This window comes from Oenanthe melanoleuca, chromosome 4A (assembly GCF_029582105.1).
Source record: "Oenanthe melanoleuca isolate GR-GAL-2019-014 chromosome 4A, OMel1.0, whole genome shotgun sequence".
NCBI classification, from domain to species: Eukaryota; Metazoa; Chordata; class Aves; order Passeriformes; family Muscicapidae; genus Oenanthe; species Oenanthe melanoleuca.
This window is the reverse complement of record NC_079338.1, coordinates 10,788,758-11,032,550: the sequence shown is the minus strand read 5'-3', so window position 1 is coordinate 11,032,550 and position 243,793 is coordinate 10,788,758. Positions and strand designations below refer to the sequence as shown.

At 43.8% G+C, this 243,793-nt stretch overlaps 15 protein-coding genes and 1 non-coding gene across 33 annotated transcripts; 6 read left to right on the top strand and 10 right to left on the bottom strand.

Moving 5' to 3' along the window:
• Positions 1-250: 250 nt before the first annotated feature.
• On the bottom strand, positions 251-9,077 carry NKRF (NFKB repressing factor). The gene is made up of 3 exons (XM_056491737.1): positions 8,638-9,077; positions 4,387-4,508; positions 251-2,343 (listed from the first exon to the last, which is right to left on the bottom strand). The coding sequence occupies exons 1-3, from the start codon at positions 8,838-8,840 to the stop codon at positions 359-361; spliced, it is 2,310 nt and encodes a 769-aa protein (XP_056347712.1). The 5' UTR covers positions 8,841-9,077; the 3' UTR covers positions 251-358.
• A 380-nt stretch (positions 9,078-9,457) lies between these two features.
• On the bottom strand, positions 9,458-36,470 carry SEPTIN6 (septin 6). Of its 8 annotated transcripts, none has more exons than XM_056491126.1 (11): positions 36,364-36,470; positions 30,100-30,214; positions 22,974-23,169; positions 21,635-21,821; positions 21,244-21,405; positions 18,808-18,904; positions 18,365-18,533; positions 17,339-17,471; positions 16,496-16,686; positions 14,535-14,578; positions 9,458-10,329 (listed from the first exon to the last, which is right to left on the bottom strand). In XM_056491126.1, the coding sequence occupies exons 1-10, from the start codon at positions 36,388-36,390 to the stop codon at positions 14,575-14,577; spliced, it is 1,281 nt and encodes a 426-aa protein (XP_056347101.1). In that variant the 5' UTR covers positions 36,391-36,470; the 3' UTR covers positions 9,458-10,329; positions 14,535-14,574. The 8 variants fall into 8 exon arrangements, with proteins under 8 accessions (XP_056347101.1, XP_056347095.1, XP_056347096.1 ...); XM_056491124.1 differs by lacking the exon at positions 9,458-10,329 and adding an exon at positions 11,820-12,840; XM_056491120.1 differs by lacking the exon at positions 14,535-14,578 and having other exon boundaries at positions 9,458-12,255.
• A 2,187-nt stretch (positions 36,471-38,657) lies between these two features.
• Positions 38,658-41,320, top strand: SOWAHD (sosondowah ankyrin repeat domain family member D). The gene has a single exon (XM_056491119.1). The coding sequence runs from the start codon at positions 39,428-39,430 to the stop codon at positions 40,436-40,438; it is 1,011 nt and encodes a 336-aa protein (XP_056347094.1). The 5' UTR covers positions 38,658-39,427; the 3' UTR covers positions 40,439-41,320.
• A 3,236-nt stretch (positions 41,321-44,556) lies between these two features.
• RPL39 (ribosomal protein L39) lies at positions 44,557-47,501 on the bottom strand. The gene is made up of 3 exons (XM_056491469.1): positions 46,447-47,501; positions 46,138-46,241; positions 44,557-44,861 (listed from the first exon to the last, which is right to left on the bottom strand). The coding sequence occupies exons 1-3, from the start codon at positions 46,447-46,449 to the stop codon at positions 44,813-44,815; spliced, it is 156 nt and encodes a 51-aa protein (XP_056347444.1). The 5' UTR covers positions 46,450-47,501; the 3' UTR covers positions 44,557-44,812.
• On the bottom strand, positions 44,978-45,109 carry LOC130253347 (small nucleolar RNA SNORA69). The gene has a single exon (XR_008840547.1). It is a non-coding gene; the product is annotated as a small nucleolar RNA SNORA69 (small nucleolar RNA).
• On the bottom strand, positions 46,590-53,963 carry UPF3B (UPF3B regulator of nonsense mediated mRNA decay). Its single transcript, XM_056491463.1, has 10 exons — positions 53,502-53,963; positions 53,180-53,286; positions 52,962-53,068; positions 52,136-52,234; positions 51,677-51,787; positions 50,951-50,994; positions 50,168-50,356; positions 49,523-49,674; positions 48,502-48,814; positions 46,590-47,679 (listed from the first exon to the last, which is right to left on the bottom strand). Exons 1-10 carry the CDS (start codon positions 53,679-53,681, stop codon positions 47,533-47,535), a joined length of 1,449 nt encoding a protein of 482 aa, XP_056347438.1. The 5' UTR covers positions 53,682-53,963; the 3' UTR covers positions 46,590-47,532.
• On the top strand, positions 53,214-54,820 carry NDUFA1 (NADH:ubiquinone oxidoreductase subunit A1). Its single transcript, XM_056491468.1, has 3 exons — positions 53,214-54,166; positions 54,347-54,436; positions 54,722-54,820. Exons 1-3 carry the CDS (start codon positions 54,065-54,067, stop codon positions 54,740-54,742), a joined length of 213 nt encoding a protein of 70 aa, XP_056347443.1. The 5' UTR covers positions 53,214-54,064; the 3' UTR covers positions 54,743-54,820.
• Positions 54,821-54,884: 64 nt separating this feature from the next.
• AKAP14 (A-kinase anchoring protein 14) lies at positions 54,885-58,618 on the top strand. The gene is made up of 6 exons (XM_056491467.1): positions 54,885-56,161; positions 56,272-56,392; positions 56,465-56,556; positions 56,713-56,892; positions 57,844-57,896; positions 58,244-58,618. Exons 2-6 carry the CDS (start codon positions 56,281-56,283, stop codon positions 58,329-58,331), a joined length of 525 nt encoding a protein of 174 aa, XP_056347442.1. The 5' UTR covers positions 54,885-56,161; positions 56,272-56,280; the 3' UTR covers positions 58,332-58,618.
• A 302-nt stretch (positions 58,619-58,920) lies between these two features.
• Positions 58,921-65,173, bottom strand: NKAP (NFKB activating protein). The gene is made up of 9 exons (XM_056491464.1): positions 64,894-65,173; positions 64,067-64,147; positions 63,618-63,691; positions 63,279-63,398; positions 62,547-62,592; positions 62,045-62,160; positions 61,820-61,895; positions 61,207-61,356; positions 58,921-59,947 (listed from the first exon to the last, which is right to left on the bottom strand). The coding sequence occupies exons 1-9, from the start codon at positions 65,127-65,129 to the stop codon at positions 59,773-59,775; spliced, it is 1,074 nt and encodes a 357-aa protein (XP_056347439.1). The 5' UTR covers positions 65,130-65,173; the 3' UTR covers positions 58,921-59,772.
• Positions 65,174-65,221: 48 nt separating this feature from the next.
• ZBTB33 (zinc finger and BTB domain containing 33) lies at positions 65,222-75,123 on the top strand. Of its 2 annotated transcripts, none has more exons than XM_056491460.1 (2): positions 65,222-65,374; positions 70,140-75,123. In XM_056491460.1, exons 1-2 carry the CDS (start codon positions 65,347-65,349, stop codon positions 72,179-72,181), a joined length of 2,070 nt encoding a protein of 689 aa, XP_056347435.1. In that variant the 5' UTR covers positions 65,222-65,346; the 3' UTR covers positions 72,182-75,123. The 2 variants fall into 2 exon arrangements, with proteins under 2 accessions (XP_056347435.1, XP_056347436.1); XM_056491461.1 differs by lacking the exon at positions 65,222-65,374 and adding an exon at positions 69,063-69,448.
• A 1,001-nt stretch (positions 75,124-76,124) lies between these two features.
• TMEM255A (transmembrane protein 255A) lies at positions 76,125-103,312 on the bottom strand. 2 transcript variants are annotated; one of them, XM_056491466.1, is made up of 9 exons: positions 103,156-103,312; positions 98,998-99,140; positions 94,504-94,566; positions 89,032-89,121; positions 87,196-87,258; positions 86,108-86,196; positions 82,198-82,357; positions 80,836-80,979; positions 76,125-78,816 (listed from the first exon to the last, which is right to left on the bottom strand). In XM_056491466.1, exons 1-9 carry the CDS (start codon positions 103,211-103,213, stop codon positions 78,658-78,660), a joined length of 969 nt encoding a protein of 322 aa, XP_056347441.1. In that variant the 5' UTR covers positions 103,214-103,312; the 3' UTR covers positions 76,125-78,657. The 2 variants fall into 2 exon arrangements, with proteins under 2 accessions (XP_056347441.1, XP_056347440.1); XM_056491465.1 differs by having other exon boundaries at positions 82,198-82,360; positions 103,156-103,311.
• Positions 103,313-105,404: 2,092 nt separating this feature from the next.
• Positions 105,405-116,759, top strand: ATP1B4 (ATPase Na+/K+ transporting family member beta 4). Of its 2 annotated transcripts, XM_056491459.1 has the most exons (9): positions 105,405-105,509; positions 105,646-105,709; positions 108,576-108,738; positions 111,370-111,498; positions 112,284-112,388; positions 112,632-112,828; positions 113,440-113,496; positions 114,150-114,245; positions 115,401-116,759. In XM_056491459.1, exons 2-9 carry the CDS (start codon positions 105,647-105,649, stop codon positions 115,560-115,562), a joined length of 972 nt encoding a protein of 323 aa, XP_056347434.1. In that variant the 5' UTR covers positions 105,405-105,509; position 105,646; the 3' UTR covers positions 115,563-116,759. The 2 variants fall into 2 exon arrangements, with proteins under 2 accessions (XP_056347434.1, XP_056347433.1); XM_056491458.1 differs by having other exon boundaries at positions 105,446-105,709.
• Positions 115,640-131,413, bottom strand: LAMP2 (lysosomal associated membrane protein 2). 2 transcript variants are annotated; one of them, XM_056491456.1, is made up of 9 exons: positions 131,172-131,413; positions 130,016-130,134; positions 129,294-129,507; positions 128,501-128,662; positions 127,641-127,855; positions 126,996-127,115; positions 126,644-126,722; positions 125,698-125,865; positions 115,640-119,916 (listed from the first exon to the last, which is right to left on the bottom strand). In XM_056491456.1, exons 1-9 carry the CDS (start codon positions 131,338-131,340, stop codon positions 119,774-119,776), a joined length of 1,389 nt encoding a protein of 462 aa, XP_056347431.1. In that variant the 5' UTR covers positions 131,341-131,413; the 3' UTR covers positions 115,640-119,773. The 2 variants fall into 2 exon arrangements, with proteins under 2 accessions (XP_056347431.1, XP_056347432.1); XM_056491457.1 differs by lacking the exon at positions 115,640-119,916 and adding an exon at positions 121,726-124,530 and having other exon boundaries at positions 131,172-131,397.
• An 8,212-nt stretch (positions 131,414-139,625) lies between these two features.
• CUL4B (cullin 4B) lies at positions 139,626-164,959 on the bottom strand. 2 transcript variants are annotated; one of them, XM_056491130.1, is made up of 20 exons: positions 163,791-164,958; positions 160,999-161,114; positions 156,420-156,523; positions 155,466-155,535; positions 154,889-154,962; positions 153,706-153,868; positions 153,516-153,605; positions 153,159-153,241; positions 152,056-152,123; positions 150,850-150,968; positions 149,822-150,014; positions 148,644-148,748; positions 148,236-148,346; positions 147,431-147,516; positions 146,758-146,865; positions 146,398-146,511; positions 145,372-145,477; positions 145,126-145,298; positions 144,474-144,626; positions 139,626-143,336 (listed from the first exon to the last, which is right to left on the bottom strand). In XM_056491130.1, the coding sequence occupies exons 1-20, from the start codon at positions 164,323-164,325 to the stop codon at positions 143,241-143,243; spliced, it is 2,667 nt and encodes an 888-aa protein (XP_056347105.1). In that variant the 5' UTR covers positions 164,326-164,958; the 3' UTR covers positions 139,626-143,240. The 2 variants fall into 2 exon arrangements, 1 of the variants encoding a protein (XP_056347105.1); XR_008840481.1 differs by lacking the exons at positions 139,626-143,336; positions 144,474-144,626 and having other exon boundaries at positions 145,212-145,298; positions 145,372-145,467; positions 146,387-146,511; positions 163,791-164,959.
• Positions 164,960-167,139: 2,180 nt separating this feature from the next.
• On the top strand, positions 167,140-173,414 carry MCTS1 (MCTS1 re-initiation and release factor). Its single transcript, XM_056491129.1, has 6 exons — positions 167,140-167,300; positions 167,888-168,040; positions 168,758-168,855; positions 169,897-170,030; positions 171,046-171,113; positions 173,182-173,414. The coding sequence occupies exons 1-6, from the start codon at positions 167,290-167,292 to the stop codon at positions 173,261-173,263; spliced, it is 546 nt and encodes a 181-aa protein (XP_056347104.1). The 5' UTR covers positions 167,140-167,289; the 3' UTR covers positions 173,264-173,414.
• Positions 173,415-176,117: 2,703 nt separating this feature from the next.
• Positions 176,118-178,154, bottom strand: C1GALT1C1 (C1GALT1 specific chaperone 1). 6 transcript variants are annotated; one of them, XM_056491694.1, is made up of 2 exons: positions 178,028-178,154; positions 176,118-177,498 (listed from the first exon to the last, which is right to left on the bottom strand). In XM_056491694.1, exon 2 carries the CDS (start codon positions 177,491-177,493, stop codon positions 176,537-176,539), a length of 957 nt encoding a protein of 318 aa, XP_056347669.1. In that variant the 5' UTR covers positions 177,494-177,498; positions 178,028-178,154; the 3' UTR covers positions 176,118-176,536. The 6 variants fall into 6 exon arrangements, with proteins under 6 accessions (XP_056347669.1, XP_056347673.1, XP_056347671.1 ...); XM_056491698.1 differs by having other exon boundaries at positions 178,115-178,153; XM_056491696.1 differs by having other exon boundaries at positions 177,984-178,142.
• Positions 178,155-243,793: the final 65,639 nt, after the last annotated feature.

The window sequence follows — 243,793 nt, the reverse complement described above, 5'->3', positions numbered from 1 at the left end:
ATTTCTTTTTTTAAGTTTTTTTTTCCCTTCTTTGTTCAAGAAGAATAAGGGACCTTAATTTTAAATTATGTCAAATTCCTTCTTGTTGGACATGTGTGTTTGCTATTACAAAACTATTAAAATGTGAAGGAACAAGTAATATCAAAGACACATACAGTAACAGCACTACTGCTTTTGGGTTGTGCTAATGCGCTCGAACAGAATTCAGTCGGTCCTAAACACCTAACAACATTTTAGAAATTATATTGCCAAAGAAAAATACTTTAATGTCATTATTACCCACAAGAAAAATGCAGCATCTCTTTCTTTACTTGAGTGTCCAGGAAACTCAGTCTCTGGTCAAAGGGGACACCTCACCTCAGTTTGCTTGGGGCATGATAAGTTCATAATGCCCAACCTGGCCTTCCTGCTTCAGCTGGTCTAACAGATCTTCCTTGCGCCGCTTCCTGCTCACCACCAAGTATCTGTTGTGTCCCTGCCCATGGGATTTACTTTTAAGACCATATTTTTGGGCAATTTGATGTATCTGCTTCCGCTCATCCATGGTCAGTTCTCTAGAGAAAGTCAAGTCAATGTGACTGTCTGAGCGTGCATAGTTTCGAATGATCTCTTCAATATCCCTCTTGGCGATTCTGTTCACCCTTTCTACATCAAGCCCAAGTCCTTCCCTTTTGAACTGCTCCTTTACTGAAATAGGCTCCCTAATTCCTTCACCATCCTTCCCTAGGCCACCACCTGTCCAGCCCATCTTTCTTAAAATTTGGTTCCCAATGTTGTCTTCTTTGATCTTCTGTTTGAAAGCCTCTTCTGCTGATCGCCCTCGAATCTCATTTCTGGAGATGACGTCTTCGACAGTGCCTTTCTTCAGGTTATTAACAACAGTTGGCTGAGTCTTTTTGAGGATTTTCACGGCTTCCTCTGCTGCCTCATGTTTGACAGATTTCTTCACTCCAACTGCTTCTGCGATGAATTCATCTTCAAGCATCACCTTGCATTTCCATCGCATGCCTGCCATCCTCTCAAAGACGTACTCCACCGTCATCTTGTTGAACTGGGCGGTGTCGTTCAGGGTACACACCGGGTTACTGGAGTTCTCGTAGATCACCAGGTCCTTCAGGTCCTTCTTCTTCCCAGAGCCCCGCGATGAGCAGCCCACTTTCTGCACCTGGGTCACTTTGAGGGATGCTATATTTGACTGCATCTTCTGCAGGATTTTCAGTGCCTCCTCAGCTGCTGCGTGCTTGCTGGTCTTTTTTGTGCCAAATCCCTCAGCCAGGCAGTGATCTTGGAGATAAACCTGACAACGCCACGAGCGGTTGGGCATTAATTCGTATTTATATTCAACAGACATTTTGTTATATGAGGCAGAATTGTTAAGTATTCCTATTGCATCACTGGCATTCTCTGTGAGGACAAAACTAGTCCAGTGTTTGTTGGGATTTGTGGCACCTTTCGCGGATTCAGTACCAGGCTGCACTGGGACACAGTCCCTGTTGGCAGCTACGAACTCCTCGTGAGGTTTGAGCGCAGGAGGGAAATCTGGGCGACACACACCTGCCTCACACACTACCAGGTCCTCGTGGTAAGTGTGCTTGAACTTCCGCTGCACAATTCGAACTTCCACGGATTTCTTCAGCAGCTTCACCGCCTGCTCCGCGGCTCGGTCCCGGGACCCGTTCTTGCTGCCGGCGTAGCCGGTGGCCAGGTACACGTTCTGACAGCGCACCTCGCAAGCGAAGCCGTCGGTCAGCAGCTTCTTGCTCTTGGGAAGGTCAGCAGGGGCAATCTCTTTCAGAGGAACATAAATATATTCAGGGTTTGTCTTGCATGCCTGAATTGAACGTGTCAAAAGATACGTGAAGTTAATTTTATCCGTCCCAGTGTTTGCATCTGGATTAGTAAGATTTTTCCAGACAGCTGCTGACAGTTTCTCCATAAAGCTCTGCTTCAGCATTATTGCTGACTGAGGGAAAGTCTCTGATGCAGACGGGGCAGTTGAAGGGGAAACAGAAACCTGCAAGGCGCTGCTTGTGGTAGAGTCCACACTATTCACAGCCTTCTTGGCTGCTGCTGCTGGGCTTGGCTTTGCAGGCCCTGAGCTGGAGAGCTGGGGATCCACCTCTCGTGCATTCACAAAAGAGTTTGTACAGTTTTCAGCTGGCTGAGCCATGCTGTTCGTATTTGCCTCCTGGTTCACCTCCTGCGTTTGGTTATCCAGAGAATTGTCCTTCTTGCCATCCTTCTCAGCGCTGGCGACAAAATGTATGGGCTCAAAGCGTGGTCGCACTCGGAACCTGGGGACCACCTTTTTGGGTGGCTCAGCAATCTCTTCTGGCTCTGGACCTATGAGATAGAAGAAAATTACGCAATTATCAATATGTGCTGTGACAGGGAGACAGTGTTTTCAGAAAGTGATCTTCAAGAGGAGCCTGCAGGCTCTGAACTCAGGATTTGCATTCCTTAGCCAAAATCCAAAAGGTTTCCTTCCAAAAGACATTCACAATTCATCATTCAGCCAGGCATTCTTGTGCAGGTCACTACAGTGGTATTTCCACCTTCACAGCTACCACACAAAAATCATACTTAGCCACATGATGCTGCCTCCCAGCATTGCACACTGACCCATTTGGTCATTTCTGAAGTTAACCCCTTCAAATCTACTAAAATAAGTAAAACTATGGCAAACAAGACGGAACACCAGAGCTGGACTAGAGCCTCAGCTCTGACTCTGCTGCAGGGTTGCAGGATGATGCTAGATAAACTACTTTATCATCAGGTCTTCTCATCTGAGGTGGAACAGTGGTACCAAACCCCCCTTTCCAAAACACACGGGACTGCTACTGATTTAATAGAAAGCCATTTTCTCTCAGTGTAGTTGCTTTGGGCTAAAGGGCAGCAAACACGAAGAAATCTGCCCTAGCCTCAAGGCCCATCAGCGGTGACTGAGGGCCCCATTACTGACAGACCTCTTGTTTCTTCACCAGAAGAAATGCAAATGAGACAGACTATCCTGGTGTGCACAGCTACTGCAGAAAGGGAGAATCAAATAGCTGACAAGCAAATATGTTACATCTAAGAGATGGTTACACAAGACTTCTCCTGTGGAAGATTCAGCACCCACATTCTGACGTGGTACATGTGTGTAATTTCATCGGAGGAGCAAAAGGCCAGCTCAGTGCCAGGAAATGCTGCCTAATCCAGTGCCAATGTGTGCAGCCCTGCTGTAGGTCAGGCTGTCTAGACATCAACAACCACAGCACAGGTATCACCACCCAGCTCGCTGCAGGTGAAAACAACACCTGCACATAGCATCAACAGCCCTTCCTTTGTACTGAAACCAGGTGACAATGCTCTTACACAATAAATCCTTTGCCCATCGGTTCTGATGAATTATGGCACAGTTTGCATTTCTTCCTCATCTGTTTTTGATGGTTGCACTGCAGCAGCACCTAAAGGCTCTTGCCAGCAGAGCAGCTCATTATGCCGTCTGTGCAACAAGCTCTGGAGAGCCCTCAGGGCTGCTGCCTGTGACAGACAAAACACAGGAGAAGTATCTCCTCAGTTTTGCAGCTGACCCACGGAAGCACAGAAAGATTGCTGGCTGTCAAAGTAAGGGAAGCAACTTTATCAGAGCTAGAAATTATATCCAAGCCCAGAGGAGTCCTGTGCTGTCTGACCATTTGTGCCTTACACAGCCACACTGCTGACTGACACGGGGGCCTGCTTGCACCCAGGCACAATTCCTGCCCCTCTCCAGAGGAAGGACAGGCAGCTCTGAAGGTGCCATGGAGAAGCCAGCAGACGGAGCCAACAAACTGCCAGCCCTCTCTGCCTGCTGCATTTCCTCCACTGGAAAAGCTACAGCTGGAACACTGATCCCTAAGACCATAGGACTGGACTGACATACACAGAACTCTTCTGGGTCCAGCAGGGAGTAAAAAAAAAAACAAACCTAAAACTACACATCATGTCTGCTTCCCATCCACTCAAAACTCCAAGCAGGCTGTAACTCAAAATCAATGAGCTGAACATCTCTATGTACATGTGCAATCCTTCCTCAGCTCAGAACATCACCCCCCACCACAGCAGACGAAGCCAGACAGGTATTCTATTCCAGACACCATCCCTAGGGGAAATCAATTACCTGATAATTGAAATGAAAAATGGCATTTTCTTAAGCAAAGACAGAACTCTGTGAATCATGAACATGGCAGGGGAGGGGGAACTGCTCTGCAGTCCAGCAGAGCACACCACTGGCACCTCCCTGCAGTTGGCTGTGCTGGCTGTCCCAGAGGTGACCCATGGCACACTGGAGTCCCCACGCTTGCAGGGATGGCCACCAAACAGGGACAGGGAAGGGGTCATTAGCAGGGCAGAGGTACTCACTGTCCGATGGAGAGCGGTATCTCTTCAGCTTCCTGTTGGGCACCAACTCGTACGACCGCATTTCCCCAATGTCGATGCCTTCAGCCATCTTGAGAACCTTCTCCATCACCTGCACCCCGTACCTGTGTGGGTGCAACAGCAGAACCTCAGAGCCGGCCCCAGGGGCAGCACACATGCACACACAAGCCTTTATTATGTAAAACAAGAACTAAAGCTGCCTGAGACACAGCAGCAGGTGCAAGGGAGATGCTCCTCTGATCCTGCTGGAGCAGAGCACAGCGCTGGCCACTGTCCCCCTGCCACAGCTGGTCTGGCACGGGCACACAGGCACACACCTGACACACCAGCTGACCTGGCTCTGCATGAACCCACTTCTGAGTAAACCATGCAGCCACCACACTGACAGTGTTTTAAACTGAAATTTAAATACTTTAGCTGGCAAAGTACAGTATTTGGCAGAGCTGCCAGGAGCACTAATAATGAACACTGGGGTGTGAAGGAGGAGCAGCAGCTTCAGTGAATCAAACACAGAGCTTAGACTGGCAAAGGAGTCCTGTGTAGGGGAGAGTCAGAGCCTGCATGTCACCAAAAGCCAAACTAAATTCTAGCTGGGTGCTGTAAGCAAAATGTTTCAGTTTCCTGTACCACGAGAGAGGTGAGGTGGCTGTGACAAGCTCTGAGTAAATCCTGATCCTGCTGCAGCACCCACAGTTTCACTCAGGCAGGACGTGGATGGCACAGCCCTGTCCCATCCCTCTAGGCCTTACATCCCCCACCAGCTCAGTTTTCCATTGCACTGGGGATCTGTCACATGATTTCGAGCCATTTGCACACTGAGGCTGAACAGGAACTCAAACCTTTCTATCCAAGGAGAGTCTCTGACAGCTCCACGCCATGGTTCAGAAAGGAGGAAGAGCAATGCTATGCTCACCTTCCAAAGTCAGAAAGCATCAGGGCACTGCCCACAGACAGGAGCCCCAACAGCCAGGGCTGCAGTGATTTGCACCAGCTTCTAAATACTGCTGTTTTCCACGAGCTCTGGAAATCTACTCAAGCTCCACTCAAGAAAGGTTTTTCCTGCTCCTGATTTAGAGGGCCAGGCAGAAATTAGATCCATATAAATTCCTGTGTGAGAACTGAGCACAGACTACTGCAGTGCCTCCTTCACCAGCACAGCTCAGCCCTCAGTGGAGGCAGTAGAACCGGGAATGGGAAGAAAATTCCAGGAGACATCAAAGGGACATGAGATAGTGGTGATACCCACCACCAAGTCGGGGGTTAGGATTTTTCCTTTTATTTCTTTCTCTCATGAGACTTTGTCCCATCTGTTGCTAAGAGACAACAACGACCACTACTTAAGAGAGACTAAAGAAATGGCCAAGGTGAGGGAAGTGTGCAGCTTGCTACTGTCTTACCTGGGGGGTTTTCTCTTTGGAAGGGCAAAAATAACATGAGATTTTGGCTGGGGGACGAGGGGCTGGGCTCAGCTCTTCTCCCTCTCTCGCTGTTGGCATCAGAGAAGGACAGTCGAGCTGTTGATTACTGCGGAGAGAATTTGCTGCCACTGCCAGAGCCCAGCCCTGTACTGCTTCTCCTGCTGTGAATGAGCCTTTGCTTGAAGAGCAGCCACTGAACTGGGACCTTATTAACACCTGATCACACTGGAAAGGACCCTCACCATCTATTTATCGCCTCCTACCTCTGCCGCTGCCTCAAGCCTTTTAACCCTGCACTTTAACCCTGCCAAGGCCCCGCAGCTCCCGTTACATTTTGTTCACACCCCCCCCGGGAATCACGGCCCCTGCCCGGCCGGGAGCCCCCAGCGCCCCTGCTGGCCGTGCCCGGAACTGCAGCGCAGGGAAGGTGCCGCAGCCAGAGAGGCTGTGCCTGGCTTTGTGTTCTGTTCCTGCTGCTGCTGCTGCTTGCCTTGCTCTGCACACACACACCAGCAAAGAACTGATGTTCTTCTTCCCATAGCTTTGCCTGAAAACCCTGTAATTTCAAAGTTATAATAATTCGGAGGGAAGGGGATCATATTTTCCATTCCAAGGGAGGTTCCAAGCTATCCTGGCAGACGCCTGTCTTTCAAACCAAGACAAATCCTCACCCTCTCGCAACCAAAAGGGAGGGGAGTGGGAATCTGTTTCTCACTCTGGCTTACAGGGACAAGACGACATTACCTGTGAAGGACAATGTCCCTTTTCAGCAGAGTGTAAGAAAAAGATTTGACACCTGTCGTTCTTCACAAAGGATGAAGATCTTTGGGGCCCATACTTCTGCTGGAGGTAGGGAGGAGATCAATCAGTCTCAACATGTGTTTGTCTAATCTGGCCAGGGGAACGCAGTGCCTCCAGCACCTAACTGAAATCTCCCTGCTGTGACTTTAATAGGTTATCCCTTATCCTGATCCCTGCAGCTCTGGAGCATAATGCCTTCCTGCACCACTGCCCCCATTCTCAGCCACCTTTAACATATCTGGGAATAGGAGCACCTTCTCTCATCCACACTTAAAATAAATGGAGCATTTCACTTAACCCCTTCCTCACAGACCATGTTTTCTAAGCATTCTGGACACTCACTCAGATTTCATTACAAAGACTCTGATCTGATCTTCACAAAACCACTGAATAGTCTGAGTTGCAAGAGACCCACAAAGTCCAAGTTTTGAGTGAATGGCCAATACGTGGACTGAACCCACAACACTGTCATTTATCAGCACCCTGCTCTAACTAGCTGAGCTACTCTGACAAACAGGTTATCTTCAGCTGACAAGAAATCAGCATTAGGAAAACAAAACCCCAAACCAAACTCCAGACAACAAACCTAAGAGAAAACAACAAAAATCCCTCATCTTTGAAGCTATTTACCTGATAAATCAACAACTGCTTTTCCCAAACAGCAAAAGGCAGTTCTAGTGAATGCTGTGGGTCCCTTTTTTCCCTAGGCAATTGTAAGTGAAGCTAGAATTGTTTTAACACTATGTTTAACACAATGTTTAACACTATGCAGTGCTCCCAGCTAGACACACCAGCTCTGGGGAAACATCTTCATTGATAATGGCTCTAGACTGCATCCTGCCCAAACCTCATCTCCCCTGAGAGCTGCAGGTGAAGGAGTCCATCACAGGAAGTATGTGCATGGACAGGCTTAAACTGCATCAGTTTTTGGGATTTGGAACCTTCCCACACAGCTGTTCACTTCTATTGCCAGCACCCTGTAACTGCCTACTGCACCATTCCCAAAAGCAGAGGCACAGAGAAGGTCCCTCACTAAGACAGCATACAAACACATTAAGATGGACCACAAAGACTCTATACGAAGAAGACATTCTCAATTTTAACATATTCCTCAAGCTTTGGAATTTGAAACTATTTTAAACCTATGTTTAATTTTGGTGTTTGCAGAGCAGAACAGTTTAGGACCTGACCTAGAGGGAAAAAAAGGAAGCAGGCAGATCTGTATTTAAAGATACTGATTTTGCTCTGTAGAGATGACACAAAGTATTCCCCAACAAGGCCTACGGGATGGAACGTTATTAAAAGTCCATCTATGTGCCACCAATGCTCACAAGCTATTCTGTCACTGCACAGTTTGCAGATCGTTAAGCAACTGCTTCGGTCCTTCCGTCCAATTAAAAACAATCACACCATCAAAGGTGTCAGTGGAACGTGGGTGACGTTTCTGGAGATCTCCACAAGCTAGCTACGGACAGTACGGCTAGATGAAAGGATACCCCTTCCATTCTCCGCGTCTATTTCTTCCAGAAAAGCTGAGCGTTCAGGGAACTGTACAGGCTGCTTTGTGCTTAGAGGGAAACTCTTTCCGCACTTAAAATGACACAGCACAGCACAACAAACTTAACGAGTCCTGGGGGCGGGACATCAAGAACTACTTGCAAAACACATATAAACTTTTCCAGTAGTTTGCTCCCCTCCACACACAAACACCGACATATTCGAGCAAACAAAACTGGCCAGGGACAGAAGCTCTCTTGCATCAGCCCCTTTCATCCCACCTCTTCCGCGGCTACTTTCAAAAACGCATCTGGGGCCGAGATTTAGCCAGGACGGGAGCCTGTGCCCCTTCTCCCCGCGAGGGTTCCGTCCCGGCTTCAAGCTCCCACCCGGACCTGCCCGCAGCACGTGTCCGGCTGAGCCGCCGAGCCCCGCCGTGCTGCGGGCACCCCCGGCTGGCAGCGAGCTCCGGGCCCGGGGAGCCCGCAGAGCGCCCGGTGCGTCCCGCGGGGCTCACCTGCAGCCCATGAAGACGTGGTTGGTCCAGAGCACGGAGAGCGCCAGCAGTTTGTCGATGGCGGCGCCGGGGTACGCGGGCAGGTGGCGGAGGATGAAGCGGCGGCGCAGCGCCCATTGCCGGTCGGTCTCGTTGTACTGCCGCCACTGCTCCAGCGTCGGCTCGGGCACCGCCTCCGGCTGCGGCTCCGGCGGCGGCGGCATGGCGGACAAAGGCCGCGGGGCCGAACCCCGCTGGGGGCGCGGACCCACCGGGCCCGGGCGCGTACGGCGGGACCAGGCCCCACGTGTGGACCAGGCCGCGGCTGGCTGCGCGCCACCGGGAAGCGCCGGCCCGGCCCGGCCTCAGCTCCCCGCCACCTTCCCCCCCCCGGCCCCGCTCCCTGGCGGTCCCGCCCCGCAGGTGCCGCCGCGGTACCGGTTCCGCTCCCCTCGCTCGCGCGGGGCCGAACGGCGCGGCCCGGCCGGCGCCGCGTCACGTGGCCGCGCGTCAGGATCGCGCGAGACGCCGCGAGAAACAGCGGCCATGGCGGGGCCGGCGCCGCGCACCTCAGCGCCCCCTGGCGGCTCTGCCCCGCGCGGGAGCGGCGCCGAGGGGGAGCGGCGCCCGAGGCACCCGCGGCATCCACGGCCCCGCTCCGCTCCGTGCCCGCCCTCCCCGGGCCCGGGGACCTGCCCCAGGCCTTGCCGAACAGCCGCATTGCCCCAAGGGCAGCGCTGCCCGGGGCCGGGAACCGCCATCCTCACCGGGCTTCGCCTCCCCGTGCCCGTCCGGAGTCCCGGCCCGCGAGCAGCAAACACACACACCACAGCAGCCGCGCTGGCTTTCGTATTTTTTATTTAAAATTTACATGAAAATTAGAAAGGTAACAGGCGGAACAGTGCTGGTTCCTCAGTGTTTGCCGTGTAAATACAGAACGCGGTGCCGTTTTCACGCACTTCATTGTAAAAAGGACGGTGTCTCGGGGAGCATGCGGGGCGCGCAGGGCAGCGCGGGGCGAGCGGGGACACGGAACCGATCCCGACACCCGCCCCGGCACCGCCTCTCCCCGGCACGGCCGGATTCTCCTAACTTTAAACAACAGGAGGAAGTGGAGTTAGGAAAGAGAAAGTACCACTTGACTCACGTCCACCAGCCAATGGGGCTTTTTAACAGGATGGTGAGACACAGGACACCAGTGAGAACACACAGTTCTTACTTTATTTCTTTGATAAAATTAAATATTTCGTGGCTGCCAACAGAGCAAGTTGCACCATGTTTATATTTCCTTTGACTCTAAATGCATGGTTTCCAAAACCAATCAAACAACAGCATATTGAAAATATTCCTTAGGCTTCACACCTCAGGGAAGCCCATGACATTTATATTATTAAAGACAACATTAGAAAAAACATATGCCCATAACAACGTTTGAAAATGTATTCGCTACATCATTAGTCCCAACATCACATTTCTGCAGCTCTTCAAAATTCCAGGTCATCAGTTCCCCCCTCATCACCCTGTCTTGTCACACAAATTACAAGACACTTCAATTTTAAGTATCATGCAAGTCATTAAAAGAGCTTCTTTCCAAGACACTAACACTGAAGATTTGTTTCCCCCCTCCCCAGACATAAGACCCTTAAACTCTTCTAGAAGTGGCAGTCTTCTCCCTCAGACACAGTGCAGCTGGCGGAGACAGATTAAAAAAAGCTAGAGAGAGAGAAAAGGGGAAAAAAGAGAAAAAACAGAAGATTAGTAAAAAAGAGAAAGACATTCAAAAAGCAAGAAAAAGACATGCAACATGGAAACAGCTGACAGAGGAGAGATGGAACCTCCCTGTGGTACCTCAAGTACTTCAGGGAAATCACACGAGTAAAAACCTTTCTTTCTTTAAAGTCTAAAATATTTCACATAATTTTAAATAACATTCTAATAAGGCAAATGGTCAGGAAGAACAGTGACCTGCAGTAAAGTAAAATAAGTCACATTCAATTGTCCTTTTAGCAGATAATCTAGAAATCATTAACAGATTAATGTTAACTGGTTTTGCGAGCAGGGAAACATTCAAAAGTAGAGGAAGAAGAAAATATTCAAATCATTTCAACTTGCTAAAAAAATCCCAAACAAACCACAAAGCAATCAAAGAGCTCTATGGGAAATGAAACTCTATTTATGGTGAAACAGAATACCTGAGAAAATACATTGCACTCAAGAGTTTGGACTGCCCTGACTGCTGGGAACAGAGGCCAGGCCATGGTTGGACCTGGTGCTGCTGCTGTGAGCAGGAGCCAGGCTGACCCTGTACTGAAACTGCTCCTGAGCCTGTGGCATCACCCAGAGCATTGCTCAGCTAAAACCTCAGCAGCAGCTAGCACTAAACAGCATCACCTATCAGAGCTAGGCCTCATGTCTGCTTATCTTCTAAAAGCCCAGAATCTGGAGGGGGTTTGTGGAGGCTGTCTGGCAGCACACATCTGATTTTTCAGCAGGGGCAGGACTGTGGATTCACCACATCCAGAGCACTGAGCCCGCCCACAGCACCACTGGAGGATCGGGGCCACAACAAGCAAGTCTGAAATGGAAATGAGGTTTTACATGCTAGACAGCATGAATTAGCAAAAGAAAAAAATAAAAGCAAATGAAAAAAGACAGACGATGTCATGAAAATGACACCAAATATAATGAGAAAAGAGTGTTTTATCTCTGAGCTATGTGATAATTAAACTAAGATGGTGTTGTCATTTTAATGTAATCAATAAATATATTTAAACTGCACTGTTATTTCGCCAGCAAAAATAACTCACAGAACTTATTTCCATATATCTTATTTAGCTGGGTGGAATGAGACCAGGAAAAAGGGGAATCCATTAATTGCAGGGAAAAAGATATGGCAGGATTTAAAGCTGTAGCATCCAGAACCTTGTTATGAGTAATTTTACATCATTTAATAAAAGCAATAACCACCAGTACATAGTAAAGACAGAATCACAACGAGGACATAGGAAAGAGCAAGGATAACACCCTGGAAAGGTCACAGCTGAAATGCTGTCATGTTTTATTAGACCCTCCGATTTAACAAGTAAATGAAGGTCCATTCCAGGCCATTGTATTCAGGGGTAATTACTCAGTACAGAGCCATGGGTTACTGTAAAAGAAGGGCAAAGAAAACAAAAAACAAAAGAAGTAAATGTTAACCAGAATTCACTGTCCGATGAACTCTTTATTTAAAAACAAAACTCAGCCAGAAATACAGAGATAAGGCACTTGCAGGTAAACCACAGTTTCACTTGGCCAGAGTGAAATCCTGGCCCAGTGAGCAAAACACCCTCCTTTTTAGTGCAAATCTTGCAATAAAAACAAGGCTTTTGCTGAATAGAAAATATAAGAAAAAACCTGTCAACATCTGTACAATTCTAAAGAAATGCCAGATTAAAAACAAATAAAGGTAGTATTTTTTTTGTTAAAACCAGAAAATGTTGGAATCACTGAGAAGAAAGTCAATGAAACAGCATCATCTTTCTTCAGAAACACTGATTTGTACAGCAAGGTGACCAGCTTTCCCTGAGATTGGATCCAGGATGTGCATCCAGGTCAGCACACTGAGAGGGAGACCAGGCAAGAGATCCTTCATGACCCCTGCAGCATTCAGAGAACACTTAGTTGCAAACCATGGATCCAAATTTGAGATTTCCTCAAGCCTGGGAACTAGAGGTTTGGACTCAGGCCCATGTCTGTGAGGATGTCAAGTTTTGCAAAAAGTCCTTGGAAGTTATTTGAGTCACACATGGCAGCACAGGGGGCAATGGGGGCTTAGGAACAGCAAATTAACATGGGGAGAGGGCAGCCAGTCCCTGGAGACAGCACATCCCACCCCATGGCAGCACCAGGCTGCACCCAGAGCAGGAGCTAAATGCACCCCCCAAGCAGCTCTGACAGCACGGAGTGGGGAAAAGCTGAGCAGGGGAGAGCAGTGGGAGTCTCACTCAGGAGCAGTGGGAGTCCTGCTGCTGCCCAAGGGGCAGGAGGAACCTGGCACAAGCCCCTCTGGCCAGCAGGGTCCCTCACAAGAACAACCCCAGCAGCCAGGAGCTCTGGTTTAACCCCAAGTGGTGAGCACGGGAGAGGAGCAATGGGAAAGGTGAGCAAACAGGCACAATGGCACAGCCGAGGGTGGGGCATTCGCCTCTGGGGCCAAGGGAAAGGTTCTACAGGAAACCCGAACTGAAAATGAAAGAAAAAGGCAGGTTAATGGTTTTATGGATTAATGACAAAAAACAAAATAAAACCACAAATTTTCCTAATGCGCACGCACACACAAAAAAAAAATGTTGATAAGTGTTAATAAGGTTTAATCTGACTACAAAACATGCTTTATGCAGACACACACACTCAGCAGTGGGATGAACCAAATTTATTTTCTAAAACAATCCTTTCACAGTTTTGCAAGCTATAGGGCTCATCAACTGTGACTTGTTTGTATCCTTGCAAAACAGTGAAGCCCTGCAACACTTTATGGATCAATATGGAGAGTGTTTTTCTAAATCCTGGAAAAGTACCATATATACATATTTAATTTAGCAATGACAAATGCCCATTGAAAAAGGCACTGTCTGCATTTGTGTAGTGGGAACAAAGAACTTCATTTGATTCAAAGCCCAGCACACAACAGTGTACAGTTATGAGGACTGCCAAAAGCAATCCAAAATCAACAAAAATCAGTAATGTTCACTCTAACTGCACTTTAGCTGTGCCTTCGTACTCAGCACCAGAATGAACACTATTATTCTTTAGCCTATTTTTCTACATCCACAGCCTGATAAGCAGAGAATTGTTCTTTTCATTGTTCTACAGTTACCATTGGCAGCAGAGACATTCATTCAACTGGACAGCTCAAGACAACTGCAAGCACCAGTTCGAGTCAGTGCAAGACCCTTCTGAAGCTCTTCTGTTAAGTGGAAGGTCCCATTTAAATTACATTCAAATGCCTCTCATTGACAGTATAATGTTTACTTGCTTTTCTGTTTCCCTTGGTGGAGGTAAGAGGGAAGGAATCCTGGAATCAGCTTCTACTAGTTTAAAGGGTAGACCAGGATTATCCAGGAGAGAATGTAAATCTTAGCTTTGTCTGCAGGGAAGGGTGGACTCAGATGAGTTTTTAGGGTGTTTTATAGTTTATTTCCAACAGGGTCCCTTCTCTGAGAGGCCTGTGCACCTCAGCCTGAGGCACTGTCACACTTGCCATGGATAATGAGTATTGTTGCTGTGTCAAGAACCAAGCCATTTCTGTATGATGTTTTCTTCTTCCTCTCACCAGATAATCACCAGCAAATTAAAAAAACTCAATTAAACCCACTCAACCTAGCTGTAAGTAGACCACTGTCATTAGCAGTTTAATAACCCTAATAAGGATTATAGAAACTAGTTTTGCATCTACCTTCACTGTAACCACAAGTTAACATTACAGATTGGAGGAGTGGGAGGGAAGGAGGAGAAAGAAAAGAGAGACATTTTAATGGCTAGCTGGGCTGTATCATCAGCACCACATCTCCATAGCAATTGTTGCCATAGTATCAACGTGGCCTGTGTGATTAAAGAATATAATTTATTTTTAAGAGAGATGGAATAAAGAGCCAATGAAGTGCTGGGAAGATTTAAAAGGAAGAGGATGTGATCCTTATTTTGCAATGTTCCATATCCTGAGTCTCTGAATTTAACTTTGCAGAATCTTTAAAGATAATTATATATTTTTTCTACAACTGTACATGTAGAGAGTGACTGGTAGAGCATATATAGTGGGGGTGAAAGCAGAGGAAGACACAGATAATACTTATAAGCTTCAGGACTTGCACATAGTCTGCTTTTCTCAGAAAAGTAACTGATCCCACTGTGAGGTTCTATTAGTAAATGACGCTTACCAGGACAATGTGCCTCATGCACCATGCAGCCAAACAGCAGCTAACTGTAAAACAGCACACATGTAAGACCTAATAATGATGATAATTATGTAACAACAACAACAAAAAAAAAAATAAACCAAGTCATGATTAGTGCAAATTACAGAGCTTGGGTTTAAACAAGTCACCTGTGAAAGAAACAGGCTATTGTACTGCCAGCCAGTAGTAAACAAGTTATAATTAAGCTACAATTAAGCTCCAGCTTGCAAAATTCATGGATTGTTAAGAAAAAATGATGATCAAAATACTGAAATCCATTATTAAGGATAATCAGAGAAGTTACAGGGCAAAGAAAGCAGCACCATTTCTAGCACAGAAATTTTCCTGGAGGCAAGAGAGGCTTCCCATTATCTTTCCAAGCCTTACTGAAGCACTGACCTATCTCTGTGTCATGGAGTTTTCTGTGCCCTTAACTGACAAGGACAGTACCAAAGCTTTTCCCTATCAATATGCTTCGTGTCAAGGAGATGTTCTGAGATGAGAACCACTTCAAGGACCAAGAGCTTGACCTGGGCCACAGCAACTAATTGCTGATACTACAGGGCTGTTGCTTCCCTTCTCTACATTTCTGATCCTGACTGATCTCAAGGCTGAAGTCTGCAGTCCTGAGTGAGCAGATGTCTAAGGGCTCTAAGCATGAAAGAACTCAGCTGGGTATTCCTCACATAGTCCAGGCTGGAGAGAGGTCTTTTCCCAGTCAGTCTCAGACTCCTCAGTATGAAAAGATATTAAAACCCCCTGAATGTGATTCAAATTAACAAATCAAAATAGGCAGTAGAAAAAAGTAATGGGTGAGTGAGAAAAGAGCAGCACTAATTGCTAATTGCAAAAGAATGTTCATGTTGAAGCAGCTTCACCTCTAAACTAGAAAACTAAACCAGGATCTCATTCCTGTAATTGAGTCTTTCCTCCACTGTCTCATTTGATCTTAAGCTTAACGGCCACCGGCTTCTTCCTTGACAAATAGTGCTGTCAGCACTTTGGGCATGCCCCATACTGTCCAATTTAACAGCACTTCTTCATGTACTTTAGACTACATAGTGCAGGCAAGGATTGCCCCAGGGCTGTGCAGAGGGGGAATCATGCAGTGGTACAAAACCCGTTTGTCTGCACACCTGCACAGGTGGCACAGCGCTCCTTTGGGAAATGTACCACAGTGAGAAGGAAGGGAACTGCTCAGTGCTGGGAGAACTGGGAGATCTGTTTCACTGTACAGCTGGTTGCTCTTGAGCAACTGCAGAGCTTCAGGAGCCTGGCACAGACACTGCAGACAGTCCAGATGCCAGACCCTGACGAGGGGCTGGATCTTGTCACACCAGTCCCTGGCATGGGGAACCCCTGCTACAGCCATGCAGTATCTCCCACTGTTTCTGTGGAGGGCAAAAAGCTGATTTAGGATGGCAGAAGAGTACTAATGCTAACAAGCTGCTATGACCTGCCTCCTCATTTTGCAGTCTTATATTCTGTAGATTCTGGAATTCAAGACTGTTAGTCTCTGTGAATAATTTCCATAATCTTTTCAACCTAAACAAGTAAGAACCTGAGCAAGACCATGCTCCTCTCTGAGGGTAATGAGACATCCCTGCTACCCACATCCTATCCTTGGCAATTAATATGGTTCCAGTTCTTTATAAGCACTGAGAGACCAAGGGAGGAGCTGGGAATCTTGGGGAATAAAAACAAATTCATGCCCTCCCATGTTGTCAGAAGGCAAAGAGGAGATTAGTACTGCTCCCTGCTCTTCAGGATGACAGCAAATGTTACATGCTTCCAGATACTGCTCAGCTTTGCTAGGGATTAAACCTGGCTGCAAACCTTCCCCTGATATGGACTGGCTATGTTGGGAGGAGATACAAACATGCAGAAAAACAGTGAAGGAGAACCATTACCAAAAAGCAAATACCTCTGGGTTAGCAACTTACTTTTTCCTTTCCTTATCCCTTTTAAGAGTTTGTGATCCTCCAGCCTGCTGAGCCTGTGACTGAAGCAATTCAGCTGCTGTCTTCCTTTGTTTAAATGCATTTACTTCATCATCCAGAGACTTCTTCTTATCCTCTAGCTTCTTCTTTTCATCCTGATGCAATTTCTTCAGGCGATCAAACTTTTCATGCAGCTAAAGGGAAAGGAGAGGTGAGCAGGACACGGCACTACCAGATATTCTGTTCACAGGAAAAGAGGCAGATGGAAGGATCCCTTGAGATCTGAACCTGTGAGTCTCCATTGGTCTCCCCATCATTTCTCCTGAGCTGCTACTGCCCAAAGGGTAGGGAACAGCCTCCTTCCACAACTAATAGGCAGTGTTCTGATAATGCATCATTGTGCAGACTAAGAACAGAGGACTGGGAGAGCATAAGTGTAAAAGAAAACCCTCATCCATCTCCAGGGCTCTCTGCCTTATTCGTCTTTAAAGATCAGTAAATTAATGGATCTTTTGCAATCCTAAGAAAGTTGTACGGGTGTATTTTTTGTAAAAAACATTCATCTCATGGACTTCTTCTCTCCTTGACTTTCACCACACTGCAACTTTCCATCAGAATCAAGATTCTGGCCCTTTCCTGGTGCAGTAAGTTGAACACAACAAGCACTGTGATTCAGTTTTTTCCTACAGACTGAACACCTTAACATCCCCATCCAAGTTAAACTTCAGACTTCTTGGTAAGAAAGTCCTAAACCACACTCTGCAGAAAGTGCTTTGGCAACAACTACCTACTTGGGAGTGAATCTATCACTCACAGCCATGAAGACACAAGTACTTCAGTCTTTACCTCTTTTTCAGCCTCTTTCAACTCTGCTTCTTTTTCTTTGACCCTCTGGACAAACATCTGTCTCATTGCCTCTTCCTTTTTCTGCAGTTCTCCCAGGAACTCATTTCTTTTGGCTTCGTAAGTTTCTTGTAAGCTGAAAAGGAAGGAAAGTCCAGTGATAAGACTTGGGACAACTGCTTTCCCTGACCCTCTGAAATCAGGCCCTCACCATGACTATTACTTTGCACACAATACATTTGCTACTCACTCACCCACATATGCCCAAGGTCTTTTTTATCCAATGATTTTTGTCACTTCTCTGTATGTTCAATGTTGGGCAATTCAAAGAGATCAGCTGGCAACAAACACTAGTTCAGAGGAACACTGGTGTTGATGCCTTAAGATTTTAGCCTTTATATTTTTCAAACCCTGTACTGCATTAATGCATAATTCTAAACTCCATATAAAGTGTTAGTTAACTGTCTTCACATTTTGGTCACACAAAATAATCCCTCTGGGCCTGAGGTCCAACGACACCATACAGTATCAGGCCCCAAAAAGTATAAACAAAAGTAAATTGGGGAAGAGCAAACTGGGGGTATATGACTTGATTACCTGAAGCCATAATTGAGGATTAACACCTGATATGTAAATAGATAAAATTTTTTTCTGTCTGAAAAACTTGTGACCATCATCAATTTTGTGTAGCCCCTTAGGGAGGCCCCTTAATGTACCTGAAGGCCCTTCATTAAATATATCTGCTTTCATCCTTTTAACTTTGTCTGGCCTCTGTTTCTAGGTAAGCCCAAAATAGGCCTCACCATCTCTCTGCAGCACAGACATTTCTACTCCCATACTTGCAGATTCACAGTCAGTCCTGCACATCCTCCCTATATTTTCACCTTCTCCTTTGCTGAAGTCTGGATTTATCTGACCTGGCAGTTTTTCTTGCTGCATTGGTTTTTTCCATGCTCCCCCAATGACACACACACAGAGCTCATGCAACAATGCCTCTTTTAAGCTCTCCTGCCTCTCCTGGGATCTCACCTGAAGGGTTTGCTGTCTGGATCAGTGTCCTTGAACCCCATCTCTTCCAGTTTACATCGCCTGTAGAGCTCATAGTGGCGAGTGTGTGTCTGCTCACGCAGGTCTTCCATGTTCACGCGGATCAGCATCTCCCGCAGCTTCACAAAGTCACAGTGAGCTTCATTCTCCACTGTAAGAAGACATGGTAAGGAGAAAAATGGGGACAGAAACTAAGATCTCTTCCCACATTCCCCTATTGTCTACTCCTCCAACAGGTTTAACAGCCCTTCCAAGCAGAGAAAACTGGCACTATAGGCCTGACACAAGGATTTAACAAAAGATAATTCCCCATGGATAATCAAGTCCAGCAGGCCCTTGCTCCTTTTATGAAAGCCCACTGCCTCTTTGCACAAGTGTCACCATTCATGCCATTCATGCCATGAAAATCCCAGGGCTCAACTCACCCTGCACTGTGCCCCAAGGGTACTGACGAGCTTTCATCATTTTGTTTCCTATTTTCAGCTCCTCCGTACTCCCAATCACTGCAAATGGCAAGTGGGCCTGGAACACATTTCATGACATCCACGTTAGTCCCTCTCAGACTTGGCTGACCCACCAGCACACAGAGATGAGCACAGCCACTGAGCAAGACAGTCATTATGCACACACTAATCTCAGGGAGTCTAGTCACCGGCCACTAGTCCAAGACAAGGGGTAGCAGGGTGGGTCCTTTTTTGGAAACCTTGTTAGTGCTACCACTCTATATCTTCTACCTGGCTGATCCTCCCAGCCACAGAGTCTCAGGTGAGATGAGCCAGTGCAAGACTGGCATCAGAGTGAGAGCTGGAACAGAGTGCTGCTGATCGGCCTGCGGTGCTGTCCCAGGGCTTGCCGTGCCTGAGGAGAACATCTGCACAAGCACAGAAGCAGTAAGAGGTCTTGGAGCCTTCTTGATTTTATCCCCCCACCACTCATTTAGCTGGAGCACAAGACACCCAGCTCCATCAGATCATGAGATGGAAGTCCATCCTTCACCCCCAGAGTAATAGCTCCTTCCTCACTGCTTGCTTCTGCTCTGGTGAGGAAGGGCTGACCATGTCCCCAGCCACTGTGTCTGGTGTGACACAAGGTCACACTCTTCAAGCTGAGATATAAACTCCACATTATACAAAAGCTGACTAAGAACAAGAGGGATTTGCTTTTCAGAAACTCAGAAATCAGAAACAGTCACTTCTTAGTAAAGATGATCTCTCTGCAGAAGGCAAAAGTGACTTGCCCAGGGCAAGCTCAGCATAATTGGAACTGAAACCCTCCCAACACCCATCTAGGCTCTGAAGATCTCATCTTAAAGTCTTCTCATTTCCAAAACTCAGGCAGCCAAGCAAACCCCCAGACACTGCCATCATACTTTACTGCATTTTTCTGTGAGATTTCTCCCCACCTCCCTTGCTCCTGTGAACTATACTGCATTCTGCCAAGCTGCAAGGAAGTCAAGTGCAAAGTTTCAGCACTCTGAGTTCCCAGTGCCTTGCACCAATCCTTTCTGCTGAATTTTGTGAAGTGACATCTGTTAGGCAAAGCTTTTGAAGTGCATCAAATTCTGGACAATTGAAAGAGCCTCAGGAAGCCAACTACATGGAAGATCAGTGACCCTGGATTGCTCTCAAGAGCAGGCAGTGAATTCCACAGGTTATCCAGAAACTTGAACAAGTTCATGACAGCTGGTACAAGCAAAAGATTTCAGAGATGATGTTTTTGCTTTCAGAGTGTTTCTAATACAGTTAAACTGCAAACAAAGCAAAACTACCAGCAAGCACTCACAGAGATGGGCTCTTCCCCCATATCCCTCAGCCCCCTGCTCTTACATGGGACACACATAAAATAAGAGTAATATTTGTCTTATGTTTCTAATAATATCATTATTTGAACACCAGTTTTCCAGACCTGCAAAATTATGGCCTGCTTAATCCTATAAACCTGGTAATTCTGACTGTAATAGAGGATTAAGGAGTTGATTTATCTGTGCAGCAACTGATACAACCCAGAACATCTGCAACCCAAGACAGCAATTCCCTCCCAGGAGACAAGTAAATGGCTGAAAGGAAAGACAAGCAGAGGTTCACTTCCACCCTCAGAAAGGCTAACACTGAACTGCTCTGACCAGGAAACCATCACTGACAGCTCTTATATCAGGACAAACTTCATGTTTCTTTCAGGCCTCTCCAGAACACTCTACAAGTATTAATACTAAATCAAGAGGTGGCACAAATGCATATCAGCTAGACTTCTACTACATCCACAGCAGTAGAACAATCAATGTCCCCTACCTGATTTCCTGTGAAAGCCTTCTGGAAAATGGGACCAAGGTTAAGGATGTGCTGCCAGAAGGGCCAAGGGACAGCTTGCATCATCCTCAAGGAGCCAAGGTGCTGGGAAGGCCAGAGCCAGAACGGGCACCTGCAGGCACCTCGAGGCATGTCTGGCCCAAGTTGTGTACTGTTTTTCACACCTTGCTGGTTAAGCTGTGTAATTCCTTGCCACAGGATCCTGGAAGTTTACTGGTGGGAGGCCATCAGGTGATCCATAGGACAGGAATAATGATAAACACTTGAGCTGAAAAGGGTTTAAATACTGATTTCTTATATGGCCCTCAACAGACATGCACGAGGGTATTAAAAGTCTCTTTTCTGACTAGAAAAGCCCACAAGAGAGGCAGTAGCCTACCACAAAGCTCTCCTAGCCTAGGATGACACTACAAGGATGAGATTCTTGTGAAATCCTCTGTTTTTCAGACACAAAACAAAAGGGAGAGCAGATTTAAGAAACATCCTGATATGGGTCACCAACCTCTACACTGACAGTGCTTGCTCTGGGAGAGGAGGAAGAACTGAGTTACTTACATTCATCGTCCCATTTATCTCTGCCACCGATTCATCATCTGTTGGGAACTGGTAGATCTGCACCCCATTACTGACCAGTTCACTTGTGATTTTAATTTTAAACTTGGTCAGCTCACTCTTGGAAATGGCATCAGATTTGGCAATGATGGGAATGATGTTCACCTAGAAAAAAACAGAATATGAAGTAATCAACTTTGCTCCTGGGAGTTTCTCTAAGTCTGCAATACAACCTTCAAAAACTTGTAAGGGCTCAATAAATCTACAGAATTATCTGCCAACTCAGTCATTTCCACCAGAAGGGCTATTCAAGGTGGGGAAATCCTCTGGAAAAGCAGCAGCCTTTCCACTATGCAAACAGTAAATCTACCCAATAAGAGTTACTTGTGCCAACCTTGCTGTCCAGCTTCTTCATCGTTACCAAGTCCAGGGATTTCAGGGAATGGCCTGTGGGAGCAATGAAGTACAAGCAAGCGTGGATCCGGGTGTCATGGTAGTTGTGCAAGACCCTTTTTATCTTCAGTTCTTCTTGCAAGTAGGCTTCAAACTGAGCATCAATGAACTCAACGATGGGCTTATAGCTGTGGTGAAAAGAAAAAAAAAAAAGCTATACATCTCACAGTCAGAGCTAAACAAATAAGACAATGTCACTTGGCTTGTTTTTAAGAAACAAGCTATTGATAGATTTTACTTTCCATTTTCCACTTTCTGAGACCAATTCTCTCCACCTCCCTTGCTCCCCACCTGCAAGAAATGTTAAAGTTGCACTACTGACAAGAAGACATGGTCCTACATCAGACTCTAGCAGCCTGTTTGCCAAAACACAGTACTGGGATTCAGCAGAGGACAGCAGATACACCATCCTCTCCAGGAGAAGCAGACTCTCATATCTGGAAATATGAAGGTGAGAGACTTTCTAACACAAGGCTAATATAGACTCATTTGCAGCAGTGGGTAACCCTTGCTTGCACTCAGGGCTTGCTGCTCTCACAGCCCCAGGTGCTGCTGGTGGAAGACATAGCTTCATTCAGTACTACCTTTGCACAGTGCTCTGAGGCAGGAAATTCCTGCAACTCCCTTGCAAGGCCTTCTGAAATACAGAGCTTGCCAGCTTGCTTGTAATATAAAGGACATCAGTGCATTTTAAACAAACTTTTAGAAGTATCTAACAGACCCACAGAAAAGCAAATCCCATCAGCAATGTCTCTGTTGAGATGCACCCTGGAGACTGTCTGGTGTAACTGCACATCCCTTAGCCAACACACTCCAGCCACTCTGGGATGTGAGCTGCCACAGACACTCCCCAGGGTATCTCCCTGCACATTTATTGTGCTCCTTTGGCTCTTCCCATGGAAGAGCCCTGCCAAAAGTGGATATTAAGCCAAGCAGACACTAAACCAAATTAGTGGTTTGGTCAGCAGCTTGAGGTCAGCACAAACCAAAACAAGGCCAGATACCCTGGAGCATTGCAGTCTCCCCACCAGATGAATTTGGGCAGGCGGTTACCAGCAGTGCAGAAATTGCTCTGACAGCATGAGAAAAGCTGCTTTATAGCTGAAGCAGTGCTGACACTCCAGAGCCTCTGTCCTCTCTTCTACCTGTCCCATCCCAAAGAGGTGACAAGGACAACTCCTAAAAAGCAAGCAGGAAAACTCCAGTGCAGTCAGGCCTAACTAGGACGCAGGGAGAATGAAAAGCCAGGTCACAATACAGCTTCTCTCCCCCACACTCACCTGTCCTCTTTGTTGATCTGATCCCCAAAGCCCACTGTGCTCACAATAGTCAGCTTGAGGTTGACATTGCTCTCCTGCAGGTCATAGGTACTGGATTTCAGCTGGACCCCAGGCTGTGAGTGAGATGCTGGGTCACCTTCAAACTTGGTGTTGAAAAGGGTGTCCATGAGGGTGGACTTACCAAGGCCAGTTTCCCCTATTGGAGAGAAAGAGACTTGAAACATTCTGTTGAATATTAATATGGGATGGCCTTTCAGCTTCCAAACATTAACAGGGGTGAAATTGTAGCAGATGAAAGCAGATCTCATGCTCCCAAGGGAGCGTCTGGTAAACAGAAAGCCATGAACAATGGGAGGTCTGTACTCTGGGCAAATTACATTTCACAGTCTAATAGCCCTTAATGTCATTAGAAAATAGAGATGAAAAGAAAGAGGTGAAAAGGCAAAGGGGAAAGCATCGTTCAGATCTTGCTTAAACCCACAACCACACTACAGAAGATGCTGTTTTCATTAAAAAGTGGAAGAGGAAATAGGGCTCACTGCCATTTCCAAAAAAAAGCTGCTCCAGGATCAATGTCTCTAATAAGCAACCACAGAAATAGCTTCCTTCCATGCAAAAACCCTGAGAGCCGATTCAAGTCCCACAGCAAGTTGTGCAGTTGGTTTCTCATAACGAGCTGGAGAATCAACCTTCTACACTGAGAGAGGGCATTTTCTGTAATATCTGGTTTCCTACCTTACAGGCTACACAACTGTACAATATTGCAAAATCTGCTTCCAAAAGTTCTGCTAGTACTGTCAGTATTCTGCTAGTATTCTATCAGCACTTAGCTGCTACTTGTTTTAACGGGCAACTATCTCCTTGTCTGGAAGGAAGGGACAAATCCCAGAGACCAGTCTTGAATTTGCTTTAGATACATCCCAGGAAGACTAAAACAAATCCCTCTGTGCACACATTCCAAAGGGCAGCCTCCCTTACCAGGCTCTGACAAGAGTCAGCTCTCCAAGCTCTCAGGCTCTGACTTCCTACGCAGTCTGCTCTGTTGCCTTGTGAAGGCTGCTGTGTTTTGGGGAAACAGCAATTTCTGAGCTGCCCAGCCAGCCTTTGGAGAAACTTCAGGAGCAGCTGAACCCCACCCCCTGTGAAAGCTGCTCCTGCAGCCTGCTGTGAGACCACAGGGAGACTGTGTCTGGCTGCAAGAGCATTCCCCTTCTTCCCCCACCCTCTGCTCCCAACCAAAACAACTTCACCATTTTCCCACTTTGCTCAGAATAAAAGAGCTTCTTATTTTTATAGGTTTAGAGCTCTGTAGCAGATCCAAACTTGCATGAAATGCCCAATTCAAGAGGAAACTCCTCCCCATCCTCCCCTGTCCAAATGTCCAAATCTCCAAGCCTCACCCCTGCAAGCAGGCAAATTCCTCTTCTGGCCTCAGAAAGGATTTTCCTCACTCAGGGCTGAAATACATGGCAGAGCAAGGCAAACACAGAACTATAAAATCATAGAATGGTTTGGATTGGAAGGAAGACTGTCTAGTTCCAAGCCCCAAATGCCCTGTTCTGGGAACTGAGCAGTCCCTGATTGCCAGGAGGACATATCCAGTATCTTTCCAGAGGCAGCAATATCCATTAACATGTCAATATACACCTAGAGCTGCAGAACTGCCTGGGAGCCAGCTGAGAGCTTGTGCTCCATCACCAACCAACACCAACTACAGCCAGAACAGTCACCAGTGCAGTTTCTCTTTGCATCAATCTGGGTTTCAGTCTGAAGGGGAGAAGGAGTCAGCACCAGAAGCCAGTGTGGCTGCAGCCCCTTGTGCTACCTCAAAGCATCAGCTGTACCCACAACAGCACTGACCAGAGCAAGGGAGGGGGACCCAGCAAAGCACAAGGTTTCCTCTGTCACTGGAAAAATAAGCTTGTCCAACAAGCCCTTCATTGATCTGCAATCTCATTGTCTGGACTTGTCAGGGACCATTTGACCCCAAAGTGGAGCAGGTGGACAAATCAGACCAGAGCACAGCCATGATTTGGACAGGGATTTTGAGAGTTAACAGCCAAAAGCCTGTATGACCTCCCAGGCCATTCTCAGGGATTCCAGGAAAACAGCAGTGTAAAAAAAGGCAAAAATCTAAACAGCCTGAGAAGGCTGCAGCATTTCCAAAGCCCCTGCCAAGGGATGGGTGGGACAGAGCAGTGAGCTGGCTGCTTGCCTGTGAATACCAGGAACCCTATGGAACATCTCAGGATAGGGGAGTCCCTCAGCCTGCAGTGCAGGAGCATCACCCACACACAGTCCTGCAAAGCCTCCTCCTGTGCCACTGCCCCACAGCCTGGCAGGCCCTGGAGCAGCTCCAAGGCTACACGACAGGGTGACAGAGGCACAGCAGTGGTGACCAGGGCAGGGAGCTGCTCTCTGCAGTGGATACACAAGGTCATCTGTAAACCACACTGGCTTCGGGCTGACAGCACCCTGTAAGTCACCTCTTGTTTCTGCCTCCCTCCTTCTTTTGGGTGAAAGATGTTCATATGAGGCCAAGACTATTGTTTAAGCACATCCTGAACCTGTTAATCATTGCCTACTTTAAATCAATCTGAAGTGGTTTTCCCAGCAGGAGTGACTTAAACTGTCAGAGGGGCTGGGAGAAGTGTTTAAGAGATGCAGAACATGCTTTTACACTTCACCTCATGCCAGCTACACAGGGCCAGCAAAGGCACCTTTGAACTCAAACACTGAGTTTTTCCTTCTGTAAGGGGAAGATGGGAACTGTGGCATTTTTCCACAGGTGGGAGTTGCCCATCCAAACACCTTCATGATTAAAACACCCAGGCACTAACACGGCATTTCATATGGAGTCTACACTCCCAAATTTACATTGAGGCAGTAATACCCTTGTCCTTGCACTGTGTAACCCCACTGACTTGATACAGAATTAAAGCCTGCCAGGGAAGACAGAGAAGAGAGGAAAGACTGTCTCAGCTGAAAGAATGACACCGAAAGGTAAAAGACTAAAGACTCTAACAAAGTATTCTGCTGTGTTAAATATGAGCAGAGAGAGGGAGCAGTGCTATTTTGAAGGCAAAAACAACAGAAGGAAGAATTTCTGAATCTTCTGGGAGTTTCTGCCTCACACAGAGGCAACTTTTTGCTGGCTGAAAGATGTGAATGGTGTCAACTGCTTCTTGTAAGGACAGGAGTCCAGATGGAACAGTCTGATAAAAAGGACAAGTGGTCTGTGTTGTTCCAGCTGATGGCACTGGAATCTTCCTCAAAAAACAGAAATTATGAACAGGGATTAAAAGAGGCAGAATTACTTTGAAAAAGCAGCAGTGTACATAAACCGAGTGAGAGGCATCCCTGGCAGGGAGATTATTTCCTGATATCAGGCTTATGGACACATGTGATTTCATCTCCAAAACTGTACTTAGGGGATTATGCAACTCAACAGTGGTCTGCTGTTCTGAAACAGGGCTGACAAAGCTCTGTGGGGAGGACAGGACAGAGAGAGTGACCTTTACTGGTAGAATTCTGCACCAGGAAGATGTGACAGCAATGGAAAAGCTTGAGTGCTGTACCTTTCATCATGGGATGGAATTTTGCTGTTAAGTCTGGCAATTTTCAAGGACATTAAAAGAAAATGGCCAGAGCCACCACTGCAGATTCTGGATATGCAGCAGCCCTACATCAGTGCTCAGAAGGCACCATCTACTCTTAATGCCCAACAGCCTGGCTGTGCTGGGCTCCCCACACGTCCTCTCCTTCTACTGAGACATGTTCCCTGCTCCTTCTGCACGTGGTACCTTCACTGCTCTATGGAAGCACCTCATCAAATCTCACATTGATGAAACAGTGGTGGCACCACTTGAAAAACTACAGCTGAGACAAGCTACTAACTTCCCACACCAAGACAGGCATCTTTGTGCTGGATGACCTTTCATGGCTTCTTTTCACAGAACCTTTAGCATCCTAAGCACCTGCAGCAGTGAGCTGAATTATACACCACAAAAGCTGAACCTCCTCTTTTTGTGCCTGGAAATTTAATTTGCTTTTTCCTAGCATGTGCTGAGTGAAACAAGCAACTGCTCACTGCCCCCCTTTCCCACAACACTTGGGATTTAAGAGGCCCCAATCATATCCTCATCAATTGACTCTATGGGAGGACAGAGGAGTCCTTGGAGTATTTCCCTGTTCAAAGGCAGGGAGCAGCTTTCACAAGAGCTTCCTTTCATAAGCAAGCAGCACCTGTCCTTCACAAGATTAACAACCATGGCTCCAGATATCAAATAATTCAATTTTAAAGAAAATGTATATGCATGCACAACCTTTTCATGTGTAGAAATGGGAGCTAATCCAACGTAGCAGGTTTGTTGAGACAAGCCCCAAGGCAACTCAGACTGATAAGGCCACCTCTCAAGGAGAGAGGGAAAAATAGTTTGTTTCATCTGACAGGGATGTAGAGACATCACACAATTCCCCACTGCCAGGCAAAGGCTGGGCTGCAGGGGCAAGGAGGACAACAAGGGCTCACAAAATATACTGAAACATCACCTCAGAGGAGCACCCAGCTCCCAGCATCCACCCCAGGGCACCAGCAGCACTGGGCAGGAGAAGGCTGAGGAGACAGATGGCTTTTTGATTAGAGAAACTGTCTCTCCTCAGCTGGTTGCACCAGTGACCACAGAAACAAGCCCTGGACAACTTCCAGGCTGTCCAGCTCATCACCCCAGAGAGCTGCCTGCTGGAGAGCACCAGGAATCCTTTGTACATCCCACCCTCCTCCAAGGTGAGAGCTCCTGCACATCACAGGCTCACTCCTTTGGAGTGAGAGACCCTCTAACAGCCTTGGTACAGTCCTGGGGACAGTGAAGTATTTCTGCCACAAAACAGCCTTTCTCATTGCATTGAATAGGCCAGTTAGAACAAATTCCCTGCAAATCCTGGGAGAGAGGAAGGGGCAAAATCCTGCTTAAGTTGGAATACTAGTTTAATGCAACTACAATTTACCCTGGCAAAAATTGAGAAAGTTTACATCAAAAATCAGCAGCCTGTTCCTCCTCTTCTTCCCCTATCTCACTGAGAAATAGTCAGCACAGAAAGTCTCAGCCATTAAACACTTCTTTAGCCTTTGCACTGAACTAAGAGGCAACTAAAAATTTATCACATAAGGTTAGGAAGAAAATGGTTGTGCTGAGAAATAAAAGATCAGAGAAACCATCTGCAACCTCTAACATCTGATGAGAGGTTTTCTCATTTATTCTAGCTTTGGCTCTAGTCTCACAGGGGAGACAGCTTTCAGCATGAGAAGAGCTAAAAACTGCTCCACTCTGGACAGGATGCTGAGAGTAATTTCTGAAGCTTTCCTTGGCTTCTGCAGCAAGAGCTGGAGGAATTGGTGGCTCAGATCCAGTATGACACAGAGTAGAATTATCACTGGATTTTTCCTCCATCAGATGCCACACACAGCTGAAAAATGGGGAGCAATGACGTGCCTTTCATGCTTAGTGGGCTGTCTATGGGATCCTCATCCAATCTTCATTTGCTTCCTTGTTCTTTCAATTTTTCATCCCAAACTCTGCTGTACAAGTGAAGTCCACTGGAATGGAATAAATGACAGATGAACACTGGGAATTTTTGGTTTCTTTTTCCAGGATGTTTAAGTGTGAGAGCAAAGATTTGCAAATCTTTTTCTAATGAAGTTTATTGTATTTTTATATAAAGTTTCTTTATTTCAAGATTGTGTTATTACTATTAATAAGAAACTGACATTAGTAACTAAGGTACATTGATCTTGGTGAGTCCTTGTTATTCACCTCAACAAGTGATTAATGTATTCAATTTCTGCTCTGCAAAGAGGAAAGCACAAGCATTCAGCTCCTCTTCACACATCAAAATGAAGATATAACTACAGGAGGCACCCACTGCTACACCCAGAACTTGTAAAAAAAGCACTGCAGCCCAGTAAGTGGAAAAGGAAACACTTTAGACTTCAGTCATGGGGACAGGAGTTTCTTTAGGTCATATCACATTCATGTACTGTGGAAATCACCTAGAGGCTCAGCCTGACAGTGACCTCCACTTGTCAGCAAAGCTTACCATCTCACAGGAATGAGGCTGTAAGGAAAATTGTCTTCTCAGCTCCATTTAACAGGGCTCAGCTCTCCTCTCCTTGCTCTACTACTCTCGTTTCAGACTTAACCCTGCTCTAGGCAAACACCAGGTCCATACCATGAGCTGCATCTCTCGTGGGAGGGGACAGAAAACCTCTGTGTGCATGCAGAGCTGACCACCAGCTGAGTCCCCATGAGGCATCCACAGCTGCTGCTCTCCCTCTGCCACACCAGGCATTGCTGGCATCATCTACAGACAGGGCTTAGTCCAGCCACGGCCATGCAATAACCTCCTGTTGCCAGAGGCAGGGCACTGGCAGCAGCAAACCCATCTGACAATTATTGTCAATTTTCAATTTCCTAATTCACCTTCCCAAATGATGGTACCAAAGCCATACAGGGTTTTACTTCTGTTACCTAAGAGAAGGGTTTATTTGGGATCCTAACCCTGGGGAAGACCTGTGAGATAGGCTGCAGGGACAGACACCAAGTCCTGCTACTGTGCCAGGCCCCAGCTGTGATCCACACCACATGGCAGCTTGGACAATTGTCAGAAGAGTTAAGACTTGGCCAGACACTATCTTAATTCAAGTATGCACAGAAGGGAGGAGAAAAAAATAGCTTTTAGTGATTTAAGAGGTGCATGACTAGTATTTTGTTAAAATAATTATAATAATCATAATAATAATTCAATACTTAACCAAACAAGACCTCATAACAAAGTACTCTGGCATGAGTACCTATTTCTTTTAAAAATGTGAAATTCAAACATATGAGGGAAAGAAAGATCCTAATAAGAGCTTGTGATTTTAGGCATTTTATTTCACTGCTTGGGAAAAAGCCATACTGCAGAACCCCAGCGGGGATTTCCCAGAGCATCAGTAAATCTTGTTACTGAAAATAGAACAGTTGAGGAAATTTAAATCAAAGCTACCTTGTTAGTGCTGTAAGCTACAAGCTACATCCAGCTGCAAAAAAACTTCAGCAAGAGAACTTCCCAAAATGGAAATACTCACCCACACACAGGATGTTGAAACAAAACCCATGATTAACCGACTTATTAACCAGCTGGTCAGGCAAACTGTCAAATCCTACATGTCCAGAAAGCGGGACTGTACGACAGCCTTCACCCTGAAATACAGTGAAATAGTTGTGTCATTTTCAAGCAAAATACACTTCTTTGTATAAAGCCCTAAGACCTCCCAAGTGGAATCAACTGCACAGTCCAAGCAGAGATTTGCACAGATCTGTCAATCATGTCAGCATGCTTCACCCTTCTCTAAAGCAGTTCCAGAAGGCACAAACAGAATATTTCATTTGCCAAACATCTGAAGGGAGCCCTGTCAGAATAACACTAAAATGTGCAAAACAGTACCCAAACACAGCAGCTGAAATTAAGAGGTGGAAGATACCTGTTTCTTCAAAAAATATGTGGAAACTCAAGTCTCACCTTACACTGAAAACAAAAAGAATTCTCTGTGCAAAGCAATGTATTTATGACACCACCTCCTACAAGCCTATTACCATTCACTTTACGTGAACAAGAACTCACGTGTAATTCCCATTCACAGCTGCAATTATAGGAATTAGATAGAACCAGTAAAACTGTATCTACAGGAAAACAAAGCAGAGAAAAAGTGTCCAGAACCGAGCTGCTCATAACCCCACAGGCCTGAAGGAGTCTGCAACAAGGGTTTGGGAGTGGAGGCACACAAACCTCCGGCTGGGGGGCAAGGGCTGCTCCTTTCCAGCCACCCAAAGGACTTCCAGAGAAGCTGCTTCTGCACCCTGCTCTCTCCTGAGCTCAGCACCACCAATCTGGTCTCCTCAGCCAAGCAGAACATGTGGTGCTCCACGTCCGGAACATCCGTGAGCTTTGGGAGAGGGGTCAGAAATTTTCACTTGCCCAGTCTGTGCCAAGGCACAAGGGTCCCAACCCTGCCCAGCCAACAGTAAAATACAACACATGGAGGTTTAGCCTCAGAAATGGCACAAGGCATAATGAAGAAAGAGTCAGTGCTGCACCCCTGTATTGGTGTGTATTGGAAAGTCATCCTCCTGCAGCATCAAAAAGGCATTTCCCTCTCTGAAGCAAAGGCTTTTCTTAAAAATGTATTTTAGTTTGAAAATCAGAAAGTTCCCCTCTAGCTTTCCATCAGTTTGCAAAAAATACTACAGCCAAAAGGCAGTAGTTTTTAGGGTGTGATTTTTGAATTTATTCTTTCATGATCATGCTTTCACATATCTTGAAAGCCTGTTTATGGGGACAGGCATACTGGTTTTCCCTCTTCTGCTAATGGCACTGGTATTTTAGGCTGGGAAAACATCCCCAAGGAGTACATTTACTACAGTAGCCTGTCAGTATGATTTCTTGTCTTGTTACTGTTTTGCTGTTGTAGGCTTGGGTTTTTTTTTCAGATATGAGGCTCCAAATACACTTCAATCATTAACCATATTTACCAGTCTGTGATGTGTAAATATGTTTCCCCTTAGCCATATTTTGTGTATTAGTCTGACTCTTCCTGACAAGATGTTCACCAAATATGGCGCTTCATTAATTCCTGAGCACCTTCCCTCTTAAAGGCATTTCATGAGGAAGGCACTCAGGCTCCCCAGCAGATTCTGGTTTTGCCTACTGATAATGAAGTCTGGTAATGCAGAATCAGCTAAAGCAGAAGAAAGCAAGACCACCAGACACAGGTTTTGTGACAACACACTCGAAATCCCCTAAACTGCATTCACCAAAACAAAACCCCAGCACTGGGCAATCTCATGGCAGTGCTGAATCTGCAGCAACAGCCCCACGAACAGAGGAGGGGACAGAGCCTGCCAAGGCACGAGAGAAAACCACCAGCAGATAGCTCCTGGGGAAGGAGAAATTTCAAGTGTATTTTTAATACTCAGCCTTAAAACCACACCACTGGAAGAGTGCTTGAACACTACTCTCCCCAGGAAGTGTGGGCAGGAGTGTGGGCTCTCATTAAGAACAAATCATCCCCTCATCCCTAAATATAAGTGTGATCCAGATGGAACAAAATAAATGGTAGAAGTTAAGCCACTTTCAGTTAAGAGGAGGTATTTATCATCACACAGAATTCAGCCTGCAAGTCATTTCCTGTAGGCTCTTTTTCCAGTCACCTGTGGTTTTACAATGCAGTTCAACCACACTTCACATCTGGTACAGGCCAGGAAACAACTACTGCAAAATGTGTTTTCCAGTCACAGCAGCTAAACCTCCATGTTAAGTATGCAGCCATAACGTATATTGTGCTACTCTGCCTAAAAATCTGCAGCCTCCTTGACCAAGGGATCAAGAGATTGGATGCAGCAGGAAAAAAAAAAAAAAAAGAAATAATGTTTTAAGATCAGTCTGGTTTTGACACACATCACAAAGTTGACAATTAGCAAACCAGTGGAGAGAAAAGAAACATTTTCTGTCTGATGCACCAAGAAACAGTGCAAGTCACCAGTCTTCAAGCACCAAGTGGTGTCTCTGTACCACAGCACTGCTATATATAAACAGCATCATCATAAACAACATATGAACACACTGATTAGTCATCCTGGGTGTATATTAAATGTAGGTTTGGATCTCCTTGTTCAACACTGAAGGAGAATATGTTAAGCTTATAAGCTTTTTGCTGATAAGGTGTTCAAGACTGTCTTCTATCATTCATCTTCCCAGCCAGATCAAATTTAAAACATAAAGAGGCATCAAAAAGGTAAGCTAAGTTTAGCTACTGTATCTATGTAAATATTGTATGTATGAAGGCTTTTTCCAGGAGCATCAGGGAGCACTGGATGGCTGAGAGTCCTTTGTACTCTGTATTTTAAGGTTACATCTTCTTGGAATGAAGACAAAGATGGAATCTCTGGAAAGCCAGTGTGAACACTGGCGCCATACCAAGATACCAGATGCCTTTTTTTCCCCATACACACAGAGTGACCCTCTGCCTAGACAGAATGGGCTGTTGTTGGGAGAAAGGGAAGCATGTTTGTCATAAACAAGATTAAAAGAACAAAAAGAGCAACACACTCTCTTGCTGTATTATCAGGCAGGGCTATTGCAGAGTGAAAGTAAGGACAGTAAGGAGCAGCCACTTGGAGAAGCTATTTTACTTCTTCCTTTCTTAGAAGGATTTATTCAGCCTTTTGTAAGGGCTTCTCCATGCCACAGAAGCTGCCACTACCTATTCTAATTCTTACTATCCAAACTATCCAAATCATATGGAAAATACAAAGATGTTATAATGAATGAGTCCAAGCCTGAAAGCACCATACATTAACTATTAGTTTACATTTAAAGGGGCAAGATTTAGTTTTCAGGTGTTTGAATGACTCCAAGGTCCCTGGGATGAAAAAACGATTAGAGGAAAATCTTGCTGAATGCACATCTGTGCCCTGATCTGCTTAGCACGACAAGCAGGTACAGCACTGTCACCTCCCATCCTCTGACCCTGAGAGGTTGTTGTTGCCTCTTTGGAGACAAAGCAGAACACATGCACGGTGCTGCCCACTGCAAATGTCAACACTGCATATTTGGGGACTATGTCTGTGGCCAGGTGGAAAGGAATGATGAGAAAGGATACCATGGCAAAGGCAAAGGCAAAGCCTCCACTGGGTGATACTCAGGTAGAGCAGAGCAAAGAAAACAAAGAACGTTCCAACTCTAAACCCAAGGGACCCAGAGTCCAGATGAGGCCCACACAGCATAAAACTGCTCTCAGGCTGCAGTACAATACTTGATCTAGTTGAGTGTTTCTGTTCAGGACACTGACAGCTGACACTTAGTACTTCTCACACAATTTCTCACCTCTTCCCAAATGAGAATCACTTCAAACCCTGAGGCCTTGGAGACTCCCTTAGAAGGATTTCAAAACAGCCACAACAAACATAGCAGCACCATCCTGCAACAAAACCAAATCAAGCAACACTCACAGAGCTTCACCAGCACTGCCAGTGTACAACAGCAGCCACCTCCTGCCCCTCTGCTACCCTTAATGCTGAGACCTGGGGGTTTAACCCCCAAACCTGAAACAGCTCTTGCGCAGGAAGTCAAACGGCAAACGTCAAAGCAAGGCAGAACCTGAACTCCGGTTTCCACAGCACAGTTTTACACATCGTCTTTAAGCCAGAACAACATCAGATCCCTTCTCATGACCTTGGCATTATGGCATTCACTTCCCCAGCCTGCATTTTCTTCTGATTAAATAGTAAATTAGAACAACACTTGTACCAATTATTTCTCACTTGTACAAGTATGTAATTCTCCTATGTAATGAACGAATTATCCAGCAGACAGTATAAACATCCTCCACGAGATAAATGTAATCAGGAATGTAAAGTCTAGACAAAGACTTTATATTATTTTTCCTTGCTCAGCTGATAAAAGATCATTAAGAATATCAAAGAAAAACACCAGAAAAGTGGGAGGGAAAGAGTTTTGAATCAGGCCCCATGGAAAGCAAGAAGTGTCTCACCAAAGGTCCTGACCACCAACCACCCTCTCCAGACGCACTGCATCACTCAGCCATTCAACATTCACAAACAGTCAAGTGCTTCCGAAATCTCCAATTCTGACAGCTCGTAAGATTACACTTCTTTATGCCCTGACAAAAGGCTGCAGAAATGCCACGCAGTTTGGATACATTCCCAGAAGTGTCCTCCAGCAGTTAAAAGATACATATCACTATCAGCAGTTGCAACAATTTTTCTGACCTCTGCTGGAGACTGAGCGTTGGACAGTGCCTGGCAAGCCGGTGCTCTGCACCCATCCTTCCTGCTGGCAGAGGACAGAAGGGGCTCAGCTCGGTGGTGATGAGGCCACCCTGCCCACCTGGAGAGAAGCGGGTTTCACCAATCATCCCTTGCAGTAAGTGTGGGCTCGATCAAGGGTTCTCTGGGAAAATGGCAGAGTGGTAACTCCAGCTCTTCCACAAACCCAGCCCCAGCTCTTTAACCCTGTTGGCAGACACAGAGCCCTCTGCACCACCAGGACATTACAGCTGACTGCTCCACGAACCAGACATGACCAGATGCCCAAGACAACTGACAACTTATCTGTCTGTAAAAGGACATTCTCAATTTGCAGCACACTAATTTCAGGTTTGTCTCACAGCCAGCTTTCCCTTTTGCCTCAAAAGTGAGGCTGTGCAGTATCATAAATTCATTCCAGGCCACAAGCAGATGTCTCGAACTCCTGTACATTATCTTAGGAAAGAATAAGGCCCAATTTCTTTAAGAGACAGGGGAGCAACTGAGTCACTTGACATATTTTGGCAGTCACATACAAGGCAATGGGAGGAAATAACATCACAAACTGGCAAGGAATGTCTACATCTACCCATCCAGCAAGACTGGGTCCATGCTAAAACACACTGCATTGAAGACGAAATTGGAAAGCATTCACCTCAAGTATTACTTCTGTATTAACACATGGACATGAAAGTTGGAAGCCCATCAAACCGCAGACAAAACCCTTCCACATGCAAACGCGTTACAGATGTCTCCTTAGCGCTTCTCTGACAAACGCAGAGGTGGCTCGACTCCCTCAGCTCCTCTTCTGGATAATTCCCCGCAGACACACAGGGATCTTGTGCCGCACTAGGCGGCCGGCGGCACCCGGGGACACCACCGGCAACCCTCGGGGACAAAGCGCAGCGGGGACACGGTGCTGGCGTTTGGCTCCCGCAGCTCCTCTGGCACCAGACCCGAGACCTTCCTTTCCCGCATGATGCACTACCGAACACGGGCTGATGGTTTCTCTGGGAGGAGAGCAGCATCCCCGCAGAGACAGGGATGCCGTTGCCGTGCCCCGGCCCGGCGAGGGGCCCCCAGTCCTGGGTAAGGGATGCAAGGCCAGGCCTCCCCGGCGCTGCAGCGCGGCCGGTCCGGGGCACCGGCGGGGCAGACCCCCGGCGGGGCAGGAGCCTCCGCCGCCGCGGTGCGGGCAGCCCAAGGTCGCCGGGCCGGGCTGCAGCGGGGGGGACCCCAACATCCTCTACCCCAGGTAACCTCAGCTCCCCCCGGGTCGGCCCCCAAATCCCGGCCTCCCCTCCAGGAGCCGCGCCGCTCCGAACCGAGTCTCGGAACCCGCGGGAGGCCCCAGGCCGGTGACCTCGCAGCCCGCCCGGCGCGCTCCCTGATCTGCCCCGCCGCCCCGGCCGTGCCCGGCTCTCCCGCCCGCCGCCCCGGCGCTGCCCGCTCCTGGTCCCGGTGCCGGCCCCTCGCCCCGGTGCCGCCCAGCCCCCGCGATGCGGCGGCCCCGCGCCCGCCCGCACCTGCCGCGCCACCTCGGCCGCCGCCATCGCTGCCCGCCCGCCGCACGTTCCGCCCCGGCCTGCGGGCGGCTCCGGGCGCGCCCACCGCGGCACCGCGCGGGGGGGCCCCGCTCGGCCCCGAGCCCGCCCTGCCCGCGCTGCCGCCCCGCCCCGCTCCGCCGCTCCCCGCCCCGCTCGGCCCCGCCGCTGCCGTCGTTTCCGCCGCTCCCGCCGCCGCGTCCTGTGAGCTGCGGGGCCACCGCTCCCTCCCCGCGGCAGCCCGCGATGGTGCAGCCCAGGCTGCGGGCGGGGCGGGCGGAGGTTCGGGGCGGCGGCGAGAGGGGCCAGGCGAGCGCGGAGCTCCGGCCGGCGGGTCCCGAATCCTGAGCCTCGGCCCGGTGGGTCCCGAATCCTGAGCCTCGGCCCGGCGGGTCCCAGCCCCGGCCGGCGAGTCCCTAATCCTGAGCCTCGGCCCGGTGGGTCCCGAATCCTGAGCCTCGGCCCGGCGGGTCCGAGCTCCGGCCGGCGGGTCCCGAATCCTGAGCCCCGGGCCGGCGGGTTCCAGCTCCGGCCGGCGTGTCCCCAGCCCCGCGGGCTGGCCCCTTGCCCCCGGCCTGTGCCCGCTCCCAGAGCGAGGAAGGACTCTCCGCGCCTCTTCTCGGGAAGGCCCAGGGGGATCCGTCTCCATGGTGCCCTGAGGCCCTGCGGTAACCCGGGCCGGGCCGGGTCGGAGCCGTGCAGCCCCGAGGCCGGGCTTGGGTTCGCGGTGTGGGCCCGTTCAGGTCCCCCAGCCTCAGCAGACGCTGTTTCAAGCGGAATGTCCGTGCGGGTCGCGCACTTGCCGGTCCCAGGTCCGGGCACCCAGCTGAGTGCGGCTGTGCCGAATTCCCTCGTCTAGGCACCACGGCTCCTTTTCGGCCCCGCTCGTCCCGGCGGTGCAGCCTCAGCTCCCGGCCTGTCATGGGCACAGCTGCCACTTCGAGGGTGTAGCTGGTGCCACTTGAGTTCCCCTTCATTTGATGGCAGCACAAGCACCAAACAAAGCTGAGAAAAAGGAAACTCGGTCTTTCCCCAAAGTAACTTTCCCAGCCCCTGGGCTCCTGAGTAAAGTCCCCAAGGTTGCCACCCTGGTTTTATCATGGTCAGAGCTCACCAGAGTGTCCAGTCCCTAATGCAGGCATGACCACGGTGCCTTCATTCCCCAGAAGCAGCTCCTTATTTCCCTCCTTGTTTTCCCCAGATGCCACCCAAGTGTTTTCAATTGTTCACCAGCATCTCATGGCTGTGTGGATCAAGTTCTCTGCCTTTCTGAGCCCAAAGAAGCCACCAAAACCCAGTGACAAAACCAGGCGGCTCCAGAAAGGGACCAAGGGGACAATTATGCTTTCACCACCAGTTGTTTGGGGTTTGAGATTATGCCAGTTCCCCACACATCCCAGAAAAACTGGTCCAGGTGGTTGGAAAAAGGCAAAGGCCCTCAAGGGCTAACGACCAGCTCAGGGCAAGTCAGAGCAGGGCTAAAGCTTAGGGAAGACAGAGAAAAAAGGTTCAAGGGTCTGATGTGGTTTTCAGCTGCCTGAGCAGCTGCAAAAACACCTGGTGGCAGTTTAGCCAAGGGTGTCAGAGCAGTCATGGATAAGACATTTCTTGAGACAAAGAGGACTGTGAGCTTTTGGGGCAGGAGAAATAGTCCTGATTTCTGACAAAATTAGGGAACAGACTACTGGTAGCTGCAGCTGCCAGCAACGCCAGGCATGGACTATGCTACAAGGAGAATCACGGCAAGAGAGGAAGGTCTAATTCCCCGCGGGATAAAACATTGGGTGGCAAGGACCCAAACAGTGCCCCAGGCTGAGTCTCCCTTACATCAGAGACCCACCAGCCACTGGGAACACGGCCTCTTGGAGCAGTAACCTGGGCCTTCCTGAGCACAGCATCAAGGAGAAGCATTGCATTCATGGGGGACTATTTCAGGGGGGCTGTAAGGCAATTACTTCAGTAAGACAACCTTGGGGTGCTGCTGGGGTCAGAGGAAGTGTTCTGGGATTTACACATGCCAGACAATGTAACAGGGTTTGACCCTGGGACCCTGCTAAGAATGGTGGGTTCAAGTGAATGTTTCCAATGAATCTTTTGTTAGTTCTTTGGTTACAGCTCAAGCTGATGCTTCCAGAGAGAAGCCCCTACTCCAGTTCACACCTCTCAGTTACACCACTGACACATATCACCCAATCCAAGTCAAACACTAAATTCTGGTTGGCAGTATCTTGATTTCTTGCTGGGTTTCACTGGAGCTGGGCTGTCTGCCTCCTGATGTTACTTTATTCTCTGGGATTGTCTCCTTGGTCCTTATCATCTCCATTCTGCTCATAGCTGCTGAATTCCAAGAGTGCTTTGTCAGTAGCATCATTTTATCAAAACTTTATGTTTGGTCAGCTCTTATGGCCTAAGGCTTTGGCTACTTCAGGTGCTAATGCTGAACCAGCAGTGCTAAACAAGAGGCAGAAGAATACAGTTCATCAGTTTCTGCTGTAATGTCAGCAGTGAGCTGCCCAGGACCCCCGTGCCTCCATCAGGTCCCTCCCACGGTTCTGCACGCTCCCTGTATTCCCAAACCTTCCTGTATTCCTCCACCGTCCTGTATTCCCATACATTTCCTGTATTCCCATTCTTTGCCTGTATTCCCACTCTTTTCCTGTTTTCTCTCACGTTCCCTGTATTCTCACAAATTCCCTGCATTCCCGCACCCTCCCGTATTCCCATTCTTTCCCTGTATTCCCACACTTTCCCTGCATTCCCGCGCCCTCCCATATTCCCGCACGCCCGGCCGCGCTCCTGCCGCCGCAGCCGAGTGTGCCCGGGGGCAGAGCAGAGCCAGCCCGTGTTTGCGGCCGTGCCCGGCACCGGCGGCAGCCATGGACACGGCGTGGCCAAAGGTCACCTGCACCGCCCCGGAGCGCCGCCATACCCTCCCGCCGTGCGGAATCGGTTCTTCTTTCGCCTGGCGCCGGGAGGGGAAGCGCGGGGTGAGTGCTGCGGAGCGTGAGCTGGGCCCTGCTGGGGACAGCCCTGCGAGAGCGCTGCCATGGCCCGGCAGGAGCGGGAGAAGAGCCTGGCAGAGCAGAAGGTAGCCGGCATCTCCCGGAGGTTCTCCTTCCTGGATGCCGACCAGCCCCGAGCTGGCGGCCAGGCCCGCAGCTCCCATCTCTGGGCAGCCACCCTGGGGAGGAGGGAGCGTTTCCATACGCTGCAGAGGATGGACACCAACAAAAACATCGACTGGGGCAGGCACAGTCTGGGGAGCTGGGGTAGGGCTTCAAGCAGGTTCTCCGTTAGCCCCAGCAGTACCCGGAGGAAGGAGCTGAAGGAAATCCTCCTGCAGACCAACAGCCCTGGCAGCACCATGCGGTTTGCCACTGCAAAGAAGACATCCAGCAGCAGCAGTGTTCCTGCAGGGCTGCACCAAGAGCAGAAGCCTGAGCAGAGCCCTGATCTGCTGCCCCTTGTCCTTGATCCCCTGGAGCACGCGTGGCTGCTGACGGTGGCCGAGGGTGATGCAGACAGCATCATCAAGCTGCTGGACCTGGATCCCAGCCTGCTGACCAGGAGAGACTTTGTGACAGGCTTCACTGCTCTCCACTGGCTTGCGAAGCATGGCCACCATGAGAGCTTCATCCAGGTCATCTCCTATGCCCAGAAGAAAGGCTACCCTGTCAACATGAACATCCCCACAGCCAGTGGTGGGCTCACCCCTTTGCACCTGGCTGCCTTGCAGGGACACGAGGTGCTCATCAAGGTGCTGGTGGGAGCTTATGGGGCAGACACCAGCTGCAGGGACCACAACGGGCGCAAGGCTTGGCAGTACCTGCCAGCAGACACCTCCAGGGACCTGAAGGAGCTGGCAGGGGCCTTGGAGGAGGACTTGGTCCAGCTGCAGTCTCACAACACCAACAACAACTGTAAGTCATCCAGAGAGGCTGGGGCTGGGCAAGACTCTGTGGACTCCGGGGCTGAGGGAAAAGCCCAGCACTCCTGGAGGCTGTCGACCCTCCGAGGCTTTGTTAGACAGGCATTTGCTTTCTTCCATGAGCGCTGAAGCTCTCCTGGCTCCATTCACCGGTAAACCCATGCTGGATAGCAGCCAGAAAAGCCTGTGAGGAGCTGGGAACTTGGGTGCTCAAAATCCTGGCCAAGTGAGGGTTAAGCCATGGCATCATGGCCACCCTGGGTCTTGTGGTCTTTTGGGGCTGTTCTGGTGTGTGTGTGTGGAGTATCCCAATGGCCACTGGGAGCAGTACCTTGGGACAGCCCTTCCCAAAATCTGCTGTCTGCAGAGGGGGTTTTGGCCTTGTGGATGGAGACTCCTTGTTGCATCCCAGCAGATCCCCATGGTTGGGGCTCACATGTCAGCTGTGCTGTGGGGAGCTGCTCCAACACCCCATATGCCCACAGGAGGATGCTGACCCACCATGTGTCGATCCCATGCTGCAAATGCTTTCCAGCTCCCTGTGAGATCCCCTGATCTCTGCCATATGCACCTTCTCTGGGTTGATGTTTGTTTATGACAGTTGATTATAAAGCTGATTCTCAGTAGAGTAAGAGCTAAGGGTCCTGTTTGTGAGAAGAGTCCAAGCCAAGAGAAGCCTTTCAAAGTGCAAAACAACTCACACTGGCAGCCCTTCCCTTGAGATCCCCATCCTAGGAAGCCTGAAATGATCAACCTCATTAGAAATGGGAGCCAGAGCAAAGGAGGCAGGAGGGACACCAGGGCAGCATGTGGTGGCTCCTGTGGGGATTAGAGTTCAGGAACAGTTCCAGATGATTCATTCTCAGAAACTGTGGAAAAGGTATGTGAAGGCTGTGAGATTGAGATTATTTTTATTGCTACTGAGATCATGCTCAAAAGTTAAACCGATGAACATTTCTGCAGCAGCATAACAGTGTGTGTATGTCTTACATTAAAAGGGCAAAGCCTCTGCTCGCCTGTTTGTGTTTTGTTCACTAAGTGGAGCTCTACCCTGATGATTTCCACTTGCTTTTTACATTCTCAAAGGAACTGCTTCAAAATATCTTCAGAAAAACAACAGCCCCTTCCTCTTTCTCATCAGCACGAGACTATATCTACGCCCTTAAATAACAGTCCTGTTTGAGAAGTGCTTCTCAGACAGGAACTGGGGAGTTTCTGTTCCCCAGGGCAGCTGTGCAGGGGCAACTCCTTTAGGAGGGCAGTTGTGGTTTCTTTCCAGCTGCCTCTCAGAGGGCCTGTAGGGGTGACCAAGGGACTCAAGGTGATCTGGCCTGGCTACACAGGTGCATTTGCATCTTGATGCAGAAAGGTACACAAAGACACATAGGTAACTTCCTCTGACCTGGGGGGTTCACAGATCCTGAGCAAACTCCAGTTATATTCAGACTGTGTTTTGAAATTATATTGGACACCAAAATAACCCAGTCTGCAGTAATGACATGTGGAAGAGCAGCCTCCACATGAGTGAACAGGGATCCAGTGACTGGATAATGCCCAGTCCCGGTGCCTGGGTGGACATAGAGATGTGTTTCAACATCTTTTTAATCCCTGAGGTTAGCAGCAAATACATACAAAACACACTAGAATTAGATTGAATGCCTGATCTACAAGAGTCTTGAAATGCTTTAGCTCTAATAGATTGAAGATGTTGGCAACACAGCTCCTTCTGGAACTGCTGTGGTCACATCCATGCCATGGGAGAGCAGGGTAGCTTCTCACAAGTCTGCTCACGCCAGCACAAACTCCATGAACAGCACTGGTGTCATGTTCTGGTAACCAAAGTGCTGTTGAGAAGACAAAATATTTTTTTACCTATTAGTCTTCTGTCACCCTTTTGCAGCTGTCAGGGAAGGGGCACAGGATGGCTCTTACATCCTCTTCTGAGTAAGGCACAGAGTAAACAGTGGAATTAATAAGAATTTCCTTGAAGGAGCCATTTCCTTGGCAATAGTACCTGTGGCTTAGTCATGCTCCACCCAGAAACATGGACTTAAATGTGCCATTTGAAAGTAAAATTTCGCTGACAAATGCTGCACCTAAATACAACAAAATGATTTCCAGTAATTGCCTCCCCTTGAGAGATAACCAAAACCCTCTAAAGATGGGTTTCCCCCCCCCCCCCCACCATCTTTTGTTCATAGGTTTGACCCTGTATTCTGTGCTGAGACAAATTAGGCAGGGACTTCAGAAAGAGCAGGACCAGAACTCTACTTTGTTAGATGTGTTACAACATCCTCACCCTGCCAGCCCCTGCCCTGGCTGGGTCCTCTTCCACTAAGCTAAAAAAAAAAAAAAAAAAAAAAAAAAAGACTTTCTTCTAGTGACCCACCCCTTTGTCTTGCTCAGTTCAGTTTCATTTAAAAAAAATATTGCTCAAGTATACAATCAGCTTTACAAACAAAACATGTCCACCAAAATCAATGGACTAGAATATCCAAATGGTTTTTCTTTTTCTTTAAAGCTTCTGTTGATGTCTCAGTTATCATGTGTTAGCCCAGTTCTGCAGATTCCTCATCCCCCCTCACAGGGAGGAGAGGGCAAAGAGAGCTGCCACAGACAACAGAAAACAATCAAACCCAGAGATATTTGTTTGGTTAAGGTTCTGCTGAAGATTGAGTTTAACCCAAGTTTAATTTGTACTAAATTTACTTTGTGTTATCCCCTAATGTCCAGTTGGAAAAGCGGATTCAATCAGAGAAAATAGTACACAGGGTTATTTTCCAAAACAGTTTCTTAGTAGAAGCTACTTCCATCTAATAAAAATATTAGTTGTGATAGTAATAGGGAGACTTTCTAATAAATAGTAATAAATTCTTCAATCTATTGCTCAGGAAAGTTTACCCACAAATGCCATGAAAAAAACTCTCTTTCCATAAAATTACTGTTTTCCTCCTTGTCCAGATCCCTATAGACACAATTACAGGGAAACTCTATGAGCAGCTTTGCTCGCCAGCAGTGATGTGGAGAGGCTGGAGAAGGTTTGCTGAACTCCAGTCCTCAGCAGTGTTGTTATTTCCTGAACACTCCCTTCAAAGAGAGTGCAGAAGAGATTTAAAAAATTATTGAGGTCAAAGTGGCTGCAGCATGTGAGCCTCTGTTGAAACATCTCTGGCAATGCTGTTTACTGCTTTCCTGTTGCAGAGACTTACTGCTTCCCCCGATGATGAACTAGAGCCCAGACTTTTACCAAACAGGATAAGCAGCTAGAGGATACCTCTGAAGTATCCTGAAGTTGGTAAAAATTCCAGCCTTGCTCGCCCGGACTGACAGAGCCCTGCAGCACATCTTAGGAAGAAGAGGCCTCATGACCTCTGAGATGCAAATTTCTTATATTCACCTGTTTGGCACATACTGTGCCCAGTGTTATTTGCTCTGAGTTGCAATATGAAGGAGATAAATCTGTTTACCTTCAGTGTGAAAAGCAGCAACACAGAAGGTATGGCAGCCTGAAGCTTCCTCAGGAAGCTGCCTCTCAGGAACAGACCCGCGACCTGAGGCTGAACCCAGGAATGAACCAGCACCTTGGCAGCCCTCTGGGTCAGGATGGGCTTTGCTGCAGCCGAGAACAGGCTCACACCAACAGGAATTCACAGCAACAGAGATTTCCTGCTGACCAGAGCAGCTACCCCAGCTCAGCGCTGCGAACGGATTGAGTGCAGAGCCACAGCCTCCTCCACTTCCCCATAGTAAATTGGTTTCACAGGCCCCAGCAGAGAATACCAGCACCGGGGGAGCTGGAGTGCTAATTACCCAGAGACCTCTAATCCATTTTTCCTCTCCCTTTTTTCAAATAGCTGCAAATTCTCCCTTTGAGCCCCATCTTAAATTTGTACCTGTCTGCTGAGAATGTTTTATACTAAGCTGCCCCTTTGGTTGTGTTGACTTATCAAACTAACACAGACTCCTGAACAAAACTCACATAATTATTCTAGGGAGTACACAGACATTATGTGCTACTCTACAGTACTGCATTTTGTAAGAGATTTCCTTCAGATCTGATTTTGACTTTTTAAAAAAATTGGTACTTTGCTCCTGAAGGTTTGCAGTCAGTGAAAAAGAAGACAGAGCCTGCTCTACCAAAGAGCTGCCAAAGTTCTTCACGTGAAGCGAGAATATAACTTAACATTACCGTGAATTTTACTGTTACAATCCCACCACATATATATGAAATAATTTTCAAAACGAAAGTCATTCAGGTCCATATTTATTAGTAAGCCTGTGCACTGTCAATGCTCATGGTGATGCCTGAAAGAACACTAATAGAACACAGTCTCCATGTTTCAGATACAAAGCTTTTCCCAGTTAACATCAACATCCCAGACCAGCTTATAAAAACCCCACACTGGGGACTGCAGTCCAGCACCAGAGCAGGAATGACTTGAGGGTGTTATCGATCTGACACAGAAAGAGCAGTGTTCATTAGAGCTCCCGGGACAGTCTCTCTTACAAGCCCAGTTTGGTCCTCCTCCAGTGTCTCCTTTTGGAGTTGTACCTAAGACAAAAGCAGAGCGAATTAGCAAAGTGCACACAGACATTTGTTAAACATGAAAGCAGAACATCACAAGGAAGAAGTCTCTTCCATGAAAGCACGCTAATTAGTGAGTGCATACCTGTCCCTGTTAAAAACAAATGCTTTCACCACGGTGTGGGTGAAACCACAGACAGTGTTAACAGAGTTGATCTCAGCAGGAAAATGGCAGCACTCCCACAGCAGGAAGCGCTGCAATTGCAGCCTGCTTTAACACAAAGCTTGGACAGAACCCATGGCCCAGCTACTCAAGTGCCAGGAGACAAAAGTACGTGACCTTCCCTAAGGTCAAGTACTATGAAGTACTGCAATTTAGCTGAAACAGAACCCAGTTCTGTTTCAACTTCTCCTTAGTAACCTGGCATGTGGAAGCCAACGATCCAGCTGAGTGCATGCACCACTGATCCTGCCCAGAAACTAGTTGGGAGCAGCAACAAGAACAGAACCTAGCAATGTTGTGCCGGGCCACTGCCTGAGCCAGTCAGTGCTGCTGTTGTTCTCCTCACTGCATAGGACAAAGACAGGAAGAGGGAGTTCTGTTGCCTTAAAAAGCCCAGATGATGGAGTGTATGAGATAAAAAAACTATGCTGCAGTTTTCAACCAGAGGGCTTGGACAGGCACCACCCTGTGCATGCTCCATGTGCACCCAGTGTGTCACAGCACTGAGCATTTCCCTAAGCACAATGTTCGAGAAGAAGCACATCAGGAAAGCAAGAAACTATGATAAATTATTTCTACGGTCAGGTGCCAAGCATCTCATGCTATCAATCTGATTTCCCATACATCCAACAAGTCCTTTGCTCCCTTACACACCATCCCCTGAATCTGAGAGCATCCATGCTCAGGAACTGTTCCTTGAACATGCAGGAGCCCAAAGGTGCAGCTATGAAACATTAGGAAGGGGAACGTCAGGAACAAAGAAACTACCAGTGAACAAAATCTGGAATAAATAACCCACACGCACAGTTCAGGATTTTACTTTACATGTACCATCACTGAATGTCTGTGGACACTTGCAGAGTACTGGTGCAAAACCACTACAAAAGAAAACTGCATGGAAGCCCCACACCGCTTCAAGAGGCCTCACCTGCCCTACCATCCCTGCATGGCCCTCGCGGCCACAAAAATTCGCTTTTGCTGCGTACACGCCAGCGGCTCCCGCCTTCGGCCCGTACCGCCCAGGCCTGACTAAGCCTGCGCGGCGGCAGCTCCTCAGAAAGCACCAGCCGAGCTCGTTACCTGATCTTATTGCCGGTTTTCATGCGGATCCACTGCGGGATGGGCCGGTTCTGCTTCTGCTTCTTGGCGAGGAAGCGCTTGATCTTGAACGTCTTGTGCGACGACTGCAAGAGAGCGCAGCGGTCAGTCCCTCACGCAGCCCCGGCCCCGCCAGGCCTCGGGGAGCCGACAATGCCGCACCCGGGCCCCTCCCGCTCCCCCGCAGCCGCTCCGCCTCGCTGCCCACCCGCCAGGACTCCCGAGCGCGGCGGCCTCGAGGAGAGGGCTCGGGGCGCGGCGGGAGAGCGCGGATGGCTGCGGATGGCTCACCATGGCGCGGAGCGGCGCGGCGTCCCGGCGATGGCGGCGTCCGAGGAGGCGGAAAGGGGGCGGAGCGGCGGGGGCGGAGCAGGCGCGAGCGCCCCCTGCCGGCCCGGCGGTCCCGCACGCAGTGAGCGACGGCGGCGCCGAGCGAGTTTGTGCGAGTTTATTTGGGTTTAGTACAAAAAACAGATATGGCTAAAATTCGCTAGCTTGGGAGGAGCTGCTACTGGCGAAGTCTCGTTCTGGGCTGTAAAACAATACTTCAAGTTATGAGGGAAGACAAAGCAGTTCCGAGAGGGGAGGAGTTCAGAAGCATTTCAGACTTGAGAGAAGGGAAGATGCTGGAAAAGAACAGGATGCCCAAACCAGCTACATTTGATCAAAAATAAGCATTTCAGTGTACGGAGACTTTACACGAGAATTTATCAAGACATATTCAACTATTAAGCCAGCTTATTCATACACTCCAACTTAAGTTACTTTATCCAGAGAACAACTGAAGAGGATGGTCCCTCCCTTCCTAACATGGTTACTGCACTGCCAGATGTTCTGCTCCTTATGTGCCAAAAGGCTGCTATCCACTGGTACCTCAACAGCCCCAGCCATGTATGTGTCTCAGTGCTAGACTGACACACTTTAGCTTTCATTGCCTCATGTAGGAGCACCACACAACACAGCAACACCTGTGTTAACTCCTGGCAACTCCAAGCTTGCTCTGCTTAAGTGCATCCAACACTGGCTCTGATTGCCTTAGAATAGGGGTCTGGCTTTTGATCCAGGTGTCATCCCCTCCTGACCACAACTCATTTATTATCAAACTTAAGGCCATAAAGTCTTTCTATTTTGCAAAGATTCTCTTCTCTGTTGTAGCTAGATGCTGGGAAAATAAGTTCAAATAACTGAAAATATTACAATGAGAACACATTTCAAATTCCAAATCTACAACTGAGATTCTTTAACCAGAAACATCCAACAGCACAACGCCCCCTTTTCTTCCTTTGTTCCTTTTTCGCTCCGAAGGCACTTCTGGATTGCGTAGTACATGCTCTTTGGCTGCACAGACAGTCAGAACACATAAGGCTGGCACATCAGTCACTCCTCTTCCTTCGTGTGACTGGTCTCACCCTCTTGTTTCTTATCCACTCCCTGATCTGGGGGTTTTGCAGCACTGTCTTCATACTGACACAATCTGCTCCGGCTTCGGGCTCCGGGCTGGTACAGCTGCATTGCTGGGCGATCCTGAAATAAATTAAAACTATTTAGACTCTTTCACAGCTCCCTGCTCTCAGGGTTATTATGGCATCATTTCTATGGTATTAGAAATGGCTCAAATTAAAACTTTCCAGGCTAATTTTAATTATTCCACAGTGGTGGCCAAGTAACTTCAGTTGTCCCAAATCGAGGTTCTCTCTGTTGTAAAACAACATCCCTGTTCAAACTACAAAGAAAACTGCTCATAGCTGACATTATTTGTAACGAGTTTCCTGTTGATTTCAGCTCACACTCTCTGAGAGGCCAACACCAAAGTTTCAAAACCCTGAGTTTCATTTGTACCTGACAATGTCTTAAGTGATTCAGAAAACAAGCACAGTGATGCTGCAAAAACAGATTTTGTAGACTACATAAAACTACACTCAAGACATTGTTTCTTGAGCCTAGGGAACATGTCATACTCTGCAAGTTGCAGTTTCCTATTTTAAGGAACCTGTTCAATCACATTCCCACTTTGAGACGCATTTTCAGGCACTTATAAGATCAGCAGACACAGATTACTGATACTCTACCAACACCTTAAAGAGAGAGCCTACGGCACAATTCAGCAAATAAAAAGGCATCAGTGTCTTACAATTTAACCCATGCTTTCTTGGATTAGTTCTTACACAGTGACAAAAAATACCACTGTTAAGCAAATTTTAGTGGACGTTTCTAGCAATAGCAGTTTGTTGTAGAACAGGGAGAAGTTTCAACAGAGAAACCACATGGTTCTTTCCTTGAAGTGTTTTTATCCTAAAAATGACAGATCCCTATGAATCAAGACATGAATTTAAAAAAATCCAGCACCTTGTTTCTGATACGATCTCTCTTAACTGTATCCTCTTTCTTATCATCTTTGGTTACTTTCTCAGATTTGTCCATGCCGCTGGTAAAGTCCATAAGATCACTTTTCTTTCCCTTTTCTCTGAGTAAGTCTCTCTCCTTTTTCACCTCCTCTTCTTTTCTTCTAAAAACCTTCTCTTTCTCATAGCGCTCTTTCTGCCTCCGACGTTCCTCTTCTTGGCGCCTCAGTTTCTCTCTCTGTGCTCTCTCATATTCTCTGTCTCTGTCAAAATCTCTATCTCGGTCCCTGTAGTCCTTTACACACTCATCTTCTGATCTGTATGAAAACAAAACTGAAAATTAAGCTCAAAAGATTCATCAAACAGAGCTGGGAGATCAATGCAATAGTGGTGTAAATGTGCAATAGGAAGATGACACACTGGCAAGTACTAGGGAGGTCTTGGGAGGCTGTGATAGCCCAAGTCATGCATGACAGCCAGAGAGGACACTGACCACTAGAGTTTCCCAGCCTCCTACTTGCATAGCTGGCTTAGTCTATTCTGGCTTTGAAAAAATATCTGAATTTATCTGCCTTATCTGTATTTCTCACATGGCAGAACTGAACCTCAAATTGATCACGGAGCGGTTGAGAATTACATTTTCCACTCTGACTTTTTACAAGACTTAGAGGGACTGGTAATTGGAGAACATCTCCTCCTGCCATGGTTATAATAATTATCTCATTGCAAGGACAGTGCTCACAGCCTGCTGCAGTCACCTAAATATGGGCTTCCTTAGTGGAATTTCTATAATGAGTTGTAAAAATATTAAAATCTGTCCACTAATGAAGAATTTCCAGGAAATTAATGAGCTTTCTGTAATCATGGGGATGTGCACTGGCACAGAGAATACTGCCCATGCCTTTTATGAGAAAAAGCATTTGAAAGGAATTTCAAAATATGGTCATGGCAGAGCAGCCTAAGCCTCAGTACAATCAGGAAACAAGTTATAGATACATATATATTTATAGCAAGTACTAGAATACTTTTTTGCCTTCTCTTCTTTTGTCTCCCCATCAGATCGTTTGGCAGATGCACTACTCGCATTTTTTTCCTCCCTCAGAGTGTCTTTTTCCAGTTTCTTGGATTTTTCTTTTCTCTCCAAGTCTTTTTCATCTTTTTCAGGCTTCTTAAGTAGCTACAAAGAAAACAGAAGTCTCAACTAAAAAGCTCACTCTAATACATATTGTCTGGCACAACACCGAAATTGCATCATAGGAACCACAGTCCAGTAAGAAGTAAACATTAAAGAAATACTACTGCAATTCACAGTATTTCTAAAAGCTGGAGTGTATGAGTAAGCATTATTCACATAGCAAACTAGATTTTTTTCTCCTAAACCAGGCTGTTTTAGAAAGCTTAAAGAGTCTCCATTCCATAGTGAATTCACAATCCTGTTTACCACAGCATGTACAACAATCACGTGACAAAATCTTTAAATATTACTATGAAACATTACAGCATGTAAACCTTTACAATGCCTACTACTGAATATTACAAAAAAATTGGTCATTTACTAACACCAAACTCATGTGATTCTTCAAACAATACCCAAGGTACATTTTGAGACTGATATACAAATAATAAGGGAAAGGGAGTGTAACAGTTTATAATAAAGAACTGTTCTAGACCTTAATCTTTGGTTCTTCTTTTGATCTGTCTCTTTCTTTTTCTGGGCATCTGTCTACTTTCTTCAATTTTTCTGCTTCTTTTCTCTTCCTTCTCTCCTCTTCTTTCCATTTTCTTCTTTCTTCTTCTCTTTGTCTTTTTCTTTCTAATTCTCTCCTCCTTCTCTCCTCTCTTTTTTCTTCTCTCAGTCTCTGTGTATGCAAAAGCAAAGAGAAATAAGTGTCTCTCCACACCAGAAAACATCTTTTGAAGCCATCAAACAACTCACCGCAAAGCTGCTTCTATTAAAAAAAAAAAAAAAAGAAAAAAAAGGTCCTGTCATCTCTGTTGTTGTGAACCTGAACATGTTGCAGCAGTATTTTTTTTTTTACTCATAAGCCTTAACTTGTACTGTCTTAAGAAACTCAAACACAATGCTGGCCTCAGCCTTTAGCATTCAAATTTTAATTAAATCTGCCCCAGCTCTGATTTTCTCCATTGCTAGAAGTTAAAATAACATGTGCTAGGAGAAAGATCATCTACAAGGACCTCAGCCATACTGCACTAAAAATGGAAGCACTAGAATGGAGTCTGTTTTGTCAGTGCAAAAAGAGGCAATTTGCTGTGACCAGAATGTACACAAAGCAACACCATTCCAATACTCTAAACTATAACACTTTAAAGTATATGATCCAGAAGTTGACAAGTTGGGTGAAAAGCTTCTTCTTCAAAAGGCAGGGCAGAAATGCATCAATATACAATGAGCAAACTGTACTTGCAAACGACAAGAAAATTCTGGAGGTTACCTGTTTATTTTTCAAGAAGTTCAATAAAGGAGTAGTCTTTTTAGCTGGAGAATAGATAAAATAAATGTAAATATTTTGCCTTATCCAATACTGCAATACCTACAACAAAGCTCTAGATGAAGTGAAGCAGCCTTACACATTCCCCTGTCTCCTCTCACAAACAGCAATACAGCAGTGAAACAAGTACTCCAAACCTATCTCCAAACAGTGAAAACTATTAGGATTCTATAAACTTCTTTAGGCTACTAATAGGATATCCATTACACCCATCTCTACATTCAGTCCGCATTAGGCTTTTCCCAGACACTGTCATTTTTAAAGAGATCCCTGTAAGATACTTAAAAAGAGCAACCTGATCATTTTTTGGTGGTATTTTACCCAACCACACTATCTCTTAACTTGTGCCTGCATGGAACATACTGATCATAGCACTGTGCATTGAACACCACTGCATCTCACTGAAATGCAGCCACTCCACAGCCTGGTCTGGCTAACAAACATCTGCAACAGGAAGGAACTTTGTCATCTAAAACTTATACCTACAGAAGAATTTAGAGCACAGGAACAGAACAAAACACACTGAATAATATTAGCCTAAATGTTTAACAAATACTAAGCAGGCACACAAAAGAATTCAGTCTCCTCCAGGTTGAGCTTCAAATTATAAAATATATTTGTTTCATTGTGATCTAGGAAAATATAACTATAATACACAGATTTCCATACCTATTAGCTCTTTGTTTCTTGCCTCTATTTCCTCCAACAAAGTTTCAGGAGTGGAGGTTAATTTTTCATCATCTGCACTGTAACTTTCCAAAAACTTCTTGTATTCTGGATCTACACAGAAGAGAAGGGGGAAAAAAGGGGGGAGGGGAAAGAAGAGATACTGTAGTATGAAAAGTGTTTGCATCATGCATTGCTCAGTTACATTTACTTAAGTTGGGTTGTTCATATGCTACCTTTTGGTAAGTTAGCAGCTCTCAAATGAGCTGCTGTATTATGTTTGTCTGGGACAATCATATTTAACAGATTTCTAGCTGACAAAGCAGTGCTCATAAACTTCACATATAATTAAGCAAACATCCTATTGGTGGAACTATAGTGTCACAGTAAAAACACTACATTCAAATTACTGCTAAGAGTTTCAAGTCTACACATGCAAAACAAACTAGCTCGCTGTTATACCATCTTCAATTGTTCCAGTTTTGGCATCCTTTTTCTTACTCTTCTTTTTTGCAGCTTTTTGGAAAGGTGCAAACTCAACTATGGCAGCATATTCCTGACCTGTTGAGAGAAAAAAAAAATACATTAAAACAAAGATGAAATGGATATAAAATAGATTATATCGTCTAAGTCTAAAGCAAGAAGGTCAGTCTCTCAAGAAATATGCAGTACTAGAAGGGACTGCCTACTCAGCATAAAAAAAAAAGTATTTGGAAACCCATTTAATAAAAAAAACCCCACTGTACAGACAGAAGAATTCATGACCTTAACACTCTCGCTATGTGAGAGTGACCTTAACACTAACAAACCAGCAAATTCACAGACTGACAAGAAGAACATACTAGATTTAAGACTGCCCACGACTGTTCAGCCACCTCAGCAGCACCACACCACAAAATGGCCTCATCCTACAGACTCTGTATTCATTGTGCAAGAAAGAATATTTTTAGTTAATGCAACTGAGGCAAATCTAAATTTTTGACAAAATATAGTAGAATGCAACACATTACAAGTAGGCTTTAAAGCTTTATCTTCTGACAAGAACACTACATTTATGGCTGCACAAATCCAGCTGGGTAAGGCAAACACAGTGTGCTGTTACACTGCAAACCAGCTCCTTTAAAGAACGTAGATATTATTAGAACTATATATGTATGCATTTCCAGATGTATTGGAACTGTTATCTGAGGCACTAAACCCAAACAAGTCAGACGTGGCTGCTCACACCCACCCCTCCAAAACTCAACCAGCAGACAGCATAGACAGCAAGGAAGCAGCCTTCACTTGCCTTTGTGATCGACAAAAACGTAGCCGTCGAAACGATCCCTGAAGAGGACTATGTCTTCCTGGTTCTTGAAGTTGATGTAGGCTCTCGAGAACATGTGCGGGTACAAGCTGCAGAGACACAAACCGAGAGCGCTGGGCTGACGAGGCGGCGGCGCCACTGGGGCCGGCTGGCGGTAGCGGCGGCTCCCGGGAGCGCCCGGACAGTGGAGGCGGCCGTACCTGGAGTCGTTCGCGAAGAATTCGAAGTAGTCGTGCTCGGGCAGAGGCTGCAAATGCTCCTCCAGCTGCTCCTTCGTCAGGCTGGGCGGCAGCCGGCGGATCACCACCTGCGGCACGGCAGGAGCGGCGCTCAGGGCGGCGAGTCATTACCGCGCCTCCCCCGACACGTCCCGTCCCAGAGGGACCCCGCAAGCGGCCCGTTAGCGGGGAAAGGTTCCGTTACAGAGGGGGGACCCCATTACCGGAGGGAGGAGGGGCCCATTACAGACGGTGAGCCCCGTTACCGGGGAGGGCGCCGTTCCCGGCGGCGCGCAGGCCCCACCTTGCTCAGCGTCTCCTTCTTGTCCTTGGGCCGCTCCAGGCGATCGAGCTCGGCGGCGCCGGCTCTAACGTCCGTGCCGGCGGCGGGGCCCGTGCCCGGCCCCGCAGCCAGCAGAACCCCCAGCCCAGAGGAGGCTCCGCGCCGCTCCTTGGGCCTGGCGTTCTCCTTATCCTCCTTCATCCTGATCCCGATCCTGACTCCGGGCCCGGACAGCACCGCGCGCACCCAATGACCGCCGCCTCTCGCGAGACTGTCCCTTAAAGGTGCCGCAGCCTCTGCCGGACTACCACTCCCAGCGTACACTGCGCCCTCCACTGCTGATCCCGGTGGGGTCAGCGCCGGGACCGGGACCGAGAGCGATATTGGGCCAAGTGGGCCGCGGGCTCGGCCTCATTTCTTGGCACGGGACTGTTCCCCGGCTGCGCTGTCGGTCCCGCTGCCCTCTCGGGCCCGCTGGGTTGTGAGGGGCGCGGGGCAGGCCGGGAAGGGCGCGGGGCAGGCCGGGAGTGCCCCGGCACTCGGCTCAGGGCAGCGGCACCGACACCAGCACCGGCACCGGCGGGATGTGGTACGAGATCCTGCCCGGCATGGCCATCATGGGCGCCTGCCTCAGCGTCCCCGGCATCGCCACCGTCTTCATGCACCGCTTGTGCCACGGCGGCAAGGTCAGCGCGGGGCGGGGCGGCAGTCCCGGGATCCGGGACCCCGAGACTCCGCTTCCCCACCGGAGCCGCCCTTATCCCGCAGTCCCCTCTGCGATCCCTTCCCTCCCGGGACTTCCCTTACCCCGCCTTGACCTCGGGAACCCCTGCCCGAGGCCTTGACAGGCAGTTCTGTGCTTGCAGGAGAAGAGGATCGCCCGCTATCCCTACGAGTGGACCCTGATGGAAAGGGACCGGCGGCTGTCGGGTGTCAACAAGCACTACGTGTCCAAGGCAGGTTTTGGGGGCTCTGGGCAGGTACCGCCGGGGGGAAGCGGGACCCAGGCGCTGCTCCCCCATCCCCGAGCTCTGGGACGGTGGGCATTGGTCGCTCTTGGGGCTGTCAGATCTCACTCGGTGCCTGCAGCTGGCCTGCCTCTAGGGATGTGCATTTTAATTTTGTTCTAATTAAGACCTGGGTAATTAAATATAGTTTGAAAATCTGCATTTTCAGATACGCCCTGTTGCACATTAGTGGCAAAAATTACACAAATATAGCTGTTATTCTTTCTTTTTCAGGGTCTGGAGAACATACGCTAAGGTGTCGTCAACGTTTTGAAAAATTCATGTGTCTACAGAAAATTATTTCACTCTTAAATAAAGCTATACATATGTTCAGCCCTTGTATTTCTGTTGCTGTGCTGGGGTGACCCTTGCTGGACACCAGGTGCCCACCAAAAACATTCTTCATTCCTGTCTTCAGCTGGACAGGAGAGGAAATACATTGAAATGCTGGTGAGTTGAGAAAAGGAGAGGGGGAGACCATTCATCAATTTCTGTAACAGGTACATGAGACTTGACTAGGAGAAATTAATTTAATGTATTGACAGGTAAGAGAAGTTAAAACAAATCATAAAATACTTTCCGCCTACTCCTCCCTTCTTCCTAGGTTCATCTTCACTCACATTATGTTATTTTCTGCCTCCTCCCTTCTGAGCTGCACAGGGTGATGGGGAATGGGAGTTGTGGTAAATGTCATCCCGTGTCTATTGCTCCTTCCTTCTAAAGGGAGAACTTCTCACACTCTTCCCCTGCTCCAGCATGGGGTCCCTCCCATGGGAAATTTCTTCACTAACTTCTCCAGTGTAAGTGCTTCCCGTGGGCTGCAGTTCTACATTAACTGCTCCAGCATGGGTCCCATGCATAAGATGCAGTTCTTCAGGAACCAGCTGCTCCAGCAGGGTCACAATTCCTGCCAGCAAACCTGCTCTAGTTGGGCTCCTCTCTCTTTGGGCACAAAGATCCTGCCAGAGCCTGCTCCAGCATGAGTTTCCCACGGGGTCACAGCCTGGGTACATCCACCTGCTCCAGCATGGGGCCATTCCTGGGGTGCAGGTGGATCTCTGCTTTGTCATGGACCTGCAGGGGCACAGCTGCCTCACCATAGTCTTGCAACACGGGCTGCAGGAGAATCTCTGCTCAATCTCTGCTCTCTCTGGAGCAATTCCTACCCCTGCCCCAAGGCCTCTTGTCATCCTGGAAATTCAGTACCCTGATCTGCTAAAACATTTTCGGCTTCTCTGGTACACTACCCGTGATCTTCCCTCTGAAGTTCTGTGTGTTGCAGGGGCTGCTGCTCAGCACCTCAGTGTACCGGGCTGGACAGTCTCTCTGCCTGGCAGAGCACAGGCTGGAGGCTGCTTTAGCTCCCGAATGGCAATCTGACAAGCAGGGAACCTGCCTGGATGCCACAGCTGTGCTCTTGCTCGCAGCGCCTTCCCTCCCCAGGAGGCGGCGGCTGCCGGAGGCGTTTCCGCGGGCAGGGAATGCCGAGGGGCTGCCGGGAGCGGCTCGGGCTCGCCATGGTGACGGCGCGGGGACGGGGCCGGGCCCGGGCAGCTCCCCGGGCTCGGACACCGCCAGCGGGGCGCCCCGGGAGCCGCCGCCGCGCCTGGGCACCGCCGGCCTGGCCGGGACAGCGGCGGAGCGGCAGCCGCCGGCCCGGGAGCGCCAAGCGGGGTAAGAACCGGGGGCAGGGAGGGACTGCCCGCTGCTCCCCGTGTTCCTCAGGCGGGCCTGCGGCTCTCAGACCAGGCTCTCTCAGTGTTTGTGCGTTTATCTCTCTAAAGGTGAAGTCAATGGACAAGGAAGAGGAAAAAGCTGCCAGTGAGGAAAAAGATCACATCCCCCCAGAAAATGAGAGAAGCAGTACAGAGGAATGTCTTCCAGGGGCCAAGGAAACAGAGAAAGGTATTATGTTTGCTCTACTAGAATGAGCTGAGGTCTTTTCAGGAGAATTTGTAAACATTTTATCTGTTTTAGAAACCAAGCATGTCATCAAAAATATCCCGTGGACCACATCCAAGAACTTCACAGTGGAGATAGGACGGCAGCAAATTGAAGAACTAATTTCTGTGAGTCACAATTCCATCCACTCAGGAAGGCCACACCTTCTCACTGTTAAGAAGTATGAAAAATTAAAGGAGAGCACCTCTGTTCCTTTTTAGTATCACCCTCAAGTCAGCTCTGCTAGGCAGAGGGAGCCTTAGTGTGATGCTTTTATTCAACAGACATGGGACATTCATGAAAGCTGGCTTCACCACTCAGAATTTCTCGAGGAAGAGGAACTGAAGGATAGCAAGAGATACTATTACAGAACTTGCTGGGGCCTCCCAACACGCAGAAAACCCCTCCCACGAGCAACAGCGGATGTCTACTTTGTTATAGTGATCTCCAAATTCAAACCTGATGTAAGTATTCAGAAATGGTGTGGATGGACTAGTCATTTAAGGGACAAGAGCACAGTGGTATTCTTGAGGCAGGGAAATGCCAGGACAGTGGAGAGACTGGAGAGGAGACAGCAGCTCTCATGAAGATGCTGATAAGGCCTGGACATTGCCAGAACAATGGCAGGAGATTTAGATGTGGCCTCTGAAACACGCCATGGTGCAAAGGGAGCAAGGCACAGAGCAGGAGGCTGGGTTAGTTCCCAAATCATCAACTGACAGAACTTGACAAACAGAATTGGGCAGGATTCTACATCTGCCTTCCTGCTCTTACAATCTTCCCTGTCCAAGCAACAATTGCTCTGGGCAGCTGTAAGAAGGGCTGAGTAGAGGTGAGTTACAGAATGAGGGATCAGTAGAGACAGAGTGACACTTGTTCTTCAAGCTGTCTCAGAATCCCTTTCCTGATCAGCCTGAAGTTTGCACCTGTACGATGAATGCTTTCAACTCAAAAGAAAAAAATGAAATAAATCACACTCAGTTCACTTCTCATCTCCAGGCTTAAGTCATACTGAACCTCAGTGTGTCTACTTAACGGCTATGGATGGTTTAACCCCAGCTGGCAGCTAAGCAGAGCTTCTTGCTCACTCCTTCCCCATCATCATGGGATGGGGGAGAGAATTAAAAGTGTAAAATAAAGTGTAATAACATTAAAAATAAATAGAATAATATTAACAAATTGAGGAAAAAAAATAACTGAGGAAAAAAATCCTATGAAAGACAAGTGATGCAAATGAAAACAATTACTTACCACTCGCCAACCAATGCCCAGCCAGTCCCTGAACAGCATCTTCCCTTCTGCCCCAATCAAATATCAAGGTTATTTTTAAAGTAAACAGCAGCTCTCACTTAATTACAATGTCTTCTTTTTGAGGGGCTGTACATAGCCTCTGCCCTGTCTCTGCTCTCTTACAGACTGCACCTGTGGAAGTCTTCTACAGACTGGAGTCCAGCAGGCTGATTCGGAGGTAAATGTTACTACTTTTCTGTTTTAGCAAACTTTTCCATTCCAAAATCAAATAGGGAGCTTGATGTAAATAAGTTTGCAATAATAGAAAAGTGGAAGTTGTCAGAATTAATAATAGCAGAAAAGTGAAATGACCCTGCTTATCACTAGTTTCACCTTCAGAGGCATGAACAGCCACCGTGTGGGCGTCTGCAATCTCCAGAAATTTGTCCTGCTTTACCTGGGTCTAGGTGGGGTCTTTATTGCAGCAGATAGCCTTAAGTGGTGAATAAAGGGCAGCTCTCAGCTGGCCAAACTTGGATTCAGGATTATGTTTACAATCTACCTTATTTTTATTCCATTTTCCAGGCCAGAACAGTATCAGTTTAGAGAAAAGTGGCTTCAGGACATAATTGAAAATAAAATAGTGTGCACAGAAAGACTTGCTTCCCGATGAACAGCTCCAATTGACCATTACCAATACTCTGTTGTGGAAAACCAAATAAATACAATGAAGAAAGAAAAGGTCTTCCTTAGCTGCATTTCTACTTTGTGGATAGATAAAAAGCATTGAACCTGTGCAAAATCAGCTATGCCCTGACATGGCAGGTGGCTATGTGTGACAGTCCCTGGCAGGTGTGGGTGGGGACAACAGGATGGAACCAGGTTCCAGAGTGTAAATGGGAAGAGGAAGCTGGGCAGGATTTGCTGTTTGCGAATGCCACCACAGTGGAACTCCAGGGAAAACATTATAGGACTTTAGGACTTTTATTTTCCTGATGCAAATATACAAGACATTTCTGCTGCTAGACTTAAAGGAACTAAAAAAAAAAAAAAATTTAGGAGAACAAAAGAGAAACAACCCACCTCTCAAAACCATTTTGTTTTCCAAAACATTTGAAAAAAAGAAGTTTGAGGAGATACATGTGGAAATCAGTTGAATCAAAGATAACCACCTCATAAGCACTGCCTGATGAGCAAAGCCTCCAAGCACAGAGTTTAAAGCAAGCCATGTAATACTGCTAAAACAGACCAAAGTAAAATACTACAGGAGTTAAAACAAGGGTTTAATCTAGAACACTTCCATAAACAAAAAACATTTCAAATAAATTGAAAGATACATCCTTGTTACCACCTGTGTACATCCAGGGGTTCCAATCACTGCACCCAACTGCACTGATGCCTATGTATAACATAGGAGAAAAAGAAGCAAGCAACTTAGTTCTTAACCATGTGTTTCAGTGGACTGAAGATCAGACCCTCCTATGACTGTTACTTTACACCTCGGCTGTGATCTGCTTGCTCTAAAGTAACTGAGGCCTATCAGTATTAAATTACAAACTTATTTACAAAATATGTACACGTCTAGTTTGAATAACAAACCAAACTCAGGAAAAGCCTAAATCTAAAAGTCTTGTGAAAAAATATTGAAGTGGACAGTTCTGGATCTTAAAACAGGAACTCAGGAGTTCCTTCATTTTTGCTACTGGTGCTAGTAGCTTGTTAAAGGTCTTTCCCAAGCTATATGATCCTATGATTAATAAAAATAAATGGAATAAAAAAATCACACTTATTGTCATTAGGTAACAAAGCCTTCCCATGGGATCCTTTGGCTTGTCTGATTCAAAGCAAGTGCAAAACATTGACACCTCTAATCTCCCCTGGCTCTTCCTGCCTTGTAGCCTTTCTCTTTTCAGGGATTCCTTGCAGATGGCAAACAAACCATCCAAGAAAATCTAGTGAAAATCACTCTGTTTCTGTGACACAAGTAATCCACTCCTGAGGCTTGGCCCTGTTCGGTGAATGGTGCTGCAGCACCTGCAGCTTTTTTCAAATCACAGCTGGACTGGATTAGCTGCCACGTGGTGCAAGCTATGGTGTACAGCTCAAATGAAGCATTATTTTTCCTCTTTGCCTTTAGTCTTTCTGTAGACCATCTCTCGAAAGCTTGCAAGGATCTTATTCTCTCGTTTCCTCCTCTCCTCCTGGTTGAAGGATGCCAGGGCTCTCTTCTCATCTGCGCTGTAGATCTGGTTCTCTTTGCGCAGACGCACAGCTTCCATGCGCCGGTGTCTGTGGGGGACAACAGGGGCTACGTCAGCATGGGCAGAGGGTGTCAGTGCCTGTCACAGCTCCCAGCCATCAACTGCCCTGAATGTGCTCAGGGGCTTTCAAGATACTGAAGGACTAAGGCCCTGAGCCAAAGTTGACCTCTAGATGAACCTTCCAACAAAATGTTGTATTTGTACCCACTCATTAAGGTAATATGCATGATCATTAGTAAAATACGTAGTGTGACAAGAATATATTTATCTTTCTGCATTTAGAAGCCAGACAAAGGTATGAAATCAGACATCTGGCCTTGTCTGAAGGTATATGATCAAAGCCAGCTCCCTTGGTTCCTCCTTGAGCCCTGGCCAGGCTTTGGGTGGAATCCAAGAGAGAATGAAACCATATGTTCCTGCACTAGAAGCTGTGTAAGCTTGTTTGTTCTACAGTCTAGAAGCTGGGTCCTCTCACAGTGAAGATGGAGGCCTCGCCTACAGGTGGATACACACATAGGAATTCACAGGAATGGCTCTCCAATCCTTTGCTGAGACCAGGGCTCCCCAGCTGATGGGCAGATCTGGATGATAGTAAAGTATTAGGGTAACTGGTGATGTACCTTTCTTAATCACTCTAGGCAATCTTTTGCACTAATGATTAGGTGCATAACTTAGCTTATCCTTTTTAATTCTTTGCAGTTTTGCACTGTAGCAAATTATACTTACTCCTTAAAGTTGGTAGCTGCATCTTTTGTGTTGACCCTGCCAACTGGCAAAACAGATACCTAAACTAGATAATCCAAACTGCACACTAACCTTCCCAGGAAAGAGAGTGGCAGAGCAAGGAACTGATTTCTAGGGGTGCTGTTCTCAGGCTGTTAGCCAGAAGCCTTCCCTACACCCAGGGTGTTAGCTGCTGGCTTACCAAAATTTAAGTGAGATTCCTGTTGGCCATAGAAAAGAAAGTGCAGCCAACCTCTCACACACTGCTTTGTCTCCTGCTGAAGGGCCAGCACATACCCAGGCTGTCCAAACAGACCTTCAAGCCACCTGACACAAGCACCTCCTCATTTGAAATAATTAGAAGAGTATTGCCTGTGAAGAACTTTTGCTCTTGAGAAAGTGTACTCCATCTTTAGCAATGGGGAGTTTAGTGCAGATTATTGAAAGCAGAGCATCTTCTCCTCTGTGCATGCAAGTAGAGCTTGGAAGCAGTATTTTGTTCAGCCAGAAGAGAAAGCTGCTCTTGAAAATTCCACTGAACCACTGCCATCATCAAACCCATACCTGCTGCCACTCATGACATAACCAGAGCTCTCAAACGACGCGATCTCTTCACTCGTCAAGCCGATTTCACCTCTGCGCGGAATGCGTTTCCCTGCTTTGACGTACTCTGCCATGGCCGCACCTTCACCGGGCAGGAGGGCATGTCCATAGCTAAAAAACAAAAGTGGTGATTTCAATAGCTTCTGATAGAGAGAGCCTGAGCTAAACATCCAACTTCCCTGTTCACTAATATATATAGCTACATTGTTAAACACTTTCTTATTCTTTTCCATGTATTGGCCTGTTTCTTCCTTATGGCAACACTAGCAACATCTTAAATTATCAGCTGAGTTCATTCTGATGACACTATGAAGTCACAATATGGCAGATCTTCAGAATAAAGGTGCTTACAATTGATTTTTCTAGGAATCAAGGCTAAAAAGCATAAATCAGAACTTTCTGCCCAAATTCAGGTCAGGGGAAAGCCCAGCACCACTAGAACTTCTGTCTGTGAATTTCTGGCACAGCATTTCTCCCTCTGCATGCCTTATTGTTGCAACAGCCCTTTTGAACAGTAACTTTCACACTTAATTTACTTGATTTGATCAAAGTACCATTACAGCTGGCTACTCACTTCAAAGGCCTATCATCCTGAGATGCGTGAGTTTTGGGCGCCTCTGGTCCAATCAAACTGTCAGCTTCAGTATTTTCTGCAACAGTCAAATAATGAGGAAGATTAATCTTGTGCCTATTGTTATTTGTCATCAGAAGTGTTACACAGGTCACCAACACTTAGTGATGACTTCACAAAAAGGACATCAAGAAGTTTCCACTGACGTTTAAAGTCAGGTGAACCTACTTGACCTCTCAATCCAGAGATCATCCCCTTGAAGCATTTCATCATCGGAATCTTCGCTACTTGAATCACTGGATTCCTTCCTGCTCTTCTTAGCTTTCTTTTTCTTATACTTCTTCCTGTGATAAAGACAGACAGACAGACATGCTATTTATCAAAAAAGATGAAAGAAGATGCTTGGAATCATACTCAAAGAATTAAGTTTCTCAAGGCAATTTCCACCTATAGGAAGACTGGCTGTCTACTGTTTCATACAAAACACTTTACAGCAAAACCAAGACAATATATATGTTCTGTTTTGACTTTCATAGAGAAAGTGGCTCTACAGAGGGCTGTTTGCGCTGCACAATTGTGTAGATTTAAATAAAATCCATCAAATTAACACTATTTGCCAGCTCTTGCAAATTATCCAAGGTCCTCAGGCTCCCTCAGGGCCTGCAAGGAAAACTGATCTGCCCTCCAGCCAACAGCAACAAGCATGACACACAGCAATCACGACACTTACTTTTTGCTCTTCTTTTTCCTCTTCTTGCTTTTCTTTTTATCTTCATCTGAAAAAAAAAAGTGTATCTATTATAAAAAAGAAATTATTAGTTATAACTAAGTAGTTTACTGCCCTGTGAATAGTATGGCATGCCTTTTACATCCCTAGTGTTCATGGAGCTGTGGGCTCTTTGACTCAACCCTAACCCAAAGGCTAACCACTCCCATAATAGTAAGAATTACACTAACCACTACCCCTACCAATTAACATAATCCTAGCCCTAGCCCAAACCCAAACTCAATACTATGGGTTTTCCAGGTCAGAATGATTTAGGAACAGCTTTGCTGGGATTGCCTTGGCATGCCTTTTCCAGCCCCAGTTTTCCTGGAGCCATAGGCTCTTTTACTCTCTCAACCCTAACCCTAAGCCTAACCACTCCCGTAATGCTACTGCTAAGAATTACACTAACCACTACCCCTACCAATTAACCTAATCCTAGCCCAAACCACTACCATAACCATTACCCTAACTCTGAGCCTATTCCCACCACTAACTGCCTCCACCAGAATGCCCTAGTGCACATACAGATGAGACTTGTTTATACTGGGAAAGCATTAGTAGAAAGCTCCCTGCAGGACTGGTCAATATGAGAACATATCAAACAGATCTCTGGCATGAGAGGCCCAGTGGATGCTAAATTCAGCAGTCCCATTTCCTGAGGCCAGGCTACAAGCTGAAACCCTCTTGTCTTACCACTGGAGTTCTGCTCAGACTCTGAGTCACTGTCACTGTCCTCAGAATGTTTTCTGCGCTTTCTTTTGGATGCTTTACGTTTTTTCTTTTGTCTTTTCTTCTTCTTTTTCTTCTTTTCCTCTAGAATGTTTTTAAAGATAACGTTAGAGAACAAAGAACATCTAGTACCATATGAATTCCCTGATCTTCCCAATGCAACTCTCTTCTTTAAGCTGGAGCCCACCCCACTCACTTCCACCCATCCAAGCCAGGGAAACCCCTGCAAGCAGCAGCAGCAGCACATTCTAAGCCACAGTAACTTCCCATTTTCAAAAAAGCTGTGCAAGTCAAACAAAATACCTTCTGAGCTGGAATCCGAAGAACTACTCTTAGATTTTGCCTCTTCATCTTCTACTGGTGTGTGCTCATCAGAACTGAATAAAATAAGAGTTTGCTACTTAAAATCTGTTTTGTTGTACTCAAGATCAAAGGTACACATATGACCAAAGACGATTGAGTCAATCCTTGCAAGGGAGTAAAATATTAAAGAGCTAATTTAGCCTGCGAACTGCTGTCAGAACTACAACACAACAGTCACTTGATCTACAATAAATCACATATTGCCTAACTGGTATGTTGAAATTATTTGGCGGGAAAAAAGTAGTAATCTCATTATGTTACTTCAGAAAGGAATGGATACAATAAGTATTGTGGCACCATGACTAGCGCAGGGATAAAACATTTTTATAAACGGAACTGATATGATGTAATTAGTATTATAAAAAGCATGAAGAAAGAATATCCCTTACTCTGGGTCAGGAACTTTTGGTGACAGCCCCCAGACTTCAGGTGCCCCAAGTTCCCCAATTCTCTCTCTCTCATTGAGTCTCCTGTAAAGGAAAACACTGTCACTGAGACCTAGTTTGTAACATCCACCACAAAACATTTAAATTTCTACACGTTAGTGTTTCTATTCGCCTAAAACAACTACAATAAGGATAAGAAACAGCTCGGAGCAAGGGGCAAGTTCATAGGCAGGCAGTCTGGCAGCAGAGCTCCGCACACTGCAGAGGATCGGGGTAGCAGGTATTAAACCCCTTCCAGCCGAGCTCCGTCCGGTCCCCCCCGGGCGGCCCTGCCCGCGGGGAACGCACGGAGAGCCCGTGCGGGGCTGAGTGTTCGTGCCGGGCCGCACAGAACCAGGCCCGGCCGTGCCCGTGCGGGGCTGAGTGTTCGTGCCGGGCCGCACAGAACCAGGCCCGGCCGTGCCCGTGGGGGGCTGAGTGTTCGTGCCGGGCCGCACAGAACCAGGCCCGGCCGTGCCCGTGCGGGGCTGAGTGTTCGTGCCGGGCCGCACAGAACCAGGCCCGGCCGTGCCCGTGGGGGGCTGAGTGTTCGTGCCGGGCCGCACAGAACCAGGCCCGGCCGTGCCCGTGCGGGGCTGAGTGTTCGTGCCGGGCCGCACAGAACCAGGCCCGGCCGTGCCCGTGCGGGGCTGAGTGTTCGTGCCGGGCCGCACAGAACCAGGCCCGGCCGTGCCCGCAGCACACGCAGGCCCCCGCCCCTCCCGGAGCACCCTCCCCTCCGCGCGGAGCGGGGCCCGGCAGGGCAGGCCCGACCCCGCGCCGGCGCTCACCTCTGCCGCAGGATCTCCTCCTTCTCCTTCTCATAGTACTCGGGCCATTTACCGTGGTGGTGGTGCCCGTGGTGCGCGGAGGAGCGCGGCGCGCCGGGGCTCCGGGACCGGCTGCGGCTCCGCCGGTGGCTCAGGCGCCTCGGGCCATTGCGCTCGCGGGAGCGGGACCGGGAGCGGCGGCCGCGGCGGTCGGAGCCGGCGGCGGGCGGGGAGCGGGAACGGGACGCGGGCGCCATGGCGGCGATTGAGCCGCTTCCGGTGGCTTCCGGCGCCTCCCGGCCGGGCGGGAGCGGGGCGGGAGCGGGGCGGGAGCGGGGCGGGAGCGGGGCGGGAGCCGGCCAGCCCCGCCCGCGGGGTCACCGCCCCACCCGCCCGGCCGGCAGCGCGGCGGTGGTGGCGGTGGCGGTAGCGGCGGCGGCTCCTTTTGTGCCCCGCGGCGGCCGCCCGGCAGCGATGGACGCGAGCGCGGCGGCGGCGGAAGGTGAGGCGGCGACGGGGGGCGAGCCGCGGGCGGGGGCCGGTGGCGGCGCGGGCCCGGCTCCGCCCCGCTCCGCAGGCACCGGCGCGGGGTCGCGGCCCCGGGAGCTGTCCAGGGCGGCCCGGGAGCAGCACTGCCCCACGGACAGCTCTCCGTGCCCCGGCGGGGTTCCGCGTTCTTGCCCGGACACGGCCCGGCCCGGGCAAGGCCCGGTGTCGGGTGTTCCGCCGCTCGGCGCGGCCTGACACGGCACTGCCGCTCTGGTGCCGCGTCTCAGGGCTAAACTGACAGGAAGGGAGGAAATGGCCCCAGGCTGCGTCAGGGGGTTTAGGTTGGGTACAAGCACAGGAATAGGCTGCCCGGTGAAGTGGTGGAGTCACCATCCCCGGAAATGTTAAAAAAAGTGTGGAGACGGCACTTAAGGACGTGGTTTAATGGTGAACATGGTGCTGGGTTAACGGCAGGAGTTGATGATCTTGAGTTTTTTGCAACCTTTACCTTTATCTATGAAGATGACACAAATTGTCTATTCAGATAAGACACCCGCTCTTCTGTGAGCGCCCTTCCCCTGAGATTTGACCACGTTGCCACGGAGCTTTCTCAAAAACAACCCGAGTTTCTGCTCAGCTCTGGAAATTGCAGTGTAATATCGCTGGTCTGGCCAGCTCTGTGTAAAAGGGCATTTTGGACAGCTGCTCCACCCTGGGAAGCCCATGCTAGTTTATGTTGTCTAGAAATTATGTCAGCGTATGTCAGATTCTTTTTCACAAATGAAACAGTATTTTAGAGCCCAAACCTACCATAAGCATCATAAAAAAATCTGTTAGATGGAGGAAGCCTGTTTAAATTGTGTATTTTTTTGTGTGTGTGCAAGTAACCATGTGCAGAACAGGAAGGGAAAAGATTTATCAGAGATTGCCCATGTGTGTGGTGTTACTGTTGCCTGTGTTTGTGTGAGGACAGCCGCATTTCTCCCTTGCTTTAATTATTTTGGCAAACAGATCTGACTAAATGGTGAGTAAAACATCTCCCTCAGGACTACTCTGCACCTGTGTCACCTAATATAAGGTGACTTGAAGTGCTTTTCTACACTAGTAATAATGTTCATGAAGTACATAACAGCATCTACAATAACTACTAATGTCAATAAAAAGGATCGCTGGACTCTTAATTCAGTTATATGAGGCTTTATATAATGTGATTGGCAGGAGAAATACTCTCAGAGATTTCTTCAAAGCACAAACAGTGGAAATGTGTATTTTAGACTCTTTCAGAAGCAGTGATGGTTTATTTGAGATTCCCCCAGTGGAAGAATATTTCTGTCCTTAAAGGCAGTCTTAGGTAGGATAACTATTGAATATTGAATTTCAACTTTATGAAAAACCCTCAACTGTTCTGTTTATAAAATTTAATTTACTTTAACATAAAATACATGTTTTCATGATGGAGAATGTTACTTTGTCTCTCAAATTTGTCAGCTCTTTGAAAGAATTTTCTCACAAACTGGATTTTTTAAAAACAAAAGAGCTCCTCAAATTGCTTAATTGAAAACTTAAATTACTGAATTGCATACTTTTTTGTCTTCTTGCAAAAACCTGCACATAAATTTATTTAAATTTGAACTTCATATTTTCAGAACCTCCATCCCAGAGTTTTTTGATTCCTTCTATACCTGAAGATAAAAGTTGCTATTGGGTCTCTTACCTAGTTTTTGAGTTCCAAGAATACCATATGTAGTTCTATATCCTAGATGTTTCTTGTCAATATCTTAGATAAAATAGTTCTTTTATAGTCTTATTTATATTGTAAGGTTTTGTGTGACTTGAATCATCAAACACTTTCTAGGCTTGTCTAAAAATAAAAGTGGAAAAAACAACCCCTAACCTAGGAGATGCATGCTGACAAAAGGAAATTAAGAAGCACATTGAAATACAGCTTTCAGGTGCAGCAAGATGATGGCAGCTTCAGTCAAATTGGCTCAGCTGGGGAGAGCATCAGCTCTGTCCTGACTGTGGCAATGTGACACTGGAGTTCAGATTTTATATCTGACAGGAGGAACTGCCATAGAGAAAAGCTGCTGTGAGAAAGGTAAAAGTCAAGGAGATGGTGCAGCTCTCCCAGCAGATTTTAAATCAGGCAGCATTTCTGTGCCTAAGAACAAGTGGTTCAAACCTGATTTTTGAGGTCTAGTGATGCCTCAGGAGCAGGGATCCTTCCAAGTCAGTGCTCACCTGTAGCTGTAAATTTTCCTGTTAGTCATTTAGTATTGGAAGAGGCAGTGAGAAGTCCTTAAAGCTGGGGGATGAAAGGCTAAGAAATTATTTAATTTGGTCCACCACACATTTTTAGAGGAGAATAAAAGCACTGGATTAAGTGTTAAAACAATTATAATATTATTTTCATTTAATATAGCTACCTGTGTAAAAAATACTAAGAATCAAAGGAGAAAAGAATTGAAGAAGAGCCTATGTTTTCCCTGATGAATGTTTTCTATTATTTATTCTCCTTCAATTGACTCTCTGGTAAAATTTATAAATAAACAGAAACTGATTTTGTAACATTTAAAATCTGAAGGCTCACTTCAAAAAGGCACTTCTCTTACTAACTATATAAATACAGGAAGCCTGGCAGGTGATTTTCTTGCTAGAAGAGCTCATAAACCTGGGCAGGAGCATTTAATTGCTGATTTATGTAATGAAGGATTGCAGTAATTTCTGCCCGTGACTGTGGCCTGTTATGTTTTTTATCGAACTTGACAGGACATTTGTTCTTGTCAAAGTTTTTGAATGTTAAAAAAAAATCAGGAACCCTGTGGTTCAAGTCCACAGAATGCATAGGAAAAAAAAAAAAAAAAAAAAAAAAAAAAAAAAAAAAAAGGACCAGATCAGTAACAGAACATGAAAAATATCTTTTATGATTTATGATCTTGGTGTGTTCTTTGAACATTCCTGAACAGCAACAGTTTCCAAGAGGTCGCACTGTGGGTGTAACTTTCGTGGCCGCATGTCGAATGTGCCCAGAGTCATGTGCCCAGTCGCATTTTGTCAGAGGTACTTTGTGTCAAAGCCGTACACGTCGGTAGAGCTGCCGGCAGATTCTAACACGTGTCCCTGAGGTGCAGAGAATTCCGAATAAATGCTCCCGCAAGGAGCAAGGGCGCTCAGGTGCGGGTTCCAGCTGCCCTCGGTGCTGGGTGAGGTGCCGGCTGCGTCAGCGCTGGCAGAGCAGCGCCGATGCCCCCGGGAAGGAAATGAGACTCAGCGGGAAGTAGCGTCTGCACGGCCGTACCCACACGGTCACCGTGGGGCGGCTGTGGGGGTTTGCTGCCCGGGACACGGAGCGCGGGGAGCCGGGAGCCGGGCGGGAATTGCCAAGGCCGCAGCGAGGCCCGTGGGCGGGAGCCGGGCCGTCCCAAGGCCTGCGCTGGAGCAGGGTCGGGGCCGCACGCTCGGCATCTCAGGCGGGGGGCGCTGAGGCGGGCGGAGCGTCCCAGGCGGTGCGCGGAGCCCCTGGCGCGCCGAGCCGAGCGGGCTCGGAGCTGCCGGCGGCGGGAGAGCGCGGGGCGGGCCCGGCCCGGGGCGGGAGCGGCGGCAGCGCGGCTCGGCCCCGCCCCGGCCCGAAGGTTCCCGAGGCCGATCGGGTCAGAGCCGAGGGCAGCGCCTGCAGCGCCCCCCGGCGGCGGGCGCGGCGGTGCGGGAGGCGGCGGGGCCGCGGCCGGAGCGCGGCGCAGGTAACGCGGGGAGCGCGGGCTCGGGGGGCTCGGCTGAGCCTCTCGCCCCGCTGGGGGCTCAGCACGGCTCAGCGAGCCGGGAGCGGCGGAGGGGCCGCCCGTCAACCGGGCCCGGTGCTGCCAGGCCGCTCCCCGAGCCCGCCTCAGTCAGCGCCGCGCTCCCGCTCGGGCTCCGGCCGCTGCCGCCCCGCGGCCCCGCTCGGAGCGCGCGTTCTCCCGGTCAAGCCCCCGGGTCGCGGGGGAGCAGCGTGGGACGCGCTCCCCGTGCCGGCGTGCGGAGCCCCGGCCTTGGCGTCTCATCCGGCCCGGCCCGGCCCGGCCCGGCCTGCGGAAATAAAGTTTTGCAGGTAAAATTAGAGCTCGTGACTCGCTGTTCTATATTTTGATGTTTTTTTGCGGCTTATTGGGGGACTTTGAATGGGCAATGCTGACAGATGGGTTACTTTGAGTTAGCAGATCTATTTTGTTACGGTGCTGCTTTGGTGTCTCGGTTTGAAATACAAAGCCTTGCAAATATATATGACATGGGGTTTAAAAAAGTTTATTTTTCTGGGAAGTGCACTGTCCATAGCATTCTCATTAATTCAGTTGGCTGGTAATATACAATCACAGATTCTGGTGTCTGGCCATAAATAACTTCATGTTATTTGGCTTTCTCATAACAATTTATATTTCACAATTAAAAAGAAATTACTAATAATATTTAAAGCTCCTTGAAGGACCCAAACCTTCCATCTTCTTGGTTTTATAATTAACCTTATTTGCTGTTGCTTAAGATGAGATGTTGTTTCTGTTTCCCATCTTGTAAGAACAGAGGATATATTCAGAATTCCACGTACCTTGTGTAGAAGGGAAAAGGACTAACAACAGTAAGAAACAAATTTACGGAGTGCAGTAGCACATCATCTTCTGAACAGTACCTCAGATTTGATTTTTCCTAATGAAGGAATAGACAGTAAATATATGAATGTTGTCATGCAGTTAAAACTGTAAATCTGCATTTTTACTAATTTGATGTCTTTTGCTTTCCCTTTACAGGAATGGAGGGGAAAAAACTTATTTCCGCAACAGACACACAATATTCTAGTGTGCTCCTTCAGTCTTTGAATGAACAACGTGACCATGGACTTTTTTGTGATGTTACAGTCATTGTGGAGGACCGGAAATTTCGAGCTCACCGAAACATCCTTTCAGCCTCAAGCACTTATTTTCACCAGCTTTTCTCAGTGGCTGGTCAAGTGGTTGAACTGAGCTTTGTAAGAGCAGAAATTTTTGCAGAAATTCTTAATTATATTTATAGTTCCAAAATAATCAGTGTTCGATCTGATTTACTTGATGAACTGATTAAATCAGGGCAGGAGCTGGGTGTTAAATTCATAGCAGATCTGGGCATACCTCCTGCCGAAGGCAAAAATGTGCCAAGTGAGGTCAAAGACAGTGCTTCAGAAACTTCAGCTTCTAGTCCAAATCAAAAAGATGCTGAAACACAGGTAACTGTAATCAGGCCAGAGGGTCAAGAGGCAACAGATGGGATGCCAGTTATAACACAGTCATTCTCCTTACATGGCATAGAATATGAGACTACAAAAATTACAGTGAGCGATTCGGATGATGAGGATGATGATGTAATTTTTTGTTCTGAGATTGTTCCTCCAAAAGAATGTACTAAAGACAAAAATGCTGCAAGCCAGAACCAGACTTGCTCAAGTCCAGCTGGAGCTTCTGACCAAAAATCCTGTGGCAATGGTGGCTCTCCCCATTTGACAAACACCACAGCAGCTCAGAACCTCAGTTTGTCTGCCAGTCAGCTAAGCCCAAACCAAACACAACCAGGTGCTGAATCACTCATCCCAGCAACACCGCAGCATTTTACTCCTAATATCATTGTGCTAAACAAGCCTCTGCTTAATTCATCACTTGGTGCCAGCTCCTTGCATCAAACACATGTGACTCCTACAATTAATTTACTTGAGGAGAACCAGCAGCCATCAAATAATGGCTACGTAACTGAAGTGGAAGCAACTGCTGTTGATGATGACGAGGTTATTGAAGATGATGTCGATATCGTTAGCTCCTCTAGTCCTGGTTCGGTCAGCAGCAGCTCTTTGGTTCAGCAACCTTCTGTTCCTAAGGCAGCGAGCACTGAAGGATCAGGTGTCCAGAAAAAACAGGTTGTTACATTTCCACAAGAGCCATCTGCTAAACCTGGAGAATTTAAAATAAAAATCTCAGATGTCCTTTCTGGAAACAACAAGGAATTAAGTTCGGGTCTAGCATCAAAGAATGTGGCAGATGGGCAGAAAATCATAACATTAGATACAGCAACTGAAATAGAAGGCTTATCCACAGGCTGTAAGGTGTATGCAAATATCGGTGAGGATACCTATGACATTGTCATCCCTGTGAAGGGTGATTCTGAGGAAGGGGAAGCCAAGCCTGATGACACACCCAAAACGTCCGGTGATGAATCTCCAAAGGGGAAACGTATGAAAGTAAAGCACGATGACCACTACGAGCTCATTGTGGATGGCAGGGTCTACTACATCTGTATTGTGTGCAAGAGGTCGTACGCGTGTCTGACGAGCTTGCGGAGACATTTCAACGTCCACTCCTGGGAGAAGAAGTACCCGTGTCGCTACTGTGACAAGGTTTTTGCTCTTGCAGAATATCGTACCAAGCATGAACTTCACCACACTGGGGAGCGAAGGTACCAGTGCTTGACATGTGGCAAATCTTTCATCAACTACCAAATTACAGTGTCCCACATCAGATCAGTTCACAGCCAAGACCCTTCTGGCGACACGAAGCTGTACCGGCTGCACCCCTGCAGGTCCCTGCAGATCCGGCGGTATGCCTACATCAGTGACCGCCCCAGCAGCGTCCCGGGGGTGAACGAGGGGGGAATTGTCTATCGTGTTGGCTCAGGGAAGGATGGCACTGAAGGAACATCATCCAACCCTCCAGCCAAACAAATTACCTGGGATGACATTTTCGTTCCGCAGGGAAATGAAACAATTTTTAAACAAAACCCGTCAGAGGGAAGTACTGAATTTGAATTTGTGATACCAGAATCTTACTGAAATGTTTGAAATGCTGGAAAAAGGATTCAGTGCCAGGAGCATTGCAGCTGTTTTAACTGAACTGTTCAAATTGCTGTAAAATCAAAGGTTAAAGTCAAAAGAAATGAACTTGTTCTATCACATAATCAAATGGTAGTGCTTAGATGGACCATGTTAAATGCAGTGATTTGTGGAAGCAATTAATCAGAAATTTTACTTTAATAGAGAGTAAGACATTTCTAAGGCACTACCAGTTATATTAAATTTGATCAAAACATGAGAATTTGTGGCTTGAAAATGTACAATTCCTTCTAAAGAGCTGGAAATATTTCTAAAATAACTGAGGTATTTCCTGTACCCATACTTACCATGTAAACCCTTTCTTTCATGTTAGCACTTTAATGCTGAATTCTGTTTAGATGTTAACAAAGAAAACAGTATGATTTTTTCATCATAGTCTCTTGGTCATGGAACCATTAAAAAAAAAAAAAAAATCCCACAACTCACATTTGTGAACAAGGGGTCAAAATACATGATCCCCTTCTACACTGGAATAGTCTGGTTTTGAGCTAGCATCTTAATTCTGCTTTTATAAATATTATAAAATATCTGTCTTCATGCAAAAAGTCTTGTCAACAAGCAATACTCAATTAGGGCTAACTTGAATGAACTTTACTTACACTTGGCAGTATGGCGAGCAAAGTATTCAGTGTCCTGGACCATGATATTTTACTCTTTTTGCAAGGGAAAAAAACAAACCCCATGAAGCTCAATAGTGAAGAAGCTTAGAAAACTTAGGGAGGAGATAATGTTACCTTCTTCATTGAGAAATATTGTTGCATTTTCTTACTGCTGGAAAAAATGCCGGTAATTAGTTTGATATAAAGTGTTGCTCCTTTTTTTTTTTTTTTTCCTACTTCAAGAAGAAAGGCTGCAGTCACGAATTTTGATATTTATTATAAAAATATTAATTTTTTTTAGGTGAAGGCTTCTCAAAGCTATTAATTTATGTAAGTGCTGTATTGGTTTAGCACTGAGACTGCTGAAGATCTTATATGTCTGTTTGGCTAGATCTTCAAGTGTAACAGGAATTTGGATTTTGCCCCACACTTGCCCCCATTTATACATTTTGGAAGATGAGGACTAAACTAACAACCAGAAAATACCCTTTATTCACCATGACCCAAAGTATAATTTCTCTGCAGTTTTCTAGTTGTCAGCTGTTTTCAGGTTTGAGTTTATTATGTTACCGTTTTATTCTCCTTGCAATTGGTGCCTGTTTAAACAGTTAAAAGATGAATTAGATGTCCAACTTGATCAGGAAATGGTAGAGGAAAACAGCTATTTACAGGAGTCTTAATTCAGCATTTCAGAGTTAGTGACTTGTTGAATTTTTGTAAACGGTAATATGAAAACTCCTCAAGTTCTAAAGGTGACTGAGAAAGGCTGTTGTGCATAGTACTAGTTATGGAAGCCTTTCATTGCTTAAATTGCAGTTACAGATTTCTCTTTTCTTTTTCACGTTTTAACTTAGCATCTTGATTTTATGACTTTGAAAGTTAAAGGTTTTAGACATACAGTACTCTTCACAGAAAGGCACTTAAATGGTAAATGGTTCAAATATAAGTTGAGCAATGATGGGAGGAGGATTTATTTATGTGGTGCATGTAATGCTCAGCACTTCTCTTTTGTCAGCCAAGAACATGATATACCTGATTATTTCCAGATCATATTGCAGACCCCTTTGAATACAATGGGTCATGCTTTGAATGTGGGGTGTAACTGAGGTGGCATTTCTGCTGTCAGACATTATCCTCATGTGACATGAGTGTGGATTGCCTGTGTTGGAGCTGGCTGGTGCTGTGGTGGCACTTCCTGAACTTTGTGATGAAAGCAATGCAATGTTATTTTTGTTATTTACATGACACATGTTTAATTGCAGAGTAGTCTTGAGTTGGAAGGGACCCACAAGGATCATTGAGCCCAACTCTCAAGTAAATGGCCTGTTTTGGGATCTGGAATTAAGCATACATTACAAAGTGCAGAATTAAACATAATGGCTATCACTATTTGCTGCTGATATATTTAAAACCTTAAATTAAACTGTGCCTAGTAAAGGTCTCTTTTTGGAGGAAAACTGGAAAATTAGGGCTTTGTAACTATTTTTGCTAGAAGACTCGTGCTTGCATGTGTCTCAGGGTCTTCAGTTTTCCTTGGAAGTGATTTTTGATATCCAAAGTCCAGAGGTATGTAAAGCATATTTTTAATTTCACTTCCGGTATTTATTGGTTTGGAAACATGTTAAATCCATGCTTTGAAAACTTTATGGGGCCATGAGTAAGCTTTTATATTTAGATTTCTGGCTATTGCACTTATATTTTGTGGTTTTGTTTGTTTTTGTAAGCATTTAACTTCCAGTTTAACTTAATGAAAAAACTTCTCTAAATATTAAGAAATTGGCTTTGGGATAATGGAAGAAAAACATTGAATCTGACAAAGCATTTGTATAGAAATGAAAAATTTCAACAGACTAAGGTAGTAAACCTCACAGGCATTTATTATGCATATGAAACCATTAACAAATCTGCTGCAGAATATGGTAATAGCAACTGCATCCTCACTGTCTGGTTTCTTTGGGGATTCATACCATAACATTCCACTATGTGAACTAAATAAATATTGAATAACATCTGCTGCTTATTTATTTTGTTCTGTTAAGGCATGCAGCTTATAAAAAGATGCAGAAGCTGACAACTATATACACTGAATTCTGAGTTCTACAGCTATTGCCTAGGAAATGTTCCATGTGAAAGATTCCTTGATTTTCCCCAGCTGTGATGTATATAGTTGTACAGTCTTTCCTTAACATACTTTTTAAAGTTGTGTTCTACTTTTCATTAATCAGTAAGTGATATTAGTTCTTAGAGCTTTCTATGGCAAAAATAAAAACTTTTGATTCTCAAGGTTGGTGTAATATGTTTCTCTTTGCTGGCTACTTAGTTTCTGTAGTCTAACATGTTTGTAGCTTCCTTTTCCAGGTCTTTGGAAGTGGGAGGGAACCCACTGTGGGGGGAAACAGGGTGAGGTGTTTTTATTTGGGCCTTAATTTTGTTTGTTTGTTTTAATGCTGTTTAATTTGTTTTGTTGAACACTTTCCAAGAAAGCAAATTAACAACTCCAGTGTGTTGAGAGCTGAATGCTGCAATAGATGGGGTAAAGGGGAACCTCTCAGGACAAGCAGAGCTCCTGTAGAACAATCTGACCAACTGCTGGCATTGCAAATGAGCTCAAAATAAAAAAAACAAAACATACCTAGTGACCAGTAAAATGTACCTAGTGACTAGTGCAGTGCTTTCAGCTCACTCATGGTTTGGGCTCTTCTTCCAGCTGCTGGCTGGTTATGATTTGTAAGAGTTCCATTGGTGGTGACCCGGGGCCAACAGGAAATAATCTCTTACTTTGTGTAGACTTCTTATTACATGTAAGGAATGCAATTTAATAAGTAACATATCAAATTATGCTCTAGATGCCTTTACCTCCTTGGCACAGGGCTTCTACCTCGCTCTGCTGACATCAAGGAGCAGCTGACATCATCAGGACAGAATTAGGCCCAAAGTAAGCAAAGGAGACACTGAGACTCCACTGGTTGGATTGTTCAGATATGTGTTAAGTGAAAAATCAGCAATAATAACTTTACAGAGCTTGAGGTCAGGGCACCATGTTATGTGGGTAAAACTGCACAATTATCAAGTGCGGGAGCATGAGCGCCTTCAAAAACAGAATTTAAGGAGTTTTGGGCTAATTCTGGTATAAGTACGTCTCCAATATATTGAATAGAGATGGGGAGTTTTTTGTTTGTTGGGGGTTTTTTGCTTTAATTTTTTAATGCAAATTTTGCTCACTTTTTTCGAATAACCTTAAAGATGCTTGCAAAACAGGTTGCTAAAATGTAAAATAGAATTGGTAGATGTTTACAAAAAGTCACACAATTTTATTTAACTTTGGCAAAGTAATAAAAGGGTACATATGAGTCACAAACTTGACATTCTCATAAGAAATGACAAATACAGTGCAGAATGTTGCAGTTACATTAAATGCTTAGTTTTACTCAAGCAGAACAAAACAGGTAATTCAACAGAAAATATCACCAGTAAGTTTTTAAATGTGAAATGTACTTGTCCTTTGATAGTGAATTTAAAGCAGCAATGTAATTTTTGCTAAAATATTCTTTAGGAAAAAAAAGGATAATTTCGATAATTTTCTAAGGTTAGTATTTTTCAACTCAAAACCAATGACACATTTCATCTCCTAATTGTTTCTCTCTCACTAAGTTATTTTCTCTTCAGGAAATTCAGTCCTGTCCTGTGGTGTCCCCTAGTCCTTCTAGCCCTATTTAGTTGACAGGCACAAATGGTACAGTGTTTGTCAGAAGTAGGACAGGACTGTAAGCTTTTATTTCAAAGATAAAGCAATAAAATCTGATACTAAATTAATGTGCCCTTCTGATTCTAGTTTTGTGGGGAGTTTTATCAAGAGAAGTACTGTTTGTTTTGAAATTGCCCATGGTCCCTTTATCAAGATTTAATTCAATAAAATGTAATATAAAATGAAGGATGGCCCAGTATATAAATTTATTTCCAGTACACAAATTTATAGGAGCTGCACTTCAACATTCTATAGTAAAACAAAATGCCATCAGGGTATGTTCTACATACACTACTGCTTTAAATCCTGTGAGCTGCATTCCTTTCTTCAGCTGTTTATTTTCCCTTCTTACTGGAGAAAAGTCACGCTCACTTCTGGATAAAGTGTCATCCTTTAATGAACTAATATACTGATTAGTATTTGACAGTAGAAATGATAAAGTTAATACATAGTCTAGCCTAAAGGCTTTGCAAATGCATAGATTAAAACAGCAGGATTAAGAACAGCATTATAAAGTGTGGGTGTACTTTGAAAAGTGAGATCAGAGACTTCAGTGTTTGTTTTCCATGTTGACAGCATTTTAATTTTTTTTATAGATTAAACATAGGTGCCACTGTTTAAAATCACACTGGATTTCCCCCCAACTCACCAGCATGTATTCCATTTTGATGCTAAAAGCCAGATTTAACTTTTACGTACCTTTTTGTCTGCATCAGTTGCAAGTAAAGGAAGGCAACTGAGGATTAGGGTCAACAAACCAATGCCAAGGAAATTATATCTTTAGGAAATAATGAGTAAGATGTCAATGTTGTTTTTATCCCTGAAGTAAGCAGTTGAGAATGGTCAGGTTGATCAGCTCAGATGTGAACACTGTCATCTGAAATCACTTCCTGGAGTAGAACCACACTTTAGAGGTCAGTGTGTCACATATCAAAGCTGACCTTTTGTTATGCAGGATGCATGCAAAATCTGCTGGAATTGAGATCAATCAGCACAGTTATCAGCTGAAGATTAAATGAAAGTCACAACAGTAATTGCAAATTCCTCAGTTTTCTCCTATATTACAGGGTGTTGAATTTCATCCATGTGAGACTTATATCTTGGAGAACTAGTAGTGGATATTCCTTACGTGCAGCCCATAATACAGCTACTAAACCAGTGCTTATTCAGGGTGCTGATTCAGTCAATTAAAAAATTTAAAAGTACAAGCTTAAAAAAGAAATTCCCGACCACAGAAAAGGTAAACAAACAAATAAATAAATAACATTTTCACTGCACTGTTTCAGTGACTTGTAGACAGTTTCTGATGTTTTTAATAGGAATACAAGGACAATTTAGGCAGTGCAACCACCCAAAATGTTTGACTTCAGCATTACTTACACAGAATTCAGAGACAACTCCATCTTTTATCTCAAGAAGCAACCTGAAATAAAAACATCTTGCCCCCGCCCCCCGAAAGCAATATTCTGATTATTTTCCTACACATACTGAAGCTATCCTATGATGTTATACTTTTCAATAGGGTGACATTTTGAGGCACTGTCACAATTCCCCCGAAGATTTTTCCAGTATGTTGGGCCAATAAGGGATGTGAGCTAGGTCCTGTGTTACCCCACCCAAAATCCCAGCAACTGGACCCCAAAGGCCAAACAAAACCAGTGTTGAGTCGTGCTGTCTGCAAGCACCCTCACCTCAAACAGACTGATAATCTCTAGCAACTATTGATCTTGGCTACCCTTACTTCAGCTTGGCAAAGATGGAGTAAGGCAGACCAGAATCTGTCATCTGTGTTGGATGACTTGATTAAAAATCAAGGACTACATGAACCAAAGAGGCTGAAATTTAGGTCACCTGCTACTACTGCCTCATTAAAACATCAGAAGTCTGTCCCCTTTGTCAAAGGCCATTGTTAAACTTCTGAAACAAGCCTTGCAAAAAAGGACAGTCCAATCTAATATTTTTATTTGCAATTATCTTCTGTATTCTCCTGCTCCCTCTCACAGTAAAATATAAATACAAAATGTTCACACTTATTTCAATGGCAAATATTTTTTTCTTCTTTCCCACATTCTTTATGGTGTGTAAGGTGGTGGCTTTTCAAAAGGTGGGAAATAGGGTGGTGAGTAACGAGGTGGTGCATTAGAGGCCCACATATAGCTGGGAGATGGTGACAGGGACTGGGGGTCCTCGGAGAGGCCAGAAGGAGTGGAGGCTGGAAACACGCTGGAATGCTGCAGGGAGACAGCAAAGGCTGTAATGTAACCATTTCCTAATGGAAATTACTTTATCAAAACAATATTTCAGTACCAAACATATCAAAATTAACATTTCAAGGTTCACCTCAGCAAATCACATACATATAAATAACACTTCAGATAACTTGTTGCATTCAAGGTAAGAACAGCCTGTAAATAATGGTTTTGAAAAATGAGGCTCCTTAGATCCAAAACTGAAGACATTTAAAAAAAATTCTCATCACTCTTGTGTGCCTGCTGCATTTCACAAAGACTGGACAACTGAAAACTGATGAGTTCCTCTCAAATCTTGGGTGTCACACCAGCCAGTATCAACAATGAACAGGCTGCTTCAAAAACCACAGAACTGGGTCTGCCATTTTAGAGCTGTGTATAAAAGCCAGGTTTTGCAATGGCCCAGGCTTCCTTAGGAATTCTGGTGTGTTGTTTTTCTCCTGTGAAAAATGTGTGGAATGAGTGGGAAGCATTCTTGCACCAGAGGGAGTGCATCCTTTGGAAGGGATTTGAGAGGCACAGCTGGGCTTGGTCCATGTGCTATAGGATGGCAGGGTGAGAGGAGCCAGGGTGGTACAGTCACTGCTTGGAGTAGAGTAGGGCTCAAGGCAAGAGAGTCTCCACAGCCAGAGGCTCAGCTAATGCTCCCATACAGGCCCCAAGTTCCCTGGAAGATATGCAAGGCTCAGACTTGGAATTTCATGTTAAAGAGAGATTTGGCTATATTAAATTTAGATGACTTGAATTTATGCCCAGCTTTTGTGCTGCCTTGTAAGCCAACACCTGTGCTCACAGCAGTGAGACCCAGACACTTTGATCTGCTTGGCTGAGCTGTAAATGTTAGCAGAGCCCAGCAGTACTTCCAGTTACAAAGCAGGGAAACCACCCATGCTGAGCTCTCTGCAAGTACTGGGGCTGCCACACTGGCAAACTCTGGGTCAGAGAGTGCTTAGAGCTGCTGAGAAATGGAGAAAAGGACTTTGTAGCAGAGCTTGGTTTGGTGTGCACTGAAGCTGGCATTTTTGTAACTGCAGGAAGTTATATAGCACCAGTGACTGTCCCAGGTTTCATTAATTTCAAAAATGAGTCACAATCACATCCTATAAGTTCTGACATAAGTGTTCAATTATATCTAGGAGCCCTGATAACAGCATTGTCTAGTGGCACAAGCAGCAGACCCAGGAAGGCTTAGATTCATGTTACCTCTAATGTATGGCTCAGATGAGAGGCACGGTGGCTATCACAGAGCACACCTCTTTGTTGACGACCAAGATGTTAAACTCTTGTTAATAAAAAAAAGAAAAAAAAAATCTCCAGTCCTAGTGGTTATGTGATGTGTTAATTAACATCACCCCTGTGGTAACATCTGAAGACCTGAGAAGGAAATATCCTCATCTGCTTCAACAAGTGAAAGATGATGCTGACAGCAAGGTTCATGTGAAATTGCCATTTCCAATAGCACAGCTCCATAGCTCAAAGGGGAAGGGATACATTACAACAGAGGTGATGCTTGCAGGGACCCCTTTTAGGCCAGCTGAAGTGTGTGGAAAATAACCACAACAAAATGGCTTTTCAGGCATCACGTGTTTTCAGGAGCTCAAATAGCTTGTTTCCAAAAGCTCATCTATTTCTCTCAGACACAGTAGTTAGTCTAATAAAATCTAGCACCTGAACACCTGGCTTTGCTTCTTCTCAGAACACTGCAGTGCCAGAGGCAGTGCATATTTTTAATGTGATCTCTCCTAGTAAGTGATGGGGAGGCAGGCAAGCAGCAGGCCCTCCCTCTTGCCTTCAGTTCAAGCACACCTTTCAGGAAAACACTCCCTTAGTAAGAGAGAGAACTGCCAAGGACCAATGCATAGTAGGAAAAACTTGGTATTTTCTGCAGGAACAAGAAAATTAAACTGTGCAAATGACAAGACGACAGGCTCCCAGAGTCCTGCAGACTGGCTGGATTTAACCTTGCTGCTAAACAAGGAAACATCCTGTAATGTTACCCACCTGAAAGTCATAAGCAGAGTAGGGAGGCAGGTGAGGAGTGCTGTGGTAGTAGGAGTTGTAAGACGTCACTTGTGGCCTGGAGTAGTAGGTCACTGAAGGGTGTGCATTTTCAACAGTGCAGTTCAGTGTAGGGAGGGAAGGAGTCTATCAAAACAAAAAGAAGAGAGTATGAGGCTGCAAACCCAGTCACAGAAAGCTGACAGCTGAATGAAAGCAGAAACAATTTAAAGGAGCACTGTGTGTCTTTAGACCTCAACTCTGTTGAATTAGCAACTGGCAATCCGGTTCCCTCTCAGGCAACAGCTAAGTTCCAAGGTCATTTCATTGCACAGCCACTTATTTCAGATCACTTGTTTCAGATTCCATAGAACAAGCTGGCAGTAGCCCAGTGCACACCAGTACTCACACAAAACAGATTTACATCTTCACAAATAGGAGAAATTATTCATATACTTCCAAATTACTCCGTTATTTGGTGCATTCTGTGAATTGCTGTTCATTTCTATACATCTTTGTTTGCAGAGGTTTACAGGCTCTCTGTTGTGGATCAAATCTCAAAGGACTATGATGCACAGGTGGGAATGTGTCTCCTGGTTTATTTGGTAAGATATTGGTGAGTCTGAAAGAGTTCAGAATTCTGAAATAAAGTATCCTTAGTGCAGGGCTCAAGATTTCTTTGTAAGAAAAATACATAGCCAGGACAACAAATCTCTTTTCTGTGTGACTGTTTTTGTATTATTCCAAATGAGTCACAACCAACTGAAAAAACTCCAAATGTATCTGTTGAACATTCAGTTCTACCCATTCATTTGTGCCCTTTAGAACAAAAGCTGTATGGAAGGTAACAGGCAGCCTGGTTATTTCAAAGCTCACATTGTTAGAACAATATTTTTTTCATTATCTGAAGTTCGGTTTTGATCCCCAGTACACCCTCTCAGGTTCTGCACCATGAAGAAATTAGATGGAGAGTTTGGGCCTAACACAGCTGTTTAAAAAGTCTGTAAAGCTCAGACTGCTACTATAAAATCAACAATTAATGAGCAACCACCACACTTTTCATTGTAGAATGTAGGAGCTTATTTTTAATCATCCTGGTATTGCCAATGCCTCTCTGATGGTTCCTTTTGAAAATACAGTCTCCCAAATCTGTTAATATTTTCTAACTGTGCTCAGGTGGTGACAAGATCAGAAAAGTGAATAACTTCCACCTTTTCATTAATTCTTGCCCTTCTTTCCACTCTGATTGAAGTAATGCTTAGAACATTTGCATTGAAATACCAATAGTGTCCATGATTATTTTTAAAGGCAATTTGCCTGATTTGTTTTTTTTTTTAATGCACAGAGAAATTGATATCCTCTTACCATGTCTTTAAAGCCTCCAAGTATTGCGGCTGTAATGATCCCTAGGAACAGCCCAACTATGTTCAGAATTGTTGCTGACCAGAGCAAGTGGTAAAGATGGATGATGTCCTGGCAGCTGCTGACATCAATGTATTCATAGTAGCCTCCAGAAATCTCTACTCTGCTAGATTAGGAAAAAAACAACAGTGATGATAAAAAAATGCACCACATATATAAAACCTAAGCAGTACTGCTGGACAGTAAAATGCATTCTGCAACTCAATGATAACCTGGATCTTACTACCAGGGAGGGGGATAAAGCCACCTAGATCCCATGCTTGTGGCACCCATGATCTCCCTGCACAAAGTGCTTGCTCTGTTTGGAAACAAATGACTTGGTGTCTGAACGTGACAGTTGTTACTTTCATCCGAAATCTCCACAGAGGTCCTGGAAGATTACCAAGGATAAAGATTGGAATAACCCATGGAAATGAGAGTGTGCCCCCAGGAACAGAGCAGCTGGGTGGGAGGGGCAGAGGCCAGCACAGCTCCCACCTGTCTCGCAGGGCTCGGCCAGAGAGCAAATCCAGCTCTGAGCCCTCACAGCTCCTGCCTGGCTCAGCCACAGAGCAGATCCAGCTCTGTGCCACTCACAGCTCCTGCCTGGCCCAGCCACAGAGCAGATCCAGCTCTGAGCCCTCACAGCTCCTGCCTGGCCCAGCCACAGAGCAGATCCAGCTCTGAGCCCTCACAGCTCCTGCCTGGCCCAGCCACAGAGCAGATCCAGCTCTGTGCCCCTCACAGCTCCTGCCTGGCTCAGCCACAGAGCAGATCCAGCTCTGTGCCCCTCACAGCTCCTGCCTGGCTCAGCCACAGAGCAGATCCAGCTCTGAGCCCTCACAGCTCCTGCCTGGCTCAGCCACAGAGCAGATCCAGCTCTGAGCCCTCACAGCTCCTGCCTGGCTCAGCCACAGAGCAGATCCAGCTCTGTGCCCTCACAGCTCCTGCCTGGCTCAGCCACAGAGCAGATCCAGCTCTGTGCCCCTCACACTTCTGGCCTGGCTCAGCCACAGAGCAGATCCAGCTCTGAGCCCTCACAGCTCCAGCCTGGCTCAGCCACAGAGCAGATCCAGCTCTGTGCCCTCACAGTTCTGACCTGGCCCAGCCACAGAGCAAATCCAGCTCTGAGCCCTCACAGCTCCTGCCTGGCTCAGCCACAGAGCAGATCCAGCTCCTTGCCCCTCACAGCTCCTGCCTGGCTCAGCCACAGAGCAGATCCAGCTCTGAGCCCTCACAGCTCCAGCCTGGCTCAGCCACAGAGCAGATCCAGCTCTGTGCCCCTCACAGCTCCAGCCTGGCTCAGCCACAGAGCAGATCCAGCTCTGTGCCCCTCACACTTCTGGCCTGGCTCAGCCACAGAGCAGATCCAGCTCCTTGCCCCTCACAGCTCCTGCCTGGCTCAGCCACAGAGCAGATCCAGCTCCTTGCCCCTCACAGCTCCTGCCTGGCTCAGCCACAGAGCAGATCCAGCTCCTTGCCCCTCACAGCTCCTGCCTGGCTCAGCCACAGAGCAGATCCAGCTCTGAGCCCTCACAGCTCCTGCCTGGCTCAGCCACAGAGCAGATCCAGCTCTGAGCCCTCACAGTTCTGGCCTGGCCCAGCCACAGAGCAGATCCAGCTCTGAGCCCTCACAGCTCCTGCCTGGCTCAGCCACAGAGCAGATCCAGCTCCTTGCCCCTCACAGCTCCTGCCTGGCTCAGCCACAGAGCAGATCCAGCTCTGAGCCCTCACAGCTCCTGCCTGGCCCAGCCACAGAGCAGATCCAGCTCTGTGCCCTCACAGCTCCCTCCTGGGCTGGCTGGAACCCTGGCACCTCATCTTCCTGCTCGCACTCTGAACCTTTTCCACATGCAGAAAAGAGAGAGAAAAAACCCAGTCAAATCTGGTGAGGTCACTGTTTTGAAAAAGGAATAGCAACTCTTGCAATGTGGGGGCTGAAATCTTTTAATGGAATTCTTCAGGAATGATTTATCTCTTGACTGCCGGGTGGGGAACAGGCTGGCCCTCAGCACAGCTTACCAGATGTACAGTCCTACAGCAAATACCCCTGCAGGAAACATATTTATCAGAGACAAACAGAACCAAGAGCTTATGAGTGACTTATCTCCGAGCTCACACAGAGGGTTAGGCTCTAAGGACATGGGTGCTTTGAGAAATGGGGGAAGAACTGGCTCATATTTAAGCTAAAGAAGCAGGAGATCCAGGCTCAGCTCCTCAGCAGACTCCACAATGCCTGCAGGAAACTGCCCCCTCTCACAAGAGTCACCCTCCTTGCTGATTACTCAACTTCGACCTCTACCCTTTTTACTCTCACATTTCACTTTAGCAGGCCACTGCAAGGGGAGATGGGGATTTTGAGCAGAATCGAGGCAGAGCTTAACCACAGGTTACAATAACCTGTGTGCTGGCACGACCTGTGTGTAACCTGAGCTCTCACCGTGACCCTGGAACAATAAAACCAGTATGTGCTGTTTGCAAGTGCTCCTTCCTATGGAGATGTGTGAGCACAGATCTCTCAGTGAGGACATCTCGCGTTTTTCAGCATGTCCTTATCAGCGGGAAGGGACTTGCCCCATGCTGTCAAAGCCAGGGTTTCCAGTATCAGGAAGAATACAAGACTGCTGTCACATTTTCCATTATTTCCATCCTTTACATGTGCACTAATCAGTCTTGAGTGTCCATGCCTCTCATACTGAGATACCATCCAGCACCTCCCCAGTGCAGGATGCTTTTGTGGTACTAAGCAAGATTAAAATAGCAACAACTGATATATTTTATCAGAGAGGAGAAAATGGGTCAGGGGCAGGTCCCAGAACCACGACTGTGGAAAAAAAACCAAAATACCAACAAAAACAAAAGAAATACAGAAAAGTTTCAAGCTTTTCTATTCCAATCAGTTCTCTGTGTATCGCTCTCTTCAGCTAGTAAAAAGAGATTGTGTTCTGTAAACTGCTCAAGGAAAGCATGAGCTTCACTCCCCTCTCACACACACAAAGTCCTACAGGGACCTGGGATCACACTTCCCAGCACAGGGAACCACCCACCCTCTCCCAACAGCAGCTTTTGATCTTCCTCCACCAGTCAATGATTTAAGTGGAGGCCAGCCCAACTAAGTACTGTGAGAAATGCTAAGCCTGAAACAGCCCTAGGCAAGAGCCAGCAGTAAAAAAATCAATTTATAAATTCCTTGTTGACACACATTGGGCACTCCACAAGGTATAAGCAGTGCATGCTGTAAATTAAGCTGGTTTAGGCACAGTAGCCAGATCTCAGTGGTGTGATCACTCTGCTGTGGCTCTTGACTGGTACCACCTTCTGACTTATTGCACAGTGCTGGTTCACCTTCCAACCATGTGTGACCATGAAAGACTGGGCAGGGGGGACACTGGTTTAGGAAAGCACAGATGCACCAGCCTGTTAACTCTCCTCCCTGTTAGCAGGGTGGGGAATGGAATGGTGGCAAGATGAAGAAAACAGCGTCCCAGTTTTTCTAGATCTTCAATATTCTCAAAGGAAAAAAAACAAACCAGTGCCAACAGAGAAGGAAGGTGTTAAGCAACACTCAATAGGCGGAAAACCTGAAGAGGACACCAAGCACTAAAGTCATGGAAACTCCTGTGGTCTTCATTTTTCCAGCTGGGCTGGCCCAGAGCATGCTCACCCATAGCTGAGAGGGCCTTGGTGTATTTTACACCCACCTTTACTTGGTTAGCTTTTGTCTGGGACTCCTCCTTGCTAACAAACTCAGCTTAAGGTCCCTTCTCACAACCATCATTAACTGATACTATCCTGCAAATGAGCTGCAAGCTATTGCAATCGAGCATGACGACTGCTGCCCTTCCCATGGCCAGGAGTGGCAGTTTTGGCTTACTTCCCACAGTTGTACAGGTCACAGCAGAAGCAGGTGTTGGTTTTTATTTTCGGTGTGCAGGGGGCACGGCGCTGTGGGTGACAGACCGCCTGTGTGAATACAGAAAAAAATACATAAAGCACAGTGACACATTCCCCAAACACAGTTTCTGCTGCTGTTTGGCCTGCTCTACATGTAGATTTCTCAGTGATCTCCACATTAGCCTCGGGCAGATTTTTCTTTCCTTATCTTGCTCCCACAAAGTTCTCCGTTACTGGAGCCGAGATGCACCAGACTAGAGCAGAGAGATTTCCTTTTGCTGTAGGAAACTCTCAGACAAGCACGTGCCTGCAGAGGAAGGAGGTTTTGCAATTCTTACAAGCAGCCAGGGCATTGCTAACTAAGGCACCTCACCACAGGGCAAGGCAGAGCAGAGAGCTGTCAATAGCATGGCCCAAATAGAGAGCAAGATTCCCACAGTGGTGCAGAACTGACCAACGTGGCTAATTGTCTGTGCCTGTGGGTCATAACACCCGAATTCACATGGACAATCTTCAGCCTAGCATGTAACTTTGCACCCTCAAGCAGGCCTTCTAATTTGGTATACAGTAGTTATTCAAAATTACCTGTGGACTTGTGAGGAAAGCTCTGAGAGACAATCAGTGCTCAGCAAAGGCAAACAAAGACGTCCATACACAGTATCAGTACGTGGCAGGATCCACATACTGAAGCCAACAGGCTTCTCTTTGGAGAAGACAACAGGAGAGGTGCAGAGGCTGGTACTTGTTGCTCATATCCACAGAAATTACTGCTGTCTGAAATCTCAACTCATCACCCAGCTCTTACAATGAATGCACAGCTGAAGATCTAGAGAAACTGGTGAATTTTCCTATCCTACATCCCCTTCTCTACATTTGCTCCTTCACTATTGAGGCAGAACATGGAGGAACCCACCTCTGAGTGCTCCCAGCATCCTGCTCCCACTCCAGGCCCAGCCTCCCACCCCCTCCCCACTTTGCAGACCTCCAGAGACACTGGCTGGCAGCAGGTTCCTCCACCTGCACCAAGAAGCTGGTCCCTTAACAGGACACAGCAGAACCTGCTCTCACCTCTGGTGGGGTTGCACTCTTGGAGTAGTACTGACATCGCCCTGCGTACAGCGGCCTCAGATCCTGCCAGAGAAAAAGCACCAGGCTTAGTCCTGCAGCAAAACCAAAATCACACAAAGGCTCTGGGGAAAGGGACCAGGCTTTAGAGAGACCCTGATCTCACCCCAGCACCTCAGGACAGCAATGGCTCTGCAGCCCCCACCCCAGCACCCTGAACCCTGGTCCTTGAGGGCATGAAATTGTTACAGTCAGCATGGGAGGTGCTGTCTCTTAATCTGGGCTCTTTGGGCGATCGTGGCCATCCTGAACTGAAAGACTGATTCCTCATCCTGCAAAACACATCCCAGGCCTGCCTGACCTATTTCTGAGGGCTCTTCTTGCTGAATCATAGCAATTTTTCATTAATTGTTGGCAAATTTGTCCTTCCTGTGCTCTTCGGTGTCTTGTGGGAAAGCTCTGGAGGTTAATCAACACTGCAGCCTGCAAATATGCATTAATGCCTTCCCCCGGGGCAGCTTGACCTCCAAGGTAAAACCTCAGTGAAAGCACGGCCAGATGTGTATCCACATCAGCAAGCCCTTCCCAAGAGCAGCCAGACTGGCTCTCCAGGTGCCTGATCCAAAGCTCAGGGTGGCAGGGCAGTGGCAGCAGCTGGCAACAGGAAGAATGCTTTGTGCTGGCGTGGCAGGAGCATGTCTCCAGCAAGGTGGTAACATTTTTGAACTGTCAGGTGGTAAAGTGAGACCAAAAGCCCATCTGTTCATCAAGAGGCAGAAACCAAAGCCTTTGTCATCACAACTGCTCAGCTCTGGTTACCTCAGACACGAAGCCACCCCCAGAGCCAGCTGGGAGAAATTGCCAGCTCATACCACAACCCAACCCATGAGGTCACACCCTTGCAAAGGGGGTCAGAGATGGCCCAGACCTGCTGGTTCCATCCAGACAGATGGACACTCACCACACAATTGAGTGGAGCTGCCATATGCTCTGGCAGCAAATCCTGACATCCAGCCACCTTTCCACCACTGGAATACTCAGGGGCAGGAAAGAGGAGCCAGCTTCACAAGGAGCATAACTAGCCAGCTGACACAGGCAGTTTCCATTTCATGAATAATTCTGGTCCGAAATTCCTTTCCTTTCTGATACAAATAAACTCCAAATCTGTCTTTTCAATCCCTTTTTGCCAAAAATTTCAAAAACAGTCATCAAACTGCAGAGCTGAAGGACAAAAAACTGTTTGCAGTTATAAATTCCAATCAAAAAGCTGAAATGGAATTGTGTCTTTATTTCTATACTAATAATTAAAGCTCCTGTGCATCCCACTGTACTAGTGATTGGTCATGACAGCAGTAACTCATAATTTTTTTAAGTCACCAAATGGAAACTGAGAACATACTGCAAATGTTTCCTGTTTATACTGTAATGCTTCAGTGAGCTTCCTATCAAATTGCTTCATTCTACTATAGCATCCAGTGATTCACCCTGCATTAAGAACTAGCTCTGCCTACATTTAAAACAAAATAGATGCAATTGCTCACATTTTGTCCCTTGGCCATAGTTGTAATTCACATTACGTCTCAAGTGTTCTAATACTCAGTAAAAACATAATCCAAAGAACCCCAAAGCAAAACTCTAAGATCTTAGTGCTTTCAGCTAATTTAAAAATATTTTTAAAAAAAGATAAAATTTTTCTAAAGCTTGTGATTTAAAGCAGCATTCAGCACATGATATATATTTACAGGGTTTGATGCAACCTGATACAGGATTGCAGACACCATCACTTGTTTTCTTAGAGTAAAAGCATTGCAGGACCTGTGTTTTCCTGGAAGCACTTACTATGTGTCTGGCAGCAAAGACACCGTCTACTATGGCACAGCAGAATGCAGCGATGACACCAAAGCTGATGAAGACGATCGATGCAACCAGCTGAGGGAGGAAAACAAAACAAACTATCATCTGCCTCTCCACAACCAAGTGATTAGTGCCCTCTCCACGAAGATTTGTAAAGCACAGCCAATTAGCCCCCAAGCAAATCAATGACCCAGATGTTTGCCCGGACTGCACAGACAGGTCTGGCTGGAGGCAGTGCGATGTGCCTCTGCTCTGGCAGAGTGGCAGGAGCAGGAGAATGGTGCCAGACTGGCTCTCTGGGGACTTGATAGAGTAATGCAGGTTTTTCCATGACTCCAATAGGCCAAACTTGGGCTGAGAATACACCTCCTCTTCTGGCTTCTGCTGTCTTTAACTCTCCCCTGGAGAGACAGGAGAGAATTTCTTCTCTCCTCACCCCAGAGCGCAGCAGGGAGCTGCTCCTGTGAACACTTACTGAGCTGTGAGGATGCAGGATACTGCAGTGTGTGAGCCTTTCTGCTGGAACTGCACCTTCAGGGAACAACACCTGGATGCAGGCACGAGCACAAAGCCATGAGAGCAGAAGGCAGGTGACCAGCCAATGCCATTGGTGCTGCACACCCTCACAGCAGCCTGGTGGGCTCCTCGGTGCCAGGCTGTGGCAAGCACAGTCCATCCAGCCTCCCACTGGAGAGCTGCAAGGAGAGAGACTTTACCTGCAGCTTGAGAAGGCCAGTCAGGCACTAATTCTTTTCCACTGGCCCCATCCTGCCCATTCTTAAAATTAGGGTGAAAGCATTCAGCAGGTAAACCAGAAATAATCTCCAATCCAGGGATGAGAAACAGTATCTATTCCTACTATGCCACTTCAAACACTATCCCTGCCAAAGAGCCAGTGCTCAGCTGGGGGAGCCGTGCACCAGTGCTGACACAGCCCCTCTCACACCTGAACTCAGCTCAGCTGCTGCCAGTGGGCTCCTGACCAGTTGCTCACACAGAGCTCCCAACACTGATCCCAGGCCCCTCTGCCAGAGCACACTGGGGACATCAGCAGGGCTGCAGAGGGAGGGCAAGCACAGCATTCACAGAGACAATGAGGCTCAGAAAACAGCTTTCAATATTACTTCATATATTTTGAAATGCATTATTTCAATATATTTACAGTATTTCAGTGGGAATGGGAATGGGAAGAATGAGAAGCTCCCTGGTGATTTTCCAACTCTAATGACCACAACCTTCAAGTGTCAGTTGCTGATAGCTGCTAAAAACTGTTTCTCCACAAGGTGACTCTGGTCGTGGGGGAGCTGTAAACAATAGTAAAAATCTCTACAGCCCAAATACAAAGCTAACAATTAGCCTGGCCAGCACTGACAGATCAAGTCCTCTGACTTGGGGATGTTTGTTTTGAAGATCCAGGTACTAAGTTTGCTTGAAAACCTTGGCTCCTGCCAACTGCATGCACAAGGCTCCAGTTCTCAGAAAGACAAGCCAATCCCCTGGACAAATACAATCCAGAAATGTCTGGGTCAGTGAGTCAGAGGTCTCTGAATTCTTCAGAGAGAAATCAGAGTGCAGGGATTGAATTAAAGCCTGTGGATGGAATGAAGTATATTAAGCCACTCATACATAAGGTAGAGGTGTAAGTTTAAGTTTTAGGATAAGTAAGTAAGTAAGTCAGTAAGTTTTAGCATGAGCTCTAATGTTTTTAATAAGTAAAAGGTTTAGATACCAAAGTAGAAGTGTGATTCTAGTGAAGATTGAAAAACATACTAATGTTTTCAGTGGAGGCTCCAGGACCATAGTCATAGACAGTGCTTAGACATAATACAGCTACAGTAAGAATATTGCTTACATTTTTCAGATAGAACAAGGCAGGTTGTATGCATAGTCTATATGTAACCTAGCATGTTAAGAAACTAGAATTCTACTAGGTTAAGGAGTGGCGGTCCAAGTTGGTGTCTTACCTCGTTGAGAAGACTCTATATAAGAGTACATACTGGGGAGGGTTGGTGCTTTTTGCCATCACCTTTTCTGCTTTTCCTGCCATTGCTTTTCTTTTTGCTTTTGCTCGCCGTCATCAGTCAACACATAAGAAGAAGATAGGAGCTGCCACAGCAACATCAGCTTGACAAGGGCAGCTTCTACTTCTGCTTGGGACTTTATACCAAAACATAGCATGGACTTTGATGTCTGTGACTGTGCCTTTTGAGACTGATGTGCTTCTGCAATAAATAACCTTTTAGCAACTATTACCTGCTTTGCTCATTTAAGATAACCCAATGAAGCTGGTGCCCAGAGCACCGGAGGCCTTAACCTCATAGAAGGATCCTATGTGTGTTTTTAAAGTACCTGAGGATTTTCAGGTTAACCACACTGCTGTTATCTACATCTCCATAACTGAAAACAGACCTTGTTCCAGTAACTTCCATGTAGCAACCAGACCATCTTGAACAATGACTGGAGATACCAGAGGGCTCATCTGGGTTGGTGGAGATGGCCCCCATACAATTCCATACTTAAAAATGAGAGAAAACAAAATGGTTTCCTAGATGAGGCAAGTATTCAAGGCATAGACATTAGACCTGCAGCAGCAGAGAGAGCAGGCTGTGAAAGATCCCAGTGACCATGTCATGACCACAACAAGCTGTTACTGAAATATTAGATGCTGTGCCACAAAGTACTTGCAGATGGCAGCAGGTGACAAATTTTCCAGGACCAGATCCTACACTGACCCTGTTTCTGTCAGCTGTAAACTGCATTTCGCCCCAGTCAGCCCCACCCTTTGCATGCCCGGATCCCAACTCACATTATCCATTACAAAGTCACACTGTGTCACTACCAAACTGGTGAAACCACACAAGGGGAGAAAGTCCAGTCTTGGTGGAAGACATAAGGTTTATGGCTTAGGTTATTTTGTAGCAAGTTTAGTTTTTCTCAGTACTTTACTCAGTACACACATGAAAGAGGATATTCGCCCTGAATAGCAAGAGCCTTAGAGATGGGAAGTGAGCCAAACACTAAATATATACAATTAGGGAATTTGTTGGTCATCTCTGCTCGTAGATAGGAGCTGCTCATATGGTGGTTTAAAAGAAATACAAAGTTAATGACACTTTCATAACAGACCTACCAAGAAATAAGTATCTGACACTCACTTTATTTACATAGTTTTCTCCCTCTCAGATGTAGAAAGAAAAGTCTGAAAACCAAATACTGAAGATTTATTATAGTGAAAAAGATCAAACAGCAAATAGAAACATGCAAATTTAAAGGAATGAAAAGGAGGTGTCTTTACAAACAAACTGTGGGCCTGATGGTAAATAAGGCCAGATAAGGAGAGGTGAAAGAAGCAACAGGGGAAACCATAAATTTCATAGGAATTCCACTAATTGACACAGACTGTTACTCACTCGAGACTGTGCTAAATCTCTGGATTTAGAGAAAAACACCAGAGACACAAGGAAAAAGAAAAACAGGGAGGGTATATATTAGAAAGGGGTATTAGGTGTTTTGGGAAGTCTGTACCTCTCAAGTACGTCAGCCAATGAGGAAAGAGAGGAAAATATGGCCAGGAAATTAGGATGAAAAAGATGCTGTGTCCCCTAAAAATTTTGAAAGACCCCAGAGGAAATGCCCCATGACTTCTTCCTTTATTCAAGTAAAGTTCCAGGACTCCTCTGTCTCCTTTTTGGATATAAACCTCTAGTGTTTGCGGATTAATTTTCAAAACCACAGTTTTCAACTTGCCAACAAGATTTTTGACTTGGGGTTGATAATACCATTACTGCAGCAAGCAGAAGTCCCTCTCTAGAGCTATGTGATATTATTGATTGATCTTCACTCAAGCAGCTCCAGATGAAGTCAGCTACACCAATAAGCATTCAGTCAACAAAAGACAAACTGGGTTTGGTTAGTGCAGGAGTGTCCTGGGCTGTGGTTCCCTTTAGGTGATGGTACAGCCCCACATGGCCTGTGAATGTGGTGGTTCTTATTTTCCATAAAGGCGTGTAAACTGCTGACTCCTCACTTGGAAGGTGCTGAGTGGGCAGTGGGGTGTGTGCCAGAGCTGCCTGTGGTGCAGCTGGCCCTCCCTGTGGCCACAAACACTCTCCCTTCCTTTCTACAGGCATGGCATGGAAGTCAGCAGGCTTGGGTGGGAACAGAGAGGTCTGTTCCTGTCAGCAGTCTGGGGGAAGTGAGAAGGGCTCCTTCCACAAGTGCAGGTTAGCTCTCCCCATCAGCCACACTGGCTCACTCCACTCCTCACACTTGCCAGTCACCTTGTGGACAGAACCATGCACAAGAACACAGCTGCACAAGTTACTTTTGGCTTTTTCTGCCTTCAGGTGCACAACAAGCTAGACCAAGGCTGCCTTTTAGCAGATTAGGACACAGGGGAAGTTCAGAGAAGTTGAAAAAAATAAATCCTCCATGGCCAGTGGTATCATAGAAACATGCAATGGACAAAGCTGCCACTATAAGTGCTCCTGGGTAAGGAGGACATGTGACTAAAGCACAGGGACCATAAGTGACAGCTCCTGCCTGTCCTCTCTGCAATCAGTGGAGACATGCTCGCTGCCAGCAGTGATGCAATCCCTGCAAAGCTGGGTCATGAATGCTTTTTAGGACACAAAATGATAGAGAGGCGAAACGAATAAGCACAGGCTACCCAGGGCTCTTCAGAATAATCAAATCAGAGCCACACTGTCACTTGTGAGCACTCCTGTGAGGAGTCCAGGACTGGCACAACACCATCATTGCTCAACCAGACACTGACATGCTGCTAATACATGACAAGCAAGAGGCTGAAACCCTGCTAGGACAGAAAGAACAGGGATATGTTGCTCTTGCAGAGCCAGGGTGAAAACAACGAAAAATATCCACTGGGAAACTCACCTCCCCTGCACCCTGTTTGACTGTGGGAAAGGCAAATGTCATCTGCAGGGTCTGCCTCACCCTCTCCTCCTGCTCTGGAGGGAGCATGCTACTTGAAAAGCAAAGGCAGCACAAAGGCAGACTTTGGATTTGGACAGGCAGGAATTTCTCCCATCTGCCTTTGCAGAACCTGCCTTAGCCTTGGTCAGCAGCACTCACTGCTAATCTGATTACTGAGCCCTTCCATCCCTGCCAAAGCAGGCAGCAGCCCAGCAGGACAGGCTGCAGGGCCAGCACAACCTCCCTTGGCCCTCTGCAGCCTCACAGGAGCAAGGCTGGAGGGATTTCACTGCCAGAGCTTGGGGCAACCACAGGGGAGGGGGATTGCAGCTGCTCTCCTGATTGAGGCAGGAGGCAGAATGCCCACAGGGTGCTGCTCCTAGGCTGCCAGAAACCATCTCCAGTTCTCAAGAGGTATGCAACACTGTCCTGGAAGAGTTAGGAAAACCTAAAATACTACTCTTTACATGCAGTATTTGAATTACTATCATTTTTTTAGATAAGTTTTTATAAATAACTTACCATTTGTCTTTTGTTTTCTATCAAGTTTGATCCGATTATTCCAAGAAACGACCCAAAACCAAGCTGAAAAACAATGCATTGTTAGCATTTAGATCAGGATTATACCCAACATATTTTACAAGCAGACAGAACACAATTAATCCAGAAGCAGCAAAAGAACATTCTGCTGATGTGTGAGCACTCTTCCTTCAGCAAGAAATCAGTGGAGTCTCTCACTAGCAGGAACTATCAGGTGTATTCCACATGACACTAAAAGCGTGCATAGAAACCAAAAGGATGAGTTCTGAATTCCATCCCCCCCAGTAATGCTGAGAAATGGCTGGTGGATGAGGATATGCACTGCTGTCTTGGAACAACCCTACAAACACTCAGGAGCCTCCAGATGCAAACCTAGCAGGACCAATGCACTACAACCTCCAGGACTAGGTGACCTTCCTCAGCATGTGAGCAATCACCTCAGTTTTCAACTCAGAGAGTTCCTCAATGTGAAGCATGAAATAAGGCAGATTTATACTTTGGAAGATTTAGCAGTTTTCTGGCTTCTCTTACTCCTCCCTCATTTCCAGGGGTGAGAATGCATTAACCAGGATGTTCTATTGGAAGAGCTCACACTGGCCCAAAAGAATAAGATACTGCAGCAAAAGCATCTTTTCTTGCTGCTGTAACTGACAACACTTATTTCAGCTCAGTGAAGTCAGCCAGGAGAGAAATTCCCCACCTTCTTTCTCCATAGCCTTAAGCTACACTAAGAAGTTTCTAAGACAGAGCACACCTCAGCCAGGACAGATACAGAGACTTCAAGCAGGAACCATGGTCTAAGAAGGGAGATGCAAAAATAGTATTGTGTCACACTGAGAAAGGTCTTTGGTTGGTGGAGAGCATATTCAATCCCACTTCCATGGGTTGGCAAAACGAGAAATGCTGGAAAAGCCCTACAGCTGGATCTGTCATATTAAGGAAGTGCAAATCCAGACAGCAGACCAGGGGCCAGTGAAGATCCATGTGAGAATGTCCAATAATTGGCCAACTCTCCAGCAAGAAAAACAAGGCAGGAGACCAGCTGTAGTGATTCAAAAATGAGTCAACTATCCTGGAATCAATACTTTTAGATCCAGGAATAGAAAACAAAGGTTTAATGAATCCAATACTAACAGGTAGAGGCATGTGCAGAGATTAGCAGACACAAATGTGATGTAAACTTGGTCTTCAATCTTCCCTTGCTTTGCTGAAACCCAGCAACCTTTGGTGCAGTGCTGCAGTCAGGGAGGGCAGCAGGGATTAAAGTGGAGCAGCTGATCAGGCTGCTGCTTCTCCACTGCCTGGCTTGCACTCCGAGCTTGTGCAGACCACTGGCCCCACATCAGGCACACAGTGCCGTGGTGGGAAGCACAGCAACAAAGCCAGGGTCTGCTCACCACTGGGGTGGCAAAAAAGCAGGGCAGAGACCTAGGGCACTGCTGAACTGCCCCACACTGACCTGCCAGTGCTTCTGGGCTTAGTATTCAGCTTAGGAAATCAACACCCCCACCTTCCTAAAGTAACAGGAATTTCTAGTTCAAGTCCAAGCAAAAAAATCTGGGAGATCCAAGCACTAACAGTGATGTGGATCCAGGCATAATTTTCCGTCTGAGGACATTTAGCAGAAGGAATTTGTGTGGCAGCACACACCTAAGGCAAATGCTCAAGAACAATGCTTTTTGTCCTTTGAGCTTTAAGAGAAATATTCACATGGTGTTTCAGAGCAGCCACAACCCAAAAGGTGAACTGCTTTAGATAATTTAAGATAATTCAAAAAGAAGAAATTAGAGCAAGTCTGTACATCCAGCAGGTGAAGACCAAATAAATTGGTGGATTCTCATTAACAGGAATTCTCATTGCACTAATAGAAAAACTACTCATTCTTCTATGGATGGGACAAAGATCTTAGTAATGCTCCTCAGTTACATCATTTATTTGCTGGTGGATGATTCCCTGTCTGAAAGGAGGACAGGACACAAAGTGAATGTGCTTTTCCAGAGTAAAGCCTCAAGCCAACATCCTTGGCAAGGAACTGTTACAGAAGAGGTTTGCCAGTGAAAATTTAAGAAAGGTCAGTCATTTACACAGATTCTGGCAGCTGTTATAACTTGTTATAACAAGTATCTCACAGTCTCACTTCCATAGGACTCCTTGTCTTCTGCACCTGAGCATTACTCTTGTCTGCAGAACATCACTGCTGTACTCTGGGCTTCCCTGTCCCAGGTCCTCCAGTCATAGGTGGGGGAGGACATTTCCCACACAGACACAGCTAAGCTATTCACTGATGTAGTTGTGAAGGTGTGGGTGGTCATGGAGGAGGGTAAAGGCACCCTGGATACAGGATGTCACTGAACCCTCTGCTTCAGCTTCTCCAGTTTTATCAATGAGGAACTGAGCTGCTAGGAACAAAAAAAAAACAAACTTCAAACCCTCAAAAAACCCAACCAAACAAAATCCTACTGATGTGTGGAAGGTCTCCAGTGCCCGGTTCTAGAAGTCCTTCCTTGGAAGCAGAGGCCTGGGAAGATAATCCCCTGCATTGACGCAAACATCTTTACTTGCTTCCTCCTTGCACAAGAGGTGCTTGCCCAAGAAACACAAGTTGAAGGAGGAAAGAAGGGTGATTTAGGCATGGCAGCAATGAGACATCTGATGTCTGAGTTCAAGAAGAATTTGAACAATGCCCTCAAGCACATGGTGTGATTCTTTGGGTTGTCTTGGTGCTGGACTTGATGATTCTGATGGGTGTCTTCCAACTCAGAATATCCATGACTTTGTGATTCTGTGTTCCATAGGGTGATTCCAGCTATGGACCTGGTCCACACACAGAGAAATCACACAGCATACAAAGAGACTTCTGGCTCTATCTGCTTGAGGACAACTCACTAAATAGTCCTTGACAGAGCCAGCCCTTTTTCCCCAGTAAAGAGAGAAATCCCAGCCTGTTATGAAACATCAGCTATTTTAAGCACTTTCTGAAGCATCCAGCAGCACAATGAAATGTTTTGGTGTGCAGTGAGACAGGTGAGGTCATCACACATTTCCACAGAGCAGATTAATGAATCTAGATGGGGAATTTGATGACAAACACAAATTGCCAGGGTGCCTCTGAATACAGTAACTAACGCCCTTCCCAAGTCCAGGAATTCATTAATTCCTTGAGTAGACTAAGCCTTAAAAAAGCATAAGTGATGCTGACGTTGCAGACCATAAATAGCTCGGGAGATGTCAAGGGGATGTGAGCAGCAGACTCTGCCCATTTGCATCAGCCTGCAGGACCTGCTCTGAAGCACCAGGCTCAACTCAGGCACAGTGCAGAGTAAGTGTGCAGAGTCTGGTAGCCAGTGTGTCACCTTTCTCAACACCTTCCCTCTATACTTCTCTTTAAAAAAGATCAGGCCTAAATGCAGGAGATACTGGGACAAGCCAGAAAACCTAAACCAAAGGTAATCTGTAACAACTTTCCACACTGTAAAGGGGCTGTAAAGGGGCTTGCTTCAGTCGTAGAACTTGGGCACAGAAAACTATAAAGCTCCCTGAGATTAGCAATGCATGGCAAATAAATCAAACAGCAATAAGACAAGAACAAGTCTCTACCTGGTTATCTGGAATGGTTTCAAGCCTCCATATTCAAGGCTCCAAATCAAATGTGCAGCATCCACAGCTATTACACCAGGAGCCTCTAGCTGGGGCTACTGGCTGCATTCAATCTACTGAGACACATAATTTGATTGCAGCTCAGTGCTTTTTTTTCAGCATGTCTTAGACATGCACAGGAACAGAGCAGGACTTGCTTTCCAGCTCGTGTTAGACCTCTGCTCATGCCAGGAGGGTTGTGACATACTTGCCCCTCATGCTTCTGTAAGAAAGTACACATCTAATGGCAGGAAGGCTGGACACCAGTGGTCTTCTCTAAATTAAGCCATTTGAAGCTACAAGATTGTTCTTTCCCATTTTCAGCTGCTGATAACAAAAAAGAAGAAATGGATGCGCTCATGGCTTTGAGGTACAGGCTCCCCTGGCAAGCTGCCACAGCTCCTCATCCAGGGACTCCAATTTGTTAAACACTTCTGAAAGTATGACCACAAGTTCATGTTACCAGTATTTCAAGACCTGGTCTCTCAACTGCTCTTGGCAGTAAGGTCCTTCTTTGCCTTACTTCTGCCTGGGCTTAGTGTGATCTACGTAAACAAAGTTCTAAAGTTGCTTCGACTGACATAAAATCTATTTTTCTGTCTCACCACTAACTCAAAAACAGATTATTACCTAAGCTCAGAGGAAGCTGCCACTTGGATGGGATTTTTGCATGGGAATGTGCAGCAGGTGCAAAATAATAATAAAACAAATAAATTAAATGGTAATGAAGTAGCTGAGCAAAATATTCAAGACAAGATCACCCTTTATAACATTTTCAGCATTTCAAGGGACTTTGTAGGCAATAAGTTTTCTAGACCTACCTAGGAGTTCTATACTTACAATAACCCCTGGGTAATAACCTCCAACAGTCACATTTTGGGTTCTTGTTGTAGCAGCTAGGCCCACCGTTAGAATTAATACTGACACAATGAGGAGAGTCACAGTTACGTAGAGGGAATTTCTTTTTCTTCTATTGAACGACCCTAAAAACACACACACACAACAGAATTTGCTGATTCCATCTGGGGAGAGTCACAGCACCACAAGTTTCTCATCCCACTGCCAACCACACCATGGTGAATTTCCCTTCTTCTGACTTGAGAATATTTTTGGGTTTGGCTGTCACTTTTCACCTTCACTAACATTGCTCTGACACAGATGAAGAGAGCCTTAAGAACTGCAACTCTGCAAAGCTCATTTAGATACACTGGAGTCTCCCAGCCCCTCTGGCCTGGTGCAATTGAGCTAATGAGAAGCATTCACATTAGAATATTTATATATTTTCTGATCTTTCACATTTATATACTTTATGATCTGTCTACTTACATCAAGCTAAATAACCCTACTGCATGCTTCTTGTTTTGAGAGGGGAAATTTGACTGTAATCATAAGGCATCCACAGTTTTCCATGCAAATGAGACATCACCAGTAACAGCCACTTCTCCTCTGCTTTCAGCAAGGACCAGGTATTTTTAGATGCTTGAATAATGAATTTGTGGATTAGTAAAACTCATCTACAGCTGGCTGATGATGAGGGTTTTTTTTTCTCTTCTACATTTATAGATCTCCCAAAAAAGCATAAACATAAAAGAGTGATTCCACCAGCCAAGAGGAAAGCTGGCTGTGACACTACACTCAGCAACATCTTTAGGGGTGTGTTTGGTCTGCATGTGCTTTGCCATCTTTGCATCACTTTGAGAAACAATTCTTTTGAACATATTTCATACATTATGTAGATACAACCCAGACACCTGCAAGAATGGCTGGAAGGGTGATGGACTGTAGGGGTCCCTGCCTCACTCCCTGTGGGCTGCTGGAGCCCCCCTGAATCCCATTCCCGCAGCCTGGGGCTCTCCAACAGGCCCTGGGAGCAGGTGAGGGTATTCCCACCTCAAAGACTCCCAGCACTTCTCTGGGTGTTTCAGAGAAGATCAGGAATGTGTCCCAAGGGCCCGGAGCAGCTTTTACCATTTCTGAGTGCATTCCCTAAAGCCAAACACCTTGGGAATCCCCACTTGTTCAGGAGCTCCCTGGCAGCCTGTGCACAGCGAGACAAAACACCTGCAGAAAGTCCCTGATGGAAGACTTGGTCAAGCCAAGCACAACCTTCTCGTCCAAATTCTCCAGGAACAGGAGCACATCAGGCTGCTGGGCAGCTTTTTGTCTCAAAGATGCACACCCCAGGTGCCCACAGCCCTTCTGCAGGGTCTGTGTATTTATGCCCAGCAGATAAAGAGATCCTTTCACCCCAAATTACACTGATGCAGCCATACCAACCCACATACGGCTGCTACAAGTGATCTCCCTTCCTCCACATGGACAGCTCTCCACAGGGAAAAGCACAGCAGCTCCCCACCTGCTCCAGCCTGACCCAGAGCTGTGCTGCAGGGCTGCATCATTTCACCCACAGCAACCAGATGAGCTTGAAATCACACACCAGGGCTAAACTTGGGGCTTAAAAGCCCAACAGATGGAGAGCACAAAATCACAGAAGGGTAAGGTTGGAAAAGACCACTGGAGGTCACCTAATCCAACCTCCCTGCCCTGCATGAAAGGCAAGAGAGGTTTATTAAAAAAAAGTACCATTCTTTCTGACTGATCTGGGAGGAAAGCTCTCCACCCACAAACCTTCTGCTCATGTTCCAGAGCAGAGGTCTGACTGCACCACTGGGATGTCACTGGTCTTAAGAGCAAGGAGCCTGATAACTGGTTAGTCCTTAGCTGGAACAAACAGATAGCTGCTAATTTCAAACAAACAAAAAAAAAAAAAATTGCTAGAGAACCCCAAGATATAGGCTGGACTTTTAATCAATGATCCTTAGTCTTTCAAGCCATGTTTTACAGGCTGGAGACAAAGGTACGTGACTGTTTGCTGCAGGTCACATTTGGGGTTATTCTCCTAAATCTGCCAAATAAGTTAATCATATAAAATCTAGGCTTCTAATTAATTAAAAAATCATTAAGAGATGAATCCATTCTGTATTTACTGCCTCACAAATACTATCACTGCCACACTTCAGTTTCAGTGTAACCAATTAAATGCAAGTACCCCATAAATTTCTTTAAAAATCTGTAACAATGGGACCAGAACTGGAGAAAATTTGCTATTATATAGATTAGTTATGAAAGGCAAGAAAGGATGAATCCATCTTGCTTCTGTAGAATTATCAAACTTCTGATTACTGCTATGGTTTGGCTGGCAAATGAGCAGAGGGTAAATTAGCCCAGCCAGGTGTTCCTTACACAGCTCCCAGTGAGCACAGCTGGGCTCTGGGCGTGCAGATGTTTGCAGGGCATGGCTGGGTGGGTGCTGTGGGCACACGAGCACTGCATTTACACACCCAAAACAGTGCTCCTGCACTGCCATCACAGATGCTGCAAAAAAGTTACCATGAAAATCACTCTAAAAGAAATACCTTGAAACACCATTTATAGATGCTGTATTTGTTTCAGCACCATCATGCTTTTCACTCTTAATTTCTATGTGGTTTCCCAGCTTAGGACTGGCATACACCAACACTCAGCAGAGAACAGAAACATAAGGTTTGAACTGGAAAATTCCTCAAAGCTTTTCAATATTCCTCATAAGATTAAAAAAAAAAAAAAAAAAAGTATTTTAAAAGCTTTTATTTCAAGTTCTGAAAAAACCAGCCATAATCATCTGACCTGATACTGAAGAGACATGTGAAACTGAGAAGATAATGTGACTACTCCACTTTAGCTCTGTATTGGAATGCTAATTACATTTTTCCTTCTCTGATGATACCTTGCTATGCATGTAGAGGGAAAGTGGTTTTTTATTTCTGTAAGGATGCCTGCAGCCTGCAGCTGCTTCAGCATACATGGACTCATACTCAGTATCTCTCTAATAGCTGCTGAAGGGCTGCTCTGACAAAATCCTCTTCCTTAACATTAATTTCTGCTGAAAGTGTTCCCCATCAGATCATTTTCCTCTGTGCTCCTTGAGCTTCTACGCACAGAAGCTGAGCTATGGCAGCTTTTCTATCTCTGCTTTTAAGAGATAGCAATAGCCTTATCTCTGTGATTTATCCCAAAGAGATACCCCAAAACTTGCAGGGCTTACCCCAACATAAGTAGACAAGGTGATTCAAAACATTGTGCTTAACTCTGCTAGGGAGCTGTAAACAAATTAATGCTGTCCATAGCCTGGCTACTGCTTTTGCTAAAATGGCACTCCAAACGGACCCTGGTTTTAGAATGATCATTTTTAAGCATCAGTAAAATCCTCTTGTTATATTTGCCCTATAAGCCACTCTAAAGACGAGGCTGTAGAAGGTTTTCCCAGATTACTTCAAAAGTTTGCAATAATGCATATCTTTGAACTGCCCTTGATTCATTTTTATTTTTTTCCACGATTATTAGAAGAAAATGGACAAGATGGCACAGAAACACAACCGACTTCTCCATCTTGTTCTTTGGGGGAAAAGCCAGAAGCGAACAATAAGCACAGAGCAGCTCAAGGAAGAAGCCAGCTCTAACTTTTGCCCCGGGAGAACCGGGGGCAAACGGCACCGAGCCTCCCTCTTCCCAGCCCCTCTCCTTTCGTCCCATTTTTCCGCTAGAAACGCGTCACGGCGGGAGCGGTGACCGGCGGCTCGGAGCGCGGGCCCGGCAGCGCAGGGACGGGGCTCGGGGCTGCCGCCCGGCCGGGCCGGGGAAGGGACGGGACACCGCGACAGCCCCGGGGGTGGCGGCCCCACGGGGGCTGCGGAGGGCAGCGGAGGGCAGCGGAGGGCAGCGGCCGCTCCGCCCCGCCCCGCTCCGAGCGATGCTGCGGGGCCGCACCGCCTCCGCCGGGATGGCCCAGCGCGGGGTCCCGGGGGCGGCGGGGACACACGGCCGAACCGGGGCGGGCGGGGGAACGGCGGGGGCGGCCCGGCCAGCGCAGCCCCGGCGGAGTCCCCGGGGACCCAGCGCCCCGCACGGCCCCGCGGCCAACCCCCGGTCCGGCGGGATCCCCCCCGGTCCGGCACTCACCCACGGAGTCGGGCAGGGCCACGCCGGCCGGGCGCTGCTGAGTCAGGGCCTGCCGCATGCTGCCGGCGCTCCGCAGCCGCCGGGCCACGGGCGGCTCAGCCCCGGACCGGCACCGGCACCGGAACCGGCCCCGCCGCGCCTGCGCCGCGCTCCGCCCCGCCCGCCCCGGCTCCGGGAGCGGCACCTGCCCGGGGCACCGCTGCAAACAGCGCTCAGCCTTTCGCAAGGGGCTTGGGGAGGGAGGGACGGAGCTCCTGCCCCGCCTCTGGGAGATGTCGGCGCACTCACCGGCAGCTCGGCCGGAGGGGTTCCCCACCGCTCTCCCCACCTTTCTCCATCCCTTTGCCTTCAGCAGCTCCCTCCCTCCTCCAGTCCAGCTGCTCCAGGACATTCTGTCCTTCTCCGAAATCTCCCTGGCACCCCTCTGTTGCCCCGTTCTCCCATCTCGCTCCTCCCTGAGGGACAGTCCCGGGCAGCCGCCCCGACACGGCCACTAGCCCAGTGTTTCATTTCTCTGAGATCTCCGCTCCGGTGGCAATGCCTGTTGCTGCCTGTGCCCCATTCCATGGAGACAACAATCATCTGCAATCTCCGTGTCCACGGCCAAGGAGCAAGGACAGGCCCTCAGCCTCTGTTTTCCACATCCTATCTTCAAAATGGGGATAAAAGCATCTTCCCAGCAGGCTTCGTAATTGCTGGTAAATCACTCTAATGCCCTGGGCTGAGAGGTGCTAAGTACAAATATCTAATTATTTCAAGCATATTTCATCAAGTTAAAAGTAACTAATACAATCTTTGCTTTAAAACCCCCACACTTTTACTGGATAAGAGCCTAATGACCAGCTTCTCCCAGGAGAAAAGGGAAAGTGTACACTGATAGCGATGCAAGAGGCAAGGTACAAATGCTCTGATCAATTAATCTTCTCCAGAGAAAACAGCGGTTATTTACCTCGGATGAACTAGAGGAGCCCCGAGCTCACTGACAGAGAGGCTGACACTGGTCCCCTCTTGCTCAGATGTCCTCACCCTGTGCTAGTGATGGAGGACACGGGTCTCATCTCTCTCCTCCGTTCCGTTCCGTGCCGGGGTCGGCCTGTGCCGCAGCACAGGGCGTGCGCTCCCGGAGAGCTATTGGTGCCCTACCACTGCCCGTGCCGTGAATCCCTGCACCCCATTCCACCTCCCGAGCTTCGGGAACACAACCCCCGCCCCACGCACCAGCCTGGCCAGGAGATCCAGCTGTGGGCACAGCTGTGGGCGCAGCTGCCGGCGCGCTCTCCTGCCGGCGGGTCGGCTGCGGGCAGGCACCGGCACCGGCACCGGTACCGAGCGGCGGGAGAGCGGCAGCCCCGGCCAGCTCTGAGCAGCCCGGGGCAGCTGCCAGACCTCTTTGTGTCCCGCTGCGCCCATTTATTAGCGCAGCCGGCGAGCGGCTTTCAGCCATGCTCAGGAAAGGAAATGGAGAAGTGGTGCTGTGCCGGCTGGGGCGGCACCGTGCAGCCCGCGGGAGCCCGGGACGGAGATCCCCGCGCCTTCGGGCAAGGTCCCAGCCCGGGGCAAGGCAGCCTTTCCCACCCTTGAACAGGGCCCGGCTCTCTGGCGAAAGGAAGGGTCACCGGTCCCGTTGGACTCGGGCCCAGAGAACGAGCAGGTGGATCGTGCCGAGCTCAGGCGGGGACAGCCGTGTAAAACGAGCCCGTCTGCTCCTCGAGAGCTGCGCGGACACAGCGGGGCAGCCCGCACGCTGCCAGCACAGCGCTGGGGCTGCTCCAGTGCAGGCTGCAGCACCCCGGCTGCCCCAATGCATCGCCTCGTCCTGTAATTCACTGAGGAGGAAAATCCGACACTCCCCAGCCCCGGTCTGCAGGAGTCCCTCTGCGTTTCGTCTGAGAAAACCGGGGCTGTGAACTCCTGGCTGCTGTCTCCGCTCGCGGCGATAAATATAGACCTGCCTGCTCCTCTCACTGCCCCTTCCACCGCAAAAGAGATTTCGCAATCTTTAACCCCGGCCCCGCTGAGACTGACAGGCACACATTGACCGACACTTCTCGCCATCGGAAACCCCAGCGATTTGTTAATGTTTATTAACAGCTACACGGTCTCCTGGGGGAAGAGCCTGGCTGCCCCATGTAGGGCGTTGGTTGGCAGTGATGGGAACGCAAATATGAGGCAGGATGCAGTGAGGGTGCTGCAAAGGGCACCAGATGCCAGAGGACTCAAGATAGGATCCTGCTGCGTTGGGCTTACCCCCTTTAGGAAAGCAAGTTATTTTTTGATCCACTCCTGAACAGCAAGGGTAGGGAAGGAAAGCAGCATTGTTCCCCACGGTCTTGGCATAGCTGCTGTTTTAGAAGGTGCTGTAGGGCTGCAGAGCAGTGCTGGGGAGGGGGCTCTGTTTGTGAGTCTCAGAGAGCCAGGACTACACAGCACCCCCCCGGGGGCCAGTACTGCTGTGCAAACATTCACATTTTTTTGTGTTTCCCACCCAAGAATGGACAGGAACAGCAGCACCAGTGGCATGGAGGGTCAGCTCAGGAGCCCCAGACAGAAGGTGGTGAGTATTTTGGGGGCTGCCAGCCTCATTTCACAAGGTGAGGGGGGAGGCTGCTGCAAGAACCTGATTTGTGGCTGATAAATTTATAGCTACATTGCTTTAGGAAATGCTGCTTTGTCTCTTAGGCAAAGCACTTGGTATGGGAGGAGGGGGAAAGGGCAGTGGCAGGTCTGGCCAGTGGTGGTTTGTGGTGAGGGGGACTAGAAGGGACAGGAACCCCTGGGCAGGGTGACCCTCTGCATACCTGGATTTCAGCAGGAGGAATCCAGCATTGAGAGCTGACCTGATCTGAGGTGAAAATGGGGAAAAGCTCCTGGCCTCCCCCAGGACACCCACAACAGTCAGCACAGAATGATTTTGCCAGAGATTAACTCCAGATTTGCTTTCCAAGCTGTCACAGCAAGCAGTGACTCAGGGCTGTCCAGTGTCCCAACATATCCTTCCGTGGCTCTGCCTTTTCCCTGCCCCACTGCACTCCTGTCCCAGCTCCTGCCACTCCTTCTGCCCCTTATCCAGGTGCAAGGAACTGTTCCAAGACCATCTCTATCCTGGGCTGCAAAGATAAATCACCTGTGCTTCATTCCACCTACTCCCTAGCTGAGAGATCTGCCAGGGACCTGTACTGAGATCATCCCATCCTGCCCAGCTGCCCCACAGAGACCCATGGTGTGTTCTTGGGGCTTTCTCAGCCTCCCAGGGCTGCCATGGTGCCCTCGTGGCCTTTCCCAGCCATCAGGACAGAACCCTTCACCAAGAGAAGAGTCACACAGCATAGAGCCAGGAGAGCTGGAAACTTCTCTCCTTGCAAAAGTGTCCTTCAGCTCCCAGGGTGAGGTCCCATGACAGGGGACACTGTCCCCATATCCCCCCACAGCTTTAAGCATTGGTAGCAGCTTCTGAGTGTGGACTCTTGCTGCCTCCAGTAGAAGTTTGTGTGAAATTCAAAGGGCTTTCCCCAATGCAGCACTAAGCATCAGTGTGGAGTTCATCTTGGCAGTCCCCCCCTTCTCTAGCAGTCTGAGGAAATGTTTCCAAAACATCTGCTGGTAGCTCTTTTATTTAATGGGGAGAGTGGGAAGAAGAACACCTCTTCTTCCCCCTCTTCATCAGTCACTCACTCCCTTGCATGTGTCCTGGCAGGGTACAACCCCCAAACCTCCTGTCTCATGTCCCTGCTGTGGCTCATGCTGTGGCTGCTGCTTCCTGGCTCCAAAATCCACTGCTCTCATCAGCCCTGTGCCCTGTGTGCCCTGTGTGCCCTGTGTGCCCTGCACCTCAGGCCATGCAGGAGCTGGCTCGGGAAGGGCTCCAGCCTGGGCTGTGGGACCTGCTCCAGCACTGCCTTGGCTGTACAGGCAGCTGGGGGCAGTTTGTGGCACAGTGCTCTGACACAGGGGTGCTCCCAGAAGAGCCCCACCAGGGCCCTGTCCAGAGCCCATCAGGGCAGTCAGTGGGATGGGGATGGTTTACAGTTTACTCTGCCCAGGCTTCCCAAGGGACATCTTCAGACTTTGGAGTTAGTGCTCTCCTCCCCCCTCCCCTCCCCTCATTCTCACTGTTTTGCAGGATTTGTATGTCTGAGCAGAGTTTAATTTCTTGCCCCCAGTTCAAAAGAGCTTCCAAGCAAGGTTTTCACCAAGCTGCTGGCCATGTCCCAGCTCGCCTGGGGTGACCCACAGCTTGCAGATTTCTTGTCTGTGGGTCCTGGCTGCAACAGGTGCCTGTGGCTGGCAGGTTTGCATGACCCTGAGCCCAGACAGACAGGGGAGATCTTGCCATGCAGCTGCTGCTGATCCGTGCCTGGAGCAGGCACAGCAGGGCACAGCAAAGCACAGCAGGGCACACCAGGCAGAGCAGGACAGAACAGGCTAGAGCAGGGTAGAGCAGGCTGAGCAGGGCACAGCAGGCAGAGCAGGGCACACCAGGCACAGCAGGGTAGAGCAGGCACAGCAGGGCACACCAGGCAGAGCAGGGCACACCAGGCAGAGCAGGGTAGAGCAGGCACAGCCGCCTCGGGGAGCCGTGGCAGGTTCTGTCGAGCGCGGCTCTGACCCAGCCCGGAGCGGCTGAACCCTGCGGCAGCGTTTGGTTGGAATGCGGGGAGCTGATGAACCCATCCGGGTCACAGCATCACCTTCTCTCCGGCGGTGCCTGCCCCGAGCTGAAGGCAAGGTCAGCATCTTCTCCCACCAGCCTGCTTTTGGAGACCTGCCCGGATTCAAGGGGAATTAAGCACAGCTTCACAGTACAGAGTCTCAGGTGACTCTTGCCCAGGCACAGGTACAGAGAGATTTGTGTTCCTGAGTTCTGGACAAGCAAGTTTTCACCCCTTAGGCAAAATACAAACTCTTGTAACCTGGGGAGATGCTTTCCCCTGGAACTCAATGTAATTTAAAAAGTAACAGCACAGGGATTTCTTCAAAGAGTGAACACTTGCTCACATGCCAAGAAAAATAAGCTGGTTGATCTCTTCAATAGTGCTGCCTGCTATCATCTGTGGCAGCACAGAGAATGTGCACTTGAACTCAGAGGTGTTGCAGAAGTGTGGGAACAGTCCCAGCCTTCCCAGACCACAGGTTTTCTTTGGTCATATACATGCAGGTGGAAAAAGATGATTTTCTGTAAATGCCAGTGCAAGGAGAAGTGCCCAGTGTGACAGCAGTGACGTACATGTAATGGAAAAATGGGTGCTGGGTTCTAAGTGATCTTAAGTTGGAACAGCCAAAACTGCCTCTCTTTAACTCAAGAGTGATGATGGGAAAATGGAAATTTGAAACATTTCCAGATATTAAGTGCTTTTGCATTTATTTTTGGCCAATGAGAAGTTCAGCTTGCCTGTGGGGGTTGTGTTCTGCAACTCTTCCAGGAAAATAACCATGAGGAGACGGTCCAGAATCCTGACAGAGAGAAGGACGAGCCTAAGGCAGACATGGGGAGCAAAACCTGGGCAGACCTGGCTGGGGAGATGAAGATATTCTTGTGGAACCCAGAGGAGAGAACATGCTTGGGAAGAACAGCCAAGAGCTGGGGTAGGTCCTTGCTCAAGCCCCACTTTATGGGATTGTTGCCTTTTCTGCTTCTACAACAGGTTCACTTGCCTGTGAATGTCCTTGATAGCTTGGACTGACCACCTCTCATTTCTTTAGTGTTAATGTTTCTAACTGTGCAGTAAATAACTAGAGAGGAGGACAAGCAGAAAACCATGTAAAAGTTACCCTTGGTCTGGAGGTTAATGCTGATGGAGAATGTGAAAGCAAATGTTCTGCTGCCCAGACCATGTCCCAGAAAGAAGTTTAGAGCCTGAGCAAGCATGGGAGCTCAGGTCAGTCTGCTGCACCTCTGCTGCCCCCAGCACTCTTACCCCTGTCCTGTCAGGGACCCCTGGGACAGTGGCTTTGGTGCCATCAGGCTGTGGGGGAAAAGCACCTGGGCTGTGGGGCAGGTTTTTGTGGAGGGTGCACACCAAGGGGCAGAGCAGCCCTCCCTGCCTGAATGAGCCCTGGTCAGCACTGTCACCCCATGGCTTCCCAGGCAGTGAAGGGTGCCCACAGCTGGACCCACAGTGCTGTCACAGCAGTGCACTGGGATGTGCCAGCTCTGCTGCTTCTGAGTGCCCCGTCTACTTTATCCACATCCATGTGGTCTTCAAAAATTGTTGCTGGGTCTGGAGGTGCCCCAGGTGGTTAAGAGCAGCCTGTGGGGTGAGCACTGATGCAGGCTTGGTCCAAAATCAAGGTGTCACAGGCACAAGTGGTGCCACCCACCTTTGCAGCTCTGTTGTGCCAGCATGCAGCCCCCTTGGCAGAGTGAAAATCTCAGCCTGATCCAGAGCCACCTGCACATCCATCAGTGTAAGGCTGTGAACTACCAGGGGCTGCTGCTCAGTGTTTGCAGCCCTTGGCTGGCACTGCCAATGCACCACAGGCCCCATAGCCCTCCCATGGCCCTGCCAAGAGCTCTGGGTCTCCTGCAAAGCATGTGCTGACAGCTGGGAGAAACAAAGAAAGCTGCCCACCAGCACCAGAGGAGTCTGAAAACCTGCAAGTATGAGTCTGGGACAGACCTTGACACTCATGTTTGTGCTCCTGTGCCTTTGCTGGCCACAGAGGCAGACCAGCTTTTCTGCTTCTTTGCTGGATGGGAGGGCATAGACCAAAGTGTGGGAGCAGTAGGATGACAGTCCTTAGTGATGTAGGTTTGGTTTTCTGGAGGCTCTTGCAGATCCTGAGAAGATCCTTGTGAGAGGATTTGCTCAGTCTGGTGTGAATGTGACCCTGGCAGGCTGCTGCTGGCAGTGCTAGCAGCACTGGGGCAGGTGCAGCACCCTCCTGTCCCCTGGGATCACTGTGCTCTGCTATATGACCCCCTGCCCATGAGCATACATGCCCTTGGTGCACACACATGTGCTTACATGTCTCTACATGGGGGCAGGAGAAGCTACTATAAAAATCAAAATTTAAAGTGAGAGCATTTGGAGGTGAGTGGAGCTGAACTTTCCTACTCTCATCTCGTGGGTGGGGAGGAAGGAATTTTCCCAGCCTGGAGCTGCTCCCCTGTGCTGGCTCTAATGGTGTCCCCTGGAATGGGGGTCTTAGGGGACTAAGACTCACCAAATGCAGGGAGACAGCTGGCCACAAGGTCATCACCTGAAGCCCCAGCCCCTGAGTAAACTGCACCCCCCTCTCTGCTGGTGACAACACTCCCTGCTGCACCACAGGAAAAATAAAAATGGGAGCAGTAGTAGGAAGATGTTGCAACAAGCATCAATTTGGTGCTCCAGCAGCAGCTCCAGCTCTGCCAGGCTGGAGCAGAGGCACCATCCAGCATCACTGTGGCCGGGCTGGGCATTGTCCCTTCTGTGCCACCAGCAGCAGTGGTGGTCCCATCTGTCCTGGCTTAGCCCTCAGCAGGACACAGCCCCACAGTGGTTCCCAGCACGGTGGCCCTGGCAGAGCACGGCAGGAGAGCACATCTGTGTTCCCAGGGCTCCCTCCGAGCTGCCGGAACGTTTCTCCTGGGAAATATTTGGGTTAGGGCTTCGCTTTGCTTTCTGAGCTGCTGGGTTTTATTCATAGGCTGTGGCCTCTGGAGACATCCTCAGCCATCAGCCCAGTCCAGAGGAAAAACAAACCCATTCCCTGAATGTCTGGGCTATGAAACAGTCAGTGGTGCTGCAGCCCTGAGCGATGCTGCTTGCTCAGCCCCAGCACCAGGGTCCTCCCCATGCAGGGGACAGGAATCAGGGCAGGAGCATCACCCCACAGCCCCATCAGGAGCTCGGCTGAAGCCACGGGTACCTTTGCATGTTACCATGCCAGGAGGGGGTGTGAAGGGCAAGAGGGAATATTGGATCTGTCTGTTGGAGAGAGGTGAGGCAGGTGGACACACAGACCTGGTCCTGACACAGGTCCAGGAGGGGCCATGCAGCAAAAGGGATACAGAACCAAAGAGCAGCTACCCCAGCCCTGGAGCAGCTGGCAGTCCTGCAGCCAGAAACACCAGAGTGTGTGTGCAGGGCTGGGTGTGCAAGCTCCCACCTCCACCACGGCCTCAGAGCTGCAGAGGACGCCGTGCTGAGCACGTCTGTGCATCCCTGTGGGACACATCCCACGGGATGTGCTCTGGTTGCCTTAACAGCGACATGCCTGTCTCTTTTGCAGGCTTGATCTTACTGTTTTACATCATTTTCTACACGTGCCTGGCGGGAATGTTTGCCTTCTGCCTGTATGTGATGCTGCTCACGCTGAGCCCCTACACGCCCCGGTTCCGGGACCGCGTGTCGCCGCCAGGTGGGTCCCCCCAGCCAGCCTGGCCTCGGGCACTCTGCTCATCAGTGTCCTTACAAAGGGCATGGCTAGCACCTCAGGCAAGGCTGTGCACTCCCACAGCCACCCAGCCCTCCCCAGCACAGGGTGTTCTCACCTGAGGGCACTGGCAGAGCTGCAGGTTCTCTGCAAAGGATCAGGCATCTTCTCTTTCCCCATGAGAAGCATTCACCCTTGTGATACTAATTGTTATTCTAATTGCACTGTGTATTGTTATCATTATTCTCAAGGCAAAAGCCAAGTTTACGTATTTCATAGGTAATACTGATGCATTTCAGCTTTATACCTCCTGCCTTCAAAATAAAATGCAAATCATGAGTAGCTTTTATGCATTATTATTTGGGGGAGTTCTGGCAAGAGAATGTTCAGAAAATCCTTTCCCTATGTCAGACATAGCATTTCCCTGTGTTTTTGTGTTGGTGGGGAAGTTGCCCTGTTCCTTGTCTGGAACTGCCCACTCAGCTGGGAACAGAGGGGACCCACAGCCTCTCTGTGCAACCCCAAGCCCATCACTAACCCACAACACTACTGGAGCTCTTCATATCTCCCATGTCTCCTGGGATATTTTGACATGTATGGTGTTCTCCAGGGGTGAAATGAAGGTGAGGGATCAGTAGGTTGAGGAGAGAGTTGCTTTGTGAGCTGGTGCTGCCTCTCTCATGCCAAGCCCGGTCACAGTGCACCAGCCCCTGCAAGCCCATGGCTGGCCCACCTACATTTGCTTTATCAGGGTCTGTCTCCTTCTTCAGGAGTGATGATCAGACCATACTTGAATGGGTTCACCATTGCCTTCAATGTCTCCCAGCCCAACACGTGGCAGCCCTACGTGGACAGCATGCACCACTTCCTGGCAGGTGAGCCCTGGGAGTCATGGTGAGGTTGTTTTTATCCATGGATACATGCATGCAGTGCAGGGGTCTCCTCCTGGGTGCCTCATGACCCACATCTGGAAAGGGAGGCTCACAAGATCATGGGAGCTTCTGTGGGAGGGAGCTTTGCCTTTCCAGGTATGACTTCCTACCACCCTTGATGTCCTCTGAGAGTTTGGGTCTGTGCAGGTCTCAGGAAATTTTAATAAGTCTCTTGGTCCCCTCCAGCTTATGATGACAAAGTTCAGGAGGAGAAGAACATCGAGTGTGTCCCAGGGCAGTACTTCATCCAAGGGGGAAGTGACAGTGAGGAGAAGAAGGCCTGCCAGTTCAAGCGCTCGCTGCTGCAGAACTGCTCTGGCATCGAGGACCCAACGTTTGGCTACTCCAAGGGCCAGCCCTGCATCCTGCTGAAGATGAACCGGGTACAGAGACAGCTGCTTGTTTTAATTCCTTTCTTTGGGGCATCCCAGTGTGATGAAGACCAGACAGGGACTGATATTCCTTCAGTTCTCAGGCCCAGTGAAAAATGGAACTAGAATCCCCAAACCTTCTGGCCATATTTGCTAGAAAACGTTTTAAAAAAACTTGCTCCATTTGATTTGCTGAGGCCTTAATGCTTGGAGGGTCTTCTACCAGACCCTTGCTCATGAGGAACTGAGCTTTAGGGGAACACCCTGGACCTCAGATGCTTTAATTTAATTTAATTTAAGTCTAACAGCATGGTGGTTCAGTGCTCATTGCTGGGAGAATAAGCATGGTGGGGATTGTGAGCTGTGTGGGGAAGAGGCTGTGTTACTCCAGGGGCTCTGGACTCGCTCTGTGCTCTCTGCTCTGCCCCTGCTCTCAGGCAGCACTCTGGCACCCTCCGTGGGCAGGCTGCACTGGGTGGGGTGGCAGACCTGCTGCAGGGACACACAGCTCCTGTCTTCAGCAATGTGGCTGGCAGCCAGAAAGGTTTAAGCCCTGGAGAAGGGAGGCAGCATGTGCTTGGCACTGCATTTCATAGAAGCATGGATGTTTTTTGCTGTTGCAGATCATAGGCTACCGCCCTGGTGCCGGGGTCCCCGTGAGCGTGGACTGCAAAGTGCAGGTACTGCTCTCAGTGCTCAGCATGTGGTGGGTACAAGGCCAAATGTCTCCTCCTGATGGACCTCAGCACAATTTGTCCTCATTTTAGCCCCAAACACTTACAGGACCCAGGGCTGCCCACATGTCTGGACACAATCTGTGGCCAGTCTGCTGGTGGCAGAGGTGTCCAATCTCCTGCTTCCCCTGTTGCTCCTGCAGCCTCATGGGCACCACCATGCCCAGCCCTGGGGCAGCCTGGGGGCTGGGTGCCAGGTCCCAGCTGGAGCCTGGAGTCATTGGGAAGATGTAGGAACTGCTCATATCCATCTCCAGCTGCTCTGCAGCATCCTCAGTCCCGAGGGCACCCTGCAAGCCATCAGCAATGGGGTGAAGGAAGGGCTCCCACTGCCCAGGCAGCTGCTGGATCTCACCTAGCAAAGGCACCGTAGGGAATCAACAGGCAGCAAACTCTAACCCTGGCTGTGCCTCCACAGCTCCACTCTTCCCTGGCTGGAAGCAGGGCAGTGACTGGGCTCACAGCAAACACAGCACAGCTGAGCTCAGCCAGGGGCTGGCAAGGGACATCTGCTCTGAGACAAGCTCTGAAGGGAGCTGTATTTTGTGTCCCATGTCCTGTGTGTGTGCATGTGCCTCTGTTTTTTTTTCTGATCACAGAAAGGCAATGAGAGTCACCTCAGGTCGGTGGACTTCTACCCTGGGAACGGGACATTTGACCTCATGTATTACCCCTACTATGGCAAGTTCACCCATGTGAGTAAGGGTCTGGCATCTCTGCTATGCTTCCTTGGGAATGGGAGGGCAGGAGCAGCTGCACAGGCTCCAGATGTGCCTTCAGGCTATTTTGGGCAGATGCAGGCAGGACAGAGGCCATGGGCACTGGGATTGCAGCACTCTATTATTGTGTCTGACAAACTGTGAAGGTGTGTGAGTGTGTAATTGTGTGTGTGAGTGTGTGTGTGTGTAACTGTGTGTGTGAGCGTGTAACTGTGTGTGTGTGTAACTGTGTGTGTGTGTAACTGTGTGTGAGTGTGTGTGTGTGTGTGTGTAACTATGTGTTTGTGTAACTGTGTGTGTAACTGTGTGTGTGTAACTGTGTGTTTGTGTGTGTAACTGTGTGTAACTGTGTGTGTGTAACTGTGTGTAACTGTGTGTGTGTGTGTGTGTGTGTGTAACTGTGTGTGAGTGTGTGTGTGTGTAACTGTGTGTGTGTGTAACTGTGTGTGTGTGTGTAACTGTGTGTGTGTGTGTGTGTGTAACTATGTGTTTGTGTGCATGTAACTGTGTGTAACTGTGTGTGTGTGTGTAACTGTGTGTTTGTGTGTGTAACTGTGTGTGTAACTGTGTGTGTGTAACTGTGTGTAACTGTGTGTGTGTGTGTGTGTGTGTAACTGTGTCTGTAAGTGTGTGTGTGTGTAACTGTGTGTGTGAGCATGTAACTGTGTGTGTGTGTCTGTGTGTAACTGTGTGTGTGTGTGTAACTGTGTGTTTGTGTGTGTAACTGTGTGTGTGTGTGTAACTGTGTGTGTGTGTGTGTGTGAGCGTGTAACTGCGTGTGAGTAACTGTGTGAGTGTGTAACTGTGTGTGTGTGAGTGTGTGTGAGTGTGTAAGAGTGGGTGTGAGTGGGTGTAAGTGTGTGTGGTTTTTAGGACAGCAGAAAGCATTGAGACTCCCATGGTCTGGTGCTGTCCTGGCAATGACCCCAAGAGGTAATGTGTAGTGATCCCATTTTGCTGAGGCACAGACACAGAAAGGCTCAGCGTGCTGAGGGACCCCGATGGACATCAGGCAGACTCTCTCAGATGCCTGGAACCATGAACCATTTACAAATTATTTTAGCGAACATAAAAGCCCTGCCTGCTTTTCTATTCCCTCAAAAATTACACTTAAATTTCCCTTCTTTCCAGGTCAACTACACCTCCCCACTGGTGGCTATGCACTTCACAGATGTGCAGAAGAATTACTTGGTCCCCATCCAGTGCAGTCTGAATGGGAAAGGAATTATCAACGACCTGAACAGTGACCGCTTCCTGGGCCGAATCATCTTCACACTCAGCATTGGGAAGTAGCCCCTGCCAACACCAGGCACTTAGGTTAAGTCAACCAAAGGCTTTTTCCTTTTTAAAGCATCAAGCCAGCATTTTTTTCTGCTAGGAAAAACAGGCACATGGAAATTACTGTTAATTTATTTTTGTTCATAGTTAGGAAACCAATGACATACAATGGAATGTGGATCCACATTTTTCATCTTCTGATGTAAATCATTAGTAAAATTTAAAGAAGAGAACCTGCAAAAGATTTACTTTTGATTGAAAAAAAAGTTCTGGTATCCAAATACTATTTTCATAAGGTCTTTTACAAGTGATCCTTGTGGAATGCATCCTTCCTGGTTTCAAATTCTATTTTTTAGCATAGTTTTATGTGCATTTCTCAGGCAAAAGCTAAAAAGGAAGTAGATTGTTAGCACTATTCTTGTTAAAACAATAAACAGCAAAAATTCTGGATTATGCCTGCAAACAACAGAGTTGAAAAGTGAAAATGGCAGCTCTCAAAATGCTTTCTAGGATCTCCAGCCCCAGAAACATCTTGACTGCAACATTTTACAGAGCTTATTCAGCACACCCAAGGTGTTGAGCAAGGGCCACAGAAAATCATTTGCCCTTGAACCCTTCCAGCTGTTCCTTTCTAAAGTGGAAAGATTAATGCATTTCTCACTCCAGTACTTCTCTCTGCACCAGGAATCCTCACCCAGTCTCTTGGACAGGGATGAGTGAGAGGAGCTCTTCTCTCCTGTCACGGTGCCTCCTGATCAGCCACAGAAGTGCCCAGAGCTTTCAGACCTGCTCTTCCCCACTCCAGAGAGGTCACAGTTATAATGCTGCAGCAAAATGCAGATAAATTCTCAGTCCTTTCACGTTTAAGGGGTCAGTGTTGGGGTGAGTGAAGGCATCAGTTTATCACCCCAAAGGCTGATGAGAAACAGAGTGTGCTGCCCCGAGCAGCCCGAGCCTCGGACGTGACAGAGACCAGCTGCCCTCTGCTTGTTGGGAGCTGTGAGAGCACAGAAGGACAGCACAGGACACCTTGGGACAATGTACTACTTGGAAAGCACACTTACTAAAATTACTGACTGAACAGGAGCATTATGGTATGTTTGTCCTACATCCATAGCCAAGGAACTTTTATCTGCCGTCATTTCCTGATCTATATAATTCTCTAAGAAGTGATTTTTTGTATTTAAAATAAAGTGACTACAGTAAAATTAACTGTATGGTGGCATTCTTGAAACACTGGTGCTAAGAGATGCTGTTTGTGCTGCCTTTTAGGGACTGAATTTCCAAGCAGCATGTTGCAACATCCTGGAATTCTGAGCACTTGATAAACTTCCCCAGGCCAAAGAGTTCAGGAGCCCAGTACAGTAACTCTTCACCAAGTATCACAACCAACCATCTGGCAAAAACTATTTATTAAGAATTGTTAAATTCCTGAACCAGAGGTAGTTTAGGAACTAATTCTGTTAAGTTGTCATTACCCAGATGGCATTGACAGAACCAGGGCAACATACTCATTCTGCCTGCACAAATTATGCAAGGGCATCTTCTGAGCAATGGAAACTGTCTTCTGCCAAATGAGAATACTGCTGGGGGATTTGCTCTTCTTTTGACATCAGAAATAAATTAAACCCACAAGCATTTCTCTACCTGCCAATTGCTATAGCTCTTTTAATGCATTTGTATTTGCGGGGTCTTGAAAGAAAACCAAACTCATTGTGTTTCATGCTATCAAATTAACAGACTTCATACTAGCAACAAGATAAAACTTTATTTAATATCTATTTCCTACCTGTCTGTTGGAAGAGGAGGTCCTTTAGCAGATGCTGGACCCATGTTTTGACTAAATCAACACAAAAATCAACTGATTTGGATGTATCTTAGAAGCAAAAGCTTCTCCCCACAAACATCCAGATCCAAGCACATTGACAATCCCTCTGGAAAAGCTCTCAGAAATGGCATTTATGTTTACTTACACTAAAACAAAGCTTTATAACTCAATAATTAACTTTATTTTCCATGCACATATTCTGCTGTCAGCATATTTGTACAGTCATTTTAAGATGTGAAAAATTGCACACACCACTCTTCATGCTGCAACAACCTTAAAGTGCTGGATCAATTTTTGACTTCTCTTGAAGCTCAAAATAATACTTCCTATGTATATACAAAATATATATATGTGTATGTGTCTGCATCTAGGAAATGACCACATTTCACTGAGATAGCCTAGCAAAAGTGATATTAAATACTTCAGTCTGCAATCTCAGCATGAGAACATAGCTGTGATCCATCTGCTGGCAGCAGAGAAGCACCACACTGACAAGTGGGTGTACTCATAAAATGCCACTTGAAATAATTCCATTTAGCACTGGCAGGGAAATCAAGTATTGCAGAGGTACAATACAAGAGACCAAGACAATCAAACCTAAAGCACACAATCCAACTCAGCAGAATTTAATTACATTCCTAAAAAAAAAAACAAAAAAACAGCTTGATCCAAGAAACCGTTTGTACTATGGAATCATTTTTGTCAGAATCAGGTAGAGTGTATCTTTGGTCTCTGTGAGGACAAGAATAATTGAATGTACAGGTATTTCTCAAACATCAAAACTAACTCTTTGGAAAACCCCCTTTCCTGAACATACAGCTATTGTGAGTTGCTTAAACATCAGTGTTGACTGCCACCTTTGTGAATGTGAATTACTGAAGGTGCTTTCTCCACAACACAGATACAAGGTCAATGCACAAAGAGATTAAATATTGAAGCAGTTTGGTAAACACCTGCTGCAGAGGACAGAACTTTGTGTGCCCTCTGGATTTATTGGCTGAAATAGGCTTTTGCCAAAATGGACCAAAAAGCTTTAAAGAGCAAGAGGCTTCTTTCATTCCATCAATATGAACCTGACGGGAATGAAGCAGAACACAACCACAAACTACTAAATTATATTTTGGTACAGTTTAGGTATGGAACATAGAATTGCAAATGCATGGCACTAATAACAAAAAAAAAGCATCTTCAAACAGGTAAGATGCTCTTATTCCTTTGGAAGTCCCTTTCTTCACTATACATATATTCACTTCTGCTTTATGATCATCATTCCTCATGCTAGAGATTTTGTGCTCTTACACTGAGACAGCAATAATGAAGAGGTTAAAAGCAGATTAATTCTATGAAACCCGAAAGGTTTTATATCTCCACTTGCATTCAGAGATCACAGCTTTTCATTGATCCTGTTAACCTATGAAAGCTGTCCAAAGGTACTGCAGGAATCTCTAAGCCATCTGTGTTCTTAGTCAGTCTGAGTGCTCTCAAAATACTTTTGAGCCTCACGTGGACCAATGCTGTGTAGTTTCTTTTATGTTCAGAATCAAAGCTGAGAGAAACAGCAGCTAGTGAAATTCCAACCTCCCACCCTCATTTCACAATTGAGCTCAGAAGAAAAGGAAAAATGCAATCCCATAAAATAGCATGGGAGACATTTCCTTCAGCAGACTGTTGCCTTTTCTGAGCAGCCAAAGTTCTCCATACCTGAACCTTATCTTGGCAAATTAAGACACCATGGTAGTGCAAAGCTATCCAACTAACATTAGTAGTCAGCTTCTCCATATGATATTAAACAAATTAATTTATATAAGAATCAGATATTCTTCTTATATTATATCTGGGTATTAGTGAGATCAGGTACTACTTTTACATTTTGAAAGAATAGAAAACTCAGGCTGATTCAGAACAACAGCCATATGCCAAGTTCCCAACAGGAATCTGCTGCAAGCTGGGTATTTATTTTCCCACTGCAAGTGCAGTCCCTTTTGACACAGCATTCACACTTTATAGTTTTAGCTGTAGCATTAACCAAGATAAGCCGCAGGCATCTATACATTTTCTTGTATAAAAAGATTAAACAACAGAAAGTTTTGTAGATGTCTTCTTTACTAAAAATAATCACATTTCCCACAAGGACACACAAACTCTGCTCAATTCTCTGGTCCTCAGAACACTTACTTTCTCCAAAGTCATACAGTAGCTTCTGCAACTCATCTTCAGACTCATGGTATGTTAGTCTGTCATGAAGTGATTGGTATTCTGTCATGATGTGATTTTAATTTTTTAAAATAAAGAAACCTTGAATTAATTTGTTTCTCTTTTTTCTTTTAAGGAGCAGGTCAGGAGGTCTGGCAAAGGGAAAAGAACAGGGAAGGTGGGCAACAGAGATGGAATGAAGAGATTATACAGACTGATAGCCAGTACGACTTTTTCTTCTTCCAATGATATAAGATATAAAGACAAGAATGATAAGGAATCCAAGCGCCACACCCACTGCGATGGGAATAAGAAAGTTCAGGTCAGAATCAGCAATGCATTCTTCAGCTGCAGAAAGAACAAAACAAAAAAAAAAAAGCAAGGAAGAATAAATTAGTAAGGGAAATCAAGCATTAGAAATCAAAGAAAGCAAGGAGCAAACAGGCATTTTTGAGAAATTACATTGTATTAGATACAATAATACATGTAAAGTAAAATCAGTATTGAGTAAGGAATTGATGGAAAGATTGATTTCTTTAAACACATTTACTACATACATCCGTTATATTGGTAATATACTTCTGATTTGTACATTTAAGTTGTACATTTAATTTCAGCTTCCTCGAGCAAGCACAGGATAGATTAGAAATGTAAGGAACCAGAAGCCTGAGCACGCATTAGCTGATCACACTGAGTTAGCAGCAATAAAGCAACAAAAACCCCACACTAGTATATTACTGTCTTGTCCAGGGTTCCTCCCAACCCTCGAGTCAGCAGCACTCCTCTGGGTTCTACACATGAAGACATAAGGGATAATCCACGTAACAAAGCCAAAACATACTACGACCTACAAGAGATAGCCAAGATAAATGTGACTCCATGTGCTGCATGGAAAACACTGAAAGACTGGTGGGGTGGGTAACTTTATTTTCCATGCAAAAGGGTTATTAGTTTCAGCTGAGAACTACATAAACCTCACTGAAACCCACATCAGAGGGAAAAACAGAAGAGACATCTATAATGCTACAGTGGCTTTTAATATTCAAGTTGTAAAACATGTGAGGAGCTCCTTGCTGGTAAAAACACCCATCAATGATTAGCACACCACGCTGGGAACTGGTTTCAAACTCGGGGCAGGGCTTGGCATCACCATCTGTTTGTAAGGAGAGCAGAGCTCCACATGACTGTGCCAGGAGAGGTTTGGTAAGGCAGGAGGCCGTGCCTGGGTTCTCCAGCACTGGAACAGTGCCTGACTTACATGTTTCATAAAGCAGCACTCCTTGTAAAACTACCTGGAGTTTTTAATTAGGACAAAGCATCACACATAGATACAATGCTTTCTCAAAACCTGGCTGCTGTTTTTCATTGAATCAGCATTTATTATGGGAAATGTATTGTCTTGCTTTTGCATTTACAGTCCAGCACACACCTGCTGTGGCCCCTTCCTAAAATACTTCAGAAAGCCTTTGACTAAGAGCAAGGAGAACAACATGTGGAGGCTCAACAGGTGAAAATACTGAAGTCAGATTATTTGAAGGCACCTACTGCCAAGTAGAGCAATATTTGGAAGGGAAAAAAAAAAAAAAAAAAAAAAAAAGGAAAGCAACTATGCACCTTATTCTGACTGAGACAATATTTAAACATCTTAAAGAGAGACATGCATTTGATAATTACTCATCTTCGTTCACTAAATACCAACACAGACAATGTGCTAGATACTGGGTAATGGGTCACTAAACACTAACACTAAATATTAATGGATTTGCTAAGGATGAAGGTACCCAGTAGGCAGTGACAGATATTCCCTCTCTTCTTCAGAGGAAGGAGATGGCTGCAGTATGCATCACACTGTGGTACTGTGACAGGGAATTCCCAGGGTGAAAAAGGGGTTAAGGGTTCATACCAGGAACATTCCATCCTTGCTGGCACTCATCTATCCAGGTATGGCTACTGTACAGTGGTTAGAAGCTTCAGAGAGGTGTCTTCAAGTGCAACTACAGCCCAACACACAGCAGGGCCAGCAGGAACAGCTTTTTCAACAGACGTGGCTGAATGTGTCTCCATTCAAAAAGACTCAGACATTTTTGGCCCAAAACTTTTTTAGCCCCAGTAGAAAAGCTGCCTTCCTTTTTAATTCCAATCACGAGATTCGACCAATAGCCCCAAAGTTTATGTTTTATTAACATATGCTAAGGAATAGAGAACACTGTGGTAAATAAAAAAATTTAAAAACCAGCCAAACAAAAAACCAAAACAAGGAACAAATGAACAAACAAAATGCCCCTTGTAAAACTCAAATCCCATCATTCACTGGCTAGAAAAGCTTCTTTTGAGGACTATTAGCACAACATCTTTAACCTAAAATATCAGAAATCTTGACATTTTAGAATACAATATTTAGTAAACTGTGTATAAGGTACTAAACCAACAACACTCCATAAGAGGTTACACACATCAATATTCCACATCCACAGGTGTTAAATACATCCACAGTTTCAATGCTGTTTCCACAGACCAGAACAAAACCAGTTATGTAACAGAATCTCAGATACAGACTGATTAGAGTTCACCTTACTCATTGAGTTTATTTTCTTTAAAAAAAGACAATACAGGACGTCTATTTTCAAATCAGTTAAAAAATGTGAGCAAGTTTCCTTAAGAAATAGAACAATCTTTATTTTTTAGAGCACAGGTTAAACAGATTGACAGTTCCCTATGGAGCAATACATACAGGAAAACTAGTGGTTTTATAACAACAGGAAGTCAGGTGAAACTGATGTTTTTTGAACCAGTTACCTGCACATCAGTTAGGAGTACTTAAAACTCTGAGCCAATATACTTACAGGTTTTTGCAATGGTATTTCATGTTGATCTTAGGAACCAATTTGCATGAATTTTCTCTATTATCATTTGGAAAAATTCGCAAGGTCAGAAGAACAGTGTGATGATTACTCCTTAACAGAAATGCATGTTTAACTGGTGCCACTGAACATCACTCACAGGAAAAAAAAGGCTAAAAAATCGATACAAACTTCTGCATTTGAGGATATATTAATATGAAAGTCATTAGATCCATTTTTAAAAATGATAATGGTAAGTCTTGAAGCTTGTTTCATGATTAAACTTATAGCAGTTCCCCACTTTCATTAAAATGCATTTCAGTAACTGATGCAAAATTCAAGCTGTAGACTACAAGCTATAGTAAGCATTATCCACCCATACATGCTTCCTTGGCTAGTGTCAAGAGTAAACTGTCTTTACAAAAAAAACAACCAACCAAATCCAAACCATTACTGAAAGAAGTGTATTTTATGATTTGTATACAAACATGCCACAGACATCTCTACAACCCTAGAGAACACTAATAAAACACTAGAGCAGCTTTGATGCAGGCTAAACTCATTCTAAAGGGGGAGACAATGTTATGTTCATTAAATAACTAGTTTAGGCAGCTCATGTTATGACATATGCAAAAAAGCCACAATTATCTAAAAGTCTAAAAGACTTCTTTTTTTTCCCATGCAGTAAGAACATGTATTACAGCACAAGGAGCCCAGAGAAAAGTTGTGCATCAAGGGTTAGTCTCTACAGAGCTGCAGTTTAAGAACAGTCCAGTTGCACTGCACGTTTTTAACCTAGTTATTCTTTCCATACAGCAAGGAAAACCAGTTGTTGTGGGTCCATCTCAGACTTGTTTGGCTTTTGCATTCTTAACATTAATAAATGCTACACTGCAAACAATCCAACACAAAGTACGTTAAACATTCAGAGTGCCAATGGCGGGCAGTTATAATGTGAACTTTGACTGGCAGAGAACCATTCAAGATGAAGATTTAAAAACAAGCTGCAACAACAGATACTGGCTCATTAAATGAAAGCATCTTTAAACAATGGTCATTCAAAGCAACAAGACAGACCAGTTCTGTGCAGAGTATGGCATGAAGTTAAGTGCACTTTAAAGTTCTGGAATATTTAGAAAGGTTATTCCCTTTAAACTGATGCCAGCAAAAAAAAAAAGCTTGCATTAATTTAGCAGAAGTCTGCCTTAGGTGAGTATTTTAAATGATTGCCAAGGTATAATAAAGAATTCAGTGCCTAACAGGTTGTTTTTTTTTAAAAGCACCTGGAAATGGCACTGAAGTCTTCCCTTATATTCACCATTTGGCAAATTACTCATTTTGTTTGTACAGCCATGGTATAGGAATGATTCCTGAAATTACACCAAGGCAGGAGTAAATTACTCAAATCCTAACAAAGGCAAGTAAGTTACTGCTGCCACTTCAAGAGATCACTTAATCACCAGCCTGAAGTTCAATCCTATGGAAAACAAAGCTGCTATTGGGCATTAGACAATCCTTGTTAAATACTATACAAGTCAACAGAGTGACTAATGCTGCCAGCTTAACCCACAATTATGACAACAACTAAGGAACGCAGAGGAGAGAAGCAAGTACAAATTCTATACTATTCTGGGAGATGCCCAATGCACATCAATTCAGAATGTGCTCTTGTTTCAGGCTAGTATTTGTAAAAAGCAAAAATAAATCCTAAATGCTTTAGGATTTTTGCAAGATAAAATCCTTAGCCTAGCAATTCATCCAGTATTTGACATCTTCAAAACAGCTATGAAACCCACATCATCTTCTTAGGGCAGGAAAACAACGTGTAGTTCTGCTTCATCTGAGATAAACATTCTCCCTTTGTTTCTCAACTCCAATTAGCTGTGGCTAGTAATTACTCCTATGTTTTGGGTCTTTTTTGGACTTCAGAACTTGCACTTGCTTTGTTTAGAGTGAAATCATAACAGGAATCACACTTAGATTCACAAAGTTTGATATCCAGCATAGCTTTTTCTTCTGCCAATTATGTAAGCAACCACTATAATGGCAATCAAGACAGCAAGTGCAGCACCAACTATAATTGGGATTAGAATGCTGTCATCATCCAGCGAACACTCCTGGGCTGTAGGTGAGAAAAAGGTTGCAATAAGGAATAAATAAAGACAGAATACTTGCCAAGTGTGGTATAAAAATCTTCTTTCCTTAATACGAAGGTGTTAAAAGATCAAGTATTATTTAAACTAAGAGAGAAAACTGCAGAGTTCTCATCAATACATTTAGCATATTTAAGCATTATAATTAATTTAAGTATTGATAACCTATAGCAAGTTAAGGGTGTATGAGTTTTCCTGTGCACAAGATCTGCACTAGGCAAGGGAGCAGCCATTCTTCTACATTCAAGAACCAGGCTTATCTATTTCATACTTAAGGCAAGTCTGGTTGGTGGTTTCACTCATTAAGGATAAAAAGTGACCTAGATTTGGTATCAAGAATCTATCCAGAATGAAGACATGTTACACAGATAAAGTAACTATAATTAGAAGAAAGCTAGCTGCAACTTTAACCACAGAGTGAAATGGGTCCCTAACTCTTTAGAAAGTCTGTTTACCCTACATACACCTCGAGAGTTATCTTACTTCTGTCTAAAACCAGACCTTTTCCATCTATGTGTCTACAGATCAGTCTAGTCCAGTAAGTCTGTGCTGCAAGTATTAGCATTAAGCACAAAGACCAGTTTGCACTAAACATTAAGAGGTAATTTAAGACATTTCCGTTTTCTCCAGACAAGATCAAGATAGTGCGGCAAACAAACATTTCAGAATCTCTCTTCAGTTCTGAATATTCAAGGTTGCCTCTGAAGGAAGCTCTGACACTTCATTCTTTCCCAACACTCAGAGTGACACATAAAAGCAAAACACCTAATAATTTTCCCAAAGTTAATTTCTGCAAAAGTTCTGTCCAATTTTCTTGGAAAAAAGCTATATGTCAAGATGTTGTCTGGTAACTTTTAACCTATTCTGCATGGCAATGCAGAAATTCCCCTTAAGTGTCTCTAGCTCACTCAAGTTTTGTGAAGGAGAACCACACACTTAGCAGACATTTTTTAAGTGAGAACAAGGCTTTGCATGAACTTGAATGACAGTCTCAGAACTTCTCTTCATTCCATGTATACCTAAACACATTTTAAAAAACTGGAACAAGAGCTTCCAAGATAAAGTGCTCGTACCTGGCACTTTTTAGCAAGTAAGAATTTTGCAAGCATCACTAAAAACAAAAACATAACTCTTACCTGTAGCAAACTTATTTGCCTCCACAAGGAATGGCTGAATCCATAGATTAAAAGTATGTACTTGAACATCCTCATTGATCTGAAGAGTTTGCTCTTTTCGGCACATGTAAGAGCTACCAAGGAAAGCATCCCACTTGCTGAAATTGCTGTTATCTGCACTTGAAATGACTAAACAAAGAAGGAAAAAGAAGAAAGGGAATTTTCATGTTCACTTAAAATGCAAGACAGTTGCTAAGAGTGAGTAGCTGAATCTAGAAAGGCCAATATTTCAACACTGACTAGTCTGAAAAAAGTAGTGCAAAGTGGGTTTGATCTGCTTAACTAGAAATCAGACTGAAGTTATTACAGTACTTTGCAGTAACCTCTTTTTCATATGTACATGACATCAGGCTTTCCTTGTACCTCCCTCATCTCAGTGCTGCAGAGTTGCAAGTGTTTTAGCTTTAATGCTCTTTAATTGCTGTAGCTATGATAAGCAATTAAAGAAAAAAAAAAAAAGAGAAAACATATGTTTGTTGGGAAAAAAGTATGCTTTAGTTTTTGAAGGACTGGGCTATTTTTAGTCAGAGTTTAGTACAAGTTTTGGAAGATACAGCAGCATCTTCAAACAAAGAAGACAACAGCTAGTTTAGGAAAAAAGCTTCAAAGTTGGTACAACTGTATTTCATACCACAAGAAATTACATTACTGAAAAGAGTCATAAAGAAGCCCTCTTAATTTACAGTGACTCCATTAGCAGAAGTTTCAGGAATCATAGGGTGGTCCCACACTGCTGTTTAAAGTAAATCCTACAGCCATTTCTACTTATTACTTTTGTTCATACTAACTTCTAGACATAAAATAGAAGCTAACAGTAAGCATGAACAACACTGAAAAAAAGCCAGAAGTATTTGATGCAGACATTGAATAAATATTACACTTGTTTAAGGCAGATACTGTTTCTTACCAGAACCATTCAGACGGTTGAGCAGCGTAACATTCACCTCTCTCAGATAAAATTTTTGTACAGTTGTACTTGTATTTTTCTGTTCAAGAAGCAAGAACCAAATGTCAGTGTGCAATTCTGCATTTGTAACTTCAAGAACACATACTTTACAAAAGCCAACACATTTACCAGTCTTACATTTTCTACAACTTTAACCCAGTTCTGCATTTGTCTTGAGGCATTCAGCTGGCCAGTTCCACTTCCCATATGGGAACAGCCCACCACCAGCAAGCAACAGGAGGATCTTACTCTAAGCGATCACCATGCATGCTGTTAAATGAAAACTTAGTTTAAAATAAAAGAAGTTACTTACAACAGCAAATGTGAAACCAATCAGTGTGCTATTTCCATCATTCAATTTCAGAGTGGCTGTTGTGTTACCACAGGCACCATCTGCGATAGTTGTCTTTGGATTGATGTTGATCAGAAGAGGCTGAAACACAGACAAAGCACATCAGAGACATTCAGCTGCCTTTGGAATACATTGTCTCAGTCAGAAACAGTCTTGGGTTAGAAGAGCTTGTCATAAATATGACAGCAGAAAGAGCTGAGCTTGGCTGCTATGCAACCAAGGCTGAGTTAAATTCACATGTTGGCAGTACTGAAACAAGCAAATTGCTTGAGAAGTGTTACTTTGTTCCTTAACACAACAGGCTGCCCTCTGAGGGGAAAGACAGTATCTGCAGAAACAACAGCCATAACAGCTAGGAAAGCTCCATACTTTCAATAATGGTAGATAATTCTAACATTATTCCAATAACAAATTCTGTTGACTGCATGTAAGGTTTTTGAAGACAGGTATGATGCGGCAAAACAATTCAGATGTCAGAGAAGTGCTACATTCAATACTTAGAAGCAGTTCTGAACAGTCAGCAACGTACAAAGCAAATACCCTGCATTCATATTTCACACCGAATAACTACAGAAACTTTTACTCTTCAAAAGAAAAAAGAAGCACCTTGTCTTGAGAAACATTCAATTGCAGCCCCACAGTCGCCAGGAAACAAGTCTTATTTCCACTTTTAAGAGAGTAGTTTCCTGTGTCCGGATTCTCCACAGGTTTGGGAGTAGTTGGAGTAGGAGACACAGTAGTGATGGATGCAGTAGTTACATTTGCAATAGTAGGTGGAACACTAGGTGCAGAAGTAGGTGTATCAGCAGAACACCTAGACTCTGAAAAGACATTTTAATCACCATTTCATTGCTGAAGTCTTATTACTCAGACAAAGCACAGCTGCCATTTATTCTCAGAAATCCTGTAACACTCAGTGTTAAATCCACACTCAGTATCACTTGCCTCTAACACATGGAACGCAAAACACAAAGACAGTTCAATTATTATAAAATTGTGACATGTATTTGGTGTAGACCAATTAAGTCACCCTATTATGCTATATGCACAAGATGATGTGCTCGTCTCTTTTCTGAGCTATGAGATGAGACAACAGGCTCTGGACTACTCATATGCAACAGCAGAGGCCACCACTGGAAGTGGAAAGCAGTCAGCTAAAACCCCTCAAACTCAAATGATTTACTCAGCAACAGTCGTTCTGAAGTGCTTATTCTTAATACCCCAATTACTGGAGTACACAATTGAGAAGAATCCCACCTTGGCACGCAATCAACATTGCAGCACACTACTAAATCTGTTCTCCTAATCCATTTTTCCAGGAACAAGGAAAGAAATACTAGAGGATATTTACATGAATATTATTAAACACAGCACAACTTAGAATTGGTGGATTTGTTATTATGGGACTTTGCTCCCTGCACTAAGGTGCAATACAAAAAAGCTCTTTCACAAACTGAAATGCTCACCTTTTTTACTGACTGTGCCATTCTGAACAAAAGCCTGCATAGTAACATTCCAGAAAATCTGCGTTGTGTTTTCTGCTTCAATTAAGTAGGAATTATGACACACGTAGACAGTATTCAGTTGAACTGGAGGCGAAGGATCCTTCATAAGAACAGTAACTGGTCCTGCAAATAAGCACAAATGTTTTAATGCCTTATAAACTACAATAACTTAGAGGTAGTGTTATGTTTAATATAATTTCATAAGACAAAGACTAAGAGATAATTAAGTTTAGCAATCTTAAGCTCTCTTGAATGTTTTTGCTATGTGTCCTGACCTGAAGTGCTAGGTAATGCAGGAGTCACGAAGCTTACAGAACTAGACAAGCCATTAGAAAGGTGAACCCTTTCAGGTAAGTTTTTAAGGAAAAAAAAATTCTATTATTAGTATGCTAAATACACAGACAGCCTAACACTGTATTGCTTGGCAAGGCAGAAGGTCAAGCAGTGCACACTAAAATCAATCCTCCATGTGCCTGCTGTCTACCAGCACCTCACTGATCAAAGCTGTTTATCCTTCCCTTTCTCTTCCACTTACAGGAATTGCACACTCAGTGAAGCCATTTGGCCTGCACTGTTACTCAGCAGGCAGGTACAAGGAACAGCAGCTGGCAGCACGTGGTACAGAACTCATTACATTCATTACTAACTCCTGTATTCCTCCTTCCTTTGAAAAAGCCAAGCCAGGTCAGGTCCACAAGGTCTGACACTTCTGGCTGAGATTGCTTTGCAAGCCAAATTCTGCACTGAACGTTACCTTTTCTTTTAGCATCAGGAAATACAGTCGTGTCATTGGTGTTGTAGGTCAGTGTGATGAACTCCCCCTGGTAAGTTTCATTGTTTTTTGTGACATTAATGCTCCAAGAATGACCGTCTCCAAACTGCACTGCCACAAGGGCAGCTTGTGTGTCATTGCCACAGGTGCTTCCATTGTGTGTCACATTCGATGACAAATTCAGAGTTGTGTTTTTCTAAAAGAAAAGGGCAATTTTAAATGCATTCACATGCAGCTCTTCCCTATGACAACATTATAAACCTGCTGGAGTTAGCTGAAAACTTGCACAAGGTAAGTGTGATTATTTTACATTATTATGGAAAATTATGATAAAGGCTTCCTGACACCTGCCTGAGAAAAGAGCCATATCAGATTCAAGTACAAAAGTACAGCTCTAACTTGGCTGTAAATCATCATGCTGAGCTGCAATTACATTTACTGCTTGGCCTACGAACATAACTACACTGATACTGGTTAGACTTGGTGACTTTTGTGTATATTATTTAAGTAAGAGCAAAAGGGTACTTTCAGTCATTTGCATGACTGAAAACTTATTCTTTATTTTATAAGGATGATATAGAAATATTCTTCTCAACTGACTTAGTAAAAAGAAAGGAGGAAAGCAAACACCCTAGGTAAAAGAGCTTAAACTTTTATCTAGGTCAAAATCCAGTTCTCAGCAAGAGTTATTCCCAAATACTTACATAATCACCATTGTTTGATTCATATGTTATCAAGAACCTCATCATCCAATTTGCATACAGGCACGTAGCATTAGAAGCATCCTTTATATCTACTTCAACTGCATAGGACTGGAAAAAACCTGTAAGATATGATTATTAGCTATTAAGACATTGCTTTTACTTCATTTTCTAGAACCACTTAAAGGACAACTCATCACTAAGCAGTAAATTATATCAGGACCATATTTAATTTACCAGACACTGAAAGAATAGCTAGATTTCTAAAAAGTATCAAAAATAGGAAGCATACCATGAAACTATCAAGGCTGGCAAAAATTGACATAATGTTTTATAGTCTGTTTACCTGACATAAACTAATAATCTCAAAGCACTGACTGCCCAACACTGGACACTTTTAAGATTTGGCTGGACAGGGTGTTGGGGCCACCTTGTCTAGACCGTGGCTTTGCCAAGAAAGGCTGGACCGGCTGATCCTTGAGGTCCCTTCCAACCTAGAATTCTGACTCTCTGAAAAAAGTATGAACTTTCTGGTGACACACTGGGTAAACCAAAGGTCACGAACACAGCATTTGTACAATGTGCTGCTTGTAGACCAGGGTCTATTATTTTATGTGTTGTATCAGTGATTACGACTCAAGCCGTCCCCTGAGAGATGGGATCGGCACGCCTGCTTTGTGTTTCCACGATTTCCAGCTCGAAAGACACGGGCGTTAAATTCCCTTCGCGTTTTAAGAGAACTTTTCCCAGCTGCTGGATTCCTGACGCGGTGAATTGCCGGCGCAGCCGCTGCCGAGCCGCGGCCCCACGCCGCGAAGCGCTGACAGAACGGCCCGGCCCTGGGCGGGCCCGCGGTCCGGCTGCCGGGCCCGGCTCTCGGCGGAAGCACCCGGCGCTCCGGCCTGCCCGGCACCGGGCCTCGGCCCCGCGCTGTCCCCTCCCTCCCGGGGGTGGCGGCGCGGGGGGGCGGCAGCGGCGGCGCCTCCGCCCCCAGAAGGCGCCGCGGGGCCGAGCGGCCTCGGGACCCCCCGAGCCCCGGGAGCCCCGGAGCCCCCGCGCCGCGTCACGCGCGTGACGGGCGAGGGCGGGGAGCGGCACGAGCCTGAGAGGACACCCGACACCCGCTCCCCTCCCCCGGGCCCGGCGCTGCCCCGCTCACCGGAGACGCCGAGCAGCAGCAGCGGCAGGAGCAGGCGGCGGCAGGAGGCGGCGGGGCGGCGCGGGCCCATGGCGGCGGCGCTGCTGCTGCTGCCGGCGGCGGCGGGGACACCGGGGCACGGCGAGCGGCCGGGGCGAGCGGGCGCGACAAAAACCTCGCCAGCGGTCATGTGAGGGGCGGGGCGGGGCCGCCCGCGCGCCGCCTGTCGCCGCTCAGCGCCGCCGCTCGATTCCGTGGATCGCGGACGCGCCGCTCGTCGCGCGCCGCCTCGGGCGGGCGGGTCTGCTCCGCTCCCGTCCCGGTCCCCGGCGGCGACAGCAGCGGCGACAGCGGCGGCCGCCGGAGCGGGGCTGTGCCGCGGTGGCCTCTGCAGGGGCACCGTAGCGCGGCTCGTTCTGGCCCTCGGCAGTGTTTGCGGTTTGCACCGGGGTGCTCTAGTCTGGGAAGGGGCAGCTTACAAGAGATGCACATCCAGAGAAGTTTAATATAGAGGCTTTCACTGAGAAAACAATACAGAATAAAGATAATGCCCATGTTTGCAATAAATGCAAAGGGTTAGTATGCCCTCAGCGCCGCTCTCCTGACATGCTGTCGGTGACCCGAGCGGCTGTCGCCGCTGTCGCCGCTGTCGCCGCTGCTGTCCCTGCTGTCCGTCCCGTCCATCCCGTCCATCCCTCCCGGGACGGTCCCGGGCTCTCCGGGGCTCGGTGCTCCGGTGGCCGGGCAGAAGCCCCGGCAGGCACGGCCCCTGCGCGGGGAGGGGAGTGGCGCCAGCACCGGAGCTTTCATGCGCTGTTTGCTGGTGCTGAAAGGCAGAAAGGGGGGCAGAAACCGGCGGGAGGAGACAGGGGCTTGGTGAAAGTGAGGGAGAGAAGAGCCTGCGCTGTGAACAGAGGAGAAGACGGCAGGACTAAAAACTTGGTGGAGTTGGGTTCGAAAAGCGGTATAAAATGTGATGGATGCTGGATTGCCCCCTGACACTATTGATTAGGGGGAAAAAAAACCAAAACCCCACACCCAAACAAAACAAGTCAGAAAGGCTGGCTGGGCAGAGAAAGGGGAAATGGAAGAAAACGCTGAGGCTGGGAGACAGCAAGGAAGATGGCCTGAGGAGACAGGAGCTGTGTGCTCAGCAAGGAAGGGCCCTCTGGAACGGCATATTCCTATTTCTGATGCTGTGGAAGAGCTGAGGATTTTGAATGATTGGGCTCTAAGAGACATCCCCTACCACGGGAGAAGGAAATGAAGTCTGAAGACGACAATAAAACACATTGATCTGATAATGAGACACTTGGAGTGTAGATGGTCTCAATATGAAAGCAGTTATGCAGTCTTGAAGAAGTGGAAATAATGCAATTTGTTATCAAAGGGCAATTAATTTCTCTCAGTTGTGTGCTTGCAATCCTGTACTTTTCCATAATGTCCCAAAACCAAAGTTGGCATGTCAGGGCCACCACGGAAACCAGGGCATTAAACAAATGAGGGTCTCACACTCTTTTGTGGTCAGACAAGTTCACTACTTTGCATTTCTTCTTGTGCTTAATAACTACACCTAGAACCCACTCACAACGCGTGTTACATACCTGCACACGCTCTTGTCTAAGCATGGTTGCTTGTGACTGAAATTCACATAATTTCGAAACACTTAGAGTAAATTTATATTTATCCTTTGGACTTAATTGCAAAAAAAATTTTTGAAGAAATAAACTTTATATTTAATAACTGACTTGCTGTAGGCTGTAGGGAAATGTCAGTAATAGCAGCACAGAAGAAACCATGAATTCTAAAAGCAGCAAGTCTTTCTCAGCTCCACCACAAAGAATGGGGCATTTCAGAGGATAGGGAGAGTCCTGCTCTGGGGATTTTGTATTTCCTCAGGCTTCATTCCTTTAGTACAAAGTTCTGTTTTTGAAAAATGATCTCACGAGGAGTTGGGAGCAATCAGATTAGGAGGATTTGACTATTAGGAGACAGACATTGAATTAAGCTTTAATTAATTGGAAGAGGAGGAAATGATTGGTCTCTTCAGGTAGTTCATGCTTTGGAATAGCACCTTTTGTGTCTGCTGGTATATGTACTTCAGGACTTATGTACATACATTGATGTTTCAACACTCCCCTGTTCTTAGTGAAGAATTCTGAATATTTGGATCTTTTGCTTGCACATAGGAAATGGGCTCTGAACCAAGTAGATGTTCTGCAGACATAACAGGAAGGCTGATTAACTTGTTTCCTTTATGCCAATTTAGTGAAGCTTGAAATGAAATCTAATGGCAGGAATCATAACAAGCAAATCCTTTTCTGTTTAATGACACAAGAAAAATAGCAACTGGTGTGGGATTAAAAGAATGGTATAGTTTATTTAATTAAGCAGAATGGAAAATATCTTGCTTTGCACCAGAAATATCATCATCAATATAAAAAACTAGGTTATTTCTTTGTTTGCATGTGGTTATTTCACCCTCCCTGTACTCCATTCCTGCCCTCTATCCCTGCAACATAACAGCCTGCCAGGTGGTGTGATGCTATTTTACATGATCTTGGCGGCCTGAGCTGGTGGTTTATTGTCATTGTCACACAGTCAGAGAGGGACCGATGCACCCGCGGTGCAGGAAGTCATGGAACAACCACACAGGATGCCCAAGGGGTTTCTGCTCTTGTGTAGAACCCTTGGGGAGACCAAAGGATCAAATTCTACCTCCAAGGAGTTGATACAAACACCACATGTTCATGTACAGGAAGAGGTTTGTCCAACAAAACTCACATGCTCCAGCGATCTGGATGTGATAAAAGGTTGTTAAAAGCAATGTACTCTTGCCTTTTCACAGAGATATTCTCCCCTTGCCCAGCCAACTGACAAAAGCTTGATTTTGGCACTGTTCTCTGTAAACAGAGAATTTTTTGGCAGTTTCCAAGGCCTATCTCATCTTTGTAGCTCTGGAGGGTGCAAAATGAAGCTCTGTTCCTCTCAAATCCTTTGGCTGTCCTTAAAAAAAGTTTAGTAGTTAGGGTCAGGTGTTGTCTGATTCCTCTTTAATTCTATAGGTCATTATATTCAGTGCTTGTAGGATTCAACCTCTAACAAATATCCACTGTATATTATTTATCATGAGTAATTTCTTTATTGATTGTGGCAGTCTTAACAATAAAATTTACATGATAGTTGGACTTCAGTAGCACAAGCTCAAACTCACATTCTCAGCTGTTTTCCTTTAATGAGAGAAGAGTGAATGATTGTTACCATAATCCAGAGAAAATGCCTTACCCTCTTGCTTAGTAGGGAGAAATGATTTTGCAGTTGGCATGATTTTGGGAGTAAGCTGATCCTGGTTTTCTAAGACTTTCACATTCCTTATGTTTATTCCTGGATGTGAGAAGGACTGTAATGTACAGCATTACAATTTTACTGCATGTTAAACTGCCTGACATCAGTTGTGTTAAGAAGGTATTGACAGCTACTGAGAGCAAATATGCAAAACTTTATGATTTCTTTTTAAAGCTTTAGTTCATTAAGGAATATAATTTCATGCCTAATTTCATTGGCATCATATGCTTAATCCTTCGTGAATCCTTTAGCAGTTTCAGCAGTTTAGATACTATATCTGTAATCAAACTTTTCTTAGCCCTGGGACTTGCCAAAATTGATGAATGTGTGTGGTCAGAAGCAAAATACCCACTGTTTAATGAAGCACTGAGTAACTTAATGGTTCTGATTCCTGTTGCAGAAGAGTAGAGGTTGTGATAAAAAGAAGAAAGGGATAATCCCTACGGCATGCAGTAATCATGACTTTATTCTAATGTCTTTTATTTATTATTTTATGTATCTCTAAAAAAGAGACAATTCCTGTATTTTTTCCAGGGAAAAGATTATGGCAGAACCGATTATTTCTTCCCAGGAGGCAGAGAAAGGATTCGGTTCCATTTCATGTGGAAGGGATGGAAAGAGGAATATATTAATGCTGTCCAGAGAGGTCCCAGATTCACTTGGCATTGGGGGATGAATCACAGGGACCTTCCTGGGACTGTGTCAGCAGCCGAGAGTTCCAGCTATTCGCGAGTTTTCCTGCTCACACAGCCCCAGTTTGTGGGCTGAGGATTTGGGGTCCGCAGTGAAGACCGTGGGCTCTCCTGCCCAGGGTGACACCGCAGTGCCCGGGCTGAGCTGGGTGTGCTCGGGGCAGGGCAGGGAGCCCCGGAACCGGCCCCGAACCGGCCCCGGAACCGGCCCCGAACCGGCCCCAGAACAGCCCCGAACCGGCCCCGGAACAGCCCCGAACCGGCCCCGGGACAGCCCCGAACCGGCCCCGGAACCGGCCCCGAACCGGCCCCGGAACCGGCCCCGAACCGGCCCTGGGACAGCCCCGAACCGGCCCGAGCGCTCCTGATCCCATCCCTGCGCCGGCAGCGCCGTGAGCTCCCGGCTTTCGGGGGAGGTGGTGGCAGGAAACCAAACCAATAAACGCTGCTGCCAGAAACTGCTGAGTCAAGACTGGGGAAATCACGTGAAGAGCCGAAAAAAGAAAGCTCGGTGGGGAGGAGAAGAGATCGGAGAGCAGGTTGCAGCAGAGAGCTGCGAAACTTCCTGTAAATCCTGTAAAAACCCTGTAAAACCTCCTGTAAAACCTCCTGTAAAACCTCCTGTAAAAGCGCTCGTGTCGCGACGCAGGCGGGAAAACATTGCCGGCTCAGGCTGGGAGCAGAGGCACAGGCGTTCCGCAAGGTGTTACACAAGCGCAGCTCGCACACAGCTCGGGGTAGCCGAGTGCTGGGGCTCAGGCTGAGAGCACGGCAGGAGCTGGGCCCTGAGACGGTGCTGGGACAGCAGCTGCCCTTTGCTGTCCCCCTGCTGCCCTTTGCAATCCCACTGCTGCCCCTCGGTGCTGTGGGGTGCAGGTGAGCGGTGCCCCGTGGTGCTCAGAAGCATTTCCAGCTGCTGCTGCGTGTGATGTGTGCTGCAGCACTCAGCAGCTGTGTTAACATGTGGCAGCACATGAGATTTATGCATTTTGTGAATCAAACCAAGCTGCTTGTAGATGTAGCTCTGTTTAATGTGAAAAAAAAAGAACTTGTTTGGCTGACAACATGTTCTTTGGGCTTGTTACAGCAAAGTAGAGGTGTGTAAATACTCTCGCTTTTGTGGTTTGATCGACATACGGTGCTAACTTGCTGGAGATACATCTGTCAGCTTCAGAGCAGAAATTATTGTGTGAAAATGGCTCTGCATAGGAGGCACCTCCCACTTCCAGCTCTTATGAAAGATGTGTTGGCTGTAACATTTTGTGAGAGATTTAATCAGGAAAAGAAGTTACATCTAAAATACAAGATGTAAAATACAGAGCTGGGAGGGAAACTGGATATTATACAGTCATTTTCATAGCTGGATATTTTAACTGCAGGACTTCAGTGCTACAGGATCCCTTGTGACCTAGAATAACATTACATCCCTTTTACAGAGAACATAATGATATTTGTAGTTAGTCTGTAGTTTCCAGTTCTGACAGAGATCAGAAACCAGGTCTGGCAAACACCAGGCTAACGTGTATTCACTGCAATGTCCTGAAACAGAGCTCTTTGAGGGAATGATCTCTCTCCAGTTTGAGGTTCTGTGTTTGCTCTGTTTGTTGAGCTAGGATTTGAAGCCGCAACTGCTGCTGAGGGAATAAAAAGGGAGAAACTCAAGGGGATACACACACAGTGCCAGTTCTGCAAGTGACAGAATCACAGCCTTGTGGTTGCAGAACCAGTTCTCACCTACTCCCCAGCCACATCCTACAAACAAGCTTTACCTGTGCAATTACATGGTTTCAGCTCAGCTCTGCAGAGGCTATTTTGTAATTTTTGTTCCTGTCTCAGCTTGGAAGCAGCACCTTCTCTCCAGCATGCACATGGCAGAACTTGGCATGTGCAGTGCCCTGCCCAGCCTTCACTGAAAATTAAAAGAGCAGCTTTGCCTTGAACCTCAAACTAGCACCAGCTGAAGGACTTTGTGGATGTAATTAAGGGCCTGCTTTTGGCAAAGGTATCTGGTTTTGGCCATGATAATGAATTTTTTTCAGCTATACCTCAAGCTTCAGAGACTACATAATGGTAAAAGAGGACAGGCATTGTGATAATTTCACAGGAAGTTCAGTCCAGAAGGGGAAAATAAAGCTATATATTAAGTGAACATGTTGCTAATAATCCAGCACTGATATTTCACACTTAATTAAAATTACTTACTGCTCCAAATAGTAACAAGCAATCTATTCCATATCATTACAGATGCAATTTATTTGCATGCTGGCCCCTCTGCAAAGTCATAGTGACTAAGCTTTGCAAAGCAGCATAGGAGCCCTTGAGCCCTGCAAAGCCTGGGAAGTGACCCTATGCATTCTTTAATTGCATAACACATCTAAATGTTAGAACTACTGGAAAACAGTTACTGCAACTTCCTTGTTACTGCAAATATCATTAGATGGAATAGAATCTGAAGACTTACTGTTTTGAAAAGACAAAATTTCATATCAAGTTATGATTACTCAGGCATTTTAACACAGAAGCTCCTAGTGACATCCTTGTTTTCCTCCACTCTAAAATGCAGGTGTTGCAAGCGGACAAACAAATGATTGTTTTAAGGAGGAAGATAAAGAACTATCAACAGTTACAGAGAAAATTAGGTCACTTGTATTCTTCTGTCTGAATAGTCTCCTAAGGCTGCAAGAGCTGGCCAAAGTTTACATCTAACAAATGAAACAATGCTGGTAACAAAAGAACTCTTGGAATTCAGCAGATACAAGCAGAAGGGACGTGATAAGGATCAAGGAGACAATTCCAAGAGAAATAGCTACATGAGAAGGTGGCCAGCCCAGCAACATCGGTACCCAGCGAGAAATCAAGAGTCCACCGACCAGAATTTAGTGTTTGACTTGGATTGGGTGATGAGTGTCAGGAGTATAACTGAGAGGTGTGAATTGGGGTAGGGGTCTCTCTCCAGTGGCATCAGTTCAAGCTATGACCAAAGAACTAGCAGAAGACTAATTGGAAACATTCACCTGGACTTGGCATTCTTAGAGGGGTCCTAGGATCAGATACAGTTCCTGTGGCTGGTCTGTGTAAATCTCTAGCAATTGATAAAAATTTAGTGTTTGCTGGATGTGAACTACTTTTCCTCAGCTTAAGAGGTTTATTTGCAGTGCTGCAATGTCCTACTGATTTTAGAAAATTCACTTTCAAAGTTTTTTTTTGTTTGTTTAATTTATATCTTAATGCTAATTTTCTATAAGCAGCAGCAAGACAAGCTATGAATCATTTGACCAGGAAACAATTACTTAACCAGCAGAAAAACCTGCTCCTTTGTAGGTTAACCAACATCCATTGTTTCTCTTCCCAGTTTACTCCATGTATTACAAGATACCCTTTTACCCTTTGCACAAAGTTCAGTGTCTCTCAACAACTCCAGTAAGTTTTGAAGTGTTCATTGTTTAAACGCCACAGTATGTCCACAGGCCCTGGCCTCTTTAAGGGGGAACAAAAAAGGCAAATCCAAAGCTACCATCTTAAATTTGACTTACCATCAGTTTTTCTCAATCAGGAGAAAGTACAGTGGCATGCATTGCACTTCACACAGGAAAAGGAATGAAAGAACTTACTGCTCTCTGTTTTCTTTTTTTTCTTCTCAGAGTAGACAGATAGTCTCCAAATAGCCATCTCTTTCTGTAAGACCCTTTTTATTTTTTTAAAAAAAAAATTAAATGAAGAATATAGGAAATACTCTCTTTAAGGAGAAAGTGTTGGTGGAAAAACCATCCCATGCAATTAGATGCCTCCAAGCTTTAAGACAGGAAGGAGGCACCTGAGCAGGATTGGTGGCAGATGCTCCCCAGACCTGTCTCAGTCCACCTGCCCTGGGACTGTTGTGTGGTTCCAGCAGTGCAGGGTCAGCCCCCTGCAGCCTGTGCCAGCCTTCCACAGAACAGCTCACAGGATCAGCACCTGCTCTGCTACAGCTACCCCAGTTTCCAAAATTCAAAGAGGAAATTCAAAACACTCAATTTCCCCCCTCCACCCAGTCCTCAGTGCTCCTGAACTGGAAAGGGCCAGGCTGGACACAGTTCTCCTGCTCAGATTTAACCCAGCTGTTCAGGGTGAAGGAGAAAAATCAAGAAATGGCCAGTTGGCCATTCTTCCTAAGAGAAGCAAATTCCCTAGGCAGCTCTGTCCTTCATACTTCAATAATCATTCCAGAGTCATTAAAACAATGATAAAGTGGGAGACAAGGAATATTCACACAGCAGGAAAGGTGCCTCCTCCAGGAGTAACGAGCCACCACCTCTTGTATTTTTGTGTATTTCTGCCACCTGGACACATTCTAATCCTGATTCAGAGTCCATAAGGATGCTTATTTCCTTTCCCTCCAAGAACCACAGAAAACTTAGCAAAAAACCCAAAATAATAAAAATTCAGGAATGGAAGCCACTTAGAAAACTCAAGGGATTTTAATGACTGAATGAATAAAGAACTACTTATTATATTTAAGTAGCAAACAAGTATTTTGCTATCAAAGCACAAGCTAAAGAATTTAAAGAAGCCATAAACAGTAGTAAGCCCAACATACAGAACTTGGAGTAAGAAGGCATTTTACACACAAGAGTTTATCAACACAAAACTGTTTAATATTTATTAAATGACACAAAATACCTAGATAACAGACTCACTCTCTGAAAGGACATGTATTTACATTATTTACCAACTTAAGAAAGACTCTCTGTACCCATATCAGACTTATGAAACATAAAAAAGGTTTTGCTGCTTTTTGCATCGAAGGATGCAACGGTGATACATGCCCTGTTTGCAAGTCTGCATAAACTATAAGATTTTTGATGCTGTGAAAAAGCACAGTTTCATATTCTGGTAGCTGAGGGAAGAGGCTTCTGAAAAGTAACAGGGTTAGTTCCCCCCCACCCCCCACTCCAGACACACTCTCAAGACTGTTATACAAAAAGTATATTACATTTTTGAATGCTGCTGTACTCTTACAATTTTAGTGTAACGTTTCAAATAAAATGTTCTTCCTACTATATGAGAGCACTAAAAAGAAGTGGTATTTGAACATTTTTTTAGATGCACTTTTTTTTTGTTTTAAAATAAAGCATTAGGGCAAATGATATGTCTAGGAAAAAATGAAAGGCTGACAAAAAAAAAAAAAATAGCTGAAACCAAAATATGAAGAACTGCTAAAGCAACTTAACAATTTGCTAGGGTTTGTTTTTTTCTTTTATTAACTATTTACTTTGGCACCTTCGTGTAAACTATAGAACAAAACAACGTTTACAACACATTTGCAATTACAGCATTTAAACAAAATGGTCACTTTTGAAACCAGCCAAGACAAAAAAAATAGTCCATTTATGGGTATAAAGATTAAAAAACCTAAAATATATATTTCTAAGAATAAACTGCAATTTCTTATGAACAAGGTGCTATAAACTGCATGCAAGAGTCAAGATTAAAAATGTGTGGCCAAAAAAGACAAGCTGTGTTCTAGCCAGATGAGTTGTGGTCCAAGCCCATTTCAGTTTTTTCTTACAGAGATATATATGGCTCAATAAGCAGGCACATGATCCCAGCAAGAAGTTGCAGAGTTGTACAACGACAAATCTTGGCTGCAGCTTTGTCATTAACCAGGAATGAGCAAGACCTTAGCAGAAGAGATGAACAAGTTCTTGGGGAAAACCCAGGAAGCTACAAGGAGAAACCTCCCCCCTCCCCTTGCTCACCCCTTTCCCGGTCTAACCAGGGTTCTCAAAGTCAATTCTTTGGGTTGCTTTAACTGGATTGCGCTTCGGGTCTGCCTCAGATTGTGAAGACATTTTCTGTATAATACTTTCTGCATTAAAGTTCGTGAAATAGCATAAAAATGAAATAAACCTACAGTCCTTTGCAGTTCATTTGACTGAATGTGATGCTTGTGTAATGAGGGAGGGTTTTACCACAACAGGTGTTCACACATGTAGTGGTGTTAGTTATATGCTACAACAGACTGAATGGAACAAGCTCAATACATCAGCTCCTGTCTCCCAAAGGGTTAAGTCTTATGCTTCTTCTCCAATTCTCTTTAAAAGGAATCTTTTATTGGCTGAAGATACAAAACACATACAAGAAAAGGAACATTGAATGTGAAACACAGAATTTTTTTTTTAATGGTGGGGGGCATTCTTTCCTCCCCAGTGGATCTCTGTTTGAGCTTATACTTGAAGATTTGCAGGAGGAGTCTTCAAAAGTTCTCACCACATAACTCTGTCAATATTTGTCTCACAGAGGCAGGGGTGGCCCTGGATGTCTACCAGTGGTAATGCTGCAATAGTGTCAAGGGGCAAGGCAGATTTTCTGCAGATCACAAAGAGCTGTATGATGGTTAGTTGAGGGTGACTACAAATAATTTAGTAGCTAAAAAACCACCCACATTTGTTTCATCTGTCAGATGAGGACTGTATACAAAAGAGCCTGAGAGAAAACATGGCTGGAGAATATATGGAATTAAACAGCAGATAAAAAAAGCACTAAGGATGGGATGTGTCAGAAAACACACACACACTCTCACACATGCACACCCCTGAATGTGGGATCACAGTGATAGAAGTTATAGGTCATAGAGAGCTAAGTTACACTGCCATTAAACGAAAGTAACATCTTGCTTTCAATAGATATCTGGTATTCCCCAGGACTATCAGTGCCTGAAAGAGGATGAGGTTTTTCATTGTGCTCTGCAACACAGCTGATCATAGGTCTAAAGCCTGGCTGGGTAAGGAAGAACTGGTACTGGAGGAGTTCCTTTTCTGCTGACACCTTTTTTTTTTCCCAAATATTCCTGGCACATTCTGCTGTAAGCAATAAAAAATGTATTTTGTTGAAACAAAGCTCTACATTCAAGTGACTTACTCTCCCATGTCATATAAAGATGCAAAGAATGCTCTCTGGTCATCTAAGAAAATATATTTTAGATGCCTTGTAGCAATACTTAACTTACTATATGAGAGGTAGGCTTCTGGGTTCTAGGAGGCCTGCTAGGCTCTAGGGCTGAGTTCTTAAAGCTTTAAGTTAAAGCAATCCAAAGCAGGACAGTCTTAGAAGAGCTGCCCTGTCTAAACCTTGAGGTTAGTTCAAGTTTAGAATGTTGCAAAGCAAAACAAGTATTAAAATCTATTTGCAATTTTTGTTCTTACAGCTTTACCACAATAACAGTGTGGTTAATTAACATCTGTTAATTCATCTCTTTATTCTAGAGTATTGCTGCCAAGAGGTGAAGGCCTCCTACCCATAACTAGTAAAAACTGTCACTTCTTTCATTATGGCTGTTTTATGCTTAAAATTCCCAAAGGTGAACACCAAGTCTCACAGGCAAGCCATATAAATCTAATCTGAACTTGTTTTGTTGTAGCAGTTATTTAAGAATGGTGTTTGTATATACAGTATATATGCCCACACTGCAAACGTTATACATCATTTTATATTGGCACCATTTTGTCTAAATTGCAACCCAGAATATTTTCCAATAAATCAGCAATAAGCATAGCTTGGCTTATTCCCCATTTTCCCCCCCTCAAGAGAAAAAAATCCAACTGTGGGCATCAACCAAACCAATGGTATGTATAACTGAAATGCATTCTGTACAGTAAATTAAAAGTTTGCATGCAGTTTAAGCATTTTAAAGGCTATTTTCTTATATTAATGAACCTTCTGTTTCCATTTAAAGATGTGAAAGATATCTGTCATATATCAAGGGACTCCTCATCAGACCCAGAGACAAATGGAATCAGAAAGACCAGGTACTTTCTTTCAGCTTTCTGCACATCTTACTAAATAACATGCAAAGAGTTCAACAGCATTCTTCTTAAAATGTAAATATTACTCTTTAAATGGGCATGTTAACCACTGAAAGAAGTCCACTCTACTATACTTTTCCATTACACTGCTTTCATTCAATCATCGGTAGTATAAAAAGTCAATTAACGGGATCAACAGGCTAGTTTATCCACTGGCAACTGTGTAGGACACCAAGTGTGCAGTAAAACAAAGGCCAACATATGTTTGTTTATGCAATATAGTTGTACTGGTTCGGGTTTTCTTTATCTCTTTCCATGTAGTCTCTGTCAATCAAGGATTCTATTCTCTTCTTAAGGTCAGCAGGCTGTAAAATAAAGCAGATGTCAGCATTACTACTTTGCAGTCAATGCTGCTTGGCTCTTTGTTTCCACTTGAGCCAAATATCTATATTGTTTGAGATGGCTGAGGAAACAGAAATCCCAGTTAAAAAAACAAAAAACAACCCTTTAAAGTATCAGAGCTTCTAAACTCTGCAATGTATAACTGATAGAAGAGAAAGTTAAAGTTAGCTCATTACCTGCAACTAAAAGGATTTTTACAGAAAGAAAAATATTTGCTGCTGATGGGAACTGAACTCTAAAGAAGTGCAGTTTGTGCATCGTGTACCAAAGTGTTTCTATTTCTGACTTTTAGCCAGTAAAAGATGGTAAAAGTTTCATTTCCTCTTGAAGCAAATGAGTTTTGCAATAGTTTGGGTGCCCTTTGATTTAATTGTGTGAGGAACTTTATAAAAATGCCTCATGATAACAAGCGAGGAAAATTATTTAAATAATCTGCTATAATCTTACAAAGCCCAACTACAGTTTATGCAATACTTACAGACCTGCAGGCATTCAACATGGCAATACAATGGAATGAAATAGCAGGAACTTTTATTTTACATTTCCATTGATAGAAAGCACCATATATTTCAATTCCAACAATGCATCACTGTCTATTTGAAAACATTTCCATTCAAACACAATAAGCCAGTCCTTTTATATTGCAACTGTGGGCTTCCTCAGTTTTGAGACATTCACCAGTATTCTATTCTTATTCCTACATATGTGTATATATATTAACCAGTATAATCCATCCCCAGAAAAACCACTGTACTTCAAAAGTATCAACCAAGTTAACACTGCAATGCAGAATTGGTTTTGAGATCTGAAACATTTTCTGCTTTGCTCAAGAATGCCTTGCCAGAACACTGCAAACAGTGGAACAGCAGCACACAAAGAGATCCAGCTGCTCCCTTGCTGCTAACAAACTCCAAGGCTGAAATCCTTTGGAAATATGTTTTAGTAACAACTGGCACTTCAAAAATTCCTGAAAGAGAGTATTTGCCCATTATAATACTAAAAAGATGTACATTTTAGACAGAAGTACTGTTCAGCTGAGCAGGCCAGAGAAAATAAAAAGAACTAATAAAGCTTTAGAAGTAGAAAGATCAGTACACCACCTTGACTGGGAATTTCAGCTGGTTGTAGACCTCTGACACGAGCAGGTTATGACTCAGTGTCTTGCGCATTTTCATGATCCGCACAATGGCGGCATCGATCTGGTACTGCCGGTCCTGGAACACTCTCTCCGTAGTGCTTGCCTGCTCCTCCACCTGAGGGACCCATTCAGAAAAGTTTTAATGAGAATACCAGTAATGTCAAAACAATTCTGTCTCCAAGACAGTTCTCAGTGTAAGACAGTGAAATGCCTGTTGTCAAATATCTGACATAAAGCCTTTACAAATATGAAGACTGATTGTCTATTGAAAAACACACTTGTGCAAAGAATTAAAACCTCTGCTCAGATTTTACACTGGATGGCTGTCAGAGAAACAAGTCCACAGTGAATTTTCCACATTCACATACAAAAAAGAACAAAAGCACTTCAGAATAGGAACTTCTCTTAACCTTACTTAGAGACATCCAGCATAACTGGTGTTTTACTACAGAGGCATACATTTATTTATGTGCTGTCATCCAATTACATGTGTAAGACTGACAGAGATATAGGTATGTACATGACAACCAGGAGGAAAAAAGCTTGTAAAAGGGCAGGCAACAAAGTTCTTAACCCAAGGATTTAAACCCCAGAGGATTAAAAAAAAAATATACCGTTTCTTTCATCTGAATTTGGTTGATTTTTATCCTGAAGAGCTTATGTCTGAAATCATCATTACATGTGAATTTATCACCATCTTCCACATCTTTGCCTTTGGGGCTTTTAGTCAGTACTCTGGCTTTGCCACAAGCCAGAGATTGAAGTGTCCTTCTCAGCTCTCCATCCTCTAAAGCAGAAACAAGTTGTTTAGGTTTTTTAGTAAGAACACTTGGAAGTACTCGGTTGTTTTTGATACCAACCTATCCCAGTGGCTTGCTTTATCTCCTCTAAACTGAACTCCTCTCCTTCATTAAACATAAGCAGCACCAGTGTCTGGAACAAGGAGACCTGAAGCTCTTTTTTGCCCTGTCATAAGGGAAATAAAACAGACATCACCAGGCTGTTTTTTCTGGGGGTGGAGGGAAAGGAATGAGGGGAACATGAGAAACAAGTCACTCTTGTATGTCAGTTATTTCACTAATAGGGTGTTATTTTATTCACTTAAGAATATGGAAGAATAGAAGTTACTGGTCACTTGTGTTTACTATGAAATGCAGCACAAGCTTGAGGCCACAAGGCTGGACTATTCTATCCAGTGACAAAACTGATACCCAAGACATGCATCAGGTATCAGATGAGTGCTTAAAATTGCAATCTGAAAGACATTTAAGTCAAAAGCTAACACAAACATTAGTTTAAGGAACACAGTATAACAAACCACAGAATCTTTGAAACAATCAACTTTGATAATACTTGTTTTACCATTAATTTTTTCTGAAAATGGAAGTGGTAAGCATTTCTATTTAATGAGAAAATTTTGTGTCCATGAAGAAATGCTGAAAGGGAATAACTGGAAATTCTTATAAAACAATTGTGTTCTTGTACAATCCAGATTTTTTCTTTATTTCAGTAGTGAAAAGCCTACTGTGAAGATGCTTAATGCTATCAGATGAAGTAAGGCCATCAAAGAAACATGGCCCCTTTTTTTTCCTTCCCACTAAAGAATTGAGGGCCATTTTTAATCTGGAGCTAAAGCCACTGGCTATTTTCCCCAACAGGCTTTTCTTTCCCCACCAATACATAAATTGGTTGCACGTTTTTAGACATTAACACATCTGTTTCAGAAACTGCCAACTCTGGAAGAGATAGCAGGAGGTTAAAAGTAATTGCAAAAACGGTGCTAAGTTTTCCATCACAGCACAAGAAAGCTTTCCCATATACACTTAAGGTACAACCCAGACTTGGAATCAACAAAACAGCAGGAGTAATAGAAACAATAGACTCACCTCTTTAAATTCTGCTTTTAGTACACAGTGTCCTAGTGTTGACTGCCACTGAAGTTTCCTACCACTGTGTTTTCCTAAATAAAAGGTCTTGAAAATCTCCTGCAGTTTTACCATCTAAAGAAAGAAAAATCCCAAAACACTAAAACACAATTTCTACTTTAAAAACATCCTTCCCTTTTCCACAATCAATTAAGCCTTAAATCAAGATTTAGAATGATAAAAATTGCAAGAAAACAAATTCCATTTTTAAAAAGACAGTTCTGCATTTCCTTCTCTATGCATATTGAAAACCAAGTGTCAGTGGATCCCAAGATGCATTTCTGACAGGCTAGTACTTGTATAACCCATGATGCTCATTACCTCTGGGGGCAGGTGGACTTCCATAGGCACATAGGTTGGCCAATAACCCATAGTCAGAATATTCACTGTTAGTTCAATGTTGCCAGGGACATTCTGATTCTGCATATACTGCAAAGAGAAACAAAGTAAATTGAAATAGAGTATATTTGTTATATATATTTCAGGTAGAACTAGAAAGTTAGAACAGGCATTGCAAGAGCAGAGAAGACAAGTGACCACATGATGTGTTTCTTTTATAAATTCCAAGTTACATACAAGAAAATTAAGAACAAGCACTTCTCTGAAGTTCAAAAGGCACTTCTGTACAGGAAGAAAACAGTAAAAAAGTGGTGTTTTAGCAGGCTGAGGTAAAGATCTAGCTAATTAAGTGTGAATGGAGAAAAGAATGTTAAAAATTGTTTGTAATCATAAAATTACATAATCACCAGAACTAAATGTGCAAAAACTTCCAAGCCAGGCATCAGAATACAGTGGTGTTAAAAATGTCTTAGAGCTAGTGTTAAAATGTTTTGTAAGTTTACAATTCTCCTATTGCTGTGGGTGATGTTTTGTTTGTGTGCTTGAAGAAGCTTGTCTCAGTTTCTTTGCTGTGTTGCTCAGGAAAAACATTTAATAAATTCAGTAAAATTTTCAAAAGCACAGACAGGACAGACAGCAGACTTTCCCTCAGTACCTGTTTGAATTGTATCATTATGTCTTTTGAAAGCTCCATGTCTTTAAACATTCCTTCAAGTTTGCTGGTGAAAGCAGCTCCACATTCTATAGAAGAGAAAAATGTAAATATTAGAAATCAATCTGTTTATTTTCAACACCTCAGAGTAGTCTAAGTGACAGAATGTACTTTTAACCAGGATGACCTTTTTCAACAGATTTTCTTTACATAAAGACTTTGATTCTAATTAAGGTACAGAAAAAAGAGGAAAATGCTTTAATGTGGTAGCTATTTTGCAATCCAGTTGTTTTTCCACATGGACCTGACTGTTCAGCCTTTGACTATAGTGGCCACCAGTCACTCAGGTGACAATTCTAATCCCTATCAGCTACCTTACAAACTGACTCCTGATGGCAAAACAAGATCAAGTTCTAAAAATCTTACCCTTACCACCCACAGGCTCCATCCAATGAAACAATGAAGACCAGACTACAGAATGCCTTGCTGGCAGTGAATAACAATTGGAAGTCATCTTTAAGTTCTCTGAGCACATCACTGATTTACTCAGCAGGGAAACTCAACTCTATCCCACAGGCCAAGATATACTGTGCACTTCAAGTTCCTGTGTTTTGGCTTTTCCTGTTATAATTACAGAACTAAAATCAAATGAAACTCCTCAAAACCCACCAGTCATTCAGGAGCTGCACAGAGGCTTTTATCCTCCTGGAAAGGAAAGTACCAACAGCGCTCCTGTGAAGGCCTGTTAAAACTACTACTTTTAAAACAAAGCTGATGGATAGAAATGATAGACAGATAAGATATTTACCATGTTTGAGTTTGGAAAGCATAGATTTTTCAGCATCTACTGATGCACTCTTCCCAACTAATAGTCTCTTTGCTAGATCTTTTTTATAAAAGGCCTCAAAGACATCTTTTCCTGTAAGAGATGAGATTTAAAAGTCATCAGAAAGCACTGCTGGTTTTAAATAAACATTACCTACAAGTGACCCAATTCAAAGCTCAGAAAAGCAAAAAGGGCCCTCATATGAAGATTTCCACAGGTTTTGTTATTTGCAATTTGACAGGCAAAGTAGTTAAACAGCACTACACCAACAAAACACATCCAGAGAGAACAAACACCTGAAAACATAACCATACTGCAAAAATAATTTCAAAATACCTTTATATTACTGGTTAGACAACTGTATCCCCATAAAAAACCCCTAACACTTACCATATATGAATCTAAATATGATCATAATTTTATCCAGCATTTTTTCAAGTTCTTCATCAGTAGCTTCTTTGTTGCCTGCACGAAGCTTTGAATCTACATATTTAGCTAAAAGAGTGTTGAAGAATAGAGTTTAGCACATGCTTAATATCACAGTGAAACAAAACTCTCTAAATCTAATATTAATTATATTAAAGGATCCTGATATCACATTCTATCAGCCTCATAAGCTATCTTGATACATTTTCATAGAAGCTATAAAGTTATAAAAACATTATAGCCTAGTATCTTTTTCAGATAAGCAATGACTGCATCTTAGCTTTATTATCACACACAATGTTAAAAGAATTTTGCCTAATAAAAAAATCTTGGTTTATGTTGTGACCCCAAAGTAAAGTCACTGCTGTCGCAGATTGACATTGATCAGAAGAAAATATATAAACCAGTTACTTAAATGTGTTGACTATACTGCTGAATTTCTCTAGCAGATCATAATTTTGTTTTAATTTCCAGTTTCAATCAAACCAGACTGTTTGTTTTAATCTCAAATGGGCTGGTAAGCACATTACAGTTAGGGAATTAATGCAAAAAAAAAAAAAAAAAAAAAAAAAAAAAAAAAAAAAAAAAAAGGGCAGAAAGTATCACTCCACAAACCTAACAGCACAACCAACTGCACAGCAGGTATGATTCACCATGTGGGGAAATGATTCAAAAGTGCAGAGTACCAGGCACGTAAAGCACAAATCTGTAAATAATGTTCTTTACAAACCACAGACATTCTCCACACCATGAGAGGTTCAGTGAATCCTCAGCTCTCTTCCCTTTCACACATTAAATCTCTAACAGCTCTGTGACACGTGCTGGTGGCACAGTTATATAAGCTTCTGAAAAAAATCTAATTATTAGCAGTATTCTCATGTCTGGACACTAGACAGTTGCTGGAATGCCCAAATTCTGATGTTCTGCACTTTTCTATAGCCTAGCCAGTGATGTGATGAACAGTTGGCTTTTAATGTTTGATGCTACCCTCCCAAACAATTCCATTTCATCAGGTGGCACAGCAGATCCCATCTGATATGCATGGAGCTTTTATTAACACACAATTTCAGCATATCCCATCTGTAAGTGCATCAGCAACTCAGCACCCAAATTCTCACATGAAAGAAATTGAATAAAATTACCTATAAGTTCAGCTGGCTTATTTGGTCTTTTGTTAATGAATGTTTCAAAGGCTTCTTTCATGGCATTTACAAACTTCTCATTCTTGAGAAAGCAAACATCAATAATATGGTCAACTTTGTCTTTAAAATCAAGAAGTTCTTGGACCATGGTTTTGTCTTTTTCAGGATTAATTACTATGGTGCTACCAAATGCCTGCAAAAATAAAACATTTTTCAATTAGCCTGAATAATTAATTTAAATGACAAGACTTCTAAAAGCTTAAGTTACCTTAGTAATGTGTTTCTGGTAGTCATATTAGCTCCACTAACAACAAAAGTATTACTTTATTATGTATTTTTGCATTATGCAGCATTTAATATATAATCATCCCTAGGCCTTGCATATTGATTCAAAACAAACTAATGAAAAAGTGAATGGATTCAGAACTTCTGTCTTAAGAAATAGTTTTGCATGACAAAATTAACATACCCTTTTCAAACGTCTATATCCTCAGGTTTTACTCAGATAATGCTGCCACTAAATTCTGTTTTATTTAATAGTACTCCTCTGCCATTCCAAAGCCTTCCTTCATAAAAACCATATTTTCTGTAACATTTTCACTGAGAATAAAATGAATAATTCTAACTGATATTCAAGTGCTTTTTGAACTTCAACTGGTTGGCAACTAAAACTACCACTTGTTCTCACAGGAAATTTTATTAGGAAGAAGACAAACATTCTGCTATTACCAAAATAACTACAGAAGAAATATAGTGGTCCCACAAACTAACTATAAGCAAGATTATAAAATCCAAATTTATTTGGAGTTCAATAATTCAACTGAAAGTTCAATCTTTTCTTCAATAGGGCTAGAACAGTTACTGTACCTTTCCTGGGATGTTTCAAAAGCTGTCTATTAAATACATGTTTATAAGCTAAGATCTTCAATTTTTAGAAAAATGCAATAGTTTAGAGATGACTCAAGTATCTGTGTATAAACCCCACTGATACAACAGTGATATCTGTTCCAGAGTTCTAGGAACAGTACCTTTATGTATTCAATCCAGTGCTGCAAGAGAACCTGTACTCCACCTCTCACACGACTGAATAACTGATACAGAAGAGACAGGTCTTGAATTCGATTTTCATCAAGAAGGTGATTTAGACCTGCAAATGTGAGAATTTCAATAGAAATGAAAACCAGAGTAACCTAAAGAAAGCACGGCTTATTACTCCTCAAAACAATATTTTTTTATCAAGCCATTAGTGGTGGAGTTTTTTGGGTTTTTACTCTATTTTAAAGTACCTAATTTAACAGTGAAACACAATATATCTGGCTGAAACCTTAAAAATCTTATTACTGTACATGATTTTATTACACTTAGGCTACATGTATTTTACATAACAACCTTATCACTATATCTTTGCTTACTGCAGCTTTACTGTTCCCTAAAGACTTGAAAAGTTTACACTGTACTGATCCATAGGAAAAGTTCATTGGAAAGACAGCTCTGAGTCTCAATTCCAGCTGTAAAATAAATTTTACAGATGCTTGAAGGCAAGCAGCTTCAATAAATATCTTCACCATTCACTTTTTAACTTTCTGGAAAAGGCCTGATGCTCTACAGTAAGATTCTAAGAAACTAGACAGGTAAAGATTGATACTTCCCTCAAAGAAGAATTTGTTACAGATGTGCAGGAAGATGCTCACATACCTGTTTCATTCAGATTCTGGCTACTAAGGACTTGATTGCTTTATTATTCAACTCTTGGTGCACCCGTTTCTATTTCCAGATTATCTCTGAGATCAACAGAGGGTCACTTGACTCCACAGAGACTACTGTAGAACTGAGGCAATGTATTCCATAGCTCAAATTATATTACATTTTTAAAACAAGTTGCTTTTTGTCAGCAGCAAGTACTCAGTATATCCCTTTTCTGTTACAGCCACAATTCAAAGTGTATGCCTTCCTTTACCTCCAAGTCTTCGAAATGCCACTTAACACACTGAACTTGAATCTCCTGTTCTAATTTTCCTTTTGCTTTGCTGTGTATCAGAAGACAGCACAGCGTCCCCTTATCTTCAACAAGGAGAATGGTCAGTGCTATTTTGGGAACTGAGGAGCAAAGGGAGTTAAGGAATGATGTAGCTCGTCCCCCCCCCCAGCACCTGAATCCAGCACTTTCTTTCAGCACAGGAACTGAAAGCCCTGAAGCAGTAATTAGAAACATTTCAATAAAGAAGAAAGATTACCTTTCTGAAGAATGGCTGTTAAGTGTTCACCTAGAAGTTGCTTTTCTACAGTAGCAATTAGTGGCTTCCTATAAAAGAAATGTTTAGAATTACTTTTCTTTTTTTCCATTACTGACAGTTTTAAATCCTTCTTTTGAGATTTTATTAATTATACTAGCATTGGGAAGGCTCTAATTATCTGTAGCCAAAGACCTAAAATTATTCTACACATATTTATCTTTTTTCTCTCCAGTAAACAATCTTTTTTTTCTGTTTGCTGACTGATGATTTTAATTCACACAATAAGCCTGTTGTACATGACCTGTAGATGGACAATGATTTTATCAGTGAAGAAGTTGGGGTGAATTCATCAAATAATATGCCTAATCCCATGTTGTCGGAGGACATTCATATCTTGAGAGACAAACCAAGGAGAAATAAAAACAAACCTCAAGTCAAGAGATATTAAAACAAAACAGGGAATTGGCCACTAAAACTGGCATGGAAGAAGGAAGCCACTAAACAAGTCAAATGCTTGTAACAGCTGAAAGAGGAAGGAAATCCAGATGTATGACAGTAGCAATAAAACACCTCTCTCTCAGAAAGGTCTTGATATCAGTGACCTACATTTTCTCTCAGACACAACAGCTGTAGCTTTATATTAGAAGACCTCCACCTGACTGTGTTGGAAGAAATCCTGCATCTAAATAGAAAAGACTGAAGAATGACATTATTCAGTAATTTTCCAGACTGCATATACAAATATTTTTTGCAAATATTCAGAAGCTTTAGAATTTTCTATGCTGAGTCTTATCTTTTTCAGGTAGGACAACGGTTGATTAATTACATTTCAGCAGGAAAGAGACATCTGTGCTGGGAGTGGCAGCCTATTTTTTCTTCAAGCAAATACTTAACAACATTTATGCCAAAATAACAGTGACTTAGAAGAAAAGGCTATTAGCTATGTGAGCCATGACAGTGCTTCATTGTAAACATGGAACCGTGGGAAGTGAAAAGCATTTGAAGGTCAGTCAATAACAGAAATAAATTGCAGCTACTTAAATGGCCCTCAACAGAAGAGGAGCCAAACAGCTCATACCACCAGGCACAGAGATTGCACTTACTGTGTGCTCTGATCTAAATAAGTGATTATTCTGTCTGCTTCTTCTTCCAAGCGCTTGTTGACATGGTGAAGATATTCTGGAACCTAGAAACGCCAGAGTAGTTTTGTATGTTAAAAAAACAAACAAGAAGGGAAAAAGAGACAGTACTGGTCTGACAGAAGTAGCAGCTCCAGTTTTAAGCAGAAATCATAGTAACTGTAACTGAAGGCCACTGCACGTGCATTTCTTTTTTCACAATACTATAAAACAAAGGTCACATCACTGCCTTGTACACTGTCTAAGGCAGCAGAACATTTCTACTCCCTAACACATGCTTTAAAATTAAGCACAACAAACACTGTTAAACATCCAAAATACCTCTCGTTCTTGCATAAGCCTCTGTCCCTCTGCTGCATACAGGCGATTAGTCTCTTCCAAGAATCTATGTTCGAAAGAGTCTTGATAAATCTGGGGAAACAACATGACAGCAATCCAGGGTAAAGCTTACTGAGCACTAAGTAAGAATTTGAGCTATTAAGTGGTTTAAAGATGAAACAAGTTTACTCACCTGCAAGTCAGAAAGCATGCTCAGAAGGCTTCGCAGTAAGCTCCTGTCTATAGCCTCACCATTTCTTTCCCTCTCAATAAGCAGAAGAATGCCATCAATAGTTTTGTTCTGAACCTTCTGATCACTGATTATATGAGTTCTGAACAGTTCTAGCCCCATATCCCTAAAAACAAAGCAAAGAATGCTCAATAGATGGTTTAAGAATAAATCCCAGATATCTCTTATTGAAACATGATTTAGATCTAATAAAGAGGCCAATACCAGCATTCTTCCAATTCCTCTGCCTCCAAATCACTCAAGATGAACAAATACATGAACACTAAAATAAACTATGACACTACACCAATGTGAAGCTATGTATTTTAAACACCAATGCAGACATTTTTTCCTAAATAACCATGTAACTTTTGCAACACCATTATTTTTCAGTTGGTTGACAGGATGTTGGAACACCAACCTTCATGAGAAAAGAAAAATAACCATGGAATTGGAACCCAGGATATGATGTTGGACAATTTTCCTTTTTTGTCCATCACTTACTAATCTCTAATTTTTAGGCATGGCCTAGAAGAACTCAGTGGTGTGACAGACAAGGATCTCTGCAACAACCGTCCCAATTAAAATCTCTGCAGTTAAAACCTTCCATGAATTTTAAACTATGTGTATGGTCCCTCTTAGGATAAGTTAGGCCCACCATTAATCTCTTGCAAAGTAATTCAGGTAGCAAAGAACAGTAGGGCATATACTAATTATTAATATATAAGGAGCAGAAGCTGAAGTCCAAAAAAGCATATCTTGCTTTTATTTTAGGTAGCTCCTTCGAAGTACTTACAGAACTTGAAATACTGTGCTTGCTAAGACACTTGGGCACCCCAAACCCTTGCACTTCAGTTGTTCATCAGACCCCTTCCTTTAAGTTTGCAAACTGGAGAGTGATATCTACCTTACTAAAATATGGGATGATCACAGCTATTCTAGTACAATCCTATATTTTATGGCAAATACATTAAAAGTCTTCTTTTGTAACAAGCACTTGTGCATTCACCATGTAATTTACATGTCACGATGACATTTACGTTAAAAACAAATCTATCTGAAAATCAGCAAGATATAAGCAATAGTTGAAATACACTCCCAAATAATTTTCTGCACCCCTAAAACATTTACTTCTTTGTGCCCTTACCAAATAGATGGCAGCATTGAATTCTGAAGTACGTAAGTTCGATCCAAGAACAGAAAGATACTTCTAATCATAATCTGTCATGAGAAGGAATAAAGCAGCCACAATCATTTTACTCTTAACACTGAAGAGCAACACCAATTATGCTCAACAACAACAGCAACAAGAAATCCCACCAACTGGTTTCAGGCAGTGCTTTCTTGGACACTGCTGATTTATTTAACATCTTCTTCCAATCCCTGCAAGGTGATCAATGTGACATTTACTGGAGTACTGCATAACTTAGAACACAGTACTGCACATTACTATTTAACAGAACAGCCTCTTTAAAAGATGTATAAAGGAGAAAGGTTTGTATAAATGATGATGAGGAATTAGTGGGGTGTGTTTGTCCAAGACCAGACCCATATGCCAAGAAACAGACTACATGCAAGTATTTTCAAGGCTTGATTTCTAACAAACTAGATACAGCTGTATATCACAAAGAAACCTTACATAAATTTAAGAAGTTTGAAAAGGAACAAAGTTAAGCAAAACAGGCTGCCAAAGCAACTGGTTTCCCTTAAAAAGATAAACTTACCATTTGTCTGCAGTGATCTTGCCAACATTTATCTATTTTCTTCAGAAAAAGGACACTATCCAATGAATCCGTGAAGAAATCATTAAGAAAATCATGATTAATAGATGGTGTAAACAATGAAATGAACCAACTTTATTGTTTTTCAAACACACTTAAAAGAGAGCACAACTCACCTACTCTAAGAAAGATTCAGTTAATTTCTTGCAAAACATTTCAATTTCTAATGAGGGCCTTTGCGTTAATAATGAGAAACCAAAATTAACTGAACAAATTTTAAAAAAGTATCTGAACAGTCTTGAATATTTTGTTTGATTCCCCACTCCTGGGGAATGGAACAAACATGCATATTCCCATTACTTTAAAAACCAACAATACCCAATACATGTAAGAGCTCAATTCTAGACTGTAATAACCTTAAGAAATATATTCTTTCCTTCAAATTTATGTTTTATTCAGCTGACTGCATAGTTCTGGTACTAACTAATATCCACTTAATAGCATGTCAACCTGATGCAACTCCAAACTTGTGAAAATAAAACATTTTGATCCTCAGAACCTGACGTGCTGCCAGATCACCATTGCTTTTACAAAAACACCCAACAGCTACTTGTTGGAAGACATTTTACTTTAAGCTTGGCAAGTTCAATATAAAAAAGCCTGACACAATACAGCAATAAAGGCTTTTTAAGCCTTGCTGCAAATCTAACACAAGCTTCTGTAAGATGTGCAAGTGTTTCACAAATACCAGTGAAACTCTCAGAAACTTTTCAATGGTTACAGACATAAAGGAACAAGTAGTGTTCTCCTAGGTCCCACAAAGAAATAAAGGCAATTGCACAAAACCTAGGAATTCAGATTACCATGGCCTAATGTAATGAACTAGTCAAAGAAATCCATCATTATATACGTCCAAGTAAAACAATTTTGGCTCGTCAACAGCTAAGAAAAGGATATTCTCTGAACTGATGAATTTGTGCTTTAATGTGGTCTTCACAGATCTGCCTCAATTGTTTGTACAAATTTGCAGAGATCTTGTAGGAGCAGAGATTTTCAACAGCCTGAAGTAAAGAAAAAAGAGAAACAGAAACAAAAAAATCTTGCTATATTCTTACATGTGATTTTACAAGAAAGGAGGACATCCCTTCCCAGACAAGAATTCTGCTTCTCACAGCTTTTAATGGAGTAAACTGCTGCATACAAAACACCAGAGACAGACATGGCTCTGCAATGGTAACATGAGATAAAAGCAGTACATGCCCTGAACAGCTCACAGTATCAATTTAGCTGAAGTGCCAATCTCTCACATGGAACTGAAGGACTGGCATCTCAAAAACCAAGGATGGTTACTTTAGTATTTTCCAGTAGCTTTCTGGGCTTCATACGTCAAAGCAGTCACTTAAGGTATTAATTTTATTAACTGCTGTGCTCTGCAAGTCACACTGACATTAGTGGAAAAGCACTGCCAGATTAATTTCCTTTTGCAGTCCTTTCCTTGATTAAGCTTCCCTCATCCCCAAAAATATACATGTTATCTATCTTACCAACTCCGTGCCTGAATAAGTTTAATTATAATCCTGAACATTAGTAGCATGACTACATTTACAGTGACAATCCCAGATTTCTAGATCTCATCAAGTATTAGGAGAATTATCATTGTGCACACAGTAAGAAGTGAAAAGAAGTTTAATGGGGCCATGTCTTGGAGACTGATCAAGCAAACAATCATTCCTAAGTCCATTAGTGTATCTCAAGTGGTCAAAATTCATACCCATTATCAGAATTTGAAAGCAACTAAAGAACTTAAACTCTTTGCAGGCCAGTGAAAGCCACAGTAAGTGATTATTCAGTAAAACACCTGTAATAGCTAGAGGAGAAGCATATTTGATTTTCAATAAATGCTTTGTGCTATAATTTACTTATTGGAAAAGACTTCAGTTGGTCCTCCCAAGGACCAACTCCTTGGGAAAAAGGACTGGAAGATAAAGTTTGTTCGTGCAGGTAAATATGGGGGGAGTGTGTAGCTCAGAAGTACACAGAGCAAATCTATGCCATTACACTGAAATTCTCCTATAATATTTCCCAACAGTCCAAATGGAAGCAATGAGCAGACACCACTAAAAGCACAGCAACAATCAAAATCGCTAAACAAGAGTTCTTTGGTTCATCTCAGGATATCAACAGGAATCATTCTGAGTGCAAGTGCACTACCTCTAATACTAGCTCTAGAACACAGAGTCAAAAAAAAACCAAACCAACCACACACAAACCAAACCTCCAAAAAAACCAAAACTCCACAACAAAACCATCCCACACAACAATAACCACAAAACCCCCCAAACCTGCATGAGCTTAGTGTCAGAAGTAAACAGGTATAGCAAGAGCGAATGTGCCAATTAACCAAAACAGGTCTGAATGAAGACTGCAAGGAAAGCCAAAATTATCCCCCAAGTATACATATCTTAATATTTGGAAATAGCAACAGGTTTCATTCTCAGCCTCAACACTTAAGAAACATCAAACAAATGGAATAAAGTGACAGGAAAATGTGTTCTATAGTTCACTGCTCACACCAGGTTATGGGCACTGCTCAACTCTATTCTGCTATTGTACAACCAGGTCCAGGCAGCAAACCAGGATATAACCTGAGACTTGATTCAGTAGAAGAAGGGGATGTAAAACACTGAGCTTGAAGAGCCTGATTAGAACTTCAAGTGCAGTCTTCCTAGGTTTCTTAATTTCTTCCACTTTGGAGAAGCCAACTGAGAGCTGGGAAGGTGACTGTTTTGGATGGAACTTGCCTGTCACCTGCAGAACCACCATTACTCTGGCTTCAACACACTAACTCAAGACACCAGCAGCCTTTTTGCTGGACTTCTGGTTACCTCATCCCAAAACTGTTACAACTGCTGCCTATCAAACAAGCACCCTTTAACCATGCTGCTCCAAATCCTTAAAAGAATTAGCTTCTGCACTGTAGATGGACAAATGCATACAATTAACTTTTATTTAAATAAACATGTATGAATATACACCTGCCTTTATGGAGTGTTCCTATAAAGCTGAGCTTTTACATTTGTCTATCAGACATTCCAAAGTGTTAAACATGTCTGCTAGGATTGAGTGTTTGAACATAAAAAACAAAATTTCTGCATCTTAGTTGATGACATGCACAGAAATGCTTGAATTTAAGGGGTTAGATTTTAAGAGATTAACCCCCTAGTGCAAAATTATGATTTGCTTAATTGTTAGTGTTAGACAATGCTGATTGTATCTAAAATGTATCAACACTGATACACATAAAAACTTTAGGGCCTCTAGTTCACAAAATCATCTTGTTCTGAATTAGTAGAAAATATGTTTCTGATCAGGGACTCTGTGCCCTAATGATGGACAGAAAATCTGAAGAAGAGCCCTATTTCCTTCGTGTAACATGCAGTTGGATGTGGTTTCCTGTTTGGTCTTTTGGTTTTGTTTTTTTTTCCTTCCCTTTTAACTGCAACATCCACACCTGGGTTTGTGTGATAAGGAAAAAGAAATGAACACAACTCTGAGAGAAGATCAGAACTTTCCTGAAGTACTTAACTCTGACTGATATTAAAAAAAAAAAAAAAAAAAAAAAAAAAAAAAAAAAAAAAGCAGCTATGTATCAGGTACCAAAGATCTAGATCTCTACTTTCAAGTACAAATGTAAAGATAATTATTCTATGAAAGAATCATTCAATTCTGTAGCACTTCAGCCTGCCTAAGGATGGGAATCATTTTGTTTGCTGAGGAGTTTTGAAATGTTTGCCGAGTGGGATTTTTCCAGCACAGACAGGAGTTAAACCAAACACAAGATGTTTAACTCCATTAAAAAAGAGTTATATTCTTTTGAGGTGTGCAGCAGAACTTTTGCACATGCTTTCGTAATTCCCCTCTATGTTGGATAATGGTATCTGCCAAAGCATATTTGGGATCAGATCCTTTTACCAAGCAGCTGTTCAGAAATGACATTAGTTTAGTTAGCATCTAAAAACACTAGTGATTCCTATTACTATTTTTAAATCAAGACATTTATTTTTATATTTATAGTAAAAAACCATACTTGATTGCACTCTATTTCACTGAGAAGTATCTAAATAATAACAATGTTGAATCACTGAGATTTAAAAGAAAAAACTTAGTTTTGGTTTTCTGATCACAAGAAACGTTAAATTAAGCTTGTGGTAAGACTGAGCAGAAATTTAAGCAACACTGTTAAACAGAAGCAAGTATTTCAACAGAACTCTATTTTTCAACAATTTTGGATAGCCTTCAAGCACTTAATTAACAGTTATTTGCATTGTTATTCAGTCTAGAGTAAGTAATTTACAGTACTACCCAGTACAATCGGTTGCAATTTGCTATCACTTCACCAAGTTTTGCAAAAGTAACAATACTATCTATTATTCTGACAATCTGTTAAAAAAGCAGTATGTTTAGTTAATTAATTGAACATTACAAAAGACTATAGTGATCTTAAGGATGCTGTGGACTGAGGAATAGGAATTAATTCTTCCTTAAATCTGTCCCCAAGCCTTGTACAAACAGGATTTTCTCTGCCATATACAAATGCAGCTTATGTTGATAAGGGGAGGGCAGGGGAAGAAGAGACACTAAAAAGAGATGGTGAGAAGTCTATATACACACACAGAGGAACAAACCAAACAACTAACCAGGTAATAAAGGCTTTAAAAGTAGAGTAAAAGTTCAAGTGCTTCTTAATACCCAGCTAAAGCAGCACCGTTGCTATGCTGCTAAAACCGCAAGTGACGTTAGCAGGGAAAAGGTAAGCAGGGGGAAATCTCCCCAACACATTCAGCTGAAAAAGCAGAAGTGGAGTTATAAAAAAAGCATTAGGAAATGCAGCTCAATCTGATCACTTCCTAAAGTAGTTAACAAGACACAATCAGAGCTCTTGCTGGCAAAAAAGTTTGATTCTCAGCTGCTAGGAAGAATGTTGCAATGCCTGAAAATTACAATCAAACCAAAATAACACGATTCAGGAAAGAAAAATGGTGTTCTATTTACCTACTAGAAGCCAATAGAAAGTTTCAGCTTTTAAGTGATTTGTGATGCTTTTTCTTCAAAAAAGAAATGAGATTTTAACAGAAATCATCTTAACCCTAAACACCAATATTTGAGGATATCATATTTCTCCTTTAGCAGATAAACACCACAACCCCCTAAACACCAAAGGGAATATACCTCCTCATCTTAGTTAATTCTTATCAACTGCTGCAATGGAAACCAGACCTCGGGTTTTGTTGTGGCAAATAAAAAAAATATATGAGTTTGATGCTAGGTCTTGTGAAGTTTTTACTCAGGATTTTAAAATGAAGAAACTATTTGGTGTCAAGTTTTTCAATGACAAACGCAGCTATCAAGCAAAATGCCATATTCTTATCACTATATCAAGTGATTTAAGTGAAGAAATCTGAGAACAAAACAAAACAAAACAAAAAAAAAAAAAGAAACAAAACAAAAAAAGCCCTAGCCCATTACTTATACTTACCTGATAGAGCTCTTCTAAATTGTACTTAATTGAAGTACTGTTCTGGATAGCTTCTACAGCTTCTTTCAGTTTTTGCCAGGTTTCATCCGTGTAGTTTTCAGGCAATTTGGGTTTATCTTTAAAAGAAATTTTATAAAGTTTAAGAATGCATTTAGATAAAGCAGAATCTCTTACAGAAATGAAAAGGATGTAGCTTTGAGAGGAAAGAGGTATGGGCTGATGGTCCAGCTTTTAATTTATACTTACATGAAAAGAAAGTATTTGTGTAAAAGCAGTATCTTATTCACATTTGAAAAAGTTAACATATTGAAGAAACTCAGCATTGCTCTTCACATACACACCACAGCACTTGAAGTCAAAACAGTACCTGTGGTTTACAAAAATCACAATCCTGTGCCTGAGCAGCTCAAGAAGGGATAAAACCAGCAATAATTATCTATATCTTCCTTGCACTCTCATTACGAGGACAGCAGAGCAAAAAGAAAGGAAGATAAAAGGAGAAAATGATGCATTAAAACATACACAGTGGTGTGTATCTTAGTTTTTAATTTACTGCTCATTAATTCTACTCCGTATTAACAGTTGGAAATAACTCCTCAAGAAACACTCATGGAAACACTGTAATTATTGTGCAGGCTTTATGGTCTCAAGGAAAACCTTCCAATTTTAAAGGAATCCATTTATGCCTCTCTTGGGTTTGACCTGTGGATATTTTTTAAGAGTTAAGCCTCTTTTAATGTTCAAACAGCTCCAGATCTGATGCTCTCCATTATTTTTTCTTGCTCTTTTATAGAGACTCATTCTCTGCAGCACCTTCAGCAAGACTAAAGCATTTACAACACGCTGAGATATCCCCCAAGTCACATCATCAGGAAATAAGAACTATTTTAAAATTTTATGTTCTTGTAACTACATAAAGTGACCATCTTTGTTCTAATAAGCACATTCCCAAATGGAGAAGACAGAAGGTGAAAATCTGAGGAGGAAGATGACAAGTGCACATTCATGCTACCAACAGGTGAAACTGGCCCAGAGTTTATACACTACTAAAATTGATTTTTATACACCTAAAAGTAAAAAAAAAAAAAAAAAAAAAAAAAAAAAAAAAAAATTAAAGCTTTATTTCCTTAGAAATATCTAAGAGGAAGAAGTAGTTATTTCATTCTTCCCAGCATTTCCCTACAATATTGGCAATATCCCAGCATTAGCTGCATCATCTGGTTCTAGAGACAACTGACTGTGGACTTGCCTATTTTCACCAGCAACTCCTGAGTATGCTGCTCAACAGTTAACAAGGTTATGGATTCTAGGAAGTTATTTAAGTTGTAAAGCATGTTATTGCTATCACACTAAGATAAAGACAAAAATCTTGAGATTTTTATTCAGTTTCTGAGAGTAAATAAAAAGAAAACTGTCAGAATACTGAGGCATCCTTTTTAAGCAAGTGGTTCAAACACCAGTTTATAAGCAATGATCACAGCACCATGCAATCCATGACATTTAACAGATATTTTAAACGTGAGAAGTTAACTTCCTTTAAAGATAACAGTGCACAAGCAACTGAAGAGTAGCCTATAATGCATGATAGGTTTGGATTTTAAAATAATCAGACAAATTAAATGATGATGCTGTGATGGGCAGAGAACATTTTTGAGAATTGGAACCTCAAAGCATAGAGTTACAGTGTGATCATAAATTCCTGTAAAACATTACAGTGGGTCAAATAATCCTAATCCTTACCTAATGCAATATGTCTACAGAACATTTGTGTCAACTGTGTATTTAGAAATTAATTTTAATTTTGGTAATATCTTTTACCCCTCCTCAAACTCAAATACATGAGGTAAAATAAATAACCCAAGAAAGCAAGGTAGTGGACTATTTTGGAAGACAGCAAGAGGCAGGAAATGAAAAAAAGCCCACGATATCCTCACCTTTATAGGGAAAAAATGGCAGCATTTTAGCTAAGCTTTCTGCCTACCTATTTGTATTTTTGTTTACTAGAAAATGAAGCAGCATGACATCAGAAAAGTTTAATTTCTCTACTTCACCTTGGTCTCTCGTAACATTATTCAAAAATCTCAAACACATGTTTGGAGAGAATTTATAAAATAACGTAAACTTGTAAAGTAATAGTAAGCCAAAACAGAGAAAAGATACTAAAATTAAAAATTACAGCGAGGACATTACAAGGAAAAAACTCAGCAAAAATCTGAGCTACTTACTTCAAAGGCAAGTGGGGAAACCAGAAAGGAAATCCACCATAATAGCCTGATAATCACCTTAGTTTCAACATTTAAAACTAAGCACAGGCAGATTATCCTATAAACAGACAACACGGATAGAAGCAAGACATGCAGATTCAAGGCCAATTAAACAAAACAAACACATTCTGTGCAAAGACTTAGTATAAACTGGGCTAAAATATACACTAAGCTCTGAATACTAGGAAAGAAGTATCAAGCGTTAAAAGTTTAAACGAAGGTGATTTACACACTTAAATAGTAAAACCTTACACCTAACATACAAATTAAGGCCTTCTCAAGAGACAGAGTGAAGAGTTTGAAAAATAATTCCAAGCAGCAAAGTGTAACTCAGGATGTGTACATGACCAGGCAAGCACACATCAGAAATCACTATTCCCTTTTACATAAGTATAGAAATGTTCACCACAGAAGAACAATTCCCACAAAACCTGGAGCTATTTGAAAAGAACCAGTTTTCAGCCTGAAAACAAAACAGAAAGTTGAGTGTCAGCTCCCCACAGGTTGTGACAAATTATGGCCTGTTACCTTTAAAGTTCTTGATCACTAATTTCTTGGCAGAGCCAGGTTTACTGTTGGCGAAACTGGAAACAGTAGAGGAGGCAGCTTTGGTCAGGCCATTTGCATGGTGCCCCACAGCCACTGATGAAATTAAAAGGCTTTTATTTTTAAGCTGTTGCTGGTGCTGCTGCTGAGAAGAGGCAGCAGGAGAGGAGGAGGAGGAAGAAGACTCTTCAGCCATCTTCACATCGAGTCCAATAAAATCCACGGAGTCCTCAAAGCGCAGCTTCTTCTGGAGGTGATGGTTGGAGGAAGCAACCCCTGAGGAGGAGCACGAGGAAGCGGTGATGACAGAGGAAGATGATGAGGAGGTGTTTTTGGAAGGAGAAGAGGTGCAGGAGGAAATGGAATCAAATTCTTCTTTTTCGGAATTACTGTTGCTGCTGTTATTTAACTTTCTCTTCTTGCAGGAGGAGCTGCTGCTAGTGTTACCATCAGTGGCAGGTCTGACCTCCTGGGCTGCAGCTGGGGGGTTGGGGGAAGAGAAACCTGTGGGAAACATGAACACACAGAAGTGAACAGGCTGAGGGGCATCAAATCCTTGTGGTGTGACAAAGAGAGAGGGAGAGTTTTAGAGTCAATCTCTGTTTCCTGTCTCTCGGAGGGAGGTCTTTCAACTCCTCCTCATCAGTGGAGTCCTTTCGTATTCCTTCTCCTTCGCGTTCTTCTTTATCGAAGGAATCACTTTATCTCCTCTTCCCCTTTTCTTTATTACTTTGGTTCTTCTCGTAGTTTGCCTCTGCCTTTCTGCTTTTACTCTTTTCCCAGCGGAGCGGTTCCGTTCCTGCCTCTCACCGCCCAACAGCTCCTTTCAATTCTCACTCCAGCAGCAGAATTCCCCACGGCCGCCCGCTCCCCCGGCTTCTCCTTGCGCTCCCCTCCTGCTCCGGCCGCCTCGTCTCCGCCGAGCAGCAGCGGGGAGGGCTGAGCGCGGCTCTCTCTCGCCTCGGCTCCAGCCCCTCGTCCCACACGCCTCCCGCTCTGCCCCGCGGCCGCTCCGCTCGGGCCCCGCTCCCCCCTCTCCGCCTGTGCCCGCGCTCCCTGAGGGGGGACGGCCCGGCCGGGTTGTTATTGTCACTGCACGGCGGAGGGAGGGCAAAAATGGCGGCGCATCCGCCCGCCGTGCATGACGGGGCGCGGCGCACGGAAGCGCGGCCGGAGGCGGTGGGGCCGCCCCGGGCCCCGCCCTCGGCCCCGCCCCGGCCCCGCCCCCGGCCCCGCCGGAACTGATCGTGGCTCGGGGCGGGGCCGCCCCCTGGGAGTTCCGTACCGGGTCCGCACCGGGGTCCCGCCCCGCCTCAGGCTCCGGCCGCGGTCGGTGCGCTGCACGGTTCGCGGGAGCTCGGCCCCCGCAGCCTGCGGCCTAGGCCGGGGCCTGTTGGCTTGGTTTTGCTTATTTTTCTTACACTTATTTGTAAATAATCATTTAGCGTCAGCTTTTTGATATTATTTTAATACATGCGGGTTTGCACTGTGCTACAGACTGTGGTTTACTTTTGTTATGTTTGTTTTGTAATTTTTGGAAGCACGAAGAGAAGTTGTAGGCCTTTAGAATGTTTTTTGGTGTAGGTGGATCTGTTACCAAAGGAACTGTAAACTCCCTTTGTTAGGAACGTTATTAGGATTCAAACACTGTTGAGAATGGAAAAAGTAACAAATCAAGTGATGAGGTTTTGTTCCAGGAGTTTCTCCATGGACTTCAGCCAGAGTGCACACCTGCTGCCTGGCAGCAGAGCTCAGGGGAATTTCAGTGCCATTTATGTGTTGGATAGGAAAAGATGGGCTAACTTGTCTTGGCAGACACTGGTACGTAGAGATAGCAATGTAATGTTACTGAGGCTCTTCTGGAGAATGTTTTATGACTGAGTCACCGTCAGACAACTCCTGAGGCCTGGAATGTCATGCTTGTGTTGTCTAGAAAAGTACTTCTCCCAGTTAAAAAAAACAAAGCTTCAGTCTTGTTTTGACTGGCTTTAGAACAGGTTGTATGGTTCTCAAGGTTACTAAATTACATTCCAAGTCCGATGTAGCAAAAATAAATGTGTTTGTTAAGTAAATAAAACTTACTTTAGTATGCTGTAAAGTTTTCCTCTGTTCCCCAGTAACTGTCATGTTCACCTAAGCCAAATTAGATAAGAGGTGTAGAGATGTAAGAGATGCCAAATTTCTACACATTCTTGGTTCATTGAAAGGATTTGATTTATAAAAAAGACAGGAGTAAGTGTCCCTTTTCCTGAAGTTGCTATCTATGCAATCATTCAGGGGTGGAACAGTCAATGACTTTGTCCCATCAATTAGAATATTCAACTTTTGGGTATGTGAGAGCAGGTAAAGGTGGAGGCAAGGTAAAGTTCTGGGGATCCAGGAGGAAGCCAGGAGTGATTGATTTCCCCCCTTTTCCTACAGAAACTTAGGCGGGATGAAATCCTAAGTCCTTTCTATTTAGCGTGTGATCCTGAGGGGTGGTGTCTGTCAGGGCTGTTGCTGGATGTTCCCCTTGCTTTGTCAATCTTGTCCATACCATGCTTTTAAAATTTTGGTACTTAAAAGTAACCCTGCAACCAGAGCAAACGTCTCCAGCTTTTTGGTGTTGAGGCTCAACAGTAACACTGAGAGCTGTGTTTATGAAGTCCAGCCTAGGTTCTTGGAGCCTTCTTCAAAAATCCTGTGTACAACCACGTTTAGATTGGCTGAGCAGTTACCTGGCCCTGAAGTCTGCAGCTACCTCAGCAAAAAGAATTTGGAAAAGATGGAGAAGTTGAGACCAGACTCAAGGTTAGCTCAGCCCTGAAGGGAATCAGGTCCAACTGCTTTAAGGTAGCAGAAATATCTATACTTCTAGGTTAAGACCTCCCTTTTGACAAAGGCAATTTTTGAAAATTTGGGCCTAATCTTGCTGTTTTAGGCAGGCATGAAACCAGTGGCTCAGGTGACTTCAGTAAGATGTGCTGTCTTTCTCGAGAAGGGTAGCAGTTTACCTTGTGTTTCTGTCATTTGATGTAGAATATGATGAAATTTTCATTATAGTTTTAAGAAATGTGGTTGCTTGTATTATTTGATAAAAGTTCTGCTGGTTTGAAGATGGCTGTGTTTTTTTCAAGTAATTTGAAAAATTTGTTTAAATACCAGTAGCTATTAGCACTTTGCTCTTCCTATTTTACCGAAAAGCGCTGTATTGCCTGGGAAACAGCGCCGTGCCTGTAAGTCCCAAGCACCCGGCTGTTGAGAGAGCCCGCAGCGCGCTGCCGCGCGAGGGGCAGCGGAGGGCGCGGAGCTGCCGGCGCTGGCACCGCCCGGCGCACGCCGCGCTGCCGCCGGCCCCGCCCGTTCCGCGGCCATGGAGCGGCGCTTCCGGCGGGCGCGGAGCGAGGGACGGCCCGGCCGGAGCCGCGTGTGAGCAGCGCCGAGGCTCTGGGTGCCCGCCCGCCGGCCCCGGCCTCCCCGCCCGGCGCCCCCCGCCCGCAGGATGTTCAAGAAGTGAGTGTGGAGGGCTGGGGACGGGAGGTGCGGGGCGAAGGGAAGGGAAGGGAAAGGGCCGGGCGGGTCCGGCGCCCCCTCAGCCCCGGGCTCGGCGCTGCGCCGGCGGGAGCGGCCCCGCGGCCTCCTCGGCTTTGCCTTGGGCACTCGCTCCTTAAATGGAGCTGAGTCATTAACTTGCTCCAACTTCAGGTGGTGGAAAGCGCCGTTCGTATTTCTGTGGTGGACGTGAAGGATTCGCATCGGAAAAGGGCTGTGGGTGTTTGTGTTACCAGCAAAGTACTCTTGGAGTTGAATGAAATAGCTGTGTGCTAAGGTTTGTCTGTGAGACTAAACACTTGTTTTGTGGCCGTACAAAAAGTTTAGGGATGAAAAGAAGCTCCTAAGGGGGTACCCCCTGCCTTCCCCCAGCCCAGTGTTCCCAGGGGACAAATTTAAGCCTCATGAAATCCTGTATTTGAAAGTTGGACAGTCAGTCTGCTATTAGACTTTTACAGTGAATTTATAAACATTTCTGAAGACAGCTGCTGAAAAATGCATGTTTTGTGCAGCAAATGATGTATTTCTAAGATACTTTCACTTGACAGATTTGATGAAAAGGAGAATGTATCAAACTGTATCCAGCTGAAGACTTCAGTTATTAAAGGTATCAAGAATCAACTGATTGACCAATTTCCTGTTATTGAACCATGGCTAAACCAAATCATGCCAAAGAAAGATCCAGTCAAAATAGTGAGATGGTAAGTATCTTTTCTCTTAAACTTTGCTTTTAAGGTGCTAGGATTGCTTCCTTTGTATGTTTACTTTGTACAGTAGATAAACCTAACACTTTTGTTAGGCATCCATCATCTCTTAATAGCTAGTAGTCCATGTGGTGGCCTAATTAGAAAGTTAGCATGTGCTCATTGTGCTTTAAAGGCACGTGCTAGTAGGATGCTTGAGGAACTTAAAAATGCTACCTAGTAGTTAATGTGCAGTGTATTCAAGGACTCTCCAAGAATCAGCCTATTGTTGAAGGGAAGCATTCAGCTTTATGGACATGGAAGCTGAAAATTATTTGGATTTCTGTCAGTAACATTTTGCACTATTTTTGGGCTTCCATATATTATTTTGATTATTTTTCCCTTTTTCTAAATAGAGGGTAGTACATTTTTGCTGAGTTCTTCTCCTTATTCACTTTTTGTATTGTATTCAAAAAGCAAAGCCAAAGAAATGCACTTTGTGTATTTGGTCAGTAGGTTTCTTTTTTTCTCGAATGGGGAAGAAGTGAACAGGAGACCACTGCTGAAGAACAAGTCATACAAAAAGATAATACTTTTAGTTTTAAATTTTGTTGCTAATTGATTGTTCTTATTCTCAGGTGCTAAGATAGACCAGACTCCATAAAGTAAAATACTGTATTTAAACTATAGAAGAGTTAAGTGGCTCTTGGAATATTTTTTTTTTAAATCTTGCAGTCATGAACACATAGAAATCCTCACTGTGAATGGGGAGTTACTGTTCTTCAGGCAAAGAGAAGGGATTTTTTACCCGACGCTGAGGTTGCTTCACAAATGTAAGTTTCCTGAGGGTTATTGTGCTGGGAAGAGAAGGGTGACAGTGTGATTCCACAGGACATCTGTAGAACCAAATTAAAAAGTGTTTCCATTCCATATATTCCATGAATATGCATATTCCAGAATAGATCTTAAAGATACAGTATACTTTCTTTACTGGGATTTATTAATTTTCTATTTCATATGTCTGTGTTAATTGCTCCCATGCTATATGTTAAGCAATCTGAACTTTGATGAGTAAGAATTAAATTTTGCAAAGCTTCGTAAAAAATCTTGAGAGGCTCCCCTAGATTAAAATTTGCTACTATTGGTCCCTATCTTTTTTCTTTCAAGTCTTGTTATTTTACAAATATTTGTAAGTTCTTACTAGAAAAATACTCTGTCTTCCTGTGTTTAATGGTGTAGTGTAAATCTGTCTCCTGTTGGAACTTATGCTGCATGCTTTTTGCTTTTCACAGTTTACTCTTGCAATTTTTTTCTTGCTGCTCCACTTGATTGTGTTACCCTGTTTGGGATCCCAAAATGTTATTCAGTCAGATTTCAGTGTTGGAAATACTTCAAGAAGGTGTCTGCACTTGAAGGATGGCTCGGAGAGCTGACAGCTTTCCTGGATTTTTATCCACGCTTGCCTTTTTTGTTCTGTTAAACTGTTTTTCTTTTATGTTGGAGTAGTTGCAGGATTTAAGACCCCTTAGTTTTAAGGTCTCTTGGGATGGGCACTTGGGTGGTTGTTTTCCCTTGGGGATAATTGTTGCTCAGTCTATGGTCTGTGAGTGTGCAGGAGCCTGAAGTGCTGATTACCTTTGGTTCTCAGATAAAAGATGTGGTGTGGGAGGACAGAACCTGTGTCCTTTTTGGTCAGTATTTGTGTCCTTTTGGGATGGTACCGCCCAGCTGGAGCTCTGGTAATTGCTTCTCAAACTTCCTACCCTTGCAGGACACTCTATATCTAGTTGCCCCATTTAAACTGACTTGATAGTGAGCTATTCATGTTGTCGTGGTGCTGTATTAATTGCAATGCTGTATCTTTCCCCTTCTAGACCCATTTATTCTCCCGCATCAGCAGGTTGATAAAGGCGCCATTAAATTTGTCCTGAGTGGAGCTAATATAATGTGCCCTGGCCTGACGTCTCCTGGAGCAAAGCTTTATCCTGCTGCTGTTGACACTGTTGTTGTATCCTTCTTAACTGTGAATTATTGCTCACTGTGAGATGAGTTAAACTTCTGTTCTTGTGTTTCAGTTGATCATTATCTGTCTTTCTTTGGATTTTAATTGGATTTCATGAAATAAATAGTAATCAGAAAGGAGCTGCAGAGTTTTAGATATTGCTTGGCAAGGTTAAAATAGTTAATATTTTTTCACTTACTGTATGTTCCAAACCACGTAACTATTCCTTCTGTACATTGGGTGGGTGACTGTTCCATTTATCTCATTGGTAAGTGGAGCTCCTTAGTGATTTATGCAGAATGGTAGAAGTAGATGAGGTTCCCTGCCTCCTTAGTCAATCTCGTATTCCCTTCAGAAGAATTCTCTCCCATTCCTAGGGAATTAGGAAAGATATTTAGGATCAGCTTTACTACAGTCTGGACTTTCTCTATGTGCCTGATGAAGTTAGCATATGTAAAATGAGGAAAGTGTGCTAATTCACTCATTATATTACTGAGAAAAGAACCCTGAACGAATACAGCATTTGTAACACCAAGCTGTGCTGCATTTGTTGTTAGTAGATGCTATAGGAAAAGATCAGCAGTTAATGTCATGTGTTGCTAAACTCTGAAAAGGACGCATGTGATTTTAGTACTTGTGGTTTTTGAATTGATGTCTCAGTTCTTCTCTGCCTTGGAATCTAAAATGGCCCCACAAACATGTGCTGTTTTGTTCCAGAAAGGCAAAGACTGTCATCTCTGTGTTAGGCACAATGGAAGAAATGTAGCACTGGGAGATTTTTTTTTTCTGTAATTGCTGTTCCAAGTTCATAAATATGTGCTTTGTTCTACACACTGATTCAGTTGTTAAATTCAGTGCATTGTTTTGCTTATCTTTAAGAGCTGGAGCTCTAGAATAACTGAAAGGTTAAAAGTTCAACACTAGCTTTTGGAAGTGTTTTTGGAAATCATTTCTTCTTACTGCTTCTACTTTTCTGAAATAGTTTATAAAGAAATCTGTTTTCCTTAGCAGTAATTTATAGGCAATAATGGCAGAGGGAAAACAACATGCGTTGTGTGTGGGAGTAATGAAGATGTCAGCTGAGGACATGTAAGTGTTTTAAAAGCTGAAATATAACCTGTCACATCTTATTATTCTTCTGTTTGGAGTATGAGCACCACTGTCAGGGTTACTGGATTGCTGTTGCAGTGTGTGTTGTTCATGTAGAGAGTTTGTAAGATTTCATTTTGTTGACTGGTATTCAGGGAAAGAAGAGGAGGCAGGGAATGTCTTCTGCCCTTACTGGGAATCAAAATAGTTCTTTTTATGTGAATATGGATTTTAAGACACAACATTAGCAGTACTACTGAATGTTAGTACTTCTAGTGCTTCGATCATACTTTCTCAAAGATCTTCTTGAACAAAAAGCATACTTTTATCAAGTACTTACTATCTGGACTGGGCAAGAGATGTAATTTGGATTTAGAGAACTGAAAACATTGGAGAGATTTTTGTCTGCAGGGACAGCAGAGATTCAAGTCCTGCTGAAGCTTGGTTGCCTGTGTAGGCTTTTTTTTCTCTGTGGCCTGCTCTTTTCCTTTAGAGTGTACCCACATGCAGCATTCCTGCTTGATGTGCTAACTTAGCTGAGCCTCTTGTGAAATTTACAGGTCTGCTCAGGGATAAACTGAAAACTACTTGAGATGGAAAAGAGATACAGAAAATGGATATTAGTTGTTCTTGGTTTTCAGATAGTGCTAAATTATAAGTAGCTAAATCAGTTTGTCATTTTAAGTTCTATTAACATCTTGCAGGATGTGAGGTGCACCCAGCAGGTTTGGGCTATGTTGGTTTCCAGACCCATCTGTCACTTGTGGCAGTGAGGAAGCTTTTTGGTGAAAATAAGTCACTCTTTTTTATGTGGTTAATTCTCAGCAGAAGCCTGTCCTGAGCCATAAGAGTAGCACGAGGCAGAGAGGTGGGAATGCCTTAAGAGGACAGGGATAGAGTGGGACTGCAGAAACCTGGATTTGGACCTGCTGTAGCTGTTCAGGAATTATATTTTTCAGGATTCATTGTGGTGCTTCAAAAGACTCCGAGAGTAAGAGGAAAGAAAAGCTATTTGTGTCCCAGTCCTAGGAGTGCAGTGACACACTGAGATCTTTGCAAACCAAGGTCCTTTGTATACCTAACTTCAAATCCACCAGCCTTGCAGCTGAATATCCTGTTCCTGTGAGAAGCAACATGAACTGGAGAGGAAAATGACATGATACTCCTCTCCGCAGCCTGTTAGCTGCTTTTTTGTGTGACAGTTTTTGTTCCACAGTTTTCTGACTTAGGCAGTGGGATTTCAATCTCTTGGTGTGATTACTACATAAAATGTGTTAATCTTGTGCTATCAGCATTTTCCTTCTGATTGCTTTTGGACGGGCTGTGTAAGTAATAGAACACTTGGTGTAAATAGAAGAAATTATATTCTTCATGGGCATGAAATTTGTTCTCACTCCCAGAAAGAGATTTGCCTTGTTTATTGTGGCAAAACTAGTTGTTTGTTTTTTGTTTTTAAACTAGAAAAATAAACATATTCAATTCAGACACAAACCAGTAATTTTTAAAAGATGACATGGCTCAAAAGATAGTCAATACTGTAGAGGATAGCATGTCTGTAACAAGCTGCAAGTCCTTGGCACATAAATTTAGCATTTTTAATTCCTTATTAAGTGGGTAGACGATCTGCAACTAGGAAGTGAGGCAGCTCACCTGCATTTGATTGTCAATGGCACACTTGGAACCAGAACTTGTTAGATTCCACATTCCAGTCGTCTTGTCCACATCCTGTGCTGGGAGGGGAAGATTCACAAGCACTGTGCTACTTTGATAGAGAAATGGTTAAATTAAGAAAAGTAACAGAAGTGTGTCCCAAAAGGAAGTACTAAAAATACTCTGGAAAGCTGTTGAAAAACGTGGAAGGCAAATATTGTCCTCTTATCAGTCAGTAATGTGGGCACATGTAATAACAAATATTGTTTCTTGTCCACCTGCTGTGGAAGTTAATGACTTTATGATTGATAGCTTTCCCCTTCCAGTAGACAAATGTTGCAGTTTCTACTTGAAATAGTATATTTTATAGTGCTCTTTTATTTAACCTAGCTAATACTGTACTTTTTTCCTCCTACAGTGAGAAGGTCAACAAAGGGATTGGTATTGAAAATATCCATTATTTAAATGATGGCCTTTGGCATATGAAGACATACAAGTGAAACAACAGGAACTGTTACTCCAAAGGAATGCACTTAGATTAAATGTGGACTGCTTTGTAATTCCTTGTTTTTAATGTGACTGAATGTACAAATTATTTTGTTCTGTGGCTATGCTAAATAAATCAAATACAAAAGTTCTGTTAGGCTACAATAGTTTTCTAGATTTCTTTTTATTACAGTTATTTTGTTTTGTGTTAAACCTGAATCTTCAGTGACTGAAGATATTTGATGAAAGATTCTGCATGGAGTAGACTATTTCAAATGGAAAGGAGAAAAAAGCCAAGAAATGTTTACATTTTTGTGCTCTTCTAATATAAATTGTGTGTGAAATATAAATATGGTTTATAAAACGTCTGAAGCATTTCAGATTTTTTTTCTTCTGATTGACATCTTGTTAGTCTACCTAGTTTCTTGAATGGGGAGAAATCAGGTTTTTTTGACATTATTTTTTTTAATTTATTAAGAGCATTAACTTCATTTTACGTACGGATTTTCTCTTTTTAATATGCATTTATCTGTATAGGATTTATGAACTCAGACCGGTATGTGGATTAGAAATTCTTTTATGGTGGCTCATATCTGAAGTCTGTATGTATGTTCAGATTTCTACCTGCCAACACTTTGATACTGCTCTCCTTACAGTGGAGTTTGTAGTAATGGTGGGCACAGTCCCAGTGAAGTCTGTGCCACCCTGGTGCCTGATGCGCTGTTCCCTGTGTGCTGCCTTATTTTAGGAGCAGAAACAAAATCACTGTTAAATAAAGGCATGACAGCAAAACAGGCTTTTCAGTGTACCCAGGAGCAACTTTTTCAGGTGGAATTTGAAGAGGTCTCAGCTTGTGCACACTGCCACGTCTCCTTACAGCTGCAGGATGGGTTCAGGAACTCTGTGTGTCTGGATAACCCAGTCCTTTGTTCAGCACACCAAAGCTATGCCTATGGAAAAATGGAATATTGTAATAAATTAAGGAAACTTTTAAGGTCTACCACTCATAACTGTCTCTGGAAGCATTTATTAATATTTCAAGTTTTTATTCTAACACACACATTTTACAACAGCAGAATGTAACTTCTTGTGCCAGTGCCTTGTCTTGGTGCTGTTCTGCAGGCTTGGTTTCCCCACCCTGGGACCTTTACAGATGATAGTCGCCAAGGTGTTCTCCATTTGATTCTAAAGAAAAGTTAAGACATGGCAGAAGGGAATGTATTGCCTAATAAATGCTGTTTTTAAAATTAGGTAAAATTATTTACAAGATTCTACTTCTGAAAATGACAAGGTACATCTGAAACTATCAATGCAGGAAAACAAAATTTAAGCAGTGTTGCAGAAAAAGTTCTGATCACACCTCAGACCTTCAGAGTGCTGGTGAACATTTCTGTGCACCTTTAAGATTTCACTGTAAATGTACTGATTTCTGTTAAGTACTATGCTTAGGGTTTTTTTTTGTGTGTATGTGTAAAATGAGCTTATCTTATGTTTTGTGGTTTGCTTTTTACCTTTCCGTCTTGTCTCTTCCTGTTGTCCCACAGCACCTCAAATCTGTGCAAGTGAGATTTTTTTTCTTGTTGGAATTGTTCACTCTCATCCTCCTATGACTGCTGTTGCTGCAGGAGGTCAGAACTGTTTTTAATGATCAGAAACACTGAAAATTTTGCTTTCTTTATCTGGTTTTGTCAAAGTTTTTGCAGCTGTATTATGCTGTAAGAAGATACAAGTCAAATCAGGTTTAATTTACATACCAGTTTAGCAAAACATCAAAGCTACAAGTTTTACCAGGTTTTGGCAGTAATTGTGTATGTTTATGTTGCTGTCAGCTGAGCTCTGACTGACAGGATGAAAAGGTGCATCTTGTCTCATGTTTCAAAAAGCAGCTGAGCTGTGGGAGCTTGTATGAGGGTCTGAGCAGTTGTCTTACCTTTGTCAAAAACCTCATGCTTAAAAAAACCCAAGATGTGGGTAGTCTCATCAGCTATGAAGCAGCTATTTCACTTCCCCATCTGCCCACTTGCAGCTCAGGGTAGGGTGTTACAACTGGTTGGTTGAAGGTGAAATAACACAGTCTGCTCCCATGTTTTATGAATATTGTAGTACAAACAAAGCCTGTGATAATCCTCGATGTAACAAGATAGATGCATTATCTTCCTGAAGTCTTGAAACACCCATGTCAGGTCAGTGAATTCTGAATAGAGTTAAGTACTGAAGCACTTTTGTCTGCACATGCAGGAGTGGACAGGAGTGTGACCCAGGAATTTGTGTAAAACGGAATACACTCTATTGTTAAAAAAAAAAAAAAAAAAAAAAAAAAAAAAAAAACAAAAAAAAAAAAAAAAAAAAAAAACAAACAAACAAACAACAAACAAACAAAAAAACAAAAAACAAACAACAAACAAAAAAAAAAAAAAACCAAACAAACAAAACAAAAAAACAAAACAAAAAAAAAACCAACCAAAAAAAACAACCAAAAAAACCCCAAACATAAAGTCCAAACCAAACACCAGATTGTACTGACAATAGCCAGCTTCTTCCTTGTAAGCACTATTAGCACCCACTAACAGGAGTGAAAATAATACTGAACCTTTATTCTAACATGTTTATAGATGGAGTGAAATTTTAAATGAACAATCTTATGCTAACAGACTCCCTGACCATGTTAATACCTATTCAAATACAGTTTATCTTTTTCTTTTGTCTGCTTAGAAACAGTAGTCCAAAGGGCACTTGATACTACTCTGCTGCAAGACTTCTTGTCACCTTGCTTCCTGCTGTTAGAAGGCTGCACATGAGGTGGCAGGTGTTGTATAAGCTCAAGCTATTGTGTAGTTCAGTGTAAAAGAAACAGCTTAAAGTTAGTCATTGAGACTGAATCTGTAGTCAGTTTTATTGGTACATCTTAGAAAGATATAAAGACATTCCAGAAATGCCTGGATGAACTGAAATAATCAGTCTTGCAAAAATATATTTGTAGGAGTAGACTAAAGTTCATTTGAGTTTTCATTAATAAATATTTACATGTACAAACCCCCCCTATAAACTTAATCTCCTTTTATAATAAACATTAACATTAATATCTTTTTATCACTTCATTCCAGCACTGTCAAAAGCCAGAAGCATTTCTTTATAAAAGATTTAGAAAAAAATTCTCCTTCCACTTTTAAAAGTTTTACCAACCCTCGATGTGCAAAAAAGCCTGTAGAGCAGTACCAGAATGTGTCAGTCCAACTGTGCTGTGAGAAGAGCCGACTCCACGGTTCCAGGCCTTCCCTGAGGACACATCAGTCATTGTCCGAGCCTGGCGGGGGCAGGAAGACCAGGGCATCACTGTACGAGTGGCCGTAGGGCCTGAGCCGGTACACCCCGTACATCATCACGTGCATGTGGTTGGGGGCCAGCCCGCTGAAGGTGATGGCCATGTCAGAGCAGCAGCCGTCCACCACCTGCTGCGGGTGAGTGGACATGGCCTCCTTAATGAGGGCCCCGACGGATTTCGTGTTAAAGACGTCTTTGCCTTCCGAATCTTCGGCGTTTTCGGCAAACACGCCGGTGTACTTCAGGCAGATTGCCAGCTGCTTGTCCTCTGCGAGTTTCCAAATCATACCTCCGTGCTCTGGACACTTGTCAGGGTCTCCAAGAACATGGGAGAGTCGTCTTAGTGACTCAATACTTAGGACAATTCCTCCCTCACCATCTACATACTCAAGGTCACCAGATTTCACAGTGTGTCCTATGTAAAAAGGCTGTGAGGGGTCTTTTTTCAGTAAGAAATACTTGAGATTTTCAATTATAGCAAATGTTGTTGGATATGCAAGGAAGAACCAGCTGAATTCATCCTTATAGTGTTCATATGCTATCTTGTACGCTTTCCGCATCATCACCCACATATCATTTGTGTTGACAGCAACAGAATCGAAAACTTTGACATTTTCTGAGCTGTAGAATTCTGCCTTGTCGCAGTGCTTGCTCCAGGTCTCCCTTGCTGCAGCCCAGTGCCCCAGATCTTTTGGTTTGACAAGGATGATACAGTAAACACGGATGCTTTTACTAAGCTCCACACGTTCACCTTCTGAAAGGTTTAAGACATCTTCCTTGTTGGGAGCCTGGATGTGGTGATGCTCGTGGTGATGTGCTTTGGTCCCGTGGCCCACTTTAATGTGTCCAAGGAGCGTAACCAACATGCAGAAGACTCCTCCAAGCACCACACCCTTGATGAAAGAGCTGCCTTCAGAAATCATTTTTCCTAGAAAAGAGACGCACCGTAAGAACTTAAATGCACCAATGCGCTAGCGCGGGTTCCATACGGCTCTAATGCAGTCCTCAGTTTCTAATACCAGCTGCAGTTCCCGTATCTCCCGCACCAGGACAAGGCTGGTGAAAGCAGTGGCGATATCCAGGATCCCGTCGCGGCTCTCGGTAACGCTGCGACACGAACCCTGTGCCCCGGACCCTCTCGGCTGCCGTGCCCGCAAGGCCCCGGCCCCGCACCGAGAGGCCGCGGGACGGGCTCGGCCACTGACGCGGCCACATCACGGCCCCTGCGCCGCGGCGTTTCCCGGGGAGTCCTCCCGGGGCCCGGCCCCGCCTGGCCCGCTCCACGGCGCTCGGTGCCGGGGCCGCAGCAGCTCCCCGACCAGCTGCCCCGGCAGTACCGTCACTCCCGCCGCAGCTCTCCGACCCGCGGCCCCGGCAGTACCGCAGCTCCCCGACCCGCGGCCCCGGCGGTACCGTCACTCCCGCCGCAGCTCCCCGACCCGCGGCCCCGGCAGTACCGCAGCTCCCCGACCCGCGGCCCCGGCGATACTGTCACTCCCGCCGCAGCTCCCTGGGCTCCCGGGCTCGCCGCTCCCGCCGCTCACCAGAGCCGCGCGCGCCGCCCCTTCCTGCGCCGCCGGAAGCGCCGCGCGGCCGCGCCGGGCTCCGCGCGCTCCGTGGGGCGGGGGCGCCGCCTGGCGGTGCGCGCGCGGCCCTGCTGCCCTCGCGGCCCCGCCGCCTCGCGCGCTTCCCTCAGGGTCCCCGATGTCCCCGAGCCGCTCCCGAAGCGCTGCGGCGGCAGCCGCGGGCCCTGCCGTGCTCTGACCCTTGGCAGTCACGCTCCCAGCGCCAGAGACAGTCGCTGGTTGGACAGAAGCCTCTTCACGGCGGCTCCAGTGACACAACGGGTGCCCCGCTTGGCTCCCCACACGCTCCACACACACGGTCAGACCAGCTTTCCTCACCGCTTCGACCCCAGGTTTCCCACAGCTGAATCTCAGATGTCTCGTCCCATAAAGGGATTTATTCGCTGCACGGCGACACATAAACAGCTCGAGCTAGTGCCTCCGAGGAGGATCCCAATTAATTATTAATTATTATTAATTAATTATCCCAATTAATCCCTGGGTTTAGTCCCGTCACAGTGTCCCCTCCCTGTCCCTGCTCAGTCCTCTGCTCCTGCCCCCGTCTGTGTCCATCCACCTCACTGGCACCTGTCCTCCTCTCCTTTGTTATACAAAAAGATCGGCAGGTCCCGGCTCCTGCTGTCTCTGTTTCCATTCACCTGGCTGGCATCACTCATCTTTATGCCCTTTGTTATCCCAAAGGCTGGCAGTTCAGAACTCGCCTCGGGCTCCCACCCAGAGCTCAATCTGCATCTCAACCCGCATCTTGCAAGAAAAGTTCAACTTTTTAGTACAATCTCTGCTTTTAAGTGAGAAGATATATGAATGGGGACAGAATAGTAAAGGAAAGGCAGAACTGGCCTTAAACTGTATCCAGGATAAAATCACATAGATCCAAGTATATCTAGGATCAAATATCTATTAAGTGTATCAGTATCTCAGGTATATCCAGGGTCAAAGCCCGGAGACACTGCTATAAATTTCCTAACAATACAGTAAGCTGTGCTTAAAGCACGGTACATTTCACTTGTTCCTCCACCTCCCTGGCAGAGAGCACAAAACACACAAAGTTAGTTAATATTTAGAATAAACAAAAAAAAACTTATTTTCAACTAATATAACATTTTCTTTCCTTCAGCAATAATTTTTCTGATCTCCAGATTGTCAGAATCTCTTTCTACACATCAACTCTCAAGAACTTGGAGTTGGCACCTGACTTGAGCAAGCATCACAGTACAGCAGTTTGCTCTCTTTTTCCACCTGCCTCTTGAAAAAAAAAAAAAAAAAAAGAAGTTTTGCATGTTCTGTCTCTTTGTTAGCTAATCAGACTGTACCCTTAGATGTACACAGTGATTAGGATAAAGTCTTATATAGGTTTTCCCTATTTTGTTGGAGGAATTTAGCAGGTTTTATATTCCTTAATTTACAACTGAGGTGCTCTGGATTTTATGGCATCGGTCTGGGTGCCTCAGATGCCTCAGTTATTTGAAAAGGTTGGTTTTTTTTAGGCTCCTGGCTGTACTATAGATTTCAAGGCTTAACAATGCTATATTTAGCAAAAATACCTGAAAGACGATTGATTGCTTAGCTCTTCTGGGCCTGGGGAGCAATTGGTTGAGGTTCAGGTAAAAATGTTACAAAATAATTCCTTTGGTTGGGTCAGTGCATGCCCGAAATGGCTCCGTTCAGTGGAACTAAATGCCAAATACACAGGAGGGTACTGTCAGCTTGTATGGGTGGTTCTGTTGCTGCACCAGGGGAACATCACTCATCCTGTATTTTCCCACTTGACTGCTTTAAAGGAATGTGGACAGTCAGGTTTTTATCACATACCAGAGACTGGAGATGAGTTCAAAGCCTTTTTTTTTTTAGTATCTCCTGTTTGCAGAATCAATTGTGGCTTCCAGGGCTTCAGCAGTGGCTTGATCGTGTACTTTAGAGAGATTTGAATGAGTTGCCACTCACTGTTTCAGCAGATGCTTCGACAAATTGTTTTCCTGCTTAACTTCAGTGAGGTGCTTTCCAGGTCTCTGACAGAATGACTAATGTAGCTACAGATCATGACTTTTGCTTTAATGCCTTTTTAACACTGCTTTTATCCAGCAGTAGATCAGCAAAGAGAAAGTCTAAGCAGCATGGAAAGCATGCTATAAACCCAGAGAGATTCTCTGGCTTCTGAAATTGTTGCTTGGTGTTAAAAAGACTAAAATGGCATCATAATGCATTAGGGTCTCACAACAGCGATTGTTAAGTGTTTTGGACCTCATTTAAGTACACATACTCCTGTTAACTATCCATCTCAAATTACTACAAGAAACTTTTTTTAAGAACTTCAGGGGATCAGTATTAGAAGCCACTCTGCCATTGGCTGGGAACCAACCAATTCTCATAACCCAGAAAGCACCAGCCCTAAGATGGAAGTTAAGTGGGGAAAGTCAAGGCAAATGCTCAGGGACATTGTAGGAATGAACCAGGAGAACTGACTCCTCTAAGATCACTGCAAATGGCATTGCATTGGTTTTTTATTAAAACAAATTGATAGAGAGTATTGCCAGATTTCAACTTTGAGTACTGACTTGCTGTCCATGGAGATATTTGTTAGCTGCAACTTCATCCCTGACTTCTACTGATCCTTCATGGATCCCTCTGGAACAATAGCAGCCTTTGGAACCTACAGACCTGTGTCAGGATCTACACTGCTGACAGAGCTGATAAGCTCCATGGTTCATTGCTTATCTCCACTGACAGAACTGTTTCTTTGTTATTTTCTATTTGTCTTTCTTCACTGGCTGTAGCTGATTTGCCTCCTGGTTCTCTTTCTTGCCGCCAAGGAAAGACATCAAACATGTTCTCGCTGTGTGGTGCAAAATATCCTTGAGAGATTGGCTATTATCAAAATATATTTGATAGGAACTTTGTTCCAATTAATGTGAAATGTTTCAGCTGACACATGAGTTGTCATCTTTTACAGGCACTGCTTGTTAATGATCACAAATGAGTGTCCAGACCCATCTGTCTTCCTGCTATGTATGTGCGCAGCAGGGAGGCTGAGCTGGAGCCTGCAGTTGCATTCAGAACAGGTAACTGAAGCCAGGGGAGAGTTATTGCAGGTGCTTCTGAGCAGTTAAAACACCCACCAGCTGAGCTACATGTCATTTAGAAACAACCCCTAATCAGGAAATACTGTTGGAATTAAGAGAAATGCAAAGGTGAGGTTGAACTGGAACAGCTACCTTGTTGTCACATCATCCATGTATTTAAAATGCTGAAGCTACTAGAAAATGCACAAATTCTGCCTGTCCATTTGACTGCATCAGAAGAGGGGGGTTGTTACAAATGAAAAGGGAGAGCTTAGACAAGTCCCTGCCTTTGCTCAGGTGTTTGGCAGTAGGCAGTAGCTTTATTGAGGCAGCCAGCACCCCAAAACCCACTCTCACTTGCAAAGTCCTTAATAATGACCAGTCAGGCCTGTTACAGCATGAATTATTTATTGAATGGACACAAGGAAAAGAGACATAAGACTAAGACTTTAACAGGCTTACATACAGCACAGAATAAACAAAAGAACTACTAGTAGATAAATATACAGTGAATGATAAGGCACTATGTTACAGCTAATGAAGAAATAGTGTAGATTAGGAGCCAATGTCACTTACCAGCAAATGATGGTGGTGTGCAAAGAATCTCCTAATTTCTCTCAGTCCCAGGGAAGTATCTCAATGTGAATGTCTCCACATTGAGGAGAATTCTTCTACACACTCAGAGTGTGTATAGGAGATTCCTGATTTTGTGAAAATCATAGTGGTCTTTCATAGTTGTAAAAAGTGCTTTTCTGTTCGTTGCTTGTTTCTGGCTTATCCTTTCCCACCATTCAAGGGAGGATGTTTATTGCTGGCTAAGGGTGTTTTCAGCTGAGATAATTAATCCCAAGACAAACCATTCTGGCCAAGCTTAGCCATGGGGGAAGTAGAGATAAGCTTTTGCTGTATCAGGGGGCGAAAGGTTCTGTCATAGGGGTCAAGTATGGTCGTGGTCTGAAGGCTGCAAACTCACCTTGAGAAGCTGAACACCCATTGAAGCCAACAGAGATGGTGCAGAAAAAGGGCTTTTAAGAGGAGGCCAATTATATTCTGGTACAGTATGGTCCTTCCAATCATTTCATGCAGCCTATAAAGTGTGTAATTGAACAAACATATCTGCTGAGATCTTCAGTCCTATTGTTGAAAATTGTTTGGGAATCCCTATTTTGAAGTCATAAAATAATGAGGTAGAGATTCTAGTTTGCAGGAAAATAAAGCCATATTTCTTCATTCAGTTCACAGGCACCTGCTTGGCCCAGCATTTCTTTTGGAGGCAGATGAATTCCTGAGTCAAACTTTAGCCACCTCTTCTGAAAATTTTGCCCTGCATTCTCTTCTTCACTTTAGTTTTACATTCAAGAGTCTGGAATCCAAAAAGACACAAATTCTTTGTAGGTTATGTGCATATTGAGTCACATACAACACCAAAACCTTGTCATTAGGGTAGGCACTGGACAAGGAAAGAAAGTTTTAAAGTCATCATGTGTTAAATTTTTAATGCTTATTTCAGAACTCAGATTGAAATATTTACCTTTGAAAATGGTTCTCTCCAAATGTTGGACAAAATGCAGAAATTACAGTTGAAATTACCTCCTATAGGAGGTAATGCATAATGTGATCTTTTAGTCTTGAAATCTATTAAATTGATGAATTATGTTAAACAATAGTTTAAAATCGCTTTTCTTGCCCCTTTCTTCCCTGAGCACTGTAAAGGAAGGGCTTGGCATTGAAATGGCTGTTATTTAGATGGTGCCCTCAAGCACAGGAAGGTATGTGAGAAGGAGAAGATATGTGACTTCAAAAGAACTTTGGACTACTTTATAATTTCTTCAATTTTTCATGTGGGTCGCTGAATACAAAACCCATCTTATTCTCTGAGTATGCTAAATCAATCAAGTGAATGCTAATGTCCTGCTGGCTCCAGCAATTCAGCTGGAATTGAACTATCAGAGACAATGCCTAGAGCTGAGCTGACATCATTGTGAACAGCTCCAATGCACAAATACAACAGAAAGAGAATAGAAACTAGACATTTTAATGTCAACTCTCTAAGAAGCACAGGAAACAACCAAATCATCATTGATCAAAAAAAAAAAAAAAAAAAAAAAAAAAAAAAAAAAAAAAAAAAAAGACGCAAAGATAGGGAAATCTTATTTTCAAGATCCCAAAGGAAAAAAAAGTTGAGATGAAAATAGCATTCTACTAGAAAGAATGAGTTCTTAATAGGCCTTTAAAATAAAATGCATGAAACAGTGATGAAGTGATTTTGAAGCATCTTTAAGGAGCTTAGTTTTGTTGGTGTGGGTTTATTTGAAAAAGGCCCTCTGTAGAAAATTATGGTCCCAAATTATGATTTTGCAGGCTCAGATTGTGTAGGTAGGAAGCACCATTGTGAGCAGCAGTGATGTAACTGAGAAGCCAGAAGGGGAACTTTGCTCTTCTGAAGCTGCCTTAATGTCATTTATGGACAGTTTGTGGAACCTGAGCAGAGGACTAGGCTTGTGCTTTGGTTAACATGGATTCTGTTCCAGTGTCTGAGAAAATGTATTTTAGACATTGCCTTGGTTTGACTACCTGCAACCTGGAGAGACACAAAAGCTTCTGGCATGGTATTTTTTGTAAAAGGGCTTATGGTGAGTAAGTCACTAGATGGAAAGACCTGTGAATTTATGTCAGCATTAACCCACAAAGGGAAGAGAAAAAAGAAGAAGGATGGAAACAGAACATATGTCAGGCCTGAATGTCAGCAGCTTCCACAAGATGTTTTCTTGTACCAAATGCTGACGTCTCTTCATTTTGCTAAGGAAATTGAGGTTTTGAAGTATCAAATTCTTCAAGCAGACATTTGCTTTCTTATAGCAATGTTGAAATAAGAGACTCCTGAGCTAGATGTGTAGAGGCAGATATGTCTGCTAGTTATGTGTTTGCAACAAACTGGAATTACTAATGGTATTAGAGCAGAACTCAGAGCCCGGTACTACAACTGTAGATCTGTGATGGAGAGGAGATGAACCATGGACATTAAATGCCTGGTCTTGGAGTGTGGGAAGAACGGTTTCATCTTTCCCTGCCAGCTGAAGATCTGTGGAAGAGGGAGCTTCTTGCATGTAGGAGAAGATGGCTGTCACTCTGGCACTGTGATCAGGTGTAGAAGCTGTTTGGTTTCTGGGGAAGCAGTGAGCAGGCAGTGGCATAGACTGCAGGCAAGAGACAAGTGGACAAGGTCTGAGTTTGCAGTGTCTGAGATCAGCAATGTGTTAGATTTCAGCCTATTTATCTTTAAAACAGATGTTGATAGTGCTGTGTTGCCTTACAAGGGCTCAGCCCGGCCAATCCAAGCTTGCTGCCTGGTTTATTTCCCTTTGGTTTGGAAACAGTGGGCTGTATCTAGATTTGTCACTTGCACAGCTGCTGTGCTGCAGCTTTTTGCAAAAGCCGTACTGTCGATGACTACACCACAGAAGTCCTGTGCTCCGCCTTTTACTGGCCTTTACAGAGTCCTTTAATAAATATATAAAACTGCAAAGGTGCCTCTGCTGCTTAGCTTGATGGTGGTATCTACAGTGTGACAGAGGGACAGCTGTATGGGAGGGGGCACCAGGAGAAAGGCCCCTGGAGATCCCTGAGCCTACAATACTCAGTACTACTCCTGGCTCCCTGCAGGGCTGGCACTGAGGATGGCAGTGATGGGAAATGAATTTTGGTTTGTTCACACTAGCAACACCTCCCAGCAGTCTTTTGAGGGCAGGGAGCAAGCCATTGCCACTGCTGGATGGGGCTGCAGGTACAAATATGTCACACCTCCTAATTCCTGAGAAAAGGCAGTCCCAAGGCAGTAAATAGAGGGTCATTCTGAGAAGCAAGGGAGAGATGCTATGTGCTGCATAGTCTTCTCTCTTCTCCCCTAAGTTCTATAGCGTTTCCATATACTTTATACTCTCTATGTGGGACTTTTGTTTTTAATATATGCAATATCTAACATACTCATAATTTGCAGAGTACGCTCATGGTTTAAGATGCTGATATGAGGGTACATGGGTAATTGTGCCCTAGTTCCTGCTCATATCTAAGCATCTAAGGTAAATAAAACAGTAGCTGATTGCTACACCTCTGGGTTTAAATTTGCTATCTCATTCATCTGAGGAATTTTTCTTGAGGAAAAAATTATGCATGCTTGGATCACTTATATCATACAAGAGGAGGTAAAGCTCCTATGACAGAATAGAAAAATCTCTTTAGGAATGTGAATTGTCAGTGATGTGCGGTATCTATTCACAAGCTAAAAGATTGAATTAAAAGTAATAATTATGTTCTGTTTTTGCTGCTTAAGTAGGTTAATGCCATTATGGCTGTGCTACTTTAATGGAAAAGCTCAGAATCAGACTAGCATGGGAATACTAAAAATTTTAATGGATTTCTGCTCAAGTCATTTTTTCTATTATGAAACAAACCCACCAAATATATATAACTAAGTCTTTGGATTCAATTATTAATCCTCTCTTCTAATTTGAAGAGCAAAATTATCACTTAACAGCAGTTCTCTGAAATAGAATTTTAATGATTCTAGTCATCCCATAGCTGAACATGTTTTTTCCTGATCAGTACAAAGTTAGAAGATTCTCAGTGCTGAATCAGTTTTAATTATTAATCTCAGCCAGGTCAAAAATATAGTGTCAACAGCATGTCTTGAGCATCTGTCAAAGAAGCTGTCAGAAATGTTCTCTGTGAGTTGTCATGTGTTACCTGGCTTATCTGCATGAGGAAAAGGCTTTTGTACATGGTATTGGAATGAGACTGTGGATATAATGCAAAGGAAGAGAAATATGCTATATAGAGGGATTCTTTTGGCCTGATCCCAGGTTTTATAGTTCTAAAACAAACTTGATGGGCTTCATTACAAAGTGATCCTGTCTCCCCAAGGAAATTTGCAGTAGTTTAGGTGAAATGCTTATTTTATCTTGGAAGGAAGAAAAGGAAGCAAGTAGAAGACTGAACAGTTGTTGTCATCCTTCTCCAGGTTACAGCTTACATTCTTTTACAAGTGCTAAAGAAAATGGACTGAGGTATTGTGGAGGTGGAACTTGTCCTCCTTGAATGTGTATTCATGGTTTATAGGGAGATCCTACTGGGGACAACTGCTGTTGCAAATTCAAAATCAGAAATAATCTCTCGCAGAAGCTCTGCAAAACCTTTCTAGGAAGAATACAGATAAAGGTAGGAAGACCAAGTTCAAGAAACCTTTCTGTTTTCATTCTTAGCCACATATTTTCATCTGTTCATGCACCTGGTTATTCATTGGGATTTTTTACATCCCCTCTGATGACTCTATAACTCAGGGGAGAATCTCCTCCTTGGTGTTAACTACCGAAGTTGTTTTATTCCCGGTGTCTCATGGCAACTATCTGTGCTTTTTGATTCTGATGTGGAGAACTAAAGTTATTTATTTAAAGCATTTATCCTACAGAGTGCATGTTATTTGACACAACAGTAATTTACCATCAGCAACTTCCTGCCACATCTGAAAATCAAGTTCTCTCCTTGGGCAAGCAAGATGTCAGTCCTACCTCACTGCTGGTGTTCTGTATTTTATATAACACAATTCAAGACTGACAAAGATGTTTGTTTGACATGTTAGTAAGCAGTAAACTTCTGGGCATTCTACAGAGAATACCCAGTGTTACAGCTTGCCAATCTGTTTAGGTTATTACCTACTTTTCCTTTTCCATGTATTTGTATTTTGTCTTGGCTCTTTCCATACTTTAATGACAAAAGAGCTGAAACAGATTAATATTTTATGTTTCCAAGGTCTTTCTGACAGAAGTGTTGGGACTTCTCTACAGCTGTACTCAGTTTTGCTGACTTACATCAGGAAAACAGAGCAGTCTTACAGCAATGGACAAGTATTGTGAGGTGAAATTTATTTCCCTTTGAAAATGAGAACTTGATACAAGTTAGCAGAAACACTCATATGCAAACAAGAGTCTTGAAGGGCTGGCTCTGAGATTCTCTGATGTTATTGGGATCACTGGAAATGTTGCTGCTTCATTTTCTGCTGTGGTCTGGAACTGTCTGTCTGCAGTAGCTAGGCTAATTGTGAGACCTTTTCTGGGATTTTTCTGGATGGATGTCCATCAGGAATGACACCATGATCAGCATTAATATCAGTTTTAATACCATTCTCCCTCCTCAGCCTGAAGTGAAAGGGAACCAGGAGTGTAAGATCAAGCCTGTAATTTGTTACTTACACTTGATTTGAAACTTTATTGTCCAAGGTCAGGCAGAAAGGGTAACGGAATAATTCAGGCCTGTGAACAACTCGTCACGTTAGACAGAAAGCAATTGGGTCCAAGGCACAGCATGTTGGAACTTTGCCACTTCCTTTCTCTTTCAGTAGTGTTCTGCCTTCTCAGTCCTGTAAACAGTCTCTTCATCCTTTTCTGTGGGTAACTGAGCTTCCTTCCTGAAACCTTCCCAAATTCCAACTGCATTTGGCAATAATTTTGTATTTATGCTTGATACAAAAGTTTTCAAAGGAGCTTCACAGACACTAATCAGGGTAAAAATGCAAATCTAAAATCTGTCTTATTATAAAGTTTCCTTTGGAAACCATTTAATTTCTTACAAGCACACTTTGGCAGATGATGTGGCCCTTATAGTAATAAATCACAGGAACATGAGACACTTCACTGCAGCTGTGACATGGCTAGTTAGGATCCTATTCAAGAAAAAGGCTTAGGCAATGTATTTTCTTTCCCATACTTTGCTGTACCATTTCTCCCCCATATAGTTCAAGTGAAAAGACTCTCAGAATGCTCTTATAATTTTCTCCTTAGAGTTATAATCTGCAAATGCTTTTTTCTAAAAGATAAAAATACCCAAATCTTAATGGAGCCTTTTTAAATGGCACATCAGTAACTCTCCTTCATGGTTTTGTAAATCTCTTTAATAAGGGTAAGAAGCAGCTTACAGAGGTCTCTCTGATTAAAGGTTTGACCTGGAATTACTTTGAATTTGTATTATGGAGTCAGCAGGTTTACTGTGGTAAGTCTTTATAGAGAATCTTTTGAAGTGCTTTGCAGGTAGAGCTGTAAAGACAGTAAGTATTCTATAAAACTTACTAAAACCACAACAGAACCAGTTAAGCATCAGCGCACACTGTTGGAAAGCCATATCCACAGAGCACAGAGAACAGGATGCCTTCCTTGTTTAAAACCTGGGTTGGAAAGTCTTCTGAGTGGGATTATATGGCACTATTTCAAGAAAAGGAGGCTGGATTCAGTTATCCATGAGGTCCCTTCTACCCTATGGCCAGGGCTTCTGCAAGATTATAATCACTGAAAGAAGAACAATTCTAAGAAATTATTCAAATCATTAAGAAATATAGTCAGGACAATGAGTTTCATGGAAATTAATATGCTCAGTCCTTCATCTCCATGCATGACTTGGCTCAAAGGAAGCAATCAAGGACACAAAAGCCTGTGAGGCTTTTTAACCCCACTAATTTTCAGTTATATATCTGTAAGTTTCTTAGAAGATGTTGTTCTTCTGAAGGTCACCTAATTCTCTGCTGACAAATTTGTTTTTTTTTGTCTGTGCTGGTCCTCTAACTCTGCTGAATGGAAATGCTCCTCCAGAGCATGGCCTTAGAGGTGGGCTCTAAGGCTTGGGCAAAATGTTTAGTATGGAAGAGCTGTATTGTGCAATATTTAATGTTTGACTTCTGGTGTATTTAGGAGCAGAACCATCCAACATCTACAGTACTGTCAGTCTCAGAAAGGTCAGATTTTCATTGGCAATGTCCTCTTTCTTTAATTTTTTTTGTGGTTGGACTTTTTGGCATGAATATGCAGACAGCAATCCTGTGACTGCCAGCCAAGGACAGGAAATTGCAGCTTACAGGAGTCAGCTTGCAATATGAGTAGTGTTTGCTTTGGAGAGTCTGTTTGCTAGGTCTGTATGTCATATATCAACACAAAGAAAACACCATCTTGCTAACAGTGATGATATTTTTCATCCTTTTAGACAGGGTGTCAGCACCTGCCCTCCTGGCTACACCCAGATCCTGCTGTTCTGCTTTTTGCAAGGTGTCAGGATGTGCTCTTGGAGACCTGCCTGGTACTGGAGGCAGATGTGTGGAGCAACCTGAGGGAGCCTGGTTCTCCTGTTGTCTCTCTCCCCTACCCAAGGTCCAGGACATGCCTCCCAGAGAAGTTCTTCCCCAACACACAGGGTCTCTCCACACTGGCAGTTTTCTGGGCAGAGAGGGAAGCACTGCTGATGGGGAATGGGAAGAGATGAGATGAGAGGAATGATTTTTCTGTCCCAACTGCTTGAACAGAAAGGCTCTTCAAAGGGGACCCAGATCTGGAGAATGGAATCAGGAAGAACCCTCAGATGGAGTGGGCAGAACACAGATGGTGGAAAACAGGACATGAAAGTGGCGCAACAGAAAACTCTTTTAACTTTAAAGAAAAGTGAAAAGTTTTGTAGCTCATGAAGGAAAGCCTTTTCAGGGGCTGTGGGTAGGGCTTTTTGGCAGTTTTCAGGCAATGTTAAAACCCCAGACTTCTGTTGCTCTGATAATTTTTTTTTTTTTTTTGCAATGACAGCGTTAAAGACATTGTAAGTGAATTATTAGGCTCTAGTGTATGACACATGCACATCCTACCTTATAACTTGGCTGAATGTAGACAGAATTTTCCACAAGATGAGCAATGGTTTTAATCCAGTTTATCAGAAACCCCTAGCATTCTCTTAGAATAAATCCCATTTCTACAGACTCAGTGGAAACTGAATGCTGATCTGTTTAGTCTGAGTAATTGGCAGCAAGGCTGAAATAATGTTGAGGAAGGTATTGCTGCTGCAGAGTTGCTTGAACAAGAAAAGTATCTAAGGTGATCCCAGAAGTCACTGGTGTTGACAGTACAGCTCAGGTGAGTACACACAACACATCTGATGGGACAGGGTAGAGGGTAGACAAAAAGCACTGACACTGCTGCATTGAAAAAGCAGTACCAGGTACACTGTAGGCTTCCTGAATGCTTTAGAGCTTTGGGATATTTGTTATTTTTGGAGAAAAATTGTAAATATAAATTTGTTACAGAGCAGTAGTAGAGTACCTATCTCCATTTGTGGCCAAATAGGATGGTTCAACAGTGAACAGAACAAACTAAAGCATTTCCCTCATTTTGCTGTTCTGGGATGCATTTCCTTTATGACTCCCCAGCAATCTGCACACATTCTTCTGTAGAGAGAGAAGTGATCATTCCTGCCTGTGACAGCCTAGGCTTTTTTGGAAGATACTGCAGTATTTAAGTTTACTCAAATGCTGGATAACAGGAGCCAGGACAAAACCTCAGTCTCTGTTCAGTCCTGATATAATTGGTGGGTTGGTCTGATGGTAATAAGATGAAAGGGCTCCAGATCATTGTTGCTCTTTGTGTCGGTACAGAATACTGTCCATCCTGGGTTTGATCCAGCACCAATTAATATGATACAGAAACACCCCCAAAAAAAAATCCAGAGGATTTGCACCTGTCTGCACTTCCTCAGCTCTACAACAAACTCAGCACATTTTTCTGAGCTGAAGAAACCGCTGTTCTGCACCTGCAGAACAAAGCACATTTGCTTAGGAGGTGTCAGGGCTGTGTGTGCACATGGTCAGCCCAGCATGACGGGAGATGTCACTGTACTCTATGACCCTTACCAGGATGAAACTAAGGAACTGACCCAGCTAGCCAAAGACAGGGTTCTTGTGTCCATGCTGCACGGTGGGGCAGTCTTGCAAAAAGCCTTTGCATGTTGAGCTCTATTCCCTGCATTTACATTTCTCCAGAATGTTGTGCTCAGGCTGGGTTGATGAGTACTCAGAGTCAAGACTGGAGGAATATCCTCACCAGTGCGGCAGTATGGAAAGCAGAAAAGGCCTTGGCTCTGTGCAAGCCCTGCTTGGCAATAGCAAAAGCATCTCTATATTATCAGCTCTGTGTTCAGCAAATCCAAAATACAGTCCTATACCAACCACTGTGAAGAAAATGAACTCTATCCCAGGCAAAACCAGCATATCTTCCTTCAAGATTAACTTTATGGAGGCAAGTTTCTACTGAATCTTCTTTTAGATAGACTTAGAAACTGAACAAAATGAAACTTTTCTGGGACACTGTCACTAAAGTTGCGTTGCTTTCTATCTGCCATGGGGTCAGTGGACTGTTGTCTTGATTGCATTTGTTTTCAAGCAAATATCTTCATAAGAAAGAAAGTAAATAACAGCCAGCCAGCTTCACCTCAGTAAAAAGAGTGCTCCCCTTTTCTAAGCCTGCACTCAGCACCATTTCTGTTGTGAACCACCCCCAAGGGCTGTTACCATGTTATCCCATTACAAGCCTTTAAAACATAAAGAGAAAGCAGATACCAGAGGAACTGACTGTGTTTTGGGAGAGAAAGAACTGTCTGAAAGCTTCATTCTTGGTTAAGGTTCATCTACTGCCTGTCGTATTTTAACTTCAGTTGCCTTTCAAGCAGACATCTAAACTCTTGTCAGTAAGAGATGTTGCAAGCTGTTTTGTTCTGCTTGAGATCTGCAGTTGAAAGACTGATGATAAAATCCCATACATTAATTTACAGTGGAACACTAGCAGCATGATACAGAATGAACTGCAGTGTTGTATGTATAAGGCTCTTGGCACAGTATTAGTCTTGGTCTGTGAGAAGGATTCCCACAAAGTAAATTTAAAAAATTGCACAACATTTCCTTATTCAAGGTATTTGTTCTATCTGTCAGCTCTGCATTGCCTTCTACAAGATTTCAAACCAGATCTATACGTGTCACAGCTAAACAAAAGCAACTTGGGTGAGACCTCTTGTTAATGGACAAACTGGCTATTGCTTTAAAGTCTTTGCTTTGAAGCTTGACTGCAGAATAGATAAAAGATTTGGAAGTAGCAGGGGAATTGATGTTTTCCCATTTTTCTGCTTTTTTCTGTATGATCAGTGGAGGTAAAAGCGTATGCTGGATCCACCTCAGCACAGTAAGGCATGAATAGATGAGTGCAAACTCCTAGTTAGTGCCTCTGTGCCTTCTGAAGGAGAAGATGACAGTACTGCTGTACTGCAGGAAGGGATAAACTCCTGCTCTTAAGGACTGGTGCTACTCCTCCTATTTCCTAGTCATGCAATTAGAAAAATCTAGTATTTGACTACAGTTCCTGAGCCTGGCTTCTTCTGCATCTTAAAACAATGTCTTTAAAGTAGAAAGGACCAGGGCTGACTTTCTTGCTGGCATTTCTCTTAAACTGAGAGGCTGAGAGGGGCTGTGAATGACAAAGGATGGCTGTGCTGGTGGGGCTGTACAGGAGTTTGCAATTAACCTAGAGCTCTTCTGGCTCCCACTGGTCTGGTTTGTGCTGGGTGGGTGGTGGAAATTATCTCCACTCACAATACGCAATGGAGCACAGAGGCCTATTTCAAGAACAAAGTGAAATTTTTGAAAGTACAGCTAATGGACTGAATGCTGGATGTAGAGCCCACACGGGTCACTCAGTGAAGCTAAAATAGCACCATGAGCCTTAAGCTCTGAGAGCTTCCTGGTTCAATAGTGGCCCTAGAAATAAAAATCTGTCTTTCTGAGTTCTAGTGAATGCCAGGTTGCAAGCTGACTGTGCTCTTTGAGCAATGAGGTGTTAGGCTGTGAAAAGGATGGGTAGGAAAGCTCTCTTGGTCCCTGCTGTCTTTCTTGCTGGATCAAACCAATGACCCTGAGGCTTGAGAACACTGTAAAATAGCAGGTGTATATGGGTCAAGCCTACCTATTCTAGATGGAGTAGGGACTAACATGTTTGACTAATTTTTCTCTTTTTCTCTTTTTGTTCTTCCTACAGATGGGTTATTTTGTTTCTACTTTAGTTATATTCATATCTGTTTCAACAGTGATGTTTGTTTTCATACCTGGGAGCTGAAGCTTTTTGTAGAAGATGAGTTATAAAGTACTTAATTAGAAGGATGGAGGATAGCTTGAAATGAAACCTAGACCTTCCAGTGAGAGTGACATTGTACTTCTCAGCTGTACAGGCTGTATTGATTAATTCATGCTGCCTTGAAATGCTATTGTGCTACTTACCTTAGCTCTCAAAAATGGTGTTTTTATAATGAAGTGGAAAGGGTTTGAAATAATGAGGCACAAAAATGATCACTCTGCTGGAGCAATAGAAAACTCTCTTCAAAGCGGCCAGAACAATGGCAGAGTAGCATATCAGAGAGACTGCTCTGCTTTCTTCCATCTGAGATGAAAGGCAATGTCCGAAATGAAAATGAGAACAAAATAAAGATACTTAAAGCACCCTAAACTCCTTGGTCAATGTGATGAGTAAACTTAGACAAGGAGCAGTATACCAGAAAACCATATTGATTATGCTCTACTTGAGAGAAGGCAGTTCTTCCTCATTCCCCCAAACCCACCAAAACCAAGTCCCCAAACAGTCAGGCTATTTCTTGACTATTTTGAAAACAGACAGTCTGTCATGCATCTAGCTCAGCTGGTTTTTGAGAGAAAGGAAACAAAATTTGTTAATATTACTGGAATAGTGCTATGGGTATCTATTTGCGGCATATTCATCGTGGAGAGGAGAAAGAGAAAGGAGACTCTTGTCAATATTCTCATTGTCTATAAAAAGTAAGTTTGAAAATATTTATTTTAACTGAGGGGATCACACCCTTTGAGTAAAGAGGGTGAAACAAGGGTGTGTAGATATAAAGATTTCATTGCCTTTGAAATAGTATTTTCTAGCAGCAGAAATTGTCAGCTCCTAGTCAGAATTCTTAATTGCTTTTACGTAAAACAGTCAAAACATACAAAATCAAAACCCACTTCCATGGATGTCAACTTTTATATATCATTCTCTATTTCATACCCATAAATTAATTCTACAAGCTCCAAGTCAATTCCGCTGGCAAACCACCTAAAAGTAATGATTAATATTTACCCCTTACAAATGGGAGGGTCTTAAGCTCAGTTAATTTTGAATTGTAATAATCAGAGATGTTGCCTTCTTACATTCCAGTTGAAGACAAGGGTAGCTGGAGAAGCTTCTCCTAAGAGAGGACTCAACTGTGTTAGGTTTGGTATGGTGCTGTGCTGACACAGGCAACCCAGCTGAGAGCAGGAAGAGGAGACTTTGTCTCCATATGCACCTACATTTCCCAGAAAGCCCTAAATGACTTGCTAGGAATAGAATCCAGGTCTGTGTTGTAGTAATGATGTTTCTCTGCATGTATTTTTGAGATGAACACATGTTAAAATTTACCTAGTAGCCATAAAAATCAGTAAAAATTACTTTTTTTGAGATAAAAATGTCAGCCCCACTTGTGATTATTTAAATGGAAATAGTCACCATGTGCTGCATTAGTGATGAGGCCTGTGCAGCAGAGAGCTTTAGGAGATTCTCTGTATTCTCAGGCCAGCACTGATTGCTACTCTGAAGCACACTGATTTAAAATAATAGTTTCACTTCATTAGATTGTAAGTTTATCCCATACAAAGCATAGCCTAGAGAGAAGTTTTTTTAGTATAGTCTTAAGAAGTCAACAGTCCATTGCTTACTTGTTCATATCCTTGACTGTGGAGACAAATGGTACTGTAACTACTCTGAATCCCATCCTTGCTCAAAGAGGCAAAGTATCTGTCTAATTTTAAAAAAATTGTGATTGTCTAAATTTTTCTGTGTAACCTGAATTCGAGAACTGTGGATTTGGGTCCCAATGGAATATAAATGCAATTGCAAAAATCAATGTATAAAACAGAGCCTAGAAGAAAATTATATTTAACAGGAGACAGAAAATCAAAACAGATTCCAAGCAAATTAGAAATCAAGACTGCAGAGCTTGAGCTGAGTTTGCCTTATAGGGGAAGCTTATTAATGTAAAGAAGGAGATTTTTTTTGGCCAAAATTCCCCATCAGTACTACTTGCCCATGTCACATCTCTGCTCTGTGACTTAGTACAGTGATACATGCAGCAGATCTGCAATGGTAAAATGGCAAGAAGATAATTAAAGCTTCACAACGTGCTGGAACTTTAAAGATATTGGAAGGTGCTAATACAAATTCTGAGCACCTGAGCTGTACCCATATTATCCAACAGAAGCAATATAGCTTTTAGTCTACAGAAATATCCTGTATTTCCCAGCTCTAATAAAGTATATTGGATTCTTAATTTGTTTCAGAAAATGATCCAAGTTCTTTGCATTTTTTAACCAAATCTTAACCATTGCTAAAATGAAAGTGTTTAAAGTCTTACATGTCACACAGAGAAAGATCTACCAAATGTATCACTTTTGGAAAAAAATGGTCACCTATGGTTACAATACAATGGAGCTCGGAAGCAAAGAAACAACAGATCTCTATTTCTCTATTTCTAAATGTCAACATTTAGAAAATGATTAAAATAATGAGAGTTAGAATGGTGACTTGTGATGCTGAAAAATGATAATTGGAAAGATAAACCTCTTCTAATTAAAAAGAAAGAAAGAAAAAGAAAACACAAAAAGAAGAATAAAAGGAAATTAATTCAGCATATGGCAGCATATTATGAAGTTGTTTGGGTGTCTATGCTATGGTGAGAGTAGGAATATCTTCAATGTTACAGACTGAGAATGGATTATATTTTACCCTGACTTTTAAATTGATTCCAACACAGATTCAGGTGTTTCCCCAGTGCTTTCCTTCAGGCAACCTGTGTTGTTTGATGTTGTTTAATATTTTATGTACTGCTCTGTTTCTATGCCCAGTTCTGCTGCTTGCCTTCCTGATACCATAGTATTCCTTGGTGCAAGCATTGATTACTCAGGTGCCTGTGTTTTTTATCTTTAATGACAGATTTTTTTTCTGTCTGAAGCAGGTGAAGTGTGGGGGTCCAGGGAGTCCTTCTGAACCCTCTATGGGTGCGAGAACCCCCCTGTCAGACCCCTGAAAGACCCCCGAATAGAGCCAGGGGGGTCAGAAAGCTGGGTCTTGCACCATGGGAACATCTGCCTTCTCTCAGAGAAGAAATGCAACCGTTAAGTAAATCTAGAGTGTGAATTAGATAGTTAGCATGTAGAAAAGGTAGTTTTTGGGATTGTTTATATTAGCAGCCACGAGGCCAAGATGGAGGATTTGGGGTGTGGTGTCTTTTTTCTTCTTCTTTTTCTTGTTCTCCATGTTGGTGAGGGATGCTGGGAATCACAGATTGGTTGGGGACAAAACTAGACATAGTAATAAGATATTGTAGTATTGGAAAGATAGTGTAAACATAGAATACGTAGTTTAAGGTATAAAAGATAAGTCCTGCCTTTCGTGGGCAGACTTTCGTCCTGGACGCGGTGCTGACCAGACTGCTGCTCGCGAGCAAGAACACTGTATCGATAAGAAATAAAAAACAGACCTTGAGACCGGACGATTGTCTCCTGCAGCCTTTCTTCGGCAGCTTCAAGAATACCCTGCGCCTTGAACCACCATCCTATGTCCATCTGAGTGGTCTTGGGCACAAGGAGACCCTCAGACAGTGACATCTGGCGTCCCTGGGTGGGCGTCGGCCCCGGACGTCCAGGCTCCTGCTGTGATCTACAAAGGTAGATACAGAAGAGCTCCAATCCAGAAAACTCCCTAAAGAAAGAAGCTACCTGAAGAAAGAAAACTGCGGAGAAGAGACCCTCAGACAGTGACAGTGAAGGAGCTTGCACAAGGTCAGCTTGTTGTTTACAGCTATCCAACACTCCATTAAATATCTGCTCTGGGTACATAAGATCTGTGGGCCCATTTGGATAGACAGCTTAGAATGTATTTAGTGCATTTAAGCACCATAGCTCCTTTTCTCCCTTGAGTTACTGCAGCATTTTCTCTGTTTTGTTTAATTAATTTTGAAAAAGAAAATGTTTAATGAGCCCCACTTGTGATTTTCCAACTGTTTGTCTGGCTGAAAACTGTCATTTCCAAAAGGATGTATTAATGGTGTTGTTATCTCTTGATCATGTCAATGTTAATGCATGTATGTGCTGTTTCTGCCTCATTTCCACATAATTACAAGGCTGCATTTGGCAAATGAGGGTATTTTGCTTTCTTGATTAAGAAGGTTCTAAGAACTTTTTGTATGCTTGGTAAAACATAGCTTATGAAAAGTGCTAGTTGAGAAGAGAAGCCCAGCAGTAGAGATTCTTAACATTTCCCTAATACTTTCCTCTGCTGGGCAGAAAGCAGTTTGTGAATGCTAATGAAATCAGTTTTGCATTACCCCAGTGAAGCAGCTGTGCCTTATTCCTATGAGAGGATGGAGGCACAGCATGATTAAGTTACTTATCTTGATTCATATGGCTGCTGGGATTGCAGCATTTGCTCAGGTGTTAGCTTTCAGCACTAGGTCCAAGGACCAATCTGGGAGACTGTATGGGTTGGGTGAAGTATTTTTTTTCTTCTGGAAGCTACTATTTTCTGTTCTAAAAACTATGCTCTGGTTAAAATTTAAATGTCTCTGCTCTTTATGGCTTGGAAGTTAATATCCAAATCATGATGTGCATGTAATAAATGCTTTATTCCTGACATAAGTATTAGAGAGGATTGGGCTGAAGATATTTCTCCCATGATGGGTTGGTTCAAAACATAGTCATGAAGACTTAGATGGTGCCTAGGAAATGTTTCTCCTCCAGTCAAATGAGGCAAGAAAAGAGCAGGGTGGGCACCTTAGTGTGCTAGAAGAGACTGTACTTATCGTATCTGCTGCATCAGGGGGGGATATTGGTTATATCCCTTGGTGGTGAATTCCCTTTCTTTCTATGCTGATCCTTGCCTGGGTCACAGAGCAGCTGATCTATGGTGTCCCATCATTCAGTCACATGGTGGAGGCTATCACTTAATGATTTTTTTTTTTCCTATGGGCTTACCAATATCCCCTTAGAGCTCTGGCTTTGTCAGGATTGCATGTTTCAGACTGGCTTCTCCTACAGTAATATTTGAAAGGAGCAGCCTTACTATATTGTCTCTCGTTGTGTACAGATGATTATGTCTTAGCAAGTTTGAGTAGCTATTGTAGTTTTGCTTTGGTATTATTATTATTATAATATTTGTCTGTATGGTCTTCAGATTTTTCAAAGTTCTCTGAGGAACTGAGAAAGTTGAAAAGAATTGGCTACAGAGGGCCTAAGCTCTTTCTTGATGTAATTATGCACTCCAGTATTTAAACTGAAATAAAGCCAGTGAATTTCATCAGGCAGATTTGTTAATATGCTGGGATGGGAATATGTACTGGGATCTGTTGGACAGATGCACGTTCAGCTCAGGAAAGCTGGGGAGATCATCCACCCACTCCCCTGGAGTCAGTGGTGCTGCAGGTGCTTTAGCAGTGCTCAGTCCCTGACAGCTTCAGAGTTGATGCTACTTTATATGCTACCCTGCAGAGAATGGCATAAATTAGGGCCTGTGCAAGGAGGCCATAAACAGTTTAATTTAGTGGATGATAAGTACTGCTGATTTCCCTGGTCCTTCCAGGTTCTAATTCTCTAAGCACCTGTGTCAGTGAAATCACTCTTAACCCTCAGTTTACTGGCAGTGTTGCTGTACCTGATAACTTGTAATCTCAGTATTTTTGGAGTGGACAGCAGCAGTCAGGTGAATGAGAGGCTGGATTGTAATGCAAGATGGTCTGTTTTGTGCTAAGCCTGGTGTGAGAAATGAAAGCACACTTAAAAGAAGCAGGATGCCAGCAAGCAGCAACAGGAGTGTGACCAATGCTGGATGGCCTCCTGTGGGAGAAGGAGACACCAGAGATCGTCTCATTCATCTGAAACTGTTGTTCCCCATAGAACAGCAGGGTCTCTGCAACTAAAATCTGAAACAGAAGATTTCTGATGCTCTGGAAAGAATTTCTGCTTACTCAGACAAGGGAAAAGTGAGCAACTTTTGTCCAGGTTAATAAAGGAGCTGTCCAAGACTGTGGAACAGCAGCTGATGGGGTTGTCTGGGGAGTGATCTGCAGTTCCTTCCCTCTGGGTGGGAGTGCAGGCTGTAATCAGAGCCTGTGGCCCAGTGGCTGGCGTGCCAGCTTGATCCCTCCTGGGTCTTGGATGCACATTACTCCTTCCACTCACTAAATCCAATATCTTTTGCATGAGACTGTGTTCATTTTAAACTGGTATTAGCAAGCAAGCCTGTGCTTGTGTACATATATGTTCTGGGAACTGGAGAGTGAAGTCCAACACCAGCTTTAGATTTAGGCATTGTGGACATACAAGCCTCCATAAAATGTGCTTTTTGTGACGGATTAGCAGTGAGATGCATTTCTATGGCAACTACGAAGGTACATGATGCAGCTTGGGGCAGTACTAAATTTTTTCCTTGAAAGACAGCAAGCTCTAAGTTGCACAGAAAGAGCTCGGAAACTTCTCAATAATCTTTTGTGGATGTGAGTTTGTGGCATAAGCCTCTCCTTTTATTGCCTAGTCTGCTGACCCTAGAATTTTAGTTCAGTTTTTGAAGCCCCAATAACATGTGCATATCCAAAAACTTGACAGTTATTTGAAAGTTGATTATGTCACATCAGTCTTCTCACTATTGTGAAAAATACCTTAATAGTATTGGTGAAATTTGGCACTTTTGTTTGGCCAAGTGCTTTGTTGCCTTAGCAGCCTCATGCCTGGTGGAATCAGTTAAAATAGAAAGTTATGCCAGCATGAAGATCAGAGCAAATACTCTGACAGAGTGCCCCTGGTTCAAATCAGTCTTCATTACTCCATCACCTGTGACTGGTGGTGTAAAGTTGTCAAGGTCACTGCACACAGAACAGGGCTAAGCCTAGTGTGAGAAATGAAAAGGTGATTATTCCTTGAGGGTCTGGGCTTTCACCCACATTCATGCCAAGCCTTAAATTAATAATACTTAAAGAAAGGCAGTGCTGTCTAGCAAAGGCTTGTTCCCTTCCTTCCGAATTTACTTGGGCTTAGATCCTTAAGAAGGCAGTTATGGTACTTCTGCAACCTGGAAGAACAAAGCTAAAATCCTTGTAACCATTAACCCTGGAGGAGCTCATGTCTTCAGGTGTATCTGGGTTTTGTTACTGAAGTGCCGCAGGCACCCTAAATTCTAATGTTTGTCTCAGAGAGAGATCAATCCCACCTGTGCTGGGTGGCTTTATTTGGGCCACTAATCTAATAGGCATTTTTTAGGGCCTGGGTAGGGGTTCCCTGCTGCCCTATAGAAAGGGAAAGTGGTGTGTCTTGGTTTGAAAGACAGATGTCTGCTAGGGAAAGCTTGAAATGGAGAAAGTAACAACCCTCCCTCTGAACTAGTATAATTTTGAAATTAAGGGGCTCTTAGGCAAACATATGGACATAGGAATAACAGTTCTTTCCTAGTATGTATAACAAGGCAAGCAAAACAACTATGGAATTAATAACAAACAGAACAGGGACCCAGTAACGCTCCTCTCGGCCGCAGGCACTTTCCCCTCTGGTGCAGTTCCCGTCACAGCCAGCAGGGGCGCTGGTGGCTCCCGGTGGGCAGGGCAGGTGCGATGATTCCCCCGCGGCTGCAGGGGGCGCTGTGGCGCGGGCTCGGGGAGCACGCGGTGATGGCGGCTGTGTGTGAGACTGGAGGGGATGGAAAAGAGAGGCTTTGCTTCAGGAACCCCGGGGCAGTGTCGGTCCCGGTCCTCCAGCAGGATGCTTGGAAACAGCAAACTGAAATGGCAGGGTATCCTAGCAGGGCAGGGGTGCAGCAGCAGCAGAAGAGGCAGCTCCCGGCTGGGTTATGATGGTGGTAGTGGCGACCCTCCTCCTCTGAAGGCAATAGAGAGTGAGAGAGCAACTGACCCCTGCTCTCCTTTTACCTGTTTCTAATCTCGCCATGTCCCCCTCCCTCCAAGAGAAGCTCTCAAAAACCGGGGAGTTCCCCCTCCCCTCTATCTCAAATACTTAGCCATCAGTGCTTCTTTAGTAAGCCAATAGGAAAAATTCCACAGGAAATGCGGAAGAGAAAAACCAGCCCCCAACATAGTGTTAAGGGAGGATTGATATTAATGAATTGACCCAGCTTGTGGATGAGTATTCTGAGTGCTGAACCACATCCCCTTTGGAGAGGGGACCAGAGGGTTCCCATCTAGTAGCTGCTGAGAGAAGTCAGAGTGAGTACAATGTTTTCACTCTGGGATTTGGGCACAGTGGGATAGGAAGAAATTTGGAACCTTAAGCTATATATAGAATAGAAATAAATTGAAGGAGTGACGGAGGAAGGAAAGAAGGACTGCAATCTAAGTTTGTTTCCTTTGCTAGTGTACTGTGCACCTCTCTGGTCAGTGATTGTCTAACTACTCAACATGGATCTGCCTCAGTTTGTAAGAGAGCTAGCAATATTTTTTCTTCTTTGCCCCAAGCAGCCTGTTGCTAAAGCATTGTCCTTGAAAGAGTGTGCTTGAGTTTTCTCTGGCAAAGAGGAGTCTGAACCCATGACTTTCTGTGTACATGATCACAGGGTTAGTTGAGCTTCTTTATAGCAGAGCTTAAAGTTCCAGTGACTCTGTAATTTCTCTTTTCTGGCCAGGTCAACAGCTTTTTGTGTGTTAGTAGAAAACATTGCAGGTTGCAGCAATAGCGGAGGGAAATGTGTTCAGAGAACAACCAAGAAGGAGGGAGTCGTACTTCAAAAAAAGCTTCTTTCCATTGAAGAAATCAGTGAGACTTTTTGACTTATGTAGAAAAAGAAAGCACTTTGGAGAAATGGGCTTTTTGTGCTCTTAGCCCTTCCCACTTCTAGCTAGCCTTAGGGACCTGTTTGGCTCTTGGGAGTTCCCATTACTAACCACAGGGGATTAGGGGATCCTAATGATTGAGAGCCCTGAACATCACAGATAACACCACCATTCCCTCCCAGATTCCCCCTGCTGTGGTTTTTAGTTATTCTGCTCCTGGACTCTGTACTGAGTGATGGTCCTGGTCCTACTGTGTGTTACAACAATTGGGTTATGCTTCAGCTGAAGCCTCACCAGGGGCTCTGTGTTCAGTGAATGGACTGTTGTGGTTCCCCTTGTGCAGGACACCAAGTTTTGTGTGGTGTGTGGGGACCCTGGCAGTGTTGTTCAGGTATCACATGCTCCTTCACAAGGCATAACAACACCAAAATTAGGGGAACCCCAAAACTCTGTGGTGATGTTTTGTGGCTGCAGCTTTCATTTCTTTTGAATTGGTGCGTTTTAATCTTGTGCTGAAAGAACACAGCATTGTAATTAGTTGGGCCTTATTTTGCTGATAACTGCTTAAACCTTAATATCCTGCAAAGCAAGGTATTTTTCTATCAAAAGGGAAGGTTTATGGCATGTATTTCCATAGAATCTCATCCTTAAGGAGGATTCATTAGTACCACAATTATAAAGAAAAGTGCCAACTTACCAGAAAAATGCTCTGTGGGTCTCAGGCTGCAGTTTAATGCTGTTATGTACTATAAGCAAGGAGATCCCTCTGTATTTATTTTGAAAACTGGTATCATGTTAGTAAGCTGAAGGCTTCCTTAAAGCAAGGTTTTAGGACAGTCAGACCCAACTGAACTTGTAATTGTTATTTGCTGGCAAGGTCAACAACTTTCAAATCTCAGTAGAATACTGAATGGTTGCAAACTATGCTATCCGATAAATATATCACCCTCTACCTCTGCTCCACCCACACATCACAAATAACTACAAGAGGAAAACATTTGCTGAGCAAGAAGACTCCTAAATGATAGACATCAATGATTTAATCAATTGTAATTTATTCTGTCATTACTCATTGCACTAGGGCTAAAATGAATGTTTTTGTTATTTGCTCTTTTCTTGCAGTATTACCATAAGTAGAGGTTATATTTTTAAAAATTTTTTAATTCCTACAGATTCAGTGCATCTACAGGTAACAATTTATCACAGCAGTGTGAGCTTGTGTAGGCAAAGAATGGCAGGGTGAGAATTGCTGTGCTCACAAAACCCATAGGCAGGCAATCTCTAAAGCACTCAGGACCTGGAGAGGAGGGGGAATATGTGCTTTTGGTTAGATAAATAGTTACTTACACTGGCCATCAGGAGTTTTATTGTGCATTATTTTTCTTTTTAATCTATAAAGTAGCTGACCTAAGGTTTGTACCTCATTCTGAGGAGAATCTGTGTAGTTTGCATAACTTGCCCTGGAAGAGGCTGCTGAGCACCATTGTAACAATTGCTATCAAGGAGAGGCAGCTTGGTTTGAGAATGTCTGTACCCACTAGATAGCCTGTTCACTGCAGCTTAGTGTTGAGTAAAATCTAATTTACTTTATGTCAGAAGCCAGATACTTCAACCAAAAGGAAGCTTCCATAACCCATTGTAGTAATACTGCTTACAAAGTATACAAAAGCACAGGACCTATCCAGTTGGGTTTTAGATATCACCAAGATTAAAGCTTCCCTGCCCACTCTGTCCCCTATTCTGATGTTTAATTACCTGCATGGTGGAAAAAAAACCCCAAAAATCCAAACATGCACATATCAGTATTTCAAGTCACTGGTCTTAATTTAGTGGTGTCTGCAAACTTGTCTAGTTAATTGAAAAAAAAAAAAAAAAATCAAAACCCAAACAACAAAACCTTAAATAGCATTGACTCTAATATCTGTCTCAGCAATGTTAGTGGCACCAGTTGGATGTGGTGCTGTTGATCACAAGGTTGGGGCTTTTCAATTAAGCCAGTTTGTGTTTGTAGGAATAGGGCAGTAGATGATGACTTACATGTTTCATCCTGTTGCATGAAGCTGGATTTATTTCCTACTCTTACTGACTAATATCCACTGTGCCCTCCTCTCTGGAAAACAAGGCAAGTGAGCCATGAGACCAGTATGTCACTTTGTGAGCTACACAGTCATAATTGACATTGAAATATATCTTGGCCTGAGGGTCCCTTTTCTTTTTTCTTTTTTCCTTCCCCTTCCTTTGCAGAGCACCTATGAGAACAGACCATTCTGTGCATTGTATGTCTTGTGATTTGGGAGCAATAGATCCTCAGCAATTCCAGCTTTTATGGGTTTGGGAGCAAAGTGTCACTAGGCACTGGTGCTTTGTGGTGTGTAGAGGACCAGTGGGTCAGGATGAGGGTTGGACAGGTGTGAGGAAAGCAACATTCCCAAAATATCAGCAGTGATATCCACCATAGTTCTCTTTGTTCTGACTCTCTCCTGCCTGTGTTCAATTACTGACAATGGCCTGAGGGTCGGGGTGTATTTTAGAGCAAGGTCTGGGAATGATTTGCTTTAGCAGTAATGTAGTTTAGTACAAACAAATGGAGGTTACTTAGCTCCTGTTAATTGCTCTGGATACCAGGTGCTCTACCCCAGTGGTGGGTAAACAAGTGAGATGTCAGGGAGCAGTGAGGTCAGACTGCTCTGCAAGGGCAGGTGAGCTGGGGAGCCAAGGGTGATGCTGAGCCTGGCAGAGCAATGACCTTCCAAACCAAGGGTGAGTGAGACCTCTCCTGTATCTTTTCCCCATGTGGCTTTTCCCCAGAGATCTGGCTGCTGGGATTGCTGTGCCAGGTCAGAGCAGGCCTTGAGTAGCCAAACCCTGCCAGGGAGAGGCTGCAGAACATTTTGATGTTTGCATTACTGCAGGAGGTGTCAATCTCTCTAACACCTGAAGATTTGTAGGTGCTACTGAAGATTAACTGTAAGACTTGTTATTTTATCATGTGGAGTGTTTTCTTATGGTTGATAAAAGGAGATAGGATTTGAAACTTAGTGTGTTTTATTTAGTGACAATCATCTGTGAGACTGGCTGTGCAAAACAGATGATAGGCTGTTAATGAAGATTTCTCTGATATGTGTAAGACCTGAGGTATGTTGACAGCAGACAGAAATCAAAGGAAAATTTGTGTGATTCAGCTACAGATATGACAGAGGGTGAATTTGAGAGCAGTAAACCCAGCTTGAACATGATGTCTAGACTGTATTAAGGGAACCTTATTTCCAGATTAATATAATGCAAAAGAAAGGGGGTAGTGTTTGCACATCAAGAGACCAAGTCCATAGCCTGGTCTCTCTAGCTGAGCACAGGACCATCTGTTTCTTGCCTAGTGTTGGCAAGTGTCAGCTTTTGTTGCATTCCATCATCCTTGCTGCTCAGGGAAAATAGTTTGCTAATTAACAAGAAAAATCTCCCAATGTGTAATAAACATAGAGACCTTTCTTTAAAACTTTTCAGCTTTACTGGGAGGTGTCTGGTCTTCAGATATTACATCTCATAAATAGCTGTAATGTCTACTGTGATCTGATCTACTCTGCTCAGGAAAATGGCAGCATATTTGGAAAACAGATGGCCTTAGTCATGGTTCTGCTCCTCTGCTGGCCAAATGATGAGGCATCTCTTACTTTTGTGCTATTTTTCTTGCCATAATGTTTGCATGCTTGTTTAAATAGTATGGTTTTGTTGCATTGTAAGTAGTTGTGTGGTCATACTTCCACATCAAGCTGGCTTCTGTTTGTTCTATGCAGTTACTATTCAGAAATTTAATATGCTACTTGTTTGTTTTTCCAGATGCTTCAGTAGAAATGTTATATAAAATGGAATTTAATGTTAATCTTTGTGGAAGCACACTTGTAAATGCCATTCTTGCTGAAAACACTGCTGCCCAATGTTGCTCACTGCTTATGATTTCCAGTTAACTTTCAGCTATCTGACAATGCTTCTGTCCAAACCAATTTGATTCAAGCAGTTTGTGAGGCATTTTAGTGGATGTTTGATGAAAGTCAAGATACTGCAACTCCTGCATTCCCTTCAACTATTGTTGATTTTGTTTTTTGTAATTTGGTCACAAAAACCACTCAGTATTCCTTGTCCAAATTAGTTTTATTGGCTGTGCCACTGCAAGCAACAGTGAGCTTGGGAACTTCTTCCTGGGTTGAAGCAGGAAGGTTTTGTGACATTTGCCAGGGTTGCTGTCATTTCTACCTACACACACAGACATTACTCTGCAGGTGGTGGAATTGGAAAAGACCCACAGATGACAGTGACTAAGATTTAAGATGAAACAACTTTGAAAAATGTAGTCAAGGGAGTTTGTACTTCCTGGTTGGAATACAGTCAGAATTAAAACAAACATTGACAAATATAAATTCTCCAGTGCTCCTGCTCCTGACCAGCACAGTAACCTACTGCAATCAGCTCTGTACAGCAATAACTGACTCTGCTACTGCCTGTGTAGCTCTGTATCTTCCCAACGAGCCTGCCAGCCTCCTTTCAGGGGAACCTGTAGCTCTGAAAGTGCCCCTTAGACCTGCTTTATGTTCTCCATGTCTGCATGCTTCAGTGCTAGCACGAGGGACTCAGATAAAATGGGTTTGTAGTTAGAAGAGTGCTCAGTATGAGCTTCATGTATGGAAATACCACAAGAGGAAAACTTTCCAAGGTTATCTGCTGCTCCTGAGCTGAAAAAGGGTGAGAGGGGAATGGGGTTGAGCCCAGCAGCCTTCTGCAGTGCAGCTGCAGTGTGCAGGGTACAGCTAGTGTCCAGTTGGCTCTGTGTTCCAGTGTGATCTCTCCTTTCTTGGCAGAAATCCTGTGCTGACTAGGCTTCCCTTAAGGCCTCTTCCATTTGGAAATTTGTGTGAGAGCAGTTGCTGTTGCAGCTGTTCAATGTGCAGCCTTGCAGGAGGAACTCCTTGCATGTGTCTGAAAGGTTTCCTGCTGGGGCACAGAGCAAGTTGCTTTTAGTGGTGTCATGTCCTGATATTGTGGGGAATCACAGCACTGCTGAGGTGGTGTGCTAAAAGAGTATGTTTTTTTTTTCCCCCCAGTGTCTCTTGAAAGATAAGAATTCCTGCCTGTGTTTTGAGTCTGTGCTGCACAATGTTTGCAGCTGGCAATTTGCACAGGACCTATATCACATGCAGAATTTGTGACTGTGGTTGGGACTGTACATGAAATTATGTCATCTCTTTGTGGGTCAGGATCACTCAACGGTGTTGACAGCATCTTATTTCTCCCCCCTGTACCTCTACTGGCTAAAACAACCCAATACGCAGATTTTTCTGGAAAACTTGGGCAGAAGAGTGGAAAAAATATTCAAATTAATAACATTTCAAATTAATGAAATGGGTAATGTTCCCCTGAGCAAATAGGATTTATAGTAATGTCAATATGTATGTGTGTGGGGGAAAATACCAACAAGTGTAATAAAAGAAATATTGGTGTTTTTTTTCAAGCAATCACTATGTAAAATATCGTCCTTGAGACAGAAAATTTACCTCGATGCTGAAATAATGCATTGGGCCTCCTCCTGTCAGCATTATATCAAAGCCTCAGTCATTTTTCATTCTCCCAGGCATTATTTTCAGCTATTGTCCTCAGTGCCAAACTCCATTCATAACTTATATTTATAGCTGGAGATTTTTCATAATATGTAAAAATGAGGAAGCTGCCACAAAATGGCTTTTGGTTTCCTCTGAGACTTGCAAAATAGATGTCAAAAGCAAGTGATTTAAACCAGCAATTTTATTAAAAATGTATTATTGCCATTTGTAGTTTTCACAGTTATTCTCCAGAACTATCTCAGGCTTCCAAAAATGAAGTATGAAGCTTTGACTCTACAGCTTTGTTTTTAGTTTATTTTAAACTTCGAGACAACAAATCTGCTGGACCAAGTTTTTGCCAAATAAATGTGTGCCAGACTTATGCCAGCAGAGCTTCTGATTCAGTGTCTCTCTCTCATTTCAGTGGGAGACAGGACAGGGAAATGAAGGACTAGCTGATAGTTATGCAGATCAGTACCTATGTAGGGTTTACAGATGTCTAAGGAGGTTGTGTTTTCTTGCCATGGGCTTAGTTATGCCTGAAAGCTGCCATAACCACTTGGGAAAATCATCTATGGGCCAGATGCATTTTTCCAAATCACACAGAAGCTGGAATGGAGCAGGAATTTCCACCCAGATTTCTGTATTCTAGCTGATGAATTCCTCCATTTGGTGGTGTCTTGCTTTAGGGCAAGTTTGGGAGGAAACCTCCAAATGGGAGCCCTTTAGGAAACAGATTCAAGTGGCCCCTCCTCCAGCTGGTTCAGGAGAAGATTTCCTTGGGAGAAAAGTGGAAAAAACCCTGTTTATTTAATAGACAAAGCACTCCCCAGCACAAAAATGAACAATACTAAACAGCAGAACCTCTTGTTGCTCTGAAAATATTACAAATTCAGAAGAGTCCCTTCCATGGGTCACAGCCCAGCTCACTCAGGCTGTTCTCAGTCCCCTCTGTGGGTCACAGCTCACTCAGTCTGTTCTCAGTCTGTCTGTGGGTCACAGCTCACTCAGGCTGTTCTCTGTCCCTCCATGGGTCACAGCCCAGCTCACTCAGGCTGTTCTCAGTCTGTCTGTGGGTCACAGCCCAGCTCACTCAGGCTGTTCTCAGTCCCTCTGTGGGTCACAGCCCAGCTCACTCAGGTGTTCTCAGTCCCTCTGGGGGTCACAGCCCAGCTCACTCAGGTGTTCTCAGTCCCTCTGGGGGTCACAGCCCAGCTCACTCAGGCTGTTCTCAGTCCCTCTGTGGGTCACAGCCCAGCTCACTCAGGTGTTCTCAGTCCCTCTGTGGGTCACAGCCCAGCTCACTCAGGCTGTTCTCTGTCCCTCCATGGGTCACAGCTCACTCAGGCTGTTCTCAGTCCCTCTGTGGGTCACAGCACGGCTCACTCAGGCTGTTCTCTGTCCCTCCATGGGTCACAGCTCACTCAGGCTGTTCTCAGTCTGTCTGTGGGTCACAGCCCAACTCACTCAGGTGTTCTCAGTCCCTCTGTGGGTCACAGCACGGCTCACTCAGGCTGTTCTCTGTCCCTCCAGCCTGGGAATGCCACAGCCCAGGTGTGCCACGGGTGTGAGCTCCCAGTGCTCTTCTGGGTTTTCAGTCCAGAGTAGGTTTGAACAGTTCCGAGAAAAAGAAAAAAAAGCCAGTCCAGGGAACATCTCTGCCTCAGCTAGTCAAAAACTAACTAAAAGCCAAGGAGAGCTCTCTCCTGCTGTCCACTGCAGACAACACAGTCTGTGTGAAGGAGGCAGGGGAGCAAGTGCAGTCTTTGATAATAGACTCTGCACCTTTTCTCTCCTCCTTCACTCCTGGAACCAATCTTAAAGTTGCAGAACTTAATATCCAGCACAAACAGAACAGATGACTGGGGATAGAAGCATCAGAAAGTCCCCCCAGGACAGGAGGCCAGGCTCTGCCAAGTCTGGCTTGCTGATTTGGGATCATAATTTGCATATCGATCAAGGTCTCTTTTAGCCTTTTATTTGCTTCCAAATAGTTAGCATGTGCCAGGATGTATTTCACTGGTTAAAGTGGTAAATTTATGGTGTTTAAAGAAGACTGATTACATAGGCCAAGTAATGCTGTTGGTGAGTATGATACATAGTTCAATATGAAGATCACAAATACCTGAAAGAAGGAGAAATCCATCTATTGTTATTGGTGAGAGGAGTGTTCAATACTTGAACTGGTAAACTTCTGAAGTGACAGAACAATACTGGCTCTTAGGACAATACATTCCCATTTGTGTTGTAGGATACCTGGCAAATGGGATATGTGAATAATAGTTTTGAAAATTTAAAGATATCAGTGCCTTTTTTGTGGTTGTTCTAGTCCATGTGCCCAAATGAATTACTTCATGCAGACACCTTGTGAGCCAGAGATTAAACAGGCCTTTGTGGCAGAGGAAGGGTTTCTTTAGAGCAAGACATAACATTGTGTCCTGCTTTTGCTGGATGCTTGTGGGATTGGGATGAAAGTGTAGCTGCCATGCACACCTCTCCTTTGCACAGCAGCTTGAAGAGAGAATTTCTTCTTTGAAGATTCTAGGAGGTGTTTTTTTCCCCCCTCTCCTCCTCTCTAATATTTGACTTTATGTTGGCTTAGGTAGCTCATGTGTGTTCTTACTCTTCAGTTGTTCGGGGAGGAAGGAAAAGTAAGTGTAGAAAAAATTTTGACAGTTCAGTATAAGCTATTGAATAAGTTGACATTTATGTCAGAAGTAGTGGGAGAAATTCAGTTCGATTTAGAGGTAATGTTTGTTCTGCACAACCTGTTTTGTGAGCCTATTTACTGAGAAAAAACATTTCTCTATATCTCAAGAAAGATTTTCATGCTACATTATGTCATCAAGAAATTATATCATAAATTGCTATTTTGTCATTAACACTGTTACACTTTTTTTTAGGAAACATGCACCTTCATAAATAAAGCAAAATAGCAGCATTAAAGCAGACAGGATATACTTCAGGGTAGTGACTAGATCACTGCTTTTTCATCTCCTGTTTTTATTACTCTTTGCTTCTGCTGATAGCTTCTTCAGGGGAGATTTTAAAAATGGATTGCCTGTGATGTTCTTCAGTGTCAGATATAAATAAAGGAAAACTGCTGCATGTTATTTTGTTGGAAGCTTCTTGTAGAGCTGTGTAATCAGGGCAATTAGAACTTTGCCTGTAGTTTGTCTTGTGGGTTTGCTGTGCGTACCAATTTCATCAGTCAAGAACGGAACGTAAGTGCCTGGCCTCTTCACACATTTGGAGACTTGCTCAGAGAGTAATGGTTTCTAAGCTGACTCCCCTGGATTCTACATTATTTGTGATAACAGTTTTTCTTATCCCTTCAAAACTATTTTGAGGGTGTTTAGCTTTTTTTGCATTTTTCTGCATTTCTTACCTCAGAGTATGGATGAGAGCTTGTGGTGAATGATGCTAAAAGCCCAGCGCTATTTCTGTTACTGGAAGGAAGAAAGAGGCAGTAGAAGCTGGCTGGAAGAGAATAGCCCATCTCAAGAAGCTACAGTGCTTCCAGAACTTCCTGGAAATGCAATATTGCAGTAGAGTCACACTGCTGGGATGGGTGCTTGTACTTGGATGGGGAGAATGAGAATTGGTGTGTCCAGAGAGTAGTTTACTCTGCTTTTCTCTATTCAACACGCTGACCATGCTAATTTTGTGATCCTCTAGATCTTAGCCTAATGCTGCACTCTAGCTCTTCCTTGGTGTGTACAGTATTGGTTCTCCTTTGGAAACATCTCCTTTGCAGTTCTAAGATTATTAATAAACTTACATTTCTATTTAGAATTTGAGCATTAATAAGGTCATTTGTATGTTATGAGCTGTAGCCATAGTATTTGGCAAAAAAAAAGGAAAAAAATCCTGTGTCCCAGGATTAACCTCTTGTTTTCATAGTTGATGGAAACTAAAAATTGATGCAGCCTCAAAGATTTTTTTTGAAATTATATGTAGCAGTCATGGTGAAAGTAGTAATAGGGGGTATTATTGCCAAATATGCCTGATTTGGTCTTTTAAATACACAAAAAAACCAGTAGATGAGTTTCCATTATGCCACTGGTTTACTGAAACGGTTTAATTGAGATAAAGAAGCTATTTATGAGGATATATTAAAGAACAGGCATTTTTATGGCACTGTTAAAAATAATATGTATTTTTAATACTAGGTTAAGTTACTATTCCAATGTCAGCAGAAATTTGGAGATTTTTGCAGCTTTTGGTGAGGTGTGGCTGTTGGTCAGAACTGGGGGCTGTGCTGGGCAGCTCCACCGACCAGCCCTGAGCAGCTTTCCAGGGAGAATGGGAGGGACTTGGGCCACCTCAGAGCTCCAGTTTCAGTGTTTGTATCTTCAGGAATTTCAGAAAAACAGAAATAGATTCATTTTGTTTAAAACAATAAGGAGTATCCTATAGCATGCAGCAAAGCTGTATTTTTTTTTTTTTTTGTCATGGATGTTGAGCTCTGTATTTAATAAAAGCTATTAAATAACAGCAGGATGTGAAATATGCAGTTGTGTCTTAACAGAAATGCTATCCATTAGCTGGCAGATCATAATGCTGTGTTACTATGGTGGCTGGAATGCTTTTTTTTTGTCACATATGTTGCAGGTTTGGCTGCACTGTTGCTTTCTAGGATGATATCCCGACTGCTGATAGACCCTTGTGATGGAATTACATGTTTCTAAAATTAGATGTGGGTAGAGAATGTTTCTCAGGCAAGACCCTACCTGTTAACCCTTCTTAGACTTGTTTTTCAGATCAAATTTAATGTGTTTCCCCTAAAGCATTCCCAGTGATAAAAGTTTTTCTAGGTGCTGTGTCTGACTTTTTAACCCCCAAGAGGATGCTAAAGGAAGCAATATGGAGAGGCTGATACTAAGGCTACAGCAATCATTGACAAATGGTAGGAGATGCAAATATCTGAGCCAGTTAATGCCAACTGCTGGTGTAGCAAGGGTGAATACCTGCAAGTGTGTCCTGTTTGCATGTCAGCAGTCTGTGATTTTGAAGTATCCCAGCAAGCAGCTTGTTTGGCATATGCTGAGATGCTTGAAAATACAAGTCTTCAAATCAAATGGAAGTGTTAGTAATAATTTTTGTCAGTAATGTTGTGCATCCTTTGTATGATCTGTGAAAGGATACTTGTGTTTGCTGCTCCTTTGACTACTTTTTGAGGTGATAAGGGAGGTGTCTGTGGAGGGACACAGTTCTGGGCAGGTAATAAACTTGGGGATGGGAACAAGCCTTGTTAATGTCAAGAAACTAAGAAACAATAAACAGAGCTAGAAAATAATTGAGAGGAAAGATTTAGCTTGTGATTTTAGACATGAAGGTCAAAGGCATGGACTTTGGCCAAGATACAAATGCCACCCCCCAATCAATTACTCCCTCTCCCAAATCCTGACCTAATGGTTAGTTGAGGGGTGCTGCCTGCAGAGCATCCTGGAGCAAGTTAGGAATTTTTCTTTCTCTAGCAGGGTCTCTGACGTGATGTAATAAGGTAACATCAAGAATAGTCTTCACCCAGCATTATTTTCTGACTTTTAGAGCTATTCAAAACAACTTTGTCAGCTACCAGAATTTAGCAGGAGTGAACTTCTGAGATTCTTCTGTGATCCCTCCAGTGATGTGCTGGAGTGACAAAGCAAGGAATGGTGAGTTGACAGTGGAGTGAAAATATTGCATGGGATGAAGAGAGGCTGAGAATAACTGTTTCCCTGGACTTCTTAGAGCTTTATTTTTCCTTGATATTTTAAAAAATCTAGAGTTTTTTCTGTAGCAGTTAGAACAAAATACATGTATCTGGGAAGGATTTGTGTGGATCCAGGCATTTGATCTTACCTGAAGAAAGTTCAAGGTCAAGCTAGTGTTACTTATCTAATTTAAAGATGCTGTTAACGTTTTTTCCAGTATGAAATATTATTAAACTTGTACCTCTTATCTGGATCTATTGGCACTATGGGGTTCTGCTACTACATAATTTATCCAATCGAATATTTTTCCTTTTACTTGCAATTACTAGTCTAATCAGTAGTATGATTAACACATTTGGAGCAGTAGAGACTGCAAGGTGTTTCCTCCTCTTGGTAGCGCTAGCACACACCAAACATCAGTTGAAATGCTGGAAGTGCCAGCGCTGAGAAACCAAGCCATGGGCGTGGCTGCAAGTTCTGTGCGTTTTTCCTGCCTCCTGTGTGGTGTTGTGTGTTTTTCCTGCCTCCTGTGTGGTGTTGTGTGTTTTTCCTGTGTCCTGTGTGGTGGTGTGTGTTTTTCCTGCCTCCTGTGTGGTGTTGTGCGTGTCTGTCCTTCCACTGTTGCTACGAACAGTAACGCTGGCAGGGCTGATGTCACAGCACACCCTTACCCTGTGTTCGAATTTCACACCAGGTGCTTGTGATTGGGAGGTGCCAGCTGACTGTGAGTACAGGGTGATGGTTTTGCTGGATCCTACTCCAGATTCTACTCTTTTTCCCAAGACACGACTGTAGATGTCAGTATTTAACTAGCACAGTGCTACTGACTGTCCTGCTGAGAGAGTTTCAGTCAACATTTGATTCTGGCTTTTCACTGCAAGGGGAGAAATGTGCTTTCCAAATTGGGACTTTTTGTCTGAAAAGAGACATCTTGTACACTTCTATGAAACAGTGCTTGATTTAACAGCCAGTTTTCCCTTATTCTTAACAAAATTCCCTCTGTGACCTTGTATCTTCCCACAAAAAACCCTCCAAATTCAATTACAGGATTGTAAATACCTGCTGTAGATTTGAGACTCTGGGTTTCAGGTTCTTTTTGCCTTGTGGCCATACTGTATTGCCAAATTGTATTTACAAGAAGCAGAGAATAGTTCTGCATGCTTTTAGTATTTCCTGAGTTTGTATTTTGACAAAGGACTTGAATAGTTCAATAAATGTTTCTTAATGGGACAGCTGAAGCTCAGAGAAGGCTCCTGTTAATACCAGAAGGTTGTAGCTGTAGAACATGATGATTTTTGAACAATATATGAATCTTTAATTGTACAATCTCATTATGCACTGATTTTTTTAAGAGTCCATTTTGAAAGGCACTGAGCATTCTAATTAGATTCTCCTTTGCCAAACCCAAAATATATTTTGAAAGTGAAGGTGGGTTAAAATTATCAAGTTCTGGAGCATTTGATCAGTTGTTGAGATGAATTGTTGTGTTACATGATGCCTCCTGGTTTAAATATACGTAACAAGTACACATTCTTTCCAGAATAGGTATGCTGCATGTATTTAAATGTAAAACACAGTTAATTGGTACTACTGGCTCTGATTTTTTTTCAAGAGATAAGGCATTGCATTTTATACTGGGCTTCCAGGGAACTACATCCATCCAATGAAATCTTTCAGTTATTGGAATAAAGTATAAATAGGACTTGAATACAACATGCTCTGACTGCCCAGTGCCAGAAGTAAAACCTTGCAGAGTGCTTGCTGCTGCATGCTCACTTCAGTGGCATTTTTCCCCCTAAATTCTAGTTAAAATTTAAACACATCAATAATATTGTCAGTTAACTGAAAAAGATTATGAATTCCAATAAAAAGAATTATAGGGAAGATTTTTTGTGAAAGAAATGCGTTGGTAATATTCCCTGTAAGAAACTCTGAAAATGCTGTAGGTGAGACAGGTAGGGCAGCCCTTTAACTTGTCTTGGTATTTCTCTGCCTAATGTGGAGGGAATGTAGAAAAATCAAATTCATCTGGTTGCAATTTTTATGTCAAGGTTCCTAGTTGGGAAAGATTTGTCCAAATTTGGCCAGACTGCATTCTCAAACACTGCAAAATTCCAGCTGGGACAGGACATTACCATCTGTGTCCTAATATCCCTGACTATTGGAGAATGGGGAATGTTAGCTGAGTATTGCCTTCCCTGAGATCCTCACTTTGCTCTCTGGAGACTTGTGCCTTGGGTATGGAAATGGTGGCTGTGGGCTTTGCATTTCTGCGGACAGGAGTGCAGAAAATGGGAATGGAGTGTCTGCAGGAGACTAAGTGGTTGGAAGTTGCTTCCAGTGGAGAACATAAATGCTACTTAACAAGGACCTGAATTGATTTCTTCTGGAATATTGTGTACAGATCTGATGACCCGTGTCCAAGGAAAATAAACTGGTGCAAAGAAAGCTTGCTAGTGTGATAAGGAAAACAGAGAGCTTACTTTATGAGAGGAGACTAGAAGAGGTTGGCTTGTTTGCTTAGCATAGTATTGCAAAGGCCAAGAGGGGGATGTGTTTGCCTGTAAATATATTTAGGAGATAAATATCAGACAGGAAGAAGGCTCCAGCTGGAGACCAGCTAAAGCTTAGTTCGTTGGTAAGGGCTGTTGCCTTTGCAGGGGTATAAAACTCTGTTTTGCTGGCTATGAAAGCAAAAGCCCTGGTGCTGCTGTCCAAGGGCAGTGGTGGCACATGAACCACAGTGTTGAAGGTGGTGATCAGTCAGCAAATGACTGACAAGTAAAGAGATCCTTTAGAGTACATTTCAGGGGAGGGGGCCCTTTGACCAGACTGGTTATGATGCTCAAGGACCTTTCTGTCTTTGACAAATGGAATATACTTGTAGGGTCCTGTCTTGCTGTCTAAACATGGGCAACTCAAGGATTTCTAAAGCAGATGCAGGTCTTTCAAAATGGACCATGGGAAACCCCCTGTGCAGAGGCTGTTCTCTTTCCATGCCATTAATTGCCAATAATTTAAGTGGTGTGGCTGTGCCCTGTGAGTGTATCTGCACACAGACACTGAACACTGCCTGGGCCAAGTTTCTGTCACCAGGAACCCCTTTCAATTGCAAGCTGACTTAGAGATCTCTACAGAGCAACTCCCAGGGAAAATGCTTCACAACAAAGAGAAAAATAAAGAGAAAAGTCCTCTCTCTGGGAAGACTTTCTGGGTTATATCCAGGCTTTGGACCACTGTAGATCCTGTTCCCTGTAGGAAGGATGTGTCCAGTTTTCCATATTGAATTTAAATTTAGCCTGAAGATCATGTATACTCCAGCACCTTATGGAATGATCTTTTTCCTCTGCAAAAACACCGCTGAGTTAACTGTATTGCTGGAAGAGATATCTTGATCCCAAAACACTAATTGCATCCTGTTTGCATTGAAGAATTTGTTCTGCATTTGTGAATCATCTGTGAGAGCTGGCTGTGATTCAGTGCCTCCTACAGTCACACCTGGTCAGGCCTTCATTTGCACAATCTCCGTGGCTGTGTTCAGCTGAAACAGGATCTCATCTCTGGATTCTTGCTGTAACTCAGAAGAAATTTGTTAGGAGAATCAAAACCTGTGCTTCCCAGGAGAACTTGGAGGCTCAAGAATCCATTACCTCTGTACTTTTTTTGCCTCCTACAAAAATTGGTGTTCAAAGGGCAGGTATGCTTCATATTTTGAAAGTGCTGCAGGAAAGCAAATGTTCTCTCTACATTAGCATTTTAGCTTTAAGAGTGAATTTTTGAATTTTGTTTTGAAATTGTCCTTGTTTGCATCATGGCACTGTCTTGGAGCACATATTCTAGTCTAGTTTTCTTTTGTTTTCTGCAGATCAGTTTCATCTAATCTAGGATTCCATTTAATATGCTCTGATGACCAATGAGCCTTTCTGTCAGTGGGATGAACAAGATTTGAGCTGAAGTGGAATCTCTCAGAAATGTGTATAATGCAATTATTTGGTCTTTAACACCATCTATTTACTCTGTAGATCTGTTCCCATTGTGCTTTTCTACTTGTCAGAGTAGGCATTATTACCCGAGGCATCTGCCACCTTCAGAGCTGGTCTCAAAGAACTTCTCTTCAGTGTCAGGAAGATAATCCTATGGAATATATGAAGATTGTCAGTACACAATCTATTGTTTTAAATATGGCAGCTTTGAGGCCTCTCTGTGGAAGGTTTGGTTGCACAGAACTTTTTCAAAGTTTCTTCAAAAAGGCTTTTCAGTGTTCACAGTAAGTATTCAGCACACCTAGAAATACAGCTCGTCCTCAGGAATTGTGAAGGTTAGCAGTAGGATACCTGGCAAAACACTTCATCATACAGAGTGCCTCCCAAGTGGAAATTGTAATAGCTAACCTTTCATTACTATGAACATCCTCACAACTGTGGGCAATTTTTACTCCCTGCTTCTGTTTCTATTCCTGCATTTTCTGCTTTCAGTGTCAGCAGACTGCTTTTCTGGGGAGAATGATGTGTTTTGTGGGCTCCAGTAGCAGGAGAGTGCTCATGGTCTGTACCTCTGGATGCTTCTGAAATGGAAGTGAAAATAAAAGTTTTCACAGGACAGGGTTATTATCTTTTTCATATGCAGTTAGTTCTTTTGCTGTACAATCAAGACAACCCTCTGGAGCACCTGTCTGGAAATCTAGAAGAGTCAAAAAACACTAAGGGGATAACCAGTGTACAGGACATAAAGGGGAATAAGAAATTTTTTAAAGAATTAAGGAAAACCAGTGCTATTTTCAGCTTATTTGTTGTGAAGGGCAGATGGAATCCCTTTTTAAACTTTACATACTTTCTAGAAGCTATATACCCACTTAAAATCAGGGCTAAATTTGGCCCTCTGTTACACAGCAAAAGGTGATGATGGGTCTACAAGTGAGCTGTGTGATTTTAATTTCTAGGAAGGAGTTTTTAGTTTGAGAGCTTTTCAAGCTTCATAGCTTTCCTTCTGTATTCCCTGGTAGTGGTGGGCTTGCCTTGTGGGGGCATTGGGAAGCTGAATGGTTGTCAAGTTCTCCTCCACAAAAGATCCACGGGCAAAAGGCAGTCTGAGTCTTCAGAATGGCTTCAACCTTTTGCAGTCTGAGAACACTGAATGAAAATCTGTGACTGACACTAGACTGACACATAGATATTTTTAGTTCCAAGCATTTTGACTTTTCCAATCATCTGCTGGAGTATAACCAGTCCCAAAGGCAGGCAGGGGAGCCTCTGGACTCGTTGTCCTCTTTTGTGCTCAGGTACTGTCTGTCGCAACAAGTACACTCAATGTCTTGGCACATTCTGTGCCAGTGCTTTGCTGCTTCTGTAGTGAAGAGCTTCATCCTGAGCGGTGACAGTGAGAGTGGCAGGCAGGCTGTCTGTTCAAACCATTCTTTTCAAGGCACCTCTGCCCTCTGGGTAGCTCAATAGACGCCTGTTTTCAGGTAGTTTATCTGCAGTGAAGAAATTGTGCCCTTGTTTGGGTTATCCTCACCCTGAAGATCTTGCTAGTGGAGGGAAGAACTTGCTTCTGGAATTATTCTCTCTGAATCCCAAAGACAGTTTGTCCTTATCAAGTGACAGAGACAGGCTTGAAATACATCTGTAATCTGACTTATGTTGCTGGGTCAACTCCCTGGTAAGCAGGACAGTGCGATGCAAATCAGTGTTGACTTGGCCTTACATAACATTTTTGTCTTGGCTAAGCCTGGACAAGTGCTCTTGAAATACTTGCATGCAATCTCACCACCCTTCTAAAAAACTGGAACAGTAACTTTAAAAGTTAAGCTAGGGGATAACTTCAGAGATATGATTTTCATTAAAAGATTTGTTAATTTCAGAAATAATGTGTTGGTTTTACCCAGTAGACAAACATAGCAATTTCTTCTGGCTTGCTCCTAGGTACTTCAGGCTTTTTTCTTGCTGTGTTGGATGTGTATTTGATATAATATTATTAGACTTGCTTGCAGTAATCCTTAGGGATAGTTATTCTTTCCATTAGATCAATAACACTTTCCTACTAAAGTGCTTTTTTTGAAGGATAGTCATCCCAAATGTGGTAAGCCCATTATAAAACCCTGTATCTGTTAATTAAAACAGATTGAGGTTTGCACCTTCTGTTATATAGTCATATTTGGAATGATATAAAATGAGAAGTTCTGTACAGGAAAGCTTTTTGCTCAGATATTGTAAGTGTTGTCTCTCCATCCACTTATTTCCAAAGAGTGATAATATTGCCTGTTTTCCTCTGAAGTTGTAGCTGGCAATAGATATGGTATGTGTCAGAAGGCATTAATATTCCAATGATTGCTGTCATGACTTGGAAAAAATGCTAATATAATCAGGGTGCAGGGTGATGTGCATGCAGGCCAGTCCAGTTTGGGCATGACTGAACTGTTAATCAACATGATGTGCAAGAACAGGAATTATGAACTCACCAGGTTACCTGCACACTAATTCTCTCTAGAAATTCTCTGCTGTATTTGCCAGCCATAAAGAATAGTTTTTGACAGCAGAGCATGAGGAATGGCTTGTTGGAGGCTTGGCCTTGAGAGAGGCAGCCTACAGTGCCAGTCTGCAGCACAAGCACTGTGAGTAACTGGACTTCTGGAGGCTGAACAGAAGTGTGGAATTGTTTCACATTGTCTTGAGATATGAGAGCTTTGTTCCATGCCAAAGTGAAAATCCTGAACAACTATCCTTCTAATGGATTGTCCCTTCAGTTTTCAGCTTTTTTGAGAGTTTAAATGTTTTGATGTATTTATTTTTGCTGGTATGTGTGGTTTGAATCCAGGAGTTTACTGTGAAGCTGCAGAGAAGAAAGAAATAATTTTTTCGTGTAACTTTCATATCAATTCTTAGTCCTTGGAAGCCATCCCCAGACCTCAGAAGGTCACATGTGGCATAGGCCATTGAGAGCAGCTTTGTTGGTGCTAAACACCTCTGTCCTTAGCAGGTGCTAAAATAAAAGCCTTATTTGTGGAGATTTTGCACATAAATATCAAAGGAATACATTACTAGGCTCAGCTGCTTGTATTTTTTTGATGGTGAGTCCTTTATTTCAACCCTGTCAGTGCTGAGGGGTGGAAGGAGTTTGCAGTGTGGTGTTTGCTCAGTGTCTGACTGTTCAGCCAGTCCTTCTCCTCCTGCTACAGCTCATATGTGAGACCTGCATGCAGCTCCCTCAGTTTGTTCTGCATTCAGAGCTTTCTCCAAGGCAGTTATTTTACCACTAAGCCAAAGATAGAGATACTGTTTACTGCAGTTTGCTCAAAGTAATATTTTCCAGGACAATGTTATTGGTACATTTTTAAATGGTAAGAGCAGGGTTTATTTGACTGGTGCCCTGACTTTGCTGCCTGAATTTTGGGAAGGAAAATGAGGCAAAATGTCTGATAAAACCACTTCAGTCAACAGTTCCATGCCACAGATGCTGTTCAAGACAGATGGACAGTGCCTAGCAATATTTTGGTTTGTAAATGATAAATATTACTGGGTTTTGAGAAACTTGGGCACTCAGAAGCTGTGAGGAACTGTGGTACCTGGGAGCTGTGCTGAAAAGGCTCCATTCTTTGTCTCTTGTTAAGTACCTGAAAGTTCAGTGCAAACTTTCCCTTCTGGCACCTGGGGGCTGTGCATGCTTATTTTAGAGCAGAAAGACAACTTGCAACATTTTCATAATCCAGTATAACCCCCCCCAATAAACTTTTGGGACAAACTCCTCTCTGCTGCAAACCTTGCATGCTGAGAAGCTTGTGTGGGAATGACTCAGTGGGCATAATGAAAAGGTTTAAAAAAGGGTAAATATTGTGAACTGTGGCTTCACTCTTGACTTCTGACTTGAGGAAGAAAGGCTGCCTCATGAAACACCACCTCCTGATCTGTTCCAGCATCCATCCTTGTGTGGGGTCCTGTGCCCTGTGGACACTATTGAATTTCTTCAGTGTCTTTATCTGCTAAGTGCTCTGCAGGGTGCAGTGCTGCTGCTGTCCCCAGGAGTGGGCCAGTGCTGCACAGAGGAACTCTGGTCTCCTCCAAGTGACACCACCAGTGACATAAGGATTTAAATCAGGGGCTCCCAGTGGGTCAGTGCTCAAACTGGGCATCTTCTCTTCCACCTTGCTGTGCCTTCAAATCTGGCTTTTAACACACCACAGGCATTTAATTATTTCTTGGTCATTGCTGACTTCAGTAATTGTCTGGAAAATTCTGAAAGAAAAAAGTATCTTTAAGTCTTTTTTAAAGAAGTTTTTTATTTAGTCACTTATCCAAGCCTCTGGGACTTTGCTATCTCTTTGTTAGCCCGCTGGGGGAGAAGGCCAGTCGTGAGTGTGTTTTTGGGACCATTTTAACTTACAGGCCCTTGTGAATATCCTGCTGTTGAGTGCTGGCATGGGTAACATTGCAAATGCATAGTTTTTTGCATGAGAGTGCTATTTTTGTGAAGAAAACATGGTATTGGAAGTTTCTGGACTCTTCTTGATTTGATGATAATTTGATCAGGGTGGTAGTAAAACAGTTAAATGTCTTTTAGTGTAGCCATATGTCCCTAAAACACACTTATCTGCCAAGGGATGTTTTGGTCTATAATGAATACTAAATATTGTACTAGCTTAATATGCTGTTTTCCTGACCAGTAAGCTCATTGTCTTTTAAACCTCCTGATTGTAACAGTAATATGTATGTATGTGTACATTTTTTTCCTCCTTTCCGAAAAAGTTTGGTGTGAGGCAGCTGTGATATGAAAAGTGTAGGAAATTTTTGATTGTGATTACAGGATTGCTTTAATCTTCTTCTGGAGGTGAATTTAGACAAGCAAACTATTCCTTACAATATAGTCAAGTTTGACTCAGTGTGGTGGGATTTTGACCTGATTGCTGCAGATCCCTGATTTGCTTTACTGAGATTGATTCTGAGGCTCAAAAGGAGAATGGCTGCTAAGACTTCACTGGTGAAAGGGAAAGACTGAGTCCCTGCAGTAGCATTAATTACTGCCTGGAGCAACTCAAGAAAGGAAGGAAAGAAGCTGACATGTCACTGAAACATTCCTGTTCTAACAGAGTTTCTGAGGAACTAACAGAAGGAAAATATAGTGCTCTTTATGTAACATTTTATTGTTTACTCCTAATTAGGAAAGATCATACTAAAATGACAGTTTTTCATATTTACTTTTCATTTTGCTGTTCTTGAATTGTTTTAGATTTCTGTTGTGCCTTTTAGGGATTTTTATATCTAAGCACTTGTGTCAAAGGAGAAAAATGTATTATTGTTGTATGCAGTTGTTTTTATATCAGGGAGATGTGAAATATTTCAGGCAGTGCATTGCAAACAACTGGAGTGGTTCTCTGTGTTCAGTAGTAGTGATTTGTGCTATTCTTAGAGGAATTTCTTCCTTAATTTCTCTTTTCATCAGCAGTAGTTGAGTATTTGTTTTTGAAGTTGGAAGAGGAGTCTATTTTATACCAAGCAGTCCTGGAGATCCAAGTGGGAGTTACTGGTGTTTAGCAGAGCAGGGATAAGATTTTAGAATGAACTTGAAGATGTAAAGCTGTGTCAAGGTTTATTTTAACAGTGGAGTAGTTCGACATGGAATTTGTTGTAAAGACTTTTCTACTGGAAGAGTTCCCTTATTCTCATTTCTGTTGCTGCCCAGGTTTGAAATGCTGAACCATATCCTCAAGCTGAACCATATCCTCATGTTGAATGGTGTGTAATCCTCATATTTGTTCTGATCTGCTCAAGGAAGAGTGATAACATATACATCTTTGGGTGTTGCCTCTGTTGATATATCTGCTTTAATAGCACAGGATTTTAATTATTTTAGTGCCTTTAATATATTCTCTGTCACTCTTATGGCTCAAAATGAACTTTAAAACCGGTTTTGTTATAAAGGGAATAATACAGGGTAGAGGTGATTTGCTTGTGCAAGAATGTTGCTTTTCCATGTTATACTAGGATATTTGCACTGGAATTAATGCAGGGATGTAAGGAGGGTGTTTTGTTCCTGCACAGTTGATTTGTATGTGCAAAGGCAAGTGTACACTTGTGTACATTTCCCTTTCTGTAATCTGTAACATGCCTCTGGGGCTTCTATAGGTTTTAAAAATGTGTTTGTTGTTTGTTTGTTCGCCCCCACCCCCTGAGTTTTACAAAAGTTTGGATGATGGTTTCAAATGCCTTTTTAAATTTTTTATTTGAAGTCTCCTTGGTGGCTGTGGTGATCTTGCACAAAAGGGAAGGAAATGCCAACCAAGCTTTTCATTTAAGTGAAGTTATTTGGAAGAACGTTTCTTTTATCAAATTGTGTAAATGAAAGAGGCCCAAAGGAAAAGATGGTGTCTAGAAGCAGAAGAAAAAGCATCAGCCTGACTACAGAAGAGGGGAAGTAACTAAAATATTTATTTCTACTAGGTTGGAGAACAACATATGTTAGGCAGGCTTGACTTTTTTGAAGCATGAACTTTACATGCTCTGCTACACGCAGCAACAAACACTCCCTAGAGCAGAACATCAGACAGAACATTCCGTGAGCACAGGGTGGTGGATGCAGGATGGTGTTTATTTAAAAAGAAGTTGGCATTTCTCAAAAACCATGGCAAATATGCCATTATTTTTATTTTCTACAGAACCTGTGAGGTATCAGACATGTTCTAATGAGATTCAGAAATACCAAGCTTATAAATATTGATAAGGAAACTGTTCACATCCATGGAAAGAGATTGCATTTTGCAATTATACAGCTTCACTCATGTGAACTGTATTGCAATTTGTTCTTCTGTCTCCTTCACAGGAGAAACTCTTCACAGTTACAGTTCAATCTCTGTTCTCAATCAACTCTATTTTGCCACCTGCATTTCCTAGTTGATGAGATATTTAAAATTGCCCAGTGTTCAGAGGATGCCAAACAGGGAGATTTCAAAGACTTATGTGCAAAGCTTATGAGAAGACAGCAGGTGCTTTTCTACTAGAAGAATGTCAAAAATTATCAGTTTGTCATTTTAAGGAAAATTATGTATTTTTAACCAAACCTAAAAATATTGATATGTTAAAATTTACTTCTAAAATTTTACTTTTAATTTTTTTTTAACATTTATTTCAGGTTTTATGGATAAATTCTGTGCAATATCCCCTAGGACAGGTCACAGCACATCCCAGATATGACTGTAACCCAGTAGTGTGTTGTGGTTCTTCTATCAGTTGCAGTGAAACAAGATTTTGCCTGTCTTCGGTTCATTATAGTAAAATCCATCAGAGACTTCCAGGCCTTATTTAACTTCAGACTTAAAACTACAACAAAACAAGCTCCAAAATCCCGTAAAACCCAAAGGAAGCAACACAATACTTAGTTTTCTTTGTTAATTGTCCTTCTGCTGATATTTTATCAGGTGGACTTAATTGTGAAGTCTGTGAATATTAAAATTGGACCTCCTTTCATTATGGAGATATCTCTCCTTAAGTCTGACTGCTGCACTGATTTGCAAGTGCCATGTGAGTGCACAGATTGCTTTTCACTCTTTCAGCCTTCATTTAGATATATTGGTTTAGATGCATTAGAGAGAATCTGCTGTGAAAGATGGCTGACAGGTACAAAGTCTCTTGTAAACTAAACCCTGTATGTAATCTTATGCTGCTTGTCTAGTATCTTTGAAGCTGAAGACAAAGCTTTTGAATCTGATTTGAAATAAGAGATATATCAAGCAAGTGCTTCCTGGGAAAAATGACTCCTCTCTGCTAGTCAGAGAAACTTTACAGTACTTGTTTTGAAACACAGGCAGTAAAACTGCAATAGGAAGGTGGATTTTAATCCACCATCCAGAAGGATGTTTGTAAGGGCATGGAGGGCTGTTGAAGCTGGCTGCTGCTTGTCTGTCTGTCTGTCTGTCTGTAGTGCTGTCCCTGGGTTTTGTCCTGGGCAGCAAGGTCTGTGTGCTCCAGCTTCAGACCCTGAGCACTGTTTAGGATCCTGCTGCTCTTTGCTCTTGCTTGACTTGCTCTTTTCCTCTCTGCTGCATGGAAACCTTATTGCTTTTCAACTGGGGGACCCCTTTCAAGGGCCCTTGTTGTGATAGAATAGGTCAAAACCATCATGGGGACTGGCTACCAGGTAAAGATAAAACAGAAGGATAAGGATGCAGTGGCACTTCATTTCCTGTGCCAGCCACAGGCTGCTTTCCTGCTATCCCACAGTTGCTTGTATTTTTGAATCGGCTGACTATAATTTTCTATGATTCTGACTTTGTTCTCTAAGTAGAAAACAAGAACAGGTCACACAGTGAATAGATCAAAGCTGCTTTAATAGTACACTTTTTGTCAAATGTACATACCCATAGCAGAGCTGTATTCAAACTGAATGCTGTTAAGCTTTTATTGGTACCCAGTGAGAGCATGTAAATACAAAAGATATTGAAGTAAAATTACATCTTGAAGTTCTTGCCCTCAGATTTATGCAGGCATTGATTTTCAGTATATACTGCAGTTCCTTCATGCAGAACCATAATGTATTTACTTACTGTCTTGTAGAAGGGCTTATGAAATTACTTGCTTCTGGGAACATGAACCTGTGTCAGAAATGAGGCAAAAATCAAACACAAGCAAAACCCCAGATATCTCCAAGTGCCTGAAGCTATACTGTCCTAGGCTGTGATTTGGCAAAAGAAGTAGGGGCATCCCAGCTAAGCCCTTGTACTTGAGTCACTGCAGAAATCCAAGCCCTGCTGCAGAAGGGGATTGCTCTTTAGGTACAACTTTTTCTGTAGATGAGACCATTGAGTCTGACACACTCTTCTGTCAATCCACCTGGAGACTTTTCTCTCGACAAAGTGAGCAGCTTCATGCGATGGCCAGGGGTGAATATCACAGTCAAGTGGCAGAAAGAAAATCCTTGTGGAAGGAATAAGACAGAGGAAGATGAAGCTCACCTCTTGAACTTAGCAGAGCATGTCTGCTGGGTCACTGAAATACGAGGTGAAGTTAAAACAACATGAACTTAGAAATTGTTTTTTATGATGTGCAAACTGTTCTGATAAATGTACTGCAAGGGAGAAGCCTGCTGTGGATGGGACCTCCTCTGGGCTCTGTGCCAACAAAAAAAATCATATGGCTGTGGTGGGTACCATGCTGTCCCTGCACTAACAAATTCTAACAAGTGGGTGAACAAATGTTTATTGGCGAAATTTTAGAGAACTTGGACTCAGCAATGCATAAATATAATTGTATATGGTTTGGCCTTCTCGGACCTCGTCTGCATCAAGTGGACATTCCCTGGGTATTATCCTGGACTTTAGCATATCTGTTTGGGATGAACATTCCCCTGGAATACCACTGTGCAGGGCAGCCCAGGAGACTGGAACAGCCATGTGGCAAGAGGCTTTGTCTACTTGTGCTTTATTAAACCAACACAGTAAGTGTTAAACCACAGGTACTTTAGCGTTTGTGTGTAATGAAATGATTTTTCTGTGCAATTAAATACAAATACATCGTTCTTCTTTCTTTTTGTCCTTTGTGTTGGCAGTTACAATCATTCATGTCTCTGTCCCTTTTTTATCCTTTCATCCCCAATACATCTGCTTTTTTCTGATGATCTAGATTATCTCTTCAAGACCATGTCCCCTGCTTTAAAGAATTCTTTGTGGCAGTGGGTGTTCTTCATGCACAACTTCAGTATCCAGACCCGAGACTTTTAAGAAGCCTCCACTGAATTCACCAAGTGAAAATGCTGTGAAGTGTAATTACCTTAAATTTAGAGTAAACTTAAACTCTCTTGAATTATATGTGTGTAGAACTTTGATGTATCGGTGGAGAAAATACCATGATGATCAGTCATGGATGTACAACTCATCAGTGTTTCAGTGCTGTGTATAGATAATTCCAAATGTGAAGCTCTGCAAAGCAGCAGTGATGTGAAGCTGTCTGTGCTTTATAAATCACTTAGTACAAGGAGAAATTTCCCAACCACAGGCTGTGATAAGACTGTAGCTTTAGATGTTCCCCTAATGTGCTGCAGCATGTATGGAAAAGTTAAATGCTTTAGAATGTGTGAAATGTTAGTAGAATATCTGCAGAGAGTGTTCTCTGCTGATATTAAGGGGAAGTGACTAAGGGGCAGAATACCTATTAAAATGCATTCTGTGCCTCATCAGCTAAGGCTGCAGATTTCTCATTGAAAGGTGGTGTTTGATGTGCCTCAAGGACATGTGCAGATGTGTTTCCTTCTTTCTTACCTGGGAAAGTTTTTCACAAGCTGATGCATTAGCTACCTTGCATTTGTTCAAGGATAATTCACATACAGAAAGATGGGAATTTGAACTACCCTGGGCAGTCCTTTTATTATAGCTCAAAATTAGAAGGACGACATTTTTCATAATTAGGGAAAAAAGCAGGAGCAGCTTAATGACTTCTTGTTATTAAAGGACAAGTGAATATTCCTGGCAGATATGTGAATATGAAAATGAATTATGCTTTTGAACTGCTAGTAATAAGGTAGTGAATATTTCTTGTTAATGTAGGAGATATATCCCTAGAATTGTTTGCTTACTTGCAATGTAGTGGCAGTGTTCTAGGACAACAAAAAATAATACTGTATATTGTTGTTTTCTTTCTATATTTTTGTAGCCAATTGAAGCTCATAAATTCATAAATTCTGACAGATTCTAGTAAAATACAAGTGCAGTAGGGAGATCATCTGTTTATTTTTGTTACTGTTATTAAAATTGCAGCTCATGAAGACAAACACTGAGTAATGGAAAATCAATGTAACAGTAACTCCTACCAAAATTGGGCATCAAAGTTGTTTGACGGTAGGAGAGAGGGAAAAATATTTGTACGTGTTTAGAATGATTCCCTAAGAAGCTGCATCCCTAGAGAGGTCTTTCCTATCTTTTTCCTTGGGGAGGTAAAGCTGTTGTTTTGAATTTAAAAATTGAACTTCTACTGTTTGGATTAAATAACAAAAAAAAAAAAAAACAAAAAAACAAAAAACAAAAAAAAAAAAAAAATAAAAATTGAGATTTCCTACTTACTGAGCAGACCCCACTGCCAGACTCTTTCCTGATAGAGCTTGCTGGTCATAGCTGGATCCAAGATCAATTTAAATACTCTTGAATACCTAGGTCAAATTCAGAGTGATGGAGCTACAGTGTGCTGGGAGAGAGCTGAGCTGCTGGGTCTGTGAGGTGAGGGAGGGTGTGCACAGGGCACAGTGCTTTCCCTGATATGTGCCATGCTGGAAAGCTGACAGGAGTTTCTTTTGCTGTTGCAGAGTTCATCAGTGACTCTTGCAAAGTCCTGTTTTGTCCGCCAAGCATCTGCCTGCTATTTCCTACTGCCAGGGCTTGTCTCCTGCATGGGTTTTCATCTAGAGCTTTGCTCAGCCAAAAGTCTGTTCTTCACCAACCACTTCAAAATTGTGGCGTGTGACTTGAGTGCAACAATGCATGTTTTGCAGATGGATGATTTAGAGAGGATAATCTTGCTGACAAGCACAGGGTGTTTCACTTGCTAACACAGCATCTATTAGGTATTTGTGCTCTTTGTCTATGCTGAAAAGTCCCCTGTGGTGATTTTTGGTTGCATCTCCTGAGTGTGTTTGACTTGCTGCTCATCCCACAGAAGCATTCCTGCTATGGGAATAAGCCATTCATAAGCCATCAGATGGAAGAATCCCTTAAGGATGCTCCTGGCATAACACAAAAGCATTTATGATCTTTTGCTGTCTTTGGGTCATTTTCATAATTGTGAAATTTCATTTTATCCAAGTGAAGCTGTTGAAAAGCAGGGTGGGATTTTTTGATACTTATTTTGAATATCATCACTAAGATAAGGCCATCACTAAGCATAATAGATGGCTTATCAATTCACTGCACACCAGAGGCCAAAATATATACTATAAGTACATTTTAACTTCTTTAACACTCTGTCTGTCAAACAACAGTTTTGCAAATAGATTATACAGTTGAGAAGAAAATGTTACCATCACACTGGCAGCTGGGGCAACTCTGCAGTGCTTAGGAGGAGTGGGTGACACTGAAAAATATATATATGTCATGTTGAAGCAGTGAGACTAATCTGCTGGATACTTTATGGTAGTTAATTTTCATTCATACTTTGTGATTATTGATACTGAGGTTTTGATGATATATATTTTCTTATTGTGTTTAACCAGTTACTTCTCATGTATTAAACCATTTAAAGCACATAATAACAAATGGATCTTCATCACTTTGTACTTAGGTAGGGAGAGGAAAGGTATAAGGTAAAAACAGCTTCATATTGCTGCTGTTTGATTTGCATGGTGACTGGGACACTGTCCAGGACTGGCCTGGACACATTTCACCCTGGCAAGCTCCTGTGTGTGAATGAAGAGGAGGAAAGGCTCTGTGTGTGTGGGGCTCTCTGTGCCCATCCCTGGCTCCTGGCAGGCAGGCTCCCTGCAGTACTCCCACCAGCCTGTGTTTCATTGCACTGCTCTTTGCACTATTCCCATGTGTGTATCACTGCCTTACATCAGCAATTACCTCTTGCTTTGGTTTACCCTTCAACATGAAAATTTTCTGTTGCTTTTTCCTCTGGAAGGAGCAAACAATTTTCCTATTGTAAAAATCATGTCCTCTGTCTCTACAGAGCTGTGTCCCATGCAGATGGGCACTGACAATCCCTGCTGCCTTCTGGCATGTGATATAAATAGATTCTGAAAAGGTGAGACAGGTTCAGCAGCTGGAGATAAGGACAGCACAGGGAACTCATGACCAGGATGAAATGATGATGTCGTATGGCTGAGAATTTCTTGCTGAAGCAGATATTGGCTGTGAAATGGTGGGAGTTCACAAGTATTGCATGACATCTCTTACAGGAGAGGTTTTCCAGAGATCTGTGGACAGATTTGACTTTGCTTTTTACCACCTGTTTAAGTATAAAAAAATTGAAATTGGAAAGTGATTATTCCCTTTGTGAGAATTTTCTCCCTGAATGCTGTTGATGAACTGTTATATTAATTTCACTGGAAAGAGAAGCAAATAATTATTTTGGGCAGATTTGCAGATTTAATGCTGTTTTCTGGAGCTTGCTCTGTGCAATCTCAAATTACACACAGGTTTATATTAATATGTGACAATTCTGTCTCAATTAGTGTCTGTGAACAGAGTGGAAGGATAAAATAGAGGGTGCACCTGGTCACTGCAGAAGACGAGCAATATAAGCAAATATGTATGTGCTGCCTTTCATTTCAGGTTCTTTGTGGGATGTAGATACTTCCACACAGATCCTGTTTTCCATTTAGCACAGCAGTCTGTCTGACTGTGGCCAAAAGAGGATTCCTATGGAAGGAATACATGCAACAAAGTAAATACACTCTAATTTTCTGCCTATTATGAACACTCTCAGCAAGTCAACAGTTTAAGACTTTTTGACTATATGTGAATCCAGAAATTCCTTAATATATTTCAAGGAGTCTGACAGATTAAATCATGTTTTAGTTCTCTGTAAAATGGTCATGCTGGGGGGTGAATCTTCCTGCCAGAAAATGGGCTAAGAGAATGATATTAGAAGTTGCAACATTCTTTGTCAGAGCTGGGGGAAGCAAACTAGTGTTCTAGTAGATGGGGATGACAATAGCTGAGATTTTCAAGAAATTAAAAAACTTAAAAACATCTGTTAAGATACTTCATGGCTCAGAGACTGGTAATAAGTAATGTACCTTTTGCCTGTTCAGATTTAGTGAGGAGCTGCAAGAATGCTCTTTCCACTTATTACTGTCATAGAGCTGATAATGCTACTGGATTCAATGTCATGTATGGTTGTGCTGAGTATTCATTTGTTTTGTGTATGATGAATTTTCTACTTTGTTAGAATGATGGATTATACTCAGTACAGATGGGACTGTTGCTGGCTATGGTCTCCTCTCATTAGCTTAGTGAGGAAATTCCCATTGATTTCAGTGGAAATATGCTTATGCCAGTGCTGGAGTGCCTCTGAATGCTGATTTTGGCCTGTGGCCACTTGCAGGGCAAAGGTAGGGTTTTGTGCCAAGGCAGCAGCATGTTAAGTATTTGTGCTGTTTGTTTGTGGATGAAATGTGGGTGCAAAAATACAAACCTTCAATCCTTTTTAATGTCATTTTTCTACCCATGACACTGGAATTTGGCACATTTCCATCCTTCTCAAATACTACTTCAAGTACATGGCATTGTACAATCTGTGATGTTAGTTGTGTGTAAAGTGTTAGTGACAACAAGTTCTGTTTTACTAATTCATTAAAAAAACCCCAGTGCTTTGTAACACATAAAATAATGCTGTCCAGAAACTCTCTGTCTTGAAAAGAGTACTGTCTAAAAAGTGTGAGAAACTGAATTGTTTGGGAATTTGCTAATGACAACAGTGTGTGATCTTTACCCATCTTTTGCTCTGTGTAGCTACTCTGTACTAAATCTATACAACTTAACCAGGCAAGATCTCTAACAGAAGCTCCCCAAAGCCCAGGAATATTGTGATATATAGTTCTTGGTTTAAGGTCTGGATTTTGTTGTTTAATTGGTTAGGAATGGACTGTGAACTTCTTTACATTGTAATCCAGAGTTACTAAAATCTAGAAGTGTAGATTTGGGTACCCTTTCCTGTTAGCACTGTGAAGTAATTGAATATTTTGCTTCCTGTTTTTTGTCTCAGTGGATGTGATTAGACACCCTCATCTGGCTGGAATCTCAGAGAGATTGGAGAGTTGAGATGGAAGCTGTCTAATTGGCTTTTGCTACAAATCCCAAGCCCTTTCTTCCTGACATCCACTGAGATTCCATTTTATAAATGTCTTTACTGGATGATGGATGTTGTGTTTGAGATCTCACAGTTGAGACCAAGGCTATACAATTTCTTCCCTAATTTAAATCTTCTTTAGATCTTGTCAGTCTGAGGAGCATGTGTTTGAGATTTTGCTCTGTCAAATTGTCTTATACCAGGAAGGGTCTAAAAGAAATCAGCACCGAGAAGGACAGAAAAGTGTGAGATCTTTCTCCTTCCTCCTCTTCCCATTCTGCTTTATTAAGAGATGGCTGTGTGACCCAACACTATCTGGGTCTATCTCGGCAGTTATCTAGAAGAACATGAATTCTTTTTCCTGTAGTCCGTCCTACTTTCAGCCAAGGAATTTTTCTTTTTATTTGAGGTGGTGGTGCCAGATGAACCTAAATGTGGTGGGTATTCTTGAAGGAGCATTTGTCTCATTCAGGTGGTAGGCTGACTGGTTCTTTGCATGCTTATAGAAGTTTTCCATTGCTGATAGAAGTTTTCCATTGCTGGTTCTGCTCCTGATTTTGTTTGTGAGCGTTTGGTTCATCTGGTATTTAAGTGGGCAAGTGATCCTTTGTGATAGAGCCACCAAATTCTCACAACTTGGAGCTGATTCTAAGTTGAATGAAGAACTGCATTTTCTCACCAATGATAGAAGAATTGCTTTCCTGTGTGAGATAAGCTATCTTTGTAGAGCTCATTTTGGATTCCCCAATTTCTATAGCAGTACATTAGATTAAGGACTATCTCTATAGATTGCTTAAGTAATTCTGTAAGTTGCTTTTGGAGGGAGAATATATATATGGTGGACTGTAGGACATGCTGAATTGGTAAAGAACCAAGAACTCATATCTCTCTTTTCCAGCCTTTTGCATTCCAGATAGGTGAGCATGGGCAAAATAGATCAATCCCAGAGCTTATGACTCAGAACCATCATTTAAGCTCATAGAAACACATTTCGAAAATGCACTGAAAAATAAAGCTGGTCTTTTCTAGCAGCAGAAAATGTGGCTTCTGGTGATACAGTACTAGGTATTGTGTAGTGAGTTAGTAAGCATTTTAATTATCCACTTATTCAGGGCTAGAGTTAGACATTCCTGTCCTGAGCAGCATCCTGTTTTGTTGAATCCAGGTACTGCTGACAGCAGGGGCTAGAGACTGCATGAGCAGTGGTTATGCTAACATAAAGATTTTTGCCTCAGTGTTCTTAGGGAAGATACTATACCTGTATGTTGCTAATTTTAACAGTAATGTTTTATTACTTATCTGTTCAGTAGTGATGTGTCTTTCTGTTTACCTGAGCTGGAGCCTTTTACAAGCTTCAAGCTGACTGTCATCCGTGAAACACTTCTATCCTGACTGATTGTCTCTGCCAGTTATGGTGCTTCAGTGAATCATTCTGCTGAGGAGGTTGCTCTACACCTCTGCATCCTAGCAAATTGCCTTCTGAGCCTTGGCACTGAAATGCTATTGGTTATGCTTCATTATCTCATTCAATAGAAATTCAGTCTCCTGAAGACTGCAATTAAGTTTCCTCTTTGTCTGAAAGGCACAGAATTTAACTGCAGTCTTGTTGGTTTTCCCTCAACGGGGGGAAGGAGAATGCAGAAAAACACCAACCCAGAGACAATGTACTTTGACAGACTTTTTTCTTTTTTCATTTGTAAACTTGCTTTTCCACGGTGTAACATTGATCTGAGATTTGTGGTTCTTAAAACTGGGCACTAGTAACTGGAGGCATTTATTATTGCCTGAATAGTATATGGTTTATTAATGGTTAAAGGAATTCTTGTTCTAGTATCTAGAATCCTTTTCCTGTCTTAAGATGAGCTAAATGTTTCTTGCCTTAATTTCTCATGCTTAAACTCTTGGTGAGACAAGGACTGTGAGAAGTAGTAGAGGAAGAAATGTCTTAGTGATAGGAATATTTGGACAATCCCTTTTCCTTTAGATTATGGAAGACTGAACAAAAGATGCTCAAGATCTGTGCAAAACCAGTGCTGCTGTTTGCAAAAGCCCAAAAATCCAGGTCTGTAAGTTTTAGTTCCTCCTGGTCCCAACAGCTGTCCTTCCTAGTTTTTCTCTTTTCATGTCTTCCTCATTCTGTCTGCTGTCCTCAGGCCTGCTGAGTTATTCCATATCCCTGTTGTGAGCTCAGTGGATTTTTTCAAAATGATAACTTTATTTTATTCCTGCTTTTCATAGTCCTGCCAGACTACCCTGCAGCAAAATGCATTTCAGGTATGAGCTTTCACCAGCCCTCTAGGAATAAGTCACTGCTTCATTTCTCATTTGCAAAAGCAATAGTTTCCTCTATCTCATGGGATACAGAAATAGAAAATTCATTTGTATGGGATTTTGGGACTCCGTTGACACAAAACTGCTCAGGTTTTTAGAAGAGGTGTAGAAGTTATCATTCAAGGCATTTCTTTTCCGTGTTGGTTTTTTTTTTTTTTCCCATTGATAGGGTAGTCCTGTAAAAATAATTCAATAATCTACTGCTTTGGCAGAGAAAAATAAGGCTTGCTGTTCAGAGAAGAAAACAGAATGAGGAACAGCCTCCCTGCTTGGGAACTGTGGCTATCAGTTTCTCTTGGATGAGGATGGATAGTAGTTTGTACTTCCTAGTTATAATGAGAATAAACCTTTTTCCTGGGCTGTTTTTTAAGTTCAGACAATTGTACCAAGATGCAATGTAATGTATTGGCTTCACTCTCCTTAAACAAGCTCCTCAAACTTCATCAAACAACACAGTGGTCTTTCTGCCTGTTTTCTGTGATTTGGGAGAGAAGATGAAGCTCCAGGAAGCTGTGATGTGCTTCCCTCCACATTCCTGCCACCTTCACATGGGCTCAGCTGTAATCTTCCATCTTGTCCTAGGGTGGGGTAGTCCTGGTTATTCACACAAACTGGGGTACAGGGGGCTGGAGTGCAGCCTTTGTGGAAAGAAATCTGGGAGTCCTGGTCAGTGGCCAGCTGAACATGAGCCAGCAGTGCCCTGGCAGCCAGGAGGGACATCCCTGTCCTGGGGGTGTCAGACACAGCATGGCCAGCCAGGGAAGGGAGGGATTGTCCTGCTCTGCTGTGCACTGGGACAGCCTCTCCTTGGGTCCTGGGCACAATGTTGGGTACACCAAATAAGAAGGGCATCATACCATTAGTGTGTTCAGGGGAAGGGCAACCAAGGTGGTGAAGGGCTTCAGGGGCAGGATTTCTCAGGAGTGGCTGAGGTCACTTGGCTTGTTCAGCCTGGAGAAGAGAAGGGTGAGGGGCAGCTTCATTGCAGTCTACAACTTTCTCAAGGGGGACAGAGGAGAGCAAGATGCTGATCTTCCCTCTTTGGTGAGAGGAAATGGAATGAAGCTGCATCAGGGCAAGTCCAGATTAGGTGGTAGGAAAAAGCTCTTCTCTGAGAAGAAGGTTGGTCACTAGAACAGGCTGCCCAGGGAAGAGGACATAGCACCAAGCCTGTGAGAGTTCAAGGAGCATCTTGATGGCACTTGTAGTCATATGGTTTGGTTTTGGGTACATCCAGTGAGGAGCAGGAATTGGCTTTGATAGTCCTCATGGATCAACTGCAGCTTGAGATATTCTATAAACCTGAGATTTCCTTGCTGAAGTTCAGGTTTGTCCCTGGGATATTTAGATCATGGTAGTTACTACTGTATGTGACAACAGTGATATTATCTGACAGATTTTATCACTGCTGAGTGGTTCCCTTTAGACTTGGGTTTTTTAGGCTTTTGTAGACACCTAAGGTTGTTATATACCTTTAGGTTCCTGAGGGAAAAGAAGTCTTTGCTGTAATAATCCCTTGTCCTTTTGTGGCCAGAGTTCACTGTGAGAAGCATCATCTCCCTAAAGAGGGAATGTGAATTTCTCAATTCAGACATCTTCCATAGTGAAACAGAAATTCATGTCAGCATTAAGTGCTGCCTCTTGCTTTTCTTAATTTCTGTGGTTTAGAGGTTCTCCCACTGTTTCCTGTGTCTGTTTTCCTAGAGAAACTCAGAAAGTCCTTCCACCAGACCTAAGAGCCCCAAGTGTGCAGCAAGACCCAGTCACCTATTGCTGTGAGTGAATGTCTTGGACCTTTCTGCTGTCTCTCCTTATTACCTGACCCTGTCACTGATGACAATCTGACTATGGAGAGAATTTCTGAAGTACTCAACTCCTTCATTTCAGTTGACTTGAAAGGGAGTTAGATGTCTGTTTAATGCAAGTCTGTGTGCTGATGACCTGTTCGCTGCTGTGCAGAAATCTGGGTTGGAGCAGGGCATTAAGCAAGTCTGGATTGGTGTCTTCAGAGTGGATCACCCTCCCTTCTCCAGAGCCTGTTCAGTCATGCAGGCTGTCTCTGGCCCTTGAGGAGCTATTTTTTATACTGACTTTTCTTGTTTGTGCAGAGATATTTTCTGACTGTCTGGTAATAAAGTTTTTGCTACTGCTTGCTCTCTGTTCTGGTTAACTTGCTGATGCATCAGGCTGATGGAAGGGGGTTGGAAAGCTCTTTTGTCTTATTTTATTATGCTGTACTGTAGAACAGACTGCTTCACATATGGACAGCAGAGTGTAGACAGGTAGTCTTGTATACAAAGCTCAACCTTTTAACATCCACTTAATGTGGAGAGCCACATTAAAGCCAGTTCCCTTTTAAGATATAACTTGGGACATTTTCTCATGGCATTTTCCTTGCTCTGCTGTGAGATTCCTCTGGATTTCTCTGTTGTTGACAGCATGCCCCTGGCACTCATCACCTGCCTGCTTTCATTAACGTGTCTATTCTTTTTCTAGAGTGCTAGTAAAGACTGCAGAATTACAGCCTGCTCTTGGCAGATTTCTTGCTGTAGCCCTAGCATGCTTTTCCTCAACAGATTGGGGGTTTATCTTTTGACGCTATCCTTTTTCTAATAATGTTGGAGGCAACTGTCAGTAATCTTATGTTCCCAGCTGTTCTTGGTTTTGAGAGTAAAATTTGAGAGACATTGTACAGAAACCAAATATATTCCAGCTGCTCCTGTAATAATAAACAAGTACTTTTGTGACTAGCAGAACTAATGAAAACTTGTTTCTATGGCTTTGTGTCTCATGGGTGATTGGCTTTTTAACTAAATTATTCTAAAGCTACAGTAGTGAGGTAAAGATTTATAGGGCATCAGAAAATTCACAAAAAGTGGGAAGGAGTTGAAGAGAGCATTTTGACTATGGGAAGAACTTGAAATGAGTTTATAACTAAGAGTGAGCTTTGGAGGATTCATAGTAGTGTAAAAATGTGAATAAAAGTTAGAATTTCTCACATCTCATAACTGCAAAGTTTTTGAGAGATGCTTTTTCAGCAATTAGGACACTCAGAGCAAGATTTTCCCATAAAGGTTTAAGAATTAAAAGAATTAAGAATTAAAAAAGGCTGAGCTCATACTGGTATCTTACTTTCTTTTTTTACAATAACATCTTTTATTTTAAGAATTTTTTTTCCTCTAATGGATTGTTTAACTTTCATGAAAGTTGAGGGATATAGTAAATTTGAAGACCTCTGTCCAAGTGGAATGCCATCAACAAGTAGGTTTGTATGTGATCGTGCCAGAAAGACACAAATACACAAAGACTGTGCTTTCACACAGAGCTCCAAACCAGACTGCTGTCATTTAGAGAAAGGTTATGTGGTTTTTGCAGTTAAAGCAGGCATTTCTTGGAGAACGAATGTGTTGTGGCATGAATGTTTTGGCATTCCTGTTTTTCCCCATGTCTGTTCTACTCATTTTTCCAAACTTCTGCTTCAGTGTCCTTATTCTTTACACAGTCCTGTCATTTCAACACTTCAACATACAGTGTGACCTTTCAGAGTTAAGGATGTACTTGTGAAGCTGAAAGGTAGTTGGAAAGGCAGTGGAATTAGACCTAAAAAATGGAACTTTGCTCTGTGGACTGATGGTGTAAAACTTGCTGTGTTATGAGGAAGATCTTTGATTTGCTGAAATATTGGGACATTAACTGAACACTGTTTATCCTCAGCATCTAAAGTGAAGGCCACAAACTCGTGGTGGGTTTTTTTTTGTTGCTGTTGTTTTCTTTTTCTTTTTCCTTTTCTTTTTTATTTTTCTTTTCCACTAGCCCTTTGTATATTTGCCTAAGACTTTATACTTCATGCTTATTTCCCACACACCTTTTTCTTCCTTAATTTCCCAGTGATACTTGCCAGCAGTTACTTATGTGCAGAATTTGCTAGCTGGACTGCTATGGGTGATAAAAAAGCATATTGATTTTGGTGAAAGAGCAGGTAAGAAAGGAAAAAAAAACAGTCTGAAAATACTTGTGTAAAACATTTCAAAGTCTTAGCTGCCCTAGGGAGTGAAATGCTCTGAAATTCCAGGGAGATGTAAAGTGTAGTACAAAATGTGTGAGGATGTCTTCCTTAACAGCAGGCAAGCCAGGGACCAGTTATACTGGCACTGTTTTTATTCCCTCCAGCAATTTGTGTTTTGGAGATTTTTTTCTGTTCATCATATGAGAAGCATTAATATTGGGTCTGAGTCTTACCTCAGGTATGAAGTGTTGTATAAACATCTTGGATGGTGTGTTTAATATCTTCTGAAAGAATTCTGGGCTCCCTGGCAGAAATGTTTGGAGAATCTACCACTATATTTATTCAAGGTAAATAAATTGTTTCATGCAGTGACCAGTGAAAGCAGTTTCCCCCCACACCCATCACCTCTCCTTGAATTATTATCTCTTTGTGCATAGCCAGGTTACAACTGTACTTTTTACCCAGTTACAAATGTGTATGATCTGTTTCGTGTATTGTATCAAGCCACAGTTTGAGGGAGACAGTAGATAAGGAGCCTGTCTCTGAGACATTTCTAACAGGATTCTGGCTGTTTCTTGAGGTTGTAACTGGTAAAGGTCATACCTGTATTGAAAAGTGACAGATAAGCATGACTTGTGATTTCTGTATCTTCAAGTTTAACCTGAAAGTAGATGGAGTTGGTCTTCCCTAAATTCCCAGAACTCTGAAGACATTTGGTCAGCAAAGTGCTGTGTTATGCACTCAACTCCAGAATTTAGTACTTAAAGGTCCTTGCCCAGCTCCTGTCTTCTCCTCCACTGCATTGCCCTGAGCTGGACTTAACCTGTTTGTGGAGCTGTTTAAACCCCACTGTGCATCCCCCCCGTCCCTCCCCATTGCCACCCATCTGTCCATATACTTCCAAAGGGGATCAGCTCTGATAGCTGCTTGTGGTGGGTCCACAGCTGCTATGTTGTCTCTGATCTTCCCCAACTCTAACTTCCACAGAGATTTCTTCAGATGTTCAGGATATAATTACTCTTTAACACTTGCACACTCACCCTCTTTTAGGGGAAGTTGTTGCTATTGTTTGTGGTAAAGAACATTCTTTATCTCTTGAGATGCTTTGGAGAGAGCCTTTCCTGCTTGTCATTAATATCTTTCTCTTCTTAATACTTTTCTGCCAAGTTTTATCTTCCTGGATTCTGTAGGTGTACAGAAGAGTGCTTGAAGATTTTGTTTAAGACAAACAGTACCTTGCTTTTTTAGCAAATTCCTGATGTCTTTTCAGTCTTCAGAAACACCTGGCCAATTTCACCTCCTTCCTTACTTGTTAGCTATATCCCCACAATGTCAGAGTACTGTGGATACCTATGTAACCCAAAATTAAGTTGCTTAACAAAGGTAGAATGTGGGAATTCAATTAGTTGGGATGGATGGTAGGCCAGCTTTTGTCAACAGTGAAGGTATCAACTTAAGGCCTTGGGTAGTGGGATGCTAAGAAGAGAGACATCAGGTTAGGGTGGGAAAAATGGGATTATGGGTAAAATTATGTTAATGAAGTAGTTCCTTAAATGGTAATGTTATGAGTTATGATTGTTTGGCAACTTGTTCCATGTATGGTGATGATTTTAGTTCTCTTTGTCCATTGGTTCCCTGCCCCTCAGGTAAGATCATATAAGATTCTGTTCACCCTGTTGTTGGGATCTTTCAAGGTTGCCCCATACTGCCATCAGTTTATGTGCATTTGTTGTTTCTCTCCTTTTATTAAAGTTCTTTTCTGGGCTTTCTTGATCGTGCCCATCCCTATAATTGCATTTGCTGCTCCTGGCTGGCCCGTTCCTGAGTCGCAGAGCCGAACCATGGCAGTAGAAAATTAATGCTGTCAAACTAGTGGATGACAGGAGAGGGACTATACTAATTTTACTTTCCCCCTTTCTTCTTGTCCAAAGATTTCTGCTGTTTCTCTTGGGCAACCACAGCAAGGAAAAACATAATGGAATTGTTTTCCTTACAATGTACTGAGGCTTACTGAGCTGAGCACAACCTGGGTGGCTGCTGGTCACTCTAAAAGTGGGGACCTGACCTGACCCTCGGTGTGTACATGCATTTGTGTACACTTGTGTTCAATGCATTCCTTCCACACACAGCCCTTGAGATCACTGTGGGTTTAATGTTTAAGAATAGTCTCAAGTGAGGCTTGGCAAACCAGATGGTGCCCTGCTCTCCTGGGTCATACTGCCACTTCTTGGGAGCTCACACAGATTTTCAAAGGACTTCTTCGTCCTCTAGAAAGCCACAGTTTTTAACTAAAGAGAACACTAGGTAATATTTTTTATAAACCGTCTCAGATGGTTTGTTTGTTCAGTCTTTGTTAGGAAAAGTAATGTTGTAAGGGGTGCTTAGTCACCTGTTGTAGTGCTGAGTTGCTGAGTCATGAATGCTGAAGTTTTTGGCAAGCTGAGAGGGGTGGGCAGAGTTGCTACTGAGAAACTGTTATCATGGAACAGAACAGACATGTTAATTTTTGATTTATTTGTAGCACGGGAAAAAAACAAATCCGTGTTTGCCAAAGGGAAAAACCAGAATCAATAGGGAAAGACATTTGCTTTTCAAGCCTAGTGAAAAAATATTTAAAAAATGGATTTAAAAAATAAAATTAAAAGCTATAAAAATGTCTTGGCAGTGTAATTTTAATCTTAAAATTGGCAAAGCATACAGATAGATTGTAATATGTTTTGCAGTAATAGAGAATTGATTAATGACTTGGATTTTGAGTGAATTTTTGATGTAAAGCATAGACAATGGAGTAAATACATTTAACAGTGACAGCCCATTACTTTCTTCTTTGTGTTTTACCTCTATGGGAATTTTTTCTCCAAGGTAGAAAGACAGGTCAGTGTTACAGGTCAGTGTTAGGCAAACAGAAGTTCATCAGAAGAATTAAAGCCCGGAGAGAGAGGTTTATGTGAGTTTTGGAAGAAATCCAGCAAAGCAGAAGAAGAGAAAAAGATGAAGTAAAGGGCCTCTTCCAGAGATGTACACTGTATAAAAAAGTATCCTGAGTGGCAAATTTATCAATTTAATTTTCACATGCTAGAAGGTGGTCTTGAGTCAGGTTTTTCCACGTTGTTCAGAGCCCTAAGAAATCTCTTTTCATTCTTGGAACCATCCCTCTTCAAGTAGAACAAGTGAAAAAATCTCCTCTTAGAAGCTTTGCACCTTTTTCCAAATTGCTACCATGGGGTTGTGCCTTACAGAACAGCATGTCTGGGCATTCTGTTCTTTATTATCCCTGTGCCTGCTGTTCTGGATTAGCTTCCTTTCTGCAGCATCTTCCCTGCTCACGGGCAGGTTTATTACTTAAGAACCCCATTGCTATCACTCTATTGATACACTTTCTTTTGAAAACTGTATTTATTTTGAAATTTCTGAGAATTAAATGGATTTATTCCTGTGTTCTTGTTAATACAATAGTAGCATCTGATTATGGAAAACAGACCACAGCCACCCCCTCATCATGGGTCTGAGAATGCAGCCTGAATTTTTCAGAGGTTGTCTTGCAGTATTTCCAGCTGCTTTCAGCCTCCCCAGGCACTGTGAAAATGCTCTTGTGAGCTACATGGATGTTCCACCAATGTTTCCTGCTGAGAAGTGAGAAGCAATGAACAATATTTTGTCTGTCTGTCTGCAGGCAAAAGGCCTTAATGGTGGCCACACTCCTCAAAGGCCTGCTTGGAGCAGATGGATGTGATGGCCCTTGCTGCTTCAGCCTGAGTGGATGAGGTGATTTCTCCCCACATGTGGTGGTGGAAATGCTGGCAGTGTCTGTGGTAAGGCAAATTCAAGGAGACTGAGAGGACTGATGGGCAGCACCTGGGGCTGAGTTCTGCCTCATGGGTAAAGCTGAGCATGAGGAAGCTCAGTGGTGACACAGCCCTGGCACCAGGTGGAGGGAGAGTCCCTCTGGGACATGGGGCTCCTGGCAAAGTCTGAGATTCCTCAGCTAGGATGGAGCTGGTTATTCTCGTTTACAGTCTTGATGTGAAGGGGTGGGGCTCTTTGTTATTTGTAAATGCATCCCATAATCCATTTTTGCTCTGGAAAGGAAGAAGCTTATAAGAGCCTTAGTGCTTTCCTAGATATCACAATTTCTTAGCTTTTTGCATCTTGGAAATGATTTTACAGTCTAGGACTCTCAATCTCATTTCAAACCCATGATGGAAATCTCTGTGAGTAGTGGGTGGGAGGTTCAGAGGAGAGGATGTGCATGGGAGACATTTCTTTAGTGGAACCGTGGTAAGAAGATGAAGGGGAATGGCTTCTATTTCACATGGAGACTACAAATAGGATATAAAACATCTTCCTGAGGTCTAAGACCACCAGTGGACTCTCTGGAGAGGAATGCAAGTCTTTTTATATTCTTTGTGTTCTGTCAGGTCCTCGGGACAGGAGATTCAGATCTTGGATGAGCTCACAAAAGATTGCTTGTGTGTCTGGTGCTGTCTAAGTAATGCTTACCTGTACAAGCCACTGAGAAATTAGCTAGTTTCTGTTCTAGCACTGAGAGCCACTCAACATGTTTTAGACACCATATCTGATTCAGAGATATAAAATTCTAATGAATGCTCCTGTAAGCAGTCCTGTAGTCTGGTCTGCCCCTGTGAACATCCCAGTGGCTCTAGGGAAAAAACGGAGCATCCTGCCTTTTCCCCATATATACTGACTTCCAAACATTCATGGATAATTGCCAAACAGGGAACTACTAAGTCCAGAAGATCAATAAAAAGCATGTGGTGTGTAGAAGTGTAGATAGAAAACTCTTACATCTGAGCATTTTTGTACAGTTATAATGTTGAGTCAGAGACACACAAACACTAAAACAGCTTTTAATAATTTGATTTAATTTCTAAAGAATGCTCTAGTCGTGAATAAGCCTTTGCTGAGGACTGGAACTGTTCAGATGGATTTGTCATCCTTTAATTAGTCTTGGTAATGAGTCCCCATTTTGGAGGAAAACTGAATTTAATGGTCTCAGTGTTGAATGACCTTGATGTGGCTAAGACACTTGTCTATATGTGTGTGGGAAATGCAAATCATGGCGGCTCACAGCCCGTGAGCCTCAGTAATGCACTGGATGTTACTTTAAATTTGCTTGCTTTGCAGGTCAGATTGAAGGATGCCTGAGACAAGCAATAATTTTTTTCCTGCCTTGGGAGGTTGAGCCTGCTGATTAATGCTCATTTTATTTCAAATGCTTGAATTCACTCTCCCCCTTTGAATTTTCTTTGTGGTGCTAGAGGCTTCCAAGACTTATTTTTTTCCTAAGTAAATGCCGCATGAGGACTGTGACTCATCAGGGTCTCATAATTGAATCCAAACATGCAATTTGTTTTAACTACAGCAGCTTTGAATGTGCTGCATGAAATTTCTGTAACATGTTGCTCTGGAAAGCAAAATTGCCCTTGAAATAATAAGGGCAATTGTTTTAATGGTTCATGCCCTACTTCA

Bases quoted from the DNA above. Each gene is read 5' to 3' on its own strand.
- NKAP (XM_056491464.1), bottom strand. From the start codon at position 65,129: ATGGCGCCCGCGTCCCGTTCCCGCTCCCCGCCCGCCGCCGGCTCCGAC. The intron at 64,148-64,893 runs GTGAGCGCCGGC...TTTCCTTTACAG, and splicing joins GAGGAGATCCTGCGGCAGAG to GAGACTCAATGAGAGAGAGA. The intron at 63,399-63,617 runs GTATTTTGTTTG...AAAACATTCTAG, and splicing joins TTCGGATTCCAGCTCAGAAG to AGGAAAAGAAGAAAAAGAAG.
- ZBTB33 (XM_056491460.1), top strand. From the start codon at position 65,347: ATGGACGCGAGCGCGGCGGCGGCGGAAG. The intron at 65,375-70,139 runs GTGAGGCGGCGA...TTCCCTTTACAG, and splicing joins GAGCGCGGCGGCGGCGGAAG to GAATGGAGGGGAAAAAACTT.
- NKRF (XM_056491737.1), bottom strand. From the start codon at position 8,840: ATGCCGCCGCCGCCGGAGCCGCAGCCGGAGGCGGTGCCCGAGCCGACG. The intron at 4,509-8,637 runs GTGAGCCCCGCG...GCACCCACACAG, and splicing joins CACGTCTTCATGGGCTGCAG to GTACGGGGTGCAGGTGATGG. The intron at 2,344-4,386 runs GTGAGTACCTCT...TCTATCTCATAG, and splicing joins ATACCGCTCTCCATCGGACA to GTCCAGAGCCAGAAGAGATT.
- UPF3B (XM_056491463.1), bottom strand. From the start codon at position 53,681: ATGAAGGAGGATAAGGAGAACGCCAGGCCCAAGGAGCGGCGCGGAGCC. The intron at 52,235-52,961 runs GCAAGTGAAGGC...TTCTCTCAACAG, and splicing joins CGTTTTTGTCGATCACAAAG to GTCAGGAATATGCTGCCATA. The intron at 49,675-50,167 runs GTCTAGAACAGT...TTTTCTTTGTAG, and splicing joins AAGAAGAACCAAAGATTAAG to CTACTTAAGAAGCCTGAAAA.
- C1GALT1C1 (XM_056491694.1), bottom strand. From the start codon at position 177,493: ATGATTTCTGAAGGCAGCTCTTTCATCAAGGGTGTGGTGCTTGGAGGA.
- AKAP14 (XM_056491467.1), top strand. From the start codon at position 56,281: ATGGACAAGGAAGAGGAAAAAGCTGCCAGTGAGGAAAAAGATCACATC. The intron at 56,557-56,712 runs GTGAGTCACAAT...TTTATTCAACAG, and splicing joins AAATTGAAGAACTAATTTCT to ACATGGGACATTCATGAAAG. The intron at 56,893-57,843 runs GTAAGTATTCAG...GCTCTCTTACAG, and splicing joins TCTCCAAATTCAAACCTGAT to ACTGCACCTGTGGAAGTCTT.
- MCTS1 (XM_056491129.1), top strand. The intron at 168,041-168,757 runs GTAAGTATCTTT...TAAATCTTGCAG, and splicing joins CCAGTCAAAATAGTGAGATG to TCATGAACACATAGAAATCC. The intron at 170,031-171,045 runs GTATCCTTCTTA...AGTAATTTATAG, and splicing joins CTGCTGTTGACACTGTTGTT to GCAATAATGGCAGAGGGAAA.
- LAMP2 (XM_056491456.1), bottom strand. From the start codon at position 131,340: ATGACCGCTGGCGAGGTTTTTGTCGCGCCCGCTCGCCCCGGCCGCTCG. The intron at 127,116-127,640 runs GTGCTTCTTTTT...TCTGTGTTTCAG, and splicing joins TGAATGTTTCTCAAGACAAG to CCTCTTCTGATCAACATCAA. The intron at 119,917-125,697 runs GTAAGAGTTATG...TTCTTTCTGCAG, and splicing joins GGCAAATAAGTTTGCTACAG to CTGAAGAATGCATTGCTGAT.
- SEPTIN6 (XM_056491120.1), bottom strand. From the start codon at position 36,390: ATGGCGGCGGCCGAGGTGGCGCGGCAG. The intron at 21,822-22,973 runs GTGAGTGTGGGG...TTTTCACCACAG, and splicing joins CAGATCAACAAAGAGGACAG to CTATAAGCCCATCGTTGAGT. The intron at 12,256-16,495 runs GTAAGTTGCTAA...TGAATGCTGCAG, and splicing joins AGGGATAAGGAAAGGAAAAA to GGGTCATGAAGGATCTCTTG.
- NDUFA1 (XM_056491468.1), top strand. From the start codon at position 54,065: ATGTGGTACGAGATCCTGCCCGGCATGGCCATCATGGGCGCCTGCCTC. The intron at 54,167-54,346 runs GTCAGCGCGGGG...CTGTGCTTGCAG, and splicing joins GCTTGTGCCACGGCGGCAAG to GAGAAGAGGATCGCCCGCTA. The intron at 54,437-54,721 runs GCAGGTTTTGGG...TTTCTTTTTCAG, and splicing joins ACAAGCACTACGTGTCCAAG to GGTCTGGAGAACATACGCTA.
- RPL39 (XM_056491469.1), bottom strand. The intron at 44,862-46,137 runs GTAACGAGCTCG...CTTTTGTCTTAG, and splicing joins AAAACCGGCAATAAGATCAG to GTACAACTCCAAAAGGAGAC.
- SOWAHD (XM_056491119.1), top strand. From the start codon at position 39,428: ATGGCCCGGCAGGAGCGGGAGAAGAGCCTGGCAGAGCAGAAGGTAGCC.
- CUL4B (XM_056491130.1), bottom strand. From the start codon at position 164,325: ATGTTTCCCACAGGTTTCTCTTCCCCCAACCCCCCAGCTGCAGCCCAG. The intron at 153,606-153,705 runs GTGAGTAAACTT...TTGTTTCCCCAG, and splicing joins GCATGCTTTCTGACTTGCAG to ATTTATCAAGACTCTTTCGA. The intron at 150,015-150,849 runs GTACTGTTCCTA...TTATTTTTGCAG, and splicing joins ACTGGATTGAATACATAAAG to GCATTTGGTAGCACCATAGT.
- TMEM255A (XM_056491465.1), bottom strand. From the start codon at position 103,213: ATGCGGCAGGCCCTGACTCAGCAGCGCCCGGCCGGCGTGGCCCTGCCC. The intron at 89,122-94,503 runs GTAAGTTATTTA...TTCCTCCCTCAG, and splicing joins TAGAAAACAAAAGACAAATG to CTGGTTGCATCGATCGTCTT. The intron at 82,361-86,107 runs GTAAGCCAAAAC...TTCCTAATCTAG, and splicing joins GACCTGTACAACTGTGGGAA to CAGAGTAGAGATTTCTGGAG.
- ATP1B4 (XM_056491459.1), top strand. From the start codon at position 105,647: ATGGACAGGAACAGCAGCACCAGTGGCATGGAGGGTCAGCTCAGGAGC. The intron at 111,499-112,283 runs GTGGGTCCCCCC...CTCCTTCTTCAG, and splicing joins GGACCGCGTGTCGCCGCCAG to GAGTGATGATCAGACCATAC. The intron at 112,389-112,631 runs GTGAGCCCTGGG...GGTCCCCTCCAG, and splicing joins CATGCACCACTTCCTGGCAG to CTTATGATGACAAAGTTCAG.